This window comes from Cynocephalus volans, chromosome 1 (assembly GCF_027409185.1).
Source record: "Cynocephalus volans isolate mCynVol1 chromosome 1, mCynVol1.pri, whole genome shotgun sequence".
In the NCBI taxonomy this organism is placed as follows: Eukaryota; Metazoa; Chordata; class Mammalia; order Dermoptera; family Cynocephalidae; genus Cynocephalus; species Cynocephalus volans.
In genome coordinates this window covers 43,510,323-43,789,463 of record NC_084460.1, presented here as the reverse complement: position 1 = coordinate 43,789,463, position 279,141 = coordinate 43,510,323, and the positions used below count along the sequence as shown (strand labels likewise).

Genomic DNA, 279,141 nt, shown 5'->3' with positions numbered 1-279,141 from the left:
GAGCAGAGGTGAGGAAGGAGAAACGATGCGCGGGGAGAGGAGGAAAGGAGCAAAGGAAGAAGGGAAAGAGAGCGGATGGGGAAAAAGAGAATCGGGGAGTGTGAGAGGTGATAGAGGGACAAGAGGGGGAGGTGAGCGAGAGAGAGAAGGTGAGGTGGAGAGAGAAGACTGGAAGAAAGTTGGTGAATGAATGAGAGGTGATAGGAAGTCAGAGCAGGTGAGGAGGAAAGAGACAGCAGGGGACTGAGGAGGTGAGAAGAGAGGAGGAGGCGTGAAGGTGGAGGGGAAGTGAGAAGGAACGAGGTGGAGATGGGGTGAGAGGAGGTGAAGGAGAAAGAGAAGGGGTGAGGGGAGAGGAGGTGGGAACAAGAGAGTTCAGGAGGAGAGCAGAGAAAAGGAAGGAGAGAAGTGAGGCAGAGAGGAAGGAATGGAAAAAGAAACGGTGTGGGAGGGAGGTGAAGGGGGAGGAGGTGAGGAAGAATGGAAAGAACGTGCTGAGGAATGGAGGAGAGGAGAGGGGAAGGGAAGGCAGAGGGAGAGAGGAAGAGGAAAGAGACAGAAGGTGTATTCATGGGCGCTTTGCACAAGCAGGATTTCACCATGCCCGTTCCACACCACCCTCCTGTCAGCCAACTCCTGGCCATCCAGTTCAGTGAACTTCTGTTTTTTGAGTGCCCTTTCAGTGCATGGTGCTGCCAGGAAGAAGTCACTGCCCTCAGGATTTTATCCGGTCTATTTTCATGAACCTGGGCTGGCCAGTTAGCTCCCTTGGGAGAGTGTGGTGCTGATAACACGAAGGTCAAGGGTTTGGATCCTGTACCAGCCAGCCAACCACCAAAAAAAGAGATAATTTCATAAGCCTGTGGTTCCTCACAATGCGTTGATCAGGATGGGGGGTTGAAGGCATTTGATAGGGGAAGAAACCAAGATGGCCTGTGTCACACAGCCTGCAAGTGAGTGTAAGAAGACAGCTGTCTGGCTCCAGGGCAGTTCCCACTCCATCCCACAGTGATGATTTCTCAACAGCCATTACTGATGTTCCCTGGACCTTTCCTCTCACATTGCCTGCATCCCACAAGGGCAGTATGGTGCTGCTGGGGCTCCTGCTTGGAAACCTCAGAAACTTCCCATGCAGTCATGTTCATATGTTCAGGTCTCAACTCAGACATTTCAGGGAGATGTCTTCCCTGACCACCTTGTCTAAAATAGCCACCTCTTTCCCTAGTTGATGTTTTTCATGGCACTTTCTGACCTCTTGTATTTGTTGAGTTGTTTGTGGTCTCACTAGATCAGAGCAGAGGCTGCAGAGGGGCAGGCTGTATCCCCAAGGCCTAGTCCAGAGTCAGGTAGATTATTTCATGGCCATAAATTCCATAAGTTTCATTGCTTGTAATGCAACAGTGCACTGAGACATCCTTCAATCCTTCTGTGTTGAATGAATGAATGAATGAATGTGTGAAATTCTCAAGGTACAGTAGAATCCTCTAAGTAGCAAGCTTTGAACCACCCCACAGCAAGGTCAAAGCATGTCATTCCCTGCTGAAAACCTAATAGTGGCTCCCCATTGCCCTTGGAATTGAGCCTAAGTATTGCACTGTGGCCAACAAGTTGTGATGGGGCCCTGCCGGTTTCTCTGACCTCATCTCTCCCCTTTCCTCCTTTTCAGGACTCTCTGGCCACTATGGTTTCCTTTTTGTTCACATCAAGGGTTTGGCTTATGCACGTCTGTCCTCTCAATCGGTACTTCTCAATGAAGGCCATACCACCCCTGGGGGCATTTTGAAATTTTGTGAAGGGAATATTTTTATTTTCTTAATAGGGAGAGCTAGACAACATCCTGCAAAGAGATGGACAATCCCATATAACAAAGAATTACACACATGCCATGTGACCGGACACTCCTGGAGGTGAAAAACCTATTGAACATAATCTGAGCCTAGAACCTAAATCTACTTTACATATAGACATAAAGTATTTTTGCAGTTTTAATATTACCAAATTTTCCGGAAATACATCTATCACTGTAATGCAAAGGAAAAATGTATTTTGTCTGAAACTTTACCAAATATCATTTACCATTTTAAAACCATGTCACCATCATCTGCACCAGCATATAGTATTTGATTCGCTACAACAGCACCCCGGTCAGTCTCCGTTTGAAGCTGTCACAATCCAGGGGATTCTATTTTCAGGTTCCAGCATCTGACTGCTTCATTATGTTTTCTAGTATAATTCTACCTGAACATTTATCTATTGAAATAAGATTTGCAAATTATACATTGCATTCTTTTTGTTTCATCTTTGTTAGGTCATTGTCTTTTATTCAAACTGTTTGTGTAGGAAAATTTTATTGTCTGTGAATTTCATTTCAGAATAGTTAACGTAGATAGGACTTGTGGTTATAGAAAGGGGTGTGTGGTGTCTATTGGGATGAAAGACACTACAGGCTGGCCCCTTTCCACCATTCTGTTCTCAGCTCAATGTCACTCATGAGGGAGGTTCCCACCAACCTCCAAATTTTAACACCCTTGTCCTTGCCCCACATCATCTTGATTTATTTCTTAATTGCGCTAAACTTAATTTGAAATGGTGGTGTTTATTTATCTGTGTATTAGTTATCTATTGTTGCATAACAAATGACATGAACACTTAGTGGCTTAAAATCAAACGTTTATTATCTCACAGTTTCTGTGGGACAGGAATTTGATAGCAGCATGGGTGGTTCTGGCTCAGGATCTCTCATTAGATTGCATTCAAACTGTCAGCTGGGGCTACAGTCATCCGAAGGCTTGACTGAGGCTGGAGAATCGACTTCCAAAGAGGCCCGCTCACATGGCTGTTGGCAGGATGTCTAATTCTTCGCCTCTCCATAGAGATGCTTGAGTGTCCTTGTGATGTGGCAGGTCACTTTTCCCAAAGTGAGTGCTCAAGAGAAAAAGAGGAAGAGAGAGAACTGTAGGAAGCTGCAGTGATTTTTATGACCTAGTCTCCAAAGTGAATCACCAGCAGACTGATTGAGTGTGCTGCTTTGATGACTCAAATACCATGGTAGGTGTAGATGTTGGTAATGTGGTCTCATGATGGTGAACAATATTTGGTAAAGTTCCAGACAAAATACAGTTTTCCCTTGATTTGCACATAGTTCCATTAGAAGTGAGTGACTAAGTCCGGCCCACACTTAAGGGGAGAATTATTAGGCTTCATCTTTAGAAGGATAGGCATGTTTCTACACTTACCTGTGTCCTGTCCAGATACAGTGTGAGTTCCATGAGGGTGAAGCCATAGTCTGTCTTGTTTATAGCTCTATGCCCAGTGTGGAGGATACCAACATTAATATAGCCTAACTTTTTAGTATTGCACATAGAAATGCTAAGCTTGGGGGCCAGCCCCGTGGCTCACTCGGGAGAGTGTGGCGCTGGTAGCACTGAGGCCGTGGGTTCAGATCCTACATAGGGATGGCCAAGTGTGCTCACTGGCTGAGTGTGGTGCAGACCACACCGTGCCAAGGGTTGCGATCCCCTTACCGGTCAAAAAAATGGGAAAAACGAAAACTTTACCAGGACTAATTCTCTGTTATAGATTAAAAAATTGTAACACAGCAAAAATGCTTGCTATTAGGGCAGTCATCCTTGGTGCAGCTAAACCTAATGATTGTTGCCATGATGAATATCTCATTGTTGTTTTTATAACCACCTATGTTCCTTTTCTGTAACTTTCTTGCCTGGAGAATAAAAACTGGAAGAAAACCTTGTTTGGGATTATTTGCTAGGAATTCTTCTCTCTTGAGGGAATTGCCTGGGATTAACCCCTTTTGGGACTCTCACTGCTCTGGAGAAAATGGGCTTTGAATAATCCTTTGCATCTCCGTCACCCTGGGAGCCCAGAACGTTTAGTAGGTGCTCAATAACTATTTATGAAATGAATGAATGGAGGTGGCTCAGTAGGGTCTACCGGATTTAATACTCAATCAGCAGTTATTTGGGGGGTAACTTGTATGTTTCTGTGGTAGGCACAATAATGGTCCCCAAAGATGTCCATATCCTAATCCCCAGAACCTGTGAATATGTTACCTGAGATGGCAAAAGAGACTTTGAAGATATGATTCAGGACCTTGAGATGGAGAGATTATCCTCAATATAATCTCAATTAATAATAAGGGTCCTTATGAGAGGGACAAAGGAGCGACAGAGTCAGGAGGAGAGGTGATGATGAAAGCAGAGGTTGGAGTTGCATGGGGCCATAAGCCAAGGAACACAGGCAACTTCTAGAACCTGGAAAAGGCAGAGAGATTGGTTCTCTCAGTGCCTCCAGAAGGAACACAGCCCTAACAATCCTTTTTAGCTTTCTGACCTCCAAAACTATAACACAATAAATGTGTGTTGCTTTAAGCCACTAACCTTGTGGTAATTTGTTACAGCAACATTAGGAAACTAATACAGTTTCCAAAACTGGGTTGGGCACAAGGAACTTGAGTTTTGGAATCAAGCAGACATGAGATCAAGCCCAGTCCCACCATTTGTATGACCTTGGACAAATGATTTTAATCATGAGCCTCAATTTCCTAATCTGTAAAATAGGTGATATTAATTGTAACTTCTTGTGAAAATTAAGTGAAATGATGCATGTAAATCATAGTAAGTGCTTTATCATTGTTATTATATTTTCAAATTTTATATTCATTACTACCTCAGTTCAAAGCCTCACCAGCTCTCATTAACCACAGGGCTTTTGAGAGGACTGAGTGTAATAAAAAAAATGTGCCCAGCCGGAACCAGAAATGCAGCAATCACTTGGTCCACGATTACTGTTGTTATATAAAGGATCTAGACCTGAGAGCCTCCAAAGTGAGGAAGAACTTACCATGGACAAAGGCATGAAGGAGAGAGAGACATGGTCTATCCCAGAAGGGTAAGTAGTTACTGACTATATGGAGTGTTGGGTGGTATGAGGGCTTTTAGGCTTCGTACATTGCTTTTATAGGTAGGACATTTAGGGCTGCAAGGAACCAAAAACCTGATTAACAATGACTTAAAACAGGGCCCAGCAAACTTCTTCTGTAAAGGGGCAGGTAGTAAATATTTTTTACTTTGCAGGCTATATGATCTCTGTTGCAACTACTCAACTCTTCCTTTGTAGTGCAAAAGTCACCATAGACAATATGTAAACAAATGAACATTGCTGTATTCCAATAAACCTTTATTTACAAAAAGGTAGTAGGCTGGATGGGGCCCATGGGCTACACAGTTTGCTGATGGCTGCAATTATAGGAATTTTCTTTTTGTTTAACGACTCCAGAGGTAGGTTATCTCAGGGTTTGTCCTGCTCCTTGTTGATGACATCAAGGATCCAGGCTCTTTTTGTCATTTTGCTCTGCCATCTTCAGCATATGGCTTACTGTCCACGTCATTACTTCACAGTCAAGTATGGCTGCCACAGCTCCAGGTAACACATCACCATTCTGGCAAGAAAGATGAAGAGACAGTGTCAGTATCCATTCTCTTCTTCTCCCCTCATAACAGAAGCTCCAATTTTTAGCTGGGTACATTATCACCTGGAATAAGGACCACATTTTTTCAGCCTCTCATACAGGTTGTTGTATTCATGTGGCTAAGTTCTGGCCAACTGGATGCAATTTACAGAAAGTGCCTTCCTTCTACGTTTCCTTGGTTCTGCTAACTGGAATGCAGATGCTGGCTGGAGCTCCAGAAGCAATTTTTGTTTTTTATTTTTGCCCTTCTCTCCCCTCCCTAGCCTGGGGTAGACTTTGAACTGCGTGTCAACAATCATCTCTTTGCTTCTGGTGGCCCGCTCCCACCTGGCCTCGGGGAGGACATCTGGCTGGGCTTCCCACCACTCTGTCCTGTCTGGGCTGCTCTCATTAGATCTTTCCTTGATTCTATCCCAGTCTGGGAGATGACCTCTCGCTCTGGTCCCTTTCTGCCTTTTCTCTCTCTTTTCCAAGAACGTGTGTCTTGTGGCCATATCTCTGTATTTGTCTCTCTCTCCCTCATTCTGTCTCTGTCTCCATCTCTCCCTCTCTGTGCCCACTTTTGTCTCTGCCCCTGTGGTCCTATGTCTCCCTGTCTCTCTGACTTGTCTGCCCCCACCCACCTTCTTCAGTCAGGGTGACCAGATTTAAAAAATAAAAATACAGACGGCCAGTTAATTTGGAATTTTGGATAAACAACAAATACTTTTTTAGTGTAAGTATGTACTATGCAATAATGGTCTACCTGACACTTATTCAAATATATTCCAATATAGCTGGATGTGTGTACTTTATCTAGCAATCCTACCCCCAGTTCCCCTTTGTCCAGCAGCCATATTGGACCCATAAGACAATCTTTGAAGTAGAAGTTGATGTCATCAGAGTGACAAGAGAGAGGGCACCCGGGTCCCTAATGTTCTGGAGAGCCATGACAATTCTGGGAGGCTTACCTGTCGACTTTTACATGAGATAGAAATAAACACCTTTTATTTTCAGTTTCCTGTCCCTTGCAGCTGAACCTAGTCCTAACTAATAAAGCTGACAAACAGTGTCTGCTGTGACTCCCTGCTTTCCTCTGAGTAACGTCTCAATGTGGCCACACGCGGGAGTCACTGGGGCCCTTGTGGCGGGGCCTGCAGTCCACCTTCCCTGCTGCTGGTCTGGCTTCTTCCCACTAAAAAGACACTCTTTATGATCCTGGCCACACTGGCTGACTGCCCTCCTGCTCACAGAGTGCCTGTCTTCATGTCATGGCTCAGGCTGCCCCCCCCACTTTGAAATGTGGGTTTTCTATGTGTACTTTAAGGCAAAACTCGAATGTCGCCCCCTCAGTCGGGGCTAGGAGGAGCTTTGAGGCAGAAGCATCATTTGGCTGGCCCTCATGTGAAGGAAGAGTCTCAAATGAAGATTTTTTAGATTCTCTCCAAAGGAGGACATGTATACACACACACACACACACACACACACATGAATTGTGTTCTATTTGTTTGTGCATATGTGTCCAGGTGCACTAAAAAAAGTTGAATGTGTTTAATGTAAATAATTAGGACACCACAGTTGTGGGGAGTTTTTTGTTTGTTTTCGTCCCTGTGTCTTGGTTGGGTTTCCCCAGAAGAGGACCCTGAGGCAAGGATTTGAGTGTGTTGGGGGAAGTGACCCCAGGGCACATCAGCAGGGCCATGGGGATGGAGCAGGGAAGGGAAGGTGACCAGTACTGGGTGAGACACCAAGCCAGTTCTTGCTGAGGGCAGTGGGGACTCACTCCCACTGGGGACTCTGGGAGCCAGTGTAGACCTGCCTCAGAGTTATCCCAGCCACAGGGTCAGGGAGCCCAGCTGCTCATTCACCAAGTTCTTGTTTATCATTGCATAAGGGCTGCTTCTGGGGACATTAACTTTGACACTTTGTCCTGTATGCGGGCTGCCCAAGCCCCAAGGCCAGAAAGTTGCAGGTACCCGCAGGAAGCAGCCTCCTCCAGCTATTAGAGGTGAGTGCCTGAAGCAGATGGACAGGGCACCGGTAGTATCTGCCACACACAGTTTTGGTCCCTTTTTGTTTTTAAATATGTCAGACTCTCGGTCTGAGTGCTGTCTCTGGCCACAGATGTGTGTTCAGCCAAGCACAGGACAACCCCGAAGCGCCAGCTGGTTAACAGTCAGAGAAAGCCCAGGAGTGAAGAACAGATGGCTCCAAGGTGTGCTCTGCTCTGTGTCCCAGAGGCCCCCTGGGGGCTGGGTGACATGTTGTTGTGGCTGCCTTTCCTTCCCTGTCTCACTGCCCCACTTTCCAACTGGTGCTTCCTGGAAGCCCCACCCCACCCCACCCAAATAAGCCATTTGCACCCAAATCCTTGTCTGAAGATGTGCTTCTGGGGAACCCAGCTGTGGTAGCTAGAATGACAGCCCCCCAAAGATGCCCATGTTCTAATCCCTGGAACCTGTGAATATGTGACCTTACCTGGCAAAAGAGACTTTGCAGACAGGATTAAATTAAGGATCTTGAGATGGGGAGATTATTCTGCATTATCTAGGTAGGCTGAATGTAATCACTGGGATCCTTATGAGGGAGGCTGAGGTCAGAGTCAAAGAGTTTGTGACCACAGATGACATTACTGTTATGAAGATGGAGGGGGCACAAGCCAAGGAATGTGGGCGGCCTCTAGAATTTGGAATAGTCAAGAAAACAGGCTCTCCCCTGGAGTCTCCAGAAAGGAGCTGAGCCCTATCAACACCTTGAATTTGGCTCAGTGAGAACTGTTTCAGACGTCTGATCTCCAGAACAGTAAGATAATAAATTCACACAATTTTAAGCCACTAAGTTTACAGTAATTTGTTACAGCAGCCCTAGGAAACTAACACCAAGAGAGCAGGTATATCAGACAAGGTTCTGAATTACAAACAACAGAATTTACTATAGGTAATTTCAGCAGAGAGGGGTTTCATTAAAATATACCAAGAAGCTCCTAGTAATTCCAGGAGGGCTGGAGAATCAGGTTTGGAGGCTCCGCAGCCAGATGCAGTGTCCACAGCTCACTGCTGTGCTGCCCCTGAAAGACCCCACTGCCACCACCCTGAAGTGAGACAGGCTGCCACGTGGCCTGATGCTGGGTGGAACCTCCACCTCTGGAAGCTGCAGGCCTCCCTGCTGCTCTTGCCAGATTGATGTGAGGTGTGCCTCCCTCGCCTCCCTTGCTTCCAAATTGAAGGCTCACATGGTGAGACTGATTGGCAATGCCGAGGTCACATGCTTGCCCCCAGCTGCAAAGGAGGCTGGAGATCAGATCTGGCTTCTGCCTGGGAGTCATGAGGAGGGAAATCCCCCAAACACAGGGTGATCAAAAGGTACTCGGTGACCAAAAAGCATGACCCATATTGCCCACAGGTAAGTTTCAGGTAAGCCAGAGGGCCCTTCCAGGTGAGAGGAACAGCATGCTTAAAGGCACGGGGCCCAGATTGGTCAGAAAGTAAATTGGGAGTGTAGGTCCTCCCTGGATAGAAAATACTTGTACTGCAGGAAAATGAGGGAATCAAGGGTTAGGGAGTGCCAGAGGGCATTCAAGACAAACAGGGAGTGGGGGGAAAAAAGGTTGGAAAAGGAAACTGGAGAAAATTAAGAGGGGGGCCGGATGGGTCAGTGTGATCAGATATTGTCAGGGTCCCTCAATCTCCTGTGGCCACAGACTCGCAGCCTGGCCTGACTCTTCCATGCAGAGTTCTTGATTGAACACAGCAATGACAGACCAAAGCAGAGATTTCTAGAGCCTTCCCCAACACCATTCTTGCTTTCCTCTCTAGCAACATAACCCTGATTTTTAGCTGGGGACCTAAGTGCTCAGCTAAAGACCACCCATCCCACTCAGTGTGGTCTGGTGATTAAGTTCTAGCCATGGGATAGAAGTAAAGGATTGGATGGGACTTCTAGGGGGTCTCCTGAAAAGGGAGGGGCGTGTTCCTTTTCACCCTTTTCTCCTTTCTCCTGGCCAGAATGTGGACCCAATGGCTGGAGCTTGAGCAACCATTTCAGACTGATAACCAAAAAATCTGCTCTGACCAGGTCATCTAAATTATGGCGCCTTGGGAGATCTGCGATAAGCCAGTAATCATGTCCACCTGTCCTGGAAGAGGTTATCAAAAGACTGTTTTGGGGCCGGCCCGTGGCGCACTCGGGAGAGTGCAGCGCTTGGGAGTGCAGCGGCGCTCCTGCCGCGGGTTCGGATCCTATATAGGAATGGCCAGTGTGCTCACTGGCTGAGCGCGGTTTGGACGACACCAAGCCAAGGGTTGCGATCCCCTTACCGGTCACAAAAAGACAAAAAAAAAAAAAAAAAAAAAAGACTGTTTTTACTTAGCAGCAAACAGGAATGCACCAGAAAGCTATAAAATAACCTAGAATGCTTCTTGTAATCCTCATCTTAGATCCCTGCATGTAAGATATAAACCTAGGAAAAATCCCAAATCTATACATCGCATACAACTGATAGAAAAACTGATGAAGTGGCTAGGTGGGACTGTCCTTCTCTCTCTCTCCATGGACCTTTCCCCCTTCTTGTAATATAAAATGCTAAGCTCCACTGGCCCTCTTTGGAACACATTTCTCAGGGTGACCTGACCTATGCATTTCCTGGTGGCAATCGTCATATTGGCTAAATAAATCCTATGCTTTATATGTTTGGCCTCAGTTTCTTTCAGGTCAACAAGACCATGAGGCAATGTGCTAAGTACAGCCAGAGCACCAAGACACCGTATTCTGGGTCTCTAAAGACCTCACGGCACCTGGACTGCTGACCTCTGTACTTCCTTCATAAAGAGAAAATTGACTATCTTGCTTAAGTCACAGTTGGTTTGGGTTTTTCTGTTTTATGCCATCAAATCTAATCAATATGCTAACTCTTGCTAACTTAAGCAGAAAAAGAGCTTTATTGGAATGTTGATGGGTCTTTTTCAAAACTAATCGGAAAGCTGGAGAATAAGGCTCAGAGAACAGATGGAAAATGAGGATGTGAAGGGATCAGAAATGACACCAAAGAAGATTCTGGAAAGGATGCTGCTGCTAACTTGGCTGGAAACTGGATCCCACTCTTGGCCTTGTGTCATTGGCTGCCACTGGACACAAGATACTAGTCTGGGTGCCATCCCTCTCCCCTTCAGAACAAGTCTCAGCCTTCTGCTCAGGTTTTTGCGTTGCTCACTCCAGATTCAAAGTCCTGAGCGAAAGCATCTGATCAGCTGAGTGGAGGTTGTGAGCGACAGCCTGGCTGTGCAATCATGAAGTCAGGCCTTCCATGGACCTTCTACCCACAGAAGTGGTCTTACTCCTTGTTTTGGTCATCTACTGCTGTGCAACAATCTACATCAAAACTTAGTGGCTTAAAACAATTGATTATTGTTCACAATTCTGTGGTTGACTAAGATCAGCTGGGCGGCTTGTCTGCTGAAGATGGTGTTGGCTAGATCTGAGGTCATTGGGGGCTCAATTGTGCTGGAACGTCTGAGATGGTTTCCTCACAGATCTGGCACCTTTGCGGGGGGACAGCTGAGACATGGGCACAGCTGGGACCTTTTTCTATGTAGACTCAGGGCCTCTCCTTAAATGTCCTCACCACATGGTCTCTTCTGGCCAGACCTCTTAAGTAGGGTTCAGGGCTCCCAAAAGTGTCACAACTGAAGCTGCCGGACCTTTTCAAGTCTTTGATTTGGAATGCCACAGTAATCCTTCCAGTGCATTCTATTGGTTAAATCAAGTCACTAGAGCAGCCCAGAATAATGTTTGAGGAGTTACACAAAAGTGTGAAATAATAAGAGAGATGTGGTTGGGGGTAGGGGGCATCTAGAACAGCTACCCTACTACTCTTTCCCAAACACCTGCAGGTTTCCTGGGACTGATCCTAAGTGAAGAAATCCCATCCACCTGGCCTCAAAAGAGGAAGTATGGTGGAGCAGTAGAGTGCATACTCCAGATGCAAATGTTCTGGGTTTGAATTCTGACTTTGCCTACTTGGTGGCCATGTTACCCTGGGTAAGTTACTCAACCTCTCCTGTCTCAGTTTCCTTATCAGTAAAATGGGGATAATAACAGTGCCTGCCTCATGGATTTTTTTTTTTGCGAGGATAATATGAGTTAATATATATAAAACACCTAGAATGTTACCTGGCACATAGTAGGTGCTGCATGTTGTTCTTACTCAAAGGGCCAGTGTATTACTTTACCCATTAGGTGAAGCACTCTTTGAAGTTCAGGAAGGGATGCAAAAGAGGAGAAGGCAGAGTCTTCAGGATCTTATTATTATTGGGGGGTGGGGGATGGAAAATAGGACACACAGTCAAAGATAAAGCAATACAAGAAGTAAAATACCATGAATCTGTCGATACAGTAAGTAGATTAGTGGTTGTCCGGCACTAGGGAGGGTGGGGAATGAGGAGTGACTGCTGATAGGTACTGGGTTTCATTTGGGGGATCATGAAAATGTACTAAAATTACATTGGTTGCACAGCTCTGGGAATATACTAAAAACCATTGAATTGTACCCTGTAAATGGTTGAATTATATGTCATGTGAGTTATATTTCAATAAAGCTGTTTTAGAAAAGAAAGTACAAGGGGTGAATAATTCAGCAATGTGGAGATGTGAGAGCTAATGGTGGCTAATACTCACATGGTGCTTTCTACAGGCCAGGGGCTGTTCTCAGTGCTTTGCTTAAATTAACACATTTAATCCTCACAACAATCTCATTATTACCACCCATTTTACAGAAGAGAAAACTGAGGCTTAATGAAGTTTTTTTGTCCAAGGTCGCACAGTTTATTCATTTGAGAGTTAAGACTTGAATCCAGGCTGTCAGGCTCCAGCAGCTGAGCTCCCGATCTCTACACTATGCTGTATTTTATAATGTGACAGCTTAGTGTATGACTAAGTGACTCTCAAGTGAATAGGCAAATAATAACTCTAGGAGTTTTGGAGAGCCACAGAAGAGGGATGTGAGCTGGACGCTGAGGGATGCTTTGGCCTAAACAAGGCAGACAGGAGAGGGGTGAACATTTGCTTCTATTTAATCACTGTATAGTTCCCAAGCCCTGTTCTAGGCATTAGAGACGTTGCAGTAAACAAAATTCCCAAGTCCTTACTCTCATCAAACTTAATTTCTAGCCTGGGGAAACAGACCAAAGCACATAAATGAATGTGGGAGATGATTAAAGCCTTGTTGTATCATATTTTGAATTTTTATCAGGAATTAGTTGTGGCCATTTTAAAATATCTCCACAAATTCAACACTCTTCTCATTGAGAGCTGAGGTCTATGTCTTCTCTCTTTGAAACCGTTCCAGTTTTTGAGCTTGTTACCAACAAATAGAGTATGGCAGAAGAGACGCTATGCGAATTCTGAAGCCAGGTCATAGAAGGTGCTTTAGCTTCCGTCTTGTTCCTGGGAACACTTGTGCCATGTAACCACTCAAATTGCCCTGAGTCTGCCATGCTGTGAAGAAGCCCAAAGTAACTCACACAGAGAGACCACATGGAAGAGGAAGATGCCCAGCCAACCTCAGCTACTCCAGCCCCCACTGTCCCAGTGCCAGTTACCTTCTGAATGCAACCACATGGGAAATCTCCAGTGAGAACTGCCCAGCCAAGCACCTCTCGAATGTGTGTCCTGACCCCCAGAAACAGGGAGAGTTAACGGTTTCTGTTGTTTGAACCCCCTAGTTTTGGGGTGATTTGTTACTCAGCAATAGTAACCAGAACAGTTATTTAATTTAAAATAACTGGAAGGAAAAAGGAAAGATGACCCTGCTTGATGGACCTAAGAGAAGCTACTCAAAGCATGGTGAACCCTAAGGAAGCATCTACTATTTCCTGGCAGAGAGGGGATGGGGTCTTGGACCAGGGCTGCAGCAGAAGAGGTGGTGAAGAACAGGCAGATTCAGGACAAATTTAGAAGGTTAAATGAACAAGCCTCAGGGACTGCCTGAATGTGAGGATGAGGGAGAGTACGGTGTCCAAAGTGACCCCAGGTTTCTTACTTGGGGACCAGAGGGCCATTTACCAAGACGGAGATCACAGGAAATGCTGGTTTCAGAAGGAGAAGGATATTTTACACTCCGAGATTACACCTTCCAGTTAACGTTTCTCTTAAGCAATGCCAGTCTCTCCAACTCTTCTTAGTATATCCAACCTTTCTCTCTTTATACAAGGGAAAGGAAGACATTGTCTCCTATCCCATTTCCTCAATTTAATGCAATTTATATCTCGGCCGCCAGAGGACGCTAAAGTCCAGGTAGTTTAGATAGACTTACACCTGGTCCTGTTTTACTCCTCTGAAAAAGAATCATTCTCATGAGCCACCCTGGCACCAGAATGAAATCTGATAGCTATGTCACGTGTGAGAAAAGGTTTGGTATTGGCTTATTGGATCCTTCAGTGCTAATCAGAAAAAAATCTCCCTCACCACAATTTTCCACGTGCGCCTGCGCCTTCTTCACAAAGTCCGGGAGACTTTCCTTTTTTATTTTGCATTGCCAGTATTAGGCGAAAACCAGCAAAGTCTGATTCGGATACACTTACACTAGCCTTATTTGCCCCGCCACCCCCTGTCATCTGTGACCTTCTCTGTTCTTCCCTCTTTTCGTGGCTGTGCTTCCGCGGTAGGAAGTGGCTCCTTCAGCTGTCCGGCTGGAAAGCAGAGTGTAATTCCCTCTCATAATGATTTCAGCCTCACTGCCTCCTCCCCACTCCCGCATTCTCCAAGGGGATTTAGGAGCTCGCAGAGAGGCAGGGTCCCAGAGCCTCTCAGACTCCAGCCTGGTGTCTGCAGCCCCAGGTACTTCTTTCTGTTTCTTCATGATGACTCTAGGACCTCATAAATCTCCTGACCCCCTGGGAGCTGCTGCGTCTCTCAAAAAACTGCTCCGATAGCAGGTACTTTAGGGCTAACTCCCAAGCTGGATCCCATCAAAGGTGATGGTTCCCAGAGCCCCTAGAGCCCAAGAGGAGAAAGGACCAAACCTTCCCACTGTTCTCATCAATGTCCCAACTGGAAGAGATTATTTGGAAATAAGAATCTCTCTGTTCCTAAAGGTACAAGACTCTAGGAACTACAGATTCTCTCTGGTCTGGTAAAAATTATCTCCCAGACTTGTGGGCGCATAGAATTCAAGTCAGCCTGCTCAGATCTTTGCTACCCACTTGGTTTTCCCACGGTCAGAACTAATTTCTGTCTCCAGGTTTTCTTGTTGCTTGTGCCTCAATTAAAGCAGTTAGTCTGTTTTTTTACTCTTCTCAAATCTTGAAAAGCTCCTTAAGGCAAGAACCACTTTTTACATATCCCAGAATTCTTTAGAGCTGGGGTACCCAACATCCCCTGACTACGCGCGCGCGCGCACACACACACACACACACACACACACACACACACACACACACACACAGCCTGGCTGGGAGGATTTTTTTCTTTTAATTTTTTTTTTTTGACTAGTTCGTGGTTCAAACTTTGGGAAAAACACAGCACTGTAGTGAAATGTTTATAAAATTATGCTTAACAGCTGTTTATTCTAATATTTTAATCTCCTTCCCTTTTATTGGGAGGTAGTGGTATTAGTTAAAATGTTCTTTCTTTGTGAAGTAATGGTGAAAATATTTAATTTTTTTTGAATCCTAAAGTCTTTACTTGGCAATATGAAAAGTAGACCATCTTATGTTGGTTGTCCAATCATTCACTTTGTTTTTAAGAATTTTTCCTGGCCTTGAGAAGTCCAAAAGGCTGGGAACTAATGTTTTACCACACCCAGCAAAGTACCCAAAGCAGAACAGACATCAGAAAACATCGACTTGCCCTATGATGCAGCAGTTCCACTCCTAGTTATATACTCAAGAGAATTAAGACAAGATGCACAAAATCTCGTATATGAATGTTCATAGCAGCATTATTCATGATAGCCAAACAGTAGAAACAACCCTAATGTCCATGGATGGATGAATGGATAAACAAAATGTGGTATATCCACACCATGGAATATTATTCATCTGTAAAAATAAAGAGCTAATACATACTACAATATGAATAAACTTGAAAACATTATGCTAAGTGAGAGAAGCCAGACACAAAAGACCACATATTGCATGATTCCATTTATATGAAATGCCAAGAGCAGGGAAATCCATAGAAACAAAAAGCAGGTGTTGGTTGCCAGAGGCTGGGAAGAGGGGAGAATTGGGAGTGATTGCTCATGGGTATGTGCTTCTTTTTGACGTGATAAAAATGTTTCAAAATTGATTGTGGTGATGGTTGCACAACTCTGTGAATATAGTAGAAACCCTCGAATTTTACACCTTTAAGGGATGAATCTTAAAGTACATGAATTATGTCTCCATAAAAAATAAAACAAAACATTGAATTGTTGTTCATGGCTTCTAAGGTCTTTGACCAAGTTATTTAAATAATTCTTCTAGTGGTTTGCCCACTAAGCTGGCCTTGCTGTGCTGGTTTTCTTGGTGACTGTGATCCTGACAATGGCTGTTGTGTCTGCAGGGCACATGAAGCCCACGGTGGTTTAGCAGCATGGCTTCTGACTTGCAGGCTTGTGAGTTTCTAGGACTTGTAACTGGGGGGATGGGGGTGGGGAGGAGTTTCCCTTTTTTGGAAACACTCTGGGGTGTCTACTCAACTTTGAACTTCTTGAGTCTGTTTATTCTTCACTGTGTTGTCCCCAGTACTGCACACAATCAGGCATTCATTCATTTAATTAAAGAAATATTTATTGAGCACCTACTATGCGCCAGAGAATTGTGCTAGGTGCAGGGGACACAACAGTGAAGAAAACAAACTCTGTTCTCATGGAGCTTATATTCTAGTAACACAGTGGTTCTCCACGGGGTGCCATTTTATCCACCAAAGGACAATTGGTGATGTCTGGAATCGTTTTTGGTTGGCACAACTGGGGGTGAAGGTGCTACTGGCATCTGGTAGAGGTCAGGGATGTTGCTAAATATCCTACAATCTACAGGACAGCTTCCACAACAAAGAATTATCCAGCCTGAAATGTCAATAGTACCAAGGTGGAAAAACCCTGTAGGCAACTATGGCCCAGTGAATAGTTGTAGGACTTCACTGGACTGAAGCTGCAGCCTTGGACAAAATTGTGAAATGACAGTTTGCCTTAGACACGCTGATCTTTGTCCTCATCTCCCTTTCCCCTGTTCTTTGAGGATGGAGGGGACCGTGAAGGGTACTCACTCAACAGAAGCTTTTCCCCACCTCCTTTCTCAGCCCCCTTTCCCCTCACCTTTTTCTCCTCTTAGAGGCTGGCAAGCAAAGCCCTAGCCTTCTCAGAGGTGCTTGGAGTTGGGAATATGACCCAGTTCTGGCCAATGAGCTGGAGGCAGAGTTGTAGGGTGGGGCTCATAGGAAAGCTTCTGGGAAGTTCACACTCAGTTGGCTGCTCCTGGACTTTCAGCCCTTCCGAGCTTTGCCTGCTCTGGCCACAGGGATTGTGAATGGATGCATGACCCAAGTTGGGCTGAAGAGGCTCAAATCCAGCAGAGCCAAGACCACTGAGGGAGGGGCTGTCTGTCAGGATCTGGAGCCACATATAAGACCCAGCAGCTGCTGAAGATGCCATCTGAGGCACAAAGAGAGGAAAAATGCCCTGGATCCTCGCTTCCTCTCAGCTTCTGGTCTCCTGCTAGTGGCTCCTATTGACCAAATCCACCCAGAAACAGTGAGATTATTTATGCACAATCTCTCCCTGCGTTCTGGCACATAACAGGCCCTTCGTGTTACACCTCTTTTCCCTGTGTAACGGATATAAAGAAAAGAATTACATGAATACTCAAGCACTATATATGCATTGAGGCCCAGATGGACTGCACTTCAGTAATTTCTCCATTAGGAGGAGCAAAACTGAAAGTGGCAGCCCCTTCCAAAGTTAGCCTCTCTCTTTCATTGTAAAGACAAGGAAGTTTTACAAGAGAATTCAGTTGATTTAACCATTACAAAGACACAAGGATATCAGCAGTATTATGGCTAACAAATGGAAAACTAGTGACATCATTGAAATAGACAAGGTGACATTCCATAATGCAATTCGCAAGAGGTTAAGTTGATCCACCAACAAAAGCTTGATCTTAGCAAACATTCTCTCTCCCTACACAATTTCCCAGTATCTTTACATATTAATCAGTAACTTGTCTGTCCTTGAGCCAATAACCTTGCTGTGCTACAATTCTTTATCTTACAACAGAGACTAACCTGGGGAAAAATTTCGTGTCTTTTGCAAAGTTAACATTTTATATGTACTTTTAAGAAGTTAGGCTAAACCTGAAACTACAAGAAACCAGACTCTGTGAAATGTATTTGCTTTATAAATGTAAGTATACTCCACACTTTGGAAGTGTTATTGGTTGAATTTGACTTTGAAGAAAAGAGAGATGTTTAAAGTTTCTTCATCTATGTAGTAAGAATAAGGATAGCAGTAGCCATTGGCACATAGTAAGTGCTCAATAAATGCACTATAAAGAATGACAATCTTCACAGCCACAATACAAGGCAATATTACATCATTATTACCCCAGTTTTGCCAGGGAGGCTTAATTAGATTTAGAGCTATGGTTCTCAACTGAGGATGATTTTGCCCCCCAGGGGACAGTTGTCAATGTCTGGAGACATTTTTGGTTGCCACAGCTTGGGACAGGGGTGCTGCTGGCCTTTAGTAAGTAGAGACCAGGGATGCTGCTAAACTTCCTCCAATACCCAAGACAGCCCCCCTACAAGAAAGAATTACCTGGCTCTAATGTCAATAGTGCCATGGTTGAGAAGCTCTGCTTTACAGACCTGCCCCAAACCCAGGGCTCATCAGGAGCCAACCAAAGTCTTTCTGTGTTCCAGACCCACTGCTCACACCAGTGCCTTATTTCCAGTGGAGTCACTTGTTCCCCTCCCTGGAGAGAACCCCGTGCATACTTCACAGCTGCAGCTGAACGAAGTTCATGTTTCCTTTTCCCTTCAAGTCCCTCCTTCCCCTCACTCAACTCCAGATACTGCTTTTGATTCCCCTCTGGTTTCTGGGAAGCACTTCTTCCTATTCATAGAATCTCAAGTTTGAAAGGGCCCATCTGAGTGGCTTAGCTCAGCCAGCCAGGCCTTCTGCAGGGAGCTTTTAAGAAGCCATTTCATTCAATCCTTGTAACAACCCTGCAAGACCAGTGCTATCATTTTCTGCCCTTTATGGAGGTGGAGTTGGATGCTCCTAGAGGTTAAATGAATTTCCACAATCACACAACTAGGAAGTGCTTAAACTGGGGACTCGAACCCAAGGTTCTGTGATTCCAGAGCTGGAGTCAATACCACCTGGCCAAGGACCCTTCCAATCTCTCTTGAATGCTTCCAGAAGATGGAGAACCAACAATCATCTCCCTTGCTTCCCACCAGACCAATAACAAGAGTCAAATTCCAGCACAGCCCAACTGGGGGATGTTCTGGGGTGCTAAGGAGGGAAGGGGATTTGGCACAGAAGGGGTTGAAGAATCCGTTTCATATGTACTAACAGGAGCCAGGAGAGTACGGAGGGACTGACTGGATCCAGAGGGGACTGGATCAAGGGTTGGGGGTGCAGAGAGGAGACATGATATTGGATAAGGGAGAGCTTATCACTTAGGAGCAATCTCTTAGGATACGGGATTTAATACCCTGGCATTTTTCCAGGAGATGATGCTCACATGGTCCTCCTAGGAGGGCAGCTTAGAAGGACATTGGCTCAGACCGAGTGTGGTAGAAATGCCAGAATTTCCTCTGCAGACATTGGAGAAAGGAAATGAAGACCCAGAGAGGTGGGCCTGCAGGAGTGAATATGCTACGTGCGGTTGAAAAACCCAGCCAGCTCATCTGTTCTGCCAAAGGACTCAGAAGACATTCCATTCATTGAACCCATAACAGATGTGTGGGTGACAATTTCAAGGGTGGGTGGCTGGCCTCCATATACCAGGGCTGATGATAGGAGGTGTTGCTACAGATGGGGGCTCACCAGAAGGACTAGGACTGCCATAATTAGCTGAGACCAAAGGTGGTTCCTGCCCTGGCACTGGGCTCCATGCTGCCCAAACAAAGTCTGGGAACTGTCAGCAAAGAAGAGAGCAATGGCTGTTGGATGGTCAGCCAAGAGGAACTTTTGCAATACTGTTTTCTGCCCTGGTTGTTTTTGCCAGCACAAGTGGCAGCTTATTTCCATATTGCTCTACAACTTGTGTTTCCCACCCCCAAATAATAGCACAGCAAGAAAACCGCAACAAACAAGCAAACAAAAACAACCTGCCACTTGTACTTCATAGCATGGCTATATTGCAGTTTATTTATTATCAGTTCCCCACTTGAGGGGCATTTGGGATGTTTCCAATTTATTGCCATTGTGAGCAAAGTCACGATAAACATCCTTATGCACTTGTGTGTGTGTTTCTGGGATAGACAGGAAGTGGAAAAGCTCACCCAGAGGGTGTGTGCAATTTTAATTTAATAGATATGTCAAATTTCCCTCCAAAAAGGCTGTATCAGTTTATAATTCTGTTTTCTTACACCCTTGCCAACACATGGTAACATCAAACTTCAAAGTGTGTATTTTATAACCAGCGAGGTTGAATTTTTTCATATGTTTGGTTTTTTTGCTTTATTTTTTGGGGGGGCTGGCCGGCACGAACCCTTGACCTTGATGTTATCAGCGCCATGCTCTAACCATGTGAGCTAACCGGCTGGCTCTCATATGTTTGTTGACCATCTGTTTTCCCTCTTTGGTGAACTGCCCATTTCTATCCTTCGCCTGCTGTTGTATTGGGTAGCTTGTCTTTTAAAAAATGTGTCTTACTAATAGGGTTCCCATGGACCCACATAGGAGCAAGAAGCCACAAAAACTGAAAAAAGGAGCCACTCAGAGGCCAGTGAGTCACCACAAGGGACCAGTGCATGGCCCATCCCATGGGAAGTGTTTGGAGTGTGGGCAGTGGGGGGAGATGGGCCCAACGGGGAACACTGGGGCACAGCAAGGACAGCTGATCTGCACCCCAGTCGGCACAGGACCACTTGGTGGAGACTGATCAGGAATACAGAACTGCAGGGGGTGCAGTTTGTTGAAAAGACTCAGGCCCAGACCAGAGTTTCTACATAATGCAGGTGTACTGGACCTCACAAGACCTGGAAGTACCTATAAAGTCAACCATTAAAACCTGAGCTGCACAAAAAGCCTTTCCCAGGGAATCAGCAGCAAAGCAGCAATTTAGCTCAGCTACAAAGCCCAAGTACTGGTCCCCACAGGAAGTTCCCCCATTTTAGAAGTAAGCAAAGGACAACAAATTAGTTCCAGAGCAGAGTTTAAGTGGTGGGAACAGCAAATAACCCAACACAGAACTGAAAGAAAAAACAAAGTACCCACAACAAGAGACAAAGTTTGATAACTAGTAAAGGCCTCATTTCACCAAAGAGCACTTATAACACTTAGAAGGACCGGAAGTCCCCTGGGCTACCAAGCCAGGAACGGGGGAGGGCTGGGGGCCTCTGCCATGCCCTCCGACACCCGCAAACAGTCCTGAGGATGGGGGCCTCGGGCCTCAGCCACACTCCCCCAATGAGTGCAACCACCCCAGCGATGCCTGAGCCAGGGAGGTGGGGATCCAAGGGGCTCGTCCATGCCACCCCCCCCCACAAGAGCAACCAGCAAGCCTCAGCAAGAAGGGCCCCAGGTTCCTGACTGGGGGTGGTGGGGTGCGAGGGCTATTGCCACACCCCCTTGGCATCTGCACCCAGCCCTGTAATAACCAAGCCACTGCTGGAAGACCCCCAGTCTCCCCTGTGGGAATGTGGGGGGTGCCACGGGCCTCAATCCTACCCCTCCTCCTTCCTCCTTCTTCCATCCCATTTCCTTCCCCTTTCCCCTCTCCCTCTTCCTCCCAACTGCTCTGTAACAACATCATAGAATGTAAAAAAATAACATTAATAAAATTTTTAAAAAAGGATTACACACCAGGAATTTATCCCATGAATACAAGGTTATCTGAACACCCAAAGTCAATCACTATAGTACACCATATTAACAGAAAAAATGATAAAAAAAAAAAAAAAAACCCACAGGATCTCAATAGGTGCAGAAAAAGCATTCAATGAAACCTAACACCTTTTAATGATCAAAAATTCTAAACTAGGAATAGAAGGGAACTTCCTCAACTCCTTCAGCTAGCATCATACTTAATGGTGGAAGAACGAATCCTTTCTCTGTAAAATCAGAAACAAGACAAGGATGTTTTCCCTCACCACATTAGGTAAGAAAAAACAAAAGACATTCAGATTGAAAAGGAAGAAATAAAACTATTCTATTTGCTGATGACATGATCCTGTATATTATAAGTGGTAAGAAATCCACTCAAAAGCAATTAGAACCAATAAATGAGCCCAGCAAAGTTGCAGGATATAAGATTCGTATACAAAAATCAATTGTTTTTGTATTTCTATGAAATATTAGTGAGAACCCTGAAAATAAAATTAATTAAACAATTTCATTTACAATAGCGTCAAAAAGAATAGAATAGGAATAAATTAACAGCAGAAGTACAAAACTTGTACTCTGAAAACTATAACACATTGTTGGAAGAAATTAAAGAAGACCTAAATAAATAGAAAGACATCCCACTTTTATGGGCTGGAAGAGTTCATATTGTTAATATGGCAATACTGCCCCAATTCAAAACAATCTCTATAAAAATCCCAGTTGGCTTTTTTTTCAGTTGACTGATCCTGAAATTCACATGGAAATGCAAATAATATAGAACAGCCAAAACAACCTTGAAAAAGAGCAAAGTTGGAGGACTCACAATTCCTAATTTCAAAAATTACTACAAAGCTATAATAATCAAGATAGTAGGGTACTGGCATAAGGATAGACATATAGGTCAATGTAATAGATTAAGAGACCAGAAATAAATCCTTAACATTTATAGTCACCTGATTTATTACAAGGGTATCAAGACAATTTGATGTGGAAATACAGTTTTTTAAATAAGTGGTGCTGGGACAACTGTACATTCACATGCAAAAGAATGAATTTGGACTATTTTATCATACCATACACAAAGAATACCTAAAAATGGATCACAGACCTAAGGTAACAACTAAAACTATAAAATTCTTAGGCAAAAACATTGAAGCAGATTTTTGTGACTTTGGGTAAAGCAAAGTCTTCTTAGATATGAGACTAAAGAGAGCAAGTCACTAAAGAAAAAATAGGTTTTCTTCTATTGGACTTTATCAAAATTAAAAACTTTTGTGTTTCAAAGGACACCATCAAAAAAGTTAAAAGGCAAGCTACAGAATGGGAGAAAATATCTGCAAATTATATATGTGATAAGGGACTTGTATTCAGAATATATAAAGCACACTTCCAACCCAACAATAAAAGGACAAACCAATTGAAGATTGGGCAAAGTATTTGAATAAACATTTCTCCAAAGAAGATACACAAAAGGCCAGTAAACACATTAAAAGATGGTCAACGTCATTAGTCATCGGGGAAATGTAAATCAAAACCACAATAAAAATACCACATCACACCCACTTGGCATAGCTGAAATAAAAGACAAGTGTTGATGAGCCTATGGAGAAGTTGAGACCCTTATGCATTGCTGGTCGGAAGGTAAAATGGCGCAGCCTCTTTGGAAAGCAGTCTGGCAGTTCCTCAAAATGTTAAACATACTTACCATTTAACCCAGCAATTCCACTCCTAGGTACATACCCAAGAAAAATAAAAACAAGCATCCACACAGAAACTTGTACATAAAGGTTCATAGCAACATTATTCGTAATAGCCGAAAGTTGGAAACAATGCAAATGTCCATCAATTGATGGTTGGCTAAACAAAATGTATATCAATAAAATGGAATATTCTTTGGCTGTAAAAATACATAAAGTTCTGATACATGTTACAACATGGATGAAACTTGAAGACATTAGGCTAAATGGAAGGAGATAGTCACACAAAAAACATATTGTGTGATTCCATTTATATGAAATAAATGGAACAGGCAAATGCATAGAGACGGAAAGTAGATTAGTGGTTGCCTAGGGTGAGGGATGCGGGTGGGGAGTGGCTGCTAATAGGTGTGGGGTTTCTTTGGGAAGAGATGAAAATATTCTAAAATTAGATTGTGATGATGGTTGTACAACTCTGTGAGAAACCATTGAATCGTGCACTTTAAAAGGGTGCATTGCATGGTATGTGAATTATATCTCAATAAAGCTGTTAAAAATAAGTTAATAAATAAGGAAAGTAGATTAAAAGGCCAAATAAAATATGAGGGAGTAGTTATGATAGAAACCACCTGTCAATAGAACTTAAAAGCAAGTTTATTAAAAGGAACATTTTAAAAAGCAAGTGTAGGAAAAGATTTATTGCCAAGTTTAAATTCTTTTTTATTATGGAAAAGAGTTTAAATATACACCAAAGTTAAGGGGAACATATAACAAACTCCCATGTCTCCATCACCCAGTCCAACAGTTATCAACTCACGGTCCATCTGGTTTTAGCTATACTCCCACCCACTCCCACGTGCCGAATTTTTGAAGCAAATCCCAGAATCGTGTTTCATTATTGCAGAAACATTGTGAAGATATTGTCCCCTATGTCCTGTGACTTTCTCATTAAGACCCGTGGGTAGACTTTCTTTTTAATCTCTGCATTGAGAAAAGATAAGTTTTTTTCTGAGCAATGGGTTTGCTTTCTTTGCTTAGATAATACACTTTGTATTTAGTCAAGGATGCTCTTTCTGCTCTTGTCACTCAGAGACTCAGAGACAAGTTGGCAGCCAGACATCTTAAAGATCCTTGTAGTGGGCAGTTTTGTGAAGCAGCTGAACTGCTGGCTTTATTTCATCTTCTTACCTGTAGCAGAGATTACTAGTGGCCTACCCCCTGTCCATTCTCCCTTCTTTCTTAGTAACTAAGCCCTGATTTTATTTGGGTGGCATTGTGAACAGTTATAAGACTGCATTTCTCAGCCTCCTTTGCAGCAAGAACTAAATTCTGAAATGTGACTGCAATAGCTGGAGCTCCTGCAGTCATCTTGAAGCATGACTGAGGATGGAAGCCACATTCTGAGGATAATGAGGCAGGGCACTGGAAGGAGCCAGTATCCTCAATTTTGTGGCGCTACCACATCAGCCCTGGACTTCTCTCTTCAGCTTTTATTTATGTAAGGGAAAAGTAGACATCTATGGTGTTTAGACCACGCTATTTCGGTCTCTCTTACCAGCAGCTGAACACAATACCTATCAGATATACTACTCCTTATTTTTTCTCCTCTCTGATTCCTTCATGTATTGATTTTATCATGTATGCATTTTTATAAACCACTTTAAATCCTTTACGGACTTAGAGTCAAAATAAATAATTTATTAAATGACAGTATTACACAATCGAGCACATGGATTCTTATTTCAAAGAACAACAACAAAAAACATTTGCAGACAAAAAGTTAAACTGTGTCTTGTGATTCACAAAACTGAAGTTTGAATCAGGAAGGAAATCCGTTGCTTATTACCAGAAAGATGGGCACCACATGGAAATTCAATTTCCAACAGAATGAGTTTTTAATATTTGAAAAGCTGAACAAAAACGGACCATATGTCCTGCCGTGGAGGAAGGGTTAGGCCAGCCATAGTGTGTTATAACAAAGGAATATCAGATCACCGTTAGGAATGACCAACATGATCATGATGTAGAAATAAGGGAAGGGGTTCTATAAGGAAATAGGCAGAGAGAAAGACAGAACTTGGCCTGATGCCCATACCCGCTTAGTCATCATTGTGCAAAATTATGATTCTGGTATCTTTAGGATCAGAAGAGTTTACACAGTTGCCAATAATTGGTGATTTGAATGGGCGGGGTGGTGAAGTTCTTACTTCATGGAGATGTTGATAATTTAGAGTTTCGATTTAATGCATGCATATTGAAGAGTTGTTAGATGTCCCCAGAGGTGATATTAGAATACGAAGTGTGGACTTAGTCATAGATAGGGTCCAGGAGGCCCCTGCTGGGCCTGGTGTTAACCCTTTAGGTACTAGATTGTAGGATGGGCTAAAGGGTTCCAAGAGAGGGGTTGGGCAGATTCAGGAGAGCCAGGGAGCATGTGGGAGATTCAGAACAGTGCTATTTATCAACCATTATGGAAATATTTCAGTATTCAAATAACTTGTATGGCTGTACTGGTACCAAGTGAATATTAGTACCAATTATACATACATTTAAACATTTTTTCTTAAGTAAAAGTTTTAAAAATGAAAACAAATTCAAATATATTGTGTGGAATATGGAATCACAAAGTATTAATAATAATGACTCCCTTTTTTCTTTTTTGAGCATTTGCGCTAAGCACTTAATCATTCACCATCTCATTTAGCCCTTACAACAGCGGCCCTTCATGGTCGTCTTTTGGTTACAAGTGACTGAAACTCAACTCAAATTGGCTTGAGCAAAGAAGAGAATCTACTAAGTTATGTATCTTAAAAGTCTAGTGGGATTCAGGCATGGCTGAATCCAGGGGCCCAAAGAGATCAGTAGAACTCAGTTTTCCTCTTCCTGCCTCACCGTTCTTCTTTCCCTGGCATTGGTTTCACTTTCAGGTGATTTTTCTCTCTGTATCATGGCCAAGACTTATATTATCCTTCTAACAATATTGGCATAATGAGAGCTTTTTATTTCTAATAATGCCAATAAAAGTTCAGGACTGAATCTCATTAGATTGACTTGGGTCACATGCCCATCCCTGCACCAAATGCTGTGAATGGTTCTGGAATGCTGCTGTATGCTGTGACTGGCCAGGCCTGGATGACACATCCATCTCTGGATCTCGCATTGGTCAACACTTACTGAAACACAGCGGGGAAGGTATGGAGGATGCCACTAACTTGCCAGAAAAAGGGGAATGCTGGGCAGACAGAATATCAGCTATCTACTACAAATGTCCCCATTTTATTAGCACAGAAACTGAGGCTACTGCATGCCTAATTGTTTGTGAATCTGCAAGGAGAACAGCTTGGCTGGAACAGAATGAATGAGGAGGAGATGAGTGGGAGATGAGGTCACTGAGGAATCGGGGTTGGGGTGAAGGTACAGGGGTTGTGTAGGGCCTTGTGGGCCATTGTAAGGACTTGGACTTTTGCTCTAAGTGAGAAGAAGTGTTCAGAGCAGAGGAGTGAAATGATTTGATGTAGTAGGCTTTAAAAAGGATCACTCTAGCTGCTCTGTTGTTTAAATATAAAATATTACATTGCTGTCTCTAACCTTTCATGTTTATTCATGTAATAAATATGAAATGGACATGGGACCCAGACCTGGCCAGTCAGCATATTCCACTTCCCTGGCCAGTGACTGTATCAGGGATCAGCATGTGACCCACAATGGTCCAGCAAGAGCCAGTCCAAGTACTTCTGTTGAAACTATTGGGAGAAAAAAACTCTACTGGTGTGGTTAAGATATCTTGCCACCAAGAGCCACCACTTAGTAACAATCTACATGATTATGAGGCCAACACAAAGAGAACAGAGACAAGTGATGGGAAGGAAGAAAGTCTGACTTCAACAACATTGTTTGACCCCTAGATCCAGCCATGCCTGAAGTCATTCTAGGCCTGGATTTCTTAGATCTGAGAGTCAATAAATCCCACTTTTCAATTAAGTTGGGTTTCTAGTACTTACAACTGAGAGAATCCTGAATGAGATGACATATATATTGAGCTTGGTTCTGGAGACAGACACCTAGATGGTTTTGACTGGGATTCCAACGAGCTCACGGTTGAGTGAGGGAGATTGATAAAGAACCCGTATAAATAGAATATGGTAAATATTGTGTTTCTTTCTTTCTTTCTTTCTTTCTTTCTTTCTTTCTTTCTTTCTTTCTTTCTTTCTTTCTTTCTTTCTTTCTTTCTTTCTTTCTTTCTTTCTTTCTTTCTTTCTTTCTTTCTTTCTTTCTTTCTTTCTTTCTTTCTTTCTTTCTTCTTTCTTTCTTTTTTACCACCATCTAGATTGCAGAATCCTTTTGAGCAAAGACAGTCTTTTATCATTTCTGTCCTTCCTACAAGCATTTAGCCCATTATGGAGCTATTTGACGGATGCTCCCTAAACAGTGCTCAACCCTTTGCTTGAGGATGTGATTTCCAACAAGAGAATGTTATAAACCCAGGGTGGCTGGGAAACATGCCTGCCTCCCAGGCCAGATGACAAGTCCAAGAGTCAGCTACAATGATCCCCATCCCTGGCTGGCAATTAACCAGGAAGTAAGAGGAGAGAAAACAAGAAAATCTCTATTCCTGTTCTTTGATTTCAAGGGGGAGTTTGCTTGATAAGATAAGCACTTGGTCACCTCCTACCATCTTTTATGTAGCATCGGGTTTCATTTGCGTCCTCTGAAGGGCCAATCCCACAGCCAGAACTGTCTCCAGAGGACTTGGGTTGGTTTCCATCCCGCACACCTGAGGCCAGGTGGGTGAGAAAAACAGTTTTCCAACCTCAGTCTTAACAGCAGGCCTGGGCTGGAGCCCACTGGGGAAAGCGCTTTCTGACCCGGGGATTGGGAATAGGATTACAGGATCTGTTACTCCCATCTGCCATCTTGACCTCCCCAAAAGGTGTGTCTTTGTGTGGAGGAAGGAGGGAAAGGGCCCCAAATGACTCACTCCAGTCTCTGGGGTGAGAGGGCACAGGAGGTGAGGCCACCATATTATTATGAACCATCTGATCGCCCCGTTCCCTGTTCCTATGTCTGGTGTCTGAGGCTCGGCACAACCTATTCCCAGGTGAACTGTCCAGCATTCCCTGTGCCCCTCTCCTCCAGGACCCTAAGCTCGAACCCTCCCAGTCTGTTCCCCGTACCAGTTGGGCACTGTCGGGACACCCTGCCTTTGCCTGTGCCATGCCCTCTGCCTGTCGTGTCCTTCCTCCCATCCTCGCTTAGCGATACCCTAGTCATTCCTTAAGACCAAGCTCACCTGTCAGTTTGTGATGCCTTCAAACCCCAATCGCTCCCCGACTTCTTCCCCCATGCTACACCACAAACACATCAGACTTCTCTTTTGTACTTTGTTCAAACTCTATGTAAAGGGCTTCTCAAGTTTTGTTATTTAAAACCTTAAGTTTTTAGCTACAGACCTGAATAGATTCAACCCTCTCTGGAGTCATCACACAATTTACACAGTACCTACCCTGGCCCTGCTTTAGAGCCATTTACTGCCCTGGCCTTGCTCTCTTGGATGCTCCAGAAGCCATTCTTCCATGGTCACATAAACGCGCCATTGTCCTTGGCACCAGCTGTGGTCAGGGCATGCCATCCCCCTCTCACCAGCCTTCCTGGCAGCAGCTCGGCTTAAGTCCCTGCATGCCTGGCCCCTGCCAGCCACTCAGCCTTGCCCCTCCCCGCCCCTCACCACCTGACATCCTCTCCCTTCGTACGGTGCCCAGCACTTCCACGGCCTTCTCACATGCTGTTCTCTCTGCCGGGGTCTCTATTCCCCTTCCCTTCACCTCCTTCCCACTGAGCCTTCAGGTTTCAGCTGGAGGGTCCCTTCCTCAAAAAGCCTTCCCTGACCCCCAATATAAAGTAAGCCCCCTGTACACACACTGTGTCTCACCGATGGTGCTGATGAGTGTAGCTTTTGTCACCCAAGAGTATGTTCTTTCTCCTTTCTCTAAATCCCACTCATTTTCCAGGAACATGGCTAAGGCCTGTATCCTTCCCAAAGGCTGAATAGAGAAACCAGCCCCCTTGGTGGTCAGCTTTGAGACAGAGATAGTAAATTCCCATCAGTACCCAAAACTTCAACTAGCACACCCTGCCCTGTTACTAAACTGCCTCAGGGAAGGCTCCGGGTCTCTTTGGCTTAACACAAGCAACCTAAGAGCGAGGGCCTTTCTCTTCTACATTGGCTTCCAAAGCCAATGACACAGGTCTGGTCATCGTGAACACTTTCCCTCCCTTTTCCTAAACACACCCCACCTCGCTCCCCCCCCGCCCCTGAACATACCTCTCCTCTGTGGTTCCAAAGGTTAAGGGTAGGGGGCTGGTGACAGCAGGTTCAGTGGTACAACTCACCCTGTCCCCTTTTATAGATGCAGCCTCATTGTAACTGAAATAATTTTTGGAAAGTTCTAGCTTCAAATCTTGATCCAGCTATTTATGAGATGGGTATTCTTGAGTAAGAGTCTTAACCCTAGATTTCTCATTTATAAGATGGACACCCAAAAAGTCTAAGCACAGAATCAGTATAATAATTAAGTAACTAGATGCTTATAACTTCCAGGTGAAAACACATGTAGTATGATCTCCTTATAGTAAACCCTTCTGTGTGTGTGTGTGTGTGAAAGCGTGGGAAAAGTCTGCCAAGACTCATCCCAAACTAAGAACAGTGCTTACCTCTGGGGTGGGGAGAAGTACAGGAAGGATGGTAACGTGTTTTCCTCTCTTGTCATGCTTTTATACTTTCTTGTTTGAATTTTTTGATGTTGTTGGCTGGCATGGGGATCCGAACCTTTGACGTTGGTGCTTAACACTGCGCTCTAACCAGCCCTCGTTTGAATTTTCAATGAGACTGGATTCCTGACTTGTTGTGGTAGATTAGATTGTCGTGGAGCAAATACTTATTCCTCTCCACTTCCATCTCTTGTCTTTGGCCTTGGCCATGTGACTTGCTTCGGCCCGTGGGATACTAGTGGATGGTGGATGTGATATAAACAAGGCTTGAGCCATACTAGTGGGGTTAGGTCAGTCTCCTGTGCTCCTGACTTTCATCATGAGAAGAACGTGTCATGTGTAGCTCAAGAGTGCAGAAGGATGAGGGACCTAGAGGGCAGATCTGAACCAAGCCCACTGCCCCGAGGCCCAGCTGAGATCACAAGGTCAACGGCATCTCCCCAGAAATTACAAAGATTCAGGAGCCAGAAATAAATAAGAGTTTGTTATGTAGCAAAAGTGGACTGATATGCATGTCTTATTATTGAAAGAGAAAAAAATTAAGTAGAAAAAATAGGATCAGGACACAGAGTGCCAAGCAAACAACTGTTCGGTCAATGCTGGTTCCTTTTCCATCCTCTTATCCTCCATAAAGGGCTGGATCCAGAGCCCCCAGAAACACTCCCAGGCCCCAGTTCGAACGGGTTACCCTTCCCCATGACACTTGCCACCCATTGCTCATTTCGTTCTATCTTGCAAAATATTTAGTTGTTCTGTCTTGCCAACTTGAAGACCATCCTTGCCTTCAAGGAGCTTACAATATAGTTGCATAAACACAATAAATATACAAAGGAATTGCTTTACCTGTATATTCAACATAAATCCAGTTACGTGTACTCAATGAAAAAAGCCATAATTTAATGACTCTGGCTGATTCTGCCCAGTGTTCTTGACTAAATGAAGCAGTAACGTGGAGAAGTACAAGTGAGACAGGAGTCCTGAATCTTACCTTGTCTCGCCCAGGCCCTGTTCCTTCAGTCCTTTCATAGTCTGAGCATTTTGATGAGCTGGACCTAATTCTGATGTTTAAAGGTGTATGTTTTGTGTCCATTGTGGTTACCAAGTACAATTCAAAGTGGACACTATTATTATCCCCAAATTACAGTTGAGGAAACTGAGGCTTAGAAGGGACAAGTAAATTATCCAAAGCTGTATAGTTTACTGAAATTTGAGTGAGACTGAGGCTCAGGTCTATCTGGATCAAAGGTGCTTCCTTGGTTTTCATTGCAGGCTCACGTCTGCAATAACAGGCTTCCTCAAGCACTTCGTGAAGGAGTGCAGGATAAAAGAACGGAAATAAATAAGATTTGGTGGTTGGTTTTTACACAGCAAGAACTGAGAGGAGGGCACTTGCTGGTCGTAAGGGCAGTGACATCCACAGTCATCAGCTACAAATAAAATTGGGACTTTTTCAACTAGTCAAACTGACAATATCCAGTTTCTCACTGCCAAAGTTGAGGGGTTCCCAAGTTGGTAGTCAGCTGGGAAGTGGATCAGGTATGAGCATAGGAATTAGGCAGTTGAGACTACTGACTCTGTGGTACTTTTGCTGTGCAAAATGAGGCAAGTCAATCAACATTTCTGGGAGTTGGTAAAGTTGGAGCCTGCTGCTCGATGTGGCCCACTGACATGTTTGTTTGAATGGCACATTGTTTTTATTTTGTTTTATTTTTCAACATTAAAATAATGTTTTTAATTGTGAGAAAATAGTCACTTATACATGGCTGCTGGAGTGGGTCTGGATATAACCATGATGAGGGGACCATTTGACAAATTCCTTAAATATTAAAAATGCACATACAAGAATTCTACTTTTGGGAATTTACAAATATACTTGCACATGTGAAAAATTATGTGTGTGTGTGTGTGCGTATACATATATTTACAGGAGATTATTCAGACAGCATTGTTTGTAATGCAACAGTTTGGAAAAACAGTCCAAATTCTCAACAATAGAGGATGGGTTAAACCAAATGTGGATCATCTATACACTGGAATATTGTGCACCTGTAAAAAAAATGAGGGCACTGTCTACGTCCTGATAAGGAAAGTTCTCTAGGATATATTGCTAAATAATAAACCAACATGTAAAACAATGTGTTTCCTATGCTCTCTTGGGTAAAAAGGGGGAAAACAAAGAAAAGTATGTTTATATGACTGTTTGCTTGTACTTTAGGTATTCACAAGAAATCAATAACTGTGATTACCTAAGGGAGTAGGAATCTTGAGTGGAAGGAACACTTTTTCTGTCCACCTTTTCAAAATGTTTTTTCAAAATGTTTTTTGAATTTTGAAAAGTTAAAAAAGGCAGGTATTTTCATGTATACATTCCTGCAGGCAAGAGTGGGCTGGAGCTGAGTCCTGGCTGCCCTTAGATGGGGTTGAGCTCTCCAGTTTGCCATAGTCCCACCACTCCCTATTGTCTCCCTCACCCTGAGACCCAGACATGGACCATGTCTGTTCCATGTATCATTTTGCTTGCTGTTGTTTTTCTTAGACTAGAGCTAAGAGAAAAGTGAAACACTTTTTACACTCGTCTCTATCAAAAGTGGCAGGCTCATTGCACAACAGTGTGAACGTACTTAACACTGCTAACTGTGCACTTAAAAATGGTTAAGATGGTAAATTTTAGGTTATGTGTATTTCACCACAATAGCTTTTGAAAAGTAGTGGGCTCTACACCTGTGGGTAGCTGCAAAGGTGGCTGACTCCCTGTACCAATGAACATTCCAGGACTGATTCTCATCAGCCCAGCTTGGCTCATGTGCCTGCCTTGTGGCCTGGGGAAATGGAACAGCTGATCTGCTTCTCTTACGGGCATTCCCTGTGGCCCTCAAGTGTGTAACTCTGGGGTAGATGGTTTCAAGTTCCCTCCTGCCTCTATGACTCCTGAACTGCTTCTGCCCTTCACTTGCTGGGTGGCCTTGGACAAACTACTTCCCCTCTCTGGGCCTCTATTTCCCCACCTGTTAAACGAGAAGTTTGAAATGGTTTATCTGGAGGGCTGTCAGCTCTAACAGCCTCCCACCTGATTTCTCCTTGAGCAATCCTTCTGTCACTGTCTCCAAAGAGAGATGAAGTGGGCTTGGGGCTGGTGGCAGGGAGGAGGGAAGGGAGAGAGGCCTTCCTTTCTTCTTGGGGCTGTGTGGGTGGCAGTAGGAGGTTCCCTTTTCTTTCTTCCTTACTTTCCTTTTTTCTTTTCTTAAACCAGAAAGTTATTTTAAACTCTGAGTGGAGAGCTGCTAAAAGCCACATGCCTTATATCTCATGTGCTACAACCTCTTGTGGAGAAAGAGTCAGCAGTTCTTAATTCTTGCCGTTCTCTTCCCATCCCCTACCCCAAGGGAGGGACAAGTCATTCCATTCATCCTTTGCCAGGCAAGTTGCAAAACTGCAAAGCACTTGTCTTCTGGACATTGGCGGCCTCTAGGGCTGCAGTCCTCAAACCAGTGCCTCTCAAACTTTCACCTGCTTGAGACTCACCTGGACATCATGTTAATACAGATTCTGGCTCAGCAGGGCTGGGGTGGGGCTGAGGTCTGCATTTCTAAACCGTCTTCCAGGCAATACCTATCAGTAGCAAGGCCTTGCTTGTATCACAGAACCCAGATTGCTGTTAGCTCAGAAAATCACTCACCTGCTCCTTTTCATTTTTATTTTGCCCTGCTCTCCTATTTTATTATATTATTATTATTATTATCATCATCATTTTTTTGGTGGCTGGATGGTAGAGGGATCAACCACTGGACCTTGGGGTTATCGGTACCAAGCTCTAACCAACTGAGCTAACTGGCCAGCCCCTCTCCCCTGTTTTAAATAATGCTCTTTAAATACGTGATACATGCCCAAGGTTGGAAAAAAAAGGTCAACACTTCCAAAAGGGCATGCGCTGAAGAGTCAGTGGCCCCTCATCCTTTCAGTCCTCCCAGTGCCCAGAGGTAGTAGCCTGTTACCCACTTCCCTGTGTCTTCCTCCAGAGAGTTTGTATAAATGGTAATGATGACTATTACATAGCTCTTCTTTATCAACCATTTCCTATGTCCTAGGCGCTGAGCAGCGCCCCTGGTGTAAGTGACTTTATTTAATCCTTCCAACAAGCCCATTCTACAGTTGAGGAAACTGAAGCACAGAGATTGAATACCTCACTCTTAGTCACACAGCACGGGAGGGCCAGAACTGGGATGCCTGGCCTCAGCATCCTTGCCCTCTGTCAGAATTCAACACCTCTATAGAAATAGCCCTGGTCCACCTCTTTTTGTTTCAGCTGGGATAGCATATCATGTTCTGGACATTGCTTTTTCTCCCTTAAATTTTCTTGAGAAGGTCTCTATTGCAGTACATGGAGAGCAGCCGCCTTCTTGTGATCCTTGCATAGGATTTCTTTGCAAGTCTGGCCCTTATTTCCTTAACCAGGGATCTGAATGGGCAGTGGAAGGAAGGGGTCATTCCAGTTCTTTCATTACAGACTGCTGTAACATGTAGCCTTGTACATACGTCATGTGACACGTGTGCAAGGATATCTGTTTTTTTTTTTTTTTTAACTGGTGAATTCTTTTTTTTTTAATTTATTTTTTTAATTTTTTAAATTTATTTATTTAATTTTTTAAATTTATTTATTTTGTCGATATACATTGTGGCTGATTATTGCTCCCCATCACCAAAACCTCCCTCCCTTCTCCCTCCCCCCCTCCCCCCCAACAATGTCCTTTCTGTTTGCTTGTCGTATCAACTTCAAATAATTGTGGTTGTTATATCTTCTTCCCCCCCCCCCGGTTTGTGTGTGTGTGTGTGTGTGTGTGTGTGTGTGTGTGTGTGAATTTATATACTAATTTTTAGCTCCCACCAATAAGTGAGAACATGTGGTATTTCTCTTTCTGTGCCTGACTTGTTTCACTTAATATAATTCTCTCAAGGTCCATCCATGTTGTTGCAAATGGCAGTATTTCATTCGTTTTTATAGCTGAGTAGTATTCCATTGTGTAGATGTACCACATTTTCCGTATCCACTCATCTGATGATGGGCATTTGGGCTGGTTCCAACTCTTGGCTATTGTAAAGAGTGCTGCGATAAGCATTGGGGAACAGGTATACCTTCGACTTGATGATTTCCATTCCTCTGGGTATATTCCCAACAGTGGGATAGCTGGGTCGTATGGTAGATCTATCTGCAATTGTTTGAGGAACCTCCATACCATTTTCCATAGAGGCTGCACCATTTTGCAGTCCCACCAACAATGTATGAGAGTTCCTTTCTCTCTGCAGCCTCGCCAGCATTTATCGTTCAGAGTCTTTTGGATTTTAGCCATCCTAACTGGGGTTAGATGGTATCTCAGTGTGGTTTTGATTTGCATTTCCCGGATGCTGAGTGATGTTGAGCATTTTTTCATATGTCTGTTGGCCATTTGTATATCTTCCTTAGAGAAATGCCTACTTAGCTCTTTTGCCCATTTTTTAATTGGGTTGCTTGTTTTCTTCTTGTAAAGTTGTTTGAGTTCCTTATATATTCTGGATATTAATCCTCTGTCAGATGTATATTTTGCAAATATTTTCTCCCACTCTGTTGGTTGTGTTTTAACTCTGTTAATTGTTTCTTTTGCTGTGCAGAAGCTTTTTAGTTTGATATAATCCCATTTGTTTATTTTTCCTTTGGTTGTCTGTGCTTTTGGGGTCGTATTCATGAAGTCTGTGTCCAGTCCTATTTCCTGAAGTGTTTCTCCTATGTTTTCTTTAAGAAGTTTTATTGTTTCAGGGTGTATATTTAAATCCTTAATCCATTTTGAGTTGATTTTAGTATACGGTGAGAGGTATGGATCTAGTTTCATTCTCCTGCATATGGATGTCCAGTTATCTCAGCACCATTTGCTGAAGAGGCAGTCCCTTCGCCAGTGAATAGGCTTGGTGCCTTTGTCAAAGATCAGCTGGCAGTAAGTGTGTGGGTTGATTTCTGGATTCTCTATTCTATTCCATTGGTCAGTCTGTCTGTTTTTATGCCAGTACCATACTGTTTTGGTTATTATAGTTTTGTAGTATAGCTTAAAGTCAGGTAGTGTTATGCCTCCAGCTTTATTTTTTTTGCTCAGCATTGCTTTGGCTATGCATGGTCTTTTATTGTTCCATATAAATGTCTGAATAGTTTTTTCCATTTCTGAGAAAAACGTCTTTGGAATTTTGATGGGGATTGCATTAAATTTGTATATCACTTTGGGTAGTATGGACATTTTCACTATGTTGATTCTTCCAATCCAAGAGCATGGGATATCTTTCCATCTTCTTGTATCCTCTCTAATTTCTCTCAGCAGTGGTATGTAGTTCTCATTATAGAGATTTTTCACCTCCTTGGTTGTGCAAGGATATCTGTAAGATGAACCCTAGACCTGGACTTGCTGGTCAAAGGCCATGTTCCTTTAAAGTTTGGTAGTTGATCTCAATTGTTTTCCAAAGCAGCTATGGCAACTTTCACCAGCCATGTATGGGAGTACCTATTTCCCCAGGACCTCACCAACATCATTTTGGGTTTTTCTGCTGCTGATTTTGAACCATCCCACAGGAAGCAGAGTTGGGTGAGACTGCCCCTTTCTGCCTGATTGTCAAAAACGTCGCCAGAGGTGTATGGCTCTTCTATGCCCAGCCACTCTGTTCTCTTGGTCAGGTCAGCCTGCTCCTCCAAAGAGCAGCCTTTGTCATCAGGGATTTAATGGCTTAAAATAAAGGGGATCTGATTGCACACCAGAGCCTTGGCCAGCCACAAGCTCCCTGCCCTTCCCCCACTCCCAGGGACCACAGCTAAGAGACTGGAAGAAGCCACGTAGAAAAATGAAGTTTGGCTTCTCAGAACCCTGAGAGGCAAAGTGCTCAATACAAAGGAGATAAGAAGCTGAAAATGAGGGTTCGGCTGGGCTCTGCCCCCAACCTCAGTCTGATATTTCCCCTCATATTTTAGAGCAGTGGTTAAGGGCACAGACTAGAAAGCCCCATGACCTGGGTTCAAATCCTGCTTCCTTCTCTTACAAGCCATCTGACCTTAGGTTAGTGATTTCCCCTCTTTGAACCCCAGTTTTCCCATCTGCAAAACTGGGATAATAACAGGCTTACTTCCCAGCGTGTTTGTGAGGATTAACTGCTTTAATGTACACAGTTTTTGGAACAATGCCTGGCACAAAGTACACAGTAAATTTTATCTGTTATTTCATTATTCAGATGATTCATTTATTTATTTGGTTATTGTCTGTCTTGAATATCAACTGCAGTAGGGGAGAGACTTCAATTCCCTTGTTCCCAGTGGTGTCCCCTGCTCCAGTCCAATGCCTGAATGTAGTGGGTCCTCTGCAAATATTCACTGGAGAAATGAGTAAATGAATGAAAGAAGGGAGGAATGAGGGAGCATGTCATTTCCCCTCCCTAAGCCTCAGTTTCTTTATTTGTGAAATGGGAAATTTTAAGTTTGTTTTCTATTCTCTTCTATGTTTACCTAAACTACAGTGATCATACATCATTGCTTTTTTGCAACTGGAAGACAAAAATTATTAAAAATGTATAAGTGTGTATTCATAATTGCCAAAACGTGGAAGCAACCAAGATGTCCTTCAGTAGGTGAATGGACAAACTGTGGTACATCCAGGCTATAGAATGGTATTCAGTGATTTGAAAAGAAAAAAGAAAGAAAGAGCTCTCAAGCCATGGAAAGACATGAAAAAATCTTAAATGTATATTGCCAAGTGAAATGAGCTAATGTGAAAAGGTTACACATTGTATGATTCCAACTATATGACATTCTGAAAAAGCCAAAATTATAGAGATGGTAAAAAAAAAATCGGTGGTTGCCAGGGGTTGGGAGGGAAGGAGGGAAGGAGGGAGGGATGAATAGGTGGACGCAGGGATTTTTAGGGCAGTGAAACTATGCTGCATGGTACTATAATGCGGGATATATGTTATACATTGGTCAAAATTCATAGGATGTATAACGCAAAGAGTTAACTCTAATGTAAACTATGGTCTTTAGTTAATACATCGATATTAACTTATCAGTTATAACAAATGTTAGTAACGAGGAAAAGTGGGGGACGTGAAAGGGGTATAGGGGAACTGTCTGTACTTTCCTCTCAATTTTTCTGTAAACCTAAAACTGCTCTAAAAAACAAAGTTTATTAGTTAAAAAAAAAAGTATAGGCTTGGTTTGAAAAGTTTCATTGACTGGCTTTACACACACACACACACACACACACACACACACACACACCCTACTGACAGGTATAGTTTCCAATTAATTCTTTTAGAAAATGTGTTCAAGGAATAACAAACTGTTTAGACTGTAAGGGTCATCTTGTACAACTTGAAGATTTCACAGAAAATTAAGGTGTGGAGAGAGGAAGTGACTTGTCCAAGGTCACATTATGAGAGGTGAAAGAACTGACATCTACCCTAGGCCTTCTCACCACCAACACGTGGCCTCTGCCTCAGTTTTCTCTTCTGTAAAATAGGGTTATAGTAGTGACTACCGTCTTGGCTTGTTGTGAGTATTAAATGAAGTAATATGCAAAGTGCTTAGAAGAGGGTCTGGTCCATAGTAAATACTCAATAAAAGTTAACCATTGTTAGTTAGTATTAACTTATGATAATGAGGAGGAGTAGGAGGAGAGGGAATATGAGGGGGAGGAGAGGAAAGAGGAGGGGTATGTCAGTTCCTCTTTCTCCTGTTTGGGTTGTCAGGGAAGATTTAACAAGACTTTAATAAGGGTTTTTTTTGGTTTTGCTTTTTCATTTTCCATATGCTTTGAGATGGGGGTGGGAGGGAGGTCATTGTCTGAAAGTCCCTCAAACAAGGCAGAGGGGGTCTTCTGTAGACTTTCTTCCTTTCCTGCAGGGTATCTCAGCAAAGTGAGGTGGGAAGTCAAGTTGTGGGGTGGCAGTGGGGGTTTTGGGACCCTCTTGAGGGGTCCCCCTATTTGGAGAACTAGTTTGTGGAGTCCTAGGGTAGGAGTTGAGAAAGGAGTTGTCCCAGAGATAGCATGTCCCATGATCAAAAAGCACAGAGCTGTGTTTTCAAAGAAATCTTCACCCACGAAACCCTAACTGAAACTGTCACTGAAGTTGGGGGCCTCTCTGGTGTCATCTTGTCCAGGCTTTGCAAACTCAACTGCCTATAGGATCCTGGCAGGGAAGGTTTGGGCCTGTGGTGGGAGAAACTTTGGGGAACTGGGGAGCATTTACCCCACCAAGGGTGCTACCTCCAGATGCTGCACTTCCAGATGACAGTGACCTTGGAGGAATATAGCCCAATGCGGCCAGACCTTCTAATGGGATATCTCCCAATTTTCAAATCTTGTGAGGACCAAACAAGACATATCTGGGGCCATATGTGATTCCTGGGCCAGATATAATTCCCGGGCAACTTCTGAAGTCCAACCCCTTCACTTGGAAAAGCAGGGAACTGAGGTCCCAGGCAGTGGAGTGAATTGTCCTAGATTCCCCAAAGTCACTGTTAGATCTCCAACTCCTTTTTTCTCAACCTTCTTTTACTGTGAAGCTGTTCTGGCACCAAAGGGCATCACTAAAAGTCTGAGATGGCCTCCCTTGGGGTCACAGACTGTCAACATACATAGAGAGAGCTGGGAGTGGCTGCAGGGCTGCTGGGGCCAGTCAAACCATGTCCTCCCAACAGAAAATGAATTCTCCTCTCTGGGCTCCAGCAAAGAAGCAGAGACATCTCTTTTCTTTCCTTATGTTTAAAAAAAATTTTTTTGATTGTGGTAAAATACACATAATATAAAATTGACCATCTTAACCATTTTCAAGTGTAGAGTTCAGTGATATTAAGCACATTCACATTGTGCAAGCATCACCAGCATCCATCTCCAGAACTTTCTCACCTTACAAAACTAAAACTCGGTTCCCATTAAACACTAACTCTCCTTTCCCCTCCCCCAGCCCCTGGCAACCACCCTTTCTCTTTCTGTTTTTATGATTTTGATTACTCTAGGTACTTCATATAAGTGGGATCATACAAGATTTTTCTTTTGAGACTGGCTTGTTTCATTTAGCATAATGTCCTCAAGGTTTATCCATGTTGTAACATGTGTCAGAATTTCCTTCATTTTCAAGGCTGAATAATGTTCCATTGGATGTGCACACCACACTTTGTTTATCCATCCAGCTGTCGGTGGACACTGGGTTGCTTTCACCTTTTGGCTATTGTGAATAACACTGCTATGAACGTGGGTGTGCAAATATCTCTTCAAGACCCTACTTTCGATTCTTTTGGGTGTATACTCAGAAGTGGTGTTGCTGGATCATATGGTAGTTCTATTTTTAATTTTTTGAGGACCTGCCATGATGTATTCCACGGTGGCTGCACCATTTGACATTTCCACTAGCAATGCATGAGGGTTCCGATTTCCCCACATCCTCGGCAACACTCGTTATTTTCTGTTTTTTTGTTTTATGTTTTTTAAGAGTAGACATCCTGATGGATGTGAGGTGAGGCAGGAGCACCCTGATTTCTGTCTGGAAGGTCTTCCTTGAGGGTGGCTTCAGAATAACTGCGTGGAAGATCTTCATGGGGCATTTCCTGGGGGTTGGTGGGGGGGGCAGGGTTTGATTGAGTTGATACTAAAGCATTGTTGGCAGAAAGGGATCACTGGTTTTGTTTCTGTTATTATTACAGCTTGGCTGGCCTGTTACAATTAATAAAAATGGCCACGTTTCCTAAGAATCTTTTTATTCCCATTTGACATAGATGCTTAAGTGAGTTAGTATTGTAAAGAACAGTGAGTAGCATGCAGTCCGTGTTCAGTAAATGGGAGCTGTTATTATTAATATTGAGAAGGCTTCAACGGCCTACATCGAAGAAAGGAAACACCAAGGAAGGGTTTTGGAGGTCTGATGATGATTTGACGGGGGACTGTTAGGACCCACCAAGGGACCACCGGAGAGAAGCTGCCCCTGTTGCTTGGCTATTTTGGGCCAGCCTCACTCTGGGATCCTGTCTGCCACTTCCAACACCAGGAGTTAGGCCAGAGCTAATCCCTCTGGCCCTGGGGAACCTGTGCCCTGGGACACCAGGTCTGGCCCATTTTCTCTCTGCCTTTCCACCCAGTTTGCAGACAGATCCACTCACAAAGGACTTCTCTGTTCTCTGTCTTTCCCCCTCGTCTTCAATTCCTGCTGCAGCAGGGTGGGGAGAAGATGGAAATTCATCTGCTGATGTGAGGCTCCCAGAGAGCATGAACTTGAGAAGCCGAGGTGAAGACTGGCCTGTGTGTGTGACAAAGGCGGTTGATGCTGAGTGAGTTTGTGGGAAATCAGGGCTGTGGGAGTCACTTGACAGCCCAAGGGGGACAAGGCAAAGTCACATGCTGGGAGTATAACCAGGAACTTCCAGGGTCGGCAGAGGAAGTACCAGAATGCGTAGAAGGCCAAAACAGCTGTACAAGAGCGAGACTTGGTGAGGAAGGAGATCTGGGTTTTAAGACCCAGCTCTGCCACCCACCTAGAGCTCTCTACTGGCAGCCACTGCCCTTAGGACTGAGTCTACTTTCCTTATAGTGTCCTGGCCTGGCAAGGCCAGCACCTTTCCCCCCTCCCACTGGTGTGTTCTGTGCCAGCCATAGTGGCCTTTCCTTTCTGTTCCTCCAACACCAAACTTGTTCCAGCCACAGGGCCTTTGCATTTGCCATCCTTTGGCCTGCAGTCTTCTTCTGCCTGGCTCTAGGCATGGCTGGTTGCTTCTCAAGCTACAGGCCCTGCTCATATGTCACCTCCCCCAAGGCCCTTCTCCGACCACTGCTAAATTAGTCCTGTCAGTCCCCCTGTTTTGTTTCATCCATGGATTTTGGAATCCTCTGAAATTATCTTGGTTATTTCTGCTAGAGAGAATGTTGGAGATGAGCTGTTTCTCTACCCTGGGGCTCAGTTTTCTCATCTTTGGAGGGGACAAAGAGCCCAGCATCTTCTCTGACTCTTATTCACCATGGGCTGTGAGAACCTAAAAATTTAGGGGAATGTTTTGAAAAGCACAAAGGAGAAGTTGAGAAGTAGCTTGCTGAGAGCAAAGAGACCTGGTCTATGGGAGAAACTGCTTATTTAACACATTTAATTTGCTTTGCAAAGCGTCACTCCTCCCAACCCAACCACCCAGCAAATAGTCTCACCCCCTTCTTGCCCTGGGGGAAGTAACAACTTCTTAAGGAGAAAAGAACATTGATTTCATTTATTCTCATCTTCACCTGGGAATGAAATGGTTAAGTATTTGTTACAGTCTTCAGCAGGATCCTGGAAACTGGGGCTCTGGCAGGAGCTTGCTCTGTGACCTTAGGCAGTTCACCTCTCCTCTCTGGGCCCTACTTTTTCCATCCCTCAAATGAGAGTGGAAATGTTTGAAGCTTGGGCTCTCCCAGCGTTGGTATTTAGTATAACATGGACTCGCCAGGAGGGAAGAGAAACCACACTGTCCCAGAGTGCCCCTGGCATGGGTCTCGTCCAGCATGTCCATTAATAACACTCCTACTGGTCCCTGCTCAGCCTTTGAAGTGGACACTTTCCCATCCATTACCTCCCCATGGTAATAGCTCTGCAATGGAGGAAGGGCAGCAGGCTGCAGTCCTTCCCTGGGTTTGGCAGAGAAGAAAGGAGGAGAGAAACAAGGCCTCGTCTGCCTCTCCACTCTCATTCCCTACAGTTCTCTCCCCTGGTTCTGCCTCAGGGCCTTCGCACATGCCCTTACTCCCTCAACCTGGAATCCTCTTTTCCCAGACACCCTCACTTCATTAGCTGTTCTCTCAATGTCTCCAAGAGGCCTTCTGTGAGCACCCTGTTTAAAATAACAGCCCCCTCCCCACCACCAATCGTTCTTCATCCCCTCACTCTGTTTTATTTTTCTCCATGGCATTTCTTAAAACTTGACGTTAGATGATTTCTTTACTTGTTCATCGTCCGTCTCCTTCCCTAGAATGTCAGCTCCATGAGATGAGGATTTTTGTCTGTCTTGTTCAGTACTGTGTCCCCAGTCCCCAGCGGGTGCCTGGAACAGCATACATACTCACTAAATAATTGTTGAATTGAATTAGTCTCCCAGGGATGCAGAGGTGGAAGTGACCTTGAAAGACAGATTTCATCTGTCCCCTGCTACCAGGCTGAACTTGGTGCCCAGGTGGGTCTCTCTTTTGTGAGCCTCTTAGCAGAAATCAAGATTCTTAAAAACAAACAAACAAACAAAAAAAGTGGGGGGCTGGCTGGTTATCTTAGTTGGTAGAGCATGGTGCTGATAACACCAAGGTCCAGGGTTCAATCCCTGTACCAGTCAGCCTCAGGAAAAAAAAAAAAAAAAGTTTAATCATGACCAAGATCTATGCACTTTCTTTTCTAGTCCTTTCTTGCTTTCTTAGAAGAGTTGACAGAAACAGGAAAAGAAGGCAAAAACATTTAGGTTTCATGCTGCAGATGAATGATATAAACAAACTGCTAAAACCGGAGATTTTGATTCCTTCTTGCCCAGGTCTAGGGGTTTTCTAGCTTTTTTTCACACCTCATTCAATAGCACTGGATAATAATAGGTATGATAATCATATTGACAAGGACCGTGTACAGGACTTTAAGTACCTTGTTAGTAACACAACAGCCTGAAAGGGGACACCGTTATGATGATCCTCATTTTACAGGTAAGGCAACTGAGGCTCTGAAACGTGCAGCACAGGAAATGGATTTGCACAAGGTTATACAGTCAGATGCGAACACAAGTTGACAGCGTTTCCTTCATCATTGCTCACGTACTAGGCCAAGTGACCCCTGAAAAAGCCTTTCAAGGATTTGAAGCTACCTGCCTGTAGTTGAGAGGTTAAGAGGGGGGGCTCTGGAATCAGACCGACTATTTCCGAATCTGTGCTACATGACCTTGGGTGAATTCATTTCCTGTCCTGTGCCTTAGTCTGCTTGTCTGGAAAGTGAGGATGATGATGATGATGATTATAATACCAGTATCAGTGAAGATTCACTGAATTTATGCTTAGGACAGAGGTAAGTGCTTGATACGTGTTAGCTATTTTTAGTATCATCCCTTAATACACACTCTGTCTCTGTTCTCTGTCACACACACACACACACACACACACACACACACACACACACACACACACACACACACACACACACACTCATGAATGCACCCGGTGGGCTTCCTGGAGGAAGAGTTCTCTCAGACAGCCCAGGCAGCCACCTGAGTCCCAGACCTAGACTCAGGCTTAGATCTCCTCCACTGGCAGGAAATTTTCTATTAAGGAGCGAGTGACCACTTCATGCAGGCTTTACCACCCTCCCCCAACCACCACACTCACACTAGCCCCACACACAGGTCACATGCCTGTCCCTCAGACTGTGTGTGACTCAGCCTGGCAGCTGGACCAGATGGTGGGAGGAGAGTTGGAGATTAGCACTACCAGGGGTTGCTTGGAGCAGCTGCCTGACTGCAAAGGTCAAGGTATTGGGTTTCCACCTTGTACCCGTGTCCTGGGAGGTGTGCAGGGGACCCCATGGAGAACAGGCTGGGGGCTGCCCCATCCTCTGCTCACCATCCAGGTTCGTGTTATAATGAGTCTTTTCATGTGCACACTTGACAGTTTTTGAAATGTTTTCCCACCACCTGAGGTCTGCGGGGCAGACAGTATTATTTAGATTATCTGCATGAGATGAGGCTCATTGAGGCTGAGGGTCTTGCTTGATGTCACTTGACTGGTGGAGCTGGGATCCAGCTGTGGTTTGCAGAGTTTGAGCCCAGCATGCTTACCCACACATTGTACTGACTGTCCTCAAAGATATATCCAAATGTGTTCTGCATCTGTGTGTGTGCATGGTGTACCAAGATAAGAGGTTACCCACCCTGTTGCACGCAACTCAGTTTTTCTGATGGTCTAAATTCATGCCTGAGCACTAGAGACACATAGATCGAACTATGGTACTTTGGAAAAAAAAAAAAAAAAAAGAAGTACATGATGAGTCTTTCTATTTATGCATCATTAGAATTTAAAGTTTTTATTTATTTTTGAACAGGTATTATATTCACATAGTTCAAAATTCAAATGGGTCCAGTAAAATGTCATCATCCCTCCGCTGTCACTCATCCACTCAGTTCCCCTCTCCAGAGGCACCCAGTTACCAGTTTCTTCTGCCAGGCAATTCTGTGCTTCTACAAATCAATATGAATATAAATATCCCTCCCATCCCACACCCCCAACACTCTTCATACAAATGGTTGACCACTCCATTCGCTATTCTGCTCCTTGCTTTTTTTGTTTAATAATAAGTCTTGGAGGTCATTCTATACCAGTATATAAAGAGCTGCCTTAACACTTTTCAAGGCTGTGTGATGCTCCTCCTTTGTAGAGATGTACCATAATTTATTTGACTAGTTCCCTACTGATGGACATTTAAATTATTTCCAATACTTGCAATTACAGACGATTGCACAATGAATCAGCTTGTACATACACATCACTGGGTATGTGTGTGGGAGATCTAGAGCCTCGCTACTCAAAATGGTCCAGGACCATCAGCTGGGCATCAAATGGGAGCTTTGTTAGAACTGTGGCATTATAGGATCCACCCTAGATCTGCTGGATAGGGATGTGCATTTTAAAAAGACAACGAGGGGATCTGTATGCATATTAAAGTTTAAGAAGTGCTGGTCTGGAAGACAAATTCTCAGAAGCGAAATTGCTGGGTCAAGAGATAGATACATTTATAATTCTGACAGGTATAGCCAAACTGACATTGGCGGAGCTTGATACAATATATATTCCTACCTGTAATACATAATCATTTTGAGAGAATCTTGAAAAAAAAAAAATCCATAGCCGGCACTGCAGCCTATGGAGAGTAGGATTCAGTGGGTCTGGGTGGTCTTAGGAATCTGCATTTCATACACTCCCTGGGTGATTCTGATGTTCAGCCAGGTTTGGGGACAACTGGCCTAAATACAACCCTAACCTTTGATTCCAGAGGCGTCTTTGGGCTCCTAGTGGCATGGCTGTAATTACCTTTAACTCTTCATCCAGGGATAGCAAACTCAAGTACCACAAGGGCCAGACAGATAGTCCTCGTGACTGAAGTGGGCTGGGTTAGGTTCATATTAACATCTAAGTCAGCAAAAAGTCAGAATAGGTACGAACCTAGCAAAACACATTTGGGCAGCAATCGGGCCCACGGTCTATGAGTTTGTGACTTACAGTGTTTTCGAATTATCTTTTTTTAAAATGTTTTGTCAAATAATCCTATGTTGCTTGGTGGGACTTTGGTTTTCCTTCCTCCATGCAGTGTTGGAGATCGTAGGGATGATGGCTCTCACTTCACAGATGAGGAAACTGGGCTCAGAGGGATGAATGGGTGGCCTTCATTATTGACATATTTAAAATATTTAAATCAATATGTATTGACTATCAGACAACATGCTTAATGATGGGGGATTTAAGATTGCAGGACAAGGTCCAGGTCTGAAAACATAATGAACAAGTGTTGGCCAACCAGTGTGCACCATTTGGTAATATGAGTTGGTTCACAGTGCTAAAGAGGTTCACAGGACAGAGAGAAAGTCACAGAGGGTGTAAGGCTGAGAAAGATGGTGGTTTTTGGTTTTTGTTCTTGAGCAGGGATTTAGACTAGTAGTCAGCCAGCGTTTCCCATAAACAGCCACATAGCAAATATTTTAGACTTTGCAGGCCCCATGGTCTCATTACAACTGATCATTGTTACACGAAAGCAGCCCCAGATGATAGGTAAATGAAGGGGTACGACTGTGTGCCAATAAAACTTTATTTATGGATGCTGAAATTTGAATTTCATGTAATACTCACGTGTCACAAAACAGTCTTCTTTTGATTTTTTCCCCCCAGCCATTTAAAAATGTAAAAACCATTCTTAGCTCACAAGCTGTACAAAAGCAGGCGGCAGGGCCGGATTTGGCTGGTGGCCGCAGTTTGCCGACCCCTGATTTAGAAGATGAAGAGGAGGTTGCCAGGCAGACAGGGGAAGGGTGTTCCAGGCAGTGAGGCTGGCAGATGCGGAGGCAGGGAGGTGGCAGGGAAGAAAAGATTCAACAGAGACGCTGGGATCTAAACGCCAGGCTCTTGGCTCCCATTCCAGACCCAGCTTGGTTCTTCTCAGACCCTGTAGTGACAGCTTTTGAACTAAGTTTTTTCCCCGAAACCTGCTCAGAGCTTTTTATCCTTAAATAACAAAACATTTTTTTCTCCCCTTCGAGATACAGTTCAACATGGTTGGGTTTATCAGAAGAGCGGTTGGCAGCTCCCAGACAACTCCCCTGCCCAGGTTCTGGCCCCTGTCCCTGTCCGTTTGAAGCTGGCTTCTGCCTCAGCGTCCCTCCCAAAGGTCACTGGGGACTTCCCTGCTGCCAAACTGCAACAGCCTCTTCTAGGTCCTCACTGTACTTCACCACTGGGGCTTTTGTTGCTGTTTACCAGCCCTGGCTTCTGGAAACTCCATTCTCTCTTAGTTCCTGTAAAGCTGCTCCTCCCTGTATCCCCTCCACCTCAGACATCAGCTTTTCCTGAGTCTTTCCTTGATCCTCCCCAATAAGTGCCCTAGGTCAGCAGATGGAAAAGTCATTGCCTCTTCAGGAGGGTAAAGAAAATGACTAAAGAGACTGAATTTGTTTTTTAGACACAAGTGCAAGTTGGTTGTTAAATAATAACAGTAGACGATACTTATGGGTATCTAACAATTGCCCATAGCAGCTCTAAGCATTTTGCATATATGTTAATTCTCATAACAATTCATGTAATAATACTATTATTATTCCCATTTTTCAGATGGGGAACTGAGGCACAGAGAAGTTGAGTAACTTTTCCGAGGTCACACAGCTTGGCAGTGGCAGTCATGATTTGAACCCAGGGCATTTGGCTCCAGAGTGCATGTGCGCAACTGCTCCACTATAACTTCGATATTACCTTCTCCCTACCACTTCCATTTTGCCAAATTATAGAGATTCTATCCACTTACCATTGTATATATTTTTTCCCCATTTTTCAAGTGGACAATGTGTTGACCTCCTTTTAGTATCTGGTGGTAGAAATTCTGACTTTCTGGCCGATTACGATGTGTAGACCTTCTGACCCAGCCATTTCCTTCTGGGTTACTGTTCTAGAGAAATACCGTGCCCAAGGAGGCAAGCCCAAGGATGTTCATGGCAGCAGTGCTCATAATAATGAAAAATCGGAAGCACCCTAGGTGTGAAATTTTGCATATTCATACCTCAAAATATACTATGTAGCAAGTTACAGAAGGAAATAAATATGTATGTATGTAGAAAGATCCATGAGTTATCTTTACAGGTGAAAAAAGCAAGCTGCAGAACAATACGTCCACTTTCTTTCATTCCACGGATATTTATGGAGCATCTACTCTATGCTGGATGCTGTTCTAGGCACTGGGAATGTAGCAGTGAACAAAACAAATGCCCTGCCCTGGCTGAGCTAACATCCTAGGAAATAATAATATGTCAAGGATTGTAAATACAGTGAAGAAATATATAACAGGAGATGGTTTCCCATTTTTGTAAAAAACACCACCACAAAATAATAATACGTATTTTTTAGGGGTATTTATTTATATATATATAAATGCACAGGAAAAGATTGGCAAGGAAGCACCCCAAACTGTTGATGGTGGTTATTTTGGGGGAATTGGTGGGTGCTGGGTGGTTATCCGAAGGTACTTTTGCCTTACAGGAGAATATACCCATGTATTACTTGTGCAATTAAAAATTAATAGTAGCAAGCAATGGAACTCTCATACAGTGCTGGTGGAACCACTTTGGAAAACTGTTGGCAGTTTCTCATAAAATTTCATCATGTGAGCCAGCAATCCCACTCCTGAAGTATTCACTCAAGAAAAATAACACCTACGTTCACAGACAGAACTGATCATCAATGTTTAAGTGGCCTTATTCATAATAGCCCCAAAGTGGACAGGAGACAACCTAAATTATCACAGGGTGAATGGGTGAACACGTTGTGGTATATACACACAATGGAACACTACTCAGCAACAAAGAGGAGCAAGCTACTGATACATAACATAAATGAATTTAAAAATAAATATTCTTTATGCTGAGTGAAAGAAGCCAGATACAAAAAAGCATGTATCATATGATTCCAATTATACAACAGGCAAAACTAATTTATGGTGATAGAAATCATAAGGATGGTTGCCTATGGGGGAGGGGGGTTGGAAGGGGGCGTGGGTAATTTCTGGGGTGATAGAAATGTTCCAGATCTTGATTGGAAGTGTGTGCACATGGGTGTAGACATTTGTCAGAACTCATTGAACCAGACATTTCAGAACTGTGTATTTCATTATAAGTAAATTTTATCTTAACAACAACAACAACAAAAATAAAAACCCCACCAAAGCTTGGAGAGGAATACTCTAACATGTTGAAAGTGTTTGTCTCTAAATGGTGCGAATATAGGTGATTTTAATTTTCTTCTATATGCTCCTCTGGGTTTTCCAAGGTTTCGGTAATGCATACATATTTTTTTAGAGAGCAGAAAAAAGTTTAAAAATTATATAGCCTATACATTTATGGAAAAAGAACATGTACCTCTTTTGTGCATCTTTTATTTGTTTAGTCATTTGGGGAAGGTATTTTTATTTTAAAAGAAGGAAAGGAAGAGAGAGGGTAGGCAAGAAAAGGCAGCTTCTCAGTCCTTTAGATCTCTGGAAAAGGCAACCTCCTCCATGAAGTCTTCCTTGATTTCTCCTCCAAGCCTCTGCCTCTGCATAATTCATCTTACCTGCACCCTGACCCTGGAGGACATGATGCCTTCCTTTTCTCTAAGTCCCCAGAGCCCATGATGTGTTTAGCACAAGGTGCCTTGTACTTACTTTTTAAGAAAGTCCCAAAGCAGGCCCCAGGCGTGGGTAGGTCCCTGACTTTCACACTTTCACCCACCACTGAACCCATCCCGGGCTGATGAGGAACCGAGAGGGTGACCTTCTAGCCCCTAGGGGGTGTGCACAGTCAGGGAACTCCCAAAGGCTTTGTAGAAACTCCTGCCTCCCCTTGAAAGGTCAAGCGGCCATCTCTGGCCTGCCTTCTCCTGCTTTCTTGTCCTGGAGTGAGACGCGTAGGAGAGGGGGGCGAACTGCAACCTGCTGCAGAGAGGAGCGTGCAGCGCCTTTTCCGCTACCCTCCTGGCCCTCTGGCCCCCACCGAGCTCGGTGGGCGCCCCTAGGCGTCCCATTAGTGGGGATGGGAGACTGCGTGTTTGTCGGAGCAACCTTTGGCCGGGGTGCAACTGGGCCACTTGCATTGTTTTCTGTCTCCAGCAACACAATAGAAGTTTTGCAGCGGCTCAGGGAGCGTCTACAAAGTGCTGTCCTGCGAGAGCGAGGCGCCGCGGGCCCGGCTTTTTGGCGGCTTTTATCTCGGGATGCAGGCGAAGGTGTGGAGGGGCAGAGCAAGACCAAGGTCGGAGACAGCTGTAGTAGGGTCGGGCTGGAGGTGGTCGTGTGAAATGAACGAGGTGTCATGCTGCAGAATGACCGGCGGTGGGGAGGGGGGACACCCCCATCCTTAAGGTAGGCAGGAAGGCCACTGGAGACCACAGAGCCAGAAGCCGTATGGAGAGGGAATCAGGATGGACAGAGGATACTGTTCACACCACCCACAAGTTCTTTCCATCTGGAAATTGCATTCCGGATCCTTGTACTGCTCCCTCTCCACTACTGCCAGGCAGGGCCAAGCCCAGCACCCCCACCCCCACCCCCACCCCCCAGCCTCCTTACTGGATATGCACCATAGCCTCTAGCTAGTCGTTCTGTTTCCTACAGTCCAGGTTCTGATTTACTCACTGTGTGGCCCTGGGCAAGTTACTTCACCTCTCTGTGCCTCAGTTTCTTAATCTATGAAATGGGAATAATTATGGTGCTTACATCACGGGGTTCCTGTGATGATTTAATGAGTTAAGATATGGTAAGTGCTTAGAAGGGTGCCTGGCACACAGTGTCTACTACAAGAGGCTTAAGTATGATCATTTGTGTTATTATGGGCCATCCTCCACCCAACAGCCTGTGAGACCATTGAAAAACCTGAGTCAGATCAGGTCACACCCTTGTTTAAATTCCTCCCTTGGCTGCCCACTGCACTTGGCAAAAAATCCACACGTCACTAAGAAAGCCCCACTGGATCTACCTCTCTCCACACTACCATTCTGACCTCCTCTCGCACCACTCTTTCTTGTTACTTGTTGCTCCCACCTCACTGGCCTCCTTGCTGCTTTTGGAATGTTCCAAATTCGGTTCAGCCTCAGGGACTTTGCACTTGCTGGTTCCTCTACCTAAAAAGCTCTTCTTCTTGAGCTTTGCAGAGCTGGTTCTGGCTCAGCATTCAAATCTCAGCTGAACTATTATTTCTCTACAGGAGCTTTCCCTGATCACCCTGTCTAGGTAGGTGCCTCCCTATATTTCTCTAAAAGAACACCCTGTTTATTTCCTAGCTGCTATTGGTTATGTTTTTGTTAGTTTAATATCTCTCTCCCCCAACTAGAAGATAAGCTTCGCTAAGGATGGAACTTCATCTTATTCACTGTTTTATCCCTGACATCTAGCATAATGCGCAGTACATAGTAAGCTCTCAGTAAATATGAGTAAGTTAAGTGCATAAATAAAGGAATGAAAAAAAGACTTGAGGATTACTCGTGAGAGAGACTATATATGTGATGATTGTCATTCATTTGGTGAATAAAGATTAGGAGAGAAGGTCTTTTGGGGAATGTTGCTGATGATCAGTTCAACTTGGGACATGTTTTTGAGGTGCGTGTAGAATTTCTTGGGACGATGTCCACTAAGCACCCCACATGGATCTGGAGTGACCTGAGAAGGAAGGTTATGACAAGAGTCATGTTTCTGGAAGTTTTACCATACACAGGGTATAAGATGATTTTTGCTATAAGTAAATAAAGACCAAATTCAACGTGGTTTGAGCAACGTGTCTGAGATTGGGCAGTCCCCCGGTTGGTTGATTCAGCAGCTCAACCGCAGCATTAAGGATCCAGGTTCTTTCCATCTTTCCATCCACCATGATGGCATGGTTTCCCTCATGGGTCCAAGATAGCTGCCATAGCTCTAGACATTGTGCTCTCACAACAACATCCACAGGTCAGAAGAGCAGAAGAGGTCACTTTCCTTTCTTGTATCCTGCTTTACGAGGGAAGAAAACTTCCCCTGAAGCTTCCAGCAGACTTCCATCAAGTCTTATTGGTTAGAAATGTGCTGCATGCCTGTTCCCCATGATTGGCTGAGGCATATTAAGATTTGCCCATTGGGGGTGGGAAGGGGTTCATTCTTCCCAGAAGCATATGGTGGCCAAACAGGATTTTGATAGGTAGGAGGAACATTGTTGTTGGTTTGCAACCAGTGGTGTCTTCAGTGGACATAGAGGATAAAGCATACAGAGCATACTTCTGCCAGAGAAGGCCAGTAGGAAGAGACTGTGCAAGGGGATGGGGGCAGGGGCAGGGCACCCCTAGCACTGGCTGCAAAAAGTATATTTTAAGAGGGAGATAGATAACACTGCTGAGTGCAGCTGAGTAATCGAGTAAGGTAAGGATGGAGACACAGCCATTAGATTTGGACTTGGATGTCCAAATTGTTGACCTCGATGAGAGCACTTTCTGTGAAATGATGGATTTCTCTGGAATACACACCTGCATCTCCACTCTTGCTGCCCAAATCCATGCATCACCATTGCTTGTTTGGATTCTTAGAACAGCTTCTTCACTGATCCCTTAGCCTGGAGAAGACTAGTATTATATCGTTAATGATTTTCCATACTGAGCTGAGCAAATTATAATTACTTCAGTCAGCAGTAGGGAGCCACTTGGAGGTGCTTGAGCAAGGGAATAACTTGATCATAGCTGCCCTTTATAGAGCTTAACCCGGCAGAATGTGCAGGATAGAATGGAGGCTGGTGAGTCTGGAGTAGCCTCCCTAAGTCCTTTGTTTTTGCCTGTCCTGCAACTGTAGTGTTTTTGCCTGTCCTTCTAGTGCTAGGGCCCCAGTTAACATTTGGGGACCATGCCTCCCCACTCTTAGTCCATAAGGTTTGAAGGAGAGGGGACCCGCCCTCCCCTTCTCTCTAGTGGAAGACGTGTGACCCAGGCCTGGCCATTCAGAATCATTGTGATTGGATACATGACCAATCCTGCCCAATCAGTGATAGCCTTCTAAGATGGACTCTTTCTTTGAGCACCTCGATTCAGCCATGCTTGAAGTTAGATAGACTTTTTACTTAGATGAGCCAATACATTCTCTGTTTTGCCTGTACTGGTTTGAGTTGGATTTCTGCCCCTTGCATTTTAAGGATCCTTGAATAATTTGGAAATTAAGTAATTTGAGAATTCTGGAAACCGACAGTGGAAGAGTCAAGGTTGACCTTGGAGGTCTCCTCATGGGAGGATGGTGGGGGTTCTTAAGATTAAGTAAGTATGGGAAGCAATCCAATTATTCACTTGTTCTACAAATGTTTGTTGAGTACCTACGTGGTGCCAGGTTCTATTCGAGACTCTTGGGATACAGCAGTGAGGAAGATAGATAAAATCCCTTGCGTATACTAATGTATAGTCTAGTGGCTCAGGAAATGTTATCTATGCTTATTCCGTTATTATGATTATCATCATCATCTCCATTTATAGATGTGGTCACTGAGACCCTGAGAGGTGATGTCACATGGTCAGTGAGGGGTCAATTGGAGATCAGACTTCGTCTCTTCATAATTTCTAAATTGGCTCTGGGGGCCGGCCTGTGGTTCACTTGGGAGAGTGCAGTGCTGATAACACCAAGGCCATGGGTTTGGATCCCTGTGTAGGGATGGCCAGTTAGCTCACTGGCTGAGCGTGGTGCTGACACTACCAAGCCAAGGGTTAAGATTCCCTTATCGGTCATCTTTTTAAAAAAAAGAAAAAAAGGTGCTGATAAATTGGCTCTGTCCACCACACCAGGCTGGAGAGAGAGAATACACTTGTGTGGAAATGACTTCACGCTCCAGAAAGAAAGCTACAAATCGGTTGAAAGGAGTAGAATAGAAATTTTCTACATAAAGGTTTCAGGACTACTCTGTAAGGTAGAAATGTGATCAGAAGAGGATGAGATTTGATTTGCAAGTTTTAGGGCTAGTTTTAAAGCTGGTCTTTGAGATCAAACTAATCAAGGCATTCTGAAAAGACAGGTGTTTGTGGCAGGGTCTTAAAAAAAAGGGAGAGCTATTGGTAGGAGATTGTATAAGTCTGTGGCTGCCTAAATCACTCTCTGTACCACATCCTCAATCAGGCACTAACATCATTTTGTTCTTTTTTTATTTGTTGGATGCTGATGGGCATGGGGGAAAAGAGTCCTGGTTAGTGTGACTTGACAGCTTTTGTTGCTGCAGAAATCATTAGCCCCCTGCTAACAGCACCCAGACCTGGCAGGTCTGCAGGCTGGAGATATACACACAATGGTGCATTTAAAAGAATTCTCCAACAGGAGCTATGACTCATACACATTTCTGCTGGCACAAATAAAAATACCTGGAGTGAAAGATGAATTAGTCACTGGAACAGTTTGCTTTTGAGAACTGAGACCCCATGGTTGCCCTTGTTCCTCATTAGCTTCTGAAATTTGGAAACTGAACCTCTAAACTGATGCACACCAGGGATGTGAGATAAAGCCTGATTGGGTAGGTGAGGAATTGGGGGGAGAGTGTGGTCTCAATGGAACAATTACAAGAAGGATGATACTCTGTTTAGGACTTGACTCCCTTGGGTAGTATATGTGGTGCTGTTGCACAGGTTGTCTACAACTGGCTCCTGTTCTGATTGGCCTTTTCCTGGGTTGTTCATTGGGACCACCTCTAAACTAAAGCTGTTCATTCATTCACTTTCTCAATCAGTCTTTCACAAGCAAGGTAGTGTGTTAGGTTCTGTGTGGGACCCTTCTGAGTGGATGAGAAAAAAAGCTTACCAAGGAGTTAAGACCAGGAAACATGGCTTAACATAAATGTCTACATAGAAATTTAGAGAAAGGAGACGTCTCTTTTTTTTTTTCTAGCTCTGGGATTGGCAAGCTGCAGCTTGTAGGCCATCGTTTTTATACATAAAGTTTTATTGGAACACAGCCACACCCATCATTTACATATTGGGCTGCTTTAGCACTACAACAGCTGAATTGAGGAGTTGCAACAGAGACTGTATGACCCACAAAGCCAAAAATATTTGCTATCTGGCCCTTTACGGAAGATGTTTGTCAACCCCAGTCTAGCCCATAAAAAGGGATTTGTGATTGTAAACAGCAGAACTCACTCTAGTAATTTTATTAATGGTTTGAGGGGAGTTCATAGAATCTCATGGATGCCCAGAAAGCCAATTTTAGAGGCCATGCCACCAAGAACAATGACCCCTCGGTAGCCCCACTGAGCACACACATCCCAGCTGGCAGTACTGACTGCAGTAACTGAATACCAAAACCTCTGCTGTTGCTGCCCCCAAAGCTGGACGTCTCTGACATCAGGTAAACAAGATGTGACAAACCCTATTGCCCAGCCATTCCATTTCTGTTAGGCAACCTGAAGACAGTTTCTCACAGATGCAAATGGAAATATGAATGAGGAGATTCATCACAGCATTGCTTCAAGGAGTTTGGGGCAATAGTGTCCAGCACTGGGAAATGGATAAGTAGAATATGGTTTACTTGGCTAAGGTTAATATTAGTCATTGTAATAAATAGACCCTAAAGTATAGAAAGGGTGAAACCCAATAGAAGTTTTATTGCTCACACAAATAGCTCAAGGTGAGTGTTACTGACCAGTAGGCTGGTTCCTCTCCATGCAGGCATTCAGACCTAGGTGGATCTGCCACCTTCAACCCATGGCTTTCATGGTCACTCTGGGGGGTGTCAACCCAATCAGCTAGAAGGGAGAGGAGCAAATAGCAGAGGGTGTGGGAGAGGTTTCACGGGCCAGGACTAGAGGTGATGCACATCTTAATCTGCTGGCATCCCTGACCTAAAACCCTGTTTTTGGCTCCACTCACCTGCAAGGGAGACTGGGAAATGTGGTCCTTCATGTGCCCTGGAGGAAAAGGAAACTACATTTGGGGAGTAGCCAGCAGTCTTTATCAGGGTGTACATGCAGACAATGGAACACTCAGCATTGAGTATATTTACAAAGAGTAACAAGGAATGATCTCAAAAACATGATGTTGAGTGAAAAAAGTAAGATAGCCTGGGAAGCATACCATTTATATAAGAATTTAAAAACACACATAAAAACTACACTGTGTCTTTATCGCTTTATATATTTTTTACTATGTCTATTTGGATACACATATATCCAAACAAGTGTATGGCAGATGGATAGAAAGAACATACTTTAAATATACCCAAGTGGGTGTCTGTGGGGGAGAGGGAAATCAGAGGAGTTGGAGATGGGTGATGAAGGCAAAAATAAGAAGTGAAAATAAAACAAAACCAAGGCCATACTCAAATGCTGCTGATGGTGTGCCTGAGGAGTGTAATCAACCGATTCTGTGCATCTGAGATCCAAACTAAAGGAAGGGGAAAAAGCAACGTGATAAGGAATAAAAGTCATATACATCCATTGTAGAAAATCTGGGAAATGTAAAAAAACTATAAAGAAGAAAAAAAATAACCATAATCCTGCTCCCCAGATGTAATTACTCTGTTATTTTTATATATTTCCTCGCTACCTTTTTTGTATGAATAGGTAACATATATTGACAATATTGAGATCACAATCTACATATATTTATTTATTGAGGTACATATTCAATAATTGATCAATTAAATATTCTGCTCTTTTCCTCCCCATTTATCCATGATCACAAGCATTTTTAAATTTTAAATTCTATTAAATATTCTTTCGTTTTAAAACCTGCAGCACCTAGTATTCCCAGGGTCTCCCATCCAAGTACTAACCAGGCCTGACACTGCTTAGCTTTTGAGATCAGATGAGATTGGGTGTGTTCAAGGTGGTATGGTCGTAGACTATTAAATAATTCTTTGAGAGTACACTTTATAATGGCTAAATAATTTTCCAAATTGTGGATATACTGTAACATATTTAACTATTTACCTATTAGTGAGAATTTAGGTTCTTTCCAATATGGGGCTGTTATAAATGATGCTGCAATGAATATTTTTGTGCATCAGAATTTGTCTGAGTGTGTGATTATTTTCGTGGTTTAGATTGTAGTTTAGAATGAGAATAACTTGGTCAAAGGATATGACTGTAGGCATATATATTTATTTTTGTATATATTTTTCATTTTGTATATATTTAAGGCTTTTGATGCATTTTTAAATAGGGAAACAGAGAACACATAGAAAAATGCATAAGATATAAATGTAAAACAACAAATTATTATAAAGTGAATCCCTGAGAAATCACTACATGGGTTAAGAAATAGAACACTGCCAGCCCCCTAAAGCCCTTGTATGGCTCATCCAAATCCCAGTCTCCTCCCAACCTGAGAGGAAGCTACTGCCTTGGTTTGTGCAGGAAATTTTCTTCTCTTTTCTTTATAGCTTCACCATCCAAATATGCACCCTTCAGCACCGTAGTTTAATATTGTCTGCTTTTGCGCTCTACGTAAATGGAATCATATAGAACGTGCTCTTTTGTATCTTGCTTCGTTGGCTCAACACTACGTTTTTAAAGTTCATCCAGGTTGCTGCGTGGAGCTGTATGTGGTTCTCTCTCTGCCACCTCTTCTCTTTCATTTTCTCTAAATCTATGTAAGATTTTCCCTCTACTTCACTTTCACATTCCTGAGAATCTAAAATTGAGTGGTGAGGGAAGGAACTTCTTTTCACTTTTTTCAAGCATTTTGGGGTCTGTATGACCTTGTTATGTTCTCACTCTCCCTTGGAGAGCTGGCAGAGAGGGGTTCTTAATGTCCTCATTTAACAGGTGAGGAAACTGAGGCTCAGGGTTCTGAACAAAATGACAGAGCCAGGACTGGGAACTTTGCCCTCTGCCCATTTCACGAGGTGAGATGTGGTCACAGGAGAGTCCATCACTATGTCCGGTCTTCTTAAAGGAGCCAGGGAAACTGCAAAAACGATTGCAAACGGGCTCTTTCTACACCTGTTCTGGTGCCCGCTCACTGGCTGCACCTGCTGTGAACGTTGGTGGCCCAGGGCTCTGTCCTTGTCCTCTTCTCCATCCTCATGCCCTGCCTGGGTGATCTCACCCAATTCCTTGGCTTTGATCATCACCTATATCCCGACAGTGCCTACATTTATATCTCTGGGCAGACCCCTCCCCTGAGCCCCAGGATTGTGTATATGACTGTCCACTTAACATCTCCACTTGGTATTTAATTTGACAACTAACATAGCCGAAACCAAATTCTCCATTCTCTCCACCAAACAATGGAGAAGATGTCCTCCCACAATCTTCTCCATCCTGGTAATGCCAGCCCCATCCTTCCAGCTTCTCAGACCAAAAACCTTGGAGTCATGTTTAACTCTCTCTTTTACCCTCCGTTTTTCAGCAAATCCTGTTGGCTCCGTCTTTAGAGTATATCCAGAATTGACTGTTTCTCTCCATCTCCTCTGGGATTACCCTGGTCCAAGCCACCAATGTCTTTTGCCTGGACTACTGCAGTATCCTCCTCACCAGTCTGACTGCTTCAGACCTCATTCTCTTGATAGTCTATTCCCATAGGACCATCAGAGGGATCCTGTTAGAACCTAAGCTCATCTCTCTCTGTGCAGAAAATTCCATGGTTTCCACTTCACTCAGAGAAAAAGCTGAAGTCCTTACAGCCACCTACACAACTTGTACCCCAGGCTTCCCTCTCCTCTCCAACTGCATCTCTTACTACCTTCCTCCTTGCTGTTTCTTCAACTAGCAGGCACACTCCTGCCTCCATGTCCTCGCACTTGCTGTTTCTGCTGCCTGGGACACAGGCAGGATCTGCTCCTTTGCTTCCTTGCGTTCTTTGCTAAAATGTCACCTCCTCCATGAGGACTTCTGTCACCCCCTGGAGATGTGCTGGCCCCAGCTCTCCCTGTTGTCTAACCTGCTTAGCTTTCCTCCATAGCCCTGATCTGGAAGACTTTGTCTTTGACTTATTGGGGTCTTCGCTGACCATCTCTTCAAACACTAGAATGTCAGCTCCAGGAGGGCAAGGATTTTTATCTATCTTGTTCACTACTCTATTCTCAGTGCCCAGAATAGTGCCAGGCATTTATGGTGAGGTTTCTCTCAACCTGGAGTCCACAAGTACTGGAGATATTCATTCATTCATTTAATATTCATGTGCCTGGCACTGTTCTAATATGAGGAAAGCAAGAGTCTCATAGTCCACTGGCAACACTGAGAGGTGGCTTGGCCTGGATTTAGGGTCAGATACACCTGGGTAGCAAAGTTCTGGCCAGTGGAGTGGGAGCGGAAGTGATGTATGAAACTTCTAGTTTCAGTCCTTTAAAGGACCATGCATTCCCTACCCTCCTCTTCCCCTGTCTCTTTCTGCTGTTTGGCTTGTGGTACTAGAGCAGCCATCTTAGCACCCATGGGGAGGATGACGGAGTCACAAGCTGGAAGGAGCCTGGGCCCCGACACCTTGAGGCCCCCATACCTGCCTTAAGTTATTTATACCTGGACTATAACATGGCAGAGAAAGAAGCTTCTATTTAAAAAAATCCATTATTGTTTGAGCCACACAAACTAACCTATATCCTAACTAATAAGTGACCTTTCTTGGATTCCTTTCTGAGCCTGTTTTCTCATCTGTAAAACAGGCATAATAACAATAATTAGTACCAAGAAGGGCTGTTGTTAAAATTTGATGTCATGTCTCAGTAGTGCCTGGTACATAGTGAGCACTTAAAAAATGGTAACGGTTGTTATTAGAACTTTTCCCCTCTCAGCAAAGGCTCCAGGAATGAAATTTGCCCTGGAAGTTTGGAAGACAGGCTATAGCATAAGTGACATTTGGAGAGGGTGTGGCTGTTTGGGTTTCTGCTGGCTAAAGAGGAAACCATCAGCTTTCAGTAGAAGTTACCACTGGCATTGCCAGGTGTCTGGATTTGGACTGGGCAGCTCTATTCTTGAGCTTTCAGTCCAGGAAACTAACTGGAAAAAAACCCAGACATATAAATATGTGTCCAGTATGTCTGTTGAAACCATCTGGCATCCATGGCTGCAAATTTTCAAGACACACCATCCAGGTCAATATCTGGCCTTGACTAAGTTGCAAAACTTACCTTCTATGCATCAATCTCTTTCCAAACCCTTTTCCTAACTTTTACCCCCAATCTAGCCTTCCAATTATAAACCTTAGGTCTTTGCTCCATTGGGAAAGTGTTATGGTGGAGACCAGCACTCCTGTGGGGCATCTGCATTTTAAAAAAGAGGCAGGAAGAGAGCAATGCTTTTTGGAAAGGATAGGGTGACCATATGGCTCATACTGGGATGTTATTAATAATTATTCTGGGACAACAGGCACAACCTGGGATTGTCCCATGCAAACTCGGATGTATGGTCATCCTATCAACAGAGAAATCAGTTCATCTAAGCAAGGAGAAATCTGGGGAAAGAGAACCATATCAGTAAGAATGCTTTTGGCTGTAAGGAAAGGAAACTCAAGTCAACTGGCTTACATAGTAATGCTGGCCAATTAGCTGAGTCGGTTAGAGCACAGATTTATAACCTCAAGGTCACAGGTTTGGATCCCCATACTGGCCAGCCACAAAGAAATTAACCAATAAGGAAATGTTATCAACTTATTATACAGGAAGTCTAGAGGCAGGGTCATTCCACAGTTGGTTAATTCAGGAGCTCAGTGACATCAAAGATTCAGATTCTTTCCATCGGTCACATCTGTCATTTATCATCTTTAATTGGTCAACAATGTCCTCCCTCATGGTCTCAAAATGGCTGCAATACCTCCAGGCATCATGGCTTCACCCAGTTAGAATAGCTAACACTCAACTGAGGGTTAGGCAGCATTCTGAGCACTTTGGTTCTATTAAGTATTTTAATCCACACAACCCTGTGAGTTAGGAGCTCTTACAGACCCCATTTTACAGATAGGGATATTGAAGCCCAGAGAGTTTAAGTCACTGGCATGGAGTCACACAATTAGGAAGTGGTAGGGCTGGGATTTGAACCCAGGCAGCTGGTCTCTAAAGCTACAACAATGTCCAAAGGCTAGTGAAGATGACATACACGTTAGTAGCTGAATGGGATTCAAATGGAGGGTCTTAGGCATTTCCCCTTCTACTTCCTCCAAGCTGTGTTTCCAGGGCTTTCTGACACAAATCTGATTTGGCAAAGCTCTGGAGCCCTGACTTAATCTGATATCTATTATGCTCTAACCAGACCTTGAAGCAGAGAACTCAGGAGAGATCTGCTTGCAACAGCAAGGCTTCCTTGGGAGAAGTTTTGACTTGGACATGTGGGGGTGGCTTAACGAAAACTATTAGGAAGAAAATTATATTTTGGTCTGAGAAAACAAAACCTGGCCTCATATGCAGCACTGTTCAGTTGTTCAGCTATTCTGTCCAATTCTAAGGGTGGAGAAGCATCTCTCTTCTCAGAAAGCTGCTCTTGTGCTCAGAATGGGGAAAAGCCTGATTCTGGGCAGCTGGCCTGACTTACTGAGAACTCATTTTCGTTTGGGAAATGATTGGTATGCCCGGGCAGCCCAGTAACTCATTTTTCACCTGGCTCATTCAACTTGGGATGGGAAAAAAAAAAAAAAAATCACCCTTTGTTTTTCCTTTGCTTTATCTTAATTAGTTTTTCTTTTCAACAGAGCTTGGGGAGGGGCCTTCAAATCCCAAGCCTGCAGAAGCTGATAGGGTTTCATCAGGGGATAAGGAACTATCTGTTTCCAAGCAGCAGAATATTCTCCCCCACAACTGCGAAACTTATGCAACAGAAACAAAATGGTATTTCCCACTATTTGCAAGTACATGGCAAGGGAAACTCTAAAATTGTCTCTGCAGAAGAGAATTCCCCTATCATTATCATTGCTTTTTTTTTCTCCCCCGAACTGAAAGTTTTTTTTTTTTTTCTTCTTCCTCTTTGTTCTCTTGGTGAATGTTTCCCATCTACAGACTGTTTTAAGCCCTGAGCTAAGATATGCGCATACATGGGACCCAAGGGTTCCCCACCAGATATACTGGAGGGGATGGGTGTGGGTGATGGGGAGAAAGGGAGGAGAGGTCAAGGTTGAAACGAGGATAGGAAAAGAAAGTCTCCCCCAACTTGTAATTGCTTAGTCATGTTTGGTCTAGTGAGTCTCTGCCAGGATTAGCTGGGAGGCAGCCAGGCGCTGAACTGAGGGAGTCCCCAGTGATCCCGCCAAGGCTGAGCACCCATCTGAGTCATGAGATGTGGGCTAGGCAGTGACCTGAGGCAGAGTCCTGGAGCTGTCACCAATGAACTCTGGTTTCCCAGACCCATCCCTTGCGCCCTTAGAGATGCTGTAAGGATCTTGTTTATTTACTGTTTATATGGTTATCACCCGTCTCCTCCCGCTCTGGGATGGATGTGCCAGAAAGGCAGGGGCCTGGTGCATAGTAGGTTCTCATTACATACTTGTTGAATGAATGAGGGAAGGAACTTGCTGTCTGCCTTCTTTAATTCATCATTGTCGACATGTCTCCCCTTCTGGAATAACGTCGACTCTGTGAAGGCCTGAATATTGTTGGTTTATTCACTTTTGCAGTTTCAGCACCTCACCCAATGCTCAGTGCACAGTAGGAGCTTGTGGCAGACACTTTTAGCAGACTACACTATAGTTCCCCTCCTCTCTTGATGACAGAACCCCATGTTGTTCAGGCAGCCATGTCCCCAGCAGATGAAGCAGGATTGTTCTAAGTAAATGGTGGCAATCCTTACTCTTGGTCAGGGATTATTCAAGGGTGTTACCCAGTTCTGACCTGCTGGGAGTTTAAGCTTTTTCCCCCGGATAAGAGAGAGGCATGGAAGAAAGAGAGTCCCCTTTTTCCTTTTCATTTCTGCTTTGGAGTTTTTGTGTGGGGAGGTGATGCTGCCGTTTCAGGAGCCATTGTGTGACTCTGAGGCCCCAAGCCTTGGGAGAAAAGCCCCATGATGAAGACAGCAGGGTTGGTGGTGCCTTGGTCCTCGATGACATTACCAAGTCCTCCCAGCCTTAGGAACGGACCTCCTCTGGATCTCTTGCTAAATAAACACTATGTTTTAAGCCATTAGTAGCCCTTTTCCCCCTCCTTGCAGCCAAATGCATCCTAGCAGATCCAGTACTCAATCCATGCATTGAATAAACGAAAGCCTTCACTTACTGAGCACTTACTATGTACTCTGAACACTTGCCACATATTCACTGAGGAGTCTTGCAACAGCTTTATGAAGTGGGTACTGGGATCATCCTCAGTTCACAGATGAGGAGAACTTGGCACAGAGCTTAAGTAATTTATTAAAAGTTGTGCCGTCATCACAGGGAACGGGGAGGGAGAGGGAGACACAGCCCAGAGGAATCTGAAGGAGTAACAGAATGTACAAGACATGGGGTTGGGCCAGGGATGGGCTCCATCCACAAACGTGGAAATGTTTGGATGGTCTTTTTGGCAGTGTGGGCCAATTCTCGGGTGAAGTGTGGGATCTGTGTGTGAACTTGAAGCTAACCTTCCTTCATCATGGGCTGAGAAGGGGACCAACATTTGTTGAGCGCCCACTGTGTGCCAGCTATCCGTGGCAGGTACTTTATATCAGTGGTTCTCAAGTGGGGGCAATTCTGTCCCCCAGGGGCCATTTGGCAATGTCTGGAGATATTTCTGGTTCTTACAAATAGGGAGGGATCTAGTGGATACAGTATGCTGCTAAATGTCCTACCTACAATGTACAGGATGGCCCCCTGCCGCAAGAATTATCTGACCTCAAATGTCCATAATTCTGCTTTATGTACATTTTGCTCTCACAAAGACTCCTATTTCACAGCTTAGACAACCGAAGCTCAAAGAGATGACGTGTCTTGGCCACGGTCACCCAGCCCGTTTCATTCTATGGCTCACCATGCTCTCCCTTTGTGGTAGATAGGATTAACTTAAAGATGAGGCAACTGAGGCTCAGAGAGGTGTCATGACCAGTCTACAGCAGAGCTACTTTAGAGACTTTTACTATTTCATGAGATACTTGGGAACAAAAGGCCAGCCACCTATTGGACACAATTGACTCCACCAACCTGACAGGCTCATTTACCTCACATCATTTACTCCCTGCCCAAAACTTCACTCACCCCATCAAAGCCCAGATCAATGCCACCTTGCCCATGATCCCAAAGAAACAGAGCTTTGGGAGGGCAGAAGCCACTCCACTCTCTCCGTGTCCTCAGGCACTTGTGGAATTTACCCAGAGGCCATTGGGAGAACAATCCTAGGCGCTTGGAACAGGGATAAGTAAGCAATAATGTTCTTGACCCAAAGAGGGGGATATCATATGAATCAGCTAATCCACTGCAGAGACAATACAATATCTGGTCTGGCGAAAGGGCCGAGTTAGGGATTGTATGGGCAGTTTAGCAAGTGTGGCCAGACCAAGCGGGCAATTTGCACATGAAATAATAATAATTAAGACGAACCAGCATTTACAAAGAAGTTTTTAGGTGCTGGGCAGTGTTCCAAGTACTTCCACAGATTAACACATAACACCATGCATGATCCTATGAGCTAGGCACTACTATTATTCCCATTGTATTGACGAAAACACTGAGGAGCTAGAGGCAGGGAAACCAGCCCAAGGTCACCCAAGTAGGAAGTGAGGGAGCTGGGATTGGAATCTTAGGTGACTCTAAGCCCCAGCTCCCCCTCGCCTCTTCGTACCTTCCTGTAAGGCAGGTGAGGACATTTCTCAAGCGTTTCGAGGATTATCAAGGTCACACAGAGAAGTGTGGATTAAAAGCAGGGTTTCCCAAGACTTTATCCCGGATAGTGGGTAGACGGGTAGGGGGCGTGGGCAGGGCAGCTGCCTCTCGACTACAGAGCAGGTAGTGATTTCTTCGGAGAAAGGTGTAAAGGGCAGGGTCATGGGGCAAAGAAGTTCAGAAAGAAAGAAAAAGGAAAGAAAGAAAAAGGAAAGGAGAAGAGAAGATCACAGCGAGCGCGAGCTGCGCATAGTCCTTCCCAAGGTCGTGGCAGCGCCCGGGGGCATCCAAAGAGCCCGGGTGTCCTCTCGAGGGAGGCGTCACCGTCCGGGCAGTGACAGCCCTGTTCCTTCCCGGGCCGGAGGGGTCCCGTGTGGGGGGGCGGGCTTGCCTCTGAGCGGCTCCTGTGCGAGCTTCTCCAGCCTGGTGTTTACTGAGCCTGAGCAGCGGCAGCCGGCGGCCGGACCTGCATGCGTGTGCCTGCGCGCCGCGGGTGTCGCGTGTGTCAGGGTGGGAGTGGCGTAGCCCGCGGAGGGGGGTGAGGGGGCGCCACGCGTCCGGGCGCGGAGTCGGTGCGCCGACCGGGCGTGCGCGGTGCCTGAAGCCCTCTCGGCTCCGCGGGGCCCCTTCCGGAGGTCCCCGCCCGAGCCGCGCCGAGCTTCCGACGTAGGCGCCGAGCGCCGCGGCGCGTCTCTAGGGGCCCCGTGCGCGCGCGGAGCGCCTCTGCGGCCGGAGCGCGGCGTGGCACTTGGCAGACGCTCCCTTGGCGGCGGGGGCGGCGGGCCCGCCGTCTGGGAGCCCGGAGGACCGGCCCCCTCCCTCCTCTCGTCCGGCCCCCCGCGCGCTGCCTCCGCCCCCGGCCCGGGCCGCCCGCCCCCCGGTCCCGCCCGCCGCGCCGAGCGCCGGACCCGCCGCTGAGCCCGGCCAGCCGGCGCGCCCCGTCCGGGATGGGGCGCCTGGACGCTTGAGTCGCCGTTGGGCGCGACCTCCGCGCGGAGGAAGGAACCGGCGTCGCGCGGCCGCACTAGAATGGAGGTACCCAGTGGCAGTGGCTGCAGCGACCCCAGCGGCGACGGCGCTGGGGACAGTGCCCACCCGGACCCCGGGGCCCCCGGCGCCGCTGCGCCCAGTTCCGGTCCCGGACCGTGTGCGGCTGCCCGGGAGTCCGAGCGCCAGCTGCGCCTCCGCCTGTGCGTCCTCAACGAGATCTTGGGCACCGAGAGGGACTACGTGGGCACCTTGCGCTTCTTGCAGTCGGTGAGTGTCGCCCGGGGAGCGCAGGGGCACCCTCCGTTCTGGCCGCTAGCCCCGCTGCGGTCCCCACAACCTGTGGCCGCGGTCCCAGGGGGTCTCGAGAGTCGCCTCGGGGCCCGCGGGGCGCGCAGAGAAGTGGGGAGATCCGGGCTCCTCCAGAGCTGTGCGGTCGTCTGCCTGGTCGGCCCACGGTCCAGCCCCGACCCGGGGTCTCCCGCACTCGGTTTTCCCCCGGCGCGCGCTGCCCTTTTGTCTTTTTCTTCCCCCTCCCCGCCTTTCAAATAGTTTTTAAATTAGTTACATCCGCGAGGCAGGGGCTCTGGGACCCAGGCGCCAGGAGCCTTCGCTCCTGCCTCCTTTTCCCCGGAGACAACTTCGCCGCCTGGTGCGCTACTGACTACTCATCTAGGACGGACCCGAGAAACCCGAGAGCCCAGAGTCCCTTCACGTTGAATAGAGTAGGGTAAACCCCAAATGCTGAAGAGGGACGGGGATTGGCAGAACCCCAGAGTAGGATCCCACATGCATCAGTCTATTCCTGGAGCTGAGGGACAGTGCATTTCACACTCACAACTCGGCAATCCAGGCTCCCTAACAACCTCCTAACCCCCATCTCTAAGTTGCAAAACTACAGTCTTAGACTTTGTAAAGTAACACCCGAGCGCTTGCTGGGTACCAGGCACCTTACATGTGTCATTAGCAGGTTTAAGCTTTACAAGTAGCCCATAATGTAGGGATGAATATTTCCCTTATTTTTTAGATTGCGAGAGCTCCAGAGAGGTTGAGTAACTTGCCCAGGATCACACAGCTAATTAAGTGGGGTACTGGGCTTTGAACCAGGGCAGTCCCAGCCGGTGCTCTAACCTCCTAAGCTGCATTTCTTTTCTTTCTTTCTTTTTTTTTCTGTGAGAGGGAGGAAGGTGCCACTTCCCTAGTCTCCTAGGAAGTGAGAAAAGTGGCTGGGGTTAGAGGGGGTGGGACAGGGCTAGTGCCTCGGATGGAAGTTAGGAGACTCCAGGGGCTTTGATCTTCATGCCTCCTGCTGGGACCTCATTTACTCCCCTTCTCTGCTCTAGGAAGTCTTTTAATCCTGGTTCAGGAAAGGCTGGTACGGGGGTGGTGGCTCTTTCAGAGACTCCAGAGCCAGGCTGGAGTCTCCAGCTCTCAGTCTCTGCAGCGAAGAGGAAGACTCTGTGATCCTCTGGGGCTCCCTGTGGCTTGGGGATGCAGCCGGGACTCTGTGAGATCCGAGTTCCAACAGGCAGGAGAGAGCAATGGATCCCTTCTCCTTGTGAAAGGAGGTGGGGGTGGGGTGGGGGGAGGGAGTAGTGTGGCGGCATTGAAAACCGTTTGGCTGAAGGACCCTTCTAGAGAGGCCTGTAAGAATAAAGCAGGGTTGGCTCTCTTTCCCGTCTCTTCCTCTCTCACAGTTAAAAAAACAAGTGCTCAATTGGAAGCTGGCAGTTTTTGAATTAAAGATGTGGACAGCCCTGGTGTCTCTGAGCAATGTCCAATTCTAGGGAACTCCTCACTTCTCTTTCTGAGCCACTCCCTGCCCCTCAATCTGGAAGAGAAACAGGAAACACAAACCAATTTTTACATTAATGGGAAAGAAAACATACCTCTTCCTCCCACGCCCCTGCCCTAGATGGTGAAGTTCTTTCAGAGCAGATATAGATTGGTTTTGGGTTAACTGCGGTTTTAAATTGTCCACATGTAGAGTCAAAGGAAGTTGGAATAATGGAAATTGATTGGAGTCAACGGTTCTTATTATTAAAGAAATGGGAAAAATAAAGATTATCTCCTTGACACTTAATTTGCTGAGTTCATCAAATTTTTTTGTTTTTGTTGATATGTCAGTTCTGAGATGAGCTGGTTCTGACTTTGACCTGCCTTAGACCAGTCATGCCACCTCTCCTGACCTGTTTTCTCACCTGTAAAACAAGGGGAGGGCAATCCAGGCTTCTTTTCTGCTGTGTCCTTTAGTGTGTCCCCAAGCTGATACCAGAAACAGCCTGATTGTGTAACCTGACCAGCCATACCTTGTTGTGAGCCACAGGGGTCCTCTCTCGTCTTCCCCATCAGGAATGACCCCTCAGCAACCCAAGGCATTTTCGTTTTTAAAACCCAGGGCTTAAAGCTTCAGGAACTGCTAATTACCAAGGCTTTCCACGGCAGTGAGGCTGGCAGCCTGCAGGTTGTGATTCTCTTCTGTCTTCCCACTCTCTCTTCCCAGCTTTTATACTTGCTAAGGCATTTTTTCCTCCTGCCTCTTGGCTTGGAAGAATGCGTGGTAATCCCTCCATGCTCTTAATTCCATGTGGTAGAGGCAGGCCTTAAAGGACTGCCCTTGCCTCCTGTGTCCCTGGTTGAAGGTCCCATTGACCAGTGGAAATTAAGCTGCTGTGTTGGCTGAGCATTGTGGGAGATGCCAAGAAGCCAGGTCTGGCTTCTGCCCTCTAGGAGAGGACAGTCTAGTCAAGCGTGGTAAAGTGGGTATTTAAAAAAAATCCAGCTACGAGGTTGGGCTGTGGAGCCAGACTGCTTGGGATTAAGTCCTTGGACTTGTGACCTTGGGCCAGTAGCTTAACCTTTTTGAGCCTTAGTTTCTTCATCTGTAAAAGGGGGATGATAGTAGATCCTATTTTATAGGTTTTTAAGAGAAGTGAGTTGTATGAATTGATTGATCTAAAGCACTTAGATCAGTCCCCAGCAGATAAGAAAGTATATAAATATTATTTATTGTCATTAATTATTATTATTTGTTATGTGATAATTAAAGAAATAATACAGATGATTAGGGTTATGGGATTTTAGCATTAAGAGAGCAGAGGAGTGATCAGGGAGGGCTGCCTGGAGGAAGTGAGGTCTGAGTCAGCACTGAAAGGAGGACAGGGACTCTGAGTGAGTTTCCTTTTGACCCTCTAAATTCCGGCCACAGGAACCAGCGGTTTTGTTTGGTTCCGGACTTGGGGCTTTCTGGTTCCTCCAGAATCTCCCCATCTTTCCCCACCTCCTCCAGGAACTGGGTTGCACCCCCTCCCCCATCTCCAAGGGGTCATATGAGTTTGGTGTTGTGTGTGTGTTTATTTAAGAGTCACAAAAATGCAAGGACAGCCCTCTCTTCAAGATGCTAGATCTGTCTTGAGGGACACCAGAGGTTGTGGGGGACAGTGCTCAAGGTTTTGACTCGGAACCTTGGATCTCAACATTGAGAAGCTCTGGCTGTGTGAGGCATTCCCCATGTGCTCTAGGGCAGCATTAATCATGTTGGTAACAGTGGCAGTCATTACTGTGTAGGAGCTGACACTTATTCACAATTACCCTTCTAAGCACATTGCATGTCAGCTCATTTAACCTTTCCTATGAAGGGGGTGCCATTGTTATCCTCATTGACAGATGAGGAAACTGAGGTAAAGCGAGTTTAAATGAGCTCCTCTGGGTCACATAGACAGCATCGTCAGGATTTGATCCTAGGCTGCCTCACCCCAGAACTCAGGTCTGTTGCCACTTTGTAGACTGCCTCTGGCTTATAAAATCAGGGCTTGGCACATGTTTTAAGGCAGCAGAACTGGATTCTAACCTAGGTCTGTGTAACTCTTAACCTCCGCCTGTGTTTCCTCCCATCACTTCCCCTCTGTGACTCCTGTTCTCTTTTCTGCAAAAGGGGCAGAACTGTGGAAAAATGAAAATAGCAGGTTGTCGGTTTCTCCTCTGTGCTCCTCGTTAGTTTGTTTATGGCTTGAGGGTTGAACAGGGCTCCGGAGCCAGACTGCTGGAGTTCAAATCCTGGCTTTAGCCCCCACTGACTGTGGGTGACCCTGGGCAGATCACTAATTTGCTCTGTGCCTCAGTTTCCTCACTTGTATAATAGACATAATATAGCACCTGTGTCATAGGGGTATCATGAAGCTTGGATGCGCCTGAGGTTAAAGCTCTTGGAACAGTGCCAGGCACATAGTAGGTGCTCGGAATGCTATGGTGGAGTTTTTTGGGAAGTACAGCAATGGGGGTGCAGATGAGGTGGTCTCTTTGGGGCTCGAAATCTCCCCCTTTTAGGAGGAGGCTAAGTAAGCCTTGGGCCCACCTGCCTGTTGGTTGGATTGGCTTGGAGACCCTGCCTGCAAGGAGAGACCTCAAGGGCAGATGCCCATGACTCTTATGATGGGTGTGCCATCCAGGCAGTGGTAGGAAGAGAGGGAGAGCCTGGATGCATGGGCAGAGAGACCCCTGGCTGGGGTCCGTCAGCAGCTTCCTGAAGGGCTTCCCTTGGCTGAGGACAGAGACTTGTCACTCCCAGACACTGCGAGGGTCTGCCCTGAACTAGCCGGGCTGGGGTCTCTGAGGAACAGGGATTGTGGGCAGAAAGCTCCCAGAATGCTTTCTATGGTTCTGCTTTTTAGGGGGAGGAGACCAAAGTTTTTCTTCTCATTGGAGCTCTGCTTTCCAAAACAAGAAACTGTGGTTTTGTGTTGTCACTGTTTTATTGTTTTTTAAAAAGATTCTAAACTCCTAGTCTCACACTTGGGGGTGGGGAGGAGTGGGGGGCACGTTTTTGATTCCAAAGTTATTGTGAGACAGTGACCTACCCAGACTTGGGAGGATTTTCATGTGATTCTGTTGGGAAAGGTAAGATGTTAAGTATACATAACACAATTCTTCTTTTGGAAAATAAACGATAACCATATATACACACGTATGTTGCATGTATATGGTTTCAGGAGCTTGGAGGAAAGGAGGGAATTATGTGTATCTTGTAGAGAAGGGCAAGCAAGAAGGTGAAAAAGGAAAAACTGTACTAAGAAATCCTGTTTGTAGTACCCTTTTCATATAAAATTATGCATACGTATATGAATATATAATTTTAAAAAAACCACCAACAGAAAGAATTGTGTTTTCAGCCTGCTTATTAGATTAATGCCACAACAATAGTAATAATGATTTGGTAACATTCATACATTTGCAGCTCTGTGTAAAGCATTCCCTACGTGTTACCTCAAAAGTTGCAGGTGTTCTTGTGCTTTCCATTTTTTAAATGAAACAAAGACACAGAGAGGCCAAGTCAGTTTCCTAAGATCACACAGCACAACAGAGCTGGCATTTGAACCCAGGCAGTCTGGATGCATAGCCCATTTTCTTCACTGCTACCCTGAACTGCTCCAACATGATACTGTGTTCATGAGCAAAATTACTGCCTTTGTGAGGCCTCTGGGCTGCCCACGTAGGCAAAATTAAGGCCAAAGGTCCAAATTATCTCAGCTTTAGGGTGCCAGGGAGCCTGGACCAGGTCCCGTTGCATTGAGCATCATCAGGAAGTCAGTGAAAATGTTTTGATTATAAAAACCTAAGTGTCAGCAGGAGTTAGATGGGCCCCATTTTTTGTGTATGGCCAGCAGAGCTGAGTACAGATAACATATTAGATGGCTGTTGTGAGTGTGCAGGTATTTATGGAGCACCGGCTGTGTACTCCAGGCAGTGTTCTAGGCTATGAGAATACAGACATCAACAGGGCAAATGTGGTCCTTGTCCTCATAAGAAGGACGATCAACAGAGATGCCAGAATTTGTGCATTTGAATGAGCTTGTTCTCCAAGCAAGCTTACTGGAAGTCCATTCACTATTATTCTGGTGTTTGTCCTGGTAGCCATTTATCTGTCACTTTAAGAAGAAATGAATGGGGCTGGTGTCCCTGGCTTTTGAGACTGCAGGGCACCCCTTTCTTGGAGAGTATCCCCCTTTATCAAGCCAGGGAGCTGAAGACCAGTTGCATGTGGGGCGACTCCTTCATATAAAGAAACCCACTTCCTATCTGCATCACGGCCCCCTCTCCCTTAAAGGTTTTGTAAGTGTTAAGTCTTTGAAGCAGGTCATGCCTGGCTGCAGGAGAATGCGACCTTGCAGTTTTGTGATTTCTCTAATTTTTTTCTAACAGATGCAGGCTCTCTGGCTGGAATCCTGGTGGGAGGTGGGTGATGGGCTGACCCTCAAACTAGCATGCTATGTCCCACAAGCCCAGGTCTCCAGGCACCGGGCGAGGTCAGAGCTGGTTCTTGTCCCAGAGTTTAGGAGACCTAGAACTTGAAAGCAAGCCAGCTGGGTCATTGGGTCTGATTCTCCTTGTTTTGCAGGGGAGATGAGTTGTGGCCTCCAGAGGGGAGGTGAGCACTGGTTAAGGGCAGAGATTCCGCAGCTTGTCAGGGTTCCATCCTGAGAGCACTGCGGAGAGGGCTTGGGTGGCCCCATGTTCTTTTCTGGGGATTCGTGTTTTACCAGGATCAAAGGGCCCTCTCAGAGAGGTTCTGCAGAGGGCATTTCTGGCCCTAGAAGCTCTTATGGGGCAAATCCCACCACTGTCTCACCCCTCAGCGCTATTGACATGTGGGGCTGGATCATTCTTTGTTGTGGGGATGTGTAGGAAGTTCAGTAACATCCCTGGCCTTTACCCATTAGATGCCAGTAGCACCCTCTGTCCCAGTGGGGACAGTCAAATATGTCTCCAGACATTGCCGGATATCCCCTGCGGGGTGGTGGTGGTGGTGCATCACAGCCCCTAGCTGAGAACAACTGGGCTAAAACCTCTTTTCACCACCAGCTCTGCTTTCAGACTGTTTTGGGGCATTTGCAAGCATTTGTGGAAATGTATGGAACCGGTGTGTGTAGGTGTGTGTGCATGTGTTCACATGAGTAGCATGACACGGTTTCTCTTTTCACCCAGACACAGTGCTCTCTCTCTCTGTCTCTCATGGTTAATAGTTAAGAGCACAGACTCTAGAGCCAAACGGCCTGAGCTCCGATCCTGGCTCTACCATGGTGTGACTTTGGACATGTGCCCTTATTTCTTTGAGTCCCCCATAAGGGGAATGATCGTAACCCTTCGAGGAGCGAGTGTAGTAATCCCTGGAAAGTGCCTGGCACAGGTGAGCCTTGAGGAAAGGACCTGCTGCAGGCTCACCTATCCTCCTCCATGAGGAAGCCTCAGGGAAGATGGGGAGCCCTCCAGCCTGGCAGCCCTGTGTGGACTTTTAAGTTTATTTTTATTTTCTGACTCCTTGAAGACCAGAAGGGAATCTGTCTGCCCCACTTTTGTCTTGTGGTCGGACACAGTCTGTGTTTACTCACCTGGTTCCTTCTCCAGGGTGGAACTGACAGATGATCCCTTGATTCTGGGCCAAGGGAGGCGAGGCTATTTCAGGCTGATGGGAATAGGGCCACTGAGGGCTGGTGGAGGCAGGTGGCCATCGGCTACCAGGACCTGCAGTCTTGGACATTCCCCCTTGCAGGGGAGGGTGGGCAGCTTCTGCAAGGAGCTTCTTTCAGGAGGAGCAAGGCCAGGGTTGGGGCAGGGTGTGGGCAGTCGATTCAATAAATGGACATTAAGTACCTGCTGTGTGCCAGGCACTGTGTTAGGTGCTGGCATGTGGCTGAAACAAGATGGACAAAGTCCCTGCCATCAGGGAATCTTTAGACAACACAGAAAGAGATCACTTTAAAATGACAAGAGTTGTCATATTAATGACATTCACTGAGGCCCTGTTTTGTGCCAGCTGCTGTGCTAAGTGCTTTGTATGGTTTATCTCCTTGAGCCCTTGTAATAACCTTCTGAGGTAGGTCATTATTATATCATTATTACCTTTTTTGCGGATGGGGAAACTAAGGCCCAAGAGGACTTGGGTAAGTTCCAAGCTGGAGCATGTGTGCGTGTGTAGGGACAAGTAGGTGACAGGGATGGTGGCATCTACTTTAGGTGAGGTGGTCAAGGAAGGCCTCTCCGAGGAGGTGGCATCTAAGCTGAGTCCTGAAGGAGGAGGAGGATTTAGCTGTGGGCAGAGTTGAGAGACGTGTGTTCCAGGAAGAGTGAGCAGCATGTGCAAAGGCCCTGAGGCAGGACCATGTGTGGCCTGTTCGAGGAACAGTAAGCGGCCAAGGTGGCTGGAGGGGACAGTAGGGGAGATGAGACTGGTGTGTTGGCAGGGCCAGGTTGCATGGCCTTATGTGCATGGTAAGCAGTTTGGGTTTTATTCTGTGTGGTATGAAATGCCACTGGGGGTTTTCAGTAGGGATGTGGCATGGTCCAGTTGAGGATCTGAAAACCAGGACTGCACAGTGGTCTTCTCAAGGTCTCAACAACCACCTCTTGCCCCAGGCCTAACATGCATCCAGGAAGGAGTGACCACACCTTCCCCTCCCTCAGGTAGATTCCCTGCCTACTCCCAGGCTGCTGTGTGACCTGGGGCTGCTTTTGTCCTCTCTCTGGATCTCAGCCTCTCTTTTATTGTGTCATGGAGTAAACAGGGCAGGCTCCCTGGAGGAGGCCAGCTGAGCTGACCACACCCAGAGAAGATTTTGGGCCCCTTGTTGTGGCCAGGGTGTGGACAAGACGTGAGGTTAGCCACCTCTGGGCTGGGAGGGCTGCTAATGTGAGATGGGCCCCTGCTTCCTGTGTCAGGGGAAGGCACCCCTTGTTTTCTGTTCAGGAAACTAATTTGCATGATTAAAAACTGTTTGGTGGGACCCGTGACACCACCGACCACTCACAGCCATCATAACAACTCCTTGCTGTGCGATATGAACTCTTACCTCCACCCTGTGGGGGATGGGTTTTCAGACCCACTTCCCGGGTGAGGAAAACTGAGGTGCAGAGAGGGGAAGTGGCTTACCAAGGACACACAGTTGGGAAATGGCCAGGATTACTGTGGGTGGCTCTTCTGCCCTCACCCCTGCCTCCCACATTCTGTCTTCATACACAGCCAGAGGGATCTAGTTAGAACCAAAGCCAGTTACCCCTCACTCAGAGTAAAAATACTGGCCTGGAACGTCCTGCGACATCTGCCCCTGTTGCTGCTCCCATCTCCTCTCTTACTACTCTTTTTTTCTCATACAGTTTTTTTTTTTTTAAATTGAGATATGATTCACATGCCATAAACCTCACCCTTTCAAAGTGTACAATTCAGTGGTTTTGGGTATATTCACCAAGTTGTGCAACCACCACCACTATCTAATTCCAGAACCTCCTGTTACTCTTGCCCCATCCCTCTTTCCCCTCCAGCCACGTGTGCTCTTTCTCAAATGCACCAAGCATGCACCTGCCTTGGGGCCTTTTCACCTGTTCTGTCTGGAATGTTCATTCCTCGGTCTCTCTGTGGCTCACTCATCACCTCCTTTAGGCTTTTGCTCAAACATGATGTTCTCTGCCAAGTCTTTTCTGAAATCCACCTCCCCCACCCCCGCTTTCTATTTCCTTTCCCTGTGTTATTTTTCCCCACTAGCTGACACACCAGACATTTTAGTTATGAGAAGTCTTCAAAAAGTTCATGGAAAAAATTCCTATTATCTTTTAATTCTATTTTTCCATGAACTTTTTGAAGTACCCTTGTATGTATTATTTATTGTCTCTCCCCCTCACTGGAATGTCAAATCCACAAGGATGGGAATTTTTATCTGTTTTATTCACTTTGTCTCTCTGGCACCAAGAACAATGGCTGGCGCATAGTAGGTGCTCATTAAATTTTTGTCGAATGAAAAAAGTGCTTCTCCTTTGTATACACGCTTATGTTTTATTACATAATATGATTATTTTGAATTGCATATCTGCTAAGTATTTTTGTGCAGACTTTTGGGGACCCGGGACTTAGATAGGCTGGTGTTCTCTAACAACCAAAGATATGTAGGTGGGTGTGGGCTGAGGGGATTCAGGACAGGAGAAATTTCTGCAGCATAGCGTAGTGCTCAAGTGCTCAGGATCTGAGCCACACTTTCTGGGTCTGAATCTTGTCTCTGCTTCTCCATGGCTGAGTGACCCTGAGCAAGAAGCTTCTTCTCTCTGGGCCTTGGTTTCCTCATCTGTAAAATACGTTGGGGACACTTGGCTCAGTGCCTGGCACATGGCCAGGCCTCAGTAATAGGTAGTGGATCTTTTTTAAAAAATTATGTTAGATTCCTATCATTTCCTACTTTTTGCACAAGGACAGTTATAGCGTCTCATCTTCAGCACACTGCCTCAGATCCTTCCTGGGACTTGAAATAACAACTTAATTCATTTTGACCAGTGGCCCCTTGTCCTGAACGATTGGTCTCTGCGCTCCAGTGGCAGTTGGGAACAAGGGCATCTCTGGGATGACTGCAATTTGGAGCTAGAAGATGCTATCCACTCTCCTCTCCAAGGAACCCACCCAAAGATGGGGGAAAAAAAAAAGGTCAATTTCTCAAAAATACATTAAGGCCTTTCCCATTCCCCCACTGCGAAGTCCCTCCACAAACCCAAAGGGCACAGAATAAACTGCTCCCCACTTGCTGGGTAAGCTGTTACATGTCCTATTTCATCTGCATCCTCATAGTTTTGCAGATGAGGAAACCAAGACCAAGAAAGGTGAGGTCACTTGCCTGAGATCACACAAAGATGGTATATTAGTTATCTATTGCTGCTTAACGAATTACTGCAGATGCAGTGGCTTAAAACAGCTCCTTACACCTATTTATTATTTAGCAATTTCTGTGGGCCAGAAGTCTCAGCACAGAGTGACTGGGTTTTCTGCTCAGGATCTCACGAGGCTACAATCAAGGTGTTGGCCAGGACTGTGATCTCGTCTGAGGCTTGTGGAAACGGGGGGGTCAACTTTACATAGTTGGCAGAATTCAGTTCCCTGTGATTATAAGACTGGGATCCCCATTTTCTTGTTGGCTTTTGGCTGGTGTTTGCCATCACCTCCTAGAGACTGCCCTCAGGTTTTAGCCCTGTGGCCCTCTTACAACATGGCCACTTCTTCGCAGCCAATGGGTGAATCACTTGCTTCAAATCTCTCTCTTAGAAAGGCCTAGTACTCCTCCCACCCCCTAACCGTTTTTTCCCCTTAGTTCTCTTTTAAGGCTTCACCTGATTAGATCAGGCCCACCCAGAATCAACTTGAGTTGGGACTTTAATTATATCTGCAAAATCTCATTATCTCTGTTATTTACCATAACCTGATCACAGTTATATATCATAACCTAAGCATACTTAACTCATATTTACAGTCCCATTTACATGAAAGAGGAAGGGGTCCTAAAAATCATGTACACAGGGGGTAGGAATCTTGGGGGCCATCTCAGGATCTGCTTACCAAGTGTGGTCCATGGTGGATGTGAACTCAGGATGGTCCCATTCCAAAGCCCATGTTCTTGACCACTGTGTTTTATTTACTCCTTCTCTGGCCCTTCCCAGAATTGCCCCTGAGTGAGGTGGGCTGATTGGCTGGTGGAGTCACTCGGGTTCATTTTGATAGAGGTGGGGCTGGTGAAATGTATGGTGGGATGCAGTTTCCTTTTGGACAAGACCTGGTTTCTCTAACATGGTACACAGACCCCCAGCATCTCTTGATATGATTTGCTGGTTGGGTTATTGAGGATGAGCCCACAGCATTTGCCCCCCTTGGTGCCTCCCTCCACCTAGGGGTTTGGGCTCAGACCTGGCCTTGGGGTAGGTGTCTGACTTCCCCTCCCAAGATACTTTTATGCCAGATGTTGTCTCCTGTTTACTCTGAGGGTGGGGCAGGGAATGAGGAAGCCATCTGGTTGTATTGATTTCCAAATATTGAAGCATGATAACTTATTGTTTAGTGATTTCTAATTTAATTTTGTTGTGTTCAGGTTTTCGGCTTCTTGAAATTGATTGAGCCTTGGTTTATGTCCCAGCATATGGTCTGCCTTAGTGACCATTCCATGTGCATTTCAAAAGAATGCATATTCTGCTGCTGTTGTGTGGAATGTTCTACAGATGTCATTTAGATCAAGGTGGTTGGGAGTGTTGTTCAGGTGTTCTATATCCTTACCGGGTTTTGGTCCACTTGCCATACCAGTTACTGAGAGAGGGCTGTGGAGGTCTCCAACTATGATTGTAGATTTGTGTATTTCTCCCTTGAGTTCTGTCTGTTTTTACCTTGTGTATTTTAAAGTTCTATTGCTGGCAACACAAATTTATGATTATGTCTTCCTGGTGAATTGATCCTTTTGTCAATATGAAATACTCCTTTCTACCTCTGATAATATTCCTTGTTTTGAAGTCTGTTTTGGCTGATATTGCTATAGCCATGCCAGCTTTCTTATGTTTTCTGTTTTCTATCTTTTTTCTTTCAGCCTTTTTGTGTCTTTTATATTTCAAATGCATCTCTTATAGGTATTATATGGTTGGGTCTTGCTTTTTAAAAAATCCATTCAGACAGTCTCTGCCTTTTAATTAGACTGTTTAGCTTACATACATTTAATGCAGTTATTGACAGGGTTAAGTATAGATGCAGCATCTTGCCATTTCATTCTGGTTTGTTTGATGGGTTCAGTAACAATCATAGAGGTCCCCTTCCTTTCCTGTCTGCACTCTGCTGGAGGAGGGAGGAGCAGAAAGTGGAGGTTAATTGAGTCCAAACTCCTTATTATGGCTTAGGAGGTATTATGTGATCTGGCCTCTGCTCACTCTGCCAACCTCCTTTCCCCCCTTGTTTATTGAGCCCTGGCTCCTCCAGCTTTCTTTCTGTTTTTGAACTGTACTTAGCTGGTTCCAGCCTCTGAGCCTTTTCATTTGCTCTTCCTATTGTAGGGAACATTTTTAATCCTGATTTGCATCAGGGGCCTCTTTCTCTGCCAGCTCTTAGCTCAAGTGCCACTTCCTCAGACAGCCTTTTATTCACTTTCTCTACATCACTATTTTCTTCTACGTTATCACTGTCTGAACTTATCTCGTCTATTTACTTTGTAGTGTCTGTCTCTCCCATCAGAATATAAGTCACATGAGCTCAGAGCCCTTGTCTGCTGCATTAACTGACATGTCCCCAGCACCTAGCACGTAATAGGTGCTCTATTGGCATTATAGGTGCTCTGTTGGCATTTGCCAAAGGAACAAATGCATGAATGGAAGGAACTGAATGGGGCATTCCTGGCCATGACTTTGTCTGGGGGCCGTGAACCCCAGCATGTGTGTGGGGGGAGGGGAGCAGCAGATTGGGCTCCTTGGCCTCCTGACTTTACCACACCAGGGAGGGCAGAGGGATTGGAATGTTTTATTTCCCACGTCAGGGAGCTCTGTGTGGTCCCAGCCACCAGCTGATGGCCTGCCAGGCTGTTGATGGGATGGTTTTTAAGGTTTATTTCTCCTTGATCACAATGGTAGTAAATACAGTGGAGGTGTGTGTGTCAAAAGCACATCCCCTTATGTCCATTCAGCTACAGGCACACTCTCTGTGGAACCAAGCATGGTAAAATATTTTACGTATATACCTGGCTGCATATATGGTACGTTTCTACATGCACACAGGGGTCTAGACTCAAAGCCAAGTATGCTGTATTTATAGGCAATTTAGTACATTTTTTTCACAGTGAACTTTTTGGTACCTTTTTATTTTACAAGGGTACTTCAAAATGTTCATGGAAAAATATAATTAAAAGGTAGTACAAACCTTTCCATGAACTTTTTGAAGTACCTCTGTATCATTGTCCCCTCCTCCCTTTTCCTTCCTCCTTTCTCCACCCCCGACCATGTGCACACACACGTTATTATTTTGATCCATTTGAGAAAGTAGTTGCAGACATGAAGCCCCTAAATACTTCAGCGTGCGTCTCCTAAGAACATGGACATTCTTTTATGTAACCCCAGTGCTATGAACAAAATCAGGAAATTTAACATTGATGCAAAATGATACAATCCACAGTCTACACTCAAATTTCACCTATTTACCCCCTTTATACCTATATCTTCCCCCCATCCCCACTCCCAGTCCAGGATCCAGTCCTGGATCACACTTCGTATTCAGTTGTCCAATCTCTTTGGTGATTTTGATCAGCCTTGGTACAAACTCTCCACTCAACTGTGGCCCCGCTCATACTTGTCCCAGCGCCACCACTGGCCAGCTCTGGGACCTTGAGCAGTTGACTCTTGAGCCTGAGTTTCCTCAGCTGTAGAATGGGGAAATCTCTGTGTCCAGCTCATAGGTTTATTCCCTTCCTCCACACATTGTAATGAGCGCCTACTGTGTGCCTGGTTTGTTTTAGATGCTGGGATACAGCAGTACGCAGGGCAGGCAGACACTGGCCCTGGGGGTTCCACTCTTAGGTGAAGTGAACTAGGGAAGTGCTGGGCAGAGCTGGCTCCTGCGAGGCCCTCCACGCACTGGCTGTGTTTGGTGTTACTGTGCTGGCTGTAGACTATTGGGAAAACAAAGAAGAGTAAAAAGATCCCACTCTTTCAAACAGCCAATCATCTTTGGGTGCATTTCTTCCTCGTTCTTCTTGCATTTTGTTTTAGCCTAGGTGTGATCACGCCGCATGCACAATGCCACGTGTTCTTTTGCCCCGGGTGTGCACTTCCATGTGTTGTGACTAAGCGCTCTTCATCAGCAAACCTTTAATGGCTTCATAACAATCCCCACTGTCTAGTTCAGATCCTGGCTGCTTGCCGGCTGTATGGTGGGCAAGTTGCTTTATCTGTGTGTGCCTCAGTTTCCTCATTTCCAGAAATAGCACCTACCTCTTAGATTGATGGGGAATTAGATGAATTAGGATCTGTAAAGCTCTCAAAACAGTGCCTGGCACATAGTAGTCACTCCATATATATTAGCTGTACTTATAATAATTACTATACTAAAAAATAATTTAGTAATATCATACTAATAAACTTATTACAATAGTGTTGCTTACAATGGGGGCGTGTTCTGAGAAATGTGTCTTTAGGCATTTGGTTGTTGTGTGAACATTATAGAGTATACTTACACAAACCTAGATGGTATAGCCTATTGCACACCTAGGCTATTATGGAATGGCCATTATAATCTTATGGGACCATTGTCATATAGGAGGTCCATTGTTGATTGAAATGTTGTTATGTGGCATATGACTGTGTTATTATTTAACCATTCCTCTTATACTCATATTTGGCATTTAGGTAGCTTTCAATTTTTCAAAATTATAGAGCACGTGCGTCTTTATTCATGTGCCACCAGTTCTTTTATCAATTTAGTAATAGAGGACTGAAGGAACCTTTGTTTAGGACTTTTTAATCTTTACTGGCTCAAGTGAATCATTGGCGCTAGAATCCTAGAATCAGGTTGTCAGAGCTGGACGAGACTGAGACATCATCTCATCCAATCATCTCATTTTCCAGAAGGAGGTCACAGAGCTGTTCAGTGTCTTGGCCTAGGGTTATCAAATGAGTTTGTGGCTGAGATGGAACTTGAACCCAGGTTTCCTGACTCCTGTCCCATCATAGCCTGCTTTTGTCCAACCAAGACTCCTTGGAAGACAGAGAGGGAGATTTCAGTAGTATCCAAATGAATTGGATGAATCCTGTGTCTCTGGGAAACTTCTCTTTCAGATCCTTTGACTTCAGTGGCCACTAGTGTTTGTGTGTGTGTGTGTGTGTGTGTCTGGTTTTGGTCAGAAGTCATTTTTTTGGGCCCTTGCTGTGGGCCAGGGCATGTGCTGTCACTGAAGACATAGGTATGATTGAAGCAGAGTTCCTTACTATCATTCACGCTCAGAACCATGGGTTCCAAACTGGGGTTTCAGGCTAGATCAGGCCTACAAGTGGGTTTTGTCAGGCTTGAAGTATTTTTAAAAATTATTAGTGGCCAACATTGAAAAATCAAGAAATTTCATACAAAAACCTATATTTCTGGTTTCTTAAATAATCAGAAGATCTATACACACCATGTTCACATTCCTACAGGCAACACTCGGCTGGAGCTGCATAGCAGCTGCCCCTCCACAGGGCACAGGTTGCAGTCTTCAGTTGACCACAGTCTCCTCCCCTCCCTGATATGTCCCTGACATGGAGACAGAACGTTGGTTGCACTTGCTCTGCTGATTTTTTGTTTTTGAAATGTAGGGTTAAGAGGACAAAGAAATTTTTCTTCTAACCCTTGTTTCTATCATATGGAAAACTGAAAGCCAGACCAAGTGATTCACGTGTTTTAAGAAAAGGAGGTGGCAGATTTCTCTTTGGAAGAGAAGAGTATTCCTGTGTATTTGATAGGAAAAGAAACACTTTTCTGCCAGAAGGGTACAACTCTCATTGCCATTGCAAAGGAGACCTGTCCAGCCTCCTGTTACCCCCCTGGCCGCTGTAGGCATTTGAGTTTGAGATGCATGTTCAAGTTTGTGGGTGGGTCTTGGGTTCTCTGAGGCAGAGAAGAGGGGGAGAAGGTGGTTCTCTGTGAGGGGGTGATTCTCTTACCCCAACTTCCACTTCCTGTTGTCTGTGGGCAATCACTCCCTTTTCTTTTTGCAACATCAGCTGTTAAGCAGGACGTCCCCACATCCATCTGTCCTACTTCCCAAACTTATGCTCCTCTGGGAGACCCTGGGGTGCAGACCCCAGTGTGAAAGCAGTGGGTTCCTCCAAGGGGGTTGAGGGTCCCTCAGGTGCTGTCTGGGGCCTCTTCTTGGGTTGTAGAACCCTGATGCCATCCCAGCCAGGCTTGGTGTCTTCTTCGTGTCACACCTCGTGATGACCCTTTCCCCGCCCCCCACCATCTTTCTCTCCCTAATCTAAGAGGTTTTGAAATAACAGCAGCAGCAACAATAGCAACAGTGCTGTTGCTGATGAGATCAGCAAGAGCTAGCTGACTGTCAGGATCCTTTGGTTGCAAGTGAGGGAAAACCATCTCAGACCGCCTTCAACAAGACGGGAACTGCTTGGCTTGTGTTAATGAAGGGTCTGGCCATTGTCCTGGGGCCAGCTCTGATTGGCTGCCATGGGTCGTGCACCTATCGCTGAACTAGCAGCTCAGACTCAGGCCAGGCCACATGGCAGTGGGTGAGGGGTGGTTTCTGGAAGGAAGACCTCAGGGTGTTAGGACCGGAAAAGGGGGAGGGATGCCAGGTGGGAGCATCTTTTCTCCTCTGTGCTGGTACCTCTATCCCAGATTGGAAGCCTTTGCCATCCCCAATTCTTGGGTCCCTCTGGTCACCTGCCCTGCTTGCAGTGGGTCTTGGCTCTGCACATCTTATCTTCAAAGCCTTGCTCATATCCTGCCTCCTCAGGAGGCCATCCCTGATCTCTTTCTGTGGATCTAATAATAATACCAGTGCCCACATGTGTGAGGTGTTGTGTTCAGTGGACACTTTGCAGGCATTGTAGCCTTCCAGGAACCTTGTGGGGAAGCTGTTCCTGAGTTGCCTATTTTATAAATCAGGAAGTGGAGGCTCAGAGTGGTTTGGTAACCTGCCCAGAGTCACAGTGTCCTTCTCTCTTATTGGAGACTCAGGTGTGTGTGTTTTCTTTTCTCTAATGCCACACAGCCTGGTTTTGAATCCAGGCTTTGCCCCTTCCAGGTTTGTCACCTCAGGAAAATGACTTAGCTTCTGCACCTGGAAGAGGAGCATTTCAGGTATTGGAAACAGCAAGTGCAAAGGCCCTGAGGCCAGAGCATGTTTCAGGAATAGCAAGGAGGCCAGAGTGGCTGGAGCAGAGTGAGCCGGGGGGAGAGCGATAGGAGGTGAAGTCAGGGAGGTAAGAGTGGAAAGGAGGCTGGCGGGCAGATTGTGCAGGGCCTTGTGCACCACTGTCAGGACTTGGCATTGTGCTCTGAGTGAGGTGGCAGCCCTTGGAGCATTTGAACAGAGGAGAGACAGAATCTGCCTTAGTTTTCACAGGATCCCTCTGGCTGCTGGTGGAGAACAGACTGTAGGGGGTGGGGTGGAGGCAGAGGGAGGCTTCCACCATAGCCCAGATGGGGTAGGATGGCGGCTGGAGCTAGGGGTGTTCCGCAGGAAGAGGTCAGCTACTTGCCCCTCCTTTGTGCTCCCCTGCTACTTGCTAGCTGGGTGACTTTGGGTCCTGGCTTCATTTTACTGAACTTCAGTTTTCTCATCTGTAAAATGGGTACCTCTGTTATTGGGCTATGGGGATGAATTGCATGAGGTGGTAAACATTAAGCGCTTCCTGGCATGCCTAGCACAGTGTAAGCAAATGTTTGTGGAATGAGCCAGTGACTGGACGACAGGGAGTTTGGGGCTCCTACAGCTCCGCCCAGGTCGTCTACTCTTGCGGTCAGCCCCAGAATAGGAAGCATCCTGTTCGTCCTCCATTCCACCCTCCCCCTCTTCACATGCAGAGATTTGAATGAACAGAACCCAGAATGTTCTGGCAGCAGTCGCTGCCCCTTTCCTAGTGACAGAGGCATGTTTGTTGAGCCTGGGTGTGAAATCCATTTCAGAAATGAGGATGGTTTAGGCTCGGTCAGCGTGCGAGGATGGAAGGGGCTTGGGAGGAAGGTGTCCCAGTCCTGCCTGGTGCCCCCTGTAGCTGATGGACAGCCTGCTCCTCCACAACCCTCTGTCCTCACTTGAGTCCAGAATGCTCTTGAATTGGTATTTAGTGGAATGAGAACTATGTGGAGCCACATTTCTGCTGAGAAACCACATCAGTCAACACCACCTTCCATATCCTTCCCACCGTCTCACACATACAGAGTTATAATACCCAGTGCTGGCGTGGCTGCAGGGAAACAGGCAGTCCCATAAAATGCCAGTGGGAGTGTTCATGACTGCTGTCTTTTGGGAAAAATAGTTTGGCAGTGTCTCTAAAAATAGAATCTGACAATACCCTTTGATTTAGTTCCTTTGGGAATCACTCCTACAGAAGCAAGAAAAAAAAACTGTGTAAAGATGTAAATTACAAAGATGTTTATTCCAGTTTTTCTTCTAATGGCAGAAGGAATTGGAAACCACATGAGTGGACAGAGAAAATTCTAACTAAGGTTGTTATTCATCCACAAGTTGGGATATCAGGCACCATTTAGCACCCACATCACTCCCGAACGCTCACCCCATTCTGCCTGGTATTGGAGCTGTTTGGGGCCCTCCTTGACCTTGGTGTTCCTGGTGCTGAGTCCAGCGCCTGGCACACAGTTGGTGCTCAATAAATGCTTGCTACTCTGTTGTGAGGGAACTTTCCAGTCTGAAGGCCCTGGTTTGAGGGGCCCTGGGATGTTATCTTTTAGTCCTGGCTCCTCCTGTAACTAGCTCTGTGACCTGGGGCAAGTCATTCAGTTAAGTCCTCAATAAAATAAGAGTAATAACAATACCTTCTGAAATGAACCATGATGTGTAGAAGATGTTTAGTGTGGTGCCTGGCACATAATAAATGCTTAATTAATGTTAGCTGTTATTAATGATAGTGAACCAAGTCTGGAGTTTAGAACAAACAGAAAAAAATGACCATTTAGAGAACACCCTCTATGTGCCAGACCTATATGTAATATTGGGTCACGTAAAGCTTCCCATAGCCCTTTGAGAATCATAGCAGCATGGTAATTAAGCACATTCTGAAACCAGGTCCCCTAAGTTCAAATCTGGATTCAAGATTTGACAAATGGACAAAGAACTTTGCCCTCATGGAGCTATAGCTGACATTCTGGTGGACGTAGTGCCTGGAAAATTGGTTTTTAAATGAGGATAATTTTGCTTTCCCAGGGGACCTTTGGCAATGTCTCGAGACATTTTTGGTTGTCACAACTGGGGAGGAAGGATGCTATTAGCAGCTGGTGGGTAAAGGCCGGGGATGCTGCTAAGCATCCTACAGTGGTTTGGACAGCCCCACAATATAGAATTATCTGGCCCCATATGTCAGTAGTGCTGAGAGTGGGAAACCCTGCTGAAGAACAGCACTTGCCACGTAGTAAGAGCTTAACAAATATCAGCTGCTATGATGAGAGTGTGATGTAGTGTTTCTGTATCTGCCACCCTTCTTACAGATGAGGAAATCAAAGCTTGGAGAGGTGTCTCAACTCATCCAACACCTCACTGTCAGTCGATGCTGGAGTTGGGATTTGAACCCAGGTCTTGGTCCCTGAGGCCAACGTGGGGCAGAATGCTTAATCCCTGGGTCTCTCTCAACAGTAGGCAGCCTTGGGGGGATGGAGATGGACTTCTGGGCTCGGGACTGAGGAGACTTTGAAGACCCAGTGCTGTGTTTGGTGCTGGCCACCTCTCCTGGCTCCCTAGCGGGTGTCAGTGCTCATCTGCCTGTCACCATGATGCCTTGGGCCAAGACGCATTCTCAGCCCACCTCCCCATGTGTCAGGTCTTTGGCAGCCATGGAAGGTGGGGTGGAGGGTGTCTCTATTTCTACTCATGAAAAGCTGGGGTGGAGGGGGTCTCTATTTCTACTCATGAAAAGCTGTGCTTGGCAGAGGGTGCGTCATGTCTGCAGCCCGGGCCTGGTTCAGGTGCCTCTGCACCTGAGTTAGCCCTCGGATCACGTTGTATCAGCCTGGCCTGCTCCGAGCCTCAGTTTCTTATCTGAAAGATGGGATGGGTTGAGGGTGTTAATTACTGCCCTGCTTCCTCTCTGGAGCAGGCGGGATGGTGGATGTGGCCCTCCTGTGTCCACAGCAGGCTGTTCTAGAGGAGGAGCTGGTGTGATTGTTACTATTTGTCACCGTTTCACCAGCATGTAGTCAGGAGGCTAGTGGGCATTGAGAGCCCAGGGGAAAGGAGATGGCACGATTCCTTCCCTCTTCCTCCGCCACTTTACATCATTCTGTGGTTGAGCCCATCCTGTTCAGTCTCTAAAAGCCATGTCTTGCTGACATTTCCCAAATTCATATCCCCTGTGCTGACCTTATCCCGATCTCCAGGCATCTGTTTGTAGATGATGACTGGACACCTTGACGTGGGTGTCTAGTGTGCATTGCGACTTTGCAACTCCCTCCTGTCTCAGTGAATGGCCCTGCCGTCCTTCCAGTTGCTCAGGCACATCCTTGGAACCATCTTGACTCTGCTCTTCCTTTTACATCCTGCATCCAAATTATCAGGAAATCCTGTTGGCTCCAACTTCAGCAAGTAGCCAGAATCTGGCCACTTCTCACCCCTCCACCCACCTCTGTGGTCTCAACCACCATTGTCTCCTGCTGGGACTGTTACAGTTGCCCCATTCCCGGTCCCCTGCTTCCACTTCTGCACCCTGATAGTTTTTGCTTGTCCATATGTGCCCTGTGTAAGTCAGATCACGTTCCCTCTCTACTCAGGACCCTCCCATGGCTCCCACCTCACTCAGAGTACATGCAAGGACCTGATGGTGACCTAGAACACCCTGCAGTATCTGGTCTTCCCACTCCCCATGTCCACCTCTCACTTCATCTCCAGCCATGCCTGACATACTCCTGCCTCAGGGCCTTTGCACTTGCCACCCTCTTGTTCTGGAACACTCCCCAGGTATCTACATGTTCATTACCTCTTTAGGTCTCTGCTCAGATACCTTGCTTTCTCAGCATGGCCTTCCCTGACCTCCCATCTAAAATTGCACCTCCTCCATGCTCTCTCTCCTTCTCCATCGCACCTATATTTTATTCACTTGTTTGATTATTGTCTCCTCTCCCTGTGCTAGAATTTAAGGTCCTGGAGGGCAGGGGTTTTTGTCTCTTTTGTTCCCTGCTGCATCTCTGCACCCGGAACCATGCCTGGTACACAGTGGGGGCTCAGTAGATATGTGTAGAGTGAAGGAAGGAGGAACCATCTAGTTACTGTGACGTATCTCCTGAGGTTATATTACATCCCAGGCCTTCTTCTAGGCATTAGGGACACAGATGAATTAAATGATAGTGTGTGTCCTCAAGGAGCACCAGTCCTGAGGAGAAAATGGGCACACAAGTACTGACACTACAGGGTGGTAAGTGCTTTTAATAGATATGTTGGTGAGGACTGTTTGGGTTGTAAATGACAGAAACCTCAACTCAAAAGGATCTTAAGAAAAGAAAAAAAGACTTTATGGGCTCACTTGACTCAGGAGGAATGTCTTCAGGCATAGCTGGATCCAGGTGCTCCCTGGCCTGACCCTGAGGTCATATACCCATCCTTGAACCAAGTATTGCCCATCTAGGGGTCCCAGAGCTCTGACTGGATGGGGTATGGTGCCAGCTTCTCCACAACCACAGGTACCAAGAACAGAACTCAGAGCTTGATATATAGGAGATCAGATCTCTGCAAGCCTCAGAAGGGGTGATGTTATGTGGATTCTAAGCCATTTTGTGGTGTGTGGCCCTGTGTGTTGCTGGTGGTTGGGAGACAGAGTGTAGGTGCTTCATGCTCTGGTGCCGGGCAGCCCTGCCTCTCCCCACACACCTCCTTTGCCCCATCTCCTGTGCTTTATAAATACTCCCAGGTCTTGCTGTGTTTTCTTCCCCGCAGTCACAAAGAGGCTCCAGATGGTGTGACTCTCAGGGAGTCTGCCGCGCAAATCTGTTGGGTTCATATCCCCCGTTCTCCCTCCCCCACCTGCATATGCTGGCTCTGGGCTTCTTGGATCCTATTTCAGGCCTGAGGGAGGAAGGATGCTGGGGTCCCCATAGGCCTCACTGCTCTTTCTGGCATGTGGTGCTGGGAAGCCATGTCCTGGGTGAGACTGGCCTCATATGTCTGCCCTAAGCCTTTCAGTTCCCAGGGATGCCCTGAACCAGCCAATCCTGCTATCACCTACTTATCCTGTGGTTTAAACCAGCATACCCCCAATTTTACTATGCATGTGAACCACCTGGGGATCTAGTTAAAATGCAGATTCTGGATCAGCAGGTCTGGAGTGAGGCCCGAGAAGCTACATTTCTAACAAGCTCCCAGGAGATGAGATGCTTATGCCACTGGTCCAGGGACACAATCTGAGTGGTGAAGGTCTAAAGCTCTTTCTCAGGAAAACCCTCCTTGGCTCGCCTCCTCCTCTCTCCCCAGCCTGGGTCAAGCCCCCATTACAAGCTCTCAGACCTGCCTGTCTTCTCTCAGAGCTCTAGTCACAAAGGGAATGGGTGATTTGCACACCAGGTCAGACGTGCTTTAAGTTCCAAGAATCTTGTTTTCTGCCATCTTCATACTGTCAGCAAATACTTATTAATGTCCTACTATGTGTCAGGCACTGGGGAAACAGCAGTGAACAAAACAGACAAAATCCCTGTTCTCATAGATCTGACATTTGGGCAGGAGGAAATAGATAATGAACAATAACAAACAAGAAAAATCCTGCAAGTGACAAGTGCTGTGAAGACAATCACACAGGGAAATGAATTAGAGAGTGTTGGGGCTATTTTGGATTAGATGATCAGGGAACGCCTGTTTGATGAGGTGGCTTTTGAGCTGGGATGTGGATGCTGAGAAGCCATCTATGGGAAGAAAGGCAGAGAGAACAGTCTGTGCAAAGGTCCTGAGGCAGGGATGGGCTTGGCCAGTTTCAGAAGCAGCAAGGAGGCCGGTGGCTGGGGTGGGGTAAATGAGGGGAGAATGGGTGGGAGATGAGGTCTGAGCAGTGTTGTGGGGGTTGTGTTGCACAGGGCCTTGGAGGCCAAGGTGAAGGGCCGGACTTTTATTGTAAGAGCAGGGAAAGCCACGGAGGGTTTCAGGCCAGGGAGTAACAGTGAATCACTTGTCTTTTAAAAGAACTGGAGTGGCGGGACAAAGACAGCAGAGGGGAGATCAGGAGGAGGTGACGGCAGCAGTCTAGGTGAGAGATGATGGTGGCCTGGCCCAGGGTGGTGGTGGGAGGAGAAAGGAACAGCCAGATTCAGGATAAGGGCTGGTTTCTGAGTGAAAAGGCAGTTTTCACGGAGCTAAAACTGTGGACTTGGCTCTCACTTACTGAAGGAACGTGCTTTGGCCAGAATGGTTTCCATTACAGGTTGGTTTTAAGAGCCTCCTGGGTTCCGCTTGGTGGTGGGGCTGGGCTTGCCTCAAGGAGGTTACTGATAGTGGGCGGGGTGTGGGGGTCCGAGTGAGGGTCAGACAGGCCTGGTGTGGTCTCATCTCCCCAGAACTTGCTAGCGTGAAGGAGGACCCCACTAGCTGGGCCTGGCCTCTCAGAATTAGAGCTTCAATGTCTTCTCTGTCCATAAGGCACAGAGAGTTGCTGAAAGAGGGTGTTCCTTACCCAGCTTATGTGGTTTCCATAAAAGACCATGCTGCCTGTGATATCCAGTACTAATACCAGTACTAATACCACTCCTGATTGCTTATTATTATAGAGTAGTTCCTTCATACAAGCTAGACCATGTCCTAAGCCCTGTAGTTGCGTGATCTTGTGAGATGCTCACTGTAATCCTTTGACGAGAGTACTCTCACTATCTCCACTTTACAAATGAGGAAACTGAGGCCCCGAGACATCCTGGAACTCACCCAAAGGCAACCCAGCTAGCAAGTGGCAAATTTTAAGCTAACATATTTTTGGAAATCTTGTAATTCTTTGCATCCACGATGGTTTGGACACATGTCACGTATGTTAAGGCATTGATCTCATGAAGATCTGTGTTCAGAGTGTACTGTAGTCCTTGGGGCTGTTTTGGCCCTGCTTGTGACCTCATGACAGGGGGAGCTGGCCTGCTTTTACCATCTGAGAGGCTCTGTTCCCTTGACTTGGTGCTGACCTCATGTGCGTAAATTCTGCAGCCTCCCTGGTCCTCAGTTTCCTCATCGGTGAACTGGGGGAGGGAAGGAGGAGAACAGAAGTCCCTGCCACACAGGACTGTGTGGCAAGGATTTGGTGAACTTACACTTTAGGGGTTTGCTTGGAGCCTGGCACATGTAAGTCCTCAGGGGTTGTTAGTTGCAGTTACTATTACTGTTATTATTTTATTCTTATTGACGGGTAGAGTGGTAAATAGAGTGACCAACTGCCCTGGTTTAAAGACTAAAAGTCCCACACCCCAGGAAACCCCTTAGTTCTAGGTAAACTGGGATGGTCGGTCACCCTACTGATAAAGTGCTCACAAGTAAGTTCAGGCCCTGGTGTCAGCTAAGCCTGGATGTGAATCCAGCTCTGCCACTTTCCAGCTGTGTGACCTTAAGCAGTTTACTTAGCTTCTCTGTGCTTTAGTTTCCCCACCTGTAAAATGGGAAGTGATGAATAGTACCTACTTCAAAGGATTGTTGTGAGGTTTAAATGAGATAATGAGTTTAAAGAGTTTGGTGAAATAGTTTCATTCAAATTGTCCAGAGGTCCAAATTCCAAATAGACCTGAGAAGCTGAGACTGTTCTGAAGTCCAGGCCTAGGGCCCCTCGGGTCCACCCCTCTCCTCCCCCACAGCTGGCCCCGGCCTGTGCGTCAGGCTGGCTCCATCCTGCACCACATCAAAGCTCCCTGGAGGTCTCCTTTATGGTGGGGGTCTGCCAGCCCCTGGCAGCAGCAGCTTACAGTAAGATCCTCTCTGGAGGGTTAGAGGTGCCCAGCAGGGGGGAGGCTGTGGTAGGTCGCTGATAAGCAGGACCATTGCTCCAGCAGACCCCGCCCCTCACACAGCCAGAGTATGGCTGATGTCCTCTTCTCATGTTTCCATCCAGCTGGGCCCTTGCTGGCCCTCTTGGTGGTGGACAGAGGCCTGCTTGTCAGCAGGACAACCTCCCTGCACCCCATGTTTCTTTCCTCTAAAATGGGGCTGGAAAAGCCTTACTCATGGGGTGCATGGGAGGCCAGGGCCCCTCCAGTCTTGGGCTGTACACATACTATTAATAAAATGCACATAGGACAAAACCAGGTCCCTAGATGGTGGCTTTTGAAATATTTTACTTTAAACTAGCTAACACTTTTAACACACCCAGCCTCCAGGGCAGTAGACAGTGCTGATCAAAGTAGGGTTATAGGGTTTATAGGAGTCACTCTTCATTCTTAGGATGCTATAGACAGTATGCTCAGGTGGACACAGGTTTTGAGGGAAGTTTTGAACATCTCCCTCTTTCAGTCCTGTCTGTTATGTCTTCGTGGTCAGGGGATATCTCATTGGTAATAGGGTGGGGCCTCTGTGCAGCAAGCCCCTGCTATGCCCAATGCAGTGGGCAGGAGGATCTTGAAAATTCAGTGGAACAATATATGTGGGCACTCAAGAAATGATAGCTGCCGTTTTTTTTAAATTAAAATTTTATTTATTTTTACAGATCTGTCAGGGTCTTGCACAGATCTGAAGAGATTCCAATTTAATCCCAGTAGGAGGATTAGATACATAGTTCCCTATAATCTAATTTAGTCAGATGATAACTATAGGAGATAAGTTTTATTGAGCACCTACTAATGTGCCAAAGCCCTTTATGCCCTTGCTCTCCTCTAAGTGTGCTCCAGGGACTGGCAGCATCAACATGGGAGCTTGGGCCCACCCCAGATCCACGGCATCAGGATCTGCTTTTCACAAGACCCCCAGGTGGTTCACAGGTACACTTCAGTTTGCAAGTGCAAAGGCTTGAAGGTGGGAAGAACTTGGCAGGGTTTAAGTGCAGCAGGGAGGCTGTGTTAGTCTGTTTTTGTGCTTCTATAACAGAATACCTGAGACTGGGTAATTTATAAAGAACAGAGGTTTATTTGGCTCATGATTCTGGGACAGCTGCATCTGGCGCAGGCCTCAGGCTGCTTCTACTCATGGTGGAAAGCAGTTGGCAGCCCGTGGGTACAAGTAGATCATATAGAGAGAGGAAGTGAGAGAGAGAGGAGGCTTCAGGGTCCCCTAAACAACAAGCTCTCATGAGAACCAACAGAGTGAGAACTCACCCCCTGCTCTCCCACCCCCCCCACCCCAGCAGGGAGAGCACCAATCCATTCATGAGGGATCTGTCCCCACGACCCAAACAGCTCCCAACACTGCCACATTGGGGATCAGATCTCCACATGAATTCCGGGGGGAAAACACATCTAAACTCTATCAGAGGCCATGGTGCTGGCGTGGAGGGAGGGAGGGCCATGAGGTGAGGAAGGCAACAGGGCAGATTTACCTGCAGGTAAAGATGAGGAGGAGGGACTTCCTCCTAGAGTGGCAGGCTGCCATGGAGGGCTTTAAGCAGCACAGAAGAGTGGTCTGATTCATGCTGGTGTGAGGCTGGACTGTAGGAGCAGCAAGGCTGGTGAGGTGGCTACTTCAGAGTCCAGCAAGAAATGGTGGTGGCTTGGACCTGGAGGTGGCATGGTGAGGAGGAGACAAATTCAGGATGGGGGTAGAGCTGGATCAGGCTTTAATTGGTGGTGGAGGAATGTGGGTGGTGAGGCTTTTCAGTCGAGGGGAAGTTAGACATTGACTGGTGTAACCTGGAAGGCTTCTTGGGGGAGCTGGAGACTTTCAGGATAGATGCAACAGGCTTAGGGACATTCTGGAGGTAGGAACCTCATGAGCAAGGGCAAAAGTGAGTTCATGGAAAGAGTGGGAGATTGGCTTACGTGACCTCTTTCCAACCCTTAAAGGTCACCAGATGAGCTCGGAGTTGTCCATAGGGTTGCAAAGCTAGAGAAGAGGTTAAGGGTCAAAAAGGCTTTAGCCATCCGCTTGAATGGGGGCAAGAAGGCAGCTTAGGGAAAGTCACAAAATCCAGCCTGAGGTATCTCTGGGCTCTTTGCACTGGTTCTTCACTGACCCTCCTGGGCCTCAGTTTCCTCAGACGTCAAGTGGGGTTATAGCGAGGTGCAACGTGAATGTGCTGGTGGCCTGGAAAGTAGGAACAGAGGCTGCCATTGCAGGACCTGATGCCCTGTGCCAGTGCCAGGGGCAGCTTGGTTTGCGAGACTGCGCTTTCTGGGTGAGAACAGAGTTGTTTGAGGAAGGGATGGGGGACAAAGGGGGGCTCATGTTCTTTTCTCCCTGGGGAAGATCATTGAGAAAGAGCAGGCACACAGAGGGGCAGCGAACAGAGACAGCGCTGTGGGCCTCTTTTTGGGGGGATAGGGTGGGGAGGGGGAGCTAGGTCAGCTGTATGGGCCACTTAATACCCATGAACTTGCAATTAAATGCGGAAGTGAGAGACAAGAGTGGTGGTAAAAGGGGACATTGTTTTCAGCTCCGGAGAGGAGGACGGCTGGAGCCCTGGGGAAATGGCCAGCCTCCAACATGAATGGGCTTCAGTGTCTGGGGGGTGGGTCTGGGGGAGCAGGGGGCTGTCATTTGGCCCTTTGTCCTGCTCTGCTGGACCCAACCACAAAGACGGGCTTGATTCCCATTTGGCTTCTTTCTGGGGGAGAAGTGGGGTCTCAACTCCAGTTTGGTCCCCTCCCAGATCCCCAAGCAAAGAGCTCCCTCTGGGAATGGGGGGATAATAAGATCTTGGGGGAATCTTTAGAAATGCCCCCACCATGAACGAACTTGTTTTTTTTTTCCCATTAGAAATTCTAACAGAGGGAGAGAACACACCTAGGGTTGCAGGGTGGGGTGGCGGTTGGGGAGGTTGGGGATTAATTGGGTGGTGGACACAGGATATAATTGCAATTTGTGGTAATGGGTATGTCGATAGTATTGATCAGGCCATCACATCTTGGGCACAGGTGGTGACGGTCAGCTTTGTGCCCCATGAATATGCATAATCAATTAAAAAAACCCAAACAAACAAAAAAGGAAATTCTAAATTTTAATTCTTTTATGTATATCTTATATGCAAAATACACAATATTAAGTGTGTGGCTTGGTGAATTTGTAATACGATGTATCTGTATAACCATCACCCAGATCAGATAGTAAATATTGCCAGCACTCCAGAGCGTGTTCCCTCCCAGTCAGTATCCCTAAAAGTAACTGTTGTCTTGATTTGTGTCATCAAAAATTAGTTTTGCCTGTTTTTGAACTTTACATAAAATGGGGTCATGCAGTATATGATCTTTTGTATCTTTTAAATAAACAAAAAAATTATAAGTATACATGTATATAACTATATGTATATATGTATGCATATAAAACTATGTTATATGTATTTTATATGTATAACATTTACGTGTTATATATAACATGAATTATGTATACCATATGATATATGTAACTCTACGAGTGTACTTTAAAAAGTTCATGGAAAGATTCGTATTATCTTTTAATTCTGTTTTTCCATGAATTGTTTGACGTGTGTGTGTATGTGTGTATATATACTATATGTTATATATGTATGTATATGTTCAACTTATAAAGCATATGGTAATATAAAGTGAAACACCAGCCTCTGAGTTCTCTCCCCAGAGGCAGCTGTTGACCTTGGTTTCATGTGGGCCCTTCAGCTACTGTGGGTATAGCCCTCTTTTACCCAAGTGGTGACACACTCTACACACATTTCTGCTCTTGGTTTTGTTCCTATATCATGGAGGTTGTTCCATAATAGTACACAGAATTTCCTCATTAAAAAAACAGCTGTGTAGAATTTCACTGGATGGATAGACTCTGTGTATGCATGTATGCATTTAACCAGTCCCCTATTGATGAACACTGAGGTTGTGCCCATCTTTTGCCATTACAAATGATGGTGTGACAGACACAGGTCACTTCATATCTTTAGGTTTAAACATTTCTAGGAATGGAATTTCTGGGTTAAAGGACATATGCATTTGTAATTTTTTATTAATCTTTAATTACATGACAGATATGAATGCATTCTCTTTGTAGAAAATTAAAACATTACAGATGAGGTAACCCTCTCCTTCATATTCCTGGTTGTCCCCAGCCCCACTTGCTCTTGTTACTAGTGTAGTGTGCAGCCTTCTGGATCTTTTCCTGCCATTGATATACATAAATATGAACCTGTAGCAATGGCATAGCATGCTTTTGAGTGTGTGCATTTGTTTTAGTAAAAGACATTGAGCTGAGGCTGTGAAGTGAGCAGGTGATGAAATCGGCAGGCCCTGGAGCCGAGCTCCTGGGTTAGAATTCTAGGTCTCTGAGGGTAAACCACTAGATCACCTAGCATTCTGCAGCTGGCTTTGTTAACAAAATATGTATATCTGGGTGATCTTTTTATATTGTTTTATGCAGTTCCAGTCCATTCCTTCTAGCTTCTGCCCACTGTTTTGCAGGATGATTATACTGGAGTTTATACATCCATTTCCTTCTTGACGGGCATCTTGGTGGTTCCTGCCTTTTTCTTTTTCTCCTGTATCAGGATTTCCCAACCTCAGCACTATTGACATTTGGGACTGGATAACACTTTGTTTTGGGGACTGTCCTGTGCATTGTAGGATGTTTAGCAGCATCCTTGACCTCTACCCTCTAGCCAGTAGCACCCCCCTTCCCAGTTGTGATAACCAAAAATGTCTCCAGATAATGCACATGTCCCCTGGGGGGCAAGATTGCCCCAGTTGGAAATTGCTGGTTTATACTGAGCAGTGCTGCAGAGAGCTTTCTTATCTGGGCCTCTCTGTGCACATGGGCAAGGTCATCATTATAGTATTCCCATTCCACAGATAAGGAAATGGAGGCTCAGAGAGGTTGAGCCATTTGCTTGAGATTACACAGTAAATCCATGGCAGAACCAGAATCCCAGCTCACACTTCTTCCCATTTGTTGACCACCCACCAAGTGCCAGGCAGGTTCTAGGCCTAGCTGGGTGTTCAGTGGGTGATGGAACAGACCCGAGCCCCTGCCCTCATAGGTCTTAGATTCTAGTCAGGGGAGACAGTGAGCCAGTCATCAGATACATACATGACACGTCAGGTGGTGGTTAGTGGGTGAGGGTAAGGAGATAAGAGAATCACAATAACAATGCCACCTGACACGTGATGATGTTTTATAGTAATAGCTGACTTGTGAGGGTTTCAGTGCATCAGGTACTGTTCTTAAGAGTTTCACACAATTAACTCATAGAACCCCCACAAAAACCCCTGAGAAATACCATTAATGTTATTCTTGTGTTGCAGGTGGGGAAACTGAGGCATGGAGTTGTTAAGTTCTTAGCTAGGAAGTGGCAGAGCTGGTACTAGCTCCTGGGCTGCTGCTTAACCCCCTGTGGTCCTGCCCTCAGGCCCACTCTCGTACCTACTTCCCAGGTGGTCCTGAAATTCACCTGGGCTCAGGCAGTGTGATTCAGAGTGCAGTTTGTGACCAGGGACAGAGACTGAGAGTGTATGTTTAAATGTTTATAGCAATGTTGCAGAGCCATTTAATGATAGTTGAATCCAATATGTAAAAAATTAGGCTTGTATTCTGCATTTTACTTTGTTTTTCTAGTAATTCATTTTTGTTGCATTTTGCAAAAGCATTCATCTCAAATGGACTGGAAATTATAGAAACAACAGTTTTTCCTCATAGATAGTCAGAGGAATGCTGTGTTAAGACAGGGCATGTGCTTAGAGTAGGCCCTGGTCCATGTGAGTCCTCCGTAAATGTGAGCACTTGTCATTAATCTGCTATTCTGACATTTGGTTCTCTCCAGACAGAGATCCTTGCCCCCAGGAGCTAGGATAAGCTGAGGGATCCTCTCCCCACTTAATAGATGAAGACATTGAGGCACAGGCAGGTGAGGCACCTTAGGGTTAGCTGGCAGGGTCCAGGTGTTCGTGGGGCATTCTCTTTGCCAACCCCTCCTAGGCCATGGCTTTCACTGTCCCCTCTTGCCTGGGCAGCTGGATAGACCCTGACCTGCAGGTCTCCTGTGGAGGTGCCGATTGGCCAATAGCCTGGAGCCCTGGTTAAGCAGGTCCTAAGGAGAGGCTGGGCTTCCCCAGGATGGGGACTGGGATTATAGGCAGCTGGGGCGCCTCTTGGAGACCCTGTCCCTGGGCCTCTCATCAGTCCCTCTCTTTGTCTCCGTGGCCATGGCAACCTGGCTGGATGCTTGGCACTTCCAGGCCCCCAGCCTGACCAGCCGGCTTCCTCCTCTGCTGAGGCTGGCCTGGAAGGCTCTGGCCTGGCTAGGGGAGGCCCTCCCCATCCACTGATGGGGGCTCCCGGGCTGGTGCTTCCCTGTGGTGTGGGAAGGGACCCAAGTGAAGGTCCCTGCTGGGTCTCCTCTCTGCCTCCTGGCCTCTTTCTTCTGGCTTGGAGCACTCTTGTTTTCATTCTCCTGGTTTGCTTTCTCTCCGCTGCTCTGCCTCCAGCCTCCTTTTGGGGCTGTCAACACAGGTCTGTCCTTCCGTCCCCTCTCTTTGTTCTTCCGTCTCTGTCCTGCTCTCTGTGCCTCTCCTCCTCTGCCTCTTTCCCTGTCTCTGCCTGTCACTGCTCTGGCTTCTGATACTTCATTTGAGAGGTGGTCCCTGCATCTGATAATGGGCCAGTTTGGAGCCCCTGACCTCAGGGTGCTCCTGAGGTCTTTTTCGTGTTCAGAGCCAGGGCCACACTTTAGAGGGGGCTCTTCACAGCCCTCATCAGTTCAGTGAGGTCCTGCTGCCCCAAATGGCAGGGGGGAGATGTCCATGAGGGGGTCCTCCTACTCTGGGAAGGAGGGGGTCCTCTTGTCCCATGGGAGCTCGTCCTAGTGAGTGAGGGGTCCTCCTGGTAAGCAAGAGGACCCTCTAGCCTGGTGAGTAAGGGGTCTTCCCACCTAAGAGGATGGCCCTCCTGACCAGACCCTCTTGGGAGGAGGTGGGCTGCTGAGCCCCCCGCTCTGACATCTGAGCCAACCATGTGGTGGGATTGGACTTGGAAAACCCAGAATGTTTTCTTCCCATCTACCTGGGAGAGAGTCACTTCCCACTGTAGGTCATTAAAGTCATCATTTATTAATGGCCACAGCTGTCCCTGTAGATATGAATAAGTAATACTTCCGTATGATGCTCTAGACTTGTAGGGTCCTTGGGGACCCTTGAGGTCCTTGGGGACCTCAATTAAGAGTCATCCCTGTCTGGCCTTTGGGGCTCAGAGAGAGGACATGATTTGCCTGGGCAAGGGTTGCAAACTCAAATGTCCGTAGCACTATAGGTAAAGCAGCCAGGTGTAAGAAAAATCGCATAACCCTCACCACCTGTCTTTTGTCTCTACTTTCAACATCAGCATAGACATAGAGTAATACTTCTCCACCCTTAATCTCTCTGTGCCTTGGTTTTCTCATCTGTAAAATGGGGAGAACAAGAACACCTGTCTCATTGGTGTTTCTCTTTTTCTTTTTGATTTTTTTATTGAGGTATAATTCACATACCATAAAACTCACCCTGTGAAAGTGTCCAGTCCAGTGGCTTTTAGCATATTCACAAGGTTGTACAACTGTCTCTAGAACATGTAATCACCCCACAGATAAACCCCAAACCCATTTGAAGTTATTCCCCATTTTCCTCTCCTCCCCACCACCCCTGGAAACTATGAATCTACTTTCTGTCTCTGTGGATTTGGACATTTCATGTAAGTGGAATTATATATTTTGTGGTCTTTTGTGTCTGGCTTCTTTGACTTAGCATAATGTTTTCAAGGTTCATCCATGTTGTAGCATGTGTCAGAATTTCATTCCTTTTTATGGCCAAATAACATTCCATTAAGTGGACATACCACAATTTGATTATCCATTCATTAGTTGATGGACATTGGGTTTCCGTTGTTCAGCCAGTATGACTAATGCTGCTATGAACGTTTGTGTGCAAGTTTTTGTATGGACACGTTTTCATTTCTCTTGGGTCTATACCTAGGAGTGGTCTCATAGGTTTCTTGGAAAGATTAAATGAGATCATAAAGTACAACTATTAGAGTCTGGCACAGAGAGGGGTTAGATACGTGTTAGCTCTTATTATTGCAAAACGATACCTTAAGCCCTTGGCCTTGATGTTTGGCAGACAGCAATGTCCCATCAGGTGGCTACTTTTTTACAGATGAGGAAACTGAGGCACAGAAGTATTAAGTAGTTTGCCCAAAATCACACAGTGAGGAGCTGACAGACCTTGGACCTGAGTGAGCCATGGCAGTCTGACTCCAGAGCCCATGCCTTGAGCCCCCACCCGGAGAGCACATGTCCCACGTAAAGGGGGCAACTGCTTCTAAGCCCAGAGCAGCCGTTCCCATGTGGGAACACAAGCCCAGTACTGCCAGATCTCCTGACTTTTTAAAGACATTTTCCAACAGCCGGAAATGTGGAGTTTTTGGTATGAAATCACTCGATTTTCAAAAGTTGGCAACTCTATCGCATTTTTCACAAACATTCCCTGGGCCAAACAAAACATGTCTGTAGGCCTAACTGAGGTTGCCAGTTTGCACACTCTGCTTCTAGGGCAACTTGGTGGTAGGGGAGAGGATCTGGCTGGGCACTGACCTTGACTTCATACATTTCTGAACCGTGGGTATCCTCATTCCCTGGGGGTTTTCTAGCTCGTGTTTGGGCCAGTTGTGTTCAAATCTAACCTCACTGGGAGGTGGGCTTGTCAATGGCACCTGGTCACATCTTGGGATCCTTCCCTATCACCCACTGGGGTCGTACAGTTGTAGTTGGCTCCTGTTGGGTGCTTGCTGTACAGTCCTTGCCTTTTCCCCTCACCAGCAGTGTAACCTTGAGGCAGGTGACTTGACCCCTGTGCTTCAATTTCCCCACCTGTCAAATAGGGGTAATAATAATACCTCCCTCTGGGGTTGGTGTAGCACTTAGGACAGCGTCTGGCACATGGTAAGAACTCAGTCGTGTCAGTCATTGTTATTACATTCAAACGCGCAGACGTGCAGACACGCAGTCATTGCCAAGGCTCTGCCATCTGGCAGGAGCAGCATGAAGGTAACTGTTTATTTCCGTGTGCATTATCCCTGTGTGTTTACTGCAGGGAGTGATGTTAATGTGTGTGTGTGCATGTGTGTGTTATGTGTGCGCATGCATGGATCTGCATAGTTCTGAGCCAGCTCGCCTGGGTGCTGTTTTCTGTATGCAGGTCTCCCTGCATAAGTAGAGTGTATGCATTATCCATGCACATGCACACACAGTTCTATGCACATGCACACACAGTTCTTTACACACACACATTCTCTTTCTCTGTCACATTTTCAAAAATAAGTACTGTATACAGTGGGGTTCTCAGGCAGCAAATCCAGCCACCTGAGCAGCCACTCCTGTTTCAGTTGATTGGGGAGGGTGGGCAGAGGTGGGGGTGTGTGGAGAAACTGGGAAAGTCGGGATGTGGCAGGCAAAATGTTGAGTACGCTGGGCTGTGAGGTGTGGGCGCGAACCCCAGCTTGTGGCAGTGGCCATGGAAGTGTGCTGGGATTCCATGTTCACTGCCTTGGCTTTCAGCACTGGTTTGGATGGCACAGACCCAGCTTCCTCTGGGGCACACCCAGCAAGCCCCTGAGCTGTTCTCTGCCTCCCTTCAACTTCTCTTTCTTCTCCTCAGCATATTACAGGCACTAATTTAGGCGAAAGCTTGTTCGAGTCTAAGAAAAGCTGAAGCATGCAGAATTAGCACAACAGAACTTAGCTATCTAGAGAGGCAGACTGGACCACTGATGTTTGTCTTTTTCTTTTCTCCCACTCATGTTGAAGTTCTTTCTTTACCCTGTTAAACTTCCTAAATTACCTTGCAGCCTCCTTTTTCCTTTGAGCCTGTGGGGACTGGAGCCTTTTGTTTCCTTCTTTTCTCTTCCATTTCTGCAGAACTTTTGGAGGAGGCCAGTGGAACTTCAGATTGCTTCTGAAGAGAGAGGTCGTTAGACTGGGTCTTTTTCTTATCCTGGTCCTCAGATGGATTCAGCATTTTCTTCATCATACTATTAGCTGATCTTTATCAAGCACTTGGGATGCATCAAGCTGTGTCCTGAGCATTCTGCATACATTAACTCACTATTCCTTCTGGCAGCCTTGATGGAGGTATTACTGTCCCATTTTACAGACAAGGAGACTGAGTCACAGAGAGGTTATGTCACATCCCCAGGGTTCCTTGGTGAGGAAGGGTTGAGGCAGAGTGTGAACCAGCAGTCTGGTTCCAGGGCCTGTGCTCTTAACCCCAGCACTCTACTGCTTCCTTTGCTGATGGGTTTATTCAACACATTTGCTGAGCACCTACTATGTGCTGGGCCCATTTTCTCCTTCTTTTCTCCACTTCTTCACTTCATTCTTTTTCTCTCTCCTTCCTTCTCTCCCATCCATCCATCCATGCATCCATCCAATTATTGTTTCCTGAAAATACTCATTCCAATATCAGTCTTGTGATTTTCGTCATATTTGATTACCAGCTGCAACATTATTATATAATATTTTTACTGAATCTGAACCTTCTCCCTTTTTTAAATGTTTAGTCTCATCTTAGGCAATGATGTTCAAGAAACCATGGATTTGATATGATAGCCATAGTTGTTAATATAAAATAAAAAATATTCATCAAGCACTGCCCCCAGGTCACCTCTCCCTGGCATCGCAGGGCACACTTGCCTGTCATTAGGCAAGAACAAGGTTCACAGTCCCATGCCAGGCCCAGGGTGGCTGGAGTGCCCTACATTGGGTTTTCCACTAGCAGCTTTTTCTGGAATGGAGAGGATCAGATAAGAACTTCAACAGCTGGAGTGCACCGGGGAAAGCCCCTGTGCTGTCTGCGGAGCTTCGTGTTCCAGAACTGTGGGAGGTCACCAGAGATCTCCTCTGGCCCTAGGGTGACATTTGAACTAGTACTCAAGACAGGATTTTGTTTTTTGTTTCACCAGTATTTTTTGATTTCTGGTATGGGTGGGCACTGGGCATATGGGGTAAACGGGAGTTGTCATTGCTGCCCTTGTAGAGTAACATTTGGGCAGATGCAGGGGAGACAGACAGAAACGAAAGGAATAAGGCATGAATTACTTCAAACGGAGTAGCAAGTGCAAAGGTTTTGTGGTGCCGGGTGGGTGTAATTAGTAGTGAGTGAGTGGGGAGGTGGCAGGGGCTAGATCAAGTGGTTTGTATGGGGAGGGAGGAATTGACATTTTCTTTTAGGTACACGGGGGGCCAGCCACTGGAGGGCTGAGAGCAGGGGAGGAACGTGAGTGGATTTTATTTACAAAAGATCCCTCTGTTGCTGTGTGGGTTGGGGCAAGAGGGGCAGCAGGTGGGCCAGGGTGGAGGTACTGCAGTAGACCAGGTGGGAGACAGTGGCGGCTCTGGCCAGGCATGTGGCAGAGAAGAGAGAGAGCGGAGCTCTGAGGCATTTAGCAGGTGGGGCTGTGTGGGGAGGTGCGGAAGGGCTCCTCTCAGAGGCTGGCCCTGCACTTGCAGGGTCCTGAAGGTGAGCCCCACCTCACTCAGCTCCCTCTTCTCCCTTGGAACTCTCCCTGAGGATGATTCCAGGGTTTTTGGACTGAGCACCTGGGTGAGAGACTTCAAGATGGAGAAAAGCTTCTGCAGATAAAGCTTGATTAGGGAGGATTCACAAAGCATGTTGTGGTTCTTATATTCTGCAGACCCCGTCTCTCCTCTGGGCTATGCATAAGTGGGTCTTGATGGGGGCTGCCTCCTTTCCATTTATCTGCAGACTAATGTGGCTCTTTTTTTCTCAGGACTGATCCATGCATGCGAGAGGCTGAGTTTGGGGTAGCCCAAAATGGATTGAGAGACTGCAGAGTTGTTCATCCTTTCATTCATTTATTCAAGGACATTTGTTGAGTAGCTGCCCAGTACTCTAGGTGCTATGAGAGTGAACAAGACCAACAATCCCTGCCCTCATGGAGGAGGCATTCAGGTGGGAGAGACAGACAGTGAACATATAAACAAATAAATATATAGAGTGCCAGTTGGTGATAAATGTTAGGAAGAAAAATAAGGCAGGGGTGGGGATGAGGAGTGTGGGGGGTGTGGTGGGGAGAGTGAGTTGCTTTCTTAGGTTGAGCAGGGATGGTTTCACAGAGAAAGTGATGTTTGGATAGAAGTCTGATGGACCATTATGGAGCATCCGGGGGAGGAAAGCCTGGAACAGCATGTGCAAAGGCCCTGGGGCAGAGGGTCATCTTGTATAGTGTGGAGGCTGGTGTGGCTGGAGCAGTGTTGCAAGGAGAGTGGCAGGAGGCGAGGTCCAAGGTTGCCTTGTGGGCCATGGTGAGAACACTGGACTTTATTTTATGCACTGTATGGCTTAGGTGGGGGATGAACAGTACCTCTCAAGCAGCATTAGGGCACTTGCAAAAAGGGGGAGGAGAAGCTGGTAGCAAAAGCTGAGATGTCTGCCATAATAGCCGGAGACAGAGCTTATTTGAAGGATGGGAGCTTCCTGTTTAAGGGCGGGCGGGTGGGCATTCGGGACCAAGCTCTGTGTTCTGCAGCTGAGATTTCTGAAGGACATTCCAGGCAGCCTTCATGACTCATCTTCGGATGAATGTACTTCACACAGGTTACATCATATCCCCAGTCATCTGCGCTTTATCCTGCAAGAGGCTCTAGGACACTGCCGGCCTGCTCCCTGGGCGGTGGGTGCCGTCTTCACAGTATACTGCTCTTGGCCTGTGGAAAACTTCCCATGGGCCTTGTAACTTCATCAAATGAGTTACAAGTTAAGTTCGGGTTTGCACACTTTCTCTGTGGTCCCCAACTCCAGAGTTAGATGTTTGGATTCTGAGTGTGTTCGTCTCAAAGCCTCTGGCCGTCTGCAAGTTAAGGTTAGTCACCGCGTTGGCAGTTTTCCTGCTTTTGCTTTGCTTGGGTATTTGTGACTTCCCTAATTTTTAGGTTTCTCAAAAACAAAGAAAATAAAACAAACCACAAGCTGTATTTCCCGACTCCAGCATCTGGTGGCCACTTGTAATTTGTGATGTTTGGAAAAAAAAGCGTTTTGATCATTTTTCAAAATTAGACTTTAAAAATGTATCATTGGGTGTTCCTGTATTAAAATTTTTTTTTTTTTTTTTTTTTTTAAATAAAAAAACATTTTGCAAGCAGGCTTCTTAGGGGGTTCCTTTGTCCTTCTATCCTGCAGATCTGCTTATAAAATTCCTTGCAAAATGGTTTTTTGGTTTCTTTCGCAAGAATTTTCTTCCCTTATATAAATTCATATGTAGTGAGCAGCAGAAAGAGGAAATGAGCTAGAAAGTGCTCAGGCCTTTGAAAAATTCTCTCATGGACACTGGTTGGTGGGGGCTGTTTGCTGCCAGCGGGCATCCATTGCTCCTTCAAACACTTGTAATGTGTGGTGTTTTGGAATTAGCCTTTCTTTTTCTTTTTTCTTCTTTTTAAAATAAAGGACCTTTATGATGCCTTTGAACAGAAATCACTGGACAATTAGAGCCAGCTTTTTCATGATTATGAGATTGCTGTATTCATAAGTGACGTGTGGTCTTGGGGTCTGGGGTAGCAGACCCAAGTGTTAGGGTCCGTTTCCAGGGCTAAAAGCAAGAATTCTCCCCAGCCCTCTCCAGGGAGGGCCTGGGGCTTGGGGGTGGTGGGCACCCATCACCATGGTGAAGAGGGAGGGTGTAGGGAATGGCAACCTGCCCCCAGCTTTTCAGAAGCCTTTGCTGGATGTCTCTGGCCACCAGTGAGGCCCAGGGAATGAGTTCCCAGAGGGTCTCAAGCATCCTGTGCTCAAGGGGGCTTCTGAGAGGTTCTCAGACTGTGTTGTGGGGAGAGAGGACTGGGAGGGTCAGGGATCAGGGATGCTCTGACCCCTCTCCCAGTGACCTTCTGCCCTCCTCCTCCTCCTTTCCCGCCCCTCCCCCATTCCCTTCTCTCTCTCCTCTCACTGTCCGATTTCTCCTTCCTCTCTCCCTCTTTTTTCCTTCTCCCTCTTCTGCTCTCACCTCCTCCCTCCTCTCTCCAGCCTTCCCTAGTTTGTCACCTCTTGGACCCTAGGAGCTGGGGTCTCTGTAGGATGGGTCCAGAAGGGGGCTGCTTTGCTGCCTCTCAGGGCATGTGGATTTTAGATTTTAGTAGTCACTGCTCATTTGTCTTCCAAAAGGCTCCGATCCCTTACCCTCACACTTCCAGGCATCATCCCTGGGGAGTTTTGTGGAGTCTGGACTTGTCTCCCCACCCCCCCTTTCTCTGTCCAGAGCCACCTTGGCCCCCCTTGTGGCTCCTTGGACACCCTGGGCACAGTCCAGCCTCACCTGCTCCTCCTGCGTCGGATCCACACAACCTACTCCTGAACTTCAGGCCTCTCTCTCCTCGGATTTGCCCATATTATCTGTCTGCCTTTATTCTCTGTTTTTCTTGATCCCTGCATCTCCATTGCCTGGCCATGGTAGGGGGCTCATATCACAGAATAACTGGCACCAGAAGGAGGCCTGATGCTGAGAATCCACTGAAAATGAGTCTTTACATTAATTTCATTGTTTTCATTAACTGTATTTAGGCTTATAGTAGCAATGTTGAATGAATTTTTAGAAATCAAGAAAGAGGAAATCAAGTGTTGATTATTTTTCTTTGGGAGTGTGAATAATTTTTCGGATAAGATGAAATGATTGCATGATACAGTGTCATTCATGTAAGGTTCCCCATCATAGAGTGATGGTCAAAGGTGATTTTGCAGAAACATCAGAGCCTGTTTTCAGCTTCCATGTGTGGCGCTCTTTCACGGTTAGCTCACCTCCTTTAGAACTTCCTATCTTATCTCCTTTCTTGGCTCTTTTCTCTTTCATTGTGAACTGGTCTGACTGCCAGGGCTTCATCTGTTTGTGGCTTTGCCTAGCACTTAGCTGTTGTTTTCCAACATCACTTTTATCCATGTCATGAAACCCTGAATCTTTATTATATGTAAACTTCAAAAATTAAATTAAAATTTTAGGATTTGCAGTTTCACTTTGCAACAAGTTTACTTTCCCTTCACTTTGTGTTCTGATTGTGGCGTATTTAGGAGAATTGGATCCACAAAGACGTGGAAGGGAGGTGAGGTAGGGTGAGCTGTTTGAGTGGGGATAACTTTGGAAGTGATCAGCTTATTTGGGATGTTTGGAAGATGATGGCTTTTCTCCCATGGAGGACTTGGATAACGGGGGTAATGGAGTGGATACCAGAGGACCCTTTTAGGATGTGCGTCTCTGTGCTGGGAGAAGGTGCAGAGTAGTCGAGGAGACCAGTCTCACTCCTGCAACAAGCAGGGGATGGTTAAGGGATGAGTCCAAACCAAATTCCTCATCTTGCCTCTGACACTGGCTCCTTCCTGTCTCTTCTATCCCAGCTCCATCCTTCCACTTGCTTTGGCCCAAAACTTGGGAGTCACTTTTTGGTCTTTCTTTCATCCTCGGCATCCAATCCAGTGGCAAATCCCATTCTTCTGTCTTCCAAACATCTAATTCTCAGCACCTTCCCTGCCATCAGCTTACCTAAAAAATATTTGCCGTGCTTTTAACTTAATATTCGAAGTTTACATATAATAAAAATGGCTTTTTGGGGGTTTAGAGTTTTGTAAGTTTTAACATGTGCAGAGTTATGTACCTGTCACTCCAATCCAGGTACAGAACAGTTTCATCACCCCAAACACTTTCTCATACTGCCACCCAGTAGTCACCCCTCCCTATATCTGTTGCCACTAACCACCACTCATCTGTTTTGGTCCCTATAGTTTTGCCTTTTCTAGAACATGTACATTCCATATAAATGAAATCATACAGTATGCAACCTTTTGAGACTGGTTTCTTTCACTCGACATAAAGCCTTTGAGATTCATCTGCATTGTCGTGTGAATCAATAGTTTGTTCCTTTTCATTGGTGAGTAGTATTGCAGTGTTTGGATGTACCACAGTTTGTTTATCCATTCATCTGTTGAAGGGTCTATTGATTGTTTCCAGGTTTTGGTGATTATGAATAGAGCTGCTATAAATATTTTTGTACAGCTTCTTGTGTGGACCTAAGTTTTCCTTTCTCTAGGGTAAACATCCAGGAGTGGGGTTATCAGGCCATATGGTAAGTGGATATTTAAGTTTGTGAGAAGCTGCCAAATGTTTTCCAAAGACACTGTACCATTTCACTTTCCCACTATCAATATATGAGTGATCCTTTGGTTCCACTTCCTTGCAAGCACTTAGTATTGTTGGGTTTTTTTTTTAAGCCATTCTAATAGTAGTGTAGCGGTATCTCATTGTAGTTTTAATTTACATTTCCCAATTGGCTAATGATGTTGAATATCTTTTCACATGCTCATTTACCATTTATATATTGTATTTGGTGAAGTGTATATTCAAGTTTTTAATCCATATTTTCAATTGGGTTGTTTTCTTTGTTGAATTTAGGGTTATATTCTGGATACAAGTCCTTTATTAGATATGTCATTTGTAAATATTTTCTCCCAGTCTGTAGCTTGTCTTTTCTTTCTATTAATAGTGTATTTTCATAGCAAAAGTTTTAATTATTGCTCTAGTTTAGCACTTTTCTTCTTTTGTGGATCTTTTAATGTCACATGTAAGAACCCTTTGCTTAAGCTCAGGTCACAAAGATTTTCTCCTATGTTTTTTCCTAAAAGTTTTATAATTTTATGTTTTGCGTTTAGATCTATGATCCATTTGTAGTTAACTTTTGTGTAAAGTGTGTAGTTTAAGTTAAGGTTTGTTAATTTGCATATCATGTCTTGTTCTAGTACCATTTGTTGAAAAGACTATCCTTTCTCTACTGAATTGCCTTTGTACCTTTGTTAAAAATCAAATAGCCACATTCATGTGGGTCTGTTTCTAGACTCTTACTTTGTTACACTGACCTAAGTGTATCTCCTTGCACCAGGATCATGTTGTCATATTTATTGGAACTTTACAGTAGTTCTTAAAGTTGGGTAATGTGAATCCTCCAACATTGTTCTTTTTCAAAGTTGTTTCGACTATTCTAGTTTCTTTACCTTTCCATATACATCTTAGAATTAACTGGCACAGGATTTTAAAAGTTACAAAATTGTCTCAAAAATCTGGATTTCCAATTTCTCTAGGAAAACAGAGATCTGGCTATACTTCTGCCTAGTGACATTTGATTGGAGCAGAATAGTGGCTGTCCCTTTATATGAGCTTCTGCTCTTCAGTTTGGCACAATCCCCATCCCTCCTTTTTGTACGACTCTTGGCTATCACTCATTTACCCCACCTGCATGGCTTCTGTAGGCATCAGTGTTTGCAGCCCTTGGTGTAGACTTCTTGGGCACCTCTGGCTATGGGATCTGAAATACTGATAATCCTGATAATGATGGTTGTATCACGGTTCCCATAAGAACTGTTTTTGGAATTGTTCTCAGCCCTTGATACATGATATTTCCGCAGGCCGTTGCCACTTACAAGGCACTCTTATCATTCTGCCTGTTTGACAGATGTGGAAGCTGAGTCTCAGAGAGATGAAGTTGCTGGCTCCAGACTGTACAGCTTGACTTTTCTGTGACCCTATGGCCTATGGCCTATATATAACAGTTCATTGCGTGAAGTTCTGGCTGCCTGGAGACTGTTAACCCTTTGAGTGCTGACAGCGTCTCAGGTTCTTGCTTTCCCATGAGGCTCTATGCTTTGGCTGTCGTTTTGTTCTCAGATATTTGTGATGTGACATTAAGGAGCCATTTAGTCCTCTGCAGGACCTATCTGTGGATAATTCCAGTTGGTAGGGGTGGGGTGAATGTCCATGGTAGTGGTCAGCCCCGAGGGACACTGGGGTTTAGCAGCCTTCTGTGCAACTGTCTGGGGTTGGGATTGCAGGGAAAGCCATCACACCCTCAGGAGAATGGTGGCGTACATCTGGAAGCCCTGGGCCTCAGGCTCGAGGTTGGAGAGCTGGAGAATTGGGGGCCTGGAGGCTTTTCCATAGTCTGACCAGCTCATGTTGATCTAGCACCTGCTGAGTGCCTGGTGTGTTCGGGGGGTTGCATCATAAAGCCTGCATTTGGGCTACAGTGTCACCCTTCCTAGTGTGCCTTTTCAGGCAAGTTACTTCACTTCTCTGTGCCTCAGTTCACTCCTCTGTAAAGAGCTCGTAGCGGCTGCATCATGGGATTGTGGGATTAAGCAATTATATGCAATGTAGTGTATAGAACACTGCCTAGCCTGTATGAACAAACACCGAGTAAACAGTAGCAACCATGATGATGATGGTGATTGTTCCCATACAGTTGAGATGCTTGTTGACTAGACCAGCGGTGAGAGATGCACCTGGGCTTTCACACATGACAGACAGGATGATGGTGTGGCTACGAGGCCTTGCGTGGAGATCAGTGTCTCTGATTCTGCCACTTGCTGAGCATATGTCACTTTGCCTCTCCGTGCCTCCATTCTCTCATCTGTAAAATGGGATTAATAATAAAACCACCTACCTCAGGAGGTTGTTGGGAGAATAAAATGAGACAATAGCACATGGAAAATGTAGCTTAGATCCCGGTGCAAAGGAAGTGCTTCCTAAATGCTTGCTGTTCTTGTTTTTACATACTAACGTGGAATTCTCACATGTCCCCATGTGGTAGGCATTGGTCTCCCTTCCAGAGAGGAGACTGAGCAACCAGAGAAGCAAAATGAACCACTCAGGGACCCAATGCTGGGCAGTGTCTAGGTGGGGAGCGAAGCCCAGGCCTCCAGTCCTACCAGCAGTGCCCTGGAATTCAGGGACGCACCGGGTTTTCTGAGGGCCTGTGCATCATGCTGCTTTAGAGAGGAGCCTGGGAACTCCCCTCCTCCCCCACAATCTCCCTCTCCAAAGCAGTGCCTGGCCTCTAGGCCCTAGCTTCTGGTTGCCATGGAGTCCAGCTGCCATCCCACCCATGTTGCTAGGCAGGCGTCTGGTTGCCAGGCACCACCTCCTCGGATACCTTGGCTCTCAGAGAGCCTGTTTTGGGCTGTCTGAGAGGGGCTGGGTTCCTGGGGGCCCAGCTTTTCTATTACAGTGGACATTCGAACCTGGGAGGCTCTTGAGGGAAAGGTCAGAGCAGCTCTGAGGTTGGGGTCTGGGATGACCCAGCTTCCAGCTTCACTGTCTTGGCAATGTTCCTCATTGGATCCCCACAGGAGGTGGGAAGGACTTGTGTCTCCATTTTATAGATGGGGTCAAATGAGGCTCATAGAGGTGAGGGGAAGGGTCTGGTAGGGCCTTGGTGTCCTCCTTACTGCCCTCGGGGAAATGAGGCTGCATTCCCCCTCCAACAGTGAGGGATTAATACTCGGATCTTTCCCCTGCTTGTCAGATGTGGAGGCCTTGCCCACTGTGCTTAGCACAGAATCCTATCTCCTCTGTAGCCTGCGTCACCTAGCCCCTGCCTACCTTTCTGCCTGTATTCCTAAACCCACCCTTTCCCCGCACCTGGGTCACCTTTTCCAATCCTCCTGCTTGCCTGTTTGCTCTGCACCAGCCATGGTGGTCCTCAGATATACCAAGCAAGCCCCTGCCTCAGGGCCTTTGCACCTGCTGTCTCACTGCTGGGCTGCGCTCTGCCCTGGTATCCCATGGCTCATGCCCTCCCTTCATCCGGGTCTCAGCCGGACGTCTTCTTATTGGAGAGGCCTTTCCTAGTCACCACATTTAAAATGCACTCATGTCCCCATTTCATCTGTCCCTTTTCTGCTTGATTTTCTTCATAATGCTCATCTATTTTTGTTTGTCACCTGTGCCTCACCCATTCCCCATGCCTCTAGAACATCAGCTCTTTGAGGGTAGGAGATTTTTGTTCATGTTCTATCTCCAGGGCATGTTCTATCTCAAACAGTGTCTGGCCCTCAGGAGGAGCTAAGTACCCCTTTTGCTGGGTGAGCGAATGAATGAACTCTAACGCGATCAGGGATGCAGAAGCAGTGTGTTCCAGGTGGGTGTGAGCCAGGCTTGCCAGCGGTCCTCCTGTCTCCCTAATGCTAGGTTTTTGTTGCGTTTCTCTTTTCAGAGGGCAGAGGCCCCTGCCACTCTGTAGGGCTTTTCAATGCTAAGTTTGGCCTCACTGTGGAAAAACACCCTTGTGCCCTGGCAGGCTGGAGGCCGCACATTTCCATAGGGTTCCCATTTTAAACGATGGAAAATCCCCAGGGCAGTGGAGGGGCGAGAGGCTCTCCTGGAGCCCACTATCCTGTGATTTTAGCCCTGTGGGTCCTGCCACTCCCTGCCCCGGCTTCATCCAGCTTCCCTCCCAAAGAATCTTCTTGCTGAGGCTTGGGGAAGGCACCCGAGCTCAGGGAGGGAGGTGGGAATCTCACTGGGTTTCCACAGCTTCACACCACTCCACAAAGTTAGCATGATTACCCCCTTTTATGGATGAGGAAACTGAGGCCTAGAGGAGTGAAGTCACCAGCTCGAAGCCATACAACCAGAAAGGGTGGGTTGGGTTTGAACCTAGCTCTGTCTGACCGCAGAGCCCTGAATCTCGGAAGCCATGCTGCCTTCATTCCCAGGCTCTGTCCCCACTGGGTGTGAAGTGGGAGGGGATGTGATGAGGAAAGTGGACGACACACAGAGGTAGCAGCTTCCACCTCCTCCCTCACTCGTCCCCAGCTCCTCGGCCTTCTGGCCTCAACTCCAATGTGCCTCTCCAGCCAGCCTTCCCTGAATACCCGACCTGGGTCACCTCACCCAGTCCAGTCCACATCATGCAAGGATTTGCTGACTGGCAGTCTGTCTCCCTCCCCAGACTGGCTTGCAGGAGGGCAGGGACTTAAAATGTCCCAAATTGAATTCTCTACCTCCACCCCGCAAAACCACAGTCTTTCCTGTCTCAGTAAAAGTGACCTCCGTCCTGCCAGTGTTGCAGGCCAGAAACCAGGGAGTCAGCCTCAACTTCTTTCTCTCTCTCCTTCCCCACATCTCATCTGTCAGCAAATCTTGTGGGCTCTGTCTTCAAAATACCTCTAGAATCTGACAACTTCCCACCATCACCACCCCACCACCCTATTCCAGGAGCCTCCTTCTGGACTCCCCCACTACAAGCCATTCTCCACACACAGCCAAATGGTCCTGTTAGAACCCAAGTCAGATCCTGTCCCTCCCTGCTCAGAGCCCTCCCTGGCTCCCACCTTACCCAGAGAAAAGCCGAAGACCCCACAATGGCCCACAAGGCACCACACGTTCTGGCTCTTCATTACATCTCTTCCTACTCTCCTCCTCATTCCCTCTGATTCAGCCTCATCGATTTCCTGGCTGTTCTTCACACACAGCAGACTCGCTTCTGCCCCAGTTCCTTTGCACATGCTGTTCCCTCTGTGTGGAACTGTGTCCCCTAGTTGTGCACATGGCTTACTCCTCCCACTGCACTCAGGTCTCAGCTCACGTCTCATCCTCAATAAATATTTGTTGAATGAATTAATGAATGAATGTACAAAGTTTCTATCCCAAGAAAGTTACTTGCCTCTCTGGGTGTGATACGTTGCTGTGCATTATATTGTTAGTGGTGATTAGGAATGGAGTTAGTGTGGGGCACTTGGAGGCCGGCAGGCAGGGCCCCAACTCAGCTGAGGAGGCTTTGTTTGGATGTGGTAGCCAGATGCCAAGATAAAAAGCTTGAACTTAATAATTGTTAGGGACATTGATTCAGCACCTACTATGTGCTGGGCCCTATACTAGTAAGTACTTTAACAGGTCTTGTCTTATTTAAATCTTTCTTAGTAGCCCTAGGGGTAGGTACTGTTTTGCCATTATAAAGATGAGTAAAACGGAGGCCAGTGAAGATAATGACTTGCCCATGGACACACGACTGTTGAGTAGACTTGTTTGATTTCTCCAGCAACTCCTCGGTCAGCCTTGGCACTCTGCCGCGTGGCCATCCTGGTGGGATAGCAGCAACGGGACAAACCCTGGCCTGGCATGAGCTGCCTCTTCCTCTTTTCTCAGCGACATGAAACGATTTGTGTGGCTGTCACCATTCCTCCTGCTGGGTCGCTGACTTCCTTTTCGGCTTGATGTGGCGGAAAGTTCCGCAGAGAGAAAAAAGGAACTGGGATGTTTGTTCCCAGGCGAGTGCAGGATTTAGGGTGTGTGTGTCCCTGTGGCTGGGGCGATATTTGGGGCACTGGGGTGCCGTCCTGTCATGGCACCGCCTCTCCCACTGATGTGTCTGCAGACTCACACTGTCATTCAGTCATTAGTTCTCTGCTGTATTTCTGAGGTGTTGGCCCCAGGCCCTGGGCCCTGGGCTAGGGCAACTCTCCTGCAGGCAGGGTCCAGCATGGCCATGGCTGCATGTTACCCATTGTCACAGGGACAAGGGCTGGCCTCATTGCCAGGAATAGCCCTGCTGCAGGGTGTGGGCTGATGACTCTTCTTGTGCCTTCTCAGGGATGTGGGCACCTTTCTGGACCATACCTATACCACCTGAGAAACTTAGCCCAGCTTTCTGGGACCTCAGTTTTACCCAACAGTGTGGTTGGACAAATCATTTTTATAGGAAAATCAAATTCATATGATGATGGTGATGATGGTACACACTTGCTGAGTGCTGTCTATATGCCAGTACCTGACATCATACCCAGCTCTCAGGGTCGTGGTGAGGACTATATGAGTTCATGCTGATAAAGTCTAGCATCAGCCATGAGCACTTTTGCTCCCTAGGTCTTGGGCTCCTCCTCTGTACAGAGGTGGGGCTGCACCACTGGTGAGTCTCGAACTTGTTGCCTTTGGCATCATTTTAGGGCAGTAAATTGGTGCAAAACCTTTGGCAGAACATTTAACAGAGACAGCAAGAGTCTCCCAAACTGTGATCCCCCCAGGACCCCCTAAAATCTCACTTCTGAAAATGGAGTCTAATAAAAAATTCCTAAGCATAGGGAGAAAACCCCCCAAGATAGTTCTGTAATGTACCAAGATGTTCATTGAAGCACTGCTTCTGAGCACTCAAAATTGGAAACAACCTAAAGGTCCCCAAATGGGGAAATGGTTAGGTGTGTGAGCCAAGACCACTTCCTCAGGTGCAGCAGGCGGGTGGAAAGGTGACATGCCAAGTTATGTACGACCTGTGATGACAGCTGTGCCTAAAAACTGCACAGGAAAACCGCTGAAGGGATTGCAATGTATCAGGCAATTCCAGGGTGGCCTTGGGACTGAAGGTTTGCAGATCCGGGTCTCTTGTTTCCCTTCCTTCCTCATTTCTGCTTAGCTAGATCTTGCCCATTTGTCAAGGTCATGCCCAGGATCCTCCCTGACCTCCTGCTCTTAGCAGCCCTTTCTGACCACCTGTCTGCTCCTGAGTTCCCAGTACTCCCTTGAGCCCTTTAGGGTTATCTGGGATCTTCAAAAAAAGCAACTTCCCTGGCTTTCCCCAGACTTCTTGAGTCAGATTAGAATTTCTTGGTGCACATTTGGGCAAATGTGTTTTTTGAAAAGCTCCCTGGGTGATTCTCATGCCCAGCCCTTGAGCATCAGACACCTACCTGGCTTTTAAAAACAGATTTATATCTGTGTTTTTTAAATTGTAAAGGTAACACGTACGTATAGCAGAAAATTGAAATGATGTAGAAAATTGCAAGAGAGTCAGTCCTTTTCATAAACCTCAGGTTTAGCTCCTTGGGTCTCCAAGTAATTTATTGAGCACCTATTATGTACTGGGTACTGAGGATATAGTGGTACACAAGACAGACAAAAGCCCTCTCCCCCATCGTGTTTACAATGAGGATAGACAACAAAGGTGTTAAGTAAGAAAAATGTACAGTGTTATGAGGTGGTACATGCTATGGGAAAAGGAGACAAGGTGAGGGAGGTGGGGTGCTGGGAAGGTGTGGCTTGTTTAAGTAGGGTGGGCCTTGCTGGGTAGGTGATGTTTGAACAGAGCCCTGAAGGAGGGGAGGGAATGAGTTACGTGGATACCTTGGGGTGGATGCTCCAGGTAGAGGGGACAGCCAATGTAAAGGCCCTGTCGCAGGGGCCTGCCTGGTATGTTCCTGGAACAGCAAGGGGGCTAGTGCGGGAGGAGATGAGGGAGAAGAGAGTCAGAGAGGGTAGGAGGTAAGGTCGTGTGGGGGCCTTAAAGGTTGTGGTGAGGAGTGTGGTTTTGTTCTGACAGCAGCTAGCTCTGTTAGGGGTTTTAAGCAGGGAAGCAATGTGTAATGGCTTTGCCTTGACATATGGGGCATGCCCCATGCCTGGCCCAGTGCTGGGACTCCTGGAAGTGCCTCATCAACAACTGCAGAGCAAATGACTGCGAATGTCCCTGCGCCTGTGGTGGGTGGGGGACACCTGTCAAATGCCTGGATAGTATCCTCCTGCATCTCATTCATGGCGAGCACCTCTGCCTCCCATCCACCACACTACCACCCCTGACCTTTTTTCTGTAGGATCTGAGAGCAGACACAGACTTCCTGTTCCCGTACTTCTTCGAAGCTGGACGGGGACGGGGAGGGTAGTGAGGGTGTGTGTGGAGGGCAGCTCTTCTCTTTGGCAATGGGCCCCACAGGTGCGGGGCCAAGGGTGCCAGGGCTGTGGGAGGAAGGGCAGTGGGTGCCAGGTCTGCCTGAAGCTGTGTGGGCTATCAGAATCTGAGCTGAGTGACCCATGTGTGGGCAGGTTCATGAATCAGGCTAGACAGGAACAATGCCTTTTATCACTTTGCTGAAAGACAATTTTGGAATAATTTTTATTGCAGTACAATTATGTATAGTAAAGTGCACAAGCTTAAGTGTATAGCTCTGTAAATTTTTAACTGTGCATTTCCCTCACCCCACAAAGATCTGGAACATTTTCTGCCCCCAGGGGTCCCCTCGTGCCCTTGCCACGCAGCACCCAGCCCAGAGCAACAGCTTTTCTAACCCTTGTTATCAAAGAGGAGTCTTGCATGTCTTTGAACTTGGCAGAAGTGGAATCTTGCAGGATGTGCCCTTTGGCGTCTGGCTTCTTTTTCGTGGATCCTGTGATTGAGATGCGTCCAGTGTGCCGTGTGTGTCAGTAGTTTGTCCTCAGAGTGCTGAGTGGGGCACGATTATGTGAATATGCTGTGATTTGTTCATCCATCCTCCCGCTGGTGGACATGTGTGATTTTTGAAATTTGAATTTTTATTGTGTTCCATTCCCTGTGCTACATAAGCTCTTTATGTTCCATGTAATGTTTCCTTTAATCCTCAAAAGAACCCTAAGAGATAGGGCTCTTATTTATCTTGTATTACAGATGTAGAAATGGAAGCTCAGGCTTATGGAACTTTCCCACCTAGCTTCTCTTAGCAAGCATTCATCAAGCGTCTTGTTTGTCCTCACATCTTGTTTCTGAATACAGCACTGAACCAGACAGACAAAAATCCCTGCCCTCATGGAGCTGGCAGTCCAGGGAGAGGAGGACACTGAACTAGTAAAGTGCACAAAAGAACGTTTAGATTGTGACAGCTGCTTTACAGGCTGTTGTGATAGAGGGTGGCTGGGTGGGGGTTGGGGAAGGATGTTTTGTCCAGGGTAGTGGGGGTAGGCTGTCTGAGGAGGTGACATTTGAGTCATCCTGTGCTATGATGATTGGGGGCACAGCGTGCACAAAGACCTTGAGGTGGGAACAAGCCTGGGTGTCCTAGGGAAGTCAAACTAGCCAGTATGGCTGGAGTGGAGTGAGACACATAGTTTCGGGGAAACGTCAGAAAAGTACAGTGTTGTCTGTGTTGGGGGGGAGGGGCTCTTTTATCATCACGCAGTGACAGATAAAAGTAATATCAGCGATGGTAACATACTGGCATTTCACTCTGGTATGACACTGAAGTTGAGGTTCATTATCTGTTTCATCTTCTGAGGTCGGTGTTTGAATCTCCATTTTCTAGAAGAGGAAACAGAGGTTCACAAGCCCATGTACCTTCCCCTGCTGGTAGGTGGGGATTTGAACCTTCTTGTCTGAACCCCCACCCTTTGGCTCTCAGTCATCACGTCTTCAGGGCCCTCATTTGGGGAAGCTTCTGTGTGCCTCTCTGCTACCCTCCTCAGAGTCCCCAGCCCAGATCGAATCCCGCAGGGAAGGAGTTGTTGAAAGACTCCCTTGCAAAATCCCTGGTGACCTGTCACAGTCGTCTGTGGTGGGGCTGTTGTTACTGGTCTGGCCGGAAGGTGGGGTGGGGATGGTGAGGTTGTGTGGGCCTGACCTCTTACCCCAGAGTGGCGGGGGGGGCCCTGGGGATCTTCTCATCTGACCCCTCCTCCCCTGTTTTACAGAAGAAGGAACAAAGGACAGAGTGCAGTAGTGGCTTCCCCAGAGTCACACAGTGAGTCCGTGGCAGGGCTACATTTGGAAACCAGGTCAGCAGGTCCTGAGTGGTGGACACTGTGTTGTCTCCATTGTGCATATGAGGAAACTAAGGCCCATAGAAGAGGAATTAGTTAGCTAATCACCCAGCTAATGTGCAGCATTTCTTGTAATCTTCATGTAATCCTTACAATCATGTAAGTTGGCACTGTTATTATACCTATTTTACAGGTGAGGAAACTGAGCCCCAGAGAAAGGGATCTCCCTCTCTCCTTCCCTGACTTCTTCCCTCCCTCCCTGTCTTTCATCCATCCATCAATCCATCCAACCATTCACTCATCAGAAATGTATTGAATGTCAGGCACTGTGGTGCCAAGTGCTGGGGCTATAACTATGAATGAAAGAGTGTGAGTGAAAGAAGAATGAAGCTGGGACTAAGTGGGACCTCTCTCAGTCTGGTGGGGAAGACGCCATTAATTGATCACGTATATCAAGGTTAAGTTACAGCTATGGTGGTGCTAAGAAGGGTGCGTGGAGCTATTGGAGCCTGTAGGTGGGCTTTGACGGACCTTGCTGGGGAGGGAGGGTGATGAGGGTTGCAGGTGGAGGGAACAGCAGGTGCAAAGGCCTGGGGCAGGAGCAAGCTTAGCTTGTGTGGAGGAGCAGCCTGAGGAGCCAGAAGGCAGGGCTGACTGCGACACAGTTTGGTGGGGGTGATGAGGTTGGGTCCTGTAGGGCCATTTTGGTTTTATTCCCTGAGCAGCTGGAGCCGTTGATGGGCTGTGGCAGGGCAGTGGGTGACCACGTTTGCATTTTGTGAAGATCCCGTAGTGTCATTTCCTCCAAGTATGTCTAAATGATCTAGGTCTGCCGACTCTTGGTCCTCCCACGAGGCCACACTACTCGCCACCCCTCACTAAATTCCCCTGACTTTTGAACCCAAGAGGCAGTACAGTCCCATTAGAAAGTCTTGACTCTGGAGCCCCGTGGACCTGGGCTCAGTCCTGGCTCCCTCTTCCCTCTCTGCGTGACCTTGAGCAAATAACTCTACCTTTCTGAGACTTTGTTTCCTTGTCTGTGAAATGGGGACAGAGTAGGCACCTCCTCCTATACCCGTGGCATTGGCATGCAGTAAGCACTTAATACATGTTGCAGCTGGTTCTTGTGTCCATACCACATCTGGAACACAGGCATCACATAGTTCTGACAACTTGGTATCCAAAGGTTTCCCTCATCTGTTCTTACTAAGTGGCTTCTTCCTTTCTAAACTCAGGGAATGAATAGATCTGGATAGTGAAAGATAGTTTATATTATTATAATTGTAGTAATAATTATTGTTATGAGACCATCTGTCTTTAATGAATATTTGCTAATAGAGACTGTTGGGGGTGGGAAAAGAAGGCATTTCACAGCTTACTTGATGTATGCCAAATGTATGGAATGCATAGCTACGCTATATAATAATATTGGGGCCTCTTTGATAGCCCCATGATGTCCACAAGCTCCGAGTCCTGAGATCCCCACCCCCTGCAAGGTCTTCCTTCCTTCACTTGGGCTCAGAAGGCCTGGCACTGGGCTGGACCCTGGGGACAAAGGTACCTGTCCTTATGAAACTTAGGGGAAGTGACTTAAATGACGTTGCCCCATTACGAGTAGGAAGTGAGTGAGTGGTCAGGGAAGCTGAAAGCGCAAGGCTGGGTCAGAGTTGATGTGGCAGAAGGTCAGCACCTGGACTCTGGTGGCCCAGAGGTCACATCCCAGCTCTAGCCACTTAGCTGTGTGCTCTGGGGCTGCTGCTTCAGCCACTGAGAACCTTGGTCTCCTTTTCTGTAAAACAGGGATGAGGTTGTCTGGGATAAGGCAACATGTGGGAAGCAGTGGGAACAGAGCCTAAATTTAAGACCCTAAACTGCAGCTGAGCAGGGAATGTCTGAGCTCCCAAGACCGGCCCTGCTGTCAGCAGCCTCTCAAGTGCCTGAATTCCCTCCTTGGGGCCTAAGCAGGCGCTGGGAAAAATAAATCAGAGGAAACCTCTGTGGCTACACCCCCCTCCCTGGGCTGGTTCCCTGAATGCCACTATTTTTACATTCTTTCACTTTTGTGCATTGTTTCCTGGCTCTCCAAACACAATCCTTCACAAGCCATGGAGGGACTGCTACCCGCCAGCCCCAGGAACAATTGTTTGGGGAGACGGGGAAAAAAAAAAAAAAGCTGGGCCAAGGAAAAAACAAAACCTCTTAAAAGTCATTGTCTTCAGATGTCAAGTGTCAGCCCCGTGGAGAGGAGACCACATTCCACCCATTGTCCTGCACAGACGGGCTCAGGGACTCTAGGACATCCAGCCACCCCGCCCTGCATCCTAGGGCCCGAGCGACTTGGTTTGCTTTGTCTGGGATATTCTGGCGGGAAATACCACCCAAAGCGGGGCTTGTTCCCAGCCACCACCATCTTGGTCACTTTAGACTTTTCCTCCTGGTCACTGCATCCTCCTGGCCCATGCAGCCCCCGGATGGGCGAGGGTTGGTGCTGAGCCTAAGGGCTAAGGCTGCTAGGGTGCTCACTAACGCCCTTTATCCTAACTCATCAAATGCTCACGATGCCCCTGTGAGGTAGGTACCATTTCTTTTTTTCTGGTGTAAAAGCTTTTGAGATACAATTCACGCACCACCGTATAATCTACCCATTTAAAGTATACAATTTAGTGGTTTTTGGTATATTCACAGGGTTGTGCCACCATCACTGCCATCTAATTTAAGGATGTTTTTATCACTCCCCAAAAGAAACTCCATACCCATTAGTAGTCAGGTACCTTCTTTATGTTTCCACTTCATGGAGAAGGACACCGAAACACAGAGAGGCTGCCTAGGGTCACATAGCCAGCAAATGACTGAGCCAGGATTTGAACCCAAAATACTTGGCCCTAGAGTCCATTTTCTGAGCTCTGCTATAATGCAGTGGTTTTTCACCGGGAGTGATTTTGCTCCCAGGGGACGCTGGGCAATGTCTGGAGATATTTTTGATTGTCACAACTTGGGGGAGGATGGTTGCTCCCAGCTTCTAGTGCGCAGAAGCCAGGGAAGCTGCTGAACTTCCTACAGCGCTCAGGACAACCCTCACAACAAGATTATCTGCTCAAATGCCAAGCTATCAACGTTGAGAATTCCTGCTATCATCCCACTCTGATGAGCCCATTTTTCAGAGGGGGGGGGGAGGGAAAGCTGAGGGGCCCAAAGGAGTGGGGAGAAGCTGGAGTTCAAATAGGAAGGATTTCAGACCATATTATGGGTGTAGGTGACAACAGTGAAGGGGGACGAATTCATGGAGAAGACTCAGCAGGAGAAAGGTATTTGCTCCATTAGTAACGTCTGCCCTCGGTGAAGGGAAGGGGAGAATCAGCAGGCTTCATGTTTGCCATCCCTGTGTCTAGGACAGGGGTCTCACACTCAAAAGCCCACAAGGCCAGGCAGAAAGACGGGTGCAGCAGTGGGTTGGGTGGTGGGAAACAGGGGTCCTCGCTCTGGGTAAAGGGGGCAGCTGCCATTCTGCTCCAGCCACCTACCTGCAGCCCTGTGGGCATTTGAGACTCATGCGTCAGTTTTTTCAAAGGAAGCAGGGCATTGGGTTTTTAATGGGAAATCTGATATTCAAACTTAGGCCAAATTTTCTCAAAGCCCTCTGCAGGCCAAACTAAACATGCCTGTGGGCCACCAATTTGAGACCCAGGAGCTAGCTGCGTAGCGTGGACGAGGCACTGCATGGATCTTTGTTGAAGGAATGGCAGGTTGTTGTGAGTTCAGGGAAGAAGGCAGGCTGGGCCCTGGCCCTTGGGGTGGGGGCTGTGTGGGGAAGAGTGCTGGCTTCCTCTCTGCGGCCCCTCCCCCTCCACCTCCCCCCACTGTTGCATCAGGCCTGTTTATAACAGGTTGTAGCAACTTGGTTTTTGCTTCAACTTCCTCTGTGGTGGGGGATGGGGTGGGGCTGGTGAGAACTGGGCACCTTTTATCAGGGCCTAGAAGCTGGGTGGGGTGTGGGGGTAGTCTATTCCAGATGACTGATTGATTAATCAATTAAATACATTTATCACAGGTCAGCTATGTGCTGGGTCCAATCCTAGGCCTGGGACAGTGACCTAGACAGACAAACATCATGTCTCTTGGAGGAGACACTTGGGTGAGCTAGATGGGTAATAGACTGATGAATGAGCACACATAAGCCCATGGCAACAGGTGCAGTGAAGAAAACAGAATAGCAGCAGGGACAGATGTTTTAGGTAGGATTGTCTTGGAAAGAAAGAATGTGCCTCAGGGCCTTTGCATGGGCTGTTCTCCCCACTAGAATGCCCTTTCCTCAGCCCCCCACAAGTCTGTTCCATCATTCCAGTCCCTGTGTCTGCTCAAATGCCATCTTCTTAGAGAGGCTTTCCCTGCACATCTCTCCGAAATAGCTCCCCTGACCTGTCTCTCTTCGTCCCCTCATCCTGCTTTGCTTTCTTCATAGCACTCATTCCTACCTGCCATTTTATTTTAAAATTGATTTCCAGTCTGTCTCTGCCACTGCTCCGTGGTGGCAGGGATTTGGTCTGATTTGTTCATTCTCTGATGTGTCACTGTCTCCTAGCATAGTGCCTGGCACATAGCGGGTATGTGGTAAGTATTTGTTGAATAAGTGGATGAATGCAGGAATGAATAAATCTTTCCATGGCAGGGTTGTGTCACGTGTCTGTGTCTCCAGCGCCCAACTCTACCTGGCACACAGTAGGCCCTGGGGAGTATTGTTGGGTGGATAGTGCCCAGAAAGGGCTTTCTCTCCCTAGAATATAATGACAGGTCATTTCCTGGCTCCTTTCGGAGCCCTGCCCACCTCTCGTTGCCGGCCCCCCGCCACTTCTTCCAGGAAGTCTCTGTCGTTACGAAGTGTTCACCTGCATCGTCTCACTTAAGCCTCTCAACAACTGCCCCCTTTTTTTGGGTGAGGAAATTGACTCAGAAGTTTGGTGACTTGCTAAGGTCATGTGGTTGGTAGTCGGCAAGGAGGATGGGGTGGGTGCAGGGGTATGTGGTGGTGCAGCCAGTGGCTCGGCGTGGTGGTTACGAGGATGGGAACACGCTACAGTTTATGAAATGCTTCTCCCAGTCTCACCTCAGGAGACTTGGAAGCAGGCAGTCTACAAGAGAGCTGTTTTCAGGATGGAAAGAACAAATCACAATAAGTAAAAGTAATGCAGGATAAATGTGAAAGTGCTTGGTGTGTAGTAGAAGCCCTACAGATGGGGTTGATCCAACTCCAGAGTTTTCCTTAGGATACGCAGTGGGTTCATGTCTGTCTACACCAGGGCTTGAAGACACTCTATAAACTCGATGTGGGGCTATGGAGATTATGGTAGTTAATGCTTTTTGAGCACTTTCTATGTACCAGGCAACATTCAAAGTGCTTGTTATATGTGTTAGCTTCTGGAATTCTCATTGTCATCCTCTGTATTCGTTTTATCCCCGTTTCATAGAAGAGGAGACTGAGGCAGACAGAGGATAAATAATTTGCTCAAGGTCACACAGCTTGTAAGCAGCAGAGCTGGGATTTGAGCCCACCTACTTAAGTGCTTTGTCCGCAGTATGAAGGGTCTGCAAAAAGCAGCCGGTTCTACCCTCTGAGGCTTAGCCACTCTCACATGTGCTTCCTGAAGAGATGCAGTGCCCTTGTGGTGTTTGAAAAGGGAGCATTTCTCAGAGCAGGAAGGCTTATGAAAGAGTTGGGGCCTGGAGAAGACCAGAGGCTGCTGTGTCTGTGGCCTCTGCAGGGGAGTTTGTGTGGGCTCCCTGCAGATGCCGCCTCCGTTGGAAACTGCCTGCAGGTCTGACTGGGGCCTGCCCGAGATCCCTCAGCCACCTCCTCTGACCTCAAGTCCTACACATGTAGAGATTTTCCCTGTCAGCTCAGAAGTATTTTGGTGTTTTAACAACCAGCAAGGCCGTCTTGCTGCACGCTAGAGGAACTTCTGTTGGAGGCCTGGCCTGCGAGGCTGTGGCTCTGCTGAAGCTTGCCTTTGGCCTCGGGACAGTCACAGCTGCTTGGGGTGCATTACTCCTCATGCTTGGTGGGCCCTAGACCATCTTTCTTTTGGAGGCTGCATTCTGACACCTCAGCCATCCAGGGCACACCAGCCAGACTTCTCACTTTCCAGCACCTGCTTTCCTTTGCCTGGCCAGCAGAGCTGCTTTGTCACTTACAGGAAAGACCGAAGTGTCAGAGATTAACTCCCACCCCCACTGCCCAGTGATGGCAGGGTTGGTTTATAGGTTCCCCAGCCCCCCGCTCTCTGGGGGGTCGCTCTGAGATACGTGTTCTACACTTTCTCTTGGGGGACCCCAGTTGCCCTCGGTGGTAACTTACTCGATCTTGTACCCTGTATGGGCTGCCTTCTCTTCCCTATCCCTCTTCTTTCCCACCTGTGTTCCCTGGGACCACCTCCCAAGTAAACTATTGCACTCAGCATCATCCTACTTCAGGGTATCCATAGCCCACGCTCCCTGTGTTCTCCATGTTTGTAGCTGTGAGTAGAGCTGATTGGTACTTGACATGTTGGTGTAAGGTTGTGCTGTGTAGACATTTAAATCAAGGTTAATTTTGACAGTGAAGTTTTCTTTTTGTACGTGGAGCCAATGCACATATTTTTTAAGGCCTCCAGTACTTTTTGTGGGTCAAAGGAACAGTGTGCCTCCTGTGCCTAGGGAAAGGCTGGTTCAGAGGCAACATGGAATTACAAGTGCCTGCCCCTTTGGTGGTCATTTATTGAGGATTTATTGGGCACCTCCTGGGAGCCTGGCTGGATGGTGACCTCCCAGCTGGTGGAGCTCCCAGCATGGGGCGGAGGGAAACAGAGGCAACGGGTTGTTACGAGCTGTGCTGAATTTCATCCTCATGTCAGAAACTCTCAAGGCGAGGCTCATGGATTTTACAGGGGAGGCAAATGAGGACAGGTACGGCTGTCTGACTCCAGAGCCCACTGGTGACTCATGCCTTGGGTTCCTCTTTCCTAACACAGGGATGCTCACAGCACACCTCATGGATTGTTAGGAAGGACAAATAGGCTGGTCTTCAGTAACCCGTAGAACCCATTTTTGCTGAGCATCTGCTGTGTGCCAGGCTCTGGTCTGGGCCCAGGGGGTGGGTGCTGCGTGAACAGGCCATTGCCCTCCTGGGGCTGGCACTGTAGGGGGCAGTGGATGACAGTGAAGAAACAGATGTGCCCAGGTGGAGGGAGGTGCTGCGGGGGAGAAGAAGGGTGAGAGCGAGTGTGCAGGAGAAGGGTGGGCTTCTGCTGTAAATGGGGTGGTGGGGGAAGGCCTCTCAGAAATGACATTTGATTCATATGCAATGAGGGAGGGGCCCTGGACATCACCCAGAGAGTCTTCCAGGCAAAGGGGACAGCAAGTGCAAAGGTCCTGAGGTGGTTGGTGCTGGAATGTTCGTGTAATAGTACGGAGGCCCCTGCTGTAGCTTATTTGTAGTGCTTAACAGGAAGAAATTAGTCTAAGATGCAACACAGTGTAACATATTTGTGCTACTTACTATATAACAACATGAATACACACAGGTATACTTCATAATGTGCTATACAAGGTCAAAGATTAAGTTGGAAGTTCTAAAAGGAAGGTAATCTTCTTTCAATCCTCTCTGTGATTGTACCCTTCCTTGGAGATGATGTCTCAAGTCTGAAATCTGGGCCTTTTGGGAAAGCCAGTTCTGGGCCAGTGGCTCTCTGTTTCTGGCCCCCCAGCACAGGCCTGAATGAAGCAGGTGCTTACTGAGGATGGAGTGGAGGGGTTTTTAACTCAGCCTGGGCACTGGGGAAGTTCTCGTGTTCCGCCCTGGGCTGTGGAAGCGGGGTGCGGGGGGAGGCACTAGGTTTCCAGAGTCAACACAGAGAAGGAGGGTGGTCAGCTCAGAAGTTCCACTGCAGAAGGAAAATCTTCTCATCTATATTTGCCTGGTCCCTGCTCTGGCCCCCACCGGCCGGCACTGCCTTCTCTGCACAGGGGCACACATGAGGAGAAGGCTGGTCTCCTTGATGCTGAGGGTAGTGATAATTGGGGTGGGCAAGAGAGAGCCACCAGTTTTTGTTCTTGTTTTTGGTGGCTGGTTGGTATGGAGGCAAGAACCCTTGACCTTGGTGTTATAGCACCACACTTTAACCAACTGAGCTAACTGGCCAGCCCCCGAGCCTGGTATGTTTAGTAAACCCTCCCCTCAAAAAAAAAAAAAGATTTAAAACATACATGTATGTTAAAAAATGACTTTTGATTATAAAGTAGCATATTCATTGTAGAAATATGGGGGACAAAAAGAATGAAGAAACAAGAAAATTGAAATCCCTTGTAGTTCCACTCTATCAGTTAAGATTAGGTTCAGTGGCTTGTGATAAAACCCCAATAACAGAGCCTTAAATGAGATGAAGTTTATTTCTTTCTTATGTGATTATAAGGCAGAACAGGGTGGATATTGTTGGCTGCACTGTCATTAGGGACATAAACTACTGAGTTTGCTGGTCTATCTAATTTAGCACATAGCTTCCACCTCATGGTACAAGGTGGCTGCTGGGTCTCTGGGCATCACAGTTGTGATCCGATCAGTGGGAAAGAGGAAAAGTCAGCTAACCGGCCATCCCTATATAGGGATCCGAACCCATGGCCTTGGTGTTATCAGCACCGCACTTTCCCGAGTGAGCCACGGGCTGGCCCTGGAAGAGAATTTCTACCCATTCCCCACCCCCCAAGGATTCTTCCAAGATGTCATACACAATATATCCACTTACCTGAAGGTACTTCAAAAAGTTCACGGAAAAATTTGTGTTATCTTTCAGTCCTATTTTTCCACGAACTTTTTGATACCCTTGTATACCCAACTGACCTGAACTTAAGTCTCATGGCCATTCCTGGCTGCAAGGGAAACTGGGAAATATAGGCTTTATTATCAGATCTGGAGTTCTGTTTCTGAAGGAAAAGGAGAGAACAGATATTGGGGGGCAGCTGTTAATCTTAGCCACATGCCTACACAGTTTAGGATGTTTCCATCTATCTTTTTTTTTTCTGTGCTCAGGTAGAGATAATTTATTTAACCCAAAATGAGGTTATAATTTATGTACTGTTCTGTAACTTGATTTTTTTCCTAATTAAGGATGCATCAACAGCCTTTTTCCATGTCATTTTAAATGGACTTCTGCAAACCATTTTTAGCATGATTGTCCTTTGTGAGATAGATGATAGTTTAACTAAAGCCCTAGTGATGGAATTATAAGTCAGATACCGAAGTTAAATCTTCATGCCACATGTGAGATTTACTTATCCCCATAGGATAAATGTCCAGAACTTGAATGGATGGAGCATAGGTTTTGGGCATTTGAAGGGGTCATTGGGCATTTGTGTGTCTCCCCAAACTCTGAACCATGTGGGGGTGCTTAGAGCAGGCTGTGCATGCCCCCTCTTGCTGTTATGATGGCTATTTTATTATTACTCAGATTCCATGACTGTCTGCTTCTCTGGACCATGTTGGTGACGGGGTCCTTAAGATTCCCCCTTCCCTTTGTCCTTGTTATGGCCTGAGGATGCCCCACCCCCATCTCCCTGGCTCCCAGCCCATCCCTTGGCCCTCTCAAATTTCGCCATATGTCTGGTGAGGTCACCCCAGCCAAGATGGGGGTGACCTTGGGGGCAGGCAGGCCCCCTCCCCTGGCAGATCAGGTTGCTAGTGTCGTCACAGAGAATGACTTCAGGGTCTGTTTCTGTCCTTTTTATCTCCAGGGAGCGATTTATCCTCCCAAGGCTGTGGCCACAGGTTCCAGACAGATGGCAGATCCCTGGGGGCCCCCCTAAGGGCAGGTGCTACCTGTGTTGAAGGCTGACTTGGTTTGTTGTCCATAGTTACTTACTCATGATATGTCCTGGGCATGGGTTGGGGCCTCACTACCAGGCCAGACTGCCTGGGTCCAAGGCCCAGCTCTGCCGCTTCCTAGCTGTGTGGCTGTAGGTAACCTCTTTACTGCATGGAGTCTTGGTTCCTTCCTCTGTAAAATGAGCACAATAATCCTAGTACCTACCTCCTAAAGTTGTTTGAAGATTAAAACACTTAAGAGCAGCACCGCGCACATAATAAAAAAAGTATTATTATTCTAGTAGCTATTCCCAGTTCTGTACCAGCTTACTTCTGGAGCCTATTCGGGCCTCCCTTCCTCAGTTTCTCTCCCACCCTTCCTCTGCAGACTGATCTTTCTTGAGCACCTACTATGTGCGAGGCACTGTTCCAGGCACTGAAGAGACAGCAGTGAACAGTTTTTTGCCCTGAGGGCACTGCCACTTTAGTGGGGGCGATGATACTGAGCAATCATATCTACATAAAACTTAATGTGTAAGATCATGACCAGTAGAGATAACTTCTGTGAAGGATAACAAAGTTCAGACGGCCAGTGGGGAGAGTGGTGAGATCCTCCTTTATGTGAGTCCAAGGGGAGGCTTCTATGAGGAGAGGTCTCCCCTGCCAATTGAATGTCTCGGGGGAAAGCTTTATAGGCAGAGAGAACAGCCAGTGCAGAGGCCTGGACAGGGTGGGTTGGGTACAGGCTTGGTGTGTTCAAGAAACAAAAGGAGACCAGTGCAGCTGGAGCTGAGTGAGCGAGGGGGTGGGAAGAGCCCTCATCTGTCAGGGTCTTGTTGGCCATGGAAGGGGTTGGATGTTTTTGTAGGTTTTAATAAAAGCCCTTCCTAAGGCGAGGGTTTCTCTACCTTGGCACTATTGATGTTTGGGGATTGGATGCGTTTTTGTGGGGGCTGTCCTGTGCATTGGAGGATGTTTAGCAGCGTCCTTGACCTCTACCCACAGGATGTCAATAGCACCCCCTCCCCAGCTGTGACAACCAAAAATGTCTCTAGATTTTGCCAAAAGTCTTCTGGGGGGCAAAATCATCCCCAGTTTGAGAACCACTGGGCTAGGGTAGGGTGGGGCAGAGGAAAGGCTGACCCGGCATCAGGAGACCTGGTTCTAAACTGTGTTTTATCACCAACTTGCTGTTTGACCTCAGGCCAGCACCTCACATGCTGGGTTCTCAGTCAAGTAGGGGTTCGCTGGAGATGGCCAACTCACAATCCTGCTACCCCTCTCCCTCCCACAGCCATGGCAGATATCACTAACCAACCATGGCGTGTCTTTCTGCTCAGCTCAGTGCTCTGGGACCATAGAGACACTTGGGTCAGGATCCCAGTGAGCAGCCTCTCTGTCCCCTCCTCCCCAGCAGCAAGCAGGAGTCAGACAGTCCTGGGTTCAAGTTCTGCTCTGTTGGTTTCTGGCTGGATGACCTCTGTTAGGTTCCTCAACCTCTGAGACTCAAGTTTTTTCTCAGCAATAGAATGGGACCCAAATACCTCCCCTGAAAGTTGATGGTGGGGATTGACATGAACTTATGATGGGACTTTACAGATGTTTCTTGCATAAACAACAAGAATGTGTGAGTCTTGTTTTGGGGTGCGGAGTGGTGGGACTCTCATCCACTGCTGGTTGGAGTGTGCAGTGGTATAGTCATGTTTGAGAGCCAGTTGGCATTAACTAGTCAAGTTGAACATGTCCCTAATCTATAGCCTAACCATCCCACACCTAGAGGAGCTTTTACATCTGAGCCTTGGAAAACCTAGTTATGCACCAAGTGAAATATCTTTTCTAATGCTCCAGGAGATCTGGGTATACACTTACAGGAACTTGAACACTTGAGCTCCAGGAAGTCTATGTATCACCTAGGGGAACTCACACACCTGCACCCCAGTAGACCTAGGTATACACCTAGAAGAACTAATACCTGAGCCCCGGTAGACCTATTAATCATAGCATTGTGTATAGTCAGGACATTTGAAACAACTTAAATGTCTGTGGCATGATAGTGGCTACCTTGTGCTATAATTTTAACTACTAAGCAATGAAGTGAACAGCTTGGTCTGTCTTGGTGTGGATTCCCCAAGAAGCATATCCTGAGATTGATTCAGGAGCAAGTGGTTAACTTGGGAGATCACTCCAGGAAGCACCACTAGGAGAGTGGGGGAGTGAGGCAGGGAAGAGAAGGCAGCTCAGAAAGGGGTGTCATCAAACAGGTTACCACATGGGCCACCAGCTTAATCCCACTGGGGCACTTGGGGATATGGTATCCATCACATGCCTCAGTTTCCTCATCTGTCTTTGCATGCCACCTCTTGCCAGTCATTACTGAGAGCTGCTGCCAGCCATCCTTACTTCTGCAGCACTCCCAGGCCTGCCCTACATGTGAGGGAGGACCCTCAGGCCAAGAGATGCGGGTGCTGGCAGCTGGAAGGGGGCATGGGGTAAGCTTGGGGTCCAGCTGATAGGTGCTGCCTGTTTTAGGCATCAACATGGGTAAGTGTGGAAAAACGTGATGTTGAGTGAGAAAAGCAAATTGCTGAAAGCACATCATTTATAGGAATGCTGTGAACATGCAGAACAGTGTTTCCATGCTTATGGGTGCACACGAGCATGGTGAGGGGCAGAGGCACGTGTGAGAACACAGAGCACCAAGGCCAGGGTGGTGGGTGGCTTGCAGAGAGGGAAGGCGCGCAGGTGGTTCCCCTTTCTCTGTAGCAGCTTCTTTCTTCCCATTTCTATGTTGACGTATTTACGTGGGTACAAGTGAACTCATCGATGTGCACACGGTTGGGGCTTCACCTGCACAGACACCTGTGGAACCATGCCTCAGGTCAGGATACAGAATGTTTCTAGTACTCCCTCGAAGGCCCCCTGTGCCCCTTACCAGTCAGCGCCTCCCCCAGACTCGATGCATTTCTTTTTGCAAATGTTTTCAAGCAAATTAGGCACAATGTTAAGATTTGCCAAAGCTGAGCAGTGAAGGGTCTCTGGGTGTTTGTTATATTTTTTGCTTTCCTTTCCTGTATCCTTGATGTATTTCATCATCATCATTATAAATAGAAGAGGGGGACTTGGGCCGATGTGGTGCAAGTGGCTGTGGCATGGACAAAGGTTTCAAGGCTGGGGGAGTTTCTCAGGTGGCCCTGGAAATCCTGAGAAAGTCTAAGGGAAGGTTGCAAGATGACAGCGGCTGTGACCTGAGTGCTCCAGAGCTGTTAAGCCTTAGACAAAGAGTCACCCTGGAGGGTCCCTTTAACCACCCCTGCTGGTGCAGAGGACATTGGTGCTGCCTGGAAAAGGCAATCGTGCTTAGGCAGCCCAGGGCCGGGCCCAGTGCCCCTGCCTGCCCATTCTTTCCAGGTCACGAGCTGTGCATTGTGCTCATTGCGCTGTCTTGTGTGCAGCTCCTCCGTGGGTGGCCTGAGCCTCCCATTGTCGCAGCACAATAGAGGTGGCTAAGCTCGTGTGAAGAAACCAGGACAGGAAGCTCTGATCTAGGCCAGCTGAGTGGTACTCCCAGCTTCCTGCCCTCCCCAAGCAAGGCTGGGTGAGGCTGCCTTTGTCTCCCTCCAGTCTGGAAAGGCTGGAGACTTGACTTCCTGTCAGTATCCCAGGCTGTGTTAAAACATCCTCTAGGAACTCCTGTCCCCTGTCCCCTCCTCCCATTGTCCTTTCAAAAGCAGGATCAACAGACTTCCAAGGGCCCGAGTTGAGGCTCCCACCATGTGTTGGGCACTGTGCCAGACACATTCCATACCTTCCTTTGACGTTTAAGTGCCTCCTGGATGCCAGGCACTACTCTTAGACCGGAAGATATAGCTGTGGAGGCAAGATCCCTGCCTTCGTGGAGTTGCCATTCACTTTATCCTAGTACATTGTGAAAGGTAGGCACAGTAGTACTGTGATCCCCATATCTGGGAAGAGTAAACTAAGACTCAGAGAGGGTAGTGTACTTTCCTGAGGTCACACAGCAGGAATGAGGAAGATCTATGGTTTAAACCCAAACCTACCAGTTTCTAAACTTGACCTCTGTAGTTTGATTGGAGGGTAAGTTTTCATCCCTGCCATGCTCTCTTTTCATCTTGGCCTTTTCCTTAGGAGCTAGTGTAAATTGCTTAATCTCAGTTTTCTCATCTGTCAAATGGGCTCATAATATGAGATGGGAAGTTGGTAAGTGCATGAAGACAAGGAGGGTCTCTTGGAGGAGGTGACCTTTGAGGTTAGGTCTGATGGATGAGAAGGAGCCTGTCCAGGATGGAACTGGGAAGAATATCCTGCTAGCAGGAACAGCATATACAAAAGTCCTCAGGCAGGAATGTGCTTGGCAGGTGGAAGGAATCTAGAATGAGGGTGTGGCTGAGTATTGTTGAGGTGTGGAGGGGATGGAGTGCTGGAAGGTGAGGTCAGAGAGGTTAACAAAGACAAGGTCATGGAGGCCTTATGGGACAGGGAAGAATTTGGATGTTTTTAAAAAAGGGCTGTGGGAAGCCATGGAGAATTTTAAGCTGTGGATTGACAGGACTTGATTTACATATTGAAAAGGATCCCTCTGGCTGTGTGTGTATGGAATAGACTTTTGGGAGGGTGTGGGGACTAGGCAGGAGATGATGGTGGCCTAGACTGGGGGTGGCCATGGAGTTGTGGAGAAGTAGTTGTGTTTTTCAGGTGAAGCTGATAGCCTGTGCTGATGGATTGGAAATGAAATCTCAGAGGAAGAGAGAAATCGAGGATGACCTGGGGTTCTGGCTGGAGCTCCTGGGAGGCAGAGGTGCCATTGATCAGGTGGGAAGAGCTTGGGTGGTGTGGGCCTGGAGAAGATCAGAAATTAGGCTTTGGACACGTTAAATTTGAGGTGCCCCTTGGACATCCAGGTGAGGTACTGAGTCGACAGCTAGAAATATGAATCTGGGTTTCAGGGGAGAAGTCCAGCTGGAGATATAAACTTGGAGGTTGTCAACAAGAAGATGGAATTTAAAGGCCTGAGGCTGGCCGAGATTGCCTTGCCATGAGTGTGGACAGAGACATGGCTGCCTTCCTCTATGTCCCCTGCTTCCCTCCCTGTGACCTGCCATGTGGAATGCCAGCACACCCTCTCCTAAGAGACTTGAGTCTAGGCAGGTGGCCGGGCTTCCAGTGGCAGCCATGGACGTCTCGCCAGGTGATGGGAAAGGATCCGACAGCTGTCTGTGGAGGGCCAGCCTGCTCTCTGCCTGCCTGTGCCTGCTTGCCATGACCCCAGTGCTATCTTGGGCTGTCCTTCCATCTCCCTGGCACTCAGAGATCTCCCCAGACAAGCGTGGTTGGATGAAACACACTGAATTAACTGCAGCTGGGCTCTGTGACAGGGAGACCATGTGCTCTTCCGGGGCTTCCCCCACTCTGGACCCCCATCCTGTAATCAGTCTTGGCAGGGTGGGTGACTGACAGGCCACCATGGCTCATTATGGCTCTGTGGCTGTGACAGGACCATGAATTCCTTTCCCTAGGAGTCTCCATGTCGCTGTTGCCAGGCTAACCAGGGATCAGGCCCCATGTCCTGGAGTTGGGGCAAACCAGGGAGAGGTTGCTGTGGACGACTGGCCTTGGTTTCCCTTAGGTGCCGACTCTGATCTTTCTCTCCCTCATTCATTCTGTCTCCTTGGCCCATCCTTAGTAGCTCCTCCTTCTGCCCACTCTTTCCCACCCACACCACACCAGGGCCAGGCCACTGTTCTCTCTCGTCTGCACGGCTGCACCCCTCAGCTCTGTTCTCCCCACTTTTATGTTCAACCCCTAAAATCCAGTTCCCCACAGTAACAGAGGGCTCTTTCACCAACACTTGAAAACTGGCAGACTTTGCTTAAAAAAATTCTCATTTCTGGCTTCATTAAAAAAAAAAAATTAGAACATCTGGTGATACTGGGCCTGCTGCCTTCCCACCTGGCCCCACTTGGAGGGAATGGGCGGCCGCCCCTCTGAAATGGGCGTGTGCTGGCCGGTTCCCCACAGTCCCCACTTCTCCCGGCCTCTCATAGTCACACTCATCTGTCGCATCTCACAGAGAAAAGAAATGATTTCTCTGTTCCAAGCCCCTGAAAAGAGTGGCAGAAGGACTGTGGTCCATTCATAGAGGAGGATCCTGGGCAGCTGTCAGAAGGAATGAGGAGGCTCCTCTTGTAATGATATGGAAAGATCTCCAAGCTACATTAAGTGGGAAAAGTAGGTGCAGGGTGTTCTGTATACGTTGCTATTTTTTGTTATGTATAAGAGGAAGAAATAAGAATAGGAGTGTGTGTGTGTGTGTGTGTGTGTGTGTGTGTGCATGTGCACGCACATGCATTTGTTTTTGCATAAGGATTCTCTGGAAGAATACCTAAGAAACTAGGTGAATGGGGGTGCAGTGTAGGAGAGAGACTGTGTGTGTTTTTGACACTTTATATGTTTGACTTTTGAGCCATGTTGAATGTGACATTGTTCAGAAGTTAAATTGTAAAAAAAAAAAGGAAAAAAATTAAAAAGGGGAAGTGAATTGTAGCCCAGAGGGACCCGTGGGGGATGAAGCAGGTGTGGGTCTGTCTCTTTGGGTGGTAGGTTCCTCGAGGGCAGGGGCTTTGTGTTGGTCTCTGTTGTATCTTCAGGGCCCTACGTAGTAGATGCTCAGTAAACATCTGGTGACTGCATGGGAGTGAGGGATAGTCCAGTATGTTTAATGTATGGGCAGCGTCACTTTTTTCTTGTTCCCTACCTGTGTCCCTGGACTGTGGTACCTCCCAGGTCCTAGTTGGTGTTTGAACTTGTGACCCTTTTGCAGGGCCATACTGGGGAGGATCAGAAGCATGGATACTCACCTCTCCCCGCTTCTCTCCTCCAGGCGTTCCTGCATCGCATCCGGCAGAATGTGGCAGACTTGGTGGAGAAGGGCCTCACAGAGGAGAATGTCAAGGTGTGGATTCTTGGGCCGGTCCCTTTCCGATCATCGGTGCTGCCTGTGCCTTGCTGTTCCTGGGGTGATGCTCAGAGGGTGCAGAGGGGGAGGCACATCATCCACTGGCTGCTGGCTTTGCGCTGCCCCAGCCTGAACACTGCAGCCCCTGGAGGCCTCTCTGTCCAATGAGCCGACTGTGCTTGGTGGATGTCAGGAGTCTGCCCCAGACCTTGCTCTGTCCTTGCTCAGTGGGACCACACTGTCTTGCAGCCTCCTCGAGTCAGGCCCCTGGGCTTGGAGCCAGTGGAAAATCCCTGTCCAAGTGCCCCTGGGAGCCTGGCACCTCCAGCTGCCCTCCCAGCAGCCCTGGCCTCTGCACTGGGCATCGAGTGTCAAGGCAGGGCCGATGAGTAATTGGGTCCAGCTTCATCTTGGCTTTGGCTCTGGGGAGTTTGAGGAGGGTATCAATAGGCCTTCTGTGTGCATGGCTGAAGCCTCAGTGCTCCTGGACCTGGCTTCCTAGTGTGATCTCACTCTCTGGGAAGCCACCTTTTAACTGGGCCTCTGAAGGTCCTGGTCAAAGGGAGATGGGGGTGGGTGTCTGAGGTCCCCAGAATTTACAGCACACACAAGACTTGGTGAAGAAAGACACCCCTCCAAATGTCCTTTTGATCTGGACAGAGACCTTGCACGTTGACAATTCTAAGCCCAATTCTTTTGCATAAGAAAGCTGAAGCTTACAGATGTAAAGAGACACTGCATGGCTGGTCTCAGGGGTGAGGTATAAAGCTCTTTATGCATTCATTCATCCATTCACTCATTCATTCAGCAAATATTTACTGAGCACCTGATTATATTCTATTTATTACAGTTTAAAAAATGATTTGTTATAATTTAAAATTACAACTATTACAGTTTTTTTTAATTACCTTTTTTATGAAGTACAACTCCCATACAGTAAAAGGTGCAAATCCGAGGTGCTAAGCACGATGCATTTCACATATGAACACAGTCGTAACCACGACCCAAATGATGGCGGAGAACATTTTCTGCCCCTAGCAGGCTGCCCTGTGCCCCCTCCTGGTCAATCCTCCCTCTCTAAAGGTAATCACTGGCTTCTAGTACCATTGGTTAGTTTAGCCTGTTTCTGAACTTTGTATCAAAGTGAGCTCCTCTGTGTCCAGTGTCTTTTGCTCACTGTCTTGTCTGTGAGATGTGCCCATGTTGTTGTATATCGCTGTGGTTCATTCTTTTTCACTGCTGTGTAGTTTTCCAGAGTATGAGTGGGCCACAGTTTACTTATCCTTTCTCCTGTGGTTAGATATTTGAATTATTTCCAGTTTTGGGCGTTTATGACCATTCTTATATATATCTTTTGGGTGGACACAGGCTCTCATTCATGTATACACTCAGGAAACAGATATTTATGTTGAAATCTTGCAGCCATTCTTTGAAGTAAATAAGACATTCTTTGAAGTATAATAATGGGATCTATCCAATGTGCCTTTAACGTAAGCAGATTCAACCACGTGAGCTGGACAAAACGAGAGAGAAAAATAAGCAAGCAGTGTGTGTGTGGTTCTTACAACCACTTCGTGTGATGAGCGCCCTGGGCCTCTGGCCCCCTCAGACCCTGCAGTAATTGAGGAGTGGGCTACAGCCCTTCGGGCCTCCCTGCCCAGCCTCAGGCCATCTCTTTCTGCACACTTTTTGGTGCATTTGAAGGGTCCATGGGGTTGGGCTTTACTCTTTCAGGTCTTGACTCACATGTCACCTTCTCAGAGTGGCTGTCCCTGCAGCCACTGGTATTTAAATTTTCAGACTTCTCCTCCTGCCCTGTCTGGGGACTCCCTGTTTTACTTTTGTCATTAGTTCTTCCTCCCACCTTGAAAACTCTATTTTACTTGTTTGTTGTCTTTCCCCTTCCACTAGAATGTCACTTCCATGGTGGCAGGGACTTGTTTGTTCCCTGCTGTATCCTCAGGGCCTCTAACAGTGCCTGGCAGTAGGCTCTCTGCTGAGTGGACAGAAACTCCTCACTGTGTTCATTTTACTGTTTGATTTTTGAACTGTGTGAGTGCCTTGCTTCTTCAGAAGTTAACTTAAAGATTCATTTGTTAAAAAGAAAAAAGAATTTATGCAGCTCAAAAGGAGCTAGAAAGTGAAAGTCTCCGCTTGTTCTCCCCAGAGGCCCCTGTACTTACCAGTTTACATCATCATCCAGACAGTCTCTGCTTCTACCAGCATAGATTAGAGTGACCTTTTCTGTGTGTTATTTCACAAAAATAGGCCCATACTGGAACCGTGTTTGGGACCTTGATCTCTCTTCCCCCGCTTGATGTATGTTGAAGATCATTATAGGATTCCATATTCATATATACAGATGTACACATTTTTTTTTTTTACAAGCTGCATAGTATTCTAATATGTGGAATTTATTTCTCTAACTTAACCAGTCCTTACTGATGGACATTTGGCTTGTTTCCAATCCTTTGCTATTGCAAGTAAGGCTGCAATGTATGGCCGACCACTAGTTCTCAACCTCAGCCCTCTTGACACTTTGGGCCTGATAATTCTTTGTGTGGGAGCTGTCTTGTGGTCCCTTAGCAGCACCCCTGGTGTCTGACCTTAGCAGCACCCCTGGCCTCTGTCTATGAAATACCAGTAGAATTTCCCTTTTCTACCCCCAATTTGTAATAAACAAAAATGTCGCTAGACATTGCCAAATGTTCCCTGGGGGGCAAATTGCCCCCAGTTGGAAATGACAGGTTGAAAGGTTAAATTCTAAAATGTAGAATTGCTGGATCAAATCATATGTGCATTTTTAACTTTTAGATCATATGGGGAAATAGGCAATCTCATACATTGTTTGTGAGAGTTTAAACAGCATATTTTGAACATCCTTCCTTAACTTGTGTTTCCTTCTACCACATCATTTGAATGGTTGCATTTTAAAAATCAGTCCTATGGTTGGCCACACAGTGGTATCTGGGCGTGATGGTGTCTGCACACTAAGTGTGAAGCTCTTGCACTTCTGCTGCTTACTGGACTGTGTGGCCTTGGGAGTGTTAATTATTTTCTCTGAGCCTCAGTTCTTCATCTGTAAGTTGGGGATAATAATAGTTTCTGCCTCATGGACTTATAGTGGGGACTAGATGCTGTAAATGCACAGTTCTTAGCACAGGATTAGTTACTGGTCCTGACTGGCAAATGTTGGTAATATTGTTGTTATGGTTACTTTTATTAGTAGTAAGCTGGACCCAGTGCACGAGAGCGCCTCCTTCACTGCGGCCTCACCGGCAGCAGGGGCTCTCTGTGTGTTCACGCTTGGCTTTGCTGTCCCTCTGAGCCTGGATTAACACCATCCTTTGGTCTTCACTCTTCCTCACAGATCCTGTTCTCGAACATCGAAGACATCCTGGAAGTCCATAAGGATTTCTTGGCTGCCTTGGAGTATTGTTTACATCCGGAGCCTCAGTCTCAGCACGAACTTGGGAACGTTTTCTTAAAATTCGTGAGTACAGTGTCCCAGCCCTCGGGGGACTCTGCAGCTTTTGGGAAGTGGGTCTCTCCCCTGCATCCTCCTTCACTCACTCTTGACCAGCATCCTCTGCATTACAGGAACAGCGGGGTGCAGCCAACTGGGAATTTTGGGCAGCTTTCCTTTCCCTCACTTTCACATGGAAAGTGGTCCCTTGCTGAATGGTTGCATCCTGGGGCTCCCATGACCCTCTGGCCTGGCCTTGTGCCACAGAATGACCAACAGAGGAAGCTAGTGTCCGAGAGGATGGCCTTGGCATCAGCAAGATGTAGATTTGAGTCTGTGCTTGGCTACCCACTGGCCGGCAAGAGGTCTGATCCTTGGGTGCCCACTTGGGCTGGTGGCAGAGAGGCTGATTCTTGTTGTAATGGCTTCTCTTTTCCTGCAGAATTCCTAGCTCGCTTGGGCTTGTAGGGGGTGGCTGTAGCAAGGAGGGGGAGCTTAGGCCACGTGAGACAACACTTTTCCATACCCTCTCCTTTGGTGCTGCTGGGACTCTTCCCACAGGGAGAGAATCCCACACAGGCCTCCTGGGCATGGGGTTTGGGGGCACTCCTTCACCTCTCTGAGCCTCGTTTTCCTTCTCTGATTGGGAAGCAAGGATAACACCTACCTCCTTAGGCTGATGGGAAGACTCAGGGGAAAGCAATAAAGTGCTTGGCATAGAGCAGTGGCTCTCAACTGGGGTGATTCTGCGCCCCAGGGGGCATTTGGCAATATCTAGAGACATTTTTGTTTGCCACAACCCTGGGGGGAGGGGTTCTACTGGCTTCTAGTGAGTGGAGGCCCTGGATGCTACCAAATATCCTACAATGCACAGGACAGCCCCACAACAGAGTTATCTGACCCCAAATGTCAGCAGTGCCGAGGTTGAGCAACTTTGGCATATGGTAGACAGTAGGTCAGTGTTAGCTGTTACCATCATCACTTCTCCAAGGGGTCCCATTCTGATGGTCAGAGTCTAGGATGACAGAGCCTGTGTGTCTCTGCCCACCGAGGGTCACAGCCCAGTAGAGGCGACAGTCTCGTGCTGTGGTCAGGAGAGCCTTGCTGCTGGCCAGGCTGCTGAGCTACTCATCAGCTGTATTTTTCTCAGCAAGTTGTTCTAGCTTGTCTGTGCCTCAGTGTCCTCACCCTTAAAATGGGTATAAACCTGTGATGTTATGGAGAGGATTAAGCAAGATAATACCAAAAAAGTGCTCAGAACAGCTCCTGGCACACAGAAAATGCTCTAGTCACATAAGGACCATTCCTCCAGGTTTGAAATGGACAAATCAGAGCACGAGAGGGTGCAGATGGGACAGGTGCTACCCTTGAGCTGCTGCAAAGGGGAGCAGTCTGTGGAGGGGGAGGGGAGCAGCTGGGAGACCAGTGAAGCGGTCACCCCACCAAGCCCTAGACGTGGTGCCTTGGGACAGCGTGGTAGCAGTGGGGTGGTGCGAAGGGGTGAGTGGTGATAGTTGTTCAGTGGATGTTTTTGAATAGGAAAATGAGAAGAATGACAGGGACAGTCTTCCCTTCAGGTTCAGAGGAAAGAGTGAGAATTTGTTCCTCTGGAGCCAACAACTGAGGTTGAAATCCCTGTTCTACCGCTGACCAGCTGTGTGACCTTGGGCGAAACAGTTCACCTCTCGCAGTCTCCGTCTCCAACTCTGTGAAATGTGGGTGATGATGGTAACTGCCATACGGGGCCATCAGGAGGACGAAATGAGTTAATGCGAGTGAAGCACTTGGAGCCAGCCCAGTGCTGAGCAGATGTTGCCAGTTGTCACCTGCGGTATTATTTCATCCAGGGCACCAGGGAAGGCTTTCTGGAGGAGGTGGCATTGGGGCTGGCTGGGAAGCAATGACCTGAGCTTAGAGTGCAATGGTCCATACTTTAGTGAGAGTGGGGGAAGGGGTCTTAATGTGCATTATCCAGCTTGCCAATAACCCTGGGCCCCCAGGTCCCCTTGCTCCTCTGCTTGAGACCCAGAGGTGGTGGGTAGGTGGCTTTTAGCTCCATGGTCAGCAAGGGGCTTCTGGACCCTGAGGCCCCACTTAGACTCTTCCTACTTCTCTCTTTTTCTGCAGAATTTCTAACTTGCTCGGAGATGCAGGGGAGGGCTGGAGGAAGGGGGACGGGGAGTACCCAAGGCAACCTCTTTTCCATACCTCTCCTCCTACACTGCCCAGGACTCTCCTTGTGTAACCTCATCAGATTGGGCGCTTGAGGAGGGCACTGCTTACGGTTGGAATCACGATGCGCTGATGGCGGAAGTTCAGGCCTTTGTAGGAAGACATTTTGGGCAGGGGGCCTTCTTGGCATCCTGAGAACCCACACACATCCTGCCTGGACCCCACTTTGTATTCTGGCTCTGCTGCCTCCCTGCTCTGTGATCCTGGGAGAATGACCTCACCTCTCCGTGCCTCAGTTATCTCATCTGTAAAATGGGGACATCAAAACACACCTTCTAGGGTGGTTGAGAGAATTAAAATTAGTAGTACCCTACCTTGGTGCCCAAATAAAGGGGGAAAAATTCTAAAAATTAATAGCACCTGACATATAGTAAGTGCTCAGTAAATGATTGCCCTGTTGTGTGTGTGTTTGTTCACTTGATCCAGCACTCTGGCACCTCCCAGGGCTCTCTGGGTGTGACTTTGTACAGAGTCCTCAGGACTGGGCTTGCAAGACCATGTTCCAGGTTCTTGGTGATTTATTGTGAGCCTCCCTAAACCTCAGTGGGTCCTTGACCATCTAGCCTCACAGAACTGCTGGGAGGCCCAGACACAAGGATGGATGTGCAAGGCTTTGACAAAAGTGAAGCATCTTGGAGACTGGTTCCCCCCTTAGCTGCTGGAGAGACCTGGGAAACACAAATCTGGTCTCTTTGCTCCTCTTCCCAGAACCCTCCAAAGGTGCCTGTCTCACCGGAATAAAACCCCCACACCTACCAGGCACTGTCCATTGCTCAGACCTCACTCCTCCACCTCGGCCACATTGGTCTCCTTGCTGTTCTGGAACATGCCAAGCCTGTTCCCACCTCCGACCTGCGAGAGCACCATTACCCTAGGACATCTCTGCGGCCCTCTCCCTCGTGCCTTGTGGTCTTTTCAGAAATGCCTCTGTACTGTGTAGTTGTTTAAGTTCCTTGCATATTCTGGATGTTAATCCCTTGTTGGATAAAAATTTAAAAATGGGCAAAAGACCTGAATAGACATTTTTTGAAGGAAGCTATACAAATGGCCAACAGTTACTTGAAAAAATGCTCAACATCGCTAATCATCTGGGAAATGCCAATTAAAACCATGTTGAGGTATTATCTCACCTCAGTTAGACTGGCTATAATCAAAAAGATAGAGAATAACAAATACTGGCGAGGATGCAGAGAAAGGGGAACTCTTCTACACTGTTGGTGGGACTGTAAATTAGTACAACCACTATGGAAAACAGTATGGAGCTTTCTCAAACAACTACAGGTAGATCTTCCATACGACCCAGCAATCCCACTGCTGGGTATATACCCAGAGGAATGGAAATCATCATGTCGAAGGGATACCTGCATTCCCATGTTCATCGCAGCTGTTTACAATAGCCAAGACATGGAACCAACCTAAATGTTCATCGATGGATGATTGGATACAGAAACTGTGGTATATATACACCATGGAATACTACTCTGCCATAAAAAAGAATGAAATTCTGCCATTCGCAGCAACATGGATGAGCTTGGAGAAAATCAGGTTAAGTGAAATAAGCCAGGCACAGAGGGAAAAATACCACATGTCCTCACTCATAAGGGGGAACTAAGGAGAAAGAAGTAAAGACAGACCACATTGGTACATTGGACTTGCAGATGGAGAGAGCATACCTAGGGTTGCTGGGGGTGTGGCGGGAGAGGGAGGGAGGTCGGGGAGAGGTTGGGTGGGTGACATGGGGAATAATGGCAATTTGTGATAATGGGTATGCAGATAGTATTGATCTTATCATCCATAACTTGGGCACAGGTAGTGATGATCAGCTTTGTGCCCCATGAATATGCATAATAAAAAAAAACCCCAAAATAAAATAAAATAAACTGAAAAAAAAAAAATCCAAAAAGGAAACGCCCTCTTTGTGAATCCTTTTGTGCCCACCTGTTTAAAGTTGTAACACTACCACCCTCCCATGCTGCTCCTCCACGTAACTATGCTCAGTGGCCCTTATCACCATTTGATGAGTCAGATATTTTGCTGTTTTGTTTATTTTTTGTCTCCCCCTAGAATATTAGCAACATGAGGGCAGGGACTTTGTTGTGTTCACTGCTTTGTCCCTTCAACAAAAAGAGTCTAGCCCCAAGCTTGCCTGCCTGCTCTACAGGCGTGCAAACTGAGAAGGGTTAGGCCAAGGTCACAACTGTATTGACAGAGAATGGCTAAACCAGTGTTCTTCAGTTCATTGATTCACACACTAAGTTTGTAATTTTTGCTACATCTGGGTACCCCTTGTGTTATTGTTTAATCCTTTAAAAAAAATTGATTCACTCAAAAAAGCTATAAAAAAACCCCCTTGCTTTAAAAGGGAAATTTGCATCATCATTAGAAATGGAAAATGAACATCTCTTACTATAAATAGACGATAATTATAAAAATAAATGCAGTAGAAACCAAAATGTGTTACCACATTCTGTCAAGAATCTTTTGCCAACCTGAGTCTCTGAGCCTGAGGCCTTCCCTCTGTTTGATCAGAAGGAAAAAGATTAACAGTGTTAGACTGGTATAAATGTCATATCACACCTAGCTGGGACCTTCCTTGAGCTAATTGGAACAATTGGAAAAGGAGCCAGCTTTCTCAGTGTGCAATTCAGTGTTTTTAAATTTAAAATCATCTTTTTAATTAAAAATGATTACCCACCCACTGCTCCCCCATGCTGATAGAAGATCACATTGAGTCATCCTGTCTCAGGGTTTTTAAAAGCAGCCCCTGCCGTAGTTTGGGTTTCCAGAAGCTAGAGATTTGCAGGTGGCCACTTGGAAGCAGCTAAAGGAGAGGTTGCACAGGCTATACCCTGGCCTCAGGTGATCCCATCTGGAAGGAACTTTGGAGCAGGGATGCCCCTTTAGGTGTGCAATTGCAGCAAAGAGGTGTGTGTGGGGGGGTTCTTTGTGCCTTATGTTGTCCAGTTACTGGATATGGGCTGTCCCTAGGAATGGGTGTGAAACCTCAGGCAGGCAGCTCCCTTAGGCCAAGGGCCGTCAGCCACCACTACTCCCGCTGTCTGGGGGAATGGGTGCCTCTGCTCTTCCTGATGGGGAGCTGCAGAGCTCACCAGAGCATCCATTATAGCCCCAAAGAGGCCCCGGGTCCATCCTTGTTCCCAGGCTCATTTGCTCCCAGTCTGGAAACGTTTTCCCATGGCTGAGGCAGCATCTGGGCTGCTGAAGTGGTAATTGGGAACAGAGCTCTACAGACAGGCTCTCCAGGAGAGCAAGGGGCCTTGGCTCGCAGACAACCCACTGGTGCTGCCCCAGACAGCGGACAGGGGAGTATCCCTCACTCCCTTACCCCAAAGCCCAACCACTAACTACTGCGTTTATCACAAACTAACACTGAGTGAACAAACATTTTCTTTATGCCAGTACTGCTGTAAGTGCTTTACATATATTAATTCATTAAAACTTCACAACCTTTAAAGGTGGGTGCCATTAATGTAAGAAAACTGAGGCCCAGAGAGATTAAGCCATAGTGTAAGCATACATAGCTACTAAGCATCAGAGCTGGGATTTGAGCTGATTCATTCTAGTTCCAGAGTCTGTTTTTTACCACCTTACAGGAGAATGTCTCCTGAAATACATATTAAGCATCTACCATGTGCCAGGCACTGTACTCGGCCCCGAGGGTGCCACACTAAATAAGAGAGACTTGCCCCCTGCTGCCACAAGGCTCAAAGGCTAGAGAAAGGTGGGGTAAGTTAATTAACAGAGATGTCATCTCAGATGACAATGCAGTAGCGAGGAACAGAAAATGCAGATGTGGCAAAGAGGGACCCTGCCTGAGGCTGCTTTAAATGAGGAGGTCAGGGACAGGGTTGCTAGATTTAGTAAATAAAAACAGGACACCGAAGTAAATTTGAATTTCAGGTAAACATCAAGTAATTTTTTAGTATAAGTATGTCTCATGCAATATTTGGGACATACTTATCCTAAAAAATCATTTGTTGTGTATCTGAAATTAGAATTCAGCTGGACATCCTGTGTGATATCTGGCAACTCTTGGCAAAGGCAGTCTCTTTGAGATGGTGAAGTGGGATGGTCATGGGGAAGAGTTTTCCAGACTGAGGGAAGAAAGGACAGAAGCTCTGAGCTGGGAGTAAGCCTGGCACATTCCAGGGGAGAAGGGAGACCAGTGTGGCTGGAGCTGGAGGGAGTTCAGCGGCGTCATGGGTGGCCAGGTTCTGTAGGGCTTTGTGGGCCAAGGCAAGGACCGTAGGTTTTATCCTGAGTTGTAGGAAGCCATTGGCGGTTTTAAGTGCAGGATTAATGTTTGTCTGATTAATGTTTGAAGCCCCCTCTCCCCACAGCTATGTGGATGGGTAAATGATAGGTTGGGAAGACCCTCGCAGAATTAAATCCCTGCTCTCCTCCCCACTGGAGGAGATGTCTATGTGGGCCGACTCCTTCGCTTCTCCCTCTCAGTCTCTCTGCCTGTGAAGTGAGCAGTTTGGAGGAGATGGTCTCTGTGGAGCCAGTGTCACCTCCCAAGTACTGTGGACAGCAGTCACCACCTCTGACAATCCTTGAGTCCTCCCTGGGGGTGGATGCCTTACCCCAGCTGTCCCCAGCTGGCAACTGTCTTCTCCTTCACACCCCAAACCCACAGCCGCACGTTCCCTACACACCACATCTGTGTATGCACAACCGAGTGTCTGCTTCTTCCTGGCAAATCAATCAAAGCCCTGCATGGGGCCCCCAGGAGGAAGTTGAACCCTTGGATGCTGAGCTGTCAGAAGCAGTTTTTCCATATTTGCAGGGTCTCAGGCCTGAGATGCAGCTGGGGTCGGGCTTGATGAAAGGACATGGAGTGATTGAACTGGTTTTGAAGAGGCAGTGTTGTCATTTGCTAAATTTGGCTTCTCTCAGCCTCACGCCTTAGGCCCCCGCCCTTTCCCTAGGCTGAAGGAGAGGGTGACATTGTAGACTGTATCAGAGAAGGGGCTCAGGGGATGAGCGATGACAAACCTGTGGTGATCTAATCACTTACTCCCTCTCCTGCATCTGGGACAGACATCGCTAATCAATCACAGCATTCTGTCTCTGGGCTCCCCACGGGGCTCCAGATCCTTCTCACCAGTGTTCCAGCCTGCATGACCCATTGATTGGGGTTGGCATGTGAGAAGAAACAGATTTGTCCCAGCTTTCAGGCTCAGCCCCTTCATGGTACAGATGGAGTGGGACAGGGAGACCCTGTTATCTCTCTGAGTTTGGGTCTGTGTTTTTAATTTTCTTTCCTTTTTCAGAGTGTGCATGTATCAAGACTGTCTTCACTGCAAGTGACAAAAACACCAACTTAGATAGGCTTACACAAAAAAAGGACTTTATTGGTGCATATAAATGAAATGTTTAAGGGTATGTTGGCTTCAGAGTTAGCTGGATCCAGGACTCTGTGTGCTATTTTCAGAACCTGGTCTTTGTCTATCCCTGGGTATTGCTCTCCTCTGTGTTGCTTTCATTCTTGGCAGGCAGGGGAGGGTGTGGGGTATGTGCCTCATATAGTGGCAGGGGTAGCCTTCTGTAGCTCCAGGCTGACACTGTCCGCTCAGCAACAGCAGTTCAAAGAGGTCTTCTCTTTCTAATAAGTTCAGCACTCGTCCTTGAGGGCTTTCACTGGCCTAGCTTGGGTAACATGGCCACTGTTGCCAGGACAGGGAGCTCTTGGGTTGGTTTGGCCTGGGTCACACTCTCCCTATATTGCCTGAGGGTGGGGGTAGGGGTGGGGGTCAGCCTGGGAAATAGCATGGAGCTGACTTGAGGAGCCATCAGGCCACTCTCAGTTCCTCCCTCTGTTTTCTTGCTTTCCTTCAATGGTCATGATGCCTGCTCTCTGCCAGGCACCACAGCAGTGACCTCAGCAGGTGCAAACACTGTCCCCGTGGAGCTCATAGTTCACGGAGTTTGAGGGAGAGATGGATCGTACATGAATGAGAAGTAAAACATACCGGGGATCGAGGCCCATCATATTTCTCAAAATCTGCCTGGGTCCTTCCCTGATGGCCTTCCCCAGACCTGTGAGTTTTACCAGCTACCTTCCTCCTGCCTCCCCTATCTCTTTCTTGCTATAAAAACCTACCCGTCCACTGCGCTACCCTGCAACAGACCATTTCACTAATGGGATAATGAATCTTCTGAAATAATAATAATGATGGTAATTATAGCAACAACATTAACAAGCAATAATAATACTAGTTGATATTTAGTGAGCACTTACTATGCACTGTTTTAATATGAAATCATCTGCTATCCCTCACAATAACCTTGTAAAGAGGACGTCACTTTTGTCTATAATTTATAGATAAGAATGCAGAGGCTCGGAAACATTACTTGTCTTGCCCAAGGTCACAGAGCTGGTGACCAGGGAATTTGGGCTATGAACCCGGGTGGTCTGGTTGCAGAACCTGCACTTAGCACTTACAAGGTTGATGTTGATAGTGGTTGATGAGAGTGGTCATGGGGGCTTTCAGTGTCTTATCTTAGAGCCATACTAATAGCATGGTCTGTAGGCTCAGGAAAAGCCCAGACTTTTGGCTGCAGAGGGACTTTTTTAAAACATAAACCCTTGTGACAAGGGCTGACTCTCAATAAATCTCAGCGAGGGAGTTGCTCTGCTATGCAGGAAGCCCTGACCCAGAAGCAGGTCATCCACCAGTGATTTAGCACCAGGTTCCCCAAGACTGTGTGCTGTGTGATGGCTGAGGGGGCGGCCTGTGGTCCAGGACAAGGGGCTCCGCACTGGACCCTAGTCCAAGTGCGGTGGGGTGCATCGCGCAGGTGCAGTGGCCTGCTGGCAGAGATGGCAGGGAACCAGCTATCCAAGACCAACTGAGGCTCCATGGCGCTGCAGAGGGACTTTTTTTAAAGCTCCTTACATGTGGTTGGGAACTCTTAACTGCCATTCATGTGCCTGCCTTCACAGCCTAGCTCTCGCTCTGCAGTCTTGCAGGACTTATCTGCAGGAGCAGGCTCCCACACACATGCCCGTTCTTGTCACCTCTAGGAAAAGTCCTCTTCCTCTTCCTGGCAGCCTGCCTCACCATGTCTGCAGCTGAGGACCTGGTTCCAGGTGTGTCCAGCAGCCTGACTCTTCTGGTTTTATCAGTGGATGGTTGAGCCCCTGCAGTCCAGATTTTTCATTCATCTCCTTTGGCCTTGATGGTCCCCTATGCTCGTTTGAGACCAGTGAAGATAGAAAAGGTCCCTTGGGTGGTATGAGGGATGCTGGGGGTCCCATCTTCTCCTTCTCTGCCCTTGTGTATGTGTCTTGGCATCTCAGTGGGCTGTGCATACTGGGTGAGGAGACTGGTGCGCAACTCAGTGTATATTTCTGTGCTCATGCTGATACTGTTGTTTTGTTTGGAGCATGTAGCTTGCGTGTTATAATGCTTCCTTGGAGTATGCATGAGGGTTGTTTGTCCCGTGGTGTGTGTACTTGTGTGTACACTCTGGATAACTGTGACATTGTTTGTTTTGGCATTTTCCCTTATTGGTTCATGTTTGTTGATGTATTTATAGCTAATACTTATAGAGTATTTTGAAGTATTATAAAGTACTTGTTGTGTGCCAGTGACTGTTCTACTCATTTTACATATATTATTTAATTCTCCAGCAGCCCAAGTGGTGGGGGTCTGTTATTATGTGCACTTTATAGATGATGAAACCAAGGCCACCCACCACTTGGGGAGCGTGGAGCTGGGTTTCTGGTGTCAGTCTCCATTGTCATACTGTAGCACCCCTCGGAGCTTAGTCTGTGGACTTATGGCTTGAGTTTTGGGCCCTGGGTCTTTTCATCCCATTCCCAGTCCTGTGCTGTGTGGTGAGCTTGAGCTGGGCATTGGCTTGGGGGTCAAGAGGGTTTGAATCCTGGTTCTCCCATGTCACTAGCTCTGAGAGCTTGGGCAAGTGACTTTGCCTTGGTTTTCCCTTGTGCCTGTAGGTCTGTTATAGTGATTACCATCACGCTTATTGAGAGGTGTGAATGAGTTCACCCTCATTCCAGAGAGCAGAGTGTGACCCGTGCTAAGTGCTCAGGACACACCCTTGTTGGCTGTCAGCTCTGGCTGTAGGCACTTTGTCACTCAGGGGTCTGCTCAGATGGTATGCATGGAGCCCGGAGAGCAGCTGTGGCAGGCTGGGGGACACTTATTGATTCTGAAACCCACTCTCCCTCCCGTTCAGTTCCCTACTTCCTGCAGTCTCCCATTGCAAGGCTGGCAGGGGCTTGTTCAGCAACAAGATGGGATGCTGGCTTTGTAGACCCTCCTCTTCCTTCCTTAGCTTCTTGGGGTCTCTTGCCCACACTTAGCCCAAGATTGAGGCCCTGCAGCCTTCCTCCCCCAGCAGACTAACCTAGGACATACTTGTTTGGGGTTTGACAAGTTCTGTGAGCCTTTTGGAACCAAGAATGCTCAGTGGAGAGCTTCCTGCTAAGAAGGTTCCTGTCCCTTCCAATTCCAGAAACCCTGACTGATGGTTACGGACCTGGTGACTCACAGATGACCTGTGGGCTGGAAAGAATTCAACTTTGGGCTCAAGGGCATGTGGAGATCAACAGAGCTATCCCCCTGCTATAACAACTTCATGAGTTAGGGACTTTTATTAATTCCACTCACAAAAGAGGAAACTGAGCCACAGGGAGGTCAGGTAACTTGCTTAAGTTCACAGCGAGGAAATGCAGAGCCAGGGTGCAAGACCAGGTTTCTTGGCTCAAGTTTGCTCTTGAGCGTGGGACTGTGCTGTTTCTTGAAAGGTTACTGAGGCTGCTGGGTACAGAATTGGGGTAAGAGTGGATGCCGGGAGGCCTGTAGTAAGCGGGACTGTTTGACCTAAAATTCCTCCTGTTGCAGCCTCTCCAGGGTCTGAGGTAGTCCTCTGCTCCTAGGCCTGCTGGCCTGGCCTTCGGCACATCTCAGGGCATCTGCCTTCCTGCTGTGACCTGTCTCCCACAGGCCCTGTCCTTGTCTTGCAGAAGGACAAGTTCTGCGTGTACGAGGAGTATTGCAGTAACCACGAGAAGGCCCTGCGCCTGCTGGTAGAGCTGAACAAGATCCCTACTGTGCGCGCCTTCCTGCTGGTAAGTGTACCCACCACCCCTGGTCTTCCCTTTCTCCCTGCTTCAGCCTTGGGCATCTCTGGGCATGAAGGAGCTTCATGCTGACTCATGCTGCCTGATTCCTTTTTCAGCTGGGGTGATCTCCCATCTAAAGCAGGGATCAGCAGATCTTTTCTGTAAGGGTTGAGCTAGTGAGTATTTTTGCCTTTGCATACCATACATTCCCTGTCACAACAACTCTACTCATGCTGTCATAGGAAAACAGCCATAAATAATATGTAGAGGAATGAGTGTGGGTGTGTTCCAATAAAACTTTATTTACAAAAGCAAGCAGAGGGACTGCATTAGAGTCCACTTTGCCAATTTCTGGTCTAAAATATGGTCCTAATAAAAGTGGTAGCAATAGTAGTAATTATTATTACCACTACTATTACTGGGATTATGATTATTAGGCTTACTAGTATTATTAGGATTATTTATTGTAAGTGAACAAAAATCCAATTAAAACTGGCTTAAGCAAAACAGCAATCAAAATAAAATATCAGAAGAAAACAGAAATGAATTTACTGGTTCACTCTTCTGGGAATTCTAAGACCCGAGAGGGCTTCAGGCATGGTAGAGTCTGGGTATTCAGATGATGTCATCAGGAATGTGTCTCTTAGCTGCGCTGCTCTCGGCCTTGGCTCCATTCCCAGGCAAGCTCTGCTCAAGTGGTGGCAATGTGACCTCCAGCAGCTCTATGCTTATACCTCTTATAGCTGATCAACTCCAGGGTAAAAAGAGCTCCTCTTTCCCCACAGTAACAGCAAAAATCCTGGGTCTGATGTTCACTGGCTCAGTTTGGCTCAAAACCTTATCCCTGAGCCAATTGCTGTAGACAGAAAGGCTGAGTGATGTTCTGATTGGTCCCTTCTATTGTTCGAGGCAGGGGTCAGGTCCACCCATACCACAGTGCCCGAGGGTGGAGCAGATCCCTGAAAACAGAGTTGCTTTGCATCTGTGGGAAGGCAAGTAAGTTGCGAATGGGAGTTGGTCAGGCAGAACAGCAGACATCCATGATGGTGTTCCCTATGTTTGTAGAGAGCTTCACTTATGCATAAAAAAGGTTTTCATTTTTGACCCCTTTTGAGCCTTTCATACCACTGTCTGTTGTGTATGAGTTAAGACATACATTTGTCTGCTTTGCAGACAAACCAAATAATGCTTTAAACAAAGTAGACATTTATTATCCCCTTATGGTGACAATGTGGGTTTAGACAATCTGGGGCTGGTATAGGGGCTTCAGGGTCAGGGACCAAGGTTCTAGGCTATGGCCCTCTTTGACGTGCCTACTTCTAGGTAGTGGGGTGCAGGAAGGTGGGAAGCAGAACATGCCCTCCTCCTTTCAAGGTCCAATGGGAAGCTGCACACATCTCTTCTGCTCACATCTCACTGGCCAGAACTTAGTCACATGACCACATGTAACTGCAAGGGAGGCTGGGAAATGTAAGCTTTATTCTGGGCAGCCCTATGCCTAGCTAAATATTCTGTTGCTGTGGAAGAAAACATTAGGGGACACTGCATAGCCTTTGCCACAGGTGATTTTGATGACTCCAAAACATTAAATGACTTCTAAACATTTGTACTTGAAAGGTAGTTGAGCTTATCAGGGGTTCAGATCTTGGTCTTTTACCTCTAAATCCCCTCTCATTCAGTTACAGACACCCCCCCCACCCCAACACTGTTTTTCCAGCAGCACATGTAGAATTCAGCACGTAAAAGTAGAACAGTGAACTGAAGTAGCATAAGGAGAGCTAACCATGTTCCCAGAGAGCTAAACTATGTAATAAAATTCCTAATTGCACTTCTCCTTAATGCACAGTCTCCAACAAAGTATTTCCAGAATTTTGATTCAAAATGTTGTACTTTTCCTTCACAACTGAATTCACGTTGCTTGGCCCAGTTCCAGTGAGCAGCAGAGGAAGGGCACATTGGCCAACTGGTTTCTGTTTCCGTGTCCAGTGTATTAAGCTTTTAGGACTGAAGCTTTTCGTAGCTGGTATCTGCATCTTCACAATTCCAGTTTTGCACTGATGTTCATAGAATAGTCTGGATGAAATGCAGAGATGAAGTCATGTCAGTGCAAGATCACAGATGGATAGAAATGGCCACGGCTGATTACCAACCTGTGGACTTGCATGCAGTCCCACCCTGTGATTGTCCCTGCTGCCCAGGCTCTGGCTCCCTGGTCAAGGGTCCCACCCTCTAAGAGTGTCCCTTGGGCTCAGCTAGGGCCTGGGATGCAGGAAGATGCAGGGATGTGGGAAGGGAGGGGCCCGACTTTCCTTTCTTCCTTCCCCTCTCCTGTATTGTCTTTCTGGTAGGCCAACCTGCCATTTTCCTAGGGGCAGCTGGGCAGGGGGAGGTCATGGGGGCATCAGCACATGTGCCATCTGTTTTCTTCTTTGCTGGCTCTCCCAGCTTTTGGCCACCTGGAGAAGAGCTGTCACCAGTCTGTGATGGGATGTTAAGATGCTGGGAACAGACAGAATCTGGCTTTCCACTCATGATGTGCTGTGCACTAGCTGAGTGATGGGGTGGGGACTTAATCTTTTTGTGCATCAGTTTTCTTGTCTGTAAATGGGGATTATTTATTCATTTATTCATTCAATGGTTTCTCACTGGGCACCTCTGATGTGGTAGGGATCATTCTAAGTCCTGGCAATGAACATGCGAACATGGCAAGAAAAGTCCCTGTTCTCATGGAGTGGCCTTGCTCGTTGGGGAGACCTAACTGATACATCAGGTGGCGTTAAGTTCTCTGTAAGAAGTAAAGCAAGTTAAGGATGACAGGAGGTTTCAAGGGAATTAGAGTGGTGGCTGCTATTTTAGATTGGTCTTTGGGAAAACTGTGTCTTGGGTGACATTTAAGCAGAGATGTGGATAAAAGTGAGAGAGGGAGGCAAGGGGTGTCTGGAGGGAAAGCATTCCAGGTAGAGGAGCTACAGGTGCAAAGGCTCTGAAGTAGGTGTGTGTTCGAGGAATAGAAGGCCAGGGGGAATAGAGGGAAGGTCGTGAGAGGAAAAGGAGGAGGAGATGAGGTCAGAGAGATTGAAAGAAAGCAGGTAATGAGGGAACATTTAGTCAACAGAAAGAATCTGAGATTTTTAAAAGGCTTTTTCATTGAAGTGTAGCACGCATGCAGTAATGTACTCACAGGGTGGTGAATGTGTACATATGTCTACTCCTGTGGAACCACCGCTGAGTTCAAGAGTTAGAACATTTCCATCACTCCAGAAGGTTCTCTTGTACCCCTTCCCAGTCATGCCCTTCTGAGCCTCCAAAGGTAACCCCTATGCTGATTTCTCTTGCCCAAGTATAGTTTTGCCTTTTCTACAATTTTATGTGAGTAGGATCCTGTAGGATACTTTCGTGTCTGGCTGCTTTTGCTCAATGTAATGTCTATGAGATCTATCCATGTTGGAGCACGTGAAAGTACTTTAAAGAATTTTCAATTTTATTCTGAGTGGGATGGGAAGCCATGGAGGGTTTTGAGCAGAGGAATGACTTGAACTAATTTGCATTTTGAAAGGCTCCATTGTCCATGTGAGGGTAGAAGCAAGGGGCCAGAGAGGGGACTCAGATACATTTGCTGGGGCTGCAGTAACAATGACCACAAATCGGGTGGCTTAAAACAACTTTTATTCTCTCACAGTTTTGGAGACCAGAAATCTAAAATCAATGTGTCGGCAGAACTGTGCCCCCTCTGACAGCTCCAGGGAAGGATCCTATCTTTCCTTGTTAAGCTTCCAGTGGCCTCAGGCATTCCTTGGCTTGTGGCGCATATTACTGATCTAAGCTTCCACCTTCATGTGGCCTTCTCCTCTGTGTTCTCTCTTCCTAAGGACATGAATCATTACATTTAGGCTCCCTCAATCCTGTATGACCTTATCTTAACTAATTACATGTGTAAAGATCCTGTTTCCAAATAAGGTCACATTCTGAGGTTCTGGGTGGGCGTGGCATTTTGGAGAACATCATTTAACCCACTGGAGGGCTACTGCAACAGTCCAGGCAGGAGGTGGTGGGAGAGGTGGTCATATTCACAAAGTCTGAAAGCCCAGTGGACACAGTTTGCCCACTGGGCTTTAGGGTTAAATGAAGGAGAGGAGTCAAAGATGACTCCAGGATTTGGGGCTCACACAGGTGGAAGAATCACCTTGTGTTTTCCTGAGATGGTGATGGCTGGGGCCGGAGCAGGTCTAAGAAGTAAACAGAAAATTCCATTTTGGATGAGTGAGGTTTAAGGTGCCTGTGAGATATTCCGGAAGTGATATTGGGCAGACAGAGATTCGAGGCTGGAGTGTAGGGAAGGGGCCCAGCTGTAAATATCAGTTTGAGCGTTTTTAGCATAAAGATGGTGTTTAAAGCCACGGGACTGAGTATGGACAGAAAGGAGGACCCAGACAGCCCAGGCAAGCGACCATTAGGAGGTTGGAAAGACCATGAGGTTGACATCTCATCTGGATCACTTCTGTGAGTTAGGAGGGCTTAAGGAGATAATTCCCAAAAGTTCTTTCCATAGTGCCTGGAGTGTAGTAAGAGAATAGTGAATGGTAGCTCTCTGTGTGTTTGCTTCTTGTTTTTTTTAAAGATGAAAATAAAGTGACACAACAATCTAGAGTGTTTAGGGGGAAGAGTAGTTGGTAACTGTGACAATCCTGTGAAAACTCCTTCACCCTGGACAAAGAGATGGGCCCTTCTCCCGCCAAGCCCTGAGGGCTTCTGGAAAGCACTCTCCCAGCCCCAAGATCCCTACTCTCTGCCCAGAGCTGACATCACCAGGGCAGCTTGTGGCAAGCGCTGACTCAGAGGACAAAGGCCTGAGTGTGAGCAGTATGGGGCCTGGCATCTCTCAACTGCCGCAGCCTAGATCCCCCATCTGTGCCAGGGGCAGACATGGTGCGCAACATTCAGCAGGGACCTGGTTTCCTGGAATTCTGCTTCTCTAAGGAGAGAGCCTGTTAGGATCTCTGAAAGGCAGTGAAGATAGTTCTGAGGCTTGGGCCAGTTCTCTGTGCCACTTTCCCATGTGTGAAATAAGTGATCTGTGCTTATTTCCTCAGGCTGTGGGCATGAACTTTACATGTATGTGAAGCACGAGGCACAGTGTCTTGCACGTGGTAGGCACATGGTATATGTTCTCTGGTCTTATTTTCACTTGAATGTAGCAGGGAATTTGTTTTGCTGGGCAGTCTCCCAGTGCTTGGAACTGTGCCCAGCACATAGTAAGCACACAGTGTGTGTTTGTTGAATGAACGAATGAATGAAGGATAGGATGGGAATCCTTTTCCCCAAGAGTCCTGATTCATTTCCAGTCTGCTAGTGTGGTCTTGAAGAGAAGGCTGAGACTGCTTCATTGCTGGATGTGCCTGCGGTTTGTTCATTCATTTGTTTGCTTGTTAATTCGTTCACTTGTGCATACATTGGGCACATTGTGAGCCCTAGGGGCCCAAGATTATGAGGGGCATGTCAGGGGATCACAGACATATAATTCATGGTTCCTTCCATCCAAAAGTCGGATTCTTAAGTTGGAGCCCCTCCAAAGGGAAAGGACAGTACCTGTAATGTGGTTTATATAGCCACAGGGAACAAATGATCAGTTATGGAGGCTCCAGGAAGAAGGAGTCTTGGGATATGAGAGCAGGTGAGGTGGCTGCACTGGCTGTGGAGAATGGGTAGATTTTGAGTAAGAGCAACCTGGCATCATGATCTCAAACCTAGACTCCACATCAGCCTGCCTGAGTCTATATCAGCCTGCCTGGATCAGGATCCTATCTCTGTGGCTCACTTATTCTGGGGTGACCGACTGAATCTCCTAAACCCTGGTGGTCTGAGCTGTGACATGGGAATAGGAATAGTTTTCAAGACTAGAGCCCTTGTGGCCTCTGGGCACAGTAAGCTCTTGGTCAGTGTTTGCATGGATGATGATGACACTATTATTTTAAAAATTTTATTGGGGAGAGAAAACATTCTAGGCAAGGGGCACAGACTGAGCAGAGGCAAGAGGGCTGGCCTGAAGGAAGCGTTGATGTAGGAGAACATTGAAATGGTCGCGTGGACAGGAGTTGGGGGGTGAGCATGGGAGTCATGATGACTGTATGGGATTCCTGCTAGAGCTGCAGTTTTGAACTCTGCAAGCCAAATACAGGTATTCATACGACAGGCCTCATGTCCCACTTCTCAGGTAATGAAATAAAATATTTTCAGTGATGGTGGAAGATTCCAGTTCACTTTCCAAATCCCATTACCCGCTTCCAGAGAGGTGATCCCTGCTGGGATTTGGTACATTTTTTTCCCACACGTTTTTATATTTTATATGCTCTCCGTAAAAAAAACCCTTGTTTTGTTTTCCATGTCTTTAAAAAGTTTATATAAGTGGGTTCATAACGTACATATCCTTCCTTCTGTTTTTCTTTTTAGCTCAGAAATGCGTTTTTGGGGTTTATCCGTGTTTGCTACGTATGGCTCTGATTCTCCCATTTTCACTGCTGTGTAACAAACCATTGTATGAATCTGCTGCAAACAGATTTCACCACAAATACAAACATATTTTATTCTCCAGTTCATGATATTTAGGTTGCTTCCCATTTTTTGCTCTTCTAAGCAAAGCAGTTTTGAATGTCCTTGTTCCTGCCTCCTGGTATGTACAGTAGTGTGAAAGTTTCTTTAGACCAGGAGTTGGCACACTTTTTTGTAAAAGGCCAGATAGTAAATATTTTAGATTCATGGCTGTGTAGTCTTGTTGCAGCTATGTGGTCTTGGTATACAACCCTGCCTGTCTAGCTCGAAAGCAGCCGTAGGCAGTATACAAAAGATGTGGCCACATTCCAATAAAATTTTAATTACCAAAGCAGAGAATGGGCAGGATTTGGCCCATAGGCCAGAGTTAACCAACTCCTGATCTAGGCTTTTTGCTGAGTTTTAGAATATGCACATTTTCATCTCTCCTAGTTGTTGCTAAGTTGCTTCCCCAAAGTGATTGTCTGTGGCTACATTTTGAGAGTGTCATGGTTATTTGAGGGTGGCTGTGTCCCTGTGTCATCCTTGATGAGTTTTGATGAAGGTCTCCTGTCCTTTTGCAGAGCTGCATGCTTCTGGGAGGCCGGAAGACCACAGACATCCCTTTGGAGGGCTACCTGCTGTCTCCGATTCAGAGGATCTGCAAGTACCCGCTCCTCCTCAAGGTGAGACATTCACCCACTTCTTTCCCCATATTTTAAGTGGCAGAAAACCCAGCTCTGACTGGCTTCAGCAAAAAGTAAAATATGTTAGTTCAAGGACCAACAGCAGCAGGCCAGAAGAAGGGCAAGGAGGACTGTGTCCTATGGCTGTGTATGTTAATGGCCTGTGTTCATAAGCAGAGCTGATGGCTCCAAGGTCTGGTCCAGCTCAAAGGCTCAAGTGTCCCCACCTTCTCCAGCAGAAGGTAAGTTCAAGAATTCTCTAGTACCCTTCCTCTCCCCTCTCCCTTCTGGTTCATGGAGCAAGGATACATGTGGCTCCTGTGAGCAGGTGCATGAATGAGGCACCACCAGCCAAATTAAGCCACCAGCGGGGAAACCAGGAAACAGACGTCAGATGTAAGGTCTTCAGGACAGAGCCAGGATAAGATCTGGCCAATAGCCACCATTTCCAAGGGCTGAAAATCCTGGGCTAAGAGCACCGGATGGTGGCAGAGCCACCCAGGGGTCTCAAAAGGAGCTTCTGCAGTTCTTGCTGCTGCTGTGATCCCCAGACAGGTGCTGCAGATGCCGTCGCCCAGATCTTCCCCTTGGTGCAGGAGAAGCTCCACAGGAACTTGTAGATAGTCTGTGGATCCAATTGGAGCTGCAGATGTACTCATTTGATCAGTTTGGTGTGTCTTTCAAACTTTTTTTTTTGGCAGCTAGCCAGTACGAGGATGGAACCCTGGATCTTGGTGTTATCAGCACTACGTTCTAAGTAACTGAGCTAACCGGCCAGTCGTGTCTTTCAAACTTGAATTAGTTGGCTGCTCTTCAGAGGGAGTATACTGTAGTGGTTTAGAGTGGGGGGTTAGCAAAACTGGGGCCAGTGAGTCAAATCCAGCCCATGGCCTGTTTTTGTACAACCGAAGAATGGTGTTTACATTTTTTAAAGGTTTGTTAAAAAAAAACAAAACAAAAAACAAACAAGAGAAGAATACGCAGCAGAGACTGGATGTGGCCAACAAAGCCTAAAATATTTACTCTCTGGCCCTTAACAGAAAAAATTTGCTGACCCCTGGATTAGAGCCAGGCATTGCAGGCTTTGGGCTAGTCACTTAGCTGTGCCTCAGCTTCTCACTTGTCATACAGGGTTTGTGGTGATAGTATTCTAGGGTTGTTAGGATGAGGGGACACGTACTTATCTAATTCTTACAGTGACTCAGTGAGGCAGTACTATGAGTAGCCTTATTTTGGAGATGAGACAGCTGAGGCACAGAGAACGGAAATGGCTTGTCCAAGTCCACACAGCAGGTAAATGGTAGGAACCACAATTTGAACCTGAGCAAATTCTAATTCCAGAGTGCTGCCCCTAACCATATGGCTACACTGCCTATTGAGAAGCATTTTGGGAATTAAGCTGCCAATGTGCTTGGGTGCCGGGGATGCTGACCTGCTCGGTTACCCAAATGGGGGTCTAAGAAGGTCGGTGGCCCTGTGTTTTGTGGCTCCATGGCTGGTCTGCTCCTTCTTTCCTGGGTTTCAAAACTTTGAACATCTGACCCATGAGAAGAACCGCCAGCTGTAGCCCCAGAGCTGAGCCAAGGTGTTAACCCTCTGGTTTCTGGATCTCAGGAAAGTTTGGGGTCCCAGCAGCCACTTGGAGCGGCAGCTTCTGTGACACGTTTTAATGACCAGTGGGGCTGGACCTGTGTGTCCAGAGGAGGCTCAGCTCAACGTGAAGCCCAGGTGTTTCTGAGGCCTGCTCACATCTCCCCAGGGGCCAGAGTTTGGTTGGGCGGGATTCCTGGGCTCTGAATTCCCAGGAGGAGAGAGAGCAGGGGCAGACATGCCCGGCAACTGTCGCAGGAAGTGGCCCACAGGAAACGGTGCTGCAGCAGCTGTGGCTTTGCCCTCCTGACCACATGGCTGTTTACACTGCCCGTTTGCGCTCCTCAGAGGCTCGCTCCGCTCGCCTTCCGCGGCCTCCAGCTGTGTTTATCAGGGGCTCAGAGAGCGCTGGGGGACCAGCCAGCGGGGCCTTGGATTCCTGTGGGGACACGCCATACTCCTGCCTGACAGAACTGCTCAGAGTGTCCTGGCCTTTGGCACGCACAGCTGGAATGTTTGCATCACCAAACAGCTGGGATGAGGGGACCTCTTCATACCCCTCCCAAGTTCCTCCTTTTGGTCACATTTTCCAGTGGATTTAAAAAGATGATCCCGTGAGCTTGGGGCAGCTGAGTTCAAACCCCCAGACCACCCCCTCCAGCACTTCCAGATTCTGACGCCCGCGCAGATGTCCCTGCGGCCCTCTAAGCCCCCTTGTGTGAGCTGAACTCTGGATTGTGGAGGTGCACAGGGTTGAAGAGCCTGGGTGGGAAGAGGGGAGAGGCGAGAATGAAAGCTTCTTTGGGAACAGCCCCAAAAAGCTGAACTTGAACATTGCCTAAGAATAGCTGGAACATTCTATTTTGGCTCTTCAGCCCGGCTTGGGATAGACAGTTGGCATTTTCAGACTTTGTTGAGTTTTCCGTTGGCGTTTCCAGGGAAATGATTCAGATTTGGGGGATGCCCCTGGTGCACAGCCGGTGGGTGCCCAAGGGGGACCTGCCATCACTGACCCTTCTAGTCGTTTCCTGGTGACACACAGGTCTTGTTGTGGCACCTGTTATGCTCCAGTGCTGGCTTGGCTCAGGATCCGTGTCGTGAACAATAGAGACCCAGTCCCTGTCCCTTGGAGCTTCCAGTCTTGGGCTGGGCCTCATGAGGGCCTGGTGTGGACTGGGAGCAAGTGGGGCAGGTGGGTTGGGGCGGTCCTGGGCAAACTGAAGGGACACATGCTGTCTAGAGGGGGCAGTGGCCACCTCTGCTCCCACCTCTCCAGCTACTTGTTCTTGGTTTCCTTTGCTGGGTGCTCTGTGGCCTTTGTTTTTTGTTTTTTTGTTTTTTTGTTTTTTTTTAAAGTATATGCAAGAATTGTGCAACCATCACCACAATACGTTTAGAACATTTTCATCATCCCCCAAACAAACCCCAGACCCTTTAGCAGTCACTTCCCATTTTCCTCCCTGCTCCAGCCCCTGCCAACCACTCTTGTAATTTCTGTCTCTGTGAATTTGCCTCATCCGGACATTTTATATCAGTGGAATCATAATATTTGTCCTCCTGTGTTTAGTGTGTTCATGTAGCACAGTGTTGTCAAGGTTCATCATGTGCAGCACGTGTGAGTACTTCATTCCTTTTCATGGCTGAGTAATGTCCCGTGGTGGGGCTGGACTGCATTGTGTTCATCCATTCATCAGTTGGTGGGCCGTTGGGTTGTTCCCGTTTCTGGCTGTTACAAGTAGTGCTGCCGTGAACCTCCATGGATAAGATTTTGTGTGGACATTCCCATGGCTTTAAATGCCATCTCTGCTGGTGTCTGCAGCCTGGATCTCTCCCCTAAACTCTGGACTTGTCCTCCTGCCCACTCAGGCTCTCCACTTGGATGTCTTGCTGGCACCTCCTGCGTACCATGTCCAGCACCATGTGCGTGCCTGTCACCTTCCCCCAGCCATCTCTCCTCCCAGCCTGCCGCCTCGGCCCCATCTCAGTGAATGGCCCCTCCAACCCTTCTGGCTGCTCAGGCCAAACCTCAGCATCGTCTTCGGTGCCCGTCTTTCTCTCACCTCCACATCTAGTCCATGAGGAAGTCCTGTTGGCTGTACCTTCCGAGTCTGTTCAGAGTCCAGCTGCTCTGTAGCTCCTGCACTCCACCTCTCTTTTGGGCCACTGCCACAACTCCCAGTGGGTCTAGCTGCCTCTACCCTGTCCTCTATGGTCTGTTCTCGACTCAGTAGCTAATGCTAAGTCAGTTGACGTCACTCTTCCACTGAAAACCCTCCAGCGGCTCTCCAGTCACTCAGTAAAATCCAAATTCATCACTGCAAGGTCCTACACAATCTCTTCCACGTTTCCTCTCTGAGTTCATCTCTCTCTCCTCTCACTGTCCCTCGCTCTGCTCAGCCACACTTGCCTCCTTGAAGTTCTTTGCACAACTAGCAGTTTCCTGCCCCACGGCCTTTGCACCTGCTTTTTCCTCTGCCTGGGACATGGTTACCCTAGATATCCTGAGGCTCACTCCTGATCTGTGATGCTTCTGCCGCTCCGATGTTTTCTTCTCAGAGAGGCCTTCCCTATCCAGCTTAGCTATAGGAGAGCTGCCTCTGCCATTCTCTGTCCCCTCAACCTCCTTTTATTTTTCTTTATAGCACCTCTCGCTAGCTACATTCCGTCCTATAACTGTTGGTGTACTGATTAATTGTCTATCTCTCCCATTATGTTGTCAGCTCCACATGGGCAGGGATTTGGGTCCGTGTCTCCAGTGCCTGGCACAAAGTAGATGTCTCCACTTACTCACTGAATGCGTATGGAAATGCCACCCCAGTATTGCTGACTATTTCCAAGTCCAGAAATTGGGACTTCTCTGTGAAAGCTTCCGATGTCCAAATGTCACCTTGATTCAAAATTTGTCAAACATTGTGGGGCAAAACAGGGCATGTCCTGGGAGCCATCCATTTGGAAGAGCTGCTTCAGCAGATTTGTGTCAGGGATGTTTTTTGCAGAATGGTTGCTTGGGGTGTAGTCTTGGATCCATGCACAGTCTCTGGTGTCTCCTGTGCCTCCCATGTCTGTCTGTAGGTGATGCAGCTGTCACCCAAGGCCAGTGTAAAGACCTTGCCATTTGGCTGTTACCTCTGTCTTTTTGGCTGGCAGGAGTGAGTCTGATACTAGGGTCGGTGCTCCTGGGATGGACTGAGTGAGGTCTATTGCTAGGGAGGTATTGGCCTCAATTCTTGGTGGAGGGAGACAGCTAAGGAGTGGCATGTTTTCCAGAACATGGGATGTGTACCTCTCATATCTCTCCAAAGGATTTTAGGTGGCACACAAGAAAACTTTATGTGGGATGGGTGGAGAGGAGAGGGGAGAGGACAACATTAAAAAATAGTGACTCAGTAAGAATGCTACTCTCTTAGCATCCTTTCTGTCTTCCTGGTCACCTACAGGAGAGAGCCATCATTGGTGCTGACTGCAGACCAATGGGGTTTTTGAAACATTCATTCATTCACCAATCATTTATTGAGCAACTATTATGTTCTCAGGCATAGTTCTAGCTGCCGGAGTTACAAGGTGAAGAAAAACAGCCCAAACCCCACAGAACTGACATTCTACTGGGGAGAGACAGACAATGAACGAATGACTAAGGAATGCATATGTTTGTTTAGATGAAATGAGCCCTATGGAAAAAAATATATCAGGCTGAAAAGGTCAGTAAGGGCCAGGAGTGACTCAGGGGTTTGCAGTTTTAGATAAGGTCAGGGAAGGCTGACCTGAGAAAGTGACATCTGAGCAAAGACCTGAAGGAGGTGAGGGAGGGAACCAAGCAGGTACCTCAGGGAAGAGTCTTTCAGATAGAGGGAACAGCCAGTGCAAGGGCCCTGAGGCAGGAATGTGCCTGGTGTGGCTGGACAGGAGGGAGAGAGTGGGGGTGTGAGGTTAGAGAGGTCATGGGGCTTTGTGGGACCATTATGTGGTGTCTTTGTCTTTCCTCTGAGCGAGGTGGGAGCCATGGGAAGTTTCTGAGCAGAGGAGGAGCAGGCTCTGACTCAGTTCTAACAGGACCCCTCTGACTATGTGTGGACAGTAGGCTGTGGGGTGGTGAGGGCACAGGCAGGGAGGACAAGGGAGAGTGACTTCAGTGGTCCAGGGAGGAGATGGCTGACCTGGGTGGCGGGGGTACAGGTGGGTACATTTCACGAGAGTTGCCACATCACATCCTTTGCCTGTTTTCTACTGGATACTTATCTTTTTTTTATTGATTTGCTGGAGTTCTTTCTATTATTCTGGATATTTTGGGTCATCTGTTTGAAGTTTTCGTCTGATTTGGGTGTTATAAAATGAGCTCCCTGTGTGCTGGGGATCCGGCATTATCATCATCTTGCTGAGAAGGCACAGGAAGTCAGAGGCCTCTACTGCGGTCCCCTCTGCCCTGGCTCCTGTCCTCCCCCAACCACAGCACCCACCCCTTCATCCTGCCTCTCGGGCTGAGCACCAACACCTTGTCCACAGCTGCCCTAGCACACCAGCCTCAGTTCAGGCTCTTTCCTGTGTGGTGAGCATTTGTAGCCTCAGGACACCCCTCAGGTGGGGACCCCATTCGCACCTCTTGCTTTCAAAGCCAAACTCAGATGCCTCATCTTCCAGGGACCCTTCCCAGATCACCTCTCCTGGGGGGTCCTATCACCATTCTTTCTGCCACACCATGTGGGGTTAAGAGTCTGAATTCAGAAATCCAGCTCTACCTCTTCTTAGCTATGTGACCCTGGGCAGGTTGCTGAGCCCCTCTGTGCCTCCAATTTCCCATCTGTAAAATGGGGATGATAGTTCCCTCTCAGGAGTGCTGTGAAGATGAGATGAGACAAAGCATGAGAAAACTCATGAAAGCACTGTGCATGTTACTGGGTAGATGATCATGCTCAGTAAATGTTAGTGACTCTAATATTGTTAACGATTTTTATTTTTATCAATCCCCTGCATTTATTTGCATCACCTCGTTGAGATGTGACTGAAGCTCTCTATGCCTCAATTTCCTCCTCTGTCAAATAGTGCCTTAGTTATGGGTTATGATGATTAAATGGAAAAATACCTGTAAAATGCTTAGAAGTGCTTGGTAAGTATTAGCTATTTTTATTGTCTGAAGGTCTATTTTGTACAATATTAATATAACTGCATTAGATTTCTTTTGATTAGTATTTTCCTGAAATATCTTGTTTCATTCTTTTACTTTTGACAATTCTATATCTATAGACTTTAGATGCTTCTTTTGTAAATACAGTAAAGTTCAAATTTTCAAATCTGACCTGACAGTTTCTTCTACCAGGAGAGCTTAGTTCACTTATATTTATTGTGTTTGTTGATACATTTGAACTTGTTTCTACCATCTTTTTTTTTTATGTTTCTTTTTTTCCCCTTTCTTGCTTTCTTTTGGATAGTTTTAGTGTTTTAGTTTAGCTGCTCTTTTTTTCTTTATTCCTGTTTTTTTTTTTTTTTTCACTTCCAGTTAATTGGAATTTATAGCTGTTATCACTACCACCACCAACCCTCAACATTCACAATTTTATCTTCTCTAAAGAAATGTCTCTGTAGAGCCTGGAATTGGGAGGGAAGGTACAGAACTTTACAGTGAGTCATGCCAGGCCTCCTTAGGAAGGCTGGGTATAGAACCCCTGAGTACTGGAGCCTGAAGGGTCATTATAGACTTCCCAACCCAGGATCACAAAGATGGGCACCTGCAGGGCAGGTGCAGGAAATAAGTGAGTAGATTGGACGTTACGTACTTAGCAACATGGATGGAGACTGTGGACAGATTGGAGAGCACATGTCCTGTCTAAGGGAGAGGCCACCACTCAGCCCAGCCAGTTGCTATTGTCAGGTGGAAAGGTAAGCCCAGGGTGGCCAGAACTTCTGCTTTGCTGGGAGAGGTTGGCAAGAACATTTGGCCTGCTGCAGTCACTGCATTGCGTAGCCAAGAGACCTAGGCTCAGAAAGGGGAGGTGACTTGTCCAAGGTCACATAGCACATTCTCATCGAAGCTGGAACATGAACTTCCTGACGTGAGTCCTCTTCCCGCTGCCTCCCCTTACCTCTTAGAGTGGAAGGAAGGAGCTTTTAAGACCCAGGAGCATTATTTCCTTTCCTACAGTTTTCCTGGACATGCAGCAGGGGCTGAAATGTTTAAAATTGGAAATGTATTTGCATGAAATCTGCATATGATTTACATGAAGGGAGGTTTTGTTGGCTGTGCTGGACATCTGTTTAGTTCTGGGTTTTCTTGGACTTCCAGATGTTTTTCACTTCTTGTTTCCTTTCCTTTTTTTTTTTTTTTTTCTCCTTTAAATGGTGGTGGGTCTTCTAAGCACCTCTTCATTTGCATCCTGCTGTCACCATAGATATAGCAGGAGGGGACCCCAGAACTGTGAGCACAGGACAGTGCCAGGCTTCCTGAGCTTAGATGGTGGAGCCTTGGATAGTGGCCTATGTGAGCAGAGGCAAGTGACTGAATGTAGGATCAGCCCCACCCAGGAGGTGGCCATGGTGTTCCCAGAAAGTGAGAGTTGTTCCATTTGATCCAGAAAGCACTGGTGACACTCCCCACCTCATGGGCTGCCTTTTTCTCTTTGTGGATAGGACAGCATGGCTTCCAACCCCCTTGTCTCCTTTTGGGTCTTCACCAACCCCAAGTTACAGGGAGTAATGGGCATTGTCACATCTTCCAGTGACAAATCTAGCTTTGTTTTCTCAGTGTGCTTTTATGGATCCATCTTCTTATGCTTCTGCTTGGAAACCTAATTTATTGTTTTTATGACCTTTTAAAAAAAATTGAAAACCTAATTTAAACTTGCTTGTTTAAAAAAACAATAGAAAAGACCCCAGGTAGGCATGACTTCATGCAAAGCTGTACCTGGGGGCTGCAGGATGCCACCTGGACTCAGTCTCTCCATCTCCTGGCTCCGTTTTCCTCGGTTCCAGCTCTGTGCTCAGGAGGCTGCTTTCTCATGGTGGTGATGTGGTCACCAGCTGCTTCAGGCCTGTGTGTGACCAGTGCAGCCACCAGGCAAAGGAGAGCTGCTCTTTCCTGACATTCTCAGCGGCAGTCCCAGCCTGAAGCCCATGGGCTCAGCTTGGGTCCCACACCCTCCTTGCCGTGGCTGAGAGGGTGGAAGGCTCAGGCTTTGGTCACGAGTCCATACTGGGAGCTGGACTGGAGAGGCCTCTCTTGGATTTGGCCCAAAAGAGGGGCTGGGGAAATAGTAGGTGTATGCGGCATGTTCTCCCTCTCTCCTTCACTTCTCCTCTTCCTCTGGGTCCTTTGTTCTCCTCCCAGTCCTTTTCTGGGCCTCGAGCAAGGCTGACCAAGCAGGTAGGAGCTTGCTACAGCCACGTTTGTTTGTTGCCTGGCTTGGCCTGGAGTTTGAGGCCCTGTGTCCCAGACTGTTTGCTCATGGCCTTGGTGGGGGCATGACAGGGCTGCTCAGAGCGGGCACCTGTGGGCATCCTTTTGGTAAACGTGATTGGAGGGGTGCCAGGGTGACAAGGCGTCTTGCGGAAGCTCCGGGCTCCTCTGCTTTGACATCCTCTCTTCTAGGAAGCCCTCGCCTCAGCCATGCTCGTGAAACCACATGGGGCTTGTGGGGCGGATGCTGGGGAAGGTCACCCAGCCTGGCTCTTTGGAGGGGCTTCCACTGCCAATTTGCAGGGTGGCCCTGGGCACACCTGCTCCCTTCTCTGCTCTCAGTTTTTCTAAGGAATCCCCAGGGCCTGCCCATGCTCAGACATTTTGTGTTCTAAGAGTTTAATTTTGGGGATATTCATTTCTAGCGGTCACTGTTTCTCAGCAGGGGTGGGGGTGGGGATTGGGGTGGGGGTGGGGCTGTGGATGTGGTTAGCATTCATCGAGTACCACTTTCTGGCTCTGTGCCTTGGGCAAGAGGCTTTACCTCTCCGTGCCTCAGTTTTCTTATATATAGAGTAGGGATAATAATAGTATCTACCTCATTGGGATGATTCAGGGATGAAATGACTCAGTAAATTTAAGTTCAGAACAGTGCTTTGCACACAGTAAGTACTCAGTAGATGCTAGTTATTATGATTACTACCATGACTTACTTTTACTATTATTCCTACTCTACAGAAATAGTAATAAAAATGAGCTGTTTCTGTGAAACGAAGATGAGGATGAATATCGTGTCCTTTCTGTGTACCAAGACTTTTGTGTTCATTGTTGCATTTGATTCTCACAACAACCTTAGCAGGTGACTGTTACCCTGTTTCATGGATGTGCAAACTTGGCCTCAGAGGGGTGAATCCATTTGTGCCACATCTCACAGCTGACAGGTGGTAGAGGTGTGGCTCAGACCACACCTCCCTTTCCCCAGGACCCATTCCTTGACCACAGCTTTTCAGTTTCATGCTCTGATATGCTGTTTGAGCTAAGATAAGGCATGAGAGGGCCTGAATCTATTATTGCTAGCTTTTGCGATGGGGAACTCACTAATTGGTATAAGAACACTCTAATTAGTATAAGAATGGATTCCTTCAAGCAAACAGCTGCCTCCTGCATTGGTTCACTTTGGGCCCTACGAGGGCTTACAGACCCAGTGAGCTCTTTAGTCGCGTAGTCCTCCCAAGATGCTTAGCTAGCAGCTCTTGAGTTCATTCCAAAAATACTCTTCTCTGGGCCAAGCCCTGTAAGATTGTGTAGCTGTTCCCTTTTGGATGTGGATTCCAGGGTTTTCAGTACCATAATCTGTCTCCTTTGAATCTGACTCTGTTCTAACTTATTAGGACAGTGTTCAGTTCTGAATTGGGCAGGAGCCTTCTTACCTCCCATCTTTTGGATGTTAGACCTTTGTTAGTCCAGCTCAAACTCCAGTTAGCTTTTAAGATACCCATATTTTATGCTTGTTTGAGACTGACTGGGACACATTTGGGATTCTAAATCCTTGCATTCTCTCTGAGATTGTGAAGCAGCAGAACTCTTTCAAATAAAAGAGATGGAAAAACGAGTTCAAGTAGGCTCACATAACTGAAAAGTATATGTATAGATGGCTTCAGGTATGGCTAGATCAAGGTGTCATAGGGGACTGCCATACTATTTTCCAAAGCTGCTGCTCTATTTAATATTCACACCAGCAATGTATGAGGATTCCAAGTTCTCCACATCCTTGCCAGCACTTGTTGTTTATCTTTCTATTATAGACATTCTATTAGGTGTGAAATGGTATCTCATTTTGGTTTTGTTTTGCATTTCCCCAGTGATGAATGAAGTTGAGCATCTTTTCACCTGCTTATTAGCCATTTGTATATCTTTGGAGAAGTATCTGTTTAAATTCTGTCTGTTTTTTAATTGAATTGTTTATCTTTTTGTTGTTAAGTTGTAAGTGTTCTTTATATATTCTGTGCAAGTCCCTCATCAGATATATAATTTACACTATTTTCTTACATTCTGTGGACTATCTTTTCACTTTTTTGATAGTGTCCTTTGAAGCACAAATGTTTTTAATTTTGATGAAGTCCATTTTATCTATTTTATTTTTTAGTTGCTTGTGTATTTGGTATCATATCTAAGAATGCTTTGCCCAACTTAAGGCCACAAAAATTTATTCATATGTTTTCTTCTAATGATGTTAATACTTTCAGCTCTTATATTTAGGCATATGATTCATTTAGAGTTAATTTTTGTGTGCAGTGTGAGGAAGGGATCCACCTTTATTCTTTTGCTCATGAATATCCAGTTGCCCTAGCACCATTTGTTGAAAAGACTATTTTTTTCCCATTTAATTGCCTTGGCAGCTTTTTGAAAATTAATTGGCCATCAGTGTCAGCGTTATTTCTGGATTCTCAGTTCTTTTCCATTGAGCTATATGCCTATCCTTATGCAGTACTGTTTGCCTCTTACAATCTTGAGAAAGAGTGTGCCAGTCTAGGAAACAGCAAGTGCAAAGGCCCAGAGGTGGGAATGGGCCCTCAGTTTTTGGAGCTCAGCAGAGTGGAGCCAACACTCCCCTGGGAACTGAGACACCAAAGCCAACACTCCGTCTGCAGTTTTGGGCCAGCTACAGATCTGGCCAGGCCTTGCTCAGTTTCAATTCTCACCCCTGGTGCTGACCTCGGGTAGGAATAGAGGTGGAGGCTGCCAGACGAAAAAGGGAAATAACCATTTTCTTATTTTTACTAACTATTGGGTGTTGGCAGCCCCACAAGGAACCCATTGGAGGCGGATCACTGAAATTCCAGCTTCCAGAGGTTAGGGAGAAGTAGATGTGGTGGCAGCACCCCCCAGGGTGTGACAGGCCCCTCCAGTTTTAGTTTCAAGAATAAAAGTGGGGGGAGGGAGTGGGAGGGTAAGGGAGGCATTGGTAAAGGGCCACAGAAAACGATTACTTTGTATAATGTTGAATATACTATATCCTGATGTGAGCATCACATATTGCACCACAGGTACTGCTATTCAGCTCTGTACCCCACAGATATGTGCACTCAACTATGTTACAATAGAAAAAAAGAAAAAAAAAAAAAGAAAAAAAGAATAGAAGTGGTAGGGGCTTCCCAGTTGCGGGGGGAGGTGGGAAGAGTCAGAAGACACAGGCCAGAGAGTCACAGAATAGCAGTGAAACTGAAGGCCCTGGAGCTAGACTGTGTGGGTGTGAGTTTTGGCTTTACCACTTAGCCGTCTGCAAACTTGGGTGAGGGACCTCACCTCTGTGTGAGCCTCAGAGTTCTCATCTGTCAAGTGGGGATAAGGACTCACTGCCTTTCAAGAAGCCCAAGCTAAACATAGGCAACAGAGGAAGAATTCATGGGGAACTTATCCCAAGTGACACCCCAATGTGGGGTCTCTTTTTTACTAAGAAGCATTGTAGCTGTAGTGACAGAGACCCCCAAAACAGTGATGTGAGCACCGTCTAAGCCTATTTCGATACAAGACAGTCCAGGGGTCACATGGTGGTTCCATGCTGTCAGGCCCATGTTCTGCCACCCCTGGGGTGTGGCCCTCACTACTGGGATCTCAGATGCTCACACCACATCTGCATTCCAGGCTGGGAAGAGGGAAGGAAGAGGGAAAGGAAAATGGGAGCTGCCCATACCACTTCTGTGCACATCTGGTTGGTCAGAACCTGGTGTGCAGAGCAGGCTGGGAATCAGGTCCTTATTCTGGGCATCCTCCTGCTCAGCTAAGAATCGGTTCTGTTGCTTTTGACCAGTGGGTCAGCAAACTTCCTTTAAAGACCCAGATAATAAATATTTTAGGCCTTGGGGGCCAGACTGTCACAGTTACACCAGTCTGCTATTGTAGTGCAGAAGCAGCTGTTGGCAATTAGTAAGTGAATGAGCGTGCTGAGTTCTGATAAAACTTTATTTACAAAAACAGGTGGTGGGTCAGGCTGTCATTTGACCCCTGCTTTAGAAGAAGGGGATGATGGATATGGATTGTGGGGGTGGGGGGTCTCACTAACTGGCAGCTTCTGTCTCCGCTCACTTCCTTCTTGAAGCCTTTCAGGCTTGGTTTGGATCACACTGTCCTTCCCCTTCTCTGATTTATCCTTCTCTGATTTATCATGAACTATTTCACCACATGGGGCTATTGTCTCGTCTCTCACTTACCTCCCAGGGGAGGACCTTTCCAGGTCCATTGTTGGGACCTCCAGAAAGAGGGCAGGGTCCATCTTCTCCCTCCCTGGCTTCCCTTTGGCACAGTCCCAGGCACAGGAGCTCAGAAACCCCCAGGGTCCTGATGTTGCAGAACATCTGAGTCTTGGGAATGAGGACCAGGTCCTCCTGGCCTTCAGAAAAGGCGATGTTCATTTTCAGGCTGGGCAGAGATGAAGGAAATGGAGAAGGAATGTTTTTTGAGTTGGTTTTCTGCAGGCAGTGCTCAGAACCATACCCTTGCATGGCAGATTGCAGCTCACAATTACAGCTAGCATGCAGTGTCACACAGCAGCACAAGAATGCTAATAGCTAGCATATATTGAGTGCTTGCTGTATATGTACCAGGTTCTTTTCCTGCAGTCTCTGATTTATCCCTTATCATAACCATGAGCAGAACCAGACAGTCTGGGTTCAAATCCCAGTTCTTCCTCTTACTTCTTTGGGGCCTTGGGCTATCTTGCTGTGCCTCAGTCTTCTCATCTGTTAAATGGGATAGTAATAGAACCTCTTCACCAGCACAGAGTAAAGTCTCAGTAGGCATTAACTGCTGTCATCGCCATTGCCATCATCCTCATCCTGTTTTGCAGATGATGAAACAGGCTCAGGATGGAGGGGTGACTGGCCCAATGGCACCCAGTTAGCAGGGGGCAGAGTCAGCCTTCAAACCCATGTCTGTGCTCATAACCACCGCACAAGAGTGTCATGCCTGCAGGGACGTTATTTGTGATTTTCAAGGGAGAAGAGAGATGGGGCGGTGGGGAGAGCCTGGAACTGTTTGGCATGTTTCTGGGTCACATGATTAAAGAGACTTATCTCTGCTGGCACAGTCCTGGATGAAAGGCTGGAAGGCCAGTGGTTGGATGATTTGGCCTGAAACTGTTCCCTGTCTCAAAGCCCAGCTAATCCTTTCCTCCTCAGTTCCTCTTTCCTCATACTTAGTACATGGCTAAAATCTTTTAAGACTGGCCTGGACTTTAGAATGTCCCAGCCTGTGCCTGAGGTGAGGGATGAGCTGAGAGTGAGAAACAGGGAGGGGAGCAGAGATGAAAAGCTGACTGGCCACTTTACGTGTCCTGTCCCATGTCCCTGGGAAGGGGAGATACTTTTTATATCCATTTTACAGATAAGAAAACTGGGCTGGGAGGGGCAGACTCTGTGGCCACCTCTGTGCCCTACTGATCTCTCTCTGTCATTTACTTCAGACACAACGCCTCCTGTGTTCCTTGTTATGTACTGTATGCACTTCTACCCCAGGCCCTTTGCACATGCTCTCCTGTTACTCTTCCCTCAGATTTTTGCAGGGCTCCCTCTCTCGCTTCATCCAGGGTCTCTGCTCAAATGTCCCCTATTCAGAGAAGCCTCTCCTGACCTCTCTATTTGAATTAACACTTCCCTGTCCCCTCATTTGCCTTTGTGGTATTTATCACTGCTTGATATTGTATTATATACTTGATTTTTATTTATTTTGGCCCATCTTATTTACTAAAATGCAATAGCCACCAGGTGAGGAACTTTTGTCTGTTTTGTGGACAGCTTTATCCCCAGACCCTAGAACACTGTCTGCCATGGAGGAGGTGCTCATGGGACATTTATAGAATGAATGAATTGATTGATTAATTAATTAATGATTTCCATAGCCCCAGGTTACACAGCTTGTACATAGCAGAGCTGGGATTTGGCTCTGAGCTGGGTCCCCTCTGGGTTGAATGTCTCTCATTCCTGCCCCCATCTCTACCCCAGGAGCTGGCCAAGAGGACCCCTGGCAAGCACCCGGACCACCCTGCAGTCCAGAGCGCCTTGCAGGCCATGAAGACCGTTTGCTCCAACATCAATGAGACCAAACGCCAGATGGAGAAGCTGGAGGCCCTGGAGCAGCTGCAGTCCCACATCGAAGGCTGGGAGGTGTGTGTAGGGCAGGAGGGGCCTCCTGGGCTGGAGGGTGGCAGAGGGCGCCCAGCTGCAGGTACAGATGGCAGCCTGGGCACCAGATTTGGTCTGCAATGGATTTTGGCCTATGTAGTGTTTATAAAAAAATCGTTCAATTATTCTCCATTTAAATCCACATAAAAATCCAGATTTCAAGTTCTCTTGAAAAATTGATAACACTGGGTCCCTATGCCCCATGGCAATAGCCACCAGGGCCTCTAGCTGTCCTCAGTTCCCACCCCTGCCTGTTATTCCCCACTCATTCTCCTTCACACATTGCTTTACCTGCCTGGTATACATGGACCTTTGAACTTTTGACACCAAGGTCAAGGGTAGCATTTAAATGTTCACGCCAGGACAGAATTCTGGCTTTGACGCTACCTTACTGGATGACTTTAGGCAAGTGTCTTAACTTCTCTGAACTTCAGTGTCCTCATCTATACCTGGCACATAGTAGGTACTTAATAACTGGTAGATATTGATATTACTATATTACTAATATCATGATTATTAGGGGATGGGATTCTAAATATCTTCAGGTTGTATGTAATTTATCTGTTTAAACCGCCACACCTTCCTTAAATTATTTAAAGTTTCCTATGAATCTATAGAAGGAAATGGGAAAATCTGAATAAATAAAAAAATGAATATCAGAGTAAATACAGCTGGAATGGGAGATTAAGGGCAGAGATGAAAGACTTGGACAGAGATTGCTGTCTGAATCATCTGCCTTATGCCCTTTGGATGTTCTTGCCTTTATAGGCAATTGCTGTGTTTGGGATTTCTAGTTCTTTTCTCTGTTCTGGGAATCCTAGATGTGATGCTATATCACTATGGGGTTGAGGGTCTGGCTGCAGAGAGGAGGGGCCTATGTTCAGGGATGAGATGGGTGTTGTGGATTGGCACTTGTCACATCTTGTGTCTTCCTTCCCCTAGGCCTTCCTGTCTGGCTGAGGGTGGAGAACGAAGAGCTACATTTCCCAGACTCCCTTATAGCTTGGGTTGGGAATATGATTTGGGGTTTGGCCAAGATCAGATCCAGCTGCTTGAGACATAGAAGGTGGGAGTGGGATGGAGGCCGCCCTTCTGCTATTTCTGCTGCAAAGCATAGCCAGGGTAGGATTAGTGGAGGGCCCAGGTTCCAGCTTCCTGGATGTTGAGATGCAGGGATAGGGCAGCATATTTTGTTGTTGGTGGTGTATATGCAGCAGGCATGGATGGCTTTGCAGCTGACAGTTGCAACAGCAGCTACTGGATATCTAGATGCTACCTGGGCAGCATTTTGCTGGAGTCTGAGGCAGGTAGTGTTCTGATTCTCCTTTTCTCAACTGGGGCAGGGGCGGTAGCTCCCCTGCTGGTCCAGTTCTGCAGTGTTGTTGGTTTTCTGGGAGCCCATTCTGGATTCCTGGCTCCTCTAGCTCCTTCAGTGATTGAGCAAGCCCCTCATTCCTTTCTATTTAAAATATGAAGCCTGCTGTCTGCTTCCTGCACTGGAAGTCGCCTGATGCCCATGTGCATTGGTTAGGATGCGACTCTCCTCACAGCCTCTTGATGGCAGAGCTCTGATTTGGTCTCTTGTGATCCTCTTTTCTCTCTCATGATTTTATGAAGGCAGAAGCTCCAGTCATTGTGTGTTCAAAACCCAAGGAGACAGGGGCATGGCCAGGGTGTTGACAGGGAGTTCTCCACAGTGGAGAAAAACCTTTCCCAGAAGTCCCAGGGAGACTTCCCCTTTCATCTCACTGGCCAGATGTGGGTCACATGACCACTTTCAACCTCAGTAGCAAATAGAGTTGACTCATTTAAATGTCTGTCTGTTTGGGTTTTGAGCTTCCTGATAGCCAAGGTGAAAAGAGCAGCAAACATAAGTTACCTAATGCTCGTTGTCCAAAAAGGAAGAAACAGAGTAGTTCTGGGAGACAACGTTTCCTGGCACTCAGCTGGAAAAGAAATTTCTCACATGGGTCCCTGTGGAGAGGGTATTGAGCAAGCTCCTTGGCAGCCGGAGCAGAAGTGATTTCTAGATGCTGCCTTCTGGTAAGAGCCTACGGAAATAGGAACTAAGGATCTTTAGAACCCTTTTCAGATCCTGAAAATCTACAATTTGAGAACTCAGCGACCCTTATTTTGATCACTCTTTCTGGGTGCAGTAGGAAATAAAGTGACCTAGAATAAGACTGGCTGGCAATTACTGAGCACCTTTCACATGCTCCCAACGCTGTGTGGGAGGTGCTGTGATTATCTCTGTTTTATAGATGAGGAAGCTGAGGCACAGGAACTAGGTTTTGAGGCCCAATCCTATAACTTACAGACTGCCCTGCCTCAGATAAGTTTGTCCTGCTCTCTGGACCTCATTTCCACCACTATGTTTAATTTTTGTAATAATATCTCTGAAGTTATCTCCTGGTGTCATTTTAAGGATAAAGAGAGGTGTAGAATATGAATGTTCTTTGGAAAACGTGAAAGCGTCCATGAATCGGAAAGGTTTTTAAATATACTTTGATCCTCAAGGTGACTTGTGGAAATAATATGTTCTAACTAGAAAAAATGATAACTTGCAATGGCTCCATGCTATCAGTAGTTATAACCTTTGGGGACAGTAAGACTTAGGGTGCAGTTCATGGTGAATGATAGTGTTTGCAAATCATTATTTTGGATACTCTTCTTGATAATTTCTAATCTTGTTTGGCCTCTTGCTGATCTGATTAGATGGCTGTCACTTCTCTCCTGGACTACAGCTGAGAAGGGGCTTATTCTCAGAGGATGGAGAGTCTGCTCTGGTCACTTTCTTGCTGTTTGTTTGGGGTTACATTGTTCATAAATTTGATCTCCCATCCTTATTTTTTCTTTGCCTGATCCTTTGTAAGCCACTTGCTCTTTTCTGTCGTGAGACTGATTTAGTTAAAACCAGATAAGTTAATCTGTAAATCCATTTTATTGAGCATAAGGAAATGGTGGTATGTTGCAATATCTTGGAAGTGAATGCATGAGCCAGCCCCTCTGTGCAGAGAGATTCCTTTGCCGTAGTTTCATCTTCTGAAAAGTCTGGGTAAGGGCATTCCCCACCTCACGGGTCACTTTGAGGACTGAGGAGTGGATGCCCGCAAAGTGCTCAGAACAGTGCTTGGAAAGTGCCTGTTTCATCGGAACAGATGAAATGCTCAATAAATGTCAGGAGGAGCCATGGCAGCAAGGCAGCATTTTTCTTTTTTTTAAGATGAAAAAGCATCCTGTGGCTTTGACTAGAGCTTGTACCCAGTGTGGGCTGACCCTCCTGCAGAGGGACACATCAGATGTGAGTGTCTCTCTTGTGTGAACCTCACAGTAATAAAAAGGAAATGCACATTCTTAATAAGAAAGAAACAGGGCATGCTCCTCTCGCTAGCTCTGAAAGCCCTGGTTAAAGAGACAGTCCACTGTTCCCTCACCCATGAGGGGAGAGAAGGAAACAGGAGTGAGAAAACATAAAATCAGGAAAAAAAAGACTAAATACAAGTTCTCGTGTTTTCTTTCTCTCATCCTGGGATGGCTTGGGCTACCAGCAGGATGGGGTCTCTCCCCATCGAAGATTCCTGCTGTAGACTAGTGATGGCCCAGAAAAATCTTCAGGTTCTCTTCTAAGAGGCAGCCTGGGGTAGAGGTTAGTGGGTAGGGGGGTGGGGACAGCCTGTCTGGGTTCAAGTCCTAGCTTTGTCCCTTACTAGCTGTATGACCTTGAACAAGTACTTTACCACTTCATGCCTCAGTTTCCTCATCTGTAAAGTGAGACTTGTACGCACTGAGTTTGTATAAGATATTTACAACAGTACCTAGCACATAGTAAGCCCTATGCAGGTATTAGCTTCCAATGTATAAGCTTTTGTCATCTCTCAATGTTACTGCTTCAGTTTGGTTAAGTTTGCAGATCTGGAAGGAGGTCTCCAGCCCTCACTGGTGGACATGTTGGTTCCCAGCCTCTTCCCTGTATATCTGACCTTTGGCACCACCCTTGGGCTCAAGGATTCTAGGGAGACTGATGATCTGTCTGGGCTTCCCAGCAGGGCTGGGGTGGAAGGGGTGTCCCCTTGTAGTGTGCTTGGCATTTCAGATGCAGTTTGTTGGGTGGTCCTTGGCCAAGGCAGCTTCCTGGGCTGAGTGCACTTCCTCTCTCAGGTCCCCCGAGACAGACTTGGCAGCAGGGCCAGGACTGTGTTGCCTTAGGGCCCTGTAGCTGGGTCAGGTACCAGATTCTTATACAAGCAGTTCAACCCCCACTTTGGAGCCTGGAAGGGTGAGTGGGTGGGTGTGAGTGAGGCAAGGAGGAGGGCGATGGGTGGTCTTAAGGGATGGCTGAGCTGCTTGCTGTCCACCCTGAGCTGGCCCCTAGGCCGTTGATGAAGTCTCCCCTCCCAGGGAGTCACCTTTTCCCTGTTTGCCAGGACACTTGGGGCCCCAGGCACTCCTCGCCATGGAAGCCTTGAGTCTTGGTGCAGCAGGCTTATTGTGTCTGTGGGTCACTGTGCTTTGGGAGTCAGAGAGTTGCCTGTGGCCTGCAAGTGTCCATGCCCAGGTGGGCCCCCAGCCAAGCCAAGAGCTGGGATATCTGTTAATGAGCGCAGGCTCCTGTTCTGGGCTATATAGCTCTTGACCACAAGGAAGCTGGTTTCCTGGGAGCCAGAGTGGGCCCCAGAGTGCTCACTGTTGGCTGAGTGGGTTTGTTGCACCCCGCTGGACCTCGGGCACAGAGTATACCAGCTCTAGCAACAGTGAGAGAGACTGCAGCAGGCAGTTAGCAGACAGCCTGATTTCTTAATTGCCAAAACCAGTTCCTCTTACTGGATCTCAGAAGTAACTGAGTCAGCAGGTCTCACTGGGGTATGAACTTCTTGTTGGTTCTGGTGGTGAGTGTTTGGGGAAGGAGATTCTGTGAGTAATTCTCCCTCTTTCCTCTCCAAGTTCATTTCCAGGCAGGGATAACATCATGTCTCTTTGTTCCTCCCTTCAGTGTAATCTGCAGGTCTGTTACGTGAATCTCCCTTAAAACGCTGCTTTTGCATAGTACTCCTCAGCCTAGGTGTCAGAGGCACCTGTAGCCACCTGTTGATGGCCCACAGCCTTATCTTAATGTACTAGTGCAAGTCCATGGTTGACTGCTGTAAGGAAGGGGTGCTGTGGCTTCAGTGAGATAAGAGTGTGTTTCTGTTAGCAGTGCAGAGGGTCAGTGGGGCTGGGTGGGGTGGCTCTGCTCCCTCAGGGCCCAGGTTCCTTCCACTCCTTGCTCCACCATTGGCTATAACATTTTCCATTGCCACAGTGGCCGCCTTCCAGCCTGTAGGAAGCAGAAAAGGGAGGATGAGGAGGGAAGCAATTTTCTTTCAAGGAAGTGATATCTCAGTGGACACATTGGTGGTGATTTAGTCACATGACAACATCTGGAGCAAGGGAGGCTGGGAAATGTGTTTTGCGGTTGGGCCTCCAATTGCCAGCTAAAACTCTATTCCCCTAAATGACAGAAGAGGAGCATGGATTCGGGGGATAGCCAAGGGGCTGCCTCAGTTGGTAAGAGGCTCCGAGGACTCCTCCCCACAGGACCTTCCCCATCCCTGCCCTCAGCCTCTTTATCTTAGCCTTATCCTCCAAGGCCCGGCTGGCTCCTCTCTGTTGCCTTTCCCAACCATGCTGCCTTGAACCTCCCTGAAGTCCAGTAAGCTTTGTGCACTCTTAGTGTCTTAGCCACCCCGTCACTCAGCATAGACAACCAGGTAGAGTTGGGGAACTTTTCCCATCCACAGCCACATCCTTAGCGAGACTGAGCATGCTCAGGATCCTGCCCCAGAGGGTGCACACATTGCATTTATTGAGCACCTCCTGTGCGCCAGAGAGTGTTGTAGGCTCTAGGAATACAGTGGCATATGCTTGATAGTGGTCCTGTCCTTATGGAAGTGGCATTCTTCAGGGAGAGATGTAATAACAAGTCAAGATGTAGATAAATAAGGGGGGAAATGGTAGACAAAAAAGTCACCCCCCAAAAAAAGTGAACCAAAACACAACCAGATGCCGAACAGGGCCTGCCATTAGCTCTGTGAGCTGGGAGAGTCACTTCATCTCCCTCAGCACCAAGTCGCCATCCTGTAAAAGGGACACATGACCATATCGACCTATTCCCCCTAGGACTGCTCTGGCACGCTCAACAGATGGAAGCTATTGATCAAATTGTAATGATTTTCTGTCTGGTGACAGATATGCCTGGAGAGGTGCATTTGGATTTTTTGGGGTGTGGAGGGAGGTTGTGGTAGTTTCTGTCTTTGGGAAAGGAAGGGAATGTCCCTGGGGGAACCCTGGATTGACCAGCTCACTCACTGCACCCCTCGTTGCTCTTCCAGGGCTCTAACCTCACAGACATCTGCACCCAGCTCCTCCTGCAAGGTACTTTGTTAAAAATCTCTGCAGGCAACATCCAGGAGAGGGCCTTCTTCCTTTTTGACAACCTCCTTGTCTACTGCAAGCGGAAATCCAGGTGAGCTGCCTGGGAGGCTGGGGGCAGGGTGCCTGGGTGGGCCAGGAAGCTGGGATTGGGTCTGTCCTGCAGTTTTCTTTTCTGTAAAATGGGCATATAAACCCCTCCTTCCAGTAGCATTTGGTTAAGAGCTAGGCTCTGCATGAATGGATCCCTGTTTCAGCCACTTCTCTAGCTGTGTGATTTTGCCTGTCTGTGCCTCAGTTTCCTCATCTGTATGTAAATCAGGGTGAATTATCATATGTACCTCATAGGGTCATTGTGCAGATTAAATGTGTTAAGTGTGCTTGGCACGTAGTAAGTACACAAAATAAGGGCTAGCTGCTTTACTGTTCATGTTCATTTACCTCCACACATCGTCGGGTTCTTATTCAGTGCGATCCTGTGGGGACAGCGCCTGGAGCACAGGAGGTACTTAGGCCACAAGCCCTTTCCCACAAGCCCTTTCTTCCGTGTCCTGGGGCTTGGCCCTTCTCTTCAAAGGCCTGGATCTCCCTTTCACCATCTCCCAGTGGCTGGTTCAGCATGTCTCTCATTTGCAATCTTACCCTCACCCCTCAAGGTCTACCATTGCTGTCTGTGCCCTCCTGTCCCCCCACTAACGCCCCCTTCGCCCCCTCCCTGCTTCCTCTCTCTTCTCCATGGGGCCATCCTGAGCGTCCTCCTTTGGCATTTCCAAGGCTGCTGCCAATGTCCACCCCTAGCCCTTCCCTGCCACCCCGCCCTAGGCTGTCTGAAGCAGGCACTTTTCCCAGAACACTGGGGTTTGGAAAACAGAATGTCCCTTCAGGCCTCTGTGACCTGCCCCAACTGTTGGCTGTTTGCTCGGGCTTTGACCTCACTGATACGGGCTCTTCCTCCTGGGGGGCAGTCTTACCTGTGCAGGGATAGCAGCTGATTCCAATCAAACTGGATTCCACGCGGGCCTTACAGGGCCCTCCTCGTGGCTGCCGTGAGCTCTTTTCAGGCCGTTCCCTGCCTCAGTCCTGCAAGTGAGCCTGCTGGCTGGAGGGGAGGGGAACATCTGTCTCCTGAGAGAACCTCGTGGGCAGCCAGCATTCCTGCCTCTGGATTGAGAGCCGGGGCTGAGCTCCAAGAGGTCGAGGGATTGGGCAGTGGTGGATGGAACTCCCGGCTGGCTCTGATGTGGTCACAGGAAACGCCTGAAGCAGCTAGGTGTCTGCCATCTGGTTTTGTCTGTGCCTGGGTCACGCAGAGCACCGCCTGTCCGGGACATGGGTCAGGGGAGGTCTCTGACTCTGACTGCTTCTGAGCTAATTCAAAAGCAGAGGCTCCTTGAATGTCAGAAGTGGAAGGGAGTGTTTTAAAAGTCCACTCCCCATTCTACAGAAGGGGAAACTGAGACCCAGGAGAGCTAAGTCTCATGTATGTCAACTGCCTGCTTAGCATCTTAGAGGCAGCAGTAGCATGTAGCGGTTAAGAACACAGAAGGCTCTGCTGCTAACTAGCTGTGTGACCTTGGGCAAGTTGTGTCAGCTCTTTGTGTCTCTGTTTTTCTATCTGTTAAGTGAGGATAAAAATTATCCTCATTTCGTGGGCTCGTTTTTATAGAGTAGTAAGACATATAAAGGATACACATGTAAAGTGGTTAGAATAATGCCTGGTACATGGTGTGTGAAGTAGAAATATAAATGTATATCCTCACTTAGGTGTCTCACACATAGCTTACGCTTAAATTGTGTCTAAAATAGGACTGTTCTTTTTCATCTCAATTACTGCCCCCCAATTTTATCTCCTGGGGCCTTTTTTATTCCCAATAAATGTCAACAAAATCTTTATTTGTCAGAGTTCTCCAGAGAAACAGACCCAATAGGGTGTGAATGTGTATGTGTGTATATATCTAAAGAGATTTATTATAAGGAATTGGCTCACACAATTATGGAGGCTGACAAGTCCCAAGATCTGTAGTTGGCAAGGTGGGGACCCAGGAGAGCCTATGGTGTAGTTCCAATCCTGAGATTGGCAGCCTCAAAACCCAGGAAGAGATGATGTTTCAGTTTGAGTTTGGGGGCAAGAGAAAAAATTTACCCAGGAGTTCAGGTCGGAATCTTAGTTGTCCTTGATTCTGAGCTACCATCAACCCCTTACCCAGTTCGTTAGCAAGTTCTTTTCATTCTGTCACCAAGCTTTGTTCAGAACCTCAGTGAAATTCCAATAAAAATTCACACATTCACACCCTATTGAGTCTGTTTCTCTGGAGAACCCTAATACAGATTTTGTTGCCATTTACTGGGAATAAAAAAGACTCCAGGAGATAAAGTTTTGGGGCAGAATTTGAGATGAAAAACTTAACTTTGTGTGTATATGGATGTGTATATAAATGATTGGCTGATTGTAAAATTTACAAAAAAAGGCAGAGAGGTAGAAATAGCTAAGACAATTATGAAAATCAAAGCTGGAGGAGGACCCTTATTACCAGACTCCAAGGCTTGCTATAAGGCTGCAGTAATTAAGACAGTGTGGTACTGGTATAAAAACAGACATATAGACTAATGGAATAGAGCAGTGAGTGCAGAGGTAGACCCACATGTGAGTAGTCATTTAAATTTCAAAAAAATGCCAGTGCAGTTCAATAAATGGTGCTTGGTCAGTTTGATATCCCATGGGGGAAAAAATGATTCTTGATCCCTACCTCACACCATACTCAAAATCAACTTCAGGTGGATCGTAGATTGAAATGTGAAAGGTAAAACAATAAAGCTTCTAGAAGAAAGCACAGGAGAATATCTTCATGATATGGGGGTAACCACAGATTCCTTAAATGGGACAAGGTATAATTGTAAAAGAAAAATAGATTCATCGAACTACATTAAACCCCAGAACTTCAGTTCATCAAAAGATACCATGAAGAGAGTGAAAAACAAGCCACAGACTGGGAGAAGCTCTCTGCAATCCACTCTGCCTGTTTTTGTAAATAAAGTTTTATTGGAGCACAGCCATGCCCATTCATTTATGGCTGCTTTACAAGAGCAGAGTTAAGTAGTTGTGACAGAGACCGTATGGCCCACAAAACTGAAAATGGTTACTATTTGGCCCTTGTCAGAAAAAATTTGCCAACCACTGCTATCAATAATTAAGAAAAATACTAGGTGCTGGTAGCACTAAAGAAAGAAAAAAGGAAAAAAAAAAAAAAGTTAAGAAAAAGACAGCCCAACAAAAAATGGGCAAGGGACAATCTTTTCACAAAAGAGGACACCAGGTGGCCAATATACAAAGGTCCTTGACCTGATTTACTCATCAGGGAAATAAAAATTAAATGTTTAATGAGATACGACTGTACACCCACCAGAATGGCCAAAAGGAGAAGTAAGTACCAGTTGTAGAGGATGTGGAGCAAGTGGAATGTTCCTGCTCTGCTGGGCATGGGAAAATTGCTACAGCTATTTTGGAAAACAGCTTGGCACTAAAGCTGATCATGCGCATTCCTTATAACTCAGAAATTCCACTCCTAGATATCTAACCCCAAAACATGTGTATGTGTGTTCTTCATATGACACTTACAAGAACACTCACAGCAGCACCAAACTGGAAACAAACCGAGTGTCTGTCACTGTGGCTACAGCCAACAACAGTCAAGAGGTTGAGAGAAGGAAACCAGAGACGAAAGCATACACTGGGTAATTCCATTTACGTCAGGTTCAAAAACAGACAACGCAATTCTATGGTGTTAGACTTAGGATAGTGATTACCCTTGGGGGAAAGGGGTAGTGTCTGGAAGGGGGGTGGTGGGGATTTTGGGGTGCTAATAATGTTGAGTCAGATACTTCTTAGGGCATTTTTCTTTCTCTACTTTAATACAGCATTTGCAAAAATATGTATATGCATGTATATACGTACATGTGTGTATGAATACATACACATAAACCAGCATGCTCTCTCACCTCTGTGATTGCAGTAATCTCCTCCCTGGTTCTCCCTGCTTCCACCGACCTATGTCCATTCTCCACCAGCAGCCACAGGGAGTCTTTTAAAATCTAAGTCAGCTCACATTCTTTCTCTTCTCAAACCCTCCAAGGCTCTCATCTCACACACACAGTAGAAGCCCAAGTGTTCACGAATTACCACTTAATTTTCAGAGAGAGAACTCTTCCACATTTCTATGTCCTTCACGTATATGATATTTACCCAATTATGGTAACAACATCAGGCAGATAGGTTTGGGGACAAACCCAGCTGGCTCTTGGTAAACATAAAGCCCGCCTAGTGGAGCAGAGAGACCAGCACCCACCATGAAGTGGCCTTGGAGCTCTGAGAGTTTGTTCTCTGCCTTATTTTCACCAAGGCATTTAGCACCTCTGACTTAATGTGTGTTTCATTTAGTGTCTGTCTCTGTGTCCCCCACCCCCTCATATTAGAAGGTGAGTTTGCAGAGACTTTGTTTTGTTTGATGCTGCAACCCCAGCACCTGGAAGAGTGCATGGCTCACAGCAGGTGTTTTCCAAATGCTTGTGGAATGCATGGATGAGTGACTGGCCATGGTGCTTCACTTGGCATCCTCCCCAAAGGAAGCGCTGGCTAGAATGTTTATTGAGTGACTTAGTCCCTTCAAGCTGCTGTTAACAAAATATCATAAACTGAGGAGATGATAACGCCTGACAAGAGTGTGCTTTCTCGTTTATAGATGGTGCCTTCTTGTTTATTGTGTCCTTGTGGAAGGGACAAAGGATCTCCCTGGGGCCTCTTTCATAAGGGCACTAACCCCGTTCATGAGGGCACTGCCCCCACGTTATAATCATCTCTCAAAGGTCCCATCTGCTAATACCCCTACGTTGGGGGAAGATTAAACATATATAGTTTGGGGAGACACCAACATTCAGACCACAGTAGTGACTGAATGGGTGAGCGATAGAATTCACCTGAATGAATGAATGAATGAATAGTGTCTGGATGGGTGGGTGGACTGCCTACTCCAAGCTCTCCTTCCATTCTGGTCTTATTTCAGGAAGTACCTATCTTTTAGAAATTCAACAGGCCTCTTCCCATTTTCTAGCCAAGACGAATGGGTTTCTTGCTTCATGTTGGTCTCCCATGGATGTCTCCTGTTAGCTGAAAAGTAGCTCTGAGAGGTCAACAAGGCTATTAGTCCATTTTCCAGAGGAGGAAACTGTGACTGAGAGAGAAGTGACTTGCTCATGTCATCTGATCACCAACTGTACAGCCACACTCCTGGCCTGGTCCAGCACTCCTCTCCATACCTGATCAGCCCCCGCAAGAACAGTCATGCCCAGTGAGGGAAAGTGCAGGAGACACTGACTTCCCACTGTCTTTTAGGGTCACTGGGAGCAAGAAGTCCACCAAGAGGACCAAATCCATCAACGGCTCCCTGTACATCTTCAGGGGTCGCATCAACACTGAGGTCATGGAGGTGGAGAATGTGGAGGATGGGACAGGTAGGCCCTGCCCTGTCTTGCCTGAGCCAGCTCCGCCCGTGCCCGGCACCTTCTCTCTGCCATTTGCATATTCTCTTTCTTTAATTTGAAATGCAATTTACCTATAGAAAAGTGCCTAGAACATAGACAAGTGAACACCTGAGAAGTCAGTATACAAGTTTAGAAATAAAACACTGCTCTCCAGTCCTTCCCCACCACAATGCCTTATGCTTCCCCCAGGAGTCAGTGCTGTCCAAATTTTGTGATGATCATTTTCTTGCTTTTTAAAAATATTTTTACCTCCTAAGTATTCATTACTAAATTTTACTAAAGCTACTTTTACTTTAGTTTCATTTCTAAATTTTAATTAAAATTTCTCTGTTTTTGAATCCTGTTAGTGACTTTAAACATATCTATGGTTATATGTATAGTATTTTGCATATGCACTTAGATGGTCATAAGATACCATCTACATTCTTCTGCATCTTGCTGCTTCCACCCCAGATCATGTTGGGGTGATTTATCCATGTTTCCGCATGTGGCTCTTAGCAGCTGGTTGGTTTCCATTGCTGTATAGTATTCCATTGCAGGAATATTCCACCCATATTCTGGGTGATAAACATCTGGGCACTTTCCACCATTCACTATTATGAACAGTGATGCTGTGAGCATTCTGTGTGCATCTCCTAGAGTACATGCCCTTGAGCTTGTCTTACGCAGTTTTGAGCCACAGATACCTTTGGCAGTGTCACCTGTGGCCCTTTCCTCAGATTCAGGGGATTGACTTCCCTAGATACTGCCAATGAGTTTTCAGAGAGGTTTGCCAATTCCTATTGCAGCCAGTAGTGGGTAAGGGCCTGTTCTTGACCTGGTGTTGTCAGACTGGCACTAAGGTTTTAAGTGACCCCAGTGCCTGAGTGAGATGGGAGGAGGCTGGGAAGCATTCCTGAGTTCTGAGAAGGGGTCTCCTGGTGAATCACTCCTGCGTTTGTACCCAGATGAGAGGTCTTGAAACCCCCTGTAATTGTGAGAGGAGTCTTTGTTTGTAGAAGGTTTTCCTTGCTCATCAGAGAATAGCCAGGAGAGGGGGTAAGCATTTGAAAGGTTGAAAGTTCACCTCCTAAATCCTGATCCTGTTGATGGCCCTGCCCTATTGTGCCGGAGAGGGAAGGGCTGGCCAGGGACCTCGCCCACCAGAGCATAGTGGGGTAGGTTGGGAGTTGTGTAGCTGAGTCTGCGCTGATCCCCTCTGCCCCCTGTCCCCTGCCCCTGCCAGCGGATTACCACAGCAATGGCTACACTGTCACCAATGGCTGGAAGATCCACAACACAGCCAAAAACAAGTGGTTTGTCTGCATGGCCAAGACAGCAGAGGATAAGCAGAAGTGGCTGGATGCTATCATCCGTGAGCGGGAGCAGCGTGAGAGTGAGTGGTGGTGAGGGGGGGCTTTCCGGGATCCCTGGGCTGGGTATGGCATCTGCAGCGTGAGGGCTGTGCCCGGGTAAGGGTCCTGGGGTCCTGGCTGGGAGGGTCGGAGCTGCGAGAAGCAGGTGTTTGAAGGATGGGGAGCTCTGCGACTGTGTTACCTCTTGGTGGTAACTCAGAGGCTGCCCATCAGACAGATGGTGAAACTGAGGCCTGATGGAAGGGACTTGCCCAGGGCTTCACCTAGAGGAATGGAACCCAAGATGCTCCTCTTTTCCCCCACATAGCCCTGTGCCCTCTGCCTGACTGAGGTTTTTTGTGTTTGATATTCACTGAATCTAAGTCTGGAAGGAGGTTCCTCTGGGGTTGCCCATTAAGTGTGGTCAAGAGCCCCTCTGGGCACAGGCACCCCTGAGCAGTTCACATAAGGAAGTGCAGGGGCTGGGTGTGATGAGGGGTGGGTTGGGGGTGGCGCTGAACTGTGTCAAGGCACTGGACTGTTGTGCAGAGACCACCAGGCTGGGAAGGGAGGCCTTGGTGTGTTTTGGGGTGAGTAACTTCAGCTTCCCAGACCAGTGATCGCATCTGATAAGTGAGGATGAAAGTTCCTGCTGTAGAGGACTGTCATGCTGCTAAATGAGGTCTTGGGTTTGACCATACTTGAAAATCTGACACACAATCCTAAAAACCCTCCCTACCTCCCGGTTTCACAAAGGAGGAAACTGGGCCTCAGTTTCTTCTGTATGTATATCCTGCCTCCTTGAAATCACAACTTGGATGTGTCCTAGACGTGTCACACTCGCCATATCTAAATCAGAACCCTTCATTGCTATCCTGTCTTCTTCCCCAAGCCTGCTCATTCCCCTGACTTCTGCATATTAGCAATGGCTCCTCCGTTCACCCCAGAGCTCAGAGTCAGACCTTTGGTTTCATCCCTGACCCAGCTCCAGCCTCTGCTCCCCAAGTTCAGTAGATAGACAAGTCCCTTTAATTCTGCCTTCCACTATATGCCAAATCCACCTGCTTCTCTGCTCTTCCTACTTTCATCCAAGTCCAAGTCATCATCTCTCAGGAATATGGGCCCAGTATGACTATATCCATAGATGTTTTCTCTAGAGGAGCTAGACATTTGGATCTTGAGTGCTATTTCCTGATGTTAAAAGTTGCACCGAAACTTACTAAAATGCCATTAGGCCAAATAAACTACTGAACATGGCCCCTCGTTGGGCAAGTTGGTGACCTCTGAAACTGATCTGAGCTGGGTATGTGATCAGGACCTGGGTGGGGTTCAGGGGTGTAGCCTGGCCTGGGTGGGGCTGATCAGTTTCTTTGTGGTCAGATGGAGGACTGTGGTTGGTGCTGCTGTGCATATGTGATCACAAGTGGGGTGTGGCCTTAATGGGCCTTGGTCATTAGAATTGGGTATTATTCAATCCCTGAGCTCAGGGCTGGGTTCATGGAGGGTGTGTTTGTGTTCTGTGGTCACAAGCACAGATCTGGAGCCAAACTTCCTGGGTCTAAATCCTCGTGCCACCACTTCTAGTTGGGCAACCTTGTAAAGAGAATCTAACTTCTCTAGGCCTCAGTTTCTTCATCTGTAGAATGGGGATAATCATGGTACCTTATTATTACAGGGTTCCTGTGAGGAGTACTTGGCATTTGCTGTTGTTATTTGTCATTGCTGTTATTGTCAAGATTGGGTGGGGGTCCAAGCAGAAAATGTGGGCAGAGATTTGAATCAGGGTGCTGCGTGTATTGTTAGAAGGAACAGCCAGACTCCCATCCCTGGCTGGAATAAGGATCACAACATGTTTTCTGATAATCTCGGAATTTGGAAACCCACCGTCAAGTTGGGGAGGCAGCATAGGAAAGTGATTAAGGACACAGCTCTGGAGCTTGACTCTTGGGTTGAGGGCACGACCCCCGTTACTACAGGACTTAACCTCTCTGGGTTTCAACTTTCCCATTTGTAAAATGGCTTTTTCAAGGAGTCAGTGGCAGGTGCCTAGAGCAGAGACCAACAGTCAGCACTCTACTGCTGTCTGCTGGGGTGGCAGTTTTGGAGGGCAGTGGGGGCCAGCTTCCAGGAGCTGCAGGCCTGCCCTCTCTGCCCAGTCTCCCCCCGGCGCGGTCTGGTGCTCTTCCCAGTGCTGACTGTGCTTCTGCACAGGCCTGAAGCTGGGCATGGAGCGCGATGCCTACGTCATGATCTCAGAGAAGGGTGAGAAGCTCTACCACATGATGATGAACAAGAAGGTGAACCTGATCAAGGACCGCCGGAGAAAGCTCAGCACCATCCCCAAGTGCTTCCTCGGCAAGTGAGTGGCCCCACCCTGCCCTTCCCATGGGCTCTCACCTGGAGGTGGGGCAGACCATCCACACACCCACCCACGCAGTTGGCCCTTCCCAGCCCTGCCCCTTCCCCCAGGATCCCTCCTGGGCAGAGCCACTAAAGGACCCAAATCCTTATAGAACAGCCCTCAGAGGTCAAGAAGACCAGCAGCGGTCCCCATGTCAGGTCTCTCAAATTTGTTTGACCACAACCCAATGCAAAGCATAAGTTTTCCATTGTGACCTGGTACACACATTCATGTAATACATGCTTGAAGCCAAGGTTTCACGTAACTTACTGTGCATGATACACTCTGAAAATATCTGTCTTCTCTTCTTTCTATTCTATTGAAGTTGCTTCTTCATTCATTTCAAAAATAATGCTGGCCAGACCCATGAGCTTGGTTTCACAAACCACTCATGGGTTGCCCAATGTGGTTTTCAAAATGCTGCTACAGTACTCAGGAAAAGAGAGGCCACTGTAGATATTTCAGGCAGAGAGCTATTTAACACAGGGATGGGATTCCAAAGGTGCAGAAGGGCTGGAAGAACACAGGTTGCTTGGGCTGCCATTACAAAGTACCATAGGCTGGGCAGCTCAAACAACAGGAGTTTATTTTCTTGTAGTTCTGGAGGCCAGAAGTCCAAGATCACGGTGTTGGCAGGGTTGATGTCTGGTGAGGCCTCTCTTCCTGAGTTACTGAGAAGTAGATGGGGAGGGTCCTGTAAGCTCTTCCATGCTCAGGGCCTCCACATTCTCTTTTTAGGGAATATGAGGGTATTTCAAAAAGTTTATGGAGAAATAAAATGAAAAGGTAATACAAATCTTTCTGTGAACTTCTCGAAAGTACCCCATTTTATAACCAAGGCTCAAAGGGGTCAGAACAAAGTGTGACAGACTGGATCTTAAACTCAGGTCTCGTGGTGTTAAATCTCACTTACCTGGGGCAGAGGGCTGGGGAGTGGGAGAGGCTGAAGAGATCCAGTCCTCCTATGATTGTCAAACTGTTTTGAGGCCCTACTGTGTGCTAGACACTCTGGAGAGGAAGACCACTGAGGGCTCCTGACCTCTGAAGCTTGTGGTCCAGCTGGGGAGAGGTTTGCCTGTGAGGTGGGGACTTTGCTTAGAATTTAATTTATGCCCCACCCACTTCCCAAAAGCTTTTGGAGAGGCCTAGGACGAAAGCTACTGTATTATTATAGTGCAGGATAGCAGGTGAGAGGTGACTGGGACTAGGCTTGAACTAGGACAGTCACAGTGAAAATGGGGAGAAGGGCTTCCATTCTAGATAATTTTGAAGGTAAAAGCATTTGCTGCTGGGGTGAAAACAAAAGGGATCTAAGGATGAGCCAGTGGGAACTGGAGCTGATGCTTCGAGAAGAGGAAGAAGACGGTGGGAGGAACGGGTTTCAGGGGCATGGGTGGAGCTCAGGCATGCAGCTGTGGACGGGTCACATTCCAGACTTGGGGAGCAAAGTCTGGGTTGGAGACCTGAGCGCAGGAGATGGCATTTAGATCATCTTTAGAGCCAGGAGACCAAATGCATTCTGCAAGAAAGCATGTAGAAAGAAGAGATAGGGCCTAGGCCCTGAGCCCCAGCAATGTTTGGAGAAACGAGCAAAGGAGTCTGAGCAGAGTGGCCAGAGAGATGGGAGGTGCTTGGGGCACCCCAAAGCCAAGCAAGATGGTGGGGGAGCAGCTCTGAGGGAAGGAGCCAGAGCCTAGCTTTGGACGTGTTAAGGTGGAAATGCCTGGTGGACATTTCTCGTCTAGTATCAGTGCTGGGTAGACCATTGGAGACTGGTGTGGGGCTGGGGGGGGCGTTGCTGAGGGCCTGAGGCTTGTGGTTGGAGGGGCAGCAGGTGAGAGGTCTCAGGGGTGGTGGGGTTCCTTGTTGCCCTCAAGGGTCATTGACTCCAGTTCTCAGCTCCCTGGGAGTCCTGTGGGCTGGGGGAGGTGGGGAGGGAACATCCTGGCTGGTCTCCGTCAGCTAATCCCTAATCCTGGACGGAAAGAGGGTATCTCTCTCAGGAGGGCTTTGCTTCCGGGCCCTGTGGGCTTGGAGAACCTTCCCGCCTCCTGCCAAACTGCCTAGTCCAGCCGGATGGGATAACAACCTGTGTGTGATTAGAGCTTCAGAGGAGTTTTGTCTCCTCAGGAAGGATTAGGGGAGATTTCTTTTACTGCTCATTTGAAACAGGGCCAGGGTTGCAGCCTGTTTTGTAACCACTAGGCCATGAGGAACATACTCCCCACAGGAGACCATTCTAGCAAAATTCTTTTCCTGGCTCGACTCTGCTCTGCACCCAGCCCCGGCCTTCTAATCCTTCGTTCCTGGCATGGCCCCCGTACCGAGTCTTTTCCCCGGGACTTGGCCCTGGTCCTCTGAGGTGGAGAAACTTGGCCACTGCAGAGAACACAGTTATAGAACCCTGTCTCTGCTCCCTACACTTGTCTGTGGCCATGTCTTTTAATCCTCACACCAGCATCCCCATGTTAAGGGCGAGGAAACTGAGGCACAGGGAAGGGAAGAGTTCTGCACAAGGTCACACAGCCATGGGGGGTGGGGGTGGGGACTAGAATTTGAACCCGGGACTGTGTGACTCCAGACCCTGTGCTCTCTGCCACTGTGCTCTGCTGTATTTACTCATTTTTATCTCTATCTATTCAGCACATTTCATTTTTCCTCGATAGTTACTTTCTCCATATCTGTCTCTGCCACTAGACAGGCAACTTTGTAAATTCTAGAATTGTCTGATTTATGTTTATAACTGTCAGGGGTTGGGCTTTGAGTCAGATTTGGGCTTAAGTCTTGGTTCCCCACTTTTTAGCTGTGTGATTTTGGGCAAATTTCTCAATCTCTCTGAGCCTCAGTAAACAATCAATTAAAGAGATAAAATGTAGCTCATAGGATTGTCAGAGGATACAGTGAGGTAACGCATGTGACATGCTCAGCACAGTGTTGGCAACAGTGATGGAAGTGTGTATTGGGCTGTGTACTGTGTGTGATGTGGAAATGGCATATGGAGTGGCCTGTTTCTGTCCTACTCAGAGAAAAAAACAGTAGATGCCACGTTAAAACAAAACAAAACAAGGAGTCTGTATATCATTACGGAGAACATCATGGGAAGAACATGATGTTTGCCCTCTGGCATCCTTAGATTAGTTGGGAAGACAACATAGATTCATTCATTCATTCATGCATTCATTCTGTGTTTACTGAGCCCCGGCTATGTGCCAGCAGGGAACATGATAGACAAAATCCCTGCCCTTATGGAAATAACTGTCAAGTGGGGGAATCAGACAGTTGACAAGTAGACAAATATAAATGAAGAAGGGAATTTCAGCAAGTTGATGAATGCTGTAAGGAAATAAGTAGGTTGATGTAGGGAGGAGAGGAAATGGGGGGCTGGTTCAGCCGGGGAGGGCAGGAGGGGCCTCTCAGGGGAGACGAAATTTTAACTAAGATCTGAAAGACAAGCAAGAGCCACCCATGAGAAGATCTGGGAAATGGCATTCCTGGCAGAGGGAACAGCAGGTACAAAAGCCCTGAGGCTGGAGTAAGAAATGGAGGAACAGCGAGGAGGTCAGTGTGGCTGCAGGTAGTGAGTGGCTGGAGTGGTGGGAGACAAAGCCCCTGGAGTTAGCAGGGGCCAAATCAGGCAGGGCCTGGCTAAGGGGTTCAGATTTTATTCTAGGTGCTCTGGAAGCCACTGGAAGATTCTCAGCAAGGGAGCGAGAGGAGGATGTAACTCATCAGACAGGCCCAGAGTGAGGGCACCATTGGAGCTGCCGGAGTTAGGGGACCAGGTGTGACAAGGTGTGTCTGGAAGGGGTAGTCAGGGAAGGCTTCCTTGAAGAAGAAGGTCTTTGGTTTCACCCTTGACAGAGGTTAGACATCATTCAGTTATTGACATCGGCCAGAATGGAAGCTCTGAGGTGGAAGAGGCCTTGCTGTCTCGTCCACCTGTGTGCACAGGTGCAGGCTGTTAGCGTGTGCTAGAGGATCAGTGATTTGTCAGACCTCGCTGCAGACATCTTCAGAAAGCATCTTTGAGCAGTGGAGTTACAGGGGTGAATATCAAACCCCCAGTCCCTGCCCTCTTAGAGCTCACGGCCTGTGGAGGAGACAGGCAAGAAAAAGGGGATTCTAGTGCTGGGGAGTACTTGGTACATTGGGCCTCATCTCAGGCAGCTTTCTTAGGAAGGCTGCAAAGACATACCTTTTATGCCTCATGCCTAGCCTTGGCCTTGACATGTAGTAGGCTAAATAAATGTTTACTGGGTGAATGATTTAAGGGGGCAGAAAGGAAGGAGGGATGAAAGCTGACATTCTAACTCTCAACTAGTCCCCCATCCCTGAATCTCCAACGCCCCATCAGGCTAGGCTGACCTTCTTCCTGTGTCCAGCTCACCTCACACTGTTCTGCGTGATGTCTTTCTGGAAGCCTGGACCTTGCTGCTCTTTGCACCACAGGCCCCCAGCCCCCGGCAGATTGCTGTTTTCCTAACCTTACTTCTCACTCAGGGCCTTGTGTTTGCTGATCTCCCTGCCTGGAACACCCTTCCCTGCACCCCATTGCTGGCAAACTGACAGTTCAAAGGTGTGTTTTCCTTGGCTCACGTAGTGTTTTCAGAAAATGCTGAATTAGATATCAACATTTAACAATTGGGAGATTTTACAGGAAATGCCGGATTTCCGCCTTCTCTTGAAAAGCTGTTAGATGCTTTTAGTGTTCCCCGTCGGCCACACTGAAGAGTGGCTGCCTCATCAGATGTGGCAGGCGCTGGCTGGTTCGGCACAGTTTCCACCTGGTCTGTTTCGCCTATTTATGAGCGTTTGCGGTTCCTGCAGTAGAGATGAATTTTATTTGGCTTTGTATCTGGATCCCAGCTTAAGATTTTGTATGATTAAAAAGTTTACCTGTTAAATCCAGAATACCCCTGAGTAAACCACTTGCCAGATGGACCCTGCTGAGGCCTAGAGAGGGAAAACAACTTGCCCAAATTTGCCCAGCAAGCTGTGAACCCTCCTTGATCCCCAAGAAGGTGGCTAGACCCAGCTTGGGCAGAAACATGGGTTGAAATTGCTGTCTTCCTCACTGTCTTCTGCCCCAGCAGCTGCTGTGGGACTCTTCCTTACCCCCTATCCTGGCCAGAGGGCTGCTGATCACTGCCAGAGGTGGCCTGTTTGGGCAGTGGGGTGCCAAGTCTCCAGCTTCCGAGAGTGGGCATGCGAACATCTGTTCACCTCCTTCAGGCCCCAGGCAACTTCAGGGGCTGGCAACTTTCTCCCTATCCCGGAGTTTTCGGACTTTGAGAATAGAATTGGGGGTGGACAGGACCCAGAACAATCTCTTCCCCACGCAGGGCTCTTGCTCCACAAAATAAATCCATTTTTCTACACCCCCCCTCGGCCTCCAAGTGGGCTTTCTGAATGCCTCAGCACACACCGCTACCTACACATGAAGCAGGTCTTTGCTCAGCTAAACACTGGAAAGTTAAAAATAGCCCTGCCCCCCTCTGGCCCTGTAATTGGAGGCGGGACAGCTGGTTTCGATAAGCAAAGCTCTGCACTGTGGCCAGCAGCCGCCTGCTTTCATTGAACACAGATTGCTGTGGCGGAAACAGTCCCGTTCCAGGCTCTCCCTTTTCCTGCTGACTTTGAGGGGGCTGAGCTCTGTGCTGAGCCCAAGAAGCACCCCCGAGATCCAGGACCTGGAGCCCTGGCTGAGCCGCTGCCCCCGGGCAGTCACATTGGAGTTGGAAAAGCTGCCTGTCTTCCTTTAGCATGTGAGCACTTCTGTCTCCTGAAACCTTCCTGCTGACCCCAGAACATGCCTTCTTTCTGATGGTTCATTTTTTCATTTGTTCAGTAAAGTATTATTGAGCCCTGCTGTGCGTTAGGCCCTTTTCTTGGTGCTTGGGATAGTCCCAGGAATAACACAAAAATCCCTACTCGCGTGGAGATCCCATCCTGGTTGGGGGAGATGGCCAATAAACACAAATAAATCTGTGAACAAGATAACTTCTGACAGTGATAAATGTGAAATAGAAAGTAAAACAGGGACATGAGATGGATTGTGTTGTGGTAGGGGACTACTGCTGAAGAGGTATTTGCACTGAGACCTGAAGGGTAAAAAAGAATGGCCACATGAAGAGTTGAGGAAGGACCTTTCCAGGCAGAGGGGGTAGCAAGAGCAGAGGCCCTGAGGCAGGAGGGAGTCTTGTGTGTTTTGAGAAGGGAAAGCTGGTGCGTGTGGCCAAAGTGGAATAGGTGAGAGGTGGAGGAGCTTCAGTCAGCTAGGGTGGGGGCAGACCATGTGGGTCCTTGTCGTAGGTGGGCAGAGTTTGGATTTTTTTCTGAGTAATGGGGAAGGCTATTGTAGGGTTTTAAGTGTGGAAATAACGTGATTCGATCACCATCAGCTCTCCTGACTCCCCACAATCATCTTTCTGGGCCCCTATCATTTCTTTCTACTTGCTTACTCATTCCTTTGTTCATCTGTTCTTTCACTCATCCATCTACCCAGTCATCTGTCCACTTACCACCTACTCACGCTCTCCTCCACCCACGTCCACTGACCTTCCCATCCACCTACGTCCACTGACCTTCCCATCCACATGGTCATTTATCTCTATCAAGTTATCCATCCATCTATTCATCTAGTCACCATTTACATATCCACCCATGCGTCTGGCTGTCTGTTCATCCATCCATACACCACCATCCATCCCTCCATCCATCCATTCACCCATCCATTCATCCATCCTTCTTCCCATCTATCCATTCATCCCTCCATCCCTCTGTCCCTCCATCCCTCTATCCCTCTATCCACCCATCAGTTCATTCATCTGTCCATCCATCCATCCATCCATCCATCCATCCATCCATCCATCCATCCATCCATCCATCCATCCATCCATGCAGACATCCATCCACCTACGCATCTCCTTGCCTGCCCAATTATCCATCCACCTACGCATCCATGCATTCATTCATCTGTCCTTTCACTCAGTCACCTACCAACCCATCTATCCACCCATCCACCTATCAATTCACCCACCTACCCACCCACCTGCCTGCCTGCCCAATCACCCTTCCTTCCTTCCTTCCTTCCTTCCTTCCTTCCTTCCTTCCTTCCTTCCTTCCTTCCTTCCTTCCTTCCTTCCTTCCTTCCATCCTTCCATCCTTCCATCCATCTAGTGAGCCTGAGGCAGGCCTGGGGCTGGTCATACCCACCTATCATTGGTAATGAGGAAAAGCATGAGGTCTCACTGCAAACCCAAAGGGATGTGGAGTCCTAAGTTTTGCTTCCCTGTGGGAAGTTCTGGCTGTTATTCCTAGGGGTGGATGTGGCTGGGCCAGCAGTCCCAGGACTGAGGAAGTCCTCTCAACAGCATCTTATGTTCCTGGCAGTGAGTTTGTTGCCTGGCTCCTGGAAATTGGCGAAATCAGCAAGACAGAAGAAGGAGTCAATTTGGGCCAAGCCCTGCTGGAGAATGGTATCATCCACCATGGTAAGTAGGGGGCTGGGCCGAGGGGCAGGAACAGGCCAGACCCTAGCAGTGCTGTGCTCCATAAATCTTCCATGCACCCGCCCTATGACTGGGCACACTGTGGCCCTGGGAATGTGGATGCCCTTGTAAAACTGCTTCCAGGGCTGGGAAGCCCAGCATTCACCTAGGGGGCCAGCAAAGCAGGGACACCTCAAAAAGGTGGGGGCAGAGGAGTAGAATTTTCTATCTGTTCCTTCAAAAAAGGCAAAAACCATGAGATTAAGTTTTAGTCATTCGACAAATATCTATTGAGAGCCTATTATGTGGCACTGTCCACACAGCAACAGACAGGACAGGTGGGCATTCTTGTCCTCATGGTGCTGACCTTGTAGTTGGAGGGGAAGGTAATGAACAAGATGGTTAAACATGCATGGGCAGGTGGTGCTAAGAAAAGCGTGTCGGTAGTGGAGTGCACTTTTGAGTAGGGGAGTTGGGAAGGCCTCACTGAGGAGGGGACAGTGGAGTGAGGACCTGAGAGGTGACGGAGAGAGCCGAGTGGGCATTGTGGTTCCAGACAGGGGAACAGCCAGTGCCAGGTCCCCAACAGGAGGCTAAGGGGCTTGTTCAGGGAATGGCAAGGAGGCCAGTGGCTGCCTCGGAATGAGCTGGGGGAGTGGTAGGAGATGAGGTCAGAGGGCATGGGGCTGACGGGGAGAGTCTAGGAGATGAGGTCCAGTGCCTTATTGGGGATTGTAGGGTCTTTGGCTTTTCCTCTTAGTGAGATATGCAGCCTTTGCTGAGTTCTGCGTAGAGGAAAGACCTGCTCAGACTTACAGAGAGTGGTCTGTTGGAGCCAAGGGTGGCAGCCGGGAGCCCAGTTAGGAGGCTGCTGTAATAGTCCAGGTGGGAGATGAAGGTGGCTAGCACCAGGGGGAGAGTCAGATTCTTAGTATCTTAAAGGTTAGGACCTTACAGGATTTGCTAATGCGTCCAAAGCATCAAGGACGACTTCAAGGCCACTGCATAATGTTGGTTCCCTAAATCCGACAGTGCATATGTCTTTTGGGGGTCTAGGTCCAAGGACATGCTGAGCCAGATGGGTCCCAGAACAGTGTGGATCTGGGACATTCCTGGACCACTCACCTCTGCGGATGCCCCAGCTCCAAGCTGCAGATCTCAGCAGGGCCCTGCACATAGCAGGAGGACCTAGTTTCCTCATCTGCAGAACAGGGAAATAACAGCACCCTCCTCACTGGAGTGTGGGTGGGGGTTTCAGTGAGATCGTGGCCAGCACAGAGCCTGGCCAAGTGAAGGAGTATGCTGGTGGCCGTGGGCTGGGAGGGGCCATGCCTGGCCTCACCAGCCCCTCGGGTCCCTGCAGTTTCTGACAAGCACCAGTTCAAGAATGAGCAGGTGATGTACCGCTTCCGCTACGACGATGGCACCTACAAGGCCCGGAGTGAGCTGGAGGATATCATGTCTAAGGTGGGGGCCCCTCCACCCTGATCCCATGACTCTGACCCAGCAGCCTTGTGTAGATCCACCTCTGAGGTCACTACACAGCAGGCCTATGCCCAGTGGCCTGTCCTCCTCTGCAGCCCCCAGCAGCCCTTGCACCTCCTGCTCTGTCCTGGCAGCCATCTCTCTCAGAAGCCTGGATTTGGAGACCCCTAAAGGATGTGGCCTGATCCCAGAATCCCCCACTTTTTTTCTTTCAGGGTGTGAGGCTTTACTGCCGTCTTCACAGCCTCTACATCCCAGTGATCAAGTAAGTTGCTCTCTCCAAGCTTCAGTTTCACATCTGCCTCTTCTCAGCTGGGTGGCCTTGGGCTGTCAGCTTAACCTCTCTGAGCCCCATTCTCCTTTGGCTAGTAATTGCACCTGCCCTGTAGGCTTCTCATTAGGATTAAGGGAGTTAATTTGTGGGAAGCACTGCAGTGTGGTGGTGAAGGGGTCAGTTCTGGAGCCAGACAGGCTGAGGGTGAATTAGCCTGCTGGTTACCAGCTGTGTGACCTTGGGCAGAGTCACCTAAGCTCCCGGTGCCTCAGTGGGATGAGGACTGTAATGGGATCCACCTCAGGCCTCTGTGCTTGCTGCTCCCCCTGCTTGGAATGTTGTCCCACCACATGTCTTTATATTTGCTGCCTTACTTCCTTCAAACGACTCTTTGTCAGAGGGGTTATCCTGGCCATCTTTATGAAGTGTCACCACCCTGGCCCTCTGTCCTCTGTCACTTCACTTTGGTTTTCTTCTCAGCACGTGTCACTACTTGGCATGTTATGTACATATTTACCTGTGCACTCTGTCCTCCCCACTGAACTGTAGACTCACTGAGGGCGAGCGTGTTACCACCTTGTCCCCACGCCCTGAACAGCACCTGGAGCAGCGTGGTCCTGTAGGACTTTTTGCACTCACTGAAATGCTTGATATTTACATTTTTCTGATACAGTAGCTACTAGTCACATACAGCTTTCGAACACTTGAGACTGAGGAATGTGATTTTTTAATTTGATTTAGTATTATTACTTGATTGAAATTTAGATTAAAATGGCTACATATTAGAGAACGCAAGCCTAGGGCAAAGTAGTACTTAGTAGATGTTTGTCGAGTGACCGTTGAAAGGTAATTAGTCTCTTTTACCCCTGTTTCTATATCTGTGAAGTGGCCCTAAGAATAGCTCACGCTTCTTGGGTTGTCATGAGGGTGAGGATTTGTCAAGCTAGGGCTAGGGCTCACAGACCCTTCAAGCCCGTCGTACAGACTGGGTCACAAATCCTTCACACACAGGGCCGTGAGCTAGTAATAGGAAAAGATCCTGGGAGCCATGGGTAAAAAATTAATAGGCTTTGTTCAGAGCTAGGAGCAGCCGCCCTAGGGGCCTCTTGGAGCGTCCCGAGAAGTGCCATGTATCAGAGCAGTTAGTCCTTTATATTTAGGTCCATAACCCAGGACACCTGGGTGCCCATACGCAGTTACATTAGATAATAACCAAGGAACACCTGGGTGCACGTGGATATTTACATCAAATGCTCAGCAAGATTCTGAACATCTGAGGGGCCATGACCATTTTCCTCTATTTTGCCAACAGGATTAAATTCGCAGGAGGTGCTTCGAATAGCTCCTGGCGCTATAAATGCCAGTGGTGGTTGGTCTCTTTTCCACAAAGCTTATAGTTGTGGATGCAGGGACAGAGAGGGTGACCTGATTCTTATCCCAGCAGCAGGTTCCTCTGCCCCCCCCGTCCTGATAGCTCTTATCACTGTTCAGAGCAGTGGAGAGGAGGGTCCTCTCCCAGTATTTGCTGGCCCACTGCGAGGTCAGGCCCTGGAACCACTTTCATCTCCAGAACCGATTCCTCCCTCCTCAGGCTCCTCCACCCCAGCTCTTGTGCAAGCCCCAGAAGGCGAGCAGCCTCCTCCGTCAGCCCCCGGAGAAGGGAGCGGCTGGGAGGGCAGCAGCCTCCACTCCCGGCACTGTGGCCTACAGGACTCCCCAGTTCCCTAAGCCTGAGAAAAATTCTCCAACCAGAATTTCTTTATCAGCCTTGACACCGGCTGGTCACGTAAACTCTTTCTTTCTGAGGTTCTGGGGCTGACAAAAATTGCAATTTTGTTGCAAGGTCCCATCGTATTAAAGCTCAGCAGGAATTTAGACACCGAAGCAGGTTAGATTCTTGAGCTCAGGAAAGAACCATGAACCTCACAGGCCCCTGCTCACTGTTCAGTCCTGATGGCCCACACCAGCCCCACAGAGAGAGCTTTCTATGTCAGTACAGTTTGTCACCTTCAAACACATGACATCAACAACAAAACAAAAGAGGAAAAGCAAAGGAAAGAAGTGAGAGATTTTCTCGCTACTCCATTAGAGCACATCAGGGTTCCTTGGCCTCGGCACTAGTGACATTTGGCCAGGATAAATCTTTGTTGTGGGGACTGTCCTGGGCATTGTAGGATTTTCAGCAGCGTCCCTGACCTCTACCCGTTAGATTCCAGTAGCACCCCCTGGACCCCCAGGTCATGGCAGCCAGTAATGTCTCCAGAAATAGCCAAGTGTTCCTTGGAGGGCAGAATCGCCCTCAGCTGAGATCCCCTGGGCTAGAGAGAGAGTGTGTGTTTCTCAAACTACTCCATAGCCATCTCCTCTTGCCCCCTCACCCTATGGGCTGGAGCAGCCCTAGGTCACACTGCAAGTTTGGTGTGGAGTCTGGGCTAAGACTCAAAACCCCTGACTGTCTGTCCAGTGTGCCCCCTCCCTGCTTCCATGCCTAGAGAGCCTAACAACCCTTGACTCCTGAGGAGTCAGGCAGGGACATCAGGACTGCTCCTGTCTCCATCCTCCCCACTCGATCACTTGTGCTTGTTCTCTGCAGAGACCGCGATTACCACCTGAAGACCTACAAGTCGGTGCTTCCTGGGAGCAAGCTGGTGGATTGGCTGCTGGCTCAGGTGAGGAGGTGCTCAGAGCAGGGCGACCAGCCTCTGGCTTTGCCCAGGGCCAAGGGGCTTCTTTGGATGCCGGGCTTTTGTTTTTTTTTCGTTTTTAAAAAAATTTTTCTATTACTATTTTTAATGGTGGCAAAACATACATAACATGAAATTTAGCATCTTAACCATTTTTAAGTGCACAGTTCAATGTGTTAAATACATGTGCAACCATCACCTGCATCCATCTCCAGAACCCTCTTCATCTTCCCAGCTGAAACTCTGCACCCAACACCAACATCCCCCTCCCTCCAGTCCCTGGAAGCAACCATTCTGTGTTCTGTCTCTGTGAATGTGACTACCCTAGGTACCTCATATAGGTGGAATCATACAGCATTTGTCCTTTTATGACTGGTTGATTTCACTCAACATAATGTTTTCAAGGTTCATCTAGGTAGCAGCATGTGTCTTAGTCTGTTTGTGCGGCTATAACAAAATACCTGAGACTGGGTATTTATAAAGAACAGAGATTTAGCTTTGAGTAAAGAAAAAAAAAAAAAAAGAAAAAGTAAAAAACAAAAAACCAGAAATTTGTTTCAAATAGTGCTGGAGGCTGGAAGTTAAAGTTCAAGGTGCTGGCGGGTTTGGTGTCTAGTAAAGGCTTGGTCTCCACTTTCAAGATGGTGCCCTGTTTCTGCATCCCCTGGAAGGAAGGAATGCTGTGTCCTCACATGGTGGGAAGGATGGAAGGGGCGAATCCTCCTTGTCAAGCCCATTGATAAAGGCACTGATCACATTCATGAGGGTGGAGCCCTCATGACTCAGTTACCTCCTAAAAGCCACATCTTTTAATACTGTTGCTTTGGAGACCAAGTTTCAACACGAGTTTTGGCGGGGGCAAAAACATTCAAACCAAACCACATTTTGTTTGTCTGTGTATTTATCGATGGACACATGAGTTACCTCCACATCGGGGCTTTTTGTTTTAAAACTGGGACAGTCTCTGAAAAAATTCGAACAGGGTGGTCTTGTCCTGACACTAAACTGGAGCTTCTGTACAAAGCTTGCCAAGTTATTCCTTTCAACAGGTTCTCAGTGGGTAGGGGCTGGCCAGAGGCTTGGAAAATTTATGCATTAGGTTTTCTGCAACTTCTTGGAGGGGTTAGCTTCATTGAGGTGTCTCTGTCTGCTGTCACTTCTTCTTTATGGCTCCTAATTACAGGGTGCATGCCCAAGGCCTGGCCCTGGCTGAGTTTCGTGCATTATCTTTATGAGTCCTTCAACCCATTTACAGACAGGGAACTGGGACCCAGAGAGGCCGAGTGCCTGGTCCAAGGGTACATAGCCTTACAGCAGCAAAATCAAGACTAGGACAGGCCTATCTTATCCACTTGGGCCTCAGTTCTGCCTATTTTTCAGGGAGCCTGTCAGAATGTTCATTTGAGGTCTGTAAAAAGAACGTGTTGGCTCCAAAAGATGAGAAGACACCCGCAAAATCAAAAGGGATAAATGTTTAATTAAAACATCTGCAGAGTACAGCTTTAAGTCAGCCTCATTAATTGTTAAATGCAGCATTCATAAAAACTTCATTCCATTCAAAAACAATCTGCTGGTTGGATTTTCTCATGTTGCACGAGTTCTTGATGATTGCTAGGAAATCACAGCCAATCTGTAAAGTAAATGTTTCTTGGTATCAAATGATTTCAAAAGCAAGTTTAGAAAAATCCTTGAAAAAAGTTTTTTGACCCAAAAGAATGCATTTAATGTGAGACATGGATGTATTTTAATATGGAACCCTAAGTTCTGGGAGGTCTTGAAAGAGCCTGGATTTGAATTCAGATTTGCATGTATGGGAAGCCTAGAGCTTCTACATTGCCGCCTCTTAGAATGGCATGAATCAGCCCAGAGCATGTGATTTATTTATAGCCAGGCAGACCTGGGTTCGAATCCCAGCTCTACTACTTCCTAGCTGAGTGACCTTGGACAAGTTGCTTAATCTGTCTGTGTCTCAGTTTCTACACCTGCAAAATGAAGCTAAACACAATACCTTCCACTTTAGATTGTTTTGAAGATTCAGTGATTAATCATGTAAAGTGCTTAGAATGGTGCCTGGCACAGAGTAATTGCTCAATAAATGTAACTATTATTATTCTTCATCTCCTTCAGAAAGGATTCAAGGTAGCTCAGAATTACACACAGTAGTGAAGGCTGAAGAAATTGCAGAGGGATTTGGGGGCTCAGGAACAGTAAGACCAGGAAAGAAAGGGGGTGGGGGCAATCTGCGTAGAGTTCCACTTCCGAATGTGCTGCAAGTAGGTGAGGGGGTGCCATGTGGGCATTTATTCTGTGGTTTAGGTGCTCTGGTTAGAGCCCAGAAAAGCCTGGGTTTTGGGGCTCTCTGAGATGCCTGCTTCTCACTGCTGTGAACTTTTCTGTGGCCTCATGTTTCCCACTGAGCTCCTTTGGTGCCCGGGGGCTACCTGTTGATTTCAAAGCACAATGTGGACATGGCTCCAAGGTGCAAATCCCAGGTGTGAGCTGGGGATGGGCACAGAGATGGCAGGAAGTTGGTGGATCTGAGAAGTATTTGGAGGTGGAGTGGACGGGATGCACTGCTATGGGGGCAGGCTGGGAATCAAGGATGTGTCCTAGGATTTTGGCTCAATGGGCAGATGGATGTGGCATTTACAGAGACAGGAAGACAGGCAAGGATGTGAGGGAAAGGTGGAGCATCTTCCTTGGGTGTGGAAGATGCTGTGTTTGAAGTGCCACTGGCTTTTCAGTGGGTGGGTGGGGACAGGGTGGGCTTTATACACCTGGACCTCAGGTGGCTCTCCACTACAGGTAGTCTGTTCCTGTCAGCTTTTGAGTGATATTTAAAACAAGGGGATTGAAGAGAGTATAGAGAAATTAGACAAGAGGGCTCATTAGCTCATCCCCCCCCTTTTTTTTTTTAATTGTTAAAGCACCTTCTAAGTATCAAGCACTGTTTTAGGTTCTGAGGACACAGCAGTGAACAAGACAGATAAACATTCCTGCTGTCATGATTCCTAAATTCTGATGAGGAGTAAGAGAGACATTTAATAAAGAAAAGTAAAATACATAATATGTCAGCTGGTGCTTGGTGCCTTTGTGATGGAGAGGAGAGTAGGGGGAACAAGAAAGGGAATTTATCCCTCACATGGGGCAGGGGTCAGGGAAGGCCAGAATTGAGCAGGGACATTTGAGCAGAGACCTGAGGGAGGTGGGCATCGAGCCCTGGAGACATCTGGGGAGCAACATCTCAGAAGCTTTGAGCAGTGGAGCTTGATGTCTTTTAGGAGCAGCCAGGGGGCCAGTGTGGCTGGAGTGGTGTGAGCGAGGGTGGGACAGGGGCCGAGGGGAGGGAGGTGACAGGGAAGCTGTGTGCACAGATCATATAGGGCCATCGTGTAGGTCCTACACAATGTTGTCGTGTGGTATATAGGACTGTGTTGGCCATTGGAAGGATTGGGCCACTGCAGGGTTTTGAGCATAGGAGAGGCATGTGCGACTTGGGTTTGGATAGGATCTCTCTGGCTGTGTAAGGAAGACGGGCTGCAGGGACGAGGCTGGCAGCAGGCACACCAGGGAGGAGACGATGGCAGAATTTTAGGGGAGGGTGGTGGTTAGAACAGGGTGGCTGTGGGGAAGGCTAGAGAAGTGATCAGGTTCTGGGTGTGTTGAAGGTGGACCTGACAGGCTGCTGATGGGTGGATGGGGTGTGGGAGCTGAGAGGCAGAGAGGAATCGAGAATGACCCCAGGTCTCTGGCTTGAGCACATTGGCTCAAGCTGCTGTTTACTGAGCCAGGGAGGCTGTGGAAGGGGCAGGTTTTGGAGAGGTGCAGGCTTTCACCCCAGAGGACTCCAGTTCTTAGAGGCCGTGGGGAGGAGGAACCAGCAGAAGCGACTGCCAGTGATGGTTTCTCTTTGGTGGTTGGTGTTGGGCACAGTGGGGGCCTGCTCAGGGCCAGTGCTGTCAGAGAAGCTGCAGTGCTGGCCAAATGCCCCCTGGAGTAACTTCAGTCATTGTCACTTGGTCCTGAAGGCTCCCCCCACCTCCACCAACAGCCTGTCACAAGTGGAGGCAGGGGGAGGATGGTGGGGCCGGTTTGCCGCTGATCACAGAATATGTCCATCCCCTTCAGCAGACCTCCCATGGCTTGGCCTGGTATGGGGACCCAGGTAGCTAACTGGAGCTGATGCAGAAGGATGGTTTCCATGAGCCTGTTAGAAAGACAGTTGGCATCCAGCTCTGGGTGAGGGAATGGGAGAAGGGGGTGTGTGTGCCTGCAGGGGTCTCTTTGTGGGGGAGGGGTTGGTGGTGAGGATGTGACCTTGAAGACTGGTTATAATGAGTCTTGATTTTAGAAGTCGTACCCACCTTGTACCTTAGAAGGAAAAGGAGAAGAACGTGTAATTGTGCAGTTCAGGAGGGTTTTTTTGTTTTTGCTTTGGACACATCTTCATTTCAAACTTCTAGGTCATTCTCCTTTGCAACAAAATGATTGATTGAATTCCTGCTGGATCAGTTAGAAATGCTTTTGGCTGCACAAAAGAGGAAGCATGACTTGTGCAATAAAGACATATTTTCCCCATAACTATATGTCTGGAGTTCACGGCCCTAGAGCTCAACAATGCTATTTGAACCCAGACTTCTTCTGCCTTTCTTTTCTGCTGTCTGCTTAGCTTTTTGCCTCATGGTCACAAAATGGCTGCCACAGCTCCAGACATCACATCTGTGCAGAATTATGGCCAACAGCAGGCAGCAGAGATAGTTGAAGAATGCTTTTTTATTCCTTTTATTAGGGGAGGGAATCTTTCCATATCTTCCGCTGCACCTCCGATCCCCAGTGGTCTTTCCCTGATGTCTCATTGGCCAGATGGGTCCCACGTGTACCTCCAAACCAGCCCCTGGTGGGGAGAACGGGTTGCTGAGAGCAGCGTGGAATTCCTTGGTTTTATCTCTTGAGGCTTGGGGAAGGGCTGGCTACTCACCACCCAGACGAATCAGAGTTTTAACTACGAAAATGAAGGGAACATTAGCCCTTGGATGGACAGGTTATGCTCTAAATCTGTTCTGATCTGATGTGCTCTGCGTATTATCTTATTTAATCATCAGACCAGCCTGAGGAAGGTACAGTTATTATCTCCATTCAGGTTATGTCACTTGTCTCAGGGTGCAGAGTCATCAGGATACTCACTATAGGATGCTCTGTGCATGTGTGCATGTGCTGGGGGTTGTCATGATGCCTTGATAGTCAGTGACAATAATGTCCTGTATTAACAGTAGCTGATAATATAGAGTCAGAACAGGGCATACCTCTCAGGGGTGGCAGAGGCCTTGGAGAATCAAGGGCAAATCTGAGAATAAAAACAGATGAGGAAATGAAGCTCAGAGAGGTTGAAGGATTGCCCAAGGTCACAGCTAGGGGAGCAGGGGTTTGAACTGGGGAACGCAGCTCCGGCGTTCACTCTCTTCACTTCTCTACTTGATGGTTTTGGGGTCTGTGCCACCTGGGCTCCAGGATGCCCCTGGCCACAGCTATCTCATGGAGGGCAGGGGGGTCTGGATGGGTGGGGGGAAGAGAGTGGGGGACAGGCCAAGGAGATGGGTGCAGAGGGCACAAACCTGCAGACTCCTGTGCTGGCTCAGCAGAAACGTGCCCGGAGTGGCCTCCACGCTGACTCCTGCGATCAGGCAGGTGGCGGGTGCTGACGGCAGCAGGGTCCACAGCAGGGGTAGAGGGGACCAGGGTGGGAGAGGCAGAAGGCCAGGCCGGCAGCTCCGGGTTCCAGAAGAAGAGACAAAGGACAATGAGGACAGGAGCTCTGGCTGCAACCCTGGGCAACTTGCTGCTCCTCTGAGCCATAGGGATATCTGTGACGTGGAGGCGGGGAGCTCTGAAAGGCCTCCGTTATCACTGTGCACCCTTGGGCAAGCTGCCGAGCCTGCCTGTGCCTCAGCTTCCTCCTCTGTCGAGTGGGGTTAATAAGAGTGATTGCCTCTGGGCCGAGCATACAGCCTGAGTGAGATCATGCAGCACCTGGCTGGTGGTCAGTGAGAAGCATCCTTGGACATTTTTATGGGGTCTCAGAATTCTTGGGCAGAGAACCTTCAGAGGCCCTGCATGAATCACACCCTTCCTGCCAGATGTTCATCTCCCAGCCCTGCTTGGCCTCTGCCACCTGCATTCTAGGTGCAGGTTATTTCCCTAATGAAAAATAATTAAGCAAGAGTAGCTAACGTTTATCAAACCCTCCTTGTGTACCTGGCTTTGGGCTGAGAGTCTTGCATGGAGCATCTCATTTAATCTTCACAAGGCCTCTGTGAGGTGTGGACACAATTATATCCCCTGCCATTTTAGAGAGACAGAAACTGAGGCATAGAGAGGTGGGTTCAGAATCAGTTTCCAAATTGGCTCCCCTCCCCTCTCCACCCTTCCCCTCTCCTTTCCTTCCTTCTTTTTGTTTTTTGTGCCCCTCCAAGTGCTGGATATTGAGCTTTGATGTGGGGATACAAGGGGAAAAGTGACTTGGCATGGTCCCTGCCCACGCAGAGCTGACACTCTGGGGGAGACAGACCTTAAACAACATAAATAATTGGTGAATTTCAGATCATGGCAGTGCAGCACAGATACCACGCAGGGTAACGAGAGTGTGTAGTTGGAGGAGTATTTGTTGAGAGTACATGTGGTGGAGAGGTTGGGGGGCTACTTTAGAGTAGTTAGGGCAAGAGCTCTCCGAGGAGGTGACATGGATGCTGAGACCCACAAAGCCAGGGCCTGGGCCTCCAAGGAGAGGAGCGAGCATGTGCAAAAGCCCTGAGGTGTGGAAGGAGCAGTAAGAGGCCAGTGTGGCCAGAGCAGGGGCCAGCGGGCGGATAGGAGAGATGCGGCAGAGAAGGACGGCTGAGATGACACATGCTGCGCCTTCCTCCAGGAGGGGAGGAAGTGCTGCCTCCAGTGACTGCTGCTGGAGGTGGCTGGGCTTCCTCTTAGGAAGTGCACCCAGGGCCTTCTACTTCACTCTTACCCTGAGAATCCCATGCTATTCCAACTTTAGGAGCCTTCTGTCAGCAGCCCAGGGCCGTTTGGGGAGAAGAGGGTGGGGCTGGGCTGGGCTGCAGGCTGTGAGCGCCTCAGAAAGCCAGGTGGGCTCCAGATGCCTGCACTGGGCCTGCCGGTCACCTGGGCCCCAGCTGGCCCTCCCCTGCTGGCCCATCATGGCTGGGGACGGCTGCTCTGGATGTGGCCTGTCACAGCTGCCTCCCCTGCTGGCTCCGAGCACACTCCCGGCCCTCTAGTCACTGACTTGGGGGTCCCCTGGGAGAAATTTGTCTTTTTTGAGTCAGCCTCGAGCAGGCAGTAAAATACTGAGGCCAGAGGCTCTCATTGGGCCTCTGCTCAGGGCTGAGGCCTACAGCTGGAGTAGTGTTTGTGTCTCCATTAGCTGGGAAGTACCCTCCACAACCCTCTGGCTGCTGACCAGAGATGCCTGAGGTCTGCTGCTTCAGGAGGGGCCTCTCAGAAGTTCTCCCTTTGGGAGTTGTTCCAGTGAGCAGAGGTCTCAGGCCCCATGGCTGTCTGGATGCAGTTGAAGCTCATTGGCCTGTCTACAGGCTCCTCCATGATTGGACCCCTGCTGACAACTTTCTTACTTGGTCAGCATATATTTATTGAGCACCAACTATATGCCAGACCCTGTTCCCAGCACCTAGGATTGAGCCCGGGGCACTGCAGCTCAATTCCTTGCCCTCTTGGACCTGGCCTGGCTCATCCTCTCCTTGCTAGATGTGTTGCCACCTCTGTACCTTTGCCCATGATGTTCCCTCTGCCTGAACCTCTTCCCCTTCACATATGCACATGCGTGCACACACATGCACACACACACACACACAACTGACACACTTTGCCTGGATGTATTGAGATTGTTTGGGTTGCAAGCAACAGAAACAGACTCTGGCCAATTTGGGGGGGTGGAGAAGGAGACCCACTGGAAGGAGGTGGGGCACCCACGGTGTCAGGGGAGACCTAGGAGGCAGGCCTTAGAAAGAACTGGCACCAAAAAACCTACCAACACACAAAATAGACAAAAAGAAAGAACTGGCATCAGGAAGTTCCAAGAAGCTGGTGCTGAGGGCACTGTCTTCGGGGTCCCATCTGCAGGACACTGTGTTGGGGGAACCAGCACCTGCTGTGCTCTGTCCGGGGTTCCTCCACTCAAGTGTCATGTTCTTGGGGCAGGGAGCATTCCACTGCCTAGAAGGAATCATGTGTCCTCAGCCAGGCCCAGAGGGAAATAAACCTTGATAGACTGTCCCACCCAGAGGACATTCCACATGGGAGGGTTGGCCCCAGAGGCAGAACCAGCAGTTGCCCAGCACACTGAACATGCCTGTTTATTCTTCAGGTTTCAGGTTGAATGCTGCCTTTTTGGGGGGAAGCCCTAGAACAAGCCAGATCCCCCTGGTTCAGGTTGTATCAGTTTGGAATGTTTTCAGTTGCAAGGATAAAAATCCCAACTAAATAGTAACTTAAATACCTGCTGCATATCAGGAAGTATGGAACTAAGTAGTTTCAGGACTGGTTTATGGGCTCAATAGTGTCAGCAAGGACCCGAGAATCTTCTGTCCTTCATTAGCATCTCAGCATTGTCTGCCATGTTTGTCACAAGGTGGCCACCATAGCCACAAACATTACTTCCTCACATGACTGTGTCCCAGGCAGGGAAGGGTGGTGTTGCTTTTTCCTTTTATCAGTGTTTTTCAGAAGCCCCTAGTAGGCTTCCTGGGATATCTCAATGACTAGAGCTAGGTCAGTTAGTAATTGAACTTGATTTCTAGTATTAGAGACGTATTAGAGACAAATTAGCGTTTATGTTTCTCAAGCTCAGAGGTGGGTGGTCCAGAGCTGCTAGGGCAGTCTCATGATGTCTTTTGGGACCACACTGTGTCTTTCTGCTCTGCCGTCCTTAGCGTGTTTCCATCCTCTAGGGCATGTTGTGGTCTAGGATGACTATAGGAGCTCCAGCCATTACACCTTTGTTCCAGACAGGAGGAAGAGAAAGAGCCAGAGACAAAGGGGTTTTGCCAGAGCACCCTACCAGTGATTTCTACTTGTATCTCTTTGGCCACCTCTAGTTGCAAGGGAGGCTGGGAAGTGGGTAAGGTTGTTATTACTGGGGAGGGATTGGGAAATGGTTGTTACTAGGCAACCAACAGGGTCCCTCACTTAACATCTCCATTTTTCCTTTGTGATGTTTATCACAAGTACAATAAAATAATTTTCTTGTTTGGAGTTTATTAATAATAATCATGAACATGTACCACAATAAACAAAACAGACAAAAATCTTTGCCCTCATGGGGCCTACATCATCAGGAAGCCTGCGGAGCTTTTTGCCAGCTGTGCTCTGCTCCTCAGATGCTGGCCTGCTAACACTGTACCCTTTCTGTTCCATTCCAGGGAGACTGCCAGACCCGGGAGGAGGCGGTGGCTCTTGGCGTGGGTCTGTGTAACAACGGCTTCATGCACCATGGTAATCCCCGCCTTGCCCTCAGCCCAGCCTCACAGGGCTCTGTTTCCTGGGCTCTCTGTCTAGAGCAGCTGGTGGTTTGCAGAGGCCCTGGTCCAGCTAATGGGGGGAGAGGGGACACCAAAGCCAGGTCTGTGGCTCCGTAGATGCTAGGGGTTTGGAGCGGCTCACGAATCCCACCTATTTCCCCATCCCTATTCTGCACTGATTGAGAAGTCACTTCAGGTGCCCATTGAGGACCACAATGGCTGGTAAGGCTTGGCTGGAAACACATGGACTTGACTTCAAACCCAGTCCATGTTTGGAGTCAAGTCCATGGGTTTCCTGTGCCCTTCTTCCTGGATTGGATGTGGCTTCCCAGGGTGGGTGGCGAGGCCGAGGCCGGGCAGTGCAGGCCTGGCCCGAGGGCTTCCATGCAAGGAGAAGAGAAGGATCGTGTGGGGACAGTGGACAGGCGGCTACACGTGTGAGCGGCAAGAAGCCGCGCAGGGCCCTTCCTGGGACCTTCCTGCCTCTTTTCTTGGCCTCACTCCTCAGATAAGTCACTTTTCTTCCCACAGGGAGAGAATCGACTATGAGGGTTAGAGAGGGGGATGGTCTTGGGATACTCCTGAGGTGGGAAGCTGGGGAGATAGAGGGAGAAAATGGTGCCACTGACACCAGTTTCAACAAAAACAAAGTCAGTACTTCGTGTGCCTGGCCTCTTTCTAAACACTTTTCACGCAATTATTAGTTGAGTCCTAACCACACTCTTTGGTGTTGTTATTAATGTCATCCGCATTTTATAAATGGGAAATAGAAGCCCAGAGCATTAAGGAACTTACTCAAGGTCACACAGCAAGTAGGGCCGGGACTGGGACCCAGGCAGCCTGGCCACCCAGGCCGCATGCTCAGCTACTGTGCTCTGCTGCCTGTATTCTCGCTGGCCTAGGGGGGAGCCCCGAGTTGCCCCGTCCTTTTCAACAGGATAGGTAAACTTTTAAACACTGCCCTGGAGCTTTTTTCCTATTTCTAGAACATTCCGCAAGGGCTTTGCACTTGCAGTTTCCTTGCCTGGGGGCCCAACCTCCTCACCCCTTCATGACGTTTAGTGTTTCTGCACATGGGCACCTCCGCAGTGAGGCATCCCCTGCCGCCATAGCTAAACTAGCTTCTCCCTTCGTCACGCTGTTCCCAGCTCAGATCCACTTTTCTTGAAGGAGCTTCTCTCCTGGTTAGATCCCACACATCCTGGGATCTGTCTTTGTTCATTCTGGTATCAGCCAATGGGTACCTTCTGTGTGCCAGGCACTGTGCTAGGCTCTAAGGACAGAGCGGTAAACAGGACAGGTGATAGTCCCACTCTCAGGACTGTTACCATGTGTGGGGTGTGTGTGTGCATGTGTGTACTACATAAAAATGAATAAGTACGTTTCCCAGAATATTAAAGGCCATGTGCATGCGAGGAGGACTTGGGCTTTTACTTAGAGTGAGGTGGGAGTCTGGGAAGGTTCTGAGTAAAGGAGGGACATGGTGATGTTGGTTTTTACAGAATTCCTCTGGCTGCCTCAGAGAACAGTCTGTGAGGGGGGAGAGTAAGGAGGCGACTGTGATAGTTCAGGGGAGGGATGATATTGCTGGGACCCAAGTGGTGGTTGCAGAGGAGTGAGAAATGGTTGAATTCAGGAGGCTCTCATCCACAGGAAGGCCTTTTGACCATTTCTCCTCCCTGGTCTCTGCTTTTTTGTTCTAACTCAGAGGTTGGCAAACTTTCTCTGTAAAGGGCCAGATAGTAAATATTTTAGGCTTTGGAGGCCACACAGTCTCTATCACAGCTGCTCAATTCTGCCTTTGCAGCACAAAAGCAGCTACAGACGATATGTAAACAAATGAGTGTGGCTGTGTGCCAATAAAACTTTATTCAGAAAACCAGGCAGTGGGCCATAGTTTTTGGACCCCTGGTTTACTGCTGGATGTGCTGTCCCTTCCCCAGGGTGAACGATGTGCCAGTGAGCTGAGAGGCCATCAGGTGCACCCCCTGCCTTGGTTCTAGGCCTGACTCAGCTGACTCCCAGTAGGCCCATGCTCCTCTTGGGCCTCAGTTTCCCAGCTTCCCACTGGAGACCTTGCTGTCTCCTCCTTCTCTGAGCTCAGCATGACTATGGTTCTGTGGGATTAGGACTCACCCCCCCCACCCCAGCCACCTATTTCCCCAACTGTGGTGAGCAGATCAGGCCCAGGGAGGGCAGCCTTGGGCATTCCCACCCATCTGCCTGATCCCACCCAAGTCCCTTGTTCCCAGCAGCCACTCTGGAGCCTTCTGCCAGCTCCGGCCCTCCTGCCAGTCAGCTGGGCAGAGCCTCTCATTTGTGGGTGAGGGTAATTAGGGGTCCTCCCCAGCTGCTATTCTGGGAAGGCTGCTGGCTGAAGACATTCTGCGGGGGGTGACTCCCAGGCAATCCTCACGCCCTCTGGGCCCTCCAGGGAGAGAAATTGCAGGGCACGGCCCTGCTCCCCTACCCCTTGCCATGAACTCAAAAATAGGCTAAAATAGGCAAATCCTAGGGTTGTGGCTGCAGCAAAATACAGGGTAGGGTGCAGAATAGAGGATGGGGTGGGTGGGTGGAGTCCTCCTCAGCACCTCCCATGGCAACTCCTGTGGCCTCTGAACTGAGCCTGCAGGGTCCCAAGGTTTCCCCAGGGAGGGACCCAAGAAGTTGGTAGTCCAGTCCTCTCACTTTAGGCACAGGTAGGGAAACTGAGGCTCGCCATTTAATCCTTGCAGCCACCCTAGGAGTCAGTGCCACTGTTATCCTCATAGATGAGGAAACTGAGGTTCAGAGAGGTTAAAGGGCATGAAGAGATGGTAAGGGATTTGAACCTAGATCTGTGTTTTTCCTACAAAGCCCAAACAGCAGTCTCAACTGAAAGATGTTGAAATTGGGACCTCACCTGGCTGAGCTCGTGGACTTGAGGGATTCTGTGCTGTTTTCCCCAAACACTGAGACACAACATTGCAATTCTTCCTCCCACTCCCAGAATCTTCTAAGTTAATGTTTATAGTGGAAGCGAAGCCAGCCAGCTCCCTGGGGCCTGGCTTCCCAGCTGTGGAAAAAGCAGCAGTTTGTGTGTCTGTTTTCTCTGGAGAGGTAATAGGGGTGTCCTGAGAAAGACACTTACAAACAGGTAGAGAGTCCCCAGTGACATGTCCTGGAAGATCAAGGGGAAAGAAAGGAACGCCTCCTGCTGCTTTTCATTGAGTCAGCAAATCAGGAAAAAGCCTCTGTCTCCAGGGACCACAGGATGTCTCATGGCTAAGGCGGCTGGTTTTCCTTGTTTCAGGGTCTACCTTATCTCAGACAACTGTCCTTACCTCACCAAGCCTTGATTTTCCCCTTTGTATACTGGCTGTATTCATCCCTGCCTCTGCTAGCAGGCCTGGCTGGGCAGTGTAGGGAAAAGGAGGAGCCTGGACAAGAGTCGTTCTGCTGTCTGCTGGCTCTGTGATCTTGGATGGTTTATTTAGTCTCTCTGGGCCTCAGTCTCCCCATCTGTAAAAGGGGTATAGCAACTCCTTCCTTGTCCAGGGAGTAAATGAACTTAAGCATGTATCCGCAGTATGCCTGGCACTAGCAAGGGCTTAGTTAAATTGTGAACCACAGAGATCAGATCACATGTTGGTTGTTACTGGTTATTTATATTTATTTTCCTGGCTTGTCCTAGAACAGGGGTCAGCATACCTTTTATTTAAAGGGCCAGATAGTAAAAATCTGGGCTTTGTTGGCCATATAATCTCTGTTGCAGTTATTCAGTTTAGTTATTGTGGCTCAGGAGCAGCCACAGACAATATGTAAACAAGTGGGTGTGGTTGTTTTTAATAAAACTTTATTTATAAGAACAGGTTGTGGGCCAGATTTGGCCTACAGGGCCTTAGTTTGCCAGTCCTTGTCTACAGTTTCTCATTGTGCTTTGTGTCTGATTCTAGCAAGGTTGACCTCCTTCTTATATACTTGCTGCCCATTTGGGTTTCCCCTCTATTAATTGCTCATTCATATCCCTTGCCCACTTATCTATGAGTTTTCCAGGTTTTTCTTGTTGATTTGATGGAGCTTTTTTGTATATTCTAGATATCTACTCCTTGTTGGTTTTAGATACTATATTTATCTTTGAATTTGCTATCTGCCTATGGAGTTGTTATTAAATGGAAGTCCTTAATTTTAGTATAGTGCTTTTCTGGGGTAGGGGAGTGTCTTGTACATGGACTCCTTTTCTACCCTAGGATAAAGATATTCTACATTTTGTTTGGTTAGCTTTAGTTTTATTGTTTATATTTATGCCTTGCATTCATTAGTTTATTGTTGCATATGGTGTGAGGTAGGGATCTGATCCCCCACCCACCACCAAGCAAGTCAATTTTCCCTGAACCATCTGTAGAACACTCCACATGATCACTTACCATCCCTCATATACTAAATTTACATGAATGCCTAGCTCTCTTATGTGATTTCTTTTCCCTTACACTGGTTATTTATCTGTTTCTGCTCTAGTTCCACACTGGTTTTGTTACTATGGCTTTGTAATATATCTTTTTAGCAGGTAGGGCAAGTTCAGATTTTTCAAGAGAAATCAGAAAGTCAGATCTTTATGTGAAATATCCTAGTATGTTAGTGTTGGCACATGATTCCATTTTAATAAAATATGTGTTGGCCAAACCAAACTTGTCCGGGGGCTGATTCCAGCTTGTGGCTGCCAGTTGGCAAATACTGCTGGAACTTTCCCTTGTGAGTCTGACCACGTGCGTGCACGTCTGTGGGTTTGCAGTGCTGGAGAAGAGTGAGTTCAAGGATGAGTCCCAGTACTTCCGCTTCCATGCTGACGAGGAGATGGAGGGGACCAGCAGCAAGAACAAACAGCTTCGCAACGACTTCAAGCTGGTGGAGAACATTCTGGCCAAGCGCCTGCTGGTAGGAGTAGAGCTGAGCTGTTGCACCTTCCTTCCCAGACTCAGGAGCTGGGCCTCCTTCAGATTATGGCCAGAGAAGGAGGTTCAAACTTTGAGCATCAAAGAGAGTATGGAGGATTCTAGGTGGTTGGTGGCAACTCTGCCAAGAGGCCAGGTCATTTCCATGGCCAAGACTACCCTCTTCACAAAAGAGATTGGGCTTGTGGGGTTCCCTTCCTTCCCCTTTCCCTCTCCTCTTGTGCTCCCCACGTCCCCAGCCTAGCACTGTGCAGAGAGGATGCCTGCCTGAAATGTAGACCCCTATAGCCTTAGGTCATAGAGACTGGCATCCTGTCCGTGTTCAGTTGTCGTATATCCTTGCAGTTAAGGAGGAGCATTTACCTGTTCAGGTGCTTTACCACTCTAACCCACCAAATCCTGTTTTTCTGCCTACTGGTGAGTATTGACTCCCATCTTAATGCATGGCCCACAGCAAGCAGTCAAGAGAGAGTCTCAGAGAGGTTAGTTCCCTTGCCACCGCCAAGTTTGGAGCCAAATCAGACTGATACGAAGACGGTTCTGTTGATTTTTCTCCTGTAGTACTTTGGGGGGCTGCTAATCCCACTGATTTCATTTCTCTCTTTAGAAAGCCTTCCAGTGCTCCCTATCATACTTAGGATAAAATTTTGACTCTCTTCATGGCCTATAGGGCTCTTCCTGCCTCTTCAGCTTCATCTCCTGTGCTGCCCCCTTCCTCACTCCACCCCAACCACCCTGATCTCTTTTCTTATCTCCATTGCCTTGGGGCCTACCTCAGGGCCTTTGCACATGCCTCCTGCCTGGAGCACTATCGCCCACTCTGTATGAAGTTCTGTTTCTCACTTCATTCAAGACTCAGCTCAGATATTATCTCCTCTGGCCTCCCTGCCATGCCCTATCCCCTTAAGTGCTTTATTTTAATTCAAACTACGTATATTTTGCGCATCACATTCTATATTTCTTTGTTTTTTTGTTTATAGTCTGTCTCCCCACCTAAACAGTCAGCTGCAAGAGAGCAGGGACCGTCTTTCTTCTTTGATACTGTGTCTCCAGCACCCAGCAGAGCACCTGGTTTATATAATAAGCAGCAGCTCAGTAAATGTTTGTCGGACAGATAAATGCATTTCTCTGTATCCCCACTACCACAGAACCCCAAACCTTCTTCCAATAAGCTACCACCCTCCTGGGGGAGGGACTGCTCCTCTCTATCTCCAAGTTTCCAGCAGCTGAACACCTTGGACCTATTTTATTCATTAAGTCAGTGAAAATTTATTGAGCACCTACTATATGCCAGCAGAAGGGGAGACAGTGGTACACGAGAGAAGAGACCCCATCTTCAGGTTGGGAGGAGAAGGGGGAGACAAGCAATAGAAAGGAAACAAATATGCAGTCAGCACCAGGCCGTGGTACCAGCCAGGTGGTGTGTCCTCATTTGACAGATATGGGATGAGCACTACCGTGTGTCAGGCAGTGTTTGTATTTTACTCTGTCTCACCAGCCTGGATCTGGCCACTTCTCTGCAGGCCCCCTATCTGTCCCCCACCTCTGTAGACCTGGGACATGAGGAGCCTCAGGGTCATGGTCCTATGGGGCCAGGTGGGGCTGGCTCTAGGCCCGCCTTGCTGCCTTACCCGGTCTCCTCTGCCTTGGTCCCTCAGGTTCTGCCCCAGGAGGAGGACTATGGCTTCGACATCGAGGAGAAGAACAAGGCTGTGGTGGTGAAGTCTGTCCAGAGGGGCTCGCTGGCTGAGGTGAGGCCTCGCAGAGGGGCTGCTCTGGCAGGGGCAGCACGTGGGTGGGAGGGGGGCATCTCTCTCCACATTCCTTGAGGCGGGTCAGCCCAGCAGATCCTGAAGTAACAACTAGTTTCTCCCCTCTCATTGCCTGTGTGGGGAAACTGAGCCCAGGACTCATTTGTCTATGGTTGCTGGAGGAGCTGGGATAGAGCCCAGCTGCTCAGGACTGTCCTTGTAGTGTGTCCCCTCAGTGCCCTCTCCTGGACCCTGTGGGGAGATACAAGAAAAAAACAATTTTCTGAATCAGCTGTGATAATGGAAAAACCCAATTAGGAGCGGCTTGCCTAAGACAAGATTTTTGCTCTCTCATAAACACGAAGTCTGCAGGAGGACTGGTTAGGAGAGTGAGTCTGTGGCAGGCCGAGGATCCAGCCCCAGGTCCTCTCAGCTTCTCCCGGGGGGTGTGGACGTTGTCCAGGTGCTGGGCTTGCCTCCTGTGACGTTAGAACTGCTTTGGGCCGCAAGTAGCCACATCCTCGCCTCTAATGGCCAGAGACACAGGGCTGCACGTTCCCAATGATGTGAGTAGTTGGAAGGAGGTGGTTGCGTGTCTTGGTTCCAGTCAGCATGTCTTTAACTTTCTTGGCCAAGTTCTCATAGTCACAGGGTGGCTGCCCCAGTGTGACGCTTTGTGTCCTCACACAACAGGGTCAAGCCACAGCAGAGAATTTCTCCTCGTCTTTCCCCCTCCGTCAGGTCCTCCAGGGGCTTCCTTTCGTAGCTCATTGGTCAGAACCAAGTCTCTCATGCCCCTTAACCGCTTACCACAGAGGGGACGGGGCTGCCCTGCTGGGCTTCCCTCATGCTGCTTGGTCTCTGGAGCTGGTGCCATGTTGCTGGGACAAATTTGGGTTCCTTAGCGAGGAGGGAAGGAGGTTAGTCACCGGGGTGCATCTCTTCCTGCCAAGATGGCCGGCCTGCTGGTGGGGAGGAAGATTTACTCCATCAATGAGGACCTGGTATTCCTGCGGCCCTTCTCGGAGGTGGAGTCCATCCTCAACCAATCCTTCTGCTCTCGCCGCCCATTGCGTCTCTTGGTGGCCACCAAGGCCAAAGAGTGAGTGTCCCCAGGGGCAGGGTGTCCAGCCGACCTTCCTCATGCTGAGGAGTTGCTGGGGACTAGGGGGTGGTAGAGGGTGGTATGAACTGTCCTCATTCCCCGTGGGATGGGGTGGGGGGGCCCATTGCAGTAGGCACGTGACCCGAAGCTGGTCCCTTCATTCATTTCACGGATGTTTATTGAGTGCTCACTATGTGCCGAGTGGTGTTTCAGGCTCTGGGCATCCAGCCGTATTGGGATGGATATGTTCCTACCCTTCATAGATCTCAGGTCTAGGTGGGGGACGGAGCAGGAGATAATGCACAGATAGAGGAGTGAGGTACGTACCAAACCAGGGGTGGCAAGCCAGGTGCACGTATGCGAGGGCACTTCAAAAAGGTTATGCAAAAATGGAATTAAAAGATAATACAAATTTTTCCGTGAACGTTTTGAAGCCCCCCTTGTATAGATAAAACTGGAACAGGGGCTGGAGTTTGTGGAGGGATTGTGGTCAGAGAGATGTCACTGAGAATTGAGGTGAAGACCTGGAAGAGGTGAGAGAGGGAGTCTGGGGGATTTCTGGAGCAACAGAGTTCCAGGCAGAGGAGCAGGCCAGTGCAAAGGCCCTGAGGTGGGACCGTGTCTGGCATGTTTGAGGAACAGTGAGGAAGCTGCTGGGTCTGGAGAGGAGTGAGCAAGAGGGAGGAGCCCTGGCCCTGCAGAAACTGTGCCCATGGCGAGCACCTGTGGAGAGACACTGGAAGGTTCTGCCAGAAGCCCTCTGGCTGCAAGTGGAGACCAGATGGTCAGGGCCAGTGTTGGAGGTAGGGGGAGGGGAGGAGGCGGCTCGGCACGGCATGGTCGCAGGGGGTGGTGAGAAGTGAGTTGACACCAGATATAGGTACACAGGAAGCATTTTCTATTTTAAAAATCATGCATTTGGTTTCCACTTCTCCCTTCTATTTAAGGCAAATGTTCTGTTGACAGGAATGATGGAAAGTTTTAAATAGGATTATTTCAGGAAAATGGGGAGCTGATCAGGGAAAATGATTGACAGTTTGGTTGGTATGTGGAAGTGGCAGAAATCACCAGCGTGCCTGCTTAATGTTCTGGAAACATCTGGGGTTTGAGAACAGCTTTCCAGGATGGCCTGATCTGGCAGGTGGGAATGGGTGGGATGATTGCGCAGCATGGGACTGGGGACATGCCCTAGACGGGGAGACGGGCAGCGGCATCGAAGCCCCAGGATTAATGACTCCCACTGCATCACCCTGGGCAGGGGCTGCCCCTCTCTACTTTGGATTCTACCTGTAGAATAGCCAGGACCTGAACTGGCTTTCAAACCATGTTCTTTAGGGGACCTGTGTGGGTGTTTTTCTAGGAACAGTAGCAAGATGCGCTGGGTCAGTTCTCACTCCCCGCATCTGTGATTGGTGAATAAAATATTGACTGGCTGAAGTGCTGGTCTGGCCACCAAGAGCTCTTAGGACAGGAGAACTATGGAGAAGGTGTAGGGGGGTTACGTGGAATTCCTGTGTGTCCCGATTAGTCAAAGTCCGGGGGGCATGCGCTCTCCTTCATTGAGTTTTCTCTATATGTTTGGGAGCTGGAAAGCCTGGTCCTGCTACTACTTTGGGCTGGATTTCCCAAAAGTCTCAGAGACGGGGGCTCCCCAGGTTGGCTCCTGGGGTTACTGGGAGTGATGTTGCTTTTCCTTATGTCCTTTCCCTGCTGTTTCTGCCTGGTGCAGGATCATCAAAGTCCCCGATCATCCAGAGGCACTGTGCTTCCAGATCCGTGGAGCTGCCCCGCCTTATGTCTATGCTGTGGGGAGAGGTGAGTGGGAACTTGGCAGACAGCAGGGAGCCTTGGGAGCTGAATCTCTTTGTGCGGTAGGAGTTCAGAGCCACCCAAACCATTACCAGCAGGCCTCTGCCTGATAGGGTACCATTAGCATTTATTTTCTTAGCTCGATGACAAGACTTGCAAGCACAGATACCTGTTGGGGTCAGGAAGGTTACAAATGGGTAGAGTGATCTGAGTTTAAGACAGTAGGGAGTGGCGAGGGCTGTGGCAAGGTGAAAAAGTACATGCTCACTCTAAAAAGAGCAGTGGCTCTTCAGCTTGAGGTCATTGTTGCCAGGCATCACAGTGGGCCTGCTCCTGCTAGACTTGATTTTCTAAGAGAAGCCAGAAATGTGAATTTGGGAGCTCCACAAAAACACTTCTGTGGCCAGATCCAGCCCAAGGGTCACCAATTTAAGTCCTCTGCTTTCTGCATTGCCTTTCACTTGCATGCTGTTAAAGGTGTCACTCTGTCTTGGAGGTAAAACCAAGTAAGTCTGCAATACTGGACTCTATACCCTTTTGCATTTAAGGCCCTTCTTTTCAAGTTTAGACATTAATATCATGATAGAAACCTACTGAGAATTTGATAAAATTTTATAAGTTTTTGTTTGTTTGTTTTGTTTTGTTTTGTTTTTTGGTGGCTGGCCTGTACAAGGATCAAACTCTGAAACTTGGTGTTATCAGCACCACAGTTGAACCAACTGATCTAACTGGCCAGCCCTAAAGTGGGTTTTTATTTATTCTTAAAGCAGTGGTTCTCAACTGGAAACAGTTTTGCCGCCCTCTCCAGAGGACAATTGGCACTGTCTGGAGACATCTGTGGTTGTCACAACTGGGGATAGTGTGCTATTAACATTTAGTGGATAGACCAGGTATGTTGCTAAACATCCTTTAATGCACAGGACAGCCCCAAAGAATAACAAAGAATTATCTGGCCCAAAATTTCAGTAGTGCCTTGGTGAGAAACCTGAACTTAGAGAATCTACAGAGATGTTTATAATAGGTAATAATAGGTGTTTATAGGTGAAGTAGGCAAAAGTAATTAAACAACTGATATTTCTTGAATACTTACTAAGTGCCAGGAATGGTGCTAAATGCTTCTCATGTGTTAACTCTCCAGATAGCTCAAGAACTCTATGAGTAGGTATTATTAGTGTTTCCATCTTATAGATGATGAAACTGAGGACCAGAGACGTTAAGGAAGTTGCTGAAGGTTACAGAATTAGTCCATGGCAGAGCCAAGGTTTGAAGCCAAGCTCCCTGGGTACAGGGCAGGGCCTGTACTTGTCATACCTTTCAGGCCTGATATTCTCGCATGTACAGACAAAGCTTGGCATTTGTTTGCGTTTCCAGACCTTTCGCATTAACCATACAAAACCCTGGAGTCTAAGACTTAACAGTTTGGGAATTGCGGTATAGCTGAAGAGACATGGACTTGGAGTCTGGTAGACCTGGTTTGAATCTTGGCTTCTCCCAGCTGTGTGATCCTGTTCAGTATCATATGGTTGTTGCAGAATTTTAAAGGCTATGAAGCTCTAAAGTGAAACGTACCTGGATTCAAATGCACCATCCTTGCTGTGTGACCTTTGAGCCTCAGTTTCTTCTTCTGCAAAATGGGAATGCCAATTCTTGTTCTGTCCACTACAGTGGGTCAGAGGGAAGCTCCAGAGTGGGAGGGGTGGAGTTGAGTCTTTGGGTTTGCGTTTGAGGGGTTGAGTTAGTGGGTGGGTGGTGGAGGGACAGTGTTCACCCAGTTACCAGCCTTTGCCTGTGGCTGCCCGTGACGATCTCTGTCTGGTGCCCAGCCTCAAGCGCTCCTGTCACTCTTAGGCTCGGAGGCTGTGGCTGCAGGGCTCTGTGCAGGTCAGTGCATCCTGAAGGTCAGCGGCAATAATGTGATGAATGATGGTGCCCTCGAGGTCCTAGAGCACTTCCAAGCATTCCGGAATCAGCGAGAAGAGGCCCTGGTAAGCCGACCAGTAGCCAAGGGGATCAGGGAAGCGCTGCTGGATGAGTGGCAAGGGGCAGAGAGCTGCCCTCTTTTCTCTGGGGAAAAGCCTGAAGGCACCAGATGGTTGTAGGCGGGGTAAGCCTGGGCTCTGTGCTCCCACTGCATGCCCAGACCAGAGGAGCTGGGCCATGATACCTCAGGGCCTCGGTTTTCACTGCTGTGAAATGGGTGTGATAAGATTCTCCTCTCTCCCTACCACACAGTCATGTTGGGCAAATAGTTGTGTTGATGGTAAAAATTGATATTATATTTGGGTTGGTGGCCAGAGTTCTGGTGGAGGAGGACATTCACTTATTGATTCATTTATTGGTTCACTCAGTAAGTGTTTATTGAGCACATGCTACAAGCCAGGCACATTTCTAGGCCTTGGGGACACAGGAGGGACAAGGTGTCTGCTCCCAGGACCCTGATAAACACTTTCAATGGCTCCTCCTCCCCTGGCTTTGGTGTGGAGTGTAGACTGTACACAGTGAAGGCTCTGTGTGCCTGGAGGTAAGGAAGGTTCCAGAGCAAAATCTTCAAGGCCTCTACAAAGGTAGCATTACTGACAGGCTAAAACCCTGCACTTTGGAATCCAGGAACAGTTTATACCTTGGCCCATCCCTTCCTCCCTAGCTGCCGGCATCATGGCTGCCCCTCTTACTCTGGCTACCCCCCAGGGCCTGTACCAATGGATTTACCGTACCTACGAGGATGCCCAGGAGGCCCGAGTCAGTCAGGGGGTGCTGGATGAGGACCCCAGTGGCGAGGGGGCCCAGGAGGAAGACCAGCCAGACTCAGGTAATGAGAAGGTGGGAGTGGCATTTCTGGAGCTTCCAGAGGGACTGAGAGACTCCAGGGAAGCCGGGTCCCCCTCTGTATCTATTCGCCTCCCAGCCAGTGCATCTCAATGCCAGCAGCTCTGTATTAAGTTTCTGCTGGCTGCTGTGACAAAGTACCATGTTAATCAGGGTCACATAAAACTGGGTTGCATGAAAACATTAGCTCAGAGAACTAGAAAGTCTGAGTGGAGTCAAGCAAGCTTCAGTCTGGCTTGATCCAGTGCCTTGTAAAGTATTGTGAAGAGTCTCTTTCTCTCCAGTTTTCATCTCTCTGTGTTGGCTTCCCTCTTACATGGGGTTTTCTTCACATGGTGGCTCTGGCAGCTTGGAATCCAGTTGAAGAAGGGAATGTCTCATTCTCTTTGTAGCTCCAACAGAAGTCCCAGACCTGACTCTCATTGGCCCACCTTGGGTCATGTGCTTGATCCTGAGCATAGTCACTGAGAGAGGGCTTAGAATATGCTGATTGGCCAGGCTTGCATCTCCTGCCCAGCTGTGGAACCAGGTCTCAGGGGAAGAGTACAGGTGGGGTCACCTTCTTCTGAGCCACATAGACTGAGAATGGGGCACAAGGATTGATTCCCAGAAGGAAAGTCTTCTAGGACAGGGGGTGAACCATAGCAGGCCAGCCGAAAAAGACAGAGCTACGGGCACGCTTTGGTTTCCCCATTAGTCAAAGGGCCTGGCTGGCTGCAGAGTGGTACCCCCTTCTTAGTGTATACCCCTGTGCTTCCAGCCTTCCCTCTGCTGTCCCTGGGCCCCCAGCTGAGCCTGCTTGAGGACAGCCCTGTGGTCAGCCTGACCGTGGACAATGTGCATCTGGAGCACGGTGTGGTGTATGAGTACGTGAGCACAGCGGGTGTCAAGTGCCACGTGCTGGAGAAGATTGTGGAGCCCCGCGGCTGCTTTGGCCTCACTGCCAAGGTCTCTGGGCACTGCCCTGCCCTGCCCTGCTTTGGGGGGCGGAGGACAGTTTCTCTTACCTGGGGTGAGAGAGTAACCAGGGTGGAGGCAGCCAGATTCTCATTTTCTCAGAGTTAGCTTAGAGCCCTGAATTCTAGTCCCTGACCCACCGCTTAGTAGCCATGGGACTCAGGAGAGTGACTTATTGTCCTTTTAGCCTCAGTTTACTTATCTTCAGAATGGGCCAGTAGTAGACCTGACCTCACAGGGGTATTATGAGAAGTATAGGAGCCACTGCAGGTAAACTGCTTAAGACTTTCCTTGGCACACAGGGAGTGTTCAGTAGCTGTTCATGTTCCTCCAGATCCTCGAGGCCTTTGCTGCCGATGACAGTGTCTTCGTGCAGAACTGCGGGCGGCTCATGGCCCTGAGCAGCGCCATCATGACCATGCCTCATTACGAGTTCCGCAACATTTGCGACACCAAGCTGGAAAACATCGGCCAGAGAATTGCCTGCTATCGGGAGGTACCTGTGCCCTGCAGGGTCTCTGCCACAGGCTCCCAGACACAGTGTCTCAGCCTGGGATATTTTGGTTGTAGATATCAAACCCCAACTCATTCTCAGCTTAAACAAATGGGAGAAGTTATTGGCTTATATTACTGAAAAGTGCAGAGGTGAACTGCAGGCGTGGTTGTATCCAGGTGCTTAAACAGATATCACAGTATCCCAAGAACGTGGCCTCTCTCTGTCTCTTAACTTTGTTTTCCTGAGTTGGCTTCATTCTCATGCAGGCCCTTCTCATGTGGTGATGAGACGGCCTTCAGTACCTCTAGCCTTAGCAACCCAGTAAAAAGTTAACTTGAAGGGAACTCTTACTGTTGTGTCTTGGGCCACGTGCCTAGTCCTGTCCCAGTCACTAGGGATGGGGAAGCAGCGCGACCTGAACTTCATGAACTGAGGGTTGGGGAGAGATGGTTCCGAAAGGACAGCTCAGGTGTGGCTAAAAGTGAGAAACGAATGCAGGTGTAAGTACTCGGAGGCCTCATATTCCTCCAGGCCTTCCCTGAGATCTGTACCCAGTGAAAGACAGTACAGGGAAATCCACTTTCCTGTTTGGAGCTATTGGCATATTGTACAGTTTTGGGACGTCTGGCCTAGGCCCTGATAAAGTAGGCACTGAGGGTGGGCCAGAATTCCCAGACCCCTGACTCATGACCCTGTGTCTCCTACCTTTCTCAGTTTGCAGCCCAGCTGAAGAACAGGGTCAGCCCACCCTTCAAACAAGCACCCCTGGAGCCCCATCCTCTCTGTGGCCTGGACTTCTGCCCCACCAACTGTCACGTCAACCTCATGGAAGTGTCCTACCCGAAGACCACCCCCTCAGTTGGCAGGTCCTTCAGCATCCGCTTCGGTCGCAAACCCTCCCTCATTGGCCTTGATCCAGAGCAAGGTACCTGTGTGTGTCTGTTAGAAACTGTGTTCAGATCTTGTACTACGTATATTTAAACAGAAAGATGTCTGAAGGTCAGCAGTCCAGGGCTGGAACGGTAGCTCCATAGTCATCAGGGATCCAGGCTTCTCCTGCCTTTCTGTGCCACTAATGCTAGATGTAGCTTCTAGCCTTCAGGATGCCTCATGGTAGAGATTGGCTGCTGGAGTACCAGCTATTATGTCTGCATTCCAGGCAGGAAGAAGATCACAGCAGGTAAAACCATAGCAGCACCAAATTGAAACTTTCTTCTTGAGGTAACCTAGTGGACTAAGAGTATTGAAAAGGGAAAATTATCTTATTCCTTGGGATCCTTTAAATGGGTTTGTATTCCTCTGCCCAAAGGTCATGTGGTATCTGGTGTCTGTTTCTGAGTGAGCTCTCCCTTCCTTCCCTGTAGGCCACCTGAACCCCATGTCCTACACCCAGCACTGCATTACCACCATGGCGGCTCCATCCTGGAAGTGCTTGCCTGCTGCAGATGGGGACCCCCAAGACCAGGGTCTCAGCAATAGTAGCTTTGGATCAGCCAGTGGGGCTCTTGGCCATGAAGACCGGGGCCTGAGCTTCCTGCTCAAGCAGGAAGACCGTGAGATCCAGGATGCCTACCTGCAACTCTTCACCAAATTAGATGTGGCCCTGAAGGAGATGAAGCAATATGTCACCCAGATCAACAGGTGAGCCCTGGCCCCAGGAGGGCACTAGAGGGGAGAGAGGCAGGAGTTCTCAACCTTGGCTCTATTGAAATTTTGGTTAGGATAATTCTTTGCTGTGGGGGGCTGTCCAGTACATTATAGGCTATTTAGTAGTATCCCTGGCCTCTACCCACTAGATGCCAGTAAGAGCCCCCTCCTCCAGTTGTGACAACCAAAAATGTCTTCAGACATTGCCAGATGCCCCCTGGGGGCACAATCCCACCTGACTGAAAAACACTGCTCTAGTGAAATAACGGATGTAGGCAGTGATCATCAGTGAGGCTAAAACTGTTTGCAAAAGGTTCTGCGGGCACATCTCAGGGAGAGAGAGAGGCAGCTGGACACACATGCTGGACACACGATGTCCCTTTTGCTGTAATGCATGAGGACACACAAGCAGCACCACCCACATGTGCCTTTGCCAGCAGAAATTGAACCATTATCTAATGCAAGCTGAGTCTCATCGCTCAGCTCTCGGATGTGGGGGATAGAGGATGGTTAAATGGCACCTCAGGATGCATTCGGACAAATCCGGAGGGTGGGCGATTCTACATGACAGTGACCCAGTTTCTTCAACAAGTGAGAGGCGGGGGGTAAGCAGGTGCGGAGAGGAGGAGGAGCTGTCAGAGAGTAAAGATGCTTGAGTGACATGACAACTAAAAGCAGTGTCTGGACCTGGTTAGGGATCTGTTTCACGCCAAGTGCGAGGAGACATTTTTGAGACAATCAGGGACATATGAACATGGACTGGGTACTAGATGGTATTAAGGAATTACTAATTTTGTTAGGCACAGCAAGAGCAATGTGATTATGTTTAAACCAGTGTTTTTTCTCAGCCTTGACACTGTTGACTTTTTGGGCTGGATAGTTCTTTGCATGGGGGCCCATCCTGTGCCTTGGAGGAAGTTTAGCAGCATCTGGGGCCTCCACCTACGAGATGTCAATAGCAATGTCCCCCTCCAGTTGTGACGACTAAAAACGTCTCTATACATAGCTCAATGTTCCCTAGGGGGCAAAATTGCCCCCAGTTGAAAACCATTGGTTTTTTAAAAAAGTCCTTGTGTATTAGAGACAGATATGGAAGTATTTATAGGGGAAATTATGTGCTGTCTTAGACTTGTTTTAAATATTCTAGTAACAGAAAAAGTGATGGGAAAAGTTGAGGAAACAAGGTGGTCCCTGAGCTGCCACTGCTGGAGCTGGCTGCTGGGTAACTGGGGCTCCTCACATTTGCCTCTCTACTTTTGTGTGGGATGGAAAAATAAAGGGAAAAAGAATGTAGGCTCTGGAGCCAGGAAGCCTGGGTTTGAATCCTGGGTTTGTCAGTTATTAGCTGTGCAACCTTCAGCAAGTCACTTAACTTCTCTGAGCCTGGTTTCCTCCTCTGTAAAACGGGGCTAATCAGGAGACTGACCGCATTGAGATGTGGTAGGATTATATCTAGTCAGGGTTTATTGATCACTGAGAAGTCACCAGATACTGTTCTGAGCTCTTTTCATATTTTAATTCCCTTAATCTTCATAGCACCCTATGATGTAGATACTGATGTTATCCCATTTTGCATATGAGGAAACTGAGTCTCAGAGAGTTTAAATAATTTGCTTTATGCCTCTAAGCTAGGCAATGACAGAATCAGGATTTGAATCTAGGTCTGTCTGGTTTTAAGACCTATACTCTTAACTCCACACCAGGGATTGACCAGCTATGGCCCATGGGCCAAGTCCAGCCCACTGCCTGTTTTTTTTTTTTTAATAAGGTTTTATTGAAACACTGACATGTCCATTTGTTTACATATCGTCTATGGTGCTTTCATGCAATGGCGGCAGAGTTGAGTAGTAGTCATTGAGACCATCTGGCCTGCAAAACTGTAAAGATTTGCTCTCTGGACCTTTACAGGCAAAGTTCCCCAGCCTGTGTGCTATGCCACAGAGCCTTGCACATCTTGGCCATGAAATAGGAACTTACCTATCTCATGGCCCCAACAGGAGAGACAGTGCTGTGCGTCTGCGGAGATGGTGGGCTTATTAAGAAGGGACACAAAGCATTTGATGGCTCCCACAACTTAGGGTCACTTCAAGGTCTTTGCTTCTTGCAGGCTGCTGTCCACCATCACGGAGCCCACCTTGGGTGGCTTGTGTGACCCACCCTTGGCTGAGGAGGCCTCCTCCTCCCCACTGGTCAGTGAAGAGAGCGAGATGGACAGGACTGACCACGGGGGCATCAAGAAAGTGTGCTTCAAGGTGTCCGAGGAGGATCAGGAGGACTCGGGCCATGACACCATGAGCTATCGTGACTCCTACAGGTGGGCGTGGCTGTGGGTGGCTTGGGGTTGATGCGGCCGGCCAGCAGAACAGCTGAGGATGCTGACCAATGGGAAAGTCAGAATCTGTGGTCTGTCTTCCAGGGTGCAGTAGTGTTAGGGTGCTCTTGCTAACAGTATGGTTCTTGGGGCTATCTGAGCCCCCAAAGCACGCCCCATGGCGCCCACTTTGTTTGCTCTCCTGCCCCACAGCTAATGTGTCAGGGCCTGCCCCTTGTGGACACCGTCCATTCTGCTCTGAAGTCACTCCACACACACGGATGGAATGTTGTCAAAGAAAAAGTCAGGATTCTGTGGTGTGTTTTAAAACTCAATCTAAGACATGGTTTCTGCAGCAAACACTAGTTATTTTTATGTGATCCAAGGAGGAAGACCGTTTTCTTTTTTCCTCCTAACTCCAAGCAGATTTGAATTGTTTTTCTAATGGTTAAGTTAGATTATAACAAGATCAGTGAGGTCCTAATTAGTGGGTTAAATAGACTAAAACTAGATTTTTTGTAAAAAACCATACAGTGAATAAATATGATTCTTTTCCACAAAAAAACAAGCATTATGGTCGCCAGCGAAAGGTTATAAGGCATTTGCATTACGGTTGTAGTAGACTCTTGGAGGGTGCATCATTTGTTTGCGGGCAAAAACCAGAACTGATTTAATTTGACAAAGACCTTCACCCCAGTCCTCCCAGCATGAATATTCTTTTGGTCTTCAGGGGTCTCACTGGTCCACCATCTGCAGCTTTCTTGGTGTCTGTGTAACAGGATGTTCTGGCTGTCTCAGCACCTTGTGTTCTTGGAGTCCCATGTCCATAGTCCAAGATTTCTCCGTCTCTCTGGATTCTTACATTTTTGGGTCCTCTGATTTTTCCCTTTAGTTGTCAAAAAGGTATAGGAAAGAATTTGGGGATTGTGGTTTTTGGTTCCCCGTACCTTCTGAGTTCCTGGGACACAGCCAATCACAGATGGTCCTAGTTCTCATGAAGTTTCCAGCCAGGATGGGGAGGCAGAGAACGGCTGTGTGGTTGAGTGGGGTATGTGCAGGTATGTCCAGGGGCAAGGCTGTCCCATGAGGGAGTGATATTCTGGGGGAGCATCAGGGCCACTGGACAGTAGTGACACCTGAATGAAAATGACTCCCCATCCTCCTTCTGTTTCTGTGTTTCTGTGCTGGGGCCTAGAAAATTTCTCCACCCTCAGACATAGAAAATGAACAGGCCACCATCCCTGTCTCTGGCTGGTTGTCCACCAGAAGGGCCAGGGCTTTTGTCTACGCTCCAGAAAGTGTGTTCTGGGTGTCAGGATGAGAGGGTGTGAGTTGGAGGGTGACTCAGCCCCTTCTCTTGGCCCCTTTGCAGTGAGTGTAACAGTAATCGAGACTCGGTCCTGTCCTACACCAGCGTGAGAAGTAACAGCTCCTACCTGGGCAGTGATGAGATGGGATCTGGTGAGTGCTGGGGGAAAGAGGGGTCCCCTGGTGAGATTTTGTTTTATTTTTATTTTGTTGTGCTTTATGTTGTTTTGTATCATATTGTATAGTATTGTACTGTATTTCCTTCCATCCACTCATTAAGCAAATATTTAGTGAGCACCTATTACTTGCTGGGTGCTGAGAACACTGCTGGGAATGAAACAAAGATCTTCGACTGTCATGGATACGGAACAAATAAAAACATGCATGATGTGATTACGTATGATTGCGTGTGACCGTGTATGATGTGTGGTTGTGGTGAGTGCTCTGACGTCACTAAACAGAGTGACCTGATGGTTTCCATAAAAATGACATGTGCTCAAACCAAAAATCCAAATGACACAGTAAAGTTCAAAAGAAGTACATAAAAATAAATCAGAATCTTTTCTCCCCCGGAAATGACCACTGCTCACATTTTGAGATCATTGGTGAGTGCATATTTATGCACAGACGGACATGTGGGTGGATGGATGGATGGATGGATGGACAGACATAAACAATATTTTATAACCAGACCATACTGTACTTGCAACTTTTACCAAAAGCCTAAAATTTGTTTTCATTTTAGTCTTGTTTACCTTAGGCTTTTAGAAAACTCGTTTTGTGAATAGGTCACACATCCACATGTATGACACGAGAGGGTGCATGGTGACAAGTCTCCCTCCCACCCTTGTCCCCCAGCCTCCTGGTTTGCAGGCTGTCGCTGCTGTTCTCATTGTCACTACTGTCTGTGTGTCCTTCCGAGGTAGTTGTGCATAAAAATTTATTTTAAATTATACTTTAACAGAAGAAAAGAAGCTCCAGTAAAATGGAAGATATTGCTGAACTTTAGATAAATGTTTCATCACATAAGATACTCAACTGCAAAAGCTGTCCCTGGGGAGGTTTTTAGGAAGGAGCTTCTGTGTGGCAGCTGATTTAATTCAAACAGCTGGGGGATGAGTCAGGAGGCTTGGTATCCAGTTCCTTGTCTCTGGTTCTCAGCTTCCTCATTGCAGAATGGAAATAGTAACAGTGCCTGACAATCCTGTGATGCTTTAGTGTCTGTTGTCCATTTTGCAGATAAAGAAATTGAGGTTCAGAGAGGTCAGGTGATTTGCTTGGTGATGCACAGCCAGGTCCTGGGTCTGTCAGACTTCAAATCCCCTGTGGCTTTGGAGCTCTGTAGCTCCTTTGCCTTCTTGGGAAAGGGGCTGGGAAGGTGTGAGATCAGACAGGAATGGCTGATGGTGCTGCTGCTTCCTTTTGCCAGGGGACGAGCTGCCCTGTGACATGCGGATCCCGTCAGACAAGCAAGACAAGCTTCATGGCTGCCTGGAGCATCTCTTTAACCAGGTAGGACCTTTGCCCCACCCCTGGTGTACTTTGGGTTCCTCCCTTTACCCTTATGAGAACCTATAACCCAGAGGCTGGGGCAAGAGCTGTGGGTCGTGGATCCCTGCAGTCTGGAAGGCCATGGGCCCAAACTAACCCCGAGCTTCTTACGGCCCAGGTGGACTCCATCAACGCACTTCTCAAGGGGCCAGTCATGAGCAGGGCTTTTGAAGAGACCAAGCACTTCCCCATGGACCACAGCTTACAGGGTGAGGAGACAGAGTACAGCAGGGAGGTAGCCTGTGATGGGGGAAGGGTGCTGGACCATGCAGGACACCCGGGTCACACTCCCCGCTCTGTCCCTCTCCTGCTGAAAGGCTACAGGCTAGTCCAGGGGCTGGCAGATTTCAGCCCAGGGGCCATGTCCAGCCCAGGGCCTGCTTTTATACTGACTGTGAGCTAAGAATAGTTTTGTCGTTTTTAAATCATTGTAGAAACAAACAAACAAAAACGAAGCTTATGTGACAGAAACCACAGGCCCTGCAAAACCTAAAATAATTACTATCTGTCTCTTTACAGAAGAAGTTTGCGAACCTGTGGGCTGGTCCCTGGACTTTCTGGGTGGGCCCATGTGTAACACGAGGGCACGGCCTGGAGCCGTTTGTCAAACCTCAGATGTCACACCCATCATCATTTCAGCCCTAGTCAGAGTCTACTTACTTCTTCATGTTTTCTTAACCACATTCATTTGCCACTTGTATTATTATTGACATAACTTTTTTAAAAAAAGTATCTCCCTTTTAAAAATTTAATTTTGAAAGTACCTTACTAAACTCCCTGTGTATGGGAAACCAGTATAACATGCCATAAATTGATGATAAGCTGTAATGATAAATCCAGTGGAAGCAATAACACAAAATGGCATCACGCTGCATTTAGGTATGGTTGCCTGCCAAGAGCTCTTTGTTCTTTGTTTAAGAGAGGAATTTGTTAAGTTAAAGTGTTAAGGGCTTACCGGCACCTAACTGAGACTTTTTTCTTGAAATGATTCAGAGAAAATAATTGAAATTTCTTAATCCTCCTACCTGCCTTTTCTCTCATTTACCCATTTACCCACCTACCCATCTACCTACCCACCCACCCACTCACCCTCTCACTCACCCACCAACCCACTCATGCACTCATCTGTCCATTCATCTATCTGTCTATCCATGCACCTACCTATCCTTCCACCCACCTACTCATCCATCCAGCCATCTACCCACCCACCCACCCCCCTACTCATCCATCTGTCAACCCACCTCTCCATCCATACATCTACACATTCAGTAAATCCCCAGAACCAGCTTGTGCCAGACCTTGTGCTGGGCGCTGGGGATCCCAAGATGAATTGAGTGATGCTGCCTGACATCAGGGAGCTCTCAGTTGGGCGTAAGACATAGGAATGCAGACAGGCAGTTGCCCCTAAGTAAGGGTAGGAAGTGGTGTAGGGTTGGGGCTCCCTAGCTCAGCTGCCCCTCCTGCTGTCTCAGGATCATCTCTCCCAGGGGTGGACTTCAGAAAGCAGAAATGGCAAGCCCAGAGGAACCAAAACCACAAATATCTCAGAAATCTGGCCTTGTAGCAGGGAACAAGCCAAAGGAACAGGGGCCTGTGTCTGCCTGGCCTTTGAATGGTCCTGCTGGGGCCAGATTCAAGTCCCAGCTCTGTCACTATGTAGCTCTGTGACTTTAGGCTAGTCACTTTCCCACTTTGTGCCTGGGCTTCCGTCTGTATGTAGGGAAAGGATTAGACCAAGTTACAACTCATATGCCAGCTCGATTCAGTGTGTAGTATCCCGAGAATCCTTCTGTGGCTACAGTATCCAGGCTTCAACATCCATGATTGATTTGTGATGCCTGCACTTGATTGGTTGTGGCTGTGGGGAGTCACAGCCTCGGACTAGCAGGAAGGAGTTCTGAAATTGATTAGTGATGTCTGCCGTGGGTATAGCACCCTGAAGCAGTAGCACACTTTGTTTGCCCTCCATGGGCCAGATAATACCTAAGAGTCCCGCCAGCTCCCTTGATCTGGGATTATAAGCTTTGGAATCTGGTGATGGGACGTAGGGCTTTGTGCCACTGTTCTCCAAAGCTACCTCTGTCCCTTCCCTGGCCCTCATGCCACTTTCCTGCCCCAGAGTTCAAACAGAAAGAAGAGTGTACAATCCGTGGCCGGAACTTGATCCAGATCAGCATCCAGGAGGACCCCTGGAACCTCCCCAACTCCATCAAGACCCTGGTGGACAACATTCAGAGATACGTGGAAGGTCAGTAGGCAGGGAGGATGTGTCACGTGGGGGTTTTGTGGCCTTTGGCTCAGAATGTGGAATGTGGAAGGATCAGGAATGGGCCCATCTCCATGCCCCATGTCTCTCAATGCCCAGGGAAAGGACAAGAAGCATGGGTGCCTTTTCTTGGCTGAGCGTCCTGCCCTGGGCAGGGCCCTGGGGCTGCAGATACTTGATCTAGGAGCAGCTGATGTTGGGTGTCACTTATGCTGGGACTTTCTTGCAGAGTCCAGAGGCCGAAAAGGCTGATCTTGTTCCTTTTCAAGCTTCCAAAACTGCAGCTTTAATTTCATTCCTTTTGTTTAATATCAAGGTCACAGCTGGTGGCCCACTGACCAGATTTGGACTCACAGGTAGATTTCAATGCTACAGCATCAAAAGAATGTGAATTTGCTGCCAGTGTTTACAATCAGAGATCTCACATAAAAATCTGGATTTCTGGTTGCTCTTGAACACCAGAAGATCTGGTGACATCAGACCCGCAGACCCACATCACGCTTGGCTGGGCATGAGTGGCAGCCCCTGTCTTTAGATTAGGAAGGGCTGCTTTCCAGCTGACCGCTGCCCACCACTCCTGCAGCCTGGTGTCTGCTCTGTCCTATGTTACCTGTCCTTATCAACATTTGAGTCTGGGATTCCTGGGTTAGAAGGACCAAGGCCAGGGAGGCAGTTGACCGGGACAGCAGGAAGTTGTTCCCCCAGGGGACGGCAGCCTCTGAGTAGGAAGTCTGTGTTGACCCTGAGCTGTCCTGTTTTCCAAACTAATTGATTAAGAGCGCGGATTCTGGAGCCAGACTGCCAGGGCCTGAATCCCTGCTCATTCAATTATCGGCTGTGTGAACTTGGCAAGTTCCTTGGCTTCTCTGAGCCTTAGTTTATTCTTGTGTGAAACGGGCTCATAGTGCTACCTCCCTCACGTGTTGTGAGAATTAAACGAGTCAGTACAAAGCACACAGGCAGGCAGTGCTCAGTAAGTACACACTGCGCACTTGCTCTGAGCTTCACGCCTCTCCAGGGAAGAAAGTATCTCCAGAAACTCAGTCCAAAGGCCTTGCAGATTTTTCTTTAAAGCCCTTTCTGGTCCCCAAAGTATCTTTTGGAAGGACAGAGACCAGGATGCTAGGCTTTTCTCTAGAAGAAATGAGCTTTGTCTATATGTGCATGGGGCCTTGACTGTGTAGGCTGTGCATAATGTGTGTGTGTGCACATGATGTCTGTGTGTCTGCATGAGTGTGTCTGTGTGAATGCGTGTGTACCTGTGTGTATGTGCCCACACATGCGTGTACGAGGTAGAGGGCAGGGGCCATGGCTCAGGAATTCAAAGGGCTGTTTCATGGGTCCATGTAAACAGATAAGGATTACAGTTGGGGTTCCATTCCCTGATGTCAAAAGGTTCCTGGAATTCACCAGCATTCCATAAAGCCTCCTTGAGCACAGCCTTCTGTACCCAGAGCTTCACTGTGCAGGATCAGGACACTTGGCTGTGGGGAGGGGCCCAGCTCAGACCTCACCTCTGCTAACCCCTCTCAGCCATCCTCCTTCTCTCTCCCCTCTCCTTCCAGATGGGAAGAACCAGCTGCTCCTAGCCTTGCTGAAATGCACAGGTGAGGGCTTTGTGTGAGTCGCACCCCCTCAGGAGTGTCCAGGAGACATCCTTGCAGTGGGTCCTCGTGGCCTCAGTCTAGGGAAGCCCCTCTGTAGCCACGGTGGACTTTTCCTTGGTCCAGCAGGGGCCAGACTGGGAGAAAGCAACATTTTGGCCTCGCCCCTCCAAGAACTGCTTCAACCTTCCCTCTTCCTCTTGTGTCCTTGGGACAAGTCCCAGGGCCATGGAGCTAGGAGCTCTGTTTTGTACCACCTGCCAGGCCTGGGTGGCTGTTGACAAGGACACAGAATAGAGGACCCATGATTGGGGAGGCTCTTTGCCAGTAGAGCCTACAGCCCTAGCCTGGGGACTTCCTACCCAGCAGATAGACGGGGTGACCTGGGGGAATCTTGGAGACTTCTCAGTGCCTCCCTTATTTCCAGAAATTCTCAGCCGTGGGGGAGCTACATTAGGATCAGGGTCAAAATTGGTCACTAAAAACCTGTTGGCCTAAAGCTAGTCATTGAAAATAATTTTTTTCCTGAAGGTTGAGACCCTGAAAGACCCATTGCCTGAAATTGGCCAGTTCCTCAGACCATGTGAAGGTCAAGGCAGGGGCAATGGGAGAGGTGGGACAGGAAGAAGGCAGGCATGGTTCTCAAAATAGAGAAAATGGTACGGTGCGTTACTTAAAATGTGGGCTTAGCTGAAGAGCTTGGCGTCATTGGCATTCAACAGGCCAAGGCCAAGATATCCCGTAACAAGTGCAAAAACAGTTGAGGGTAAGATTTTTGGAAAAACCACAAGTTTTTTTTTTTTTTTTTTTTTTTTTTTAAAGTAGGCAGATGGGTCATTGAGATAAGTGAGTTTTTCAGCAAATTCGCTTGCTTTTGGAGAATTGATTTTTGTGAAATTGGCTTTTGGAGGCTGGGATTTCCACTGAAAATTAATTTTTGGCCTGTTGGCCCTTTGTGGAGGTCCATGGGGAGTTGGTACTGGGCCCAGGGCTCTGGAGTGTGGCCTGTTGATGGCACAGGACACTCTGCCCAGCAAGGCCCCTCCTGCCCTCTGCCCCCAGACACGGAGCTGCAGCTGCGCAGGGACGCCATCTTCTGCCAGGCCCTGGTGGCCGCCGTGTGCACCTTCTCTGAGCAGCTTCTGGCAGCCCTCAGCTACCGCTACAACAATAATGGCGAGTACGAGGAGAGCAGCCGCGATGCCAGCCGCAAGTGGCTGGAGCAGGTGGCGGCCACGGGTGTCCTCCTGCACTGCCAGTCCCTGCTCACTCCGGCTGCTGTGGTGAGTGGGTGGGCAAGGGAGGCAGGGAGGGGGGCCCCGCCAGCCCACATGCTGGTGCCCCTGACAGGGCAGAGGGGAGCTCCTGCCCACTCAGGCTCTCCCTCACCTGGTTGCAGTGATTTATTGAGCACCTACTGTGTGCCACTGTTAGGGGCATTGGGGGTCTGGCAGTGAGCAAAACCTAGTTCCTCTACTTAGGATCTCCTATCCTCGTGGAAGGGAGACAACATAAACACACATAAATGGTAGAGACCGGTGGTTCTCAACCAAGGGCAGTTTTACCCCCTAGGGGGTACCCTGGGTGGGGGGAAGTGCTGCTGTCATCTAGTGTGTAGAAGCCAGCCATGCTGCTGAACATCCTGCAGTGCCCGGAATGTCAATAGTGCCCTATCTCTGCAAGCCCCAGCCGCTGGCTGGTGGGAAACATGGCCTTGGAGCTCCCTCTGCTGGCCGCCGCGGCACGCAGGCACTTGCCTGGCAGGAGATCCGCCCTCACTGGGTTCCTGGAAAGCACAGTCGGTGACCTAGAAAGGCAGTCAGCCGGAACACCAGACCTCACCTTCCTCTTCTCGATGGGGACACTGGGCCCAAGTCATTCATTCTCCAAACACCACGAGGTTCCAGGCTCTGAGCTGGGTGCTGGGGGTCTGATGCTTACTTTCTAGCTGGGGGAAGAAGATTGAGAACAAAGGAGGGAGAAGGGAAGGTAGCAGAAAAGCTAGAAGGTGATGAGTTTCTTTAGAGTAAGGGGTCAGAGGCGGCCTTTCCGAGGAGGTGATGTTTGAGCTGAGAGCTCAGCCAGCCAGTAGATGGTTTGAGGAAGAGTGTGCCAGACAGAGGGAACAGCCAAGGCCCTGAGCAGAGGCCATGTGGCCATAGGCGAGCGGCCAAGAGGCGTTGGGAGATGAGGCCGGTGGGGCCAGGACTTTATTCTGGGAGCAGACGAGGGCTCAGAGGCTTTGAGTCAGTGAGTCATGTAATTTGGGCTAAGTTTTTAAAAGATAACTTGGAGTCAGAGGAGAGGGTGGCTTGTCTGGGGGGAAAGGGTGGCAGAAGGGAAATCTCTGCTATGGGCCTCCTGGCAGGAAACGTGGTGTCTGGAGTTTGGGGTGTGGCGGGAAGTTGGAGAGAGGTGGATGGATCTGGAGTAGGTTTTGGTGGTTGGTCCATCAGGACTTGGTGATGGATTGTGTACAGGGTGAGGGGGACAGAAACACAGAAGTCCTTAGAGGTTTGGAGCTTGGGCAACTGGGTGAATGCTGGTGCCATTTGGGACCTACGGGAGGATGAGAAAGGAAACAGGGACTCTTATTTGGGTGTGTTAGGTTTAAAATGGCAAAGTTAGAAGCGTGGTGTGGTGGTCCAGGTAAAAGAGGAAGTGACTTGACAAGGGCCACTGAACACATTAAGGCAGAGGTGGGTTCTAACCCTTGGGAGTTACAGGACAAGCTGGTCATAGAGCAGCTCTGGAGAGTCATGCTTGGGACCTAGCCCCTGGGAGGCCCAGTCTGGTGTGTCGACTAGCGTTGACTCATAGCATCTCAAAGTAAAACCCCAGGCCAGGAGTGGCAGCTGAGTCTTCTCTACCCTGTCTTCTACCTGCAGAAGGAGGAACGGACCATGCTAGAGGACATCTGGGTGACCCTGTCGGAGTTGGATAATGTCACCTTCTCCTTTAAGGAGCTGGATGAGAATTATGTGGCCAGTGAGTGACTCCTGCCTCCCCTACCATGAGAGTCAGGGTTCTAGGGAGGAAGGGACTGCTCTGTCCTCCCCTTTGCCTTTAGGGCAGCTGTCCTGCATTGACCTGGGACCCAGCCCCATCACACCTCATGCTCCCAGCATGTGTCTGAAAGCTGAACCTTGGGGCACATGTGGAAAAGAAGGGTTTCTTTTTGTATAAACCCAGCTGTTTCCAACAGCTCTTAAAAAGGAACAGAAAACACCCTACTTAAATTCCATCCTAGAGACAACCTTTTTTGGAGTAAAGACTTAAGTTCTTTTTAGGGTTTATACCATAATTAACTAAGTTTCTTCCTTTCTTTCTCCCACCCTCACACCCTTTCATCCATCCCCCATTCACTCGCTCACCCACCCACCCATCCATCCATCATCCACCCACATATCCATAATTAGGAACATGTAGTATGTGTCAGGTACAGTCTTGGGTTCTGGGGCTACAGTGCAGAGAAATGCAACCATGGCTGCCGTGGGTTCCACCCTCCTGGAGCTCAGTCCTGGTTGCACACTGGAATTGTCTGGGGAGCTTTTCAAAGATACTGCTGCCCCAATCCCTGGCAATTCTGATTTAATTTGTGGGGTGGGGGCTGGACCAATGCCTAGCAGCGTTGAGGACCACTGGGCTTGACTTTAGATCAGTGTTCCAAGAGTGTGTCAGGACTGGCTGGAAAGGCTGATTTGCAGGCTCCACCCCAGCCCTACTGCAGCAGAGACTCTGAAGGTAGAGCCCAGAAATCTGTCCCTTGACAAGCCCCCCCCCCAGTGACTCTGAAGCCCACTAGTTTGAGAACCACTGCTCTAGCTTAGTGTTTCTGAACTTATTTTCATTTCATTTAATTGAAACCCTCCTTCTGCAATTTTTCCCTAATTGTCACACCCCCATGAAATTTAATGCCATGAATATACTGTATATCTGTTTATGTGCTGTGTGTCTGTGTTTAAGTTTTTTCCACCCTCCCTCTCAAGAACTGACTTTCACTGTTTTGGAGGTGATATCACCCCTGTTGAGAACATCTGGACTAGAGCCTAGAGGGACAATGGGTTTCTTTTCAGGTACCAATTTGAATTGATTGGCAGTGGCCGCCTCTGTAGGCTGAGCTTTGGGGGCCACATCCAATCACTATTGATTGATTAGTGATGCCTGCCATGGGTGTGGGATGGGGTCCAAGTGTCATATTTTGCCACCCCTGCCATAAGCTCTTCCTTATGGGTGTGAATAAGATGCAGGCCCTGCCTGGGAGCAGCTTTTGCCAGGTAGGGGCCCTGGGCTGCCACTAAGGGGCAAAAGGAGCATTGGTGAGGCCCTGAGGTCAAAAGCTGCTGACTCCCAACTGGGCAGAACCATGTCAGGCCCAAGAGCGAGGCAGTGGGAATGGGACTGTTGCAGGAGGCCCAGGGAGGTCGGAGGCTGCTCTTCACAGCATGAGAAGGTGGGGCTGTCTGAGGCTACCCTTGGAGGGTGGAAGGGCAGGAGGTCTGAGACTACCTCTATGGAGTGAGCAGACAGGGACGTCTTAGATACAACTCTGGGGTGAGTGGACGTGGAAGTCCCAGGGTTCTACCCTGTAGCTGGGAAGACAAGGGGGTCTGAGGCTACCCCTGTGGGGTAAGAGGGCAGGGAGGTCTGAGGCTACCCCTCTGGTGTGGGGAAAGCAGTGAGGTCCCAGGATGCCACTGTGGAGCCAGGGGAAGGGAGATCTGCAGCTGCTCTCATGCAGGTAGGGCAGAGCTCCCTTTGGGCCTCGTGATGAGCCACACTGTCCCACCATGTCACCATGTCCTCCCACAGACACCAACGTCTTCTACCACATTGAGGGCAGCCGGCAGGCGCTGAAGGTCATCTTTTACCTCGACAGCTACCACTTCTCCAAGCTACCCTCCCGCCTGGAGAGCGGAGCTAGCCTGAGGCTGCACACCGTGCTTTTCACAAAAGGTGAGCTGTGGGCAGCTGGCGGGACCATGGGGATGGGCCAAGGCCACCAAGCACACCAGGACTCAACCATCTGCCCTCCCTCTTCTTCCTTCACAGCTCTGGAGAATGTGGAGGGGCCACCTCCTCCAGGCAGCCAGGCGGCGGAGGATTTACAGCAGGAGATCAACGCTCAGTCCCTGGAGAAAGTGCAGCAGTATTACCGCCAACTCAGGTATCTGCCTGCAGACCCTGTTGGGGTAGGAGTCTGGAAGCTGCCATGGGGTGTGGGCGTCAGCATGTAAGGTGCCAGGTAGGCCCCCAATGTGGGGAGTGAACCAAACACCCTTTCTTGAGCGCTATTGTGTGCCAGGCCTTTTGCCTGCAGGAGATTCTCACAGCAATCTGAATGGTAGGCCATTCAAACCCACTTTACAGATGAGGAAACTGAGGCCCAGAGAGCATACACAGCTTGCTCAAGGTCACACAGTTGTAGAGTGGCTGCTCTCTGAACCTGGGACTATTCAAAGTGAGTCTTTCCTGCTGAGTCGAGCTGCTTCTGGGGGTATGGAGCTGCTTGTGCTTTCGTTCTGTGTGGGGATAGGAGGTGGGATGGGGCGTCCTGGGATTCTTGGGCCTGTGCGTAAGGGGTGTGGCTCCCAGGGCCTTGGCCCTGCTCAGAAAAGAACCCCCAGGGAGAAGTGGAGAGAGCAGGGACCACATTTTGCCAGGAGGAAGCAGAGGTCCAGGGACTGCTGCCCCCACTGTGGCCCTGCCTGAGTTCTGCCTCACCACCCTACTCTGTGACAGGGGTAGGCTGAGAATTAGGAGACCAGGGACCAAGGCATGTGTGGCTTCATCCTCATGGGGCCCCATTTTACCATTTGGAAATGGTGGGGTTATGCTTTCATTCATTTGCTCAGGAAAAACATCCAGCCAAATTATTTAATCCTAGCATGTGTTTGGATTGATCAGTGCTTTCCATCTGTTCTGTGCCATATGTTGAATATTTTAAATATTGTCTCTGTGATCATTCGTTCACCCCTTCATTCATTCAGCATGTTTAATTGAGACCTTTTATGGGTCAGGCACCGTCCTAGGTGCTTGCTTGGGAACCATCAGTGAGCAGAAGTCCTGTTCTTCATGGAGCAGATCTTTTAGAGCAGGGGTTGTTAAAATCCGGCCCACCCCCTGTTTTTTAAATAAAGTTTTATTAGCACCCACCACGTCCATTTGTTTACGTATTATTCATGGCTACTTTTGTGCTACACAGCAGAGTTGAATAGTGTGGCGATAAAGACTCTCTGGTTTACAAAACCTGAAATATTTACTGTTTGGCCCTTTACAGAGAAAGTTTGCCAACCCCTGTTCTAGAGGGGGAGACGAACAGTACACCAGTGAACACAGGGCATGTAATACACCAAAGGGTGAGACGGGCTCAGAAGAGGAGCAAAGCAGGACATGGGGATGGAGGGTTGGGGGGGCAGTCAGGTACAGGTGGCATTTGAGGAGTGCTCAGGAGGCCCCTTGTTTTCCTGATGGGGCTATTGGAGAACAGGTGACTGTGGGTGTGAACAGCTGTGCCAGGTGCTTCCAGTGATTTTTTTGGAGAGTCAGAGAAGAGCTGAGCGGCTGTGGCCCCAGGAGTGACTGGGGGTAGGGGTGCGGAGGACGGTGGGTGCGGTGGCCCCACGCTCAGCCCCATCTTTCTCTTCAGAGCGTTTTACCTGGAACGGTCTAACCTGCCCACGGATGCCAGCACCACAGCAGTGAAGATAGACCAGGTGTGTCTGCTCCCCACCCCCATGAAGTTTGGGCAGGACTCTCAGGGTTAGGACTCAGCACACAGGCCCAGTGGCCCCGCAGCCAGAACCCGGGCCAAGAAGCCCCCGAGGCCCCTGCAGTTCTTCCTCCAGTCTCCCAGGATAGCTTCCTCCGCCTTCTCGGAATTCCTTGGTTGGTTTATTTTCACTGGCACCCATGACCTGGGCCTCTCTCATCTCCCTTGTGAATCGCAGCATTTCTCGGAGGCTGGAGCCCCATATAGGTCAAAGTAGTGAACCCTATGCCAGATGTGGCCCAATTTGTTACCAATGTTTAGAAATCAAAAGATTTCTTCATAAAAATGGAGACTTTCAGCTTTTCTTGAGAAATGGGATGATCTGGCTATGCAGGGCCCACGTTCCCACACGTCATGAGCTTCCAAGGGGCCTCCCACTGGCTGGTCTGGCTACTCACCCTCCCTGCCTCTCACCCACGATGCATCTCTCCTGACCTTCCGGTTTCCCAGGCTCAGGCAGGCCTTAAACCTGACAATGGTTTTGGTGTGCTAGGCTTGGGGCTATGAGGCTGGGGTCTCTGATAGAAGTGGCACAGTACTCTGGGACTTTGTAGTCTGGATGGCAGAATATCACTGTGACACAGGAAGAGTTAGCGAGCTGCTGTTTTGTCCCTTTACATGGTGGTCGGGGAAAACTCAGGGCACAAGTGAAGACTCTTCCTGTGGAGGGGACCCTTGAGCTTAACAATGGGTTTGGAGAGGACAGGAGAGGGCACTTTGTTCAGGCTTAGTTGGGGACACACCTGAGCAGGTAAAGAGAGTTAGGTTAGAAGGTGAGACGTGAAATATATGGTGAACATTGAATGCCAGCTTATAGAGAAGTGGGGAGCCACAGATTGTTCTTGAGCATGGGTGGTAGAAGGTTAATTGGATTGTAAACCCCAGAGAGGTGAGCTGGGAGGACAACTGCAGTAACAAAGCTGGACTAGAAGGAGGTGATGGGGGAGGAAGGCCGGGTGGGGGAGCAGGGGCTGTGGGGGCCTCCCCCAACCATCCTGGTGTATGTTTTGCACCTTGCAGCTGATACGCCCAATCAACGCCCTGGACGAGCTCTGCCGCCTCATGAAGGCCTTTGTCTACCCCAAACCTGGTGCTGGTGGGAGTTTGGGTGCCGGCCTCATCCCCATCTCCTCCGAGCTCTGCTACCGCCTGGGGGCTTGCCAGATCACCATGTGTGGTACGGGCATGCAGAGGTGAGGTGTCATGACCCCTGAGCTGGGTGTGGGGAGGTAGCTGGGTGGGCTCTGGGCAGTGTGGAGGTCTCAGGGCAAGGAGGCAGGAAGGTTGGGTTCAAATCCTGGTTTTGCCACTGCCCATTGAGCCTAGACAAAGCCATGGCTGTCTCTGGACCTCAGTTTGTTTCTCTTTGAAATGGGACAGCAGGAGTAGGTGGTCCTGGGAAGACTGTGGAACTTCTGGTTTTCTAACTCTGTGGTTAGCGTGGATGAGAGAGTTGTGCAGTATGGTTCTGCTGGAGCCTCCACTCAGCAGTGACAGTAACAATCATTCATCTTTACAAGGCAGAACTGTCCTCCTTGTCTCACTGGACACGCTCTGCATCTGTCCCTTGCTTTGCTCATGTCACCTCTGTTAGGCCTTCCCTGACCTCCCTGTTCAACACTGCCCTGTCTTCTCCCAGCAGCCTTTCACTCTCTTTTCCTCAGCTGCCCTCATCACCCATGTCCAACGTACTTGGTTTGGGTGCTGGTTTCTTCTCTGCCACCCCCAGTGCAAAGCCAGCTCCGGGAGGGCAGGGACCTGTTTTGTCCTCTGCTATGTCACAGCTCCTAGAACAGTGGTACATGGCAGGTGCCTGATAAAGGTCTGTGGAGTAAGTGATGTAGCCGGTGGTGCTCTGTGTGTATGCCCATTGCTAATGCCCCGTGCGGGTCATCCATTTCCTCACAGCGGGCCAGTGCGGCGGGGCCTATTGCAGGGGTCTTCCAGGGGCGATTTTGCCCCACAGGGGACGTTTGGTAATGTTTGGAGATTTTCTGGGGGGTTGTCACAATGGGGTGGGGGTGGGGGTAGGGAGGAGGTGCTGCTGTCATCTAGTGGGTAGAGGCAGGGGTGCTCTAAACATCCTGCACTGCCCGGGACAGCCCATCTATCTGGTCACAGTCAGTCATGTACTGTTAGGGTCCCTGTTTTATAGTGAGGGAAACTGAGACATGGAGAGATGAGCTCAGCTGTCGAGAGTCACAGAGTTATTATGTGGAGGGACAGGAGTAGAATCCAAGAGGTCTGGCTGCAGCGCCTGTGTTCCAGAACTGCTCAGGAATAGCTGTGAGGGATGAGTCAAGGTGTCCATCTCGGACCCTGCTGACAACTCGTGAGGCATTCAGGGAGTCACCCCATTGGGTCACTTGGCAGATACCACAGAACTCCATGAGGTCCCTGCCTCCTGGGCTGCTGTGTTGGAGGGGTGCAGATAGCGGAGCAGTAAAGCCACCTGCGTGCGGGTGGGGTGGGGAGGGAGGCTGCCGGGAGGGATGTGGTGGGGGTCCAGGGCCAGCAGATGTCTGGGGGTGAGGGGGCTGGTCCAGGGCAAGACTGTACCATGGGCACAGCAAGGGGAGAAGATGAGGCTGTAGTGGGGCTAGAGGTCACCCCCCACCTGATCTCACTGCCACCCCTCCCACCCCACGCTGCAGGAGCACCCTGAGTGTGTCCTTGGAGCAGGCGGCCGTGCTGGCACGGAGCCATGGGCTGCTGCCCAAGTGCATCATGCAGGCCACGGACATCATGCGCAAGCAGGTGAGGGATCTGGCTCTCAGCGGGGGGCGGGGGGCACAACTCGGGAAGGGGTGCCATCTGCCCACACCTGGACTCTTTCCCTTCTGGAGGGGCCAAGGTTTTGGCTTCTTGAGTCTCCATCCCCCCCTCATGCTTCCTCAAGTGTCCTGAACTTGCAGAGGACCCAGGCCGGATGGTTCTTTCTTTCCAGGGTCCCAGGGTGGAGATTCTGGCCAAAAACCTCCGGGTCAAGGATCAGATGCCCCAGGGTGCCCCACGGTGAGTGGCTGCCCATTCCCTCCTCTGCTCTCTTTCCAGAAGGCCAAGACCAGGACCTGGGCTGTGCTTCAAACTCCCAGCCTTGCCCCAGGCAGACCTGCTGGTGCTCAAATCAGGCTTCACCTCTTATTTATGGGGACCCCGCTTTGGGGAGTGACAAATAGGACTCAGTCTGCCACCTCCCAAAAGAGCTCCTACTTCTGCTGGGAAGATGAGACAGGTCCCCAAAGCGAGCCAGGGGCAGTGATTTGGTGTGATCCCCTCACCTGACCACCGTGTTGCCTGCCCGGCCACCTCAGAGTCCTGAGCCCACCTGCTAGCTCCTGTCCTCTCCGCCCCATTGTCTCAAGTTTTAAATAATTTCTAGTTTGAGATACTTTGACTCACAAAAAAATTGTAAAAATAGTGCAAGGATCTTCGGTGCACCTTTCAGGCAGCTTCCCCCAGTGAATGATGTCTTAGGTAGGGACAGCGCATTGTCAAGACCGGGATGCTGCCCTTGTCCACCAGTTTTTACATGCACTCTTCTGCCCTCATCTTTTCTTAGTGCTTTATAGTATTTACCCTGCTCCAGGCATTGTTCCAATCTCTTCCTCTATATGAACTCAATCCAGACAACTCTGTGAGCAAGGTCCTGTTAATATTCCCACTTGTCATGTGGGGACACCGAGGTACAGAGAGGTTAAGTGTCTTGTCCAAGATCACACAGCTAGTAAATGGCAGAGCTGGGATTCTGAACCCAGGCAGTCCAGGCCTGGAGGCCCAGCTCTAACCACTATGCCACATTGCAGCTCTGCTTGCCCCTGTCACCACAGCAGCCTCCTGCCTGGTCTCCCTGCCTCCAAAGCCATCAGTCTCCCTGCGGTTGATCTGACCACCTCTCCTGCTTGCAACCCAGCAGGGGCTCCTTCTTACTTGAAGATAAAGCCCAGCATCCTCCCAGTGCCCCTGAGAAGACCAGGGCAGCGCTCCCTGTGCTGCAGGGAGAGGTCCCCAAGGTCTATTAAGTGAAACCATGTAAGGGGCAGAGGCTGTGTCCAGTTAGCCACCACTGGTGGGGAAAAGTGCACCCTACTTTTGTAATATATACACATGCACATGCAGACGCAGCTTTATTTGTAAACACCTTCCTAGTCTCTGGAGGGGCAGAGACTGCCTCTGGGGAGGGGACTGGACAGCCTGGGGAAGGCGTGGGCAGCCTAAATATTTCACTCTGCATCTTTTTATACCTGTTGAGGTTTGTTTTCTGGGCATGGATTACGTGTTCAGATAGAAATGGAAGTAGCACTGCTGCTAGGCCCCGGCCCGCCAGGCCACTCCTCATCCTCTCTGCCTCCATCCACCAGCCTCTACCGCCTCTGCCAGCCGCCAGTGGATGGAGACCTCTGAACACTGAGATGCCCCCCTCTCAGCTGCGTCCTCTGGAGCTGGGATTTGGGAGGACACAGTGGGGCCAAGCCAGCCTTCTTCAGAGATGGCCCGAAGCCTCTGCTCCCACCTGTCCTGGGACCCGCCTGGCCTCTACCACCTCTCTTGAGGACAAGTCTCTACTCATGCTCTTCAGCAAACTGGCTGATTGGCCCTGGGCCAGCACATTCTCCATACTTCTGCCAGAAGCCTGAAGGGTGCTGAGGACCCTCAGAGCTTATGGGTGCATCCAGGGCCTGGGCTCTGGCCCCCGCATCCCCAGGACACAGGGAAAAGTCATGGGGCGCCGCAGCAGCTGGGAGCCCACAGCCCCAACTCCCTCCAGTGGCTCAACCTGCACTTTTGAAAGCCCTGGTTTCCTTCTAAGTCCACATTCCAGGCGACCACACATGTCTCCTCCTCCTCCCCTTCCAGATCCACCTAACCCTGTACTAACCTGCTCGGTGGACTCGGAGAAGCTGGGCCTCTGCTAGGAAAGACGGAGGGACAGGGCACAACACCTGTTACCAAGAGGACGCCGGAGAGCACACCAGCTTGCGACATCACCACCACTTGAACTTGAGCCATCAGCCCTGGGCACAAGATTTTCTCTGACTTTATTTATATGGTGTGAAATCTCTGGTTTATTTTGGGATATTTTGTTGTTGGTGTTGTCAGGACCTTTCCCCGCCTCCAAAGATGGGTGATTATATATTTGACATTTTAAATTTCAAAGAAAGGTATATTGTCTAACAGGGGACCAACATAAGGTAGTATTGACAACTTTTCCTAGCTCTACTAAAAAAAGAAAGCAAAAAACAAAACAAAACTAAATTATTGAAAATTCAAAAAATGTCAGTATTTCCTCTTTTTTAATGTGAGGGTGGTAAGGTATCACTTGCAGGCATCGACTATGATTCATCTTCCCACCCACTCTCCATTCTCCAGCAGTTGGTCAGTGTTAGAACTTTGCTGTCTTTGAATGACTGTCTGCAAGGGTTTGAGAGGTATCTGGGCCAGGGTTGGGGAGCTGGCGGGGGTTGAACCACCGACCTGAGATGCCATCCCACACGGGTAGAAGGGCCACTGGGAAACACAGGTGGTGGCTTCTGTAATTTATTTTTTTCATGTTCACTTTTCAAAGCCGGGCATTTGGGACTTCTCAGCCAGCCAGAGAGACAGGAAGCCACCCTGCCCACTTTCTGGACAGAGGGGTCCACACAGGGACCCCCTCAACAGTTTGTTCTGCAGCTCCTGTGTGCCTGCAGGGAAATGTCCCAGCGGAGGAGGAAACGAGAGGATGACTCGTGACCCCTGGGAGTCACCCCTGGCTGGTGGGTGAGATCCAGTGTGAGGCTCCTGCTGCACCTGACACCAGGGGACTTGAAGTCCCACCTGCATCTTGGCCCCCTCCGCCCCCAGCAGCCACCTTCCCTTTCTTGCCACCATGCACAGGATTGCAGGAGGTGGCCTTGTCACTGTATCTTGTCACAGATACAACAGAGAAGAGAAGGGCCCCTGAGGGCCAGGGCGTCATGCACTGGTTTACTTTAAAATGTACAGATTTTTCTCATTTAATTCTTGATAGATTTTTATTATTATTATTAAAAGTCAGTTTATAATACACTGAAGGAGGCTACGACCTGCTTGATCTGTGGTGGGCGGTGTGGGCTGGGCAGCCAGGGCTACTGGGCGGAGTGAGCTTGCGCTTTGAAAGCCACAGGAGGACGGTTCCCATCCCCTCAGGATCCTCCAGCCAGTGATGTTAGCACTCTGTGCCTCAGTTTCCTCCTTGATAATGGGGACATTACAGCTTCCCTTGCGAGGGGATTATTGAGATCTACTAGAGATTGTATTGCATGGCAGGTCTACAACTTAGGGATACTGGGAAAACAATAGGCTTTCTAGTGTTTCTAGTCTTTCAACTTTATTTTGGATTCTGAGCTCCCATTTCACCATGATGGTGGGAAAACATGACTGCTATTTTTCCGGGAATTCCCTGCCTCCTCCTGGGTGTTTTACAGGTGTCAAGGGTTCTTGGGTCTTACCTGTGTGGAGGGGTCAGGGAAGGTCCAAGGCATGCCACTGCGTGGCCCTCCACCCCAGCCTGCAAGGCTATTGGATCTGGCCAGAGTGGAATTCTAAATAAAGCGTGGTGGGGTTTGGTTCCTGGCCAATCAGAATCCATGCTAGCCATAAATGGGCCAATCAGAATCCAGACTGGCCATAAACACACCAATCAGGACAGACACTCCATGTCTGCACTTGGGCCTGTTGGCTGGGTCCTGGCTGTCAACATTCTCCACCCACCTGGGCGGGCCAGGGCGATCCTTATGAAGCCACCTGCGTTTATCTGCTGGCCAGAGAAATCTCATTCCCTGGGTTGAATTTGAACTGCCGACCTGTTTGGCTGTGCCTGCCCTGTGCCTCCCTCTTTCCCTCCCTCACTTCGTCTTCCCGTCCTCCTCCTCCTTTCCCTCTTCCCCCTTTCTTTTTTTTCCTTCATCTCCACCCTTTGGAAAACACTGAAATCTATGAGTTTCCTTTGGGGTGTCCTCTTGAAGCCCCTTCCGTTGGTCGTGGCCACCCTTGGGACCCCCCCGAACCATGCTGCCCCACCAGCTCTGCCATTTTACTTCAGAGCCTCTTCTCTCTCAATCTCTTTTCCTTGCAAGTTAACCTGTCCTGGATCCCATTCCCTGAAGGCCCCAACTGGGTTTCTTGCACAGAGATATCCTTGTGTCTTTCAGTAAGTTTCAAAAGACTCAATACTACAACAGACAAGAGTGAATCCTGGTGGGATTTCAGGCAGTGATGGATTGATTATTTGGAATTATCTGAGGCCAGTGTTTGGGTCCAGGGAAAAATCAAGGGAAGAATTGTCACCCCAATATGTATTGGGGGTCAACAGGAAGGATTTGATGTCTCCCTTCAGGCAGACACTTTTATAGGAAGCATCAGTTTTGGCCTGTTCTCCACCCTGGGGGCATGCAAAGCGGAAAGTGAATTTGCCTGGAGTGATTAGTCAACGACAGTTTTGGTTTAGAGTTGAGTTTCAGAGCTGAGAAGCGGGGTCTCTGTGGCCTTGAGCAAGTCACATCCCTTCTCAGATCAGCTGCAAAGGGGGGGAGGGTGAGAGCCCCAGTCTACTTTGCTGTCAGGGATGTGTTTCTCAAAGCACAAAAATGAAGAATGAAAAGCTGCTCCATGGGCATTTTACAGGAGAGAAGAGGTCTCAAACTGGTGGCTACCGGGCTGAAACTTGGAAACAGATTTTTTTTCCTATACATGGTGTTTTTATCTTTTTGAATTATATTTATGAACTGGCAGATTTTATCCTTGAATTTTGACTTTTAGCTTCTTTTGAAAAAATAGGAGCTCTGGTCACACGTCCACCTTCCCACCTGGCTAGGTGCCAGCTGGGGCTGAGATGTGGCTGCCACCCATAGGCAGGGCACCAGCCCTCCAGCTCCCCACAGCCCACCTGGCCCAGCACATGCCTTTACGTGACCTGCTCGTGGAGTTGCCATGGCAGTGTCAGCTGAGGGAGGACCTGGTGACCAAGAGTCATTGCTGGCCCGTGGAGAACCCAGGGGCAGGTGCAACCCTGCAGCTGATGAGTCTGAGAACCTCTGGCTCTCTGCTCCAGGGTGACAGCAGGGATCTAGGTTCCCAAAGCCCTCTGAGCCTCAGTTTCTCCAACTGTCAAGTGAAGCTGACACAGATATGATTTCTGGGTGTGGATTGTGTCAGGGGCTACTCAGGAAGCCAAAGGTGGGGTGAGGTGTGTTGACCATTTCATGATTTTATGTAAATGTACCTAACATCCTCCTCTTTCAGCAGTAACAGCACCCTGAGAGCAGGTACCATGTCCATCCTGTCTGTTGTGTCCCTGGCATCCAGCCCAGTGCTGGGCATCAGTTAATCATGGCTAAATAAAAGGAAGGAGGATGACAACTATCAGAGATGGGAACTCAAGCCCCATCATCTGCGGCCACAACTCATGCCTCTAACCAAAAAAGTTATACTTTCAGGGGATAAGCGTGGTGCCCAGGCTATCCAGCAGGTGGCGCCAAGGACCGTGTAGTGCCCAGAGGCTGAGGTTTCTGCGCTCTAGTCCTGCCGGGTCCTACCTAATGGGTTTCAGACCCAAAGGCTGGCTCCTGGGTGTGCACATGTGGGACAAGCCAGCCTGAAGGCAGGGGCTGGGACTGTATGGACAGTGGGTACTGGCCCCTAAATCTCTCTTGGACTGGGCTCAGCATGAATATTTTCTTTTTCTCTATATTTTTCATTTTTCTTTATTTTTACTCTTTTTCTTGATTCTTTTCATCTCTTTCCTCCCCATTTTCTTTCTTTCCTGGCTTTTCTATATTTTTATTTGTTCCGTAACATATGTCTGTGAGCTTGACTCTATTTTTCTATTTCTTCCTTTTTTTTCTTTTGTGCCTTTCCTTCTCTCTATTCTCTTCCTTATTCCCTTCCAATTAGATCTATGGGAAGGATGTGAAAGATCCTTGTAAACTCTAAAGTGAGATGCTCATGGAGGTTGTAACCAGGAACCCACAGTTAGGGGTGTGCCCCCCTCCTCTCCTGGAGACCATGACCTGCATGGAAGCTATGACCACCAGGTGGTGCTGTGGGCCAGGCTGTCCCCTCAAGCCTCTGAATGCCCTAAGCCCAGAACTCCTGGGAGGCTCCCATTGTAAGTCTCTGGAGCTTTGGGGCATTGCAGGGAGGTAAGTGAGAAAGACTAGCCAAAAGTTGCCTTCCTCTGCACTAGTAACATCCCCTGGAGGGTTGGAGCAGGGTTGGGAGAAGAGGTGGTCAGGAGGGGGATGCAGGACCCAAGTTAAGAGTCTCCTGGCATGCAGTGTGACCTTGGGTAGGTTCCTGCCCCTCTCTGCAGCTCAGTTCCCCAGCCTATGATGAGCAGGCACACAGCCCAATTCCTCAAAAGGGACCTTTCATCCTTCGGCCAGCCTGGCCCTCTCCCTGACTTCTTTGAAGGACCGATAGCAACACTCAGAATCACTTGCTATTATTAGGTAATTTGATGGGCAGCTTAAAGGTATCATCTCATGTAATCCTCTTACTGACCCTCGAGGTGGGTACTAGTAAGGCTCCAATTTACAGAGGAGGAAATGGGCTCAGAGTGTTTAAGTGACTTACCCAAGGTCACACAGCTGGCAAGATGAGTAGTCCAGAAATACCAGCCCCTGGGCAGTTCCAGGTGTGAGGTAGCAGCACGACATTGACACGTGGGAAGGACAGTGTCCCCTGGATTATCTGCACCTCTGCCCAGGTGCACCATGGGACAATCTGGCTTTGATCTAGAACCAGATGGAATTGAGAGTAGGAGAGGGGAAGGATTGAAGAGTTCACCTTAGGAAAGAAAGGACTGCAGGCTGTCCATGGGACAACAGAAGGGTATTTTGCCGCCCTCCTTCTGTGGGTGCTGCCTCAGGGCCTTTGCACATGTTGTTCCCATGGCCTGGAACACTTTTCCCTCAGATGGGCTCATGTTTCACTCCCTCATTTTACTCGGGTCTGCTCAAATGTCACCACGTCACCCACCCATTCCTGTTTCCCTCTCTCCCCTCACCCTATTTTGTTTTTCTTCATAGCATTTCCCATCACCTGGCAGGGCCTATCATTGTTTATGTGTTCATGGTCTGTCTCCTGCATTACTAGTTAAGCTGCATGAGAACAGGAGTTTTGTCTTATTTATCAGTGACCCCAGATTATCAGAATGCAGTGGGAAGGGCCTTCTAAGGACAGAGCAGCCTCCTGAACCCTGAGGGTCCCCAGTCTCCTCTCTGGACATGGAGGCTGAAGGTGCTGGAGGGGGACCAGTGACATCAGTGCTGAGAGCCACCTGATTCTGGGCTGCCCGCACCATGTATCTGCAATGACATGCTTGTCACCGAGGCAGTGGGAGAGAAACACACTTGAGACCCGGTGGCCCCAGATGTATAGGAAGGAAGGTGCCCCTGCGGAGTAGGAACAGCCACAGATACCAACAGCAGCTGTGCCTTGAGCACCTACTGTGTGTCTGATTCTGAACTGGGCATGTTGGTGTGGTGCTCAGCCATGTCTGTTGTAGGTCACTACTCACAGAATTTATCTTGATCAGAATCTTCTCCTGGTCTTGAAACTCTTCATATTTGTTGCAGGTGCTCAATCAATACTTGTTTATTTGATGGAATGAATCAATGACTGAACGAGTGGCCGCAGCAGGGAGGACAGCTCATTCCCGCTGACAAGGTTGTAGTCACTAATCCTCACCAGTCCTCACAGCAGCTCTGAGAGGGAGACAATTATTAGTTCCATTTTACAAGAAAACGGAGGCCAAGAGAGTTAAGTGGCTTGCTCGTGCTCACATAGCCTTGGGGTTTGAATTGAGTGTATCGGACTCCAGTGCCCCAGGTGTTTCAACACCACCGTGGCCTCTGGGCAAGCCTTGGCTTCTGAGCGGAGCAGCCTCCAGGAGGCTCTGACCTTTCCCATCTTACCCCTGCTCCCCGCCTCACTCACTTGCTGCCTTCAGCCTCCAGAGTCTTCTTTCTGCTCCTCAAGCTCTCTCACCTCGGGATCTTTACACTGACTGTTCTGTGGGCCTGGAACCCTCTTCCCACTTGGTTCTTCCTGTGGCTCTCTCCTTCTCGTCATGTCATTCAGGTCTCAGTTTGAACGTCACCTCCTCCAAGAAGCCTTCCTGATTGAGTAAAGATGGTTTCACTTACTGACTCTAACACAACACACTGTTTTCTTCTGCCATGGCATGGATCCCAGTCTTTATTTAATTCACTTTTGTATTTAACTCACATATTGGCCTACTGCAACCAGACTGCAGGTTCCATGAGGGCAGGGGCCAGGACTGCCCTGTTCACTGCCATATCCCCAGATCCTAGCACAGTGGCTGGGGCATGGCAGGTGCTCAGTTAATCTTTGTTGACTGCAGTGGAATGAATCAGCAGATGAGTGGCTGTAGCAGGAGGATTCTGACCATTAAACAGCTCCTCCCTGATGTGAGGGTTTATGATAATCTTCAGGTTAGAAAGTTCATGATCCTGTCTCTCTACCTCCCCTGGGTGTCACAGCTCTGGCTCTGACCCAGCCTCCCTGGTAGCCCTTTTGATCTATTTGTTTCTCTCACTGGCAACTGTGGCTGAGCTGCCACCTCACGCCGGCCTCAGATCCTTTGCAGGAAGCCAGAATGGAGCTGACCGTCTCCACGAGAATGTTCTTCTGTCAGGTTGGGTCTGAGTCACCGGGTGGTGGATCGATTTGGGAGGAGGGCACAGGTGATGATACGAAGCCACCTTATGCTGAGGAGACTCACCCTGTCCATAACGTGTCCTCACCCAGCATCCCGGCTGGCGAGAGTTTTGCAGAAACCCAACTGTGATTCTGGGTCTGGTTCAGCAACCCGTTTGGGCTCACCCCTGGCCCTCATTGGCATCATTTAACACATACTTATTGAGGGCCTACTTTGGCCCTCTTCTGGGCCCAAAGTCACACCCACTAAGTCCCTATGGCGTTTATAATCTGCTGGAAGGAGACAGAGGAATAAAATAAAAAGTCAATAACACTTGGTTATATAAAATGTCAGGTAGCATAAGTGCCAATGAGGTAAATACAGCAGGTGAGAGGACAGGGACAGATGTGCAAGAAATTTTAATAAATGGTCCCAGAAGGCCTTTCTGGCACAGACCCTTGAATGGAGACCTGAGGAGGGGAGATGCATGGAGATATCTGGTTCCAGGCAGAAGAAACAGCAGGTGCAAAGGCCCAGAGGTGGGAACTTGCCTGGCAAGTTGGAGGAGGACTGAGGAGGATGGAGCAGTGGGGGGTGGGGAGAGTGTGACATTGGACGGGGTAGGGACTAGGGCACACAGTGCACTTTGGATTTTATGTCTAGAAGCCATTAGTGGTTCTGAGAAAAAGACAGCAGTTTTCTCATCTGTAAAACAGAGCAGTCATGCTCGCCACCCATCAAGACTGCCCATTTGAGTATTTTAAAAAACAAGCTGAAAGCACTCTCCAGAGTGAAAGTGGTATTACAACATTTTATTTCTCTAAAATGTTGTGCTTTTCCTATTGTGTTTTATGAAATGTGTAGCATTATGATGACATATAATTACATTTCTGTCTATTCTCTGCAGCAGCCTCTCTGATGAACTCCAAAGCAGGGGATTCAGGATGCTTCTGGAGACAAGAGAAGTGACTATTGGGAGAATTCAGGCACTTGGACTGGTAGGGATGGGGAGGGGCAGAAAAGTTCTGCAGAAGTCCTGGAGGTACAACTGTGTGACACCAGTAGGCTGGAAAAAGATGGATCTTGTCCCTAGAGTTAATGAGAATAACAACAAGCGACACCGTTCTAAGCACTTGATGTGTACGGTCCACATCTTGCCTATAACTCCCTGGGGCATGATTCCCAATATAGGGACTGGCAAAGGCAGGCGCGGTAACTCGCTGCCCTGATCTCATGCTGCTGAGACTGTAGCCCGCATGGGGCAGGGGTCACCTTCCCACCGCCTGGTCCCTCCTCCTAATGCCCAGCCGCGCATTCTGTTAGCCCAGGAGGTGAATCATGGGGACAGGGCTGGCTTCACAGGCATGCGCCCAGGGACCTGCACTCAGAAGGGCCCCTTGCTTGGCTTAAGGCTCTGCTGTTGCTGTCTTGAAATTCTGAGTAACTTTTGAACATGGGAACCTACAGCTTTCATTTGCACTGGTCCCCACAAATCCTGGAGCTGGTCTTGCAGGGGGATCCGCAAGACCTGCCTGTGATTGGTGGACGTCCACTGGCTTCTGACCAATGAGGAGCAAGGATAGAGCTGGGAGAGAATCTGGGAAAATCATTTCTCCCTGGGCCCACGTGGAACTTATTTTCTCCCAGGCCCCATCCCTCCTGCTCTGGACACTGTCATCTGGCCACTGCTCCCTACCTCTGCTGCCACCACCCCAATCCAAATCATCATCTTTGCCTAGAATGTTCCCGTCTCCTCCCTGTCCCCACCCCCACCCCCCACATGCAGCCAGGGGCTCCTGTTAGAACCTGTCAGTCCGTGTCCTCACTGGGCACCCTCCAGAACTCCCCGTCTCACTGGAGTAAAGCCCAAGACCCGCCCTCCCCCAGGGACCCTGCCCGCCCCGGCCTCCTTGTGGCCTCCTCCCTGTTTAATTGGTCTCATCTGCGGTATCACATACTGAGCGATTTGGTTTCCTGTTCCTGTCGCCCAACAAGAATGTCAGCTCCAAGTGGGCTTTGTCTCCCTGGCAGCTTCCCCCAGGGCCTGGGACAGAGCTGGGCACAGGGCCGTCCCTCAATAAATAGTGACTAAGTGAATGAATGGACGTGGGGGCTGTGACAACCTGTGACCATGAGGGGCTCCTCGTGGGCCACATGGGGCCAGCAGAGCTGCAAGAGCCTGGGTAGGGCGACCACTCAGTGGAGCCCCTGCCCAACCCGGGCCCTGCCAGCTCCGGAATTCTCCTGAAGGGGAGGGAAATGCCCTGGTTGCGGCGCCTGCATCACTTGCATTTCCCATCACTGCAGGGACAGGGACAGTGGCTGGGATTTGAGCCCAGGCCGCCTGGGTCTGGACCCTGTGCCCAGGATTCTGTCTGGGGTGTGGCCCAGGGGCAGATCCGTGGGTCCGTGGGGTGGGGGAGGCTCGGCTGTGGCTCCTCTCCCGTGGCTACTGCAGCAGCATCGGGCTCTTCTGAACTCCTGCCCCGTGGTCCTGAGGGGCCCCAAGTCCATCCACTCCCAGACAGGTGCCCAGCCAGCCTCTGCCTGGCATGTGGGGAGGCTGCTGCCACGTCCTGCTCCTTCCCCTGATGTTTCCTTTCCAGTGCTTTCCAGGCCTATGTTCCCAGTGTGGGGCTGCCCGAGTGTCCCCACTGTGTGGCCGCCTGAGTGTCCCCACTGTGTGGCCCGGCCCTGCTGCCCTGAGTTCAGCCTTCAGCTCCTTCCTGTGTGTACTGCTTGCTCCAATCAGAGCCACCCATCCTCTGACCCCCTCCATCTGTTCCTGCTCCCTGCTGAGGGACAGGTGTGTCATCACTGCCATAGGGCCAATGGGTAATGGGCAGATGCCCCCAGTTACCCATGTTTACCTCACCAGAGCCCTCCTAGAGCTGCAGGGGACAAATGGGGCATTTCGAGAGACCATGACAGGGCCAGGATGAGCTGTTCCAGGGACAGGAGCGTCACAGGCAGACGAGCTGGAGCGGGGCCAGCCCTGCGGGGTCCGCACAGCCTTGCCGCTCTCTTTGTTGGCTCTTGGCCCAAACAGCCCTTTGGAAAAGAACACAGGAGTGGCCCTGGCAGGTGGGACCTGTTTCCATGGTGTGTGGCCGGCACTTGAGGACAGAAGGAGCTCCAGGCTGTTGGGGAACAGCCCATCAGGAGAGGGGAGGGGGCTCAGCTGCAGTGGCAGGGCTGTCCTCGGTCCACTACACTCCCCACTGTCAGGAAGCTGCCAGAGGGCTCTGGACACTGAGACCAGGGGGACCATGAGGGGCCACCACATCTGTGTCTTGGCAGTGGCCGAGCCAGACCTGGGTCCTGTTTGCAGAGAGTCAGCTATAAAAATGGGCCAGGAGTACTCTGCCACCTCCTCGCACCCTCTTCTCCCACAACCGAGTCTGTCCCAATGGCAGAGGTCCAGAATGTCTCACCCTGCCTGATGGCAGAGGCTCAGAATGTGTGAAGGGAAATCTAGCCCCCCTCCTCCCAATTAACAGATGACATCGACCCCAGTGTCTGGCTGGGACTGAAGAGACAATATGATGTGTGGTGTTACTTGAACACCTACTGTGTGCCAGGCAGGTGGTCCCACATTGTCCACATCACCTCAGTGAATCCTCACAGCAGCCCTATGGGGGGCGCTGTTATCACCACCCTCCCGTTGTGGACATGAGGAGCGAGGGGCTCACAGGACTGTCAGAGCTGGGATTGGAGCACCTGGCATCAGTCCTAGGTCCTCACTCTCAACCCCCGGGCCCACTGGCCGCTGGTAGATGGGAGTCACAGAGGGAGACCCTGGGTACTTCCTGGTGTATTACAAAATAAAGAAACAGAACGGGGGTATGGAAACCACGGGCTGGCTGAAATGTTTAAGTGCAACACTTATCATGGCGCTGTGCAGAAATAAGCACTACCTTGACTTTTAAAAGATGTGTCACTCCCAGGTGCACTCAGGCATGAGGAGGAGGATGGAGGGCCGTGTGGAGACGCAGGATTGGGCCGCATGGTTAAGTACATGAGCTTGTGGCTGAATGGACTTCCTGGGTTTGGATTTCCAGGCAAGTCACTTGACTTTCTTGTGCCTCGGTTTCCCCATCTGTAGCACGGACTCATAGCAGCGTGGTGGTCCTCATAGGGCTGGAGGGTGAACCAAGGCAAATCCTCTGATCAGTGCCAGGCTCCCATAAGTGCCCAGGGGACTCTGGGATGGCTACTCGGTCCACACAGCCAGCGGTTCCTCTGCCACTCTAGATGCAGCCTCACTTGGAGGTGACTCTGAAAGTCTAGAATCCAGGCTTTTGTGAAAGTGAGGCCCAGGCTGTGACAGGCCCAGGCCCTGGGGATCAATTGCATCCATGTATTTTACAAAGAGGTAGGTGTGTTTATCTGTATTTTCCACTTCAGTGCTCCAGGGAAACATTTGTGAGAATGCTGCTCCCAAAATAACTGGTGATTTCATTTGAGGAGCTAATTAGGCGGAATCAATGGGGTTTACTCAAAAGAGGGGTCCATTCCAGACAAAAGCTGAAGGGTGGGCACTGCCTGCTGCGTGCCCAGTGGGGGAGGGGTTCTGTCAACTCCAGGGAACCTCTGCCCGTGGGCATTGCCTTGCCCCAGCCACCAGGAGCTGCAGGAGGAAAGTCTGTGCAGGGTTCTGACACTGGCACTCCTGGGCCACATCAGGGTTGGATGTGGCAGAGGGTGCAGAATGCACAGCCCCTGGGCATCCGTGTCCCTCATGCCTGCCCCAGCCCTCAGTGTCACCCCAATGCCTCACAGTGACTTCAGCATGAACCTGAAATGTGGAGTCAGATGGGCCTCGGTTCCAGTTCCAGCTCTGCCTCTTGCTGGCTATGTGACCTTAGGTATGTGCATGTGTGCTGAGCCTCAGTTTTCTTATCTGTAAAATGGGAATAAATAAAAGTACTTCCCTCCCAGGATTATTGTGAGGCTTGAAGAAATTAGTTTGTTAAAGTGCTTAGCAAAATGCCTGGCACATTTGAAAATCTCATGAATGCTATTGTTATTATTGTTTCCTCCCTTGTTAATAATAAACACATATTTATCATATGTATTATATACATGCATGAAAGAGCACAAGTCTGGAACATGGGGAGCTCTCAGTCGGTGGCAACTGTCTTTCTCTTGGGGGCTGGAGCAGTTTGAACACCCTGATACACCAGGCAGGGGCGCAGTGGGCTGCAGAAACAGCTCACCTCTGAATCCTGGGGGCTCCTGACCACAGAGGCTCATTTCTTGTTCAAACTACAGAGTGACCACGGGCTGGCTGGGGGCTCTGCTCAGTCTCTCCTCACTTACAGCCACCTCTCCTATGTCACCACTGCCTTGGCAGGAAGAAAAGAGCTTGGGGGAGGGTCTCGCACTGGCAGTTGAGTGCCCTACAGGGGCAATTCACGTCCCTGTGCTCACAACCCACTGGCCAGGACCAGTCACACTGACCTGCCAGCCACAGGGGATCAGGAAGTGCAGGCTGCAAACATTTGGTGACCACCGCTGTTGACCCCAGAGCATCCCAGAACTAGAACTTGGTACTTGCCTCCCAGAACACAGTCAGCGTGGACAGCGCTCCTGCTCCACCCGTGCGTGCGGCCTGAGAGAAGCCGCGTGGGCCCTGCTTTGTTCCCCTATTTGTGAATCAGGTTAAACAGTAGACACCTTCGGGAGAACAGCAGGCCCAGGAGCTAATTCTCTCTCAGATCCTCTCTCCTGGATGAGCCCTTTCATATCACAACACTGACCACAGGGAGAAAAGTAGGAACGGGATTTGTTTGATTCTGCAGGAATCGTGCTTCTATCTACATTTCAATCCCTAGAGAGAAATGTTTGCTGCAGAAAGTGCTTCTGTCTTAATTACAGCAATTAATAAGTAGGAATCTCACTCTTGGATGTATTTGAGTATGAGCGTGTGTGTATGTGCATTTGTGTGAGTACATGTATGTGTGTATATGTATGTGTGCATGTGTGTTCATGTGTGTGCATGTGTGTCTGGGTGTATGTGCTCATGTGTGTGTGTAACTTTCACATGCCTTCAAAGCTCCCACAAATGGGGCACAGGATCCTGGGCACATGATCCTTCTGGAGAAGAGATCTATTAAAGGAGCCCAGGTGTACAAATGTTTCTTATTCTTGCTTGCATTTTGACAGTGAACACTTCAGTGTCCATTCTGCACACCAGGAAATGGCAACATGGGGCACAGGAAATTCCAGTCCACGGACAGTCCGGCCTGGCTCTGGATTACCCAGGTGCTCCTGCTTGCTCTGAGCATACTCCCCAGATTTCAAGCCGCCCTGTAGAATTGTAGATTCAAGGCCTTGTCTCTGGTCTCTTGCTTCAGCCTTTTTGTCCTGCTCCCCCTCTGTATGTTGTCACCCATTCCTCGTGCCAGGCTCCCTGGGCACAAGGGACCATTCTCAGAAGTTCACATGGCAGTGGGAGAGAGCTCTGTGCCAGGAAGTGGGGCTTCCCTGCCCCGACACCCCCACCTGCAAGACAGTCTGGTCCAGTGTGGCTCCTCTGAGCCATTGGAGCTGTCCAGCAGCCCAGGTGGCAGCATGTAGAACAGTGCTCCTGTCCCTCTCGTTGCTTCATCTTCAGCTGTCCCTGTCCCTGCTTGCTGTCCTGCTCCTGATTCTCCCTGCTCTCACCTCCTCAGGACCCTCCCCACCCAGCTGCAAATGTGGCGCCAGGCGATTCCTGTCCTCCTCTTCCCTTCTGCTGACTTGGGGAAGTCTGCACCACAAGTGTCTTGCATCTGGGGTCCTTGTACCCTGGAGCCACTGTCCTCTCTTGTCCTGGTGATGTGACAGCCTCCTGCGAGGCCTCCCTGCTCTGCTCCTACCCCATGATCTGTTCTCCTTTCAGGCACCAGGGTGAGCGCTATAAAGTGCAGCTAGATTGTGTCACTCTCTCATTCAAATCTCCAGTGACTTCCCACTGCTCTTGGAATGAAATCCAAACTCCCCACGATGACTTACATGACACGTTGTGATCCTTCCCTGCCCTCATTGCATGTCTCTCTCCTCTGCTCACTTTGCACATCCCCACCTCAGGGCCTTTGCACTTGCTGGGACTGAAAAGCTCTCTCTCTAGGTCTTCTCATGGCTGGCTTCTTCTCGTCCCCTGGGTCTTATTTCGAATGTCTCCACCTGGGAGCCTTCACTGACTACCCTGTCTAAGGTAGCCCCCATCTCCTATGCAGTCACTTTCTATTCTATCAGGCTGTGCTATTTCCTTCTTGGAATTTATCAAATCTGTGATCATTTTAGTCATGTGATTTCAGCTGTGTCCTCCACTAGAAGGCCAGCTCCATGAGGGCAGGAACTGTGGCTAGTTGAAGGCTATGGCTCCAGGACACAGCACAGGGTCTAGTACAGAGGATGCACCTAATAAATATTCATTGAGTGAGTGAATGAATGAATGAATGAAGAATGATAAAGGAAAGCTCAGCCTGGCATCATGAATAGGCTCAGCTCAAAACTCACCTGTCCCATGTCCCATTTCTTTCTTTTTTTTTTTTCCCCCATTTCTTTCAAATCCTGCTACATCTGAGATCTAATGAAGGATTTATTTGTGCTAATGAATATGTATTAGTTCTTTCTAGATGAGATATGCATATTTTAATAAGAAATGTCTAGAGACACAATTTTTTAATCCAGGAACATCACCCCAATAATGAGAATGTAAAATTATGGAGACGAAGGTGTGGATATTTAGGGCATGGAGACACTGAAGAGGCATCAAATCACAGAATTGCAAAGGGCTCCTGGATCCTGAAGGGTGGGGGGTGTGGAGGGCATGGGGCAGGTGAGTACTGCCCTGGGAGTCAGCACAGGGCCAAGACCTTGCTTAGCCACGGCCCGTGGGTCTGATGCTGGGTAAACCACCTCTCCTCCTTGGCTTCAGTGCTCCTATCTGTCAATGGGGGTCATAACCCACACCTCGTAGGGGTGCGAGGTTCAGGTGATATGATGGTCATTCTGGTGCTTCGTAAATTGCAAAGTCTTTGCTCAGCAAGCTGAAAGGATTACAGTAATGAGCAAAAGTGGCTCTACCTGTCAGAGATGGGGTATTTTTGGCTTCTAGAATCAGAACTCCAAAGTAAGTAGCTACATGGTAAGGATAATTTATGGCTTCATAAACCATTGCAGGCTGGTCTTGTTTGGCTGGTGCAGAGGCTGCGACTCCTCAAGGACCCAGGTTCTTTCCAGCTTCCCGCTGTGCTGTCTTCCCACATAGGCTTGATTCTTGGGTGTTCACCCGATGCTTGCAGGATTGCTCCATAGCTCCCAGAGGCAGAAGGAGAAGAAAAATGTCTCTTCCCATTGCCTCTTTATAAGAGAAACCTTTCCCAGAGCCTTAGCAGATTTTCTCCCACGTTACTTTGACCAGCAATGCATCCCAAGCTCATTTCTAGACCGGTGGCCAGCAGAGGAAATGGAATTATCATGATTGACCAATGGTTTTCCACCAGAGAGGTGTAGCCCCTGTAGACATGTTGGAATTGGGGGGGCATTGACTTGTTTCAATGATTGGTGACATTGCTGGCATTTAGCAGGGTGGGGCCAGGAATGCTGGATGTCCTTCAAGGTGCCGGATGGTCCACACTAGATAAGCTGTCCTGTTTCTCACACAAATTTCAGTGTCCCTCTGGGCATTTACATGCATGAAGGGCCATTTAATTATCTCAGCCTAGAATGTATGTCAACTTTATATTGAAGCAAAATATTTTTGTAAATTTTTAATGCATATTGGATATAATATTTATATTTAAGTGTCTCCTTCATTTGCCTGCCCTTCTGTTGTGTGGCAACTCCTAATCTTACTTCTCTGATGGAGTTTGGATGTATTGTCCTCCCAGAACTCATGTGGAAATCTGATCCCCAATGTGGCAGTGCAGGAAGCTGTTTGAGTCATGGGAGTGGATCCCTCATGAATGGATTAATGCTCTCTCTGGGGGGCCTGAGTGAGTTCTCACTGTATTTGTTCCCATGAGAGCTGGTTGTTTAAAAGACCTTGACACCTTCTCTCTCTCTCTTATTTCCTCTCACCATGTGATCTGCTTGTACCCACCAGCTGCCTGCTGCTTTCCGCCATGAGTAGAAGCAGCCTGAGGCCCATGCCAGATGCAGCTGTCCCAGAATCATGAGCCAAATAAACCTCTGTCCTTTATAAATTACCCAGTCTCAGGTATTTCTATTATAGCAACACAGCCAGACTAATACATTCTCTTACATCCAAACTTATTCTCCAGATGCCGGCAAGGATCTAACTACTCATTATGTCTCCTTGTGTGTCGTTTCCTGCTCATTTGCATATTGAAATATGATTTATTTTATTACAAATTATTGTCCTTTTATTTCTTTTTTATGATCCACTTATGGCATTGTAATGAGTTTTTAAGTAGGTGTGTGACATTATAGGTTAATTATTTATGACTTTCCTTGCAGGGCAGTAAAGAGACCATTAAGCACATTTATTCTTTGGAGAGGTCATGGGGTCTGATAAGGTTGAGAACTGCTGGCTTGAATTCATCAAGATTCACATCCTGGGGCTGGGGGAGGACACTGTGTTCTGAAACCTGTGGCTCCCTGGGACCTTAACCACATCAGGGTTGAAGGCTGGGTGTGGCTATTGGGTTGGCACCAATAATGTTGAACATGTCACCCTTGCACAGCCCCTCAGCTGGTTATCTATGCAGCCACTGAGTCACAGTGGATGTCTGGGAAGGAGCTGCCTCCACTAGGAGGCCTGAGGACAACAAGAGGGCCACTGAGGCAGGGCTGGGTTTGCATTCAGCACCAAGACCCAACAGTAAGAATCCCCACACTCATGGCCTACCAGCTATGGGTGACTAGAATGGCATCAATTTACAACTGAGAGAGGTTTTGCCGGTGGGAATGAAAGATTGGTTTATATCTTTGAGTACAACCCAGAGAAGTTGGAGGGAGAGTGAGGTGTGACCAATGTCCAACCGAGATGGATGGTTCTGGAAGAGCCCTCTGGAGGCAGTCCCCCTCATTCATCCATCCAACCAACATTTCGTGAGCATCAGTTGGACACAAAGGATCACGTTCCCAGATGTGAAGGTTTGGGAGGCATCAGATCCAAGCCTGCCCTCTAGGGGATTTCTGTTTAGCCAGATTCGTAGCTTATGAGGAACTGGCCAGTTGGAGGATCTGTATAAATGAGCTTTAACTGCAGGGAATGCTAAATTTTGACAGCTTATTATAAATTAAAAAATAAAATAGGGGCCGGCCCGTGGCTCACTTGGGAGAGTGCGGTGCTGATAACACCAACGCCACGGGTTCGGATCCCATATAAGTATGGCCGGTTAGCTCACTTGGGAGAGCGTGGTACTGACAACACCAAGTCAAGGGTTAAGATCCCCTTACCAGTCATCTTAAAAAAAAAAAAAATAGAATTTCAAATGCTTGGCCCTTACCCTTAAAATGTTTTTATTTTTTCATTCAAAAAATACTTATTATGTACCTACTAAGTGCTCTTCCTCATAGTGGACACTGGAAACCACATAAACATGAAGAAGAAGAAGAAAAAATAAAGGGAACAGGAACCAAGTAGGACAAACAGCCTCCCTCCCATGTCTCCCTACAGGGCTACTGCAAGGTTACCTTGTCAGGAGCTACCTGGTGTCCTCATGCCTCACCCCAACCACCCTTGTTGCTACTAAACTAGGGTCAGATGTCAGCATGTTCCATGGGGACAAGCACAAAGTCTGACCTGAGAGGAAATAGCACAGACACCAAAATAGTTCTAAGATTTTGCCAATTTATATTGTCAGAAACCTGCAGAACACATGTAGGAATACATTATAAGAGTGTTAGACTGAGGGGGACATCAAGCAACATTGTATCAAGGTCAGTTTATTGGTATGGGTGCACTTCCTAGGGATCCTAAGTTTCGTGGTTAGGTCATGATGCTGGAAGGGGCTCTGTTTACTTGGTTGGTAATCACACTTGGTCTCAGTGGTGGCCCTCCTTTAAAGAGGGTAGGATAACAAAATGTTCCTTGCATAATGTAAAGGGAAAAATCCAAAGGTTTAGGGAGATCGGAATGTTGAAGTGACTTTATCATCAATGACAAGCACAGTCACTACCCCAACTCGCTACATGCCCCCAAAGGGCCTGGCAGACACTCTGTTCACTAAGGCGTAGAGAAATACATGCGGGAGCACCTGTACCCTTGAAAATCTCTGTGGTGGCTGCTCTGAGCAGGCCAGGTATCGTGGTGAAGATGCCAGGGGAAGACACCAGGTGGGAGATGTCAGTGGGGATGAGGACAAGTGACAGCAGTTATCCCCTGAGGACAAGATGGGCACACTTACTGCCTGTGTGCTCCAGAGGGAAAGAAGTGCTGATCGGAATGTTCTGACCCTCAGGGAATCTTTTGCAATTATTCATCATGGTATCCTTAGACATGAAATAGGTGGGCAGTGTACCAAAATGTTATTTGATCTATATGGTAGAAAAATTCTAGGTCTGGTGGCCAGAAACCACCACAATGGAGAGTAATAGCTTTTTGCCTGATTTCTTTACCCAAGTCAGGAAATATGTGGAATTTTGACCGAAGTTCAGATCACAGTGGACCCGGTATGTCTGCAGATCTGTCCTACCAGTTTCTTGGCAACTGGAAAAACTCATAGAGTAAAATCCATTATAGTAGTAAGACCCAAGTGGAGCCCCTTGGTAATTTCCCTCCTAATCAGGATAGGATTTTTGGGCGAATTGCAGAAATTAGTGCCATCCTCAAAGACTTGAAAGATGCAGAGGTGGTGAGTCCAATCATACCCGCGTTGAACCTGCCTGTTTGGCCTGTGTAGAGGAGAAGGCCTGTGGATTACTATATACCTAATCCGATGGTGAAGTCAGTTGCAGCTACAATTCTAGATGTGTTACCTTCGCTGGAGCAAATCAACAAACCCCTGATACTTCAAATGCAGCTATTGACCTGGTAGATGCTTTGTTTTTTCTAGACCCATTTGTACGGACTATAAGAAGCAGTTTGCTTTTACCTGTCAGAGCCAACAGTACACATTCATGGTCTTGCCTCAGGGCTATGGTAACTCTCTTGCTTTTGACCACAGTATAATCTTCAGAGATTCTTGATCATCTTTTCATTGTACAAAACATTACACTGGTGCACTACATTGATGACACTTTGCTGTTTGGACCTGATGAGCAAAAAGTAACAAGTACATTAAATGTCTTATTTAGTAAGACAAATGTGAACCATAATCATGATTCCAATTTCTCTATGAGTAGGGTCCCGTTAGGAGACAGAAACCATACTGGTTATTTTAAAAACAGCAACAATAATGTGTGTGTGTACATATAAATGTTAACTAGGTATTGAAGAATTGAAACAAAAAGAGAGAGCCTTAAGGCAGGGGTTGGCAAACGACTTGTGTTGTCTCTGAGTGGGCTGACTGTTTTTGTAAATAAAGTTTTATTGGAGCACAGCCATGCCCATCGTCTATGTATTGTTTATGGCTGTCATACTACAAGGGCAGAGGTGAGTAGTTGTGACAGAGAACATGTGGCTTGAAGGACTAAAATGTTTACTATGTGGCCCTTTAAGATAAAATTTGCTCCCTGTACCAAGGTATCACGGAGGGAACAACTGGGATGTTGCAGAACTGAAATGTGGCGGTGAAAATCATCTAGCACTGGCTAGTGGAACTGCTGCTGTGTCTGAGGGGCACTATGGTGACCATGATGGGGACAACAACTAGGAAGAAGAAACAAAATGAAGACAGGAAGGAGCAAGTCCTTTCTTCCTCCTCCAGTCTCACTGTCTTCCTCTAGTGCCCGCCATTGCCAAAGACAGAGAGTCACTAGCAAAGCAGAAAGGTGGTTTGCAGAGTCACTGTCCTTTACCACAAAGCAGAACGTGGAGGGTGAGTGTTCAGCTGAGAGACAGTAGCCTAAGTACTGGTAAAAGGAGCAAGGTGCTCCTTTCCTATTCATCTCCAGGCAAAGGAGTTTAGAGATGGAAGACAGGGTGGATTTCAAATACAGAGGTCTTGCTGATTGTATGACTGTAGATTGCATGGTAGGACTCAGTTTCTGCATCTTTAATACAGTAATAAAAATGACAGTAATAATAGTAGTGGTAATAATAATAATACATCTGTTAATGAATACTCGGATATCTGGCCACATTCAGCCCTGACACCTAATATCAGTGCCCAGAACACCCATGGCTGGCGGCTGCTGGTTGCCAGGTCTGCATGGATTTATGGCTGTAACTGGCTCTAAACGTGGGTCTGTGTGTGAGAGGGCTGTGCTCGCCCATACTCACTGTCCCACTGTTGGATCTGACTGTGTTAGCTGGCTAATGTTACTGTCCCTCTCCCCAGTCACTGTCACAAGCCTTATGTTTGTCTGGGCTTGCCAGTCAATAGCTTTCTTCCTTGGCCTGTTCTCTCTCAGCACCCTGAGGTCAGGGGCCTTGTCCATCTTGGTTGCTAACATTTCCCCGGAGCACAGGCCAGGGCCTGGCACACAGAAAGTTCCCAACAAAGATTCCATCCAGGGCTGCATTTAACCTTAACCACCTGGTTTGATAGGTTTTGTTATCCACAATGAGTGAGGAAACTAAGTCACAAAGCAATGAATGTGGATAGCTGGACTCAAACCCAGATCTCTCGTACTGGACTCTTGCTACCACCCTAAACATTCTGTTTTCTGGCCTTGCCTTACAGGGGCCTTTCTGTACGCCAGTTGACCCCCAGTTCAGGGAGAGCTAGCTCTGCCCCCACACAGCACAGGAGTTTTCTTGAAATAGAAATCAGCTATCTTCTTCATTTTGATAACTGCACAAAGGATATAAATCTAGCAATATGTGTGTGATCAGCAGCCCCATTTTTTTTCCCCCTAAGAGGCAAATTTATGTGACAGCCACACTCAGGGGTCATTATTTCCCAATAGTTTATAGTATCAAGGCTCCTTTATTTCCCCCCCAATAAATCTAATTTATATGGACTGGCAATCAAGCAGTGCATTTCCTGGCATGGGAAGGCTGTGAATCATTCACAGTGCTTTAGGAAACTTGGGGAGATTAAGGTTTTGCATAATGCAAATCGGGTGGAGAAGATGTTTGCTCTGCTTCTCTGTGGATGCAATTAGAGCAATGAACACTAGGAGAAATTCATTTTCCAGGGACAGAGAAAGGTCTGCTTGGTATGCAAAAGAGCACAGTTATTTGTGACACAGGAGCCCAGAATGTGGTTAGCAAAGCATCCGCTGACTGTTTGATTTGCAGCTTTAAAGAATTTAAGGATGAATAAAACATTGAATTGATTTTTAAAGAACTGCTGTCAAATGGCATAAGATCAAAGCATTTGGGAAGGAACAAAAGTCGAGGCTGTATCTGTGATATCCCTTCTCTGGGCCCTGGGTTTTGAATTCTTTATGCTACCTGGAATTTTCTCCCACCAATGTTCTGCCTCTACTATTCTCATCAGTCCCAACTCAAGTCACTTCTTCCGGGAAGTCCTCTCTGCTTACGCCAGCCTGCCTATCCCAGCTCCTTTGTCTGACCTCTAACTCATTCGTTCAGTATTTACTGATCATTTGCTATGTGCCAGGCACTTGCTATTCTATGAGCATGGGAAGAGCGGTCAGCAAAACAGACAAAAATCCCTGCTCTCTTAGAGCTAACATCCTAGTGAGGAGTGAGAGAAAATAGACAAAACAGAGAAATTATTTGTATATTAGAAGATGCTAGGTGCAATGGAGAAAAGAGAGAGAGGGGGTAGAGAGGATAGGAAATGCCAGGAGGTGGGCCTGACTTGTAGATTTAGGCAGGGTGGTCAGGGAGGACCTGAGATGATGACATTTATAGGGACCTGACAGAGGTGAGGGGAGGCACGAGCTGCAGCTGGGAAGAGTGTTTCAGGCTCAGGGAGCAGGCACACTGTCCCTGGGGGTGGAGGAACAGCAAAGGCTGCTGTGGCTGGAGTAAGTGGGGTCCAGACAAGCAGAGCCAAGGTCACAGAAAGCCCATTCATTTATTCATTCACCAAATTTATTCATTCATTCACTGAATACTTTGGAAGTTCCACTGTGAGCCAGGACCTGCTGTTCTAGGGGCTGGGAATCTAGCAGTAGACATGACAGGAAGGTCTCTGCTCTCTTGGGCTCATGATCTGCTGGAACAATAGCAAATAAGCGAATAAGGTAATTTCAGAGAGTGATCTGGAGACATAAGAAAATGCCATGGTAGAGAAGGTGATAAGGGATAAGGAGCAGGGATAAGGGTATATACCACAGGGCGAGGAAATGATGGGGTGGTAGGGGGAGTTGCTTTCCCAAGGTGGGCAGGGAAGCCCAGTCCCCACCGACCTCCAGACCCAGGATCCCAGCAGAATTCTCTCCCTGTGTGCTCTGGAGTCACTCTTGTCTTTCCTTAAGTCCTTTTAGCAAATGAGAAAACTGCGGCTCCTTCTGGGGAGAGGCCCTGGCTTTTGCTTTTTGGCCTCTCTCCACAGAGTCTGGGGACTCGGGGGATAGAATGACCTCCCTTCTCCTTCTCATGGGGCCAGCACAAGGCTGTGGGAGGTTATCAGATGAGAAGCATCCACAGTCTCCTACCTGGGAGCGCTGTGACCAGACCCTGGCCCTGTGCAGGCCCCATGTCAGGGAGCAGCTGGATCTGGGAGAGGAGAATCCCCAGCCCGGAATGGGGAGCCATCAGGGGGTGAGTCACTCTGGAGCGAGCAGCTTGAGTCTCTCTGGGAATGTGCGGCCAGGCCTCCTCTCCAGGCCCCATGGGCTGCGGGAGGTGTCCTCAGCAGCAAAGGGCCTGGTCCAGGGAGGCTGGGGGTGGGTAGGCAAAGGAACTGGCTGCTGAGGGGGGCGGAGCAGGGTGGTGTCTGGGCTCTGCCGCCTGGCTCTGACCTCAGGCTGACCTGAGGCTTGGGCAGCTACTCTCTTACCTGCCGGGGCCTCCTTGGCTCCTGCTCCCTCCCTGACTGCCTACACTCCACTCTTCACAGCCCCTTGGGTACCTAGATCTGATCGTGTCTCCCTTGCTTAGAACCTCCCATGGCTCCCATAGAGAGCCCCGGCCTGTGTGGACATGCCAGTGACCTTGCCCTCTGAGCCAGGCCATGCCAGGCACTCCCAGAATACGTGACGTGATCCTTCAACGACCTCTGAGTGGGGCTGTGGTAATCTCTGCTTTTCTCACCGGGGAAGCCCCATCAGCATGTTGAATGAATGAATGAATGAGCACTGGGGTGACCCCCACTTCTCTGCTGCACGAGGTCTTGGGAGGGGGCAGTGGAGGGGGCTGTGAAGTGCTCAGTGGCAGCCACTCCTTTTAGGGGACGTTTTTTCCTGGTCCCAGCAGCAGCGTCCTGCTCTGCTCTTTGCCGGGGGCAGAGGGGGTCTGGGTGTCACTTTAAATGGAAGTCCCACTCCCACTCACCAGGCCCCTGGACATTCAGCCTGCTGGCTGCTCCCGTCCTGTGCTGGCTGCTCCCATCCTGTGCTGGCTGCTCCTGTCCTGTGCTAGCTGCTCCTGTCCTGCAGCCTCCGAAGGCTGGGGGAGGGGAGAGAACAGATGCCATTTCTGTCTGTAGAGGATGAACAGGGCTCGGGGGACAGAGGTGCAGGAGTGAGAGGCACCATCAGAGGCATTTGTCCAGGGCCTGCTCCAGCCACCTGGTATGGATGTGACCTCATGTCCACACTGCCTGGAGAGGCTGGCTTAGTTGGACATATGCCTGGCCATCTCTCTCACTGTCATGTGAAAGGCGGAGGGACATGTCATGGGGGTCTGGGGGCTGCCATCTGCTCCTGGGAGCCGCATTGTACTTAGAGCCACATGTCCGTGACAGGGGCGGAGGGGCCAGCTCCAAGCAGAAGGTCAAGGGAAAGGAAGAAGCCAACAGAGGGTGGCTTTCAGGGCTGGTCACGCAGAGGGTGGACTCTAAAGAACAGACTATTCTGGGCAGCTGTCACCATCTGTGCCCATCCCTTCCGAGGCAGCTCTGGGCCCAGCCCAGCTTGGGTATGCCCCTTCCTCACCCAGGGCTAGTTGTTTGTTGTAGCAGGTGCTCACCCTTTCTCAGCTGGTCAGTCCTGGAGCCAGGGTCTGGGCCATCTCCTGGCTCCAAAGTCTGTGCCCACAGGCCACCCTGCCTCAAACACTCAGTGGCCAGAGTTCTGGGGATGCTCCTCAGGCTGCACCTGGTCAGTGACCAGGAAGCTACACCCCTGGGAGGCTCCCTCTGTCACTCACCCTCCTAGGCCTGGACACCCTGGCCAGAGGTGGCCCAGGATGAGGGTGCAGGGAGGGGTGCTCCAGGGAGAGAGCAGGAGGGGACAGGTCCATCGTCCTCTGACTCTGCAGCTGCAGACATGTGTCTATGAAAGGAAGAGACTGAGATCTGTCATCTCTTTCTGCAGGGACCTGCACTGGGAGGGCTCTGTGGGGTTCGAGAAGCGCCTGGGTCAGGATGACCCACTGTCTCACTACAGACATCCCTCTGGGGCCCAAATCCGAGGCAGATGTGTCTGCTGCTGTGCAATGCTGACCTCAAAGGGATTCTTTTTTCTTGCTTTAGTGGAAACTTGGCATGTCCCTTTCTGAGCAGTTTCATTCAGGGTTGGGGATTAGGTGGCTGTTGGAGGAAAGGCACTGTCCGCGTGGAGCAGAGCCTGCAGGAGCATCTGTGAGGCTTGTTTGGTGACTGGGAAAGTAGGTAACCTAGACCTCTTATGCTCCTGACCTTCAGATGTGACAGAGGAGGGGCCATTCAAGGGGCACCAGCAGGGAGGCCTATATTGGGTCTGAAGTCCTGGGAACTGAGGGGGAAATGCCAGGCCTGGCTGTCCCCACACAGCTGTGTTCATTTCCCTCCCTCCACACCTGCCTGTGCTCACTGGAGGGAATGCACAGATATTCTGTTTGTAATTAAAAAGTAATTTAATTACCCACTGAAAATGAGGTTCCAGAATTAATATCGAAACGAATTCTGGCTGTGCCATACAATGTCTTTTATACCTGCTCATTAGCAAATTGGAAGGGTCCAGGAGAGATGGCCCCTGGGGGTTCCTTCCCAGGCAGCTGTCACAGGCACTGAAAGCTCTGGGGGAAGTTACAGACCGGGACACCTCCAGACCCAGAATGACCAAAGGCCCCAGCAAGATGGGGTTGGAGCAGTTATTACCAGCCAAGAGCCAAACTGCGGAGTTGGAACCCGGCTCAGACATGCAGCAGCTCTGTGGCCTCAGGCAAGTTACTGAACCGCTCTGAGCCTCATGTGGAAAATAAGAACGATAACGGTCCCCACCCCCCACCCCATAGGTTTGCTGGGAGGACTCAGTATCCTCCTTCAGGTCTTGACTCTGATGTCACTTCTGAGTGAGGCCGTCCTTGGCCACCCCATTTAATGTCCAATCCAGCCCCTTGCCACTTCCTATCCTACTTCCACCTTCAGTTCTCTTCCTGGCACTTAGCACCATCAGACAAACCAGGTATTTCACTTCTTGATCATTGTCCGGTGACTGCTGTGAAATGCGAAGTCCTAGAATGCAGGGTTTTTCTGGGGTCTGTTTTGCTCATTGCTTTACTCCTAGAAGCCATAATAGTTGCTGGCACATAGTAGGTGCTCAGTAAAGACTTGTTTGGGTGGAATAATGAATGAATGGACGTGTGAATGAATGAATGAGGTGTGGAGCCCTCAGAGCCCTAAGGGGTGCTATAACACCAGCGCTGCCCATCGGCTCCTGCTTCCCCCCTCGAGGCCTTTTCCTTCCATTTATTCTGTCAGCACTTACCTGTTGAGCCCCTGCTAAGTGCCAGGTGCTGCTTCTAGGCACTCTGTGAATACAGCAGTGAAAAGAAATGGTGTAAATTTATGTTCTCCTGAAGTTTATACTTCGTGACAGGAGACACTGAACAAGTAAATGGTTAAGTATGAAATCTGGTGTCAGACTGTGGTAAGTCTTAGGATGAAGAAACTTGTCAGAGGAAGGGGACGAGAGTACCGGGTGCCACGTCAGCCAGGGAGGTCCCAGGGGTCCTCGTGGAAGGCGGCCTGTGAGCAGAGACCTGGCGGCTTTGAGGAGCCAGGCGGACAGGGGCGCTGGTGGGGTGGGGACAGGCTCAGGCAAAGGGGACAGCCAGGGCAGAGGCCCGTGCGGGCGCCCCCTGGAGAGCTCGGGAACTGCAAGGGGGGAGGGGCAAGCGGGGGGGGGGGAGGACCCGGCGTCCAGAGCCCGGGTGAGGGTTTGGTTTTCACTGTGAGTGAGATGGATGCGGGATGTCCCCGCACGGGAGGGACAGGACCTGAGCAAGGTTGTCTGTCCCCCTGGGGCCATGTGAGGAGACACACTGTGGGACCAGGGGGAGGCAGGGAGCCCCGAGGCCACTCAGTGGTCAGGGGTGTGATGGGCTGGACCAGGACAGAGGCCGGGGATGGGGGATACGGGGCCAGAGCAGGGAGGAAGGGGCCGGAGCGGAAAGAGACAGTATGTGCGGTTTGCTCTGGACTCGTTTTCTCCTAACAAACCCCGTCCACCTTCTCAGGACAGGAAGTTCTCCCGGAATCGTCCAGAACTCGCCCCTTATGCCCATTGGTCAGACGTGGTCAGGGGGCGGGGTCTGGTGCCAGGCGAGCTGCCTGATCCCCGGATGCTGCCGCCCTGGGGTGGGCACGTGCTTCAGACAGAAGTAGGGTGGGCGGCAGGATGGGGCCCAGGCGGTGAGGAGGGTCCCCGCCCGGTGTGGCCACAGCCTCAGCAGTGTGAGATCCAGGACACACAAGTTGCTGGGCCTGGGCCTGTGTGTCCTGAAAATGGGGACAGCGCTCCAGGGAGTCGTTGGGAAGATGAAGTGGGCGCTGGGAGCTGAGAGCTGAGCGCAGCGCGGACACAGAGTCACCGTCAGCAGGGAGGCCGCTGGGGTCACCAGGGAGTGAGGGGGGGTTGGAGGGGATGAGGCCAGAGCTGTAATGGGGCTGGATCCTGTAGGGCCCCCAGGCATTTGGAGACTAACTTGCCGCAATCTGGGCTGCCCAGTTGTGACCCCTGCAGTGGGCCCTTGATAATTCTCTGTTGGATTGGTGGCAGAAGCTGGGCCTGGGGAGCATCATGGGCCCCATAGCTGCTGAAGGGTGGATTTCCCAGGGCCTCCAAGTATTTTCCTTTCACTTGTCTTCTCCTTCTCACTCTGCCCCTGCCCCTCCCTCCTCTGGTCAGGCACAACTGACAATTGAACCCGGGGAGGTCTGGGGATTGTGGAGTCTGAGCAGACACATGCCAGGGGCTGAGGAATTACCCAGCAGCTGTTGGGTCCCAGGCTGCTGGGGGTTTGCTTCAGCCCCCAGCCTCAGGGGCAGGATGAAGCCTGCAGACCCTCACCTGGCACAGGCCACACGGAGGGAGTCTGTTCACCCCTGGGCGGGGGCAGTGCTAGGTGCTGGGGACATGAGAGGAAACAGACCCTGTTCCCAGCATAGGACAGACTGTGCACTGAATCTGGTCCTCACTATCATGTGAGTAAGAAATACACCTGGCACCCTCCCACCTGCCATCCCTCTCCCTCCCATTTAAATTTCTTATTCCAAGGCACCATTCCACTGGAAGTGAGGAGTTGTATAGTGTTGTGTTTTACATTTAGATCTATGATCCATTTTGGGTTAATTTTTGCACAAGGATGAGATTTAGGTTGAGGTCCATTTTGTGTGTGTATAGATGACCAGTTGTTCCAACACCATTTATTGAGTATACTATTTGTTTTCCATTTGATTTACTTTTTTTGTACCTTTGTTAAATATCAATTGGCTGTATTTATATGGGTCTGTTTCTAGATGTTTTGTTCTCTTTCATTGATCTTTGTGGTGATTCTTTTATCAGTATCACTCAGCCTTGATTTCTATAGCTTTACAGTTAACCTTAAAATTGGGTAGTGATTCTTGTAAACTTATTGTTCTTTTTCAAAATTGTTTTAGCTATTTTAGTTCTCACTTTTGCCTACACATTTTAGACTTGGCTTATTTGGATGTATAAAATTTCTGTTGGCCTTTTTATTAATATTGTGTGAAATTTATAGATCAACTTGGGGAGAATTGACATCTTTACTATTTTGGTCTTCCAATCCATGAACATGGTATATCTTTCTGTTTATTTAGGTCTTCTTTGATTTCTTTCATGAGTGTTTTGTAGTTTGAAGGATACAAATCTTGAACATGGTTTTATATTTATATTTCATATATTTGTATTTCATTTTGGGGGATCTCTTGTAAATGGTATTTAAGTTTTTTCTAATTATACATTACTATTGATTTTTGTTTGTTGACCTTGCTAATCTCACTATTAGTTCTAGGAGGGTTTTGTTTGTTTTTTAGATTCCTAGGAGTTATCTATATAGACAATCATGTCAAATGCATATAGGGACAGTGTTATTTCTTCTTTTCCAATCCATATTCCTTTTATTTCTTTTCTTGCTTTTAAAAAAATGGCACTTAAAAAATTTTTTTTTTGCCAATATTTAAAAAAACAACAGGTAAATTCCCATCAAAGCTCCTGTCTTCTTTAAAAACCAGAAAAGTAAGCTGCACAGGATCTGCCTTCTGTCACACAACAACTTGGTGGAGCTGAGGAGTGGCCACCCCTATGCATGGGACAATGCTCTCCTGCAGCCCACACTGGCCATTCACCCACCAGCCATTGCGCACCCCTTCTGGCATCTGAATTCGTAATCCCTGCCCTTGTAGGCGAGGCCTGGAGGATGGCAGAGAGTGCTCGCCCTTCATCCTTTTCCCCAGGTGCAGAAGCTATGCAGTGATGTTTACATGCCCCAGGTGACAGTGAAGTAGCAGAGGGCCCGGCTGCTGCTTGGTCACCAGGGCTGCAGAAGGAAGCGCTCCATGCTCCGTCTATAGCCCCAAGGAGTCAAAATCCCAGTGCAGAGCCTCCCACCCCAGCACGCCCTCAAGTGAGAAACACTTGTTAACATCCCTGCACTGTTTGGAAAAGAAATTCATAAAATAATGCAACCTAGCCACACACGTCATTTCATAAAGGTCAGTAAATGCCCTAACCATAGTATAAAGTGAAATAACAGTAATTCTACTAAATGTTATTTATTCTCTGATAAAGCATTTCCCATATGTAAACCTCTGAGTGTGGCCGCACTGGAACAGCATCGTCGATGTTCATGTGTTAAGTGCAGGAGGACAGTGAGTGTAGTGGTGACAAATGAAGACTCACGTGTGTGTGGTGCTGGTGACCTGAGGCCACAAGAATATCGAGGCAGATGTGCCATATGTGGACGATATTCCCTCACTGTCAACGGTCCACACTTTCCTAACCCTAGGAAGAGGACAGAAGGAAAAACCATTGTGGTGACAGGTCAGTGTCCTTTCCTTTCCAGGGTACAGTCCGTGCTCTCTGTCCATGGAGACTCCTGCTCCTGAACTGCCACTGGAGGTCCAGGACACTGTTGTCTGGGGAGGCAGGTGTACAATGCACTGGCAATCGGGGACTCAGGGGGACACCTCTGGGCACAGTCCTGGACCGTTTCCCCAGGTCCCCAGCCATTTGAGCTCCAGGTGCCCACAGAGGTGATGTGCTGTCGACACACCCAGTATCAAAGGCTGTGCCTTCCCTCCCCACACCCACCCCAGCATTCTTGTCCCAAATAGATGACTTGCCCTTGGATCCTAGAGTCAGGGCCTGCCTCTGGGGAGACCAAACTAAGACACCAACTGCCTTTGATTCTGGGCTCAGATCCTCATGAACGGGTTCATCTTCATAATGTCCAGCAGGACATGGGAAGCCCAGGTGGACTCGACATGGGCCCCGGTTGTGCAGGACTGTCCTGCACACTGAGGGCACAATGGCAGCACCCTTGGCCCCACCCACAGCTTGTCAGGGGCCCCCGGTTATCACGATGATAAAAATATCGCCACAATTCTCAGAACTTGCCTGGATGTTAGGACCACCCACGTTGAGAATTCCTACAACTGATCCCTCCAGACTAGGAATGATCTGCAGTCTGGACAGATCACCTGAGAGCTTTGGTGTGTGTGGAGCAGAGATTGTCTGCCCCGGCCCCCCTCCCATTTCCATCTGTCTCACACTCCTGTCTGCCTCCCCATTTTGGCAGGAGGGAAGACATTTGTCCCACACCTCTGCTCACACCGTTATGCCTGGGGTGCCTTCCTTGGAGGGCATAGAGCACAGTTTGGCTGCCCATAGGCTGAAGAGCTCCCTAGCTGTGTTTGTTTGGTTCATGGAGATGGCCCACCCAGTGTTTTAAAAAATTGAATTTGTGGCCAACACATAATAATTGCATGATTTTACATTTTAAAAATCATATTTTCATCTTCTCTTGAAAGAAGAGGAGGATCTGGGAACACTGAGGTGATATTTGGACTTGGCAAAGATCACTGGAGGTGAGTAGTGACTGTCTTTCTAGACTGAGTCTATGATCCCCACTTTGCCACAGTACCCACTGCTCCCTTTTGTCCTGCACCTGGCCTTCATCATTCACTTACACCCCCTGCCTTGCCCTATTACTGTTTGAGTTTGTCACCCTGCTAGACTGTGGACTCCATAGTGAGACAGAGGTTATTCTACTCTCTGAGCCTCAGTTTCCCTCATCCTTAAAATGGGGACGACAGTGGTCCTCATGTTGTGGAGCTGTTGCAAAAACAAAATGAGGTGATGCATGTAAAGTGCCTGGAACATAAATGCTCAACAGAGTTAGCCAATCTTATGATGATTATGATTATGTTTTATAAAGTTATATAGACACACAGTGCAGGTCAAGGGTGAGAACTCTTGAGTGTCGCTGCCAGGTTCAAATCCCAGCTTTGCCAATTCATTGCTGTGTGGCATTGGGCAAGTTACTAACACCTCTAACACCCAGTAACCTCGTCAGTAGCCTGAATGATAAAAATCACAGCAACTTCCTGGGGCTGTGGAGCAATGTGTGAGCTAACGCAGCTCAGATGCCCACAGCAGGCACTCCAATAAGCAACAGCTGGATATATCCGTGTGTCACCTACATTTCCCAGTCCTCCCTGTCTAACCCAAGCCCTCGTGAACTTCAGGTGACACTTCAGTTCTGTCTCCTCCAGGAAGCCTCCCTGACACTACAGGCTATGGGCTCCCTCATATAAAATGCTTCTGATCAGTGCCAGATGTCCCCAATTCAGCATGTCAGGCGTGTTGTCTCCACAACCCATAACGATGATGATGATGGTAATGACAAGAATGAATGGTTATTGAGCCCTTAATATGGGCTGAGAATTGCATTTCACTCTGTGAGCCACCTTGTTTAATTGACCAAGGGCAGATGTGACCTTGGCTGTCATTCCTGCACCCACCAGGCCTCCTGGCAGGAGGGAAGGATCAGGACACGTATTTATTTCCTAGCACCTGCTGTGTACTGGGCACTTTCACAGACGCTGACTCCCTGAACCCAGCATGATTGGGTTTACCATTACCCCCATTTCACAGATCAGGACACTAAGGCTTGGAGGGCGAGGTGACCTGCTCAGGCTCACACAGCCAGTGAGTGGCAGAGGGCAGTCATGTACTCAGGTGTGTTTGGTGCCAAATATGGACTCTGCCATGTCTCCACCTGGCTTTTCCTCCAGCTATGAGTGGGAGGAAGATTCCACAAGGCCAGTTGGCCCTGGGCTGGCTGTTGGCAGAGAGAACAGGGCAACAGTTTGCAGACAGCAGTTTGGGGTCCCCACTCCCATAAGCTCTGTTGGACACACTCCACATAAGGACCCTGAGCCCCCTAAGGAGGATGTGTGCTCACCTCTGGGAGGGTCAAGGAGCTGATGAGAACGAAGGCCCCTCCCTGCACAGCCCTATCCCAGCCCCAACTCCTCAAGTCACTGACAGTGGGATTTCAGCATCTTTGAGTGATTTGGAAGAAAGTCCTGGGGACCCTCATCTCTAACTTCTCCCCTCTCCTGACCTCCACTGTTCACCTCTAGGACTCTGACCGTCAGAATGAATGCCGCACCTGCAATGTGCCTGGTGTTTCCTTGAAGTTCTTTCCTTGGTCTTTGGGTTGCAAGTGGCAGAACCCAAACCAAATTGGCCCAAAAAGAAAACTATGAACAAAGAAACAAAAACCACCTGGCCTGGCTTGTACACGTTGACAAGATGGCTTCAGGCATGGCTACATCAGGGGCTCTCACAGAGTCATGAAGCTGCCAGCTCTCCATCTCTCAGCCCTGCTCCCCTCTGTGTTCTCAGGCTCTTCTGCGTGGTGGCACAGTGGGACACCAGCAGCTCCAGGCTTCCCTCCACCACCTCAGCAGCCTCAGCAGAAACTGGACCCTTCCTTCCAGCGAGTCTGGTAGCATTTATTGGCCCAGATCAGGCCACGTGAATCTTATTGGCCAGACTTAGGTCACATGACAGCCCACGCAGAGGAGGTGGTTAAACCACATGGACTGAGAGTGGAGAGGAGTTTCCATTGTGACCCCAGGCCCCGTATCAGGTGCAAGCTGTGGCGTTTGTACCCATAGCAGTAGCACTGGGTCCCCAGAGAACAATCCTGCCCGGGACTTGGGGCTTTGTTGCTGCTGCCAGTGTAACCTCCAAACCTGCCTCTCTGGTCCTCCTGGAGGTTCCAGAGCCCCTGATTACTCTTTAATCCATCACTTTCTCTGTTCAGATCAGCCGGAGTGGAGTCTCTGGTTTGCAAGAGGAGCTCTGATACTCTGACGGTAAAGTCTTATGGGAGGTTGAGCCCCAGAGAGGGGAAGCCACTCCTCAGGGTCACAGCCTGTAAGTGGTGGGGATAGGATTTGAATTGGGGAGTCAGGAAGGTGGGTGCCTGCTCCATTCTACACCGAAGTGGGTCTCCATCCTGCAGGCTGGGCCCTCAGCAAGGCTGCCTGGGGCCAGGGGACTGAGCTGGTGCCTGTGGCTGGGGCGTCCTTGCAGGGAGGGGCCTGGGCCTGGCCTGTGGCTTCCTGTAGGTCACGTCCTGCTCTGTCCAGGCCAATCTTAACAGATGCAGGGCAGGTGAGGGATGCAAAGGTGAACCTGATGAGCCACTGATTTTTCAGCAGGAAGTTGCCCTGGCCCCAGCGCATTTCCTCCTAATGGAAGGAAAATAAAATGCAAAGCAGCGTGGCCCTGGCATGGGGCCCCCTCAGGCACTTCACTCATTCCTGGGGCTGCTGGAGGTGAGGCCAGAGGTGGACTTTTCCGGGGATGGCCCAGGATGGGAGAGGCTCTTGGTCATGTTCCAGCTCTATGTCCCACCATCTCACAATGTCTCAAATCCTCCCATGGCTCAGGCATTCAGGCCATTTCTACACAGGGACAGGACAGAGCTGTCACCTGGCTGCTCAAGCCAAACCTGAGAGCCACCTGGAGCCCTCAGTGTCGCTTTCCACTTTAACTCCAAGGCGGGCCCCTCTGCATACCTGCCCTGCCCACACTTAGCTGGGGCCACTCTCACCTCTCCCTGGACCAGACACCTCCTCCCGTCTCCTTTCCTGACCGTGGAAACCAGCGGGACAACCCATTCTTAACGGGATCACTCAGATCCCTGGGAGGGAGTTGCATGTAGATCCCACCCATGTCGTCAATGCCCACTACAACCCCCAGTGACAACCACGCGACCAGAACGAGAAATTTATGTAGACTCTCCCTCCTGTGGGCACAGAGGATCGACAAACCTCTGTGGATTTATGCTTTGTCCTTCTCACTTCTCCACTCCAAGAGTGTTTGGGGGAGACTTATGGAAGAAATAACAGTGTGAAACCTGAGTTACTTAGAGCTTAGGTATGTCACCCACAGCATCTTTGGTGGAAGGAAATTTCTTTGTAATGGCCACTGTCCGAGTTGATGACATCACCTTGTTTCTCTCGGGAAGCTCTGCCCCCAGCTCCTCGGCCTCTTCCCAGAAGTCTCCTCTGAGATTCCGGATTACAGGGAATGGTTTTCTCTGAGCCCTGAGGCAGCCCTGCCCGCACACTCACTGGGGGTTTATTTCCTGCCTCTTCACCAGGCCCTGCCCAGGGACCCTGCCTCCTCCAGACACGCCTCCTCAGCTCTCAGACGCGGCTCACGCTCCGCAAATGCCCAGGGCTCTCCTGGGGCTTTTTCCTAACCAAGGACTCAGTATCCAACAAATCACGAATAGGACCGTATTATGTCACACTATGC

General features: G+C 48.1%; 1 protein-coding gene and 1 pseudogene across 1 annotated transcript; one reads left to right on the top strand and one right to left on the bottom strand.

Annotated features, from left to right (window-relative positions):
- Positions 1–56,930: 56,930 nt before the first annotated feature.
- On the bottom strand, positions 56,931–57,047 carry LOC134364974 (5S ribosomal RNA; annotated as a pseudogene).
- Positions 57,048–65,857: 8,810 nt separating this feature from the next.
- PREX1 (phosphatidylinositol-3,4,5-trisphosphate dependent Rac exchange factor 1) lies at positions 65,858–245,863 on the top strand. The gene is made up of 40 exons (XM_063091280.1): positions 65,858–66,174; positions 134,507–134,578; positions 137,952–138,074; positions 149,299–149,403; positions 156,507–156,608; positions 171,582–171,743; positions 178,130–178,263; positions 183,556–183,674; positions 184,930–185,079; positions 187,250–187,397; positions 194,832–194,932; positions 196,293–196,396; positions 196,630–196,679; positions 199,282–199,357; positions 208,819–208,891; positions 213,689–213,831; positions 215,507–215,599; positions 216,553–216,701; positions 218,434–218,519; positions 220,362–220,498; positions 221,202–221,322; positions 222,100–222,287; positions 222,631–222,792; positions 223,507–223,717; positions 224,157–224,433; positions 226,547–226,753; positions 228,123–228,211; positions 229,488–229,570; positions 229,728–229,818; positions 231,729–231,857; positions 233,441–233,482; positions 234,542–234,762; positions 236,368–236,467; positions 238,292–238,435; positions 238,532–238,646; positions 240,129–240,195; positions 241,272–241,444; positions 242,906–243,008; positions 243,199–243,266; positions 244,613–245,863. The coding sequence occupies exons 1-40, from the start codon at positions 65,947–65,949 to the stop codon at positions 244,653–244,655; spliced, it is 4,989 nt and encodes a 1,662-aa protein (XP_062947350.1). The 5' UTR covers positions 65,858–65,946; the 3' UTR covers positions 244,656–245,863.
- Positions 245,864–279,141: the final 33,278 nt, after the last annotated feature.

Coding starts and splice junctions, on each gene's coding strand:
- PREX1 (XM_063091280.1), top strand. CDS start 65,947: ATGGAGGTACCCAGTGGCAGTGGCTGCAGCGACCCCAGCGGCGACGGC. Junction 223,718..224,156: donor TGGCCTTGATCCAGAGCAAG/GTACCTGTGTGT, acceptor CCTTCCCTGTAG/GCCACCTGAACCCCATGTCC. Junction 236,468..238,291: donor GGATGAGAATTATGTGGCCA/GTGAGTGACTCC, acceptor GTCCTCCCACAG/ACACCAACGTCTTCTACCAC.